This window comes from Callorhinchus milii, unplaced genomic scaffold (assembly GCF_018977255.1).
Source record: "Callorhinchus milii isolate IMCB2004 unplaced genomic scaffold, IMCB_Cmil_1.0 Scaffold8, whole genome shotgun sequence".
NCBI classification, from domain to species: domain Eukaryota; kingdom Metazoa; phylum Chordata; class Chondrichthyes; order Chimaeriformes; family Callorhinchidae; genus Callorhinchus; species Callorhinchus milii.
In genome coordinates, this window is record NW_024704749.1 from 16,727,273 (window position 1) to 17,015,630 (window position 288,358).

General features: G+C 43.7%; 11 protein-coding genes and 1 long non-coding RNA gene across 21 annotated transcripts; 2 read left to right on the top strand and 10 right to left on the bottom strand.

Moving 5' to 3' along the window:
- Window positions 1-12,748: 12,748 nt before the first annotated feature.
- LOC103183053 (quiescin Q6 sulfhydryl oxidase 2) lies at window positions 12,749-72,075 on the bottom strand. Of its 3 annotated transcripts, XM_042337622.1 has the most exons (16): window positions 71,785-72,075; window positions 62,675-62,775; window positions 61,435-61,483; window positions 60,359-60,464; window positions 59,414-59,504; window positions 58,918-59,063; window positions 57,664-57,807; window positions 56,526-56,655; window positions 50,858-50,980; window positions 48,962-49,112; window positions 42,505-42,507; window positions 18,818-18,989; window positions 15,364-15,566; window positions 14,030-14,181; window positions 13,529-13,700; window positions 12,749-13,152 (listed from the first exon to the last, which is right to left on the bottom strand). In XM_042337622.1, the coding sequence occupies exons 1-16, from the start codon at window positions 72,059-72,061 to the stop codon at window positions 12,749-12,751; spliced, it is 2,424 nt and encodes an 807-aa protein (XP_042193556.1). In that variant the 5' UTR covers window positions 72,062-72,075. The 3 variants fall into 3 exon arrangements, with proteins under 3 accessions (XP_042193556.1, XP_042193557.1, XP_007898490.1); XM_007900299.2 differs by lacking the exons at window positions 12,749-13,152; window positions 13,529-13,700; window positions 14,030-14,181; ... (1 more) ...; window positions 18,818-18,989; window positions 42,505-42,507 and adding exons at window positions 40,072-42,203; window positions 45,173-45,361; XM_042337623.1 differs by lacking the exons at window positions 42,505-42,507; window positions 48,962-49,112; window positions 50,858-50,980; ... (6 more) ...; window positions 62,675-62,775; window positions 71,785-72,075 and adding an exon at window positions 26,285-26,381.
- Window positions 72,076-74,566: 2,491 nt separating this feature from the next.
- On the bottom strand, window positions 74,567-79,782 carry LOC103183052 (centrosome-associated protein 350-like). 2 transcript variants are annotated; one of them, XM_007900298.2, is made up of 5 exons: window positions 77,677-79,782; window positions 76,887-77,225; window positions 76,209-76,342; window positions 75,705-75,830; window positions 74,567-74,899 (listed from the first exon to the last, which is right to left on the bottom strand). In XM_007900298.2, exons 1-4 carry the CDS (start codon window positions 79,513-79,515, stop codon window positions 75,806-75,808), a joined length of 2,337 nt encoding a protein of 778 aa, XP_007898489.2. In that variant the 5' UTR covers window positions 79,516-79,782; the 3' UTR covers window positions 74,567-74,899; window positions 75,705-75,805. The 2 variants fall into 2 exon arrangements, with proteins under 2 accessions (XP_007898489.2, XP_007898488.2); XM_007900297.2 differs by having other exon boundaries at window positions 76,203-76,342.
- Window positions 79,783-79,863: 81 nt separating this feature from the next.
- Window positions 79,864-104,008, bottom strand: LOC103183105 (centrosome-associated protein 350-like). Its single transcript, XM_007900375.2, has 23 exons — window positions 103,520-104,008; window positions 102,048-102,176; window positions 101,778-101,888; window positions 99,512-99,649; window positions 98,519-99,201; window positions 97,379-97,988; window positions 96,991-97,072; window positions 91,347-91,507; window positions 90,603-90,679; window positions 89,938-90,074; window positions 89,376-89,518; window positions 88,865-89,046; window positions 88,537-88,712; window positions 88,000-88,087; window positions 87,273-87,419; window positions 86,701-86,861; window positions 85,873-86,060; window positions 83,569-83,672; window positions 82,362-82,479; window positions 81,671-81,825; window positions 81,011-81,144; window positions 80,616-80,701; window positions 79,864-80,486 (listed from the first exon to the last, which is right to left on the bottom strand). Exons 1-23 carry the CDS (start codon window positions 103,995-103,997, stop codon window positions 79,864-79,866), a joined length of 4,911 nt encoding a protein of 1,636 aa, XP_007898566.2. The 5' UTR covers window positions 103,998-104,008.
- Window positions 104,009-106,175: 2,167 nt separating this feature from the next.
- LOC103183051 lies at window positions 106,176-108,780 on the bottom strand. Its single transcript, XR_488379.2, has 3 exons — window positions 108,537-108,780; window positions 107,764-107,807; window positions 106,176-106,204 (listed from the first exon to the last, which is right to left on the bottom strand). It is a non-coding gene; the product is annotated as an uncharacterized LOC103183051 (long non-coding RNA).
- Window positions 108,781-113,649: 4,869 nt separating this feature from the next.
- Window positions 113,650-180,474, top strand: gpsm1b (G protein signaling modulator 1b). Of its 3 annotated transcripts, none has more exons than XM_042337467.1 (15): window positions 113,650-113,813; window positions 120,028-120,115; window positions 137,577-137,798; window positions 138,418-138,553; window positions 140,215-140,357; window positions 141,188-141,311; window positions 144,216-144,331; window positions 145,186-145,341; window positions 146,651-146,759; window positions 152,491-152,617; window positions 165,107-165,180; window positions 165,947-166,138; window positions 176,135-176,291; window positions 177,826-178,046; window positions 178,714-180,474. In XM_042337467.1, the coding sequence occupies exons 2-15, from the start codon at window positions 120,042-120,044 to the stop codon at window positions 178,894-178,896; spliced, it is 2,034 nt and encodes a 677-aa protein (XP_042193401.1). In that variant the 5' UTR covers window positions 113,650-113,813; window positions 120,028-120,041; the 3' UTR covers window positions 178,897-180,474. The 3 variants fall into 3 exon arrangements, with proteins under 3 accessions (XP_042193401.1, XP_042193400.1, XP_007898485.1); XM_042337466.1 differs by having other exon boundaries at window positions 113,650-113,749; XM_007900294.2 differs by lacking the exons at window positions 113,650-113,813; window positions 120,028-120,115 and adding an exon at window positions 132,513-132,708.
- A 1,574-nt stretch (window positions 180,475-182,048) lies between these two features.
- On the bottom strand, window positions 182,049-190,115 carry LOC103183049 (transcription factor SPT20 homolog). The gene is made up of 10 exons (XM_042337664.1): window positions 190,018-190,115; window positions 189,743-189,845; window positions 189,234-189,376; window positions 188,662-188,826; window positions 188,208-188,306; window positions 186,725-187,045; window positions 185,870-186,082; window positions 183,938-184,271; window positions 183,573-183,661; window positions 182,049-183,115 (listed from the first exon to the last, which is right to left on the bottom strand). Exons 1-10 carry the CDS (start codon window positions 190,051-190,053, stop codon window positions 183,068-183,070), a joined length of 1,551 nt encoding a protein of 516 aa, XP_042193598.1. The 5' UTR covers window positions 190,054-190,115; the 3' UTR covers window positions 182,049-183,067.
- A 150-nt stretch (window positions 190,116-190,265) lies between these two features.
- On the bottom strand, window positions 190,266-194,335 carry LOC121849583. The gene is made up of 6 exons (XM_042337665.1): window positions 194,097-194,335; window positions 193,734-193,846; window positions 193,105-193,255; window positions 192,312-192,476; window positions 191,550-191,753; window positions 190,266-190,384 (listed from the first exon to the last, which is right to left on the bottom strand). Exons 1-6 carry the CDS (start codon window positions 194,128-194,130, stop codon window positions 190,323-190,325), a joined length of 729 nt encoding a protein of 242 aa, XP_042193599.1. The 5' UTR covers window positions 194,131-194,335; the 3' UTR covers window positions 190,266-190,322.
- Window positions 194,336-201,992: 7,657 nt separating this feature from the next.
- On the bottom strand, window positions 201,993-210,273 carry ptges (prostaglandin E synthase). Its single transcript, XM_007900290.2, has 3 exons — window positions 209,791-210,273; window positions 207,637-207,719; window positions 201,993-203,393 (listed from the first exon to the last, which is right to left on the bottom strand). The coding sequence occupies exons 1-3, from the start codon at window positions 209,893-209,895 to the stop codon at window positions 203,144-203,146; spliced, it is 438 nt and encodes a 145-aa protein (XP_007898481.1). The 5' UTR covers window positions 209,896-210,273; the 3' UTR covers window positions 201,993-203,143.
- Window positions 210,274-231,133: 20,860 nt separating this feature from the next.
- Window positions 231,134-257,007, bottom strand: usp20 (ubiquitin specific peptidase 20). 5 transcript variants are annotated; one of them, XM_007900286.2, is made up of 25 exons: window positions 256,959-257,007; window positions 254,448-254,537; window positions 250,009-250,062; window positions 249,685-249,756; window positions 249,426-249,557; window positions 248,618-248,720; window positions 247,085-247,154; window positions 246,341-246,454; window positions 244,890-244,995; window positions 241,816-242,251; window positions 241,348-241,485; window positions 240,561-240,673; window positions 240,086-240,258; window positions 239,419-239,513; window positions 238,689-238,722; window positions 238,015-238,060; window positions 237,179-237,359; window positions 236,402-236,528; window positions 235,994-236,163; window positions 235,546-235,627; window positions 234,632-234,740; window positions 233,939-234,041; window positions 233,659-233,727; window positions 232,604-232,798; window positions 231,134-232,048 (listed from the first exon to the last, which is right to left on the bottom strand). In XM_007900286.2, the coding sequence occupies exons 2-24, from the start codon at window positions 254,526-254,528 to the stop codon at window positions 232,641-232,643; spliced, it is 2,766 nt and encodes a 921-aa protein (XP_007898477.1). In that variant the 5' UTR covers window positions 254,529-254,537; window positions 256,959-257,007; the 3' UTR covers window positions 231,134-232,048; window positions 232,604-232,640. The 5 variants fall into 5 exon arrangements, with proteins under 5 accessions (XP_007898477.1, XP_042193270.1, XP_042193268.1 ...); XM_042337336.1 differs by lacking the exon at window positions 256,959-257,007 and adding an exon at window positions 256,043-256,124 and having other exon boundaries at window positions 244,917-244,995; window positions 249,694-249,756; XM_042337334.1 differs by lacking the exon at window positions 256,959-257,007 and adding an exon at window positions 256,043-256,124 and having other exon boundaries at window positions 249,694-249,756.
- A 420-nt stretch (window positions 257,008-257,427) lies between these two features.
- On the top strand, window positions 257,428-264,171 carry cunh9orf78 (chromosome unknown C9orf78 homolog; the record flags this gene model as incomplete). Its single annotated transcript, NM_001292837.1, is given in 9 exon segments — window positions 257,428-257,550; window positions 259,199-259,258; window positions 259,559-259,610; window positions 259,982-260,052; window positions 260,895-260,975; window positions 261,868-262,065; window positions 262,498-262,634; window positions 263,224-263,322; window positions 263,981-264,171. Coding segments are annotated over 9 exon segments (870 nt in total). The 3' UTR covers window positions 264,073-264,171.
- Window positions 264,172-265,106: 935 nt separating this feature from the next.
- On the bottom strand, window positions 265,107-271,032 carry LOC103183045 (torsin-1A-like). The gene is made up of 5 exons (XM_042337316.1): window positions 270,772-271,032; window positions 268,899-269,164; window positions 268,262-268,437; window positions 266,824-266,951; window positions 265,107-266,033 (listed from the first exon to the last, which is right to left on the bottom strand). The coding sequence occupies exons 1-5, from the start codon at window positions 270,980-270,982 to the stop codon at window positions 265,786-265,788; spliced, it is 1,029 nt and encodes a 342-aa protein (XP_042193250.1). The 5' UTR covers window positions 270,983-271,032; the 3' UTR covers window positions 265,107-265,785.
- A 2,745-nt stretch (window positions 271,033-273,777) lies between these two features.
- LOC103183044 (torsin-1A) lies at window positions 273,778-277,737 on the bottom strand. Its single transcript, XM_007900283.2, has 5 exons — window positions 277,337-277,737; window positions 276,030-276,295; window positions 274,922-275,097; window positions 274,573-274,700; window positions 273,778-274,256 (listed from the first exon to the last, which is right to left on the bottom strand). Exons 1-5 carry the CDS (start codon window positions 277,509-277,511, stop codon window positions 274,003-274,005), a joined length of 999 nt encoding a protein of 332 aa, XP_007898474.1. The 5' UTR covers window positions 277,512-277,737; the 3' UTR covers window positions 273,778-274,002.
- Between the last annotated feature and the right edge of the window lie 10,621 nt (window positions 277,738-288,358).

The following is a 288,358-nucleotide window of genomic DNA, read 5'->3' on the forward strand; positions in this document are numbered from 1 at the left end:
TTGCTTTGCCGTCTAGAATTTCCAACAGAGTATTTAAGGTGTTGTAAAATACCAGATAAACTGGGTGCCCGTTTCTTACCTCAGTCCCAAAAGTCACTTCTTAAATCCGAACAATATTGTAACGTGATTTCAACTGAAATTATATTAAAAAATCTATTATTTGTACCCGCTGTTTATGAAAAAGAATCATGTAAGTAATACAGATTTAAAGGTTGCTTTTAAGAGTAGAAACTTGTCCACCCGGAGATAATTTAAAAGATTCCGGATTTCCATATGGGAATTTGCATCGAGGAGCAAGACTGGAGGAATGATTAAAGCTCCAGCTTATTTTATGGATGAGGTCATGATCACGGAATTGTACCTTGTATTATGATTAATAATCAGCGCAATCGTCATCTGGGCTGTCAAAAACACTGCAAATTATGAGCGAGTATTCAAATAAATAATGCAATGAAAGTCAAAGTAGTTGACCTGGATTTGACCCTTCCCCAACCAGCAGCCGTTAACAATGTTAAGTTCTGAGACCGGGGTAACACGAACTGTGAATACTTGATGTCAAATCCCATCCACTGAATGGGAACTGTGCCCTTTTTTACTTGCTTATTGCATTCTTTGGAATGAGGATTGACAGATGCCATAGAACTGCAGGTAATGAGAGATTTCGTCCATTGCGTTGGAATAAACCAATAACACAGGTAGTCACCTCATCGACCCATCCTGGGAACTCTTCCTTAATTGCTCCCGACTGCCTGGCGAGGCCCCGAGATAAAATAGTTCTAAATTACCAAATCCCCGTTAACTCTTCCTTTATTACGCTTTGCTTTCTGCCTTTCAAAGACGACATATTCCAGCCGCGGAATGTGAACCAGTGAATGGGAAGCATTTGTAGCTTTATGAAGCTTTAATAATAATACTTGCATTGGATATAGTGCCTCGTCACGACTTCGAGACGTCTCAAAGGGCTTCACAGAATACCATGTAAAGTGAATTGACTGTATATATTTTATGGGTGAAACGCGGCAGCCATTTGTGCACAGCAGCGTCCCCACACACAGTCGTGGATTGAAGTGACCGATTTATTATTATTATTATTATAATATATCGAAACCACAACCTTCTGACTCAAAGGCAAGCGAGTTACAAACTGAGATGTCCTGCTCTGAGGATACCACTCATAAGCTGAAATTCAGGTTGGGGTTATGAATTGCAATTTCACTAAAGCACAACTGTAATGGGGGTAATGCCACTTGTGGCAGACATCAGGTATAAAAATGCAACTGATCCAATGTTATTAGACTACTCCATGTAATTCTATATCAAAAGCACTTTGTTCCACGGCATTCTCCGACATTGATACCCTGTTAAATTGTACGTTCTGATGTCAGATCGTGCAGGTTACATTCCTCTGATTTGACCCCGCTGCCCACTTTGCAATTTATACCAATGCCTGAGCACCTGTTATATTTTGTGATACTGACAAAGTCACCACTGGAGACGTTCCTCACCCTGACCGCTCGCTGGGCTCTCTTCATGAATGGAAACGAGGAGGACTCATCTGTGAACTGTACACAAGGAGGAGATGCCCAGGATATGAGTTACAGATATGTGTTGCGTCCTTCACCACTTCAGGATGTGTAAGTGAACAAACAGCAAAGCCAGCTCCACGTACACATCAGTAGCTAAATACTAGCAATCCATTACTCCTCTTGCAATTATGTCACAGAGGCCAAAGGGTCATGGATTTTGTGAACCGTGAATTATGTCCACTCGGATTTTCACCAATCTGGGTAACAAACAGCATTTCAGGACATTAATAAAGATTTATCTTTTCTTCCAATGATCACAAGCATTGATGTTCCCCAGACTTCCCTCTTGCTTGATTCCCATATAGCGACTAAGAACTCTTTCCAGTCCCCACTGCGTGAGGGATGGGCTGTGGGAAACATCTGGATAAGATCAGAACTGCCGGATAAGAACCTGGATAAAGAGACAATTCAGAAGGGACCACAGACGATAAATAGAATAGAGGATGTAAACCCAGAACAATACATTCAGATGTTCCAGGAGCAGAGGCGTCTTCTAAAAATGACGGACATTTTTAGAAGACACCGAGGAAGCAATTAACAGCTGGAAAGGGTCGTCAGTAAGACTAGTTGAGACGCAGGCACTGCTCTCAATGGGAAGATGGCTGGTTGGGATATTCTGCAAAAGGGGCTTTTGTTATCTGAACCTTTCGAGTGACCTTGTCTTCATGGTTGTTCTTGCAGCATCTGGATTTTGTGTTGCCTGTTTCTCTCCCATCCCAGCTGTGGTTATCCTAACATTACAGATTCCCTCTACATTCAGTTTGGGTTCCTTGACATTTCACACATTTCCAGGACTATTTCAATTCAATTGCTATCATATTGATAATTTAAGGATGTATATTCACTGAAAACACTAGTTCTCCCCCCTCTCCTTTGCTCGGTATCCAACCCAGTCCTTATTGAACCACATTGAGACGTTACCCTACGTTTAGGGCACAATATAAATGCAAGTTGTTGATTTACCGTGCACCAAAGCACGCAGTCTTCCAATTTGGATTCTCCCAAAATTATTTAATAATAGGAATCTTTGCATTTGATATAGCGTCTTATCATGTCGTTGAAATGTCTCAAAGCATATACTGTAAAGTGAATTGATTGTATAGTTTGTGGGCAAAATTAATTCTTATATAATCTCCTGAAGCAGGTTAGTAACCCCGGGAAACATTTCAGGGCACTCTTAAATTGTTTAGCAGCAGTGAAGCCTTGCTGTAAATGTTTGACTTGCAGTAAGTCAGGAAACTGAAGCGGTTTATAGCATTTTGCTTTACAAAGCTCCTGTTCCAACCAGTCAGCTGAATATATGAATAAAGCAATCTGAAGTCAGTCCCCATCACTCTCCCATTAATATTACACACGGAGTCAATAAATAATAATAATCCTAGGAATCGATAGAGCGCCTTTTACATCGTCTCAAAGCGCATCACAAGATTTAACGTAAAGTATAATGATTGAGTATTTTGGAGGCGGCAGCCAATTTACACACAGCAATGTCCCTCAAATAGATATTGAATAACCAATAGTTTGACCTACACCCTGCATAGTTGTAGACTCCAACGAACCTTTTGCCTACTGCCTGACCCATGTCCATTGAATAGGTCGGTTACTTTCAACTGAATAGTATCTGGGTGGCGCATGCCGCACACTCGCTGTAGTTTCAGGCATGTTGTGGTTAATATCCCGCAGATGGATGGAGAATTTAAACGGAACACACTGAAAACACTTTGATTAATAGTGTTCGCTGAATACCTTCTGCGAATACAATGAAAAATGCGAACCTTGCCGGATTTATTGACTTCCAGGAGAAATGGCACTGTACACCTGCTGTGTGCTAATAGGATTTTGCTAATGAATTAAAAGCCTGCAGAAGTGTTGCTCAAGGAGGTTACATGGAAAGATGTGGCTGATGTACTTATAGGACAATTAGTTTGTAATATATTTCTCATCAATTAACCCTGTCTCATGTCTCTCGAAATTCAATGGCCAGTTTTAACTGCTTCTTGTAAAGATAATTTGGACACGGGGACTGAATGTTTTTTTAATGAACATTATGATACGATTTCTAAGTGCGCGGAAAGAATTAGAAAAGCTAATGAGCTTATACAAGAGCTGCATGTGCTGGGTTCAAAGGCGTGTGCTGGCTTGGAGTCCTGTAGCTCAGTGGTTAGAGCACTCACCTTGCAAGCGAGATACCTGGGTTCAATTCCAGTCAGGGGGAAACCTTGGGCAAGTTTCCTTACTCCACATGTCTAATAATAATCCCTCCAAAAAACAAAAACTATAATAAATAGGTCATTTTGAATCCACGACTGTTTGTGGGACACTGCTGTGCGCAATTGGCTGCCGCGCTTTGCCCACAAATATACGGTCAATTCACTTTACAGCTTATTCTGTGAAGCGCTTTGAGACGTCGAGAAGACGTGAAAAGCACTATATCAAATGCAAGGATTATTATTATTATTGCAATTTGAATTAAAGTGACCCATGTCTGGTTGACGTACATACTCTGAACGGTACAGTGCTCTCAGTCCCCTGCAAATGCTATTTTATAAAAGGTAATATAAGTAGTGCGTGCGCTTTGAAATGTGACACCACAAGAAACCCAATCAAACCCCTTCCTTTAACACATTCCTCACTATAAAGTGCTTTGTGTCCGGCCCTCACAGCCCCCTCTCCCCGCCACACAAAAAAAACATTCTTACAAATAAAAAGCTTCCCATGTCGTCTAAAACAACAAATCGGAAAGAAAATACATGCGACGTGTAGCAACGACAAAGTTAATGACATTTGGAGAAATCCATTTAACTATTTAAAACAATACGATTATAAGATATTTTAGGTCACTCCAGAGATAGCAATTACAGACAGTGCTTTGAGAATTAATTTTGATTTCCTCTCTCGGTCTCTCTTATTCTTGTGTTTCGGGGGAGTCGGGCTTGATTGAACTTCCAAAGAGATTTAGGGTCCCAGAGGGAGACAATACAGTTTATTAACCCGTAAAGGCCATGGTGCTAAGCTCTGCGTGGCTTCACAAGACAATGCTGCTGGATTCTAGTCTGGACACACACCCTGGGGACTGACTTTTGCAGAATTATTTCCGTGGTCATTGGTAATCCCGTACTTAGCACTGAATTGCAAGCGAAATGCATCAAATGCGGTGTTACAGTTAAAAGGATCATACTTGGGTCTAAAAGTTACAAATCTAATTCATTAGGTTCGACGGACGTGGATACCAGTGAAGCAGTAGGACCGTGTGAGATGGACAAGCTGTGAAAAGCGCTCAGCTCCTCTCCAATTCACACTCGCCTCCATCGGGTGCTGTGAAGCCGAGTGAATTTGGTTACAGCAGCATAGAACACAGCGACACTGATAATGCTCTTTTGAACTATAATGCATGGATTATTTTATTAATAATAATAACAGTCCTTGCATTCGATATAGCACCTTATCACGTCATTGAGACGCCTCAAAGAGCTTCACAGGATATACTGTAAAGTGGATTGACCTGGTATTTTGTGGGTGAAACATCATTAACTAAAGATACTTGAATCTGTAAGGTATTATGTCAGACACTTTGCACTGCATCCGGGTACTCTGCAAAGGTAATTTGCACTAATAAAGGAAGGATGTTTGCATTGCTTATTTCTGCCAGCACACTCACAGACACTCCACTTTACAGTATACCCTATGAAGCACTTTGAGACATGCCACTCAATGTGAAAGGCACAATATCAAATGTAAGAATTATTAATAAGTAGGACTTTTCACAAACAAAAAGCTAAGACAAAAGAGACTTTAATCAGCGCGCAACTGAAATAGACATCGACCTTATACCCAAGGCTGCTTTATAAGCAACTTGATTTGATTTGTCTGTTGTGATCAGCCGCACAGAGGATTTCCTGTATATTAAGAGGAACGTATTTGTCAGACTGACCTCTTTGCTATAAGGGCAGCTGAAATTTCATTACATTTGTCAGATTTCTTTGAAAACATTTGGTAAACCAAGGCTTATTTGACAGGGGAAAAATGCACAGTTTCAGAATGTTTCATTCAGAGGCAAATTTCTGCTCACAGGATAGATATACCTTCTCTTCCTTTCTCTAATGGCAATTAGACCATGGCGAGTCCCGTTGCGTAATGGTTAGTGCACCCGCCTTGCGAGCGAGAGGACTAGGTTCGATTCCTAGGCAGGGAGAAACTTAGGCAAATTTCCTTACTCCACGCATCTCTGTTTACCTATCAGTATGAAGGAACCCGGTTGTTAGTTGATTGGCAAGTCTCTCTCCAGTGGTAATAATAATATATTTTTTAAAATGTGGTCACTCAATTCACAACCATTTTTGGGACACAGCTGTGCACAATTGGCTGCTGAGTGTCATGCACAAAATATTCAGTCAATCAATCCACTTTACAATATATGACGCGATAAGGCAAGAATATCAAATGCAAGATCTCTGTGAATCTGAGCTGTGCTCAGCAGGAGATTGGTATCCAAGCAAAGCTCCAGCGCATCTCAGGACTTGCACCATCCGCTGCTTAACAAATCCTTTCGTGAACCTCACAAATCAGACCCCGCTCACATACAACACAGTGCGGAGCGATCTCAGGGCCTCAGTCTAATTCTACAATCCGCATCTGCATACTCGTTCGAACATTACGACATTGTCTGGATCCTGTGATTAGATTAGCGACCAGTAATAAATCTCAAACATTGGTTTATTCCCTAAAGATCAAAGATGGCCAGGTTTAATTTTTTTTAATCTGTCTGATACATAGAGCGTAAAGTTGCGGATGTATTAAAGTCTCGGATTGTAAGTGTGTAGCGGAACTAAGCCACACACACCAGAAAGGTTCATGGTTCCATGTCTAGTTTGTCTCGAGTTAGCTGATCTGAGTCAGGATGGTTGTGGAGATACAATAATTGTCGTTGCAGCCCTGGGCAAGATCACTATCCATAGTCTCAGGCTGGCGAACGCAGGTGAAATGAAAACAATTATACATATCAATTTATCAATAAATATGCTTTGAGGCATTAGCCCATGTGAAAGGTGCTATATCAGCACAAACGTATTTATCACCTTAACAAAATTCAGTCAGTACACTTGACAGCATATCCTGTGAAGTACTTTTAAGACTTCAACCTCTCTCCCCCACCTTTTGGAACTGTAACCCGCAGTCACCTTCACCTCGCCCCTTCCCTTGCTTCCCTCAAGGTCCATCTAAAGACCCTCCTCTTCGGCCACGCCTTTGGTCATCCTCTTACCCGTACCCCCAGATCGGGTCCAAATCTTTCACTGTCCAGCACCTTGGGACATGCCCCTGATGTGAAAGGCGCTGTGTAAACGTAATTTGTTCTTGCGGTCCTCCCAACGTCAAAGGCGTTATATCAAATGCGAGGATTCGGTATTTTCTTTTTTTAAGTATTTTACCACAAATAAAGTGATAGGATTAACACTGGAGAAGATGCACAGTAAATCGGAGCTGGATGAATCCTGAAAAAGTCACGCGTGATATTAAGATAGCAGAATTCAACAATTGCAGAGCGTTGCTTTTTTTTTTTACTGGCTTATAAAATATTGCCCCTTCTCTCCCCCCCACCCTCCCCCACCACCACACACACACACACACCTGCTGCCACCTCCATGTTAAAATGTTCCCCTTTTATACTTGCGTGCAATGACAATAAGCTGCTTGCGTGTCTAGTCTGCTGCTGAGTTGCTTATGGCATGATGTTACTGCTCCATTACCCACAAAATTGTTACATTAATTCCAGCCACTCTTGGGAAATGTAACCGTCAGGAATGATTTACATCCGCCCGGCTGACTGCAAGACCATCACAAGCCGGATCGTCAAGCAAGATTGGCTGCTAACAGACAGGTGTATTCATTCGTATTAATGTTTGCATGCACTCATTGACAGGACCGAGTGGGAGGTCTCAAGCTCTCCTCTGGGAGAAACGGAGAGAGCAAGATCACGTCTCGAAGGCAGAAAACATTTGCATAAGTAATCATCCGAAGAAATCAAGCAGATATTTTTTTTTGATGCGTGGTCGATGCGGGAATGTTACTTCTGGGCTGCTCGTGAAAGCCAAAGGCTCCCACCGCAGACGTAGCTGCGGAATTATCAGCTGCTGTTCCTTTCAAATTAAAAAAAATGACGAGATCGAAGGAGAGCGAGAAGAAGAAAAAAAATTGGTCCCAATGCACACCAAGACTGAGGCCTTGAAACTGTAACAGCAACCCTTGTTCCAGCCAGATATACATTAGAGGCCTGAATTTCCACCTTGTATAATAATCCTTGCATTTGAGTGCCATCGCAAAGCGCTTCACAGAATATATTGTAAAGTGGATTAATTGTGTATTTTGTGGGTGAAACACAACAGCGAATTCCACACAGCAGTGTCCCACAAACAGATGTGGATTGAGTAACCATTACATTTTTTTAATACACGTACCTGAACCTGCAAGGGTATTTGTCTTAAAAGTTAAGACTGGACAGAATTGTAGAAAATTCTTAAATTTAGTCGTAATTTGGAAGCCAGTTCTTTGAAAAGAAAAGGCAGAAAACAAACTTCCAAATGTAATAATAATACAACTTGGATTTATATAGCGCCCTCCACGCTGGACGGCATCTCAGAGCGCTTAAATATGTATTGTTATTATTTGAACTTCTGTATAGCTTCTTGCTTCCTGTTGTCCTTTACATTTGTTATAGCTCCTTACGACGTCTTCGAGATGTCGCAAAGCGCTTCACACAACATACAGAATTCCTGAATTCCTCTCGATTTTGAGACAAAATGATCTACCAGGCTAAGACTGGGTGGAATCATGAGCTTCTCGTCTTAAAATATTTAACTGCATTCACCACTTGCTATTGTATCTGAGCAGTGCCAGTAAACTGACCTGTTACTATCTATGCCCTAGTACAGAATGTCACATTCTATGGAATTAACTGTGTTACTCCCCATCAGGGCAGGAACAGTCAAATAGGGAACAGTGTAAAGGACAACAGGAAGCAAGAAGCTATACAGAAGCTCAAATCATAATAATACAAATAAGAAATACCTACGTAACCACGACACTCATTTTCTCATCGAATATCCCATTTGAATGCTTAATTATTTCAACGTCTTGGGGCTAGACATTTGCTGACTTATCACATCCTTAACCGAAGAAAGATATTATCAGCCCCTGGGTGGATATTGCTTACAATTTGTCTCCAAACACAGGGTCAGTGATGCATATGGTGTTAAACACAAGACTGTCAAGACGTAGCGTGTTTCCTTCCCCTACTAAACCCTACCTCCTGCTGTCTGTGTCTTTTAACGAGAGCTGTCAACCACTCCGCTGTAAAAAAAAATTAGACCCATTGTTAAGTACGGAAACGTTAGCTCTATATATTGAACAACAACAACTTGCATGTATACAGCGCCCCTCACACAGGGTCGCGGCCCAGACTCCCTCTCCCTCAAGTTATTGTAAAGCTGCGTTTACTGGGTGTTCACTCTAAAGAGGGCTTGCGATTTAAGCTACCGGACTCTGTATAACGTGAACTCATATCCCCCTCCCCCCTCACCCCCATGTAGCTTGCGTCTCCCACCAGCATCTGTCCCCCCTCCATCCAATCCCTAAGGAAATCATCCCGTGACCTATTCAATCACCAGCAGGGTACCATGTTCATTGAAACCCGCCCATTATCAGAGGTCTGTTTAGCAAACAGCGTTGACAACTCCACACGTGTTGTCCGTTGCTCTTGTAAACCTCGATCCATCACAAAGCCGGATGATTATAGCGCACGCACAAGTAATCAATATAATCACGTTTCTAATAGCTGCAATGAATATAATTCGTACTTTGACTCGCAACACACCATATAGAGAGAGAACAGTAGTTGTTTTGCTAACTGCAGTTTCTGAACCTGTTAATGCAGTGAGCCAATACTGATATAAACAAGCTACAGATTGTATTACAGTACAAAGAATTCACTTTTATTTTTTAAAAATCCACCCCTTTCTTCCCAGTCATTTATTTTAAAAACTACATAATTAAATAGATTAAAAAGGGAGTTAGTTAGTCTCCTTTAAAACAATCCACTGCTAGAAACTGGGAAAACTTGTCTTCCATTCTAGTCCATTGAACTTAATCATCTTTACAGTTGTTCCTGTAGTGACAAAGCTTGAATTGACCTTGAAATTCAAAGTCTGCACCCAGACGCCTGCACTCCAGCACCGTGTATGCAATGGAACTTTATATGTGTGTTTGACTGTGCGTGTGTGTGGCACCTATGTGTAAGTACTTGGAGATCATTTGTGTTTCAATGTATGATGGGTGCGTGTATGTACATCTCTCTGTGCCTATATCAGCGTCAGCTTATTTAATGGTTAATTTGACACAGAGTCAATTCCACAGACGTGCGATTTAAAACATTTCAAATTAAAGAACAACAACAAATTACATTTGTACAGCACATTTTACATCGGGAGGATGTCCCAAGGTGCTTATTATACTTGTATAATAATAATAATATCATTGCATTTGCACCTTTCGCATCAGGAGGACGTCTCAAAGTGCCTCATAGGACTTACGGTAGAGTGAACTAGTCTGTATTCAATACTCTGCCCAAAGAGCACAAAAACATTCACACAAGACCTCGGTAATGCTTTGAGAAAGAGCATTGTAAACACTCACCTGACACCGTATTTTCCACTCTGACTACAATACCTCTTATGTGCCAGAGCCAGGCAACCGCCAGGCTGATTCTTAACCGAGATTACCTTCTGCACAAACTGCATCACCGGCAAAGACAGGGGGATTAGTAATGTTTTTGTCACCTCTTATTCATTTGCTCTGGGATGTTTGGAAACCTCCAATGTGTGTGCATCAGGTTACCCACCTGTGGCTCATTGAAGAGAGCATCGCAGTTCAAACTTTCTGGAGTGGAATAAATCAATTATTGCCATTGTTTACCTGAATTACACTGATTTCATGTTCGGTTTCAACCAGTCTGGTACATAAGGGTAAATTGGAACGAACACAGGATTTGCACCAATTACAATCTCAAGCTCCCCCTCATATAAAAGCTTCCATTATGCTCAGCTTGTAAACACTGTCTGTGCCTGTTAAAGAAAAGACACGGTTTGCTAATTTCATCAGCTTAAACTTGTGAAATCTGCTGAATTGGAAATATGATAACTTCTAAAAATATTAAAATGAACAAACTTAACCGTACATTGAAAGCCATTAATTTTGCAACAAATATATTTTGGTGTAGAAAAGGCGGAAAATATGCCATTCATTGGAAACGTTAGTTAACAATTTACGTGAATAAACATTGAACGGCAGCAATGTAAAGATACATTTACATGGGTGTGAAAAGATAATATCCCAATATAGTTCCCATGTAACCAAAAGGAAGGGGTTGGTGCTCTGATAAAATTACGAATAATAACACAAAATTACTCCTGATAACAGTGTGATTAAAAGGCATCATTATTTAGAAAGTGGACAAAAATAAAACGGTCCACACTCCACCGGAGTATCCAATGTCTCAATACATTGTGTCACGGTGCACAACTCACAGTAGATATGGTACTGTCCATACAACAACAAATTACATTTATAAAGCGCCGTTCACATCGGGAGGACGTCCCAAAGCGCTGGGCAGACAAGGATTTGGACCCAAGCTGGGGGTTGGGATCAGGAGGGGTGGAGGGCAGGGAGGGTAAAGGGTCGGAGGGTGGCACGGTCAAAGAGGAGGGTCTCGAGACGGGACTTGAAGGAGGCAAGGGAGGGGGTGAGGCGAAGGGTCTGTGGGATGGGGACTATTATTATTATTATGCAAGATCGATATACGTCTACACATAGCATGAAACTACATTGATATTTTAGCTGATAAATTTATTAACGGTTTGTCTTACTGGTCATTCAGAAAGAATAAATAAAAGACAAGAAGACGTTTACACATAAACTACAATATTCAATCTGCAAATATGTAAAACACGTGACACCATTTTGGTTACGCAACCAAACATCATATCTTCTTATGATGAGTTACCTCGAACAAAACTCACAAATGCATAGTCACCGCTAAGAAACTATGAAAGTCAGTGGCGAGTAGCTCACAGAAAGTGTTTCGTTCTCTTTTCCCCCCCCCCTCTAAAAGTCTTCATGACGAATTTTCTGATCCTAAAACACCGCTAAAGAGCTTCCCCTCCCTCCCACCGCACCCACAGTAAAAATGCACGTGACAGAAATACAATTTTTTTTTTCTCCATTCTTGTTTTTGAGAGAAAGAAAGAGGAAGAGAGAGAGCGAGCGCGAGAGAGGAGGGGTGGGTGGGGGGGCTTGGGGGGGTGGGGGGGGGAGAGAAAGTGGGGAGACAATTTGGCAACGAAGAGGCATTTGCAAAGTGCAACTTTTAAATAAAAGGTCACAGAAATGAGATCCAGATCAAACAAGACAAACAAAGCATTGAAAGAATATAGATTATCTTTGTTTTCTTTTCACATTCAAACATCCGCCACCCCCCCCCCCCACCCACCCCCCGCCCCACTTAAAACAACCATTTATTCACCCCATCCTTTGCTCTGAATTGAGCTTGAAAAACGTTGATCTTCAAACAAAACAAGTTCCACTCGTATCTCTCATACTGTTACCCTTAAGAGTTCATGATGCTACCATTTGTAGTTTAAATGCACAACCGAAAGAAACCAAGCAGAGTCCGAAGAATATCCAGGAGGTTTCACGCACACGCATTAAAAAAAAGTCCATTCCACCTTGTGCACTGACCGAGCACTAAATAATCACGCCAAATCGACTGTTCCAAATGCAGAAGGTCACAGCAGAAGAGTCCAAGGCCCAATGTCCGTTGTCTGCTGCCACTCACAGACAAAAAAAGTTTTTTTTTATATATTTAGAAGTGTTTTTTTTTTACAAAAGCGGATGAGAAGCTGCAAAATCGGTCCAGTTGGTATATTAATGAGTTTTTGTTATATATATATATATTTATATACTGTATATAAAAGGTTGTTTTGAATCGCACTTTTTTTGTGTTAAAAAGTGACCTGTTGAATAGTTGCTTTGCCACCCGCTGGTCAATCGAGTCAAGTTGATTTCTTTCTCCCACCCCAACCCACAACAACCCAGTTTGTTTGAGGTTTGTGACATTAAAATTGAGCTTGGTCCACATCATCCAACCAAGAGGCAGGACTAGCCGGGAAATCGGGGTAACCTCCACTGCTTCCTGTGGATAGATCAGAACTGGGTCCATTCCCTCCCAACACTCTCATGGCCTGACTCATGCCAGGACCTCCCTGAGCCAGGATGCCTAAGCCACTGTCTTGATACACCAGGCCTGACATGAGCGGCTGGTGAGGCGGGATGGCTTGCAGAGAGGCCGGGGACTGAGGGATACCGTACGGGCTGTTTGATCGCAAATCGTGGTATTGATCCTGAGACACCACTCCGTCCAGACCGAAGCTCGCCCCCTGTCTGCCCAGGGCTGGAGATGTCTCGTTCAGGCTGCTGTACATCCCGTTGGCCTGGCCCATGTCAGACATTGAATGTTCGTCTGAAACCACAAACAAGCAACACACGCAGTCAGTGCCGCCACATGAGCAAGAGACAAGCAACACATCACGTTTCGCCCACAAAATATACAGTCAATCCACTTTACAGTATATTGTATGAAGAGATTTGAGACTTCTGGAAGACGTGATAAGGTGGTGTATCAAATGCAAGGATTATATTATTATTAAGAGTCAGAATGTTGATAGGTGCAATAACTGCACTAACAAGCTAGTTCAGTGCCTTGGGGACGTCATCCTCCTGATGTGAAAGGCGCTATGCAAATGTAATTTTTTGTTGTTGTTCGTGGCTACATTGACTAACTGATTGCTGGACATGGTCAGAGAGTTGATTAACCAGCATATGCTCGCTTTACTCACCAGTGAAGGAGACTTCCGCATCGCTGGCTGCCCCATCATCCTGTGTGCTGCCTTTGTCAGATTTGGAATTTCCTCTCGACCTTTTGATGTTCCTGAAATACTGACCCCATCGCTGTCTCCCAGCGTCCTTTTTCAATCTTTTTTCCTTTGCTCTTCGGTTCTGGAACCACACCTTTAGAAAGACACCGAGAAAAGCAAACTTAACGTTGGTCGTTGTGGATCTCTTTTATTTTCTTAACAGCACTTTACGGGGTTTACTGTTGAGTGCAGTGACTGCATTTTGTAGGTGGACGTGATAGCCAAATTTGCACTGAGGAATCTTCTCACCAACAGCTGTGACGTGAATGACCAATTTTATTTGAGGGATTGTTGCCCAGGACACCAGGAGAAACTCCCTTCTCTTTCTGAATAGTGTCATGTGCATATCGACGTTCATGTGAACAGACAGACAAGACGTCTGTTTTAATGAGCTCCTATGAGCCGTGCAGGTGGAGTGCTTACCTGGACCACTCGCATGTCCAACCCTGTCTCAGAGGAGAGCTGTTCACGCACGTGACGAGCCGGTTTGGGGGAATTGTTGTAGGCGTTTTTGAGCGTCTCCAGCTGCTTTGCGGTGATGGTGGTTCGTGGCCTCTTGGCGTTTGTTTCTGCTTCTGAAAAGCAATGTAAAATCCTGCGTGAATTCAGTAATTCCTGACACCCCAAGTATAACGTCAATATTTGCTTCAGCAGATACACGTAAAATGAAACAGCTACTACCTTAACAAGGAGCTCTTCCAAAGCCTGGATCAATTATAGCGAAACACTCACCTTGCTTGGTGTTGTGGCCAGACATACAAAGACAGTAATAGAACCAGTGAGATTGCAAGACAGAAGGAAACCAAGCTGATCATCCAGCCAGCACCAATACTCTTCCCCTGTAGCTAACCGTTCCAATCCCCTGCTCGCTCCTCACATCCCTTTCTATGCAGTGTTCTTCTTCTTTAAAAGCCTTATACAATTCTCGCTTAAGTCTGGTCTCAGTCTCAACAGGATCCTGTGGCAAAGCCTTCCAAGTTTCCAGGATGATCTGCCTAAAAAGGAAACCTTCCACTTTCTCTCTCCCGCTGTGACTCTTCAGTGACAGTGCTGAATCGAAACTCTGGAACAATCTTGCTCTATCCCCCCCCTACCTTCCCCTTCCTTTTCAACCGTGCCGACAGTCACCTCCCCCTCCCCCCGGCTTGGTGTCGCGCTCCGCCATTGTCAAGCGCTCTGGGACGCTACTCTGCGTGAGGTTGCGCTGAACAAATGCAAGTTGTTGTTGAATCTATGCCTCCTGTTATCCATTTGCCAACCAATGGGGATAATGTCACCCACGAAATACACAGTCATTCCACTTTACAAGGTGTTCTGTGAAGCGCTTTGAAACGTCTGAACAACCCGATAAGGCGCTATATCAAATGCAAGGATTATTATTATTATTATTGTTATTATAATCTTTCACTGTCCATCCTCTCCCGGCCTTTTCCAGTTTGAGGGTTTCAATTTTTCCTTTAGTGTTAAATCAAAATAAAGCATTTACAGTATATATATATATACACACACACAGAGACACACACGCGCACATTAAAACCAGCAGTGAGACATCAGTAGAGACGTATTAGATTGAAAGGACACTATAAAAGGATTTTTTAAAATATATATATAAAAAAAGAAATCTGTGGGGGACTTTTTTTTTAAAAAAAAGGCATTCTGGAGAGTAAGATAAAGGGTTTTATTTTTTTTTACATGTTGTTTAAGATCAATGCTGCGCCATGGGTGGGGGTGGTGGTGGAGGGGGGGGGGGGTCTGACCTCTTTGCTTTGCTGCCTCGTAGTCCCCTTTGCACACCAGTCTGCTGTCGTCCATCAGGTAGAACTCATCCCCGGTGGCCAGCTGTCGTTTGCAGACGATGCAAGCAAAACACTGCAGGTGATACACAAAGTCCTGCGCCCTGCGGACCACCTGTGTGGGGGGGATGCCCTGTTGGCAGGCGGCGCATTTGGTCCCAAATCTCCTGCAATGGCAACAGGCAAAAAGAAGCATTTTCAAACAGGGTCCATGGAAGCAATCATTTGTCCACTCACTCACTCACTCACTCACTCACTCACTCACTCACTCACTCACACACACCACCCACCACACACACACACACACATACACACAGGCAGCCCCCCCACACACACAGCACCACACACACACCCACACACAGCACCACACACACACACCCACACACAGCACCCCCCCACACACACACAGCACCCCCACACCCACACACACACAGCACCCCCCACCCACACACAGCAGCCACCCACACACACAGCAGCCATCCACACACACAGCATNCCCCCCACACACACAGCATCCCCCCACACACACAGCATCCCCCCCACACACACCGCTCCCCCAAGTGAAATAAAATTCCACCCGGGTTTACTGAGCCTATTTATTGCAGCAATTTTAAAGTTCGAAAAAACGACTGTTGTTTTTTTTTTGGAATCCCTTCGCTCAATAATAATTAACTGTGTGGCTGACCGGATCTCGATTTAACTGATCAATTCGGCGATTGATTCGGGAATTTAATTTGAGATCCGCTTCAGCTCTAATCCGGAGCTCTCGAGTTTTCAAACTGGATTTTAAACCTTAAAGTAAGTTCCCCAAAGTGAAGTGGTGCACAATGCGATGGGTTTCGAAACTGCCCAACACTTGGTTGATGGCTGCAAATGCCTCACCCATTGAATAATAATAATAATAATAATCCTTGCATTTGATATAGCGCTTTTCACGTCGGGAGGACGTCCCAAAGCGCTTCACAGAACACACTGTAAAGTGAATTGACTGTATATTTGTGGGCAAATGAAGAGACTGTAAGAGAAACTGGTGTGAACTGCACTAACGTGAGATGTTCATTCCCAGATTGTGTTTTAAACACTTTTTTGCTGCCCACCAACCCCCCCCCCCCCCCTCCCCCCAAAAAAAAAAATCTGTGGCATATGGGGTTGTACCAATGATGTGCCCCACTCTCTTACTGGTCTGATCGCCAACAGCATTAATAAATAAATGAGCGACGGTCGTGCACTGAGACCCCAATCAATCGGGAATCTCATTAAAGAATGGGATGCGTTTTATAATGATGACGATAATAATAATAATAATAATAATAATAATCCTTAAATGTGACACAGTGCCTTATCCCGCCGTTGAGACATCTCCACGCGCTTCAGTGATTTACTGCAGTGACTGTATTTTGTGGTCCAAACTTAGGGTTTCGCCCACAAAAGTGTCCCATAAACAGTCGTACATACATACATACACACACACACACACACACATACACACACACATACACACACACATACACACATACATACACACATACATACACACATACATACACACATACATACATACATACATACATACACACACACATACATACATAGGGAGGGGACACACACACACATACATACATACACACACACACACACACACACACACACATACATACATACATACATGCATACATACATAGGGAGGGGACACACACACACATACATACATACACACACACACACACACACACACATACATACATACATACCGATCTGTATGTACAGGGCACTAAGGCGCACACTGGGACGTTTCGAGGATCCGCACCTCTGTGCCAATGGCCCTCTGATGTAAATCGCGGGCAAACTAACTAACTGATGCTCTGGTAAGAGAGGCGCAGAGTCTGTGTGGTTGGTGTTCAGACCATCGGCACAGACCCAATTTTGTTTCCACCCCCACCCCGACCCCCCTCCCCCCCCCCACCCACCCCTCCCCCCCTCCCCCCGGGTTTCATGTCAACTCAGTGACCCACTTCAGTGGCCGGGATTACAGTGGCTGATCCTCGGCCGCTCGCCGCCTGTGTTCCAATCTCTTGTTTTAGCAAGAAGATAGCAACCAGATATTAATCATCCGCGGTCAGAAAGAAAAAATAATAAGAGAAACAAACGGCAAATAAGAGGCTTATGATCTTTGCTCTGTGTGTGTGTGTGTGTGTATATGGGAGATATGGGCTGTGTACAGTACACGTGGCCACACCACCTATCTCTGGGTTCACCTTTACGCACCGTTCGTGCCCACAATCCGAATTTTTACGGGAAAGGTGTTTGCAAAAAAACGAGGTTTATTCGTAACACATGAATGTGGTCACTCGGGTGGGTGGGGCTGTGGGGGTTATTTTTTTCACACCACAGAAAAATCCCGAAACGAAATAGCGATGTTAAAATAGCAGAACCTTAACTTCGTGTCGCAGAACATTGCCATATTGAAAGGGTTTAACGAATCGTAGGCGAATAGGTGCGTTTGGCTGTGGTGTGTGTGCGTGTGCGTGTGAGGCTGTAGAATGGGGTTTGCGAATGTCGCATTTGGATTCTTCCCCCTCCCCCCCCCCCCCCCCCTCCCCACACACACACACACACACACACACACAACATTTTTTGTTTCAATATATGAACATTTGTCGGATCATATATTCATAGGCTCGTACAGTTAAACACATTTTATGGCATAAAAGAAGTGGAGGGTTCCCACCCCACCCCCGAGTCATATTATTCGTAAAATTACATCTGCCTTCATTAACTATTCGCTTCCTATTCGTTCTGAAGTCCATCCACACCCATTGATTCCCGTCTGTGTGCAATGATCACAGATTAAAGGTCAAACGGTGGGTGGGTAAGGAGGTGGGGGGGTGGGTGGGTAAGGAGGTGGGTGGTGGGTTGGTGGGTAGGGAGGTGGGGGGGTGGGTAGGGAGGTGGGGGGGTGGGTAGGGAGGTGGGGGGGTGGGTGGGTAAGGAGGTGGGTGGTGGGTTGGTGGGTAGGGAGGTGGGTGGGTGGCTAAGGAGGTGGGTGGTGGGTGGGTGGGTAGGGAGGTGGGCGGTGGGTGGGTGGGTAGGGAGGTGGGGGGTGGGTGGGTGGGTAGGGAGGTGGGGGGGTGGGTGGCTAAGGAGGTGGGTGGTGGGTGGGTGGGTAGGGAGGTGCGCGGTGGGTGGGTGGGTAGGGAGGTGGGCGGTGGGTGGGTGGGTAGGGAGGTGGGCGGTGGGTGGGTGGGTAGGTAGGGAGGTGGGCGGTGGGTGGGTGGGTAGGGAGGTGGGTGGTGGGTAGGTGGGTAGGGAGGTGGGGGGGGTGGCTGGTGGGTAGGGAGGTGGGGGGGGTGGCTGGTGGGTAGGGAGGTGGGGGGGTGGCTGGTGGGTAGAATAGTAATTAAGACAAATGAGAGCTTACTTGAAAAAGTCCTCCTTGCAGTAGACACTATCCCCTCGGCTGAAGCACTTCTCCGCCAGCTGTGTTTGGCAGTCACTACACTTCAGGCACTTGGAGTGCCAGTGGCGATCGAGCACCTTCAGAATAAACCTGTCCACGATGTGTTGATTGCAGCCAGCACACACCGGGATATCTGGGGGCAGCACATGGTCATCTCTTTAATACCCCCATAAAGTCGGCCCCACACACACACACTCACACTCACACACTCACATCTTGGAAGCTGTGCGACTGCGACCTCCGCAAACTCACCGACATCACTTCAGGGCTTCCAGGTGAGGCCACAATAAATTAGCGGCTGTTCAGCAACGAGAACATAAGGACACAAGGAGCAGGAGGAGGCCATTCAGCCCCTCCAGCCTGCCCCGCCATTCAATAAGATCATGGCTGATCTTACACTGGGAAAGGCGAACACATAAACTTTAATTCCGTCTTTTATACACACACACACACACACATATATATAAAATATAATTATTAATAAATAATAATTATTATTATTATAAAATATACCGTACGTAAATGAAACAAATGCATTAGACCAGCCATTTCCCCCCCAAAAGTATTCATATTTCAAGCAGTAATCAAAATATATAATATTTGACAATGGCGTTCTTCAACCCCCCCATTATTATTATTAATAATAATCTTGTATTTGATTATAGCGTCCCATCACATTGTCATTGTAAAATATGGACAGAACGAATAACTGGGTTATATATATATATATACATACACACAATTCAAGTAATTTATGTGTGAATTGCAAATCTTATGGATTGCACGATGTCGAGGAAAAACCTTTTGAGAAATATGCGCACGAATTGACATTTTTCACCCCATATTAATATCGAAAACGATGGGCATCTCAGGGGACTTTTAAAAAAAAAAGATGCCGTTCAAGGGTACATCCCTATTTCAGTCAAATGCAAGTGGAAAGGGTTCATTTGACGAGAGAGAGAGAGACATAAAAAAAAATCAAAACTTGCCAGTTATGGCACCCGCATAACCGCACTCACACTCACTCACATGGCCTCATCTTGGAGTGGGGCCACGAACAGATAATTCACACTCTCCCCCCCCCCCCCCACAAAAAAAAAGACACACACACACATATTTTTTTTGGGGTGGGGGGGGTTAGGGAAGGAGGAAGTGGTGGGGTGGGGGGGGTGGGGGGAGATTGTGAACCAGGTCTCTCTATGCGTTCTCACCAAATAGTGACTGACAGGACACCCCCCCCCCCCCCCCACACACACACACACACATACACACACACACATATACACAGGTGGAGTGAGTTACTCTGTCTCTCCCTCACCCGCACATACACCTGAAGGAACACGAATGAGGGTAAAAGCCATTCAGAGCAATGCCTAACCAGTCTTAAAGAAACTATTATATATATATGTGTGTGTGTGTGTGTGTGTGTAATTATTATTAAAATAATGGTATCACGACTTTTGGTCACCCTGTATATAATATGCATTTTTTTTAATATATAATATATATTATATATATATTATATATATATAAAACCAGAAAGCCCCAGTAAAGGTACACGCTGCATGACTTTAGTAAACGTCTTGTGGCCGTTGCTTCACTGTCTGTTGCTTTCGGAGAGAATTAAACGGCCATCGAGCGGGGAAATTAAACATTTGCTTTAATTGTGGCTGTAATATTATTTCGGCGGAGAACAGGAAACAGCTCTGCTCTGCTCTGCTCTGCTCTGCAGGCGATGCGATGCGATGCGATGCGGTGTTAACACGCGCCGCACCGAAAGCCACGCAACAGCAATGTTTTTGACGCATTCGTTGCTTTTCTTTTTTTTTTAAAAAAAATAATAGTTTGGATCCCGTGGTTTACTTTAACCACCGGGGAGAGGAACAAAAAACTTCCTGAACTCATGCACTGAAAAGGTAATAATAATAATAATAATAATAACCTTGTTTGACGCATCATTATTTATCTTAAACCGGACTCGCCATCAAGAAAGCAACGAATATCGATAGTAATTTCCACTGAAATTCGTCCTTCGGTGATTTAATGGTTGTTAACGCTCTAATAATAATGATAATAATAATGATAATAATAATGACAATAATAATGATAATAATAATAATAATAATAATAATAATAACAATAGAAATGACAATCCCGGCGTTTGATGCAGCGCCTTTCACGGTCGGGGGCACAGCTCCGGGCCCCGCGCGGAATCAGCTGGCAGGTGTAGTGACTGTGCACTGTGCGTCAATTGGCCCTTCCATCCGCACCCGATTACGCTGCAGCGTAAATGCGATATCTGCCGGGAACCTTGTTAGCTGTGCTGTCTGTCTGTCTGTCTGTCTGTCTGTCTGTCTGTCTGTCTGTCTGTCTGTCTGTCTGTCTGTCTGTCTGTCTGTCTGTCTGTCTGTCTGTCTGTCTGTCTGTCTGTCTGTCTGTCTGTCTGTCTGTCTGTCTGTCTGTCTGTCTGTCTGTCTGTCTGTCTGTCTGTCTGTCTGTCTGTCTGTCTGTCTGTCTGTCTGTCTGTCTGTCTGTCTTAAATCAATCACCTTCTGGGCGTTCTCCAAACTCTCCAAATCTTCGCCCTTTCTGTGGATGAAAATTGCGTCGGAAAAGCAGAGAGAGAGCTGGAGCTGCCATCCCGCAGAGATACAGCACACCAGCCCGGAATATACCTTTTGCCCCTCGCACTGTCCGATCATCCAGGACCAGGTCTTTCTCGGGGGCTTTTTTTTTTGTGTGTGTGTGTAACAGCCCTCAGGCGACCATAACCTGTCCTAACGAGTAAACGAGACTCAGGCAGATCATACCCCCGTCTGTCTGCACAATCCAATTCAATGGAAATTAATTCCATTTATTTTTTAATTCTGAAATTTCGTGTCTCGAATTTCATTCCCCCCCCCCCACCACCGCCACCCACCCACCCACACCACCCTTCCTCCCCCCCCCCCAAAAAAAAACCCAACCAAACAAACAAACAAACACATAATTTATTTGGTATGACATCTCTCCGGGTTTTTCTGCATTTCGTTGCAATCAGATTAAAACACACAGTGGGATCCACTTTAGAGTATATTCCGTGAAGCGCTTTGAAACGTCTCAATGATAAGGCGCTGTATCAAATGCGAGGATTATGATTGTCATTGCGCAATAATAATAATTGTGCGTGTATCGAAATATAATTATGTCGGTATTTAAACACAATTCCGTTACACGGTACACGCACTGATCGGCCGCGTGTAGTGTTTCCACACACATTAAGATGACGACGCCAAAGAGTGCGGTCGCTGCCCTCTGACTGACAAGTGTCGAAGGCACTCAATCAGCGATTGATCGAATGGCCATTTGGATTGCGGTTAACAAGCGCTCTGGGCTGTGGCGATGGGTTGGTTTGGGGCTCAGCAGCGAGCGCCGCCTATCGGCCAGCGCCGGGCCCTGCAGGTTGCTTCAACCGACGTGGGAATGAGCGAAAAAATTGACCCTCACTCACATCCGATACAGTCAATTCACTTTACAGTGTGTTCCGTGAAGCGCTTTGGGACGTCCTCCCGACGTGAAAAGCGCTATATCAAATGCGAGGATTATTATTATTATTATTATTATTATTATTATTATCCACTAACTTGGCGGAGACAAGTCACCCGCTTCCCAATACCAGAACCAATCTGCTTATTTTACCCCCCCCGATGAATATTTTTTTATTCTGTTCTCGAATTTTACTCTACATATTTTCGCCGACAAAATACAGGCAATTCATTTCACAGTGTATCCCGTGAAGCGCTTTGAAACGTCTGAGCGACGTTTCCCATTCGCTCTGCCGAATGCTGGAATTATTATTATTATTAAGAATAAATATTTCAGTCAATTTATCTCACGAAAGACGCCCCAACAAACAAACTCTTGGGGGGAGGTGTGTGGAAAAATCCGCAATCCTTATGAACGCAACACTGCTTCAAGTCCCTTAACAAAATATTATATATCCCAAGTGTTAAATTGACTGCTTTAGTGCCATTAACTATGAACTATTGTTTCCGCCGCGAAGAAATATAGAATTTAAAACGGATTGGCTGGTACTGTTTTGGCTCCCAACACTTTTAAAATAAAGTGGTATTTTTTTTCAAACAAAATTAATAACACCCTTTTTAATTCGGATGTACGATTGGAAAGCTTTATTGTCCTCCTGGTCCTTTTCTACCTTGAATTCTAAGGGGAGAATATAATCGCCATTACACATACACAGACATAGATGTGTACGTATGTGGACACACGTTTGTGTATATTTGTATGGAATCCAATATAGGTTTCTAACGTGAGAATGGAATCGCACCCGAGCTCCGGGCCATGAGAGCACCGGAGCACTTGAGGATGAAGGTGAAGATGATCAATATTGCAACCCAGAAGAAGACAGGTGCCCGTCTTACAGTGGTACCTAATGGTGTCGAGGCGTGGGATAACGCTGAGATAGATGTCTGTGGAGCTGAAGGCTAAAGAGAAGCAACAGCCATCAGCAAACAGGCGGTCGACTTGCAACCATCTCAACGCCGAGAGGTGGGGAGGGAGGGGGAACCTACACAACATTACGCATTCACTCCGCCTTTAATATTTAGGTTCGAACACAATTGAGGAGATCTGTCACTAAGACAACTGATGAAGCGGTTTGTGTGACACACACACACACACACACACATACACACACACCTCAACCGCCCAAAACCACACCGTCAGCTGTTTGCTGAAGATGTTATGTGAGGGCCAGGGATTCGTTCATTTGCATCAGGCAGTAATAAATAAATCCCCCCCCCCCCAAAAAAAAAATAAACAAAAAATACGGTAATGCAGAATCACACGTAATTTGTTATCGTGTGGGTTTCAGCCCCAATATTAACCGATTAACCAAACCCCACACCCTCCAATTAAAAGGGGAAAAAAAGGCTGAATATTTAAATATTTGACACCACATCCAAAAAAAAAGGCTTCAGTAATGGAAAACGTAACTCTCTTTTCGGATGGAATTTCTGTATTTCTGTTTTTTTTAAAATATATATATATATATATATATCAGGTTCTCAATCTTTATTTTTCGATAGTGTTACAGTCGGTATAAACCGCACTGAATGTTTTATACCCGCCCCCACCCCTCGAATTACACCGAAAAGTACAGTTCAAGTGAGACTTTTACAATTTAGTTATAAATACATCGAAATTGTGTTGAACGAAATATATAAGTGTTTATTGATAATGGTTATTAAGTGTAAATGCGCCGACAATTTTTTAAAGATATATATATAGTATAACTGACCAACATATATATATCTATACATATATATATCGTTATAAAATGTCGGTGCAGTTATACTTAAATTCTAAAAGTATAAATATATACATATATTATTTTTTTAAAAAGAATTTAATGAAACAGGCAGAGTGGGTATGTCCGCCTTACTTGTCAACACCAGTGAGCAACAACACGTTCACAACTCAGTTCTGTCTATGCTCCTCCTGTAGTTTTGTGTTCTACAGAACAAATTGTGTATAAATGTGCTGTACATGTAGTTCCTTCACGAACACACTCTCTCTCACACACACACAAACAATTACAGGGCAAACGAGCGGCGAATTAGATATACTTTCAGCAACTGCACAGCACAGCACAGCACAGGGGTAGAAGTGTACAGATCGCTGCCTTCTGTGTTTATGTTAAAATTTACGTTAAAAAGAAATGTGAAATTCACTTATCAGCACTCCCCCCCCCCCCCCCTCCGGTAGCCTATGTGTTCAGGGTGTTAATAGACTGGCTTGCATAAAAGGGACACAAACATATTTTATTTATTTTTTTAAAAAAAGCCGAGCAGTTGGCCAGAAATTGATGTTCGTAAAGCAGCGTTTGCGCGTGCAATTGCGACGAGCGTCCTGAAATGCGAATGGTCTGACCGCCCGCTTTTCCAGCAGCACCGACGCACGGGTGTGCTTTGGGGAGCGCTAAAGTCGGAACCAGGTTCATTTGCGCCTTGTGTGGGGACTAAAGAAGAAAGGGCCACAGGACATATGTCAGTCTGTAACCGTTCGTATGTCCCTAATCCGCTGCCTGTGTCTCTGAGCTCTAATCCCGTGCATTACGGAGATAAAAGCCTAATACTAAAAGGGAACAACAACAACGAAATCACGAAGGCGAATGATGGTACCCCCCCACCCCCCCCCCCCCCCCCCCCCCCCCCCCCACCACCACCCACCACCAGTTTCCAGTTTCCAGTAAAGTTAAAATCACATTGATAACACAGAGGAAGAATTTCCCCCACTCCCCTCCACCCCCCCCCCCCCCCCCACTCCCCCCTGTGTTATAAATGCGGCCGAAGAGATTGGAAATAAAACGCCTCGTCCCATCCATTTTAAGAGTTAGGCTGAAGACTCTCGCCACTCCCATCGTCGCTTGGATATCGAGGGAGGGAACTTAATAATAACTTGAAGAGAGAGGAAAGAGCAGACATCTTGAGAGAGAGAGAGAGAGAGAGAGAAAATGTTTAGCAGATGTGGTGCATGTGGGACAGGACTTGTGACATACTCAGTGGCACACATACACCCACACACACACCCACACACACACACACACACACACACACAGGGGTAGCTAACCATTTCTGGCAATGAGCTTGCAATATAATAACCTTACACAGCAATCATCTGGGTTACTAAATGCAATTGTTTTGCAAAGGATTTGTAACAGAAACGGCTGGTAATTAAATAATCGGTTGGGCCAAACCAGTGCTGGATGCTATCTCTCTCTCTCACTCTCTCTGCTTTTGATGGAAAATCCTTTATTTTCTTGTAATCATTGGCTGTCTTTTAAACATAAGAACATAACGCAAGAATTTGCTCGGCGAGAGATGACCAGGCGATGGGACGAGGCGTTTTATTTCCAGTCCCTTTGGCTTCAGCGCCCGTCGCATCCACATGTCCCAAACTACACACACACACACACACACACACAGAGTATCCCGAGATATCAATTCCTAACAGGAATTTGTGCTTGAAAAAAATCGACACTTTCTGCTCCCACCGTCTCCCCCAACGGGAACCAGTTCCATGCATTTAGGACTCACTCACTGAAGCAGTATTTGCGCGGATTTGTTCTGAATTTGTGTCCTGCAATTGAGTGTAAATTCAGCACAAATCTTTAAAGATTTAATTCTAAGAAAGTCTCTTTATATATATATGTAATATAACCAGGGTCTAGAGGTAGAGGGTGAGCTGTCAGCTCCATTTACTCTCCCCTCTCTCTCTATATATATATATACACACACACACACACACACATACACTTGCAATGAAAGACAGAGAACAGTTACAGGGTTATACAGCTTTTTGGGGGGCAGAGAGATGGGGTGGGGGGTGGGGAGGTTGCTATCAGGCTTAGGCTGTGTGGTCGCATACCTTTACTCAGATCCCCGTTCTGTGTCAGTAAAGCGAGCAGCAGCACATCCGTATCTGAATTCTCTTTGGCTCCGTTCAGTTGCTTAAGAGTGTCCATCTTGCATTGCACCATTGATTGTGTGTGTGTGTAAAAAAAGAGCAACGGCGACCTGCCAGCCTGCCAGCCTTCCTGCCTGCCAGCCTGCCTGCCTGCCAGCCTGCCAGCCTACAGAAAGCACCGTCCTCCCTCTCTGCTTCACCACTTAACTTTTCAACCACTGCTGCTCCTGCCCCTTCCATTGGTGAGAGGCGGCCCTGCCACACATGCTCAGCTCAGAGAGACTGCTCGCCCAGCACAGCACACCCCCAGCACAGCCCAGCACAGCTGAGCACGGCATAGACCAGCACAGCTGAGCACAGCACAGCATAGACCAGCACAGCTGAGCACAGCACAGCACACCCCCAGCACAGCACAGCATAGCACAGCCCAGTGCAGGCCCACACAGCTGAGCACAGCACAGCATAGACCAGCAAGGCATAGCACAGCCCAGCCCAGTACAGGCCCACCCAGCACAGCACAGCATAGACCAGCACAGCTGAGCACAGTACAGCACACCCCCAGCACAGCACAGCATAGCACAGCCCAGTACAGGCCCACACAGCCCAGCACAGCACAGCATAGACCAGCCCCACGCAGCCCAGCACAGCTTAGCACAGCCCAGTCCAGCCCCGCACATCACAGCACAGCCCCGCACAGCACAGAACAGTCCATAATAGCCCAATACAGCCAGGGCTCAGGGTGTCACTGATACTTACACAGTAAGAGGGGAGTCAGTGTACAGAGCGAAGCTGCCAACACACACAAACACCCCCACACAACACAGACACACACACACACAGCAGTAACCCTAGTGACTAAAGTCTACAATAAAGAAGATGAACAACATGTGTCACACACACACACACACACACACATACACACACAGCGAGAACCGACTGACGGGAACTGAGGCTTATAATTCAGTGATACTGTCACGAAACCGCAGTGGTTTTTTTTCCTGCTTCAAATCTAGATTTCTCTCCGATTTCAAGAATAACACTGCTGGAGAACGTGAGAGGTTTCGTTAACGGGTAATCCGTTGATTCTCGCCTTGCACCTAAAGTAACTGAGCAAAGATTACTCCAGGTCAATATTCTTCTAATATTATATGGAATTATGTCGGATACATATATCAATCCATCTAACGTGCGGCTGTGTGTATAATATCCGCTACATGATAGGCAATTAACCCATATAATATCAGATCCATACACACATATATATATACTATACATAATATTAGAAGGATATTTTAGCTGTTTTATTCTCAGTTACTTTAGAATACATACGAGAGAGAGAGAGAGAGAGAGAATATACTCGCGCGTGTGTAATGTGTGTGGTTGTATCACCATTCTGTGCTCCACAGAGGTGTATTTGTTAGCAATATAAACCCAAAGATAGGGAGGAGGAAAATGTTTGCCTTCCCCACAATGAGAGCATATCCTGTCTCCGCGTCTGAAGTCTGGAGAGAAAACGAAATGCGATGGACTGTGAGCGAACCGCAGTGTATAAAAACATCATTGGGTTTCAGCACTTATTAGGGGCAGTGAGAGTCAGGTACAGCTTCTCCCCTTTTGTGACAGTCTTTGCGTTAACTCCTCTCACCACTCCGAAACGAACATTTATTTCCCTTGACCTGGATTTGGATCACACGATTACAAGACCAACACGTATGTTGGAAATAACCTGATTTCTTTGAGGGAGAGGGGAGAGGGGGGAGAGGGGGGAGAGGTACATCTGCTTATTAAAGCCCTAACGCAATATAAAACCAATCTCATCTGCAGTTGGATGTTCGGTGGGCAACTTAATATTAAACAGTGTTCTCAGTGTCCGGCGGCTGCGGGTTGTGTTTTCCTCAGTAAAGCGCGTTTTCGAGTTCGTTCACACGTTGAATGTGAAAAGGGTTGACGGTGGATTACAGTCGATCCACTTCACTTTGGCAGTATGTCCCGTGCAGCGCTCTGAGGCGCCTCAGCGACGCGATGGTAAGGCGCTGTATCAAATGCAAGGATTATTATCAATATTATTAATATTATTATTCTTATTCTTCTTATTATTATTATTATTATCAGCAGCAGCAGCTCCGTTAGGTTTCACCAGTCGCACGGCCTGACTCGTGGACCGCTCTGTGCGCGAAGAGGCCAAGAAAGTTGTGGTGAAACCCATCTCTTAAGCTTCATCCACTCACCGACCCATTTTTATTGATCCGAGCGCCACATCAGCCGTCATTAACATTCCGCTCCCGTTCAAATATATTCCCTGCATTCTTTAGAGAGAGAAAAACATGATGTCCTTTTACACACACCTTGGCCTATCTATCTATCTATCTATCTATCTATCTATCTATCTATCTATCTATCTATCTATCTATCTATCTATCTATCTATCTATCTATCTATCTATCTATCTATCTATCTATCTATCTATCTATCTATCTATCTATCTATCTATCTATCTATCTATCTATCTATCTATCTATCCATCTATCTATCTATCTATCTATCTATCTATCTATCTATCCATCTATCTATCTATCCATCTATCTATCCATCTATCTGTCCATCTATCTGTCCATCTATCTCTCCATCTATCTCTCCATCTATCTGTCCATCTATCTGTCCATCTATCTATCCATCTATCTATCCATCTATCTATCCATCTATCTATCCATCTATCTGTCCATCTATCTCTCCATCTATCTCTCCATCTATCTGTCCATCTATCTCTCCATCTATCTCTCCATCTATCTCTCCATCTATCTCTCCATCTATCTGTCCATTTACAACAGTGAATGAGAGAGAGAGAGAGAGAGAGGGAGAGAGAGAGAGCCACAATCCCTTTAGGACCCCGGAGAGCTCATTTATTTACTGGTGGTTGTAAATTCACTTCAAGTCCCACAGAGAGCGATTCGTTACGCCGTCCCATCCCATTAACACCCGGACCACACGCTTCGCACTCAGACGCTCGCCGTCACTCACCTGTATTTCTATTTATCAGAAAGAAAAGGGAGTGTGTGTGGGAGGGTTTTTTTTGGAAAAAAAAGGGCGACCTGTCCCCCATCCACCGACTCCTTGCGTCAACTGTTTACTTTGGGGAAACATATAGGGCGGCTCAATAAAACCCTAAGTCAGGTAACACCCTGATAAATGTTATTGACACTGATCTTTAAAGCCAAACTGTGTCTGGGGAAATCAAGCCTAGTGCTGAAGCCCACCGTATCTCCTGATGAATTCAAAATCAATGTCCCATTTGGTTCCATTTTCAGAGTATATGAAAGAGATTTGGTGAAAGGTGCCTTTCGTCTTCTTCTTCTGCTTCTTCTTCTTCTTCTTCTTCTTCTTCTTCTTCTTCTTCTTCTTCTTCTTCTTCTTCTTCTGCTGCTGCTTCTTCTTCTTCTTCCGGGCGATGCGATTACCAACTTTCAAGCTGAAATAATATTTTTTTTTCTTCCCCCCCCCCCCCCTCCCTATTGATCGCTGGCCTCGAAGGGACGGACTGTGCTGAATTGCCAGCAATATCAGCGAGACCGACTTGTGGTCTGGCTCAGGGTTAGGTCAATGCTTTCTACACCCGAACTGCTGCTGTTGGCCCCCATAAGTGTGCGGATAGCGAGAACACAAACAGGGGGGAATTAATCAGACAGCTCTCTGCTGGTCGGCAATACAGCCAAGCGCTCTGGATCCAATATACCGGTGATTTGGATGATTGAGGGAATATTCCAACACCAGATATATATACGTATTTAGCAAACCTTACACACACACACACACACACACACAAGATAAGAGCAATGTGTTATAACACAGGGAGTGTTGCCAAACAATGCGCTTTTTTAAAAAAAAGACTCAAGGAGGTGCTGAGCTGAAGGATTGGAGATATTTCTTTCTCGCAGTGCTCAGGGGCGAAGAAAGCTCAGGGACAGGACAGTATGTTCACATGGATTCTCGAAGTATGAACTACTCGAACCCCAAAAGAAACAGAGGGGAGCAATGTTGGCAATGATTTCTCGTCGGGCAATTTGCACGTTGTTATTCTATATTCCCTTCTGCATTTAGTGAGTAACCAACCGCCTGGTTCCCTGCCTTAATGTTAATTAACCTTGTTGATGACCGGTGCTACTGAATGTATATATTCTCTGACAGACTCTATCTCTTCCTTCGATGCTGCTTTTATCCGTTTCGCCCACAAGTAGTCGACTTACTTGACAGTACATCATGTGAAGCGCTTTGGGTATTTAAACGACCCGACAAAGGCGCTCTATCAAATGCAAAGATTATTATTATTATTATTATTACTACAAAAGGTGAAAAAAAATGCGATGTTTCCCAACGAATTCGAAACGTCGCATTTCAACCTGAGCTACAAAAAAAAAAGCGACTGAAATCCAACCGTGTCCTCATGCAAGAAGCTCTTTCACCTCAAAAAAAACCCCACAACCAACAGCGGAATGTGGGGATGTAGTGGATTCTAAAATGATTTTAGTTTGTATTTGTTTTTAAAAACAAACACACACACACACACACACACATATACAATATTTCGCGATGGACTGGGGACTGGGGAAATGGTAACTGCTGTGTGTTTGGATGAGTTGACTCTTGTGGGCAAACTGGAAGTTATTACAGACATACAAGTGGAAAGTGACTGACTGACTGTGAGGTTGGATTGGGAAGTGGGGGGAGCACCGAGTGGTTTAAACACGCCAGTGTTGCTGGGAGGAGAGGATGCTTTACTGAAGGTGCTGCAGAGTTGAGGGTCAGGGTTCCTATTTCCACAAATACACCAATTTGGGTAACCCCCCCACCCCCCACGCGTGTTTGAGGTTGTTTTTATTCGTGTACGTCTTGTGGGGCAGTCAGTTAACCGGGGTCCACGAGTTATAGGACTCCTTAACCCAACGTGGCGCAAAGGGATCGGTTTCCAGTCCAAATCAAACCCAGACTTGTTGCTTGCGCTATAGCGCGTCTCACCGGGACGGGTAAGAGCAGAGAAGCTCCGAACACTTGATGATCTTTGAACGGATTTGAAGTGGACCGAGGGCGGGTTAGGCTCGGGCTCCAACACTGAGTTTAAAAAAAAAAGGAGGTGGGGAGGGGTGGTCGGTCGTGATGTGATGTGATGAGATGATGTGAACTGCGCTACAGTCCAAGGACAAAGGCAATATCTCTCTGTCTCTCTCTGACACAGACACACACACACACACACACAGAGAGCAAAGACAACACAGCCCCAGAGCGTTGAGACATCATCACACCTGTCCCTGGTACCCACACCAGCTCTGCCCCAGACAATATCTGCTGCTGCTTGAGTTTTTTTTTAAAAAAATTTTGTTTTCCTTTTAAGAGCTTAAGGCTGAAAGAGAACTGGGGCGAGGGAGAGACGGTTGGTTCGACTCTGCACTCGGATGGGGTAGAGACAGAGACAGACAGAGAGAGAGAGAGAGAGAGAGAGAGATGGCTGTTGGTGGGGAACTGCTATGATGACAACAACCCAACGAATTGCTGTATTGACGGCACAGACCAGACACGCGCTTTACATCTGTTGATAGAATTTCCTAACAATGAAAACCTCATTACAAATTCATAACGTGCGCCGCTCTCCAGCGACAGAAGGGAAGAAGGTTAAAGTTACCATTTAAGCTTTTTTTTTAAAAAAAAACAAATCCTCGCTTTCACCTGCATCGGGACACATTTGGATGGTGGGGGGGGGGGAATACACTGACAAACAAGAAACAATGACATCTATTCACCAGCCCACCTCCAAAAAAATACACACAGCAACGCCTTATTTTATGTATATTTAAAAATGCAACGAAATATACATGTAAACAATACGCCTCATTACGTATTCGCACCGAATGTTTGTGAGAAGCGACAGAAGGTGTTAAATGTTGTCTCGGATGACAATGAGCGCTGTTTTTTTTTAATACGTAGTGCTGTTGACTGGTACAGTAACGATTCTGAAACCCTTTGCTTTGGGGGGAAAAAAAACACACAGCACAGAAATGCAGGGAATCGCTCACCCCGACCCCCCTACGCCCCCCACCCATGGGTACCCAGATATCAATTGCTATATGTTTTTTTTAAAAAAAACTCTAATGCCGGTGCACGTTATAGACTGATAGAGCCGGTGTTTCAAATGGAGAGCAATTTTCTGCCAAATTATGCGTTGATAAAAGAAGCAGGGGTGGGTGTGTAGTGTGTGTGGGTGGGTGTTGGGGTTGGGGGGGGTGGGTGGTGTGGGGGAGGGTTAGAGGAGCGTGAAATTATAACGATTAAGAGAGAGACTTTCTTTTGCAAAGCAGACACATAGAGAGACAGACAGACAGACTGACAGACAGACAGACTGACAGACACAGACGCAATAAACTAACTCGAAGCGGTCAGGACAAACAGGTGAAGAAGGAAAGCATTGCTTACCTGCATTGCTGTTGAAGCGTGAACGGTCTATAGGTTTTGTGCAGGTAGTGTTTCCAGGGTGTTCCAGCAACATTATATATGGCTTGGTCCTGAAATTTGTCAGTCAGAAACTATTTGTGTGTGTGTGTGTGTGTGTGCTATATATATATATATATATATGGGGTGGGGCTGTAGTCCTTCTTTGAAGATAAAAAGACGGGAGCAGTGCAAACTGCTGGATCTCAACAGAAGCTACTGGTGTTTGTGACAGAAGAGGAGCGAATTCCTGGAGTTATACCGTCAGCTGATCCCCCCCCCACCACCCCCCCCACTCCACCACCCCCCCTCAACACAACACAACACAGCACAGCCTCTGGGATGTGGCCTTCGTTAGCATAACAACAACTACGCCACAAGCAAAGCTAAACAGGACAAGGTGTGTGTGTGTGAGTGTGAGAGAGAGTGTGAGTGTCCTCCTGTCCTGACTGCCCAGACGAGCTGATCAGATCAGACTGTGTCGGTCAAACGTCGGTGTTCAAACCCATCTCACAAAGTGCATCTCCCTCCCTCCCTCTCCCCCTCTCTCTTCCTCCACGTGTTAGCATTTTGCAACCCAGTCATTTCTGAGAGGAGGGGGAGAAGAGAGAGAGAGAGAGGAGGGTGAGGACATCAACGCCCCCCCCCCACCCCCAATTGTCTTTATTCAAAACCCATTTCATTAAAGCACACACATGTTTATCAATCGGTTATGGATTTCGTGTGTGTTGTTGTTTAATGGGGGTTGTGCAAACCCTTTACACCCCCCCTCCCCACCATGTGCTTCACACCCTTGCCCCCCCCCCCCCCAGGGCTCAAACCTTTGCAATACATTTTAAATACAATCTTACTTAATACCACAATACTTAACAGTAATAATAATAATAACAATAATAACTTCAATACTACACACACGATCGTGGGGAACCACCACCTTTCCAATTCCGATAAATATTTTAACCCTCTCCCCCCCAAAAAAAAATAATAACATAAAATAAAATAACAATTTAACCATTCTCGCGAACTAGTGTTAAATGCGCGTCAGTCCATAATAATGATAATAATTTATTCGACTCCCAGTCCATTTAATACGCATGAATCCGTTTCTATTCACTGGATACATAGTAAAATGCGTGACAGTTCCCAGTTCCCTTCACACACAAAAAAACGTTCATTTCCGACCTTGTTTCTGCTCTTAATATCAGGATTAACGCGGTGCCAGGGAATGAACATTGTGTGTTCGATGTTGACATGCATTTAACTGTGTATTGGTACACAGTGATGCAGTTAAATATAGTGATATGGTTGCATTAAATATGATTTCTCGTCGGAATATCTACACGGCTGCAGATGGATTTAGAGTGCGCGTTACTGCTCGACATACACTTACACACAACTCCCTCTATTCTGTTCCTGACTTTTCTTGGGTTGAGTGTTGGGAGAGGGAGGGAGGGGGGGGAGGAAATCATCTTTTTAAACGTTGCTCAGGGAAGGCAGAAGCCTCTGATCTGAGTTTGTGTCTGAACAAAACGAGGTGGGGGTGGGTGGGGGGGGTGGGGGTGGGTGGGGTGGGGGGCAAATACAGGAGGAAACCTTCATCCAAATCTAAGGTCTCTCTCTCCGGCCTCTAAATGCAAAGGGTAAACTCGTGAAGGATTCCACGTCTCAAGTTAACATTGGGTTGAAATTAACCAGATCCCTGTCCTGACCCCACAGGTAAAGGGTGCAGACACCTTACAGGTAGATCGAGATGTATCTGTTCGATGTAATTCTGTCGATCTATGAATATTTATGCGTCTACCTCCCTCCCCCCCCCCCCCCCCCCAAGCTGCTAAACCCTTCCTTATCGTTGTATCTCACCTCTCCTGCACGTAGGAATCAAAGCGACTCGTATTATTGTGAATGTACTGCACCGCAAATATTATTAATATATTCCATTCGCGTCCACGCAGCCCAAATACTTAGCTAATGAAATACTTAATTTACATTGTAATGGGACTGTTAACCCCAGTAAAAACCTGCTTAATTATAGTGTGTTGTGACGGGACCCGGTGGCTTTATAATGCATCAAACATTGTCTGTTTAACCTGTTATCACCCAAGAACTCGTCAGACTGTGCCGCTTGTACACTGAATGCAACGACAATCTATAAATATTTGTGTGTGGAAATGGCTCTGACTGTGAGGGACTATTAGGGCAAAGACATTTCTGTTCTGCATTTGGTTTGGGTTTTTTTTTGGCGGGGAAAGGATTTTGTTCACTCTCTCGATGAGATAACGAAGTAAGGACTGATTTAGTGTTTAATGAGGGAGGTTTATATCAACCAGCTGTGAAGATTCACCAGAGGAAACAAAAGCTTAATGCTGAAACGTAATTAAATCAGGACTGTTGGCTCTTTCTCAAATGCAAACACACAAAACGACACACACACACACACACATCTTAAACAAGCAAATACACACATCTATATATATTTTTATATGCTTATACAAACACAAACACTTACTTATACAACCAAATACATAAATGAACATATACAAACATACATGCGCATATACACACATATACAAACACATACATATATACCCAGAAACTCTTTCTCACACACACATATCCATACTCTCCCATATACAGACAGACAGAGACAGAAATCCATACATACACACAAACCCAGACATAACATATTATGTGTATATTATATATGTACATGAACAAGAATACCCATTCAACTGATCAAATACTCTGCGTCAATACAATTTGCTTGAAATGGCACATTTATCCACTTTTGCGCCAGTTAACAATAAATATATTATTGTTGCAACACAACAAATCGGTCAGATATGTATGTCGTTATTACAAGAAAATAAACACAAGTAGATTCTGAGATTTGTCCAGGATGTTGCTTATTAAATGTGTAAATGTCAGGATTGGGAATGTTTGAATATGATGTGAGTTACCGCTGAACTGATATTAAAACCACAAGTTTCCTGATTATTAAAACCACTATCTCAACGTTGTTGCTATAGTGGAGTGGGTTTAATCGCTGACAGTAATAACTTGGGGTGTGTGTGTGTGGGGGGGGGGGGGGGGAGATAGTGTATTGTATCATCTTTCACATTTATGAAATAATATTTTCTGAACCCGAGATTAAAATACATTTGTGTGTGTGTGTCTGTGTGTTTGTGTGTGTGTGTGTGTGTGCATTACAAAATAATTTTAAAATATACCTTTCCTCCTCAACCTGTTCTTCCCCCCACACCCACCCCAATAAAAAAAAATCAATCCACCCACAGGGAAGGGAAATGCATCGCCTTTGACACTTGTTACGATTTTGCTCGTCAATAAACTCCCCCCCGTTTTAAAGGTCGAGGATATTACATTATTATATTATATGCTGCGGGAACAGCACAGCCGGACTCTTGTGCTGTATATTTCAACATTTAATATATATATATATATATATTTGGAAGCTGCACCTAGAAGGTTTGGCAATTAATAGATGAACGTGCAATGCCCATATCTGTGTCCAAATCGCCTTTTTTTCCGGGTTATAAAGGAAATTAAGGATTGGACAGCCGTGTGAGTGCGCACAGCTCTGTTTGAAACACTCTCAGTGTATGTCCTGGTGTTGTTTTCGGACACATCCAAATGAATGGACGTTTAAAAATCAGACGAAAAAAAAAAAACCCCCCCCAAACTGTTGGCAAAATAACGCAACGTGGTCTTTCGCTCCACGAGCTGAAGGGTTCTTTATTTTTACGTGTCTTTATCTGGGGAGGGGGGAGAGGGTGGAGGGGGGGAGAGGGGGGGGGGGTTGTAATGTTGTTTTAAACTGAATATACATGAAGCAGGAGGAGATTCTGACTAAACGCTCAGGATCAAAGGGCGAGTGTACAAAAGAATGAGGGGAAAGTACATTCAATTATCATAATGAATCTTGTGTTTTCTCGCTCATTAATTGGATATTGATTTGTGGAAAATCTAAAGCCTTTCGATTTTAGCCCCAACCCCCCCCCCACCCCAACCCCCCACCCCACCCACCCCCCACCCCACGCTGAGTGCTGTTTTGTTTCATTCCTGCAGCCTGGGTTTATTGTGTTGCCCCCCCCCACCCCCACAAGCTTTTTGCTGTGGTTTAATTATGCAATAATTAAGCGTCAATTTGGCAAAGTTATTGACTCGCACTACAGTCTCCCGCAGGGGACGGCGTTCAAACCGAAGCAATACTGAAATATTATTATTGTGATTATTGCAAACAGGAGTGATAAGCTCTCAGCCCCCTGTTGGACAAGCCAGGCTCCAGTGACCCCCGCATTCAAAACGAAAGGAGTCCCCCCCCCCCCCCCACCCTCCACACACACACACACACACTTTTTTTTTTGCTAATCACCCTTGTTACAGCGAGTGCGTTAATCTGGGTTCAATCCGTTTAGTGGACACTGTGAGCGGATTACAAATTAATAGGCGCGCAATCACAAACCAGGTTAAAAGATTGGAGAAAGAAAGAGAGACAGAGAGAGAGAGAGAGAGAGAGAGACGCATATGTTCCAATTTTGCTGCCCAGTATCCCAGTTTTCCAAGAGGGGTTTGAGCGAGGAAATTGCGTCGTGTCACTGATTTCCAAGTCGGGACCTGGACCAGAAATGAGCTTTGAACAAGGCATCTAATCAACCACAACAACAACAACAACGAGATTGCATTTGTATTAACGCCTTTTCACATCAGCCATATCGATAGGGTTGCAAACTTGACAATACTTTAAATGACACACAATTAAACATACGACGTATCATAGATTTCAAAGTTCATTTCAGCCCCAAAAAAAAATGCAGTGAACTCCACACCGTTTCCGTTAATCGAATGCATCACTGGGTTAGGTTTTTTGGGGTCTGGTGTGTGTGTGTGTGTGTGTGTGTGGTTTAGGTGTTCGTTTGTTTTGGGGCAATCGTTGAGTGCTATTGCACTGGAGAGTGTGTCCGTCTCAGTGCAGTGTTTGCATCGTTGAATTGTTTTGCTCGCAGAGGCAGTTACAGAGCCGAGGAGAGAGGAGCCCTCGAGGAGGCAGGAAAGACCGCCTCGGTTGAAGTACTCTGGAGTTTGTGTCAGCGGTGCTCTTTGTGCGGCTGAATGAAGAGGCGGAACGGGGCACAATGACGGCTCTCTGGCATTGTGAAGGCAGCCCTGGCGGTTATGGGGGTGAAGATGCTGACACATATGCCACTTGGCTACAAGTGCCTCTTGGACTCCACTTCCCCCACTCCCCCCTCTCTCTCCATCACTCACGTTACATTGACTGGACCAGCACTTTCCACCGTATATTTGAATATTCATGAGGTTGGATCACACGCGTTGTGGGTCTCAGTGAGTCCCAAAGCCTTTGTTTTGTTGGATTGGATGGGTGCGGGAAGAAAGCTCCTCTCCCTATTGTTAGCTGGTCTCCCCCCCACCACCCCCCATCGTTGTGTTCTCCTCTCCCTTTCCCTCCTCTCTTGCCTTTCATGACTTCACCTTTCCTTGTCCCTTCTTCCTCCTTGAAGTGAGATGCGAGACAGAGTTCGGGCACAAGGGAGAAGCGCCGCTGACCAGAGCTCTGTCCACCTCTGGCTGACGATTCTACTCTTCATCCATCAGTTTTCCTTCAGATCACACTGTCCTCGTGCTCACAACTTTCATTTTCTAAGTGTGACAACTGAATCACTGGACCCTCTATCCCCTTCCTCTGCCTTTGGATTGGGCAATGAAAAGCTAATTCGATCCAAATTTCTCAAGGCACTTTCTTCAATGTTCCCAACAAGTCTCAACAGCTATCACCTCTTCCCTTTGACAGCTCCATTTCCGTATCCAGCATTTGTGCACATTCTTAATCCATATATAAACTGGATTTCACACATAACATAATCCTTGCGTTTGATATAGTGCTTTTTCACATCTTCGAGGCGTCTCAAAGCGCTTCACAGAATATACTGTAAAAAGTGAACTGACTGTATATTTGTGGGCGATATGCAGTAGCCAAATGTGCACAGCAGCGTCTGCCCCACAAACAGTCGTGGATGGAAAATGATCAATTTATTATTGTTTTATTTTTTTTGGAGGAATTATTATTGGGCTCTGTCTGGAGTAAGGAAACTTGCCCGAGGTTTCGCCCTCTGCCAGGAATTGAACCCAGGTGTCTCACTTGCAAAGCGAATGCTCTAACCACTGAGCTACAGGACTCCATACTCTACCTCTCCATATAGAATTAGTGTCCTCTTTGGTATTGAATATTTCTCCTGTACAATTAGCTCCCTGTAGAGCCTACATTATTATTACATTCATCCAAGACTTGACAATTGCTCCCATCTGAGAAAACTCTTCCAACATCTCACACTCACCTAAACACCGATGTCAAGTCCTCCAAGACAAGACTCTTGAAGGACGCTTTATAAATGCAAGTCGTTGTTCCCAATCTCTTTTTGTTCTACACTTCAGTGCTGTGTTGACCTCTGGCCCTTTATATTGGCTGCGTAATAAAATACTGTAACCTGATATAAAAAAAATTACCCTTTTTAAAATATCTACATTGGGTTTTTAAGTGTTGACTACTGCCTGGATAACCCAAATTCACACTTTCAGCCAAGGTAAATTGTTACAGGCTATAAATTCACACTTGAATGATACGGATTCCACTTGTTGTGATGGAGTACACTTGCAATAAAACCAGTCGGGAACACTTTATGAAACACGTCGTCAGATCTTTGGCATTGAGTAGCCCCATGCAATCTAAATATGTTAATATCACTTGGCACAGGTACTCAGAGCAAATTTTGTAAAGAAAAAAATATTCCAAAATGAAAGGCCTTTTTCGGTACCTTTAAATCCTGTTTAACGACAACAAAGCCAAGATTCTTTGATATATAATGCAGTGTTCTTGATGTCTGCCTCAAACTGGTCTCTGCTCACCTGCAGCAGAATGGAAACCATCCTGTCATTACATTAGCTGCTGCACAACCCTGTTTTAAAACAGTGGATTTAGTAGGTCTCCAATATTTATGTACATTTGCAAAACCATACAACGGTGATTGCAAACATTGGACTGATTGACATTATGGTAGACAATGGTGTGCTCTTCCTGTTACTTGGTCTATGCACAAGTTCAATACTTACAGCACAAACGGCGCATGGACTGCTCAAATCCTACTTGCAGGTTAACAACTGGTGAAGCATCTGTACAGTTTTTTAACAGAACAGTTATGTCAAACGAACAGTCTTGCAGAATTACAACACAGAACAGTTTGTTTCGAATCACATAATTTCCTTGAATTTATTTAGTACAAAGGAATAGCTTCTCTCGGGTGGAGAAAATATGGCAAACATTGACCCGCGTGTCAAACAATATAGTTTCAGTAAACAAGGCAGCTTTTTAATAAATAGTTAAATTAAATTGGTCAGCAAATCCATGCCTTTCATCAAGTAATTTTATGATTTCTGAACAAGCAAACCAATACAAAACGCAACACAATTAATACTGAAATGGAAATATCCACCAGAGGTACGAGAGCTTTCATAAATTTCCTGTTTGCCCATAGTTCCCTGTCATCCTATAGTTAATACTGAACAAATAGATTTGCCGTGATCGTTTTAATACTAAGCCATTATTCCGAGTTGGGCAGAAGTTTAGGCACATCTGCTTGAAACGCAACAGGAGGTTTCTCTGTTTAAACTGAGCCACAGGTCAGAAACAACATATAGATTGGCTGGTGTTTGGTTTTCATTCAGATTTTTTCATATCAAAAATAAGTCACAATTTCTATTAAATAAGGTACTTTCAATGTTGTATTTTGATACACTTCAGGCTCCTGACAATAGTAGTTGAGAACAACACAGATCACATGCAATGCAAGTCCAATCCTAAAGTTCTGCCTGACAATACGTCTCAAGTGATTCCCAGCCAATTGCACCAACAATATTGGATATAATTACTCTTGTGGCCTTTCAAGCAAGAGATGACACGACTTGGAACATGTTTGAGGACATGCTCAGCTTATTTAAACCAGTTTAATGCTATGATCCTTGATACAACCTCAAACTTTTTGGTTACGGCTTCATTTGAACCCAGGTCTCCAAGCTGATAAGAAAAACTCCTGGAATGGATTTCACTTGCTTGTTTAACTTGCATACCAGCTCGTTGAGCAGTGAGGATCAACGGTCTGCTATTGCTGAGACTACCTCTCTGCTCTTTGAATTTAGCGCAGGGCAGTCTTTGAATGTGGTTCATAGATTACTTCATATATGCAAAGGAGAAGCAGGAAGTTGAAATTGCCCTGTTTGGCACCTCTATGGTATGTAAACCACGTATAAAAATAATCAAAATGGAATTGCCACACCGTGATACATCAATTCTTTTGCACAGGCAACCAGATAAAAGTGTACCAATTGCTACAGGCCCTTCATCAAAGAGTTAAGTTAACTATGTGTACTTTAAATATTTCTCGATATTCCATCAAATATTGTAGCTAGTCCTAGTTTGAAGCATCTTTTCAGTGGAAAAATACTTTACAAAAATATTAAAATTCCAGTGTTATTTCCTTAAAAAGGTCACTGGCTCCTCGGAAGTTGCAGGATGATCGTAAATTCTTCTTTAACAAACTGAAACATTTAAACCCATTCTTTGTTCCCAATTTTTTTTTCGTGCAAAATAAATTCTCCACAATTGGTTTTCTGTTGTGATCATCTTAAAGGTGTGGTTGTTATGTGGTCACAGGAAGAGAGAAAGGAAGGAGGGAGGAGTTTTTTTTAGGCAATTTGTCAACATCTCCACTGGAATGACTAACTATAATGCAACCGACTTTGATATCGCCCTAATGCAACACGGTTGAAAATTGTCTTTAAACGTATGGACGGGTGTATCTGGTCTTCCACCTTTTGGACCTAATTCGGAAGTAAAAGTACATGATCATTAAAAAGAAGCAGGACGCTGCATACAGAACAACACACAGACTCATGTCCACATTTGAAAATCCGATTCCAAAAAACGAAACTGACTGTTTAGATTCTTTCTTCGGGCCGATTATGTCACGATCACCCGACTTTCTCTTCACGTCGGCCAGACTGCTTGCTTTCTCTAGCTTCTCCCCAATGCCAGGTCTGGTGTTTTGGGCTAGGATTTGCAGATTATCCTCCTTTCTCTGATGTGTTGTCACTTTCTGTCCACCCTCACGCCCACGGCTTTCTGCCGCACCGTTTGCTTTGGTCTCGTCTTCAGTATATCTGTAGGAAAGGTTGTCTGCACCATAATGGGACTTCAAAAAGGTCAGAACATCTGCCTCCTTCCATACATGGAGGCCTTTGACCTCTTCATGACAGTCAGGGCAGAGGTCAGGATTAGGCCACGACACTTTAGGGAACTTTGGGTCTTCACTTGGAGCACCTAAAGGGAACAAATAATATGGATTGAATTATTTATATTAAAATCATAAAGTTCTCTCACTTTTTCCTCCTTTAAAATTACATTTTAATCGATAAGCATTTCAAATGGTCAGCAATGGCGTTCATGATACCACATAAAGTTTTGCTGTATTGTTAACATCTATCAGAGTTTAATATGGCCCTGACTATGTCATGACCAAACCACCCTATACATTTCCAGACCTCTAATCTATTGGATGAAATTAGTTTTTAATACCGGTTTTCCTTAATAAAATTTGCGTTCACGTTTCATCTGGTCAAACCCACTCAAAGCAACTGGTTAGATATCTTTCTCAGAACAAGCAGTTGATCTTTAGATACGGGCAATGCAATTACTGCGCACTTTCAGTCACAAGGCATAGATCCACATATCAACCTCTTTCTGCACTAAAATAAGAAAGACATCTTCTGTGTCATAGGGTGAACACAAGGTCACTTCCAGATTTCCGTGCAATGCAGCAAGTGACATTGGCAGTGACCTGATGACCCAGAAGTCTTTTTTTTATTAAGCACAGGAAGTTAAAATTGTCAAATTCTGGATTATTAGGTTGTCAATTTCCTGCTTTGCACAAGAGCAACAACTCAGAAAGTGACAGCGACCTAATAAACCAGAAATCAGCCATTTTAGTGTGAAAGGCCGACTGCTGGTATGTGCAAAGAACGGGGACCACAGTACAACCAAATTTGCATGATCGTGAAGCAGGTTATAATGGGGATGTATTGTACAACCATATTCACCCCAAACATTTAAGGGAGTATCCCTTACAATTACAGTGGAGACTCACCTTAAAGTCACTGCCCTAATGTGGTCAACTCACTGATTGAATTTTATTGCAGGCATTTTAATTTAATACACTATATGGTACAGTATAATACAATCTAACTTTTGTGGGTCAACCCATTAATGTGTCAAACTTAGTTGTCCATTTGCTGATTTTACAAGTCAGTTTCCACTGCACTGTCGATATTACAAATACCTGTGTGAGGTATAATAAATAACAATAAATATAATAATAAATGCCCCATCATTAGCAGGGGGCGGGTAGGAGGTGAGTCACGTACATTCCCTCAACAAAGCAGGAATATTGCCTTTTATAAAATCCGAAAGCTTGGGTACACAAAAATTAAACCATGTACAAAACAGAGAGCTAATAATTCCTGAAAGTTTTATGCATACTTACTTACCTAAAGGTAAGTTCTGACGGATGTATTGTTCTGATTTAACTGCCTCCTCTACCAGCTGTTTCTTTGAAGCCTTTTTGTATAGGCCAGGAGCCTGGTTAACAATTCATTGCAACACAAGTGAAACAAAACCCAACTGGCTTCACTTTGTAGGCTGTGAATGTGGGGCTTGCCCATTCATTGCTTGCTGGCTGACAGATGACAGGTTCTATGTCATAACTCTCCAGAGAAGGAAACCAGGTCGTACTTTTGAAACTTAACCGGTCTCCTGGGTGCCACAGTAACCTTCGTTCACTTGACATTCTTAAACAATTGGTTGGAAAAACATGAGAGACCCAAAAGTCCTGCACTGCTTACAATGCAGAACTTTTTTTTAAAAAATGACACAGCTGTCTGGTGGAACATAGCCTACATTTCCTCCACTCCACACAAAACAGACTGCTATTCACTTCTATGGGCATAAGCACACAAGCAGCCAGTACAAGTCGACTGATACAGCTGCAGCTGCGGAGGACAATGAATTTGTGCACACCCCTGCTGTGGTGTTATTGTACGTTTGTCAGTATCAATCATTGTTCTCACCATTTGGCCTTGTGTTAGTAAATGGGACCTATTTTATGGATCATTACACAGGCTTGGGTATTCAGTATATGGTATAGATAGGAAAAAATACATATAGAATAAACTGCGTCAACAAAGCCTAAATGGGAAGGCCAGGCTGCCCTCTAAGGGTGGCCCTTCACAAAACAAGTTTGACCCATCTGTATTGAGTTGCAATAATTCAGAACCCACGCTTCACAAGCAACCCTCTCCTTTTCTTCACGACATTAGCAAAACTGCACTTAAACAGCCCACTCGCATTCAAGTGGTAATTGAATACAACTCATAGACAATGATCTTGCTCAACAATGGAGATGCCGAACAAAACATTAAATTTACATATTACATGTTTACAACTCCACAGTATGTGCATGGAACAGGGTTCAGCAAATCATTGTTCCAAGCTGTACAGCATGATGAAAAAATTCCCTCTAATAGAATGAAAAGGGAATTTTTGTGGCCTAGATTAGATATTTTAAAAAGAATGTGGTCCCTTTTTGTTAGCATTCATCGGCTATAAAAAGGCATTTCCAAAATGTCCCGGTTCACTTGTCTCAGTCATTCAGAAACGTTGGAGATGACAGCAGGTTGAGAGAAGCTAGTTACTACGGAGCAGACACCTTCCTGCCAGATGGTCAGAGGTTCAAGTCCCCAAGATGGCTGTGACTTGTGTCTGCCTAGCACCATTTAGGAGTGTTTTCTCAGGATTAAACAAGGCGCTGGAAGCAGTGGCACACTTTGCCATGTTGCTTCACTAGCATAATGGGGAGGGGGGAAGAGAGAGAAATCAGCGGAACGAGCAAGTGTGCTGGCTCTTATAACCCCAATTTGCTGTGCACAGTAAGCAAATGCAATAATGATGTGTAGTATAGTCTACATCCTTTAGCTCACAAGGATGAGAACAAACCTTTACATCCAAGTCTGCTTTGGATAGCTATGGCAGCCAGGTCCCCTCATAGTTCATTCAGTTCCAGTGCGTACTTTCTTCCACAGACTATTCGTTTTGAAGGTTGAAAATGTTATATTGTTGATTCTCATTTTACAGTGTACAAATGTCTAAACACTAGAAATCTTCCAATATGAGCAGAATACAGTCTGCACTAACACAATCTTGAATGGAGCTGTATTTTTGACGGTGCTAACTCTTACCTGCTAATCTGCTGTTCACTTCATTGTGTTTTGTCCAGAGCCACAGAATAGCACTGTCCAGTGTCTCTACCTTATCCATAGATTCTTTTGCCATCTGCTCAAAGTGCTGTGCACACTCCATGCAGCCAAAGAAATGATGAATGTATCTTCTTATAACCTGCAGAACTATCTGAGGACTATCGTCAAAACCTAGATGGGATGGAACAATAATAAATTGTAATCGCATAGCAAAGACATCCTCGTGTCTAGATTCTTAGATTTACAGGAAATCTGATGAATACATGAAATTCAATTTACATGAAAAACTTTATACATTTGAAAACAAAACTATCTTTCACTGTGACAACATGACATCTGAGGGATATGAGATTCTAGGACCAAAATAACCATCACTGCCCATCCGGAAGGTCCAAACTTAAAATAATTATATTTTATTGAAATAGTTCAAATAAGAAAATGATTTCTACTATCACTGGATCACCAATTTGATCTTGCATTTTGAATTAAAAATGAGTCNTTTTTTTTAAGAGGATACAAAAAAAAGCATTTGAAGGTAACAGATCCGGCCTTTGTGACCAGTTTTCTTTTGTCGAAGTTATTGCTATTAACAGGTGAAGGGCAGCTGCAACTCTATTAATAGAAATACTAAATCACATAATTTTATATGTGCTACAACTTGACTTTTTTCTTTGCAGTAATTGTCAGCATTTCAATTTAGGAAATGGAAGATCAGCAAGCCTCACATTAAAAATTGGACTCTTCCAAATAGATAACTTTTCAGAAGTAAAACCAACCTTATCATTGGTGTTAGTGGAGAAACTGAGCTAAATGGAAAGATATTAAATCACAGCTCCTAGCAACAAACACAAACAGGGTTTGAGATAATCCTTTCTGAGCACCAGTACTGGAACAAGACATTGGACTAACCTAAACAAAGACCAATCTAACTCACGTCCCCCATTTCAAATGGAATAAATCAAAAAGTTATTTTCCCAATTTGAGGAAGTAATACTGACAAGCAATGATGAGCAAAACATAAAATACACAGTAATGCAATTCTTTACAGATTACTTGAACAAACAATTGTAGTTACTCTAAAATTACCGCTAAACCCGTAACCATGTCCGCTCAGCTAAAGGCAACATATGATCCCACGTTTGTCCTCAAAAACAGTCACTCCACTTTACAGTATATCCTGTGAAGGGCTTTGAGATGTCCCCCAGACATGAAAGGCACTGTATCAAATGTAAGGATTGTTATTTTCCCATCTTTCTTTCACATTTAAACATTATAGATTATAGATTGCCAGCATTAGTTTTTTTTTATATAAATTGTATGTATCCAGCTTTTCTTAATTTCTACTGAAGATCAGGTCTCTGTTCAGTCAGAATCTCACGAGAATTGGTGATCCCATCTCCCTGGACTATGAGTAGATGATTGACTTGGTTACTTCCTTACATAAAGCTAAAATTTTATTCCTCCTAATTTGCAGTTGATTATTGCGTAAAAAGCACATTGTACCAGATATTCTTATCACTACTTTGAATTAATTTTGGATTTAACTTCAAATTGCAACCCATTTCCTTCATATCATTCAATGTGGCCATGTAACTAAAACATACTAACATAACAAAAATTGGAAGATCTTAGTAGAGATCTTCATTCACATGTTCACTCATGCGATTATATATAAATTTGCTGATATTATTGTCATACCATGTTCTGAACCACTGCCCCCCATTCACAATAAATAATCACAGGAATCTATGCCGGCATCACCTTTTGATCGCACAGCTAATAACAAAAACTCACTCTAAAATGGTTCGGGGATTATTTTACTGCAGAAATGTTGTATTCCTTACTTAGGATGTCACAATGCTAAAATCACTATTCATTAATTGAATCGCTCAGATTCTGGTGGATTCTGAAAATGGGAACAAAATTGTAGCACTGATGCAGTAGGGATTTGTTGGGGACAGGTTGTGCTTTGCTGTGCATGTAACCCATGTTGCACATGACATTGATGGTGAGGCAATAGCTGGATATTCCTCTCGTCTGTGAAGCACTTTGAGACGTCTCAAAGATGTGATAAGGTGCTATATCAAATGCAAGGATCATTACTTTGAAAAGCAAAAAAGAATCAGAAGTCCTAGTGGTAGAACATCTGAGCCATTGCCTACCTAGTATAAATTCTCCATTTTGATAAATTAATGGGAGGGGAGATGATGAAATACAAAATTCATATCCGTCACTGCAAACATTTAAGTGGGTCTGGCTTTACAATAGGAAGACAGCAAATTTAATTCCATTCATCAAAAAAAAAATTTCAATAGCCAGCAAGATTTTGTATTTTATGTAAGAATTTACAAAACACTTAATCATTGCCTTTGGTACAATGAAACGATCTCCTACACATTTTGCACAGCCTGAATACAGCAAGTCCGAATACACTACTGAAAGCCCAGTAGCTTGTTTTACTGGTGCACAAACGTTTTGTCACAAACTGTGCAAATCTTGTTGGGACTTTTCTTTGTCAGTTAAAAGATGGGATCTACACTTGATTAATATACACCATGTTTTAACATGTAATCCTCCTTATTCTTATCCTTGCTGCCTCCACCCCTGCTCCCTGCAATTTAGTTTATCCTAATCTTTAAAGTGGACAATAACCTAAACCCACCTGCAGAGTGGGATTAAAGGATGTTCACTGGATGCAAAGGATAAGTAATAAGGAGTAAAAATGTCTACACATAATCCAGCTGTCTCGATTTGACCCAATTCTTTAAATAGTGCAACAAGAGTAACTCTCAATCTATCTCATTACTTTGAGTGTCAAAGTCAGGCTGCATGGAAGCAAATAAAAGGTAAAGAGCAGATGATAATTTATTGCCACTTAATTACAAATCTGGTAGGATTACCATTGATACGATTTGTTTTTTTTTAAAAAAACTTTACATTCAAACGAAAGCCATTCTTCTGGGTCCATCTTCCAGATACATCTCTGAAGTCTGAAGGCCATGAATTAATAACAATACTTGCATTTGATACGGCTCCTTATCACTGCATTATAAACTCATCAACAAATATTAATGTGCAGTCACAAACTACATATACTACTAATTTATAGCATGATTTTAAATTAGTTTAAAATATGCTTCTTTTGTCAATTATTTAGAACTAATTTAATAGTTTTTTAGTTATCAAATTGTATTTAACAGCACCTAAACTGTGAAACCGTGGCAATTTCAAATAAATGATTTGCCCTCTCATTGAAACTGTTTAAAATTCTTGGGTACAAGATTACCGAATGAGACAGGGTTACCAGAATGAGTCCAAATGCAAATGGAATTTTCTTGTGCCACTTTCCAGATCACAAGGAACAGGCAAGAGCTTAATCCAAAGAGAACAGATGGCAAAGTGTACTACACCCTTGCAGCTCTCCCTCACTCTCTCTCATACACACACTTTTTTTTTTAAACAGTCTCCCCACATTTGAATTTGGTTTGTCTTTCCATCTTTCATGATCGGGTTCTGTGGTATATTTCATAATGTTACTGGGATTCATTCAAGAAAATTATGATAGACATGTTTTCCCTTACAAAACATAAAAGGTGCTGTCTTTATCCAAGAGTACTTGATATCCCCACGTAGGGGAGACTTCCATTAGCTCAAGGGAAATTGTATTTTAAAATATTCCATTATTGCAAGTCATTTGATCTTCGGCATAAGCAATTTCTGTTTACCAAGAAAAAGTAGCATTGAAAATTACTTTAAAATAAGGTATTTTACCAGAATTTACTAGAATTTCATGACGCTTTGCAGCTTGCACAGTCAAGGTATGGAAGAGCGTCCACAGAGAACATGGGTAGCCTCTGTATAGGGATTTGCTGCCCTGACAGCTGACCCACTGTATGCGATTTGTGAGAAACATTCCAGATATCTGCAAAAGGAATAACACACAAGTAAATGTCTGCAGAAAAGGTGGGGGGGGAATGAGAGGAAGAGAAAAAATGTTTCTTTAGAAATCTTCAAAACACTTTTCCAAACTGGAAATTTTCAGTAACAGACTGCAAGGTTGGCAAAATGTCAGCCAAGGATCCAGTAGGTGTCAGTATTCACGTGGAACAAAGAAAGGTGGTTGGGAGTGGAAATGGCACATGAAGAATGATTACTTGGGTGAGGGAGCGGAGGGTTGTCGACAGCACACGCTGGAATGTACTCCAGTAAGCCAGCATAGAAGGAAGAGAAAACATGCCAAGAACAATTAAAAAGAGGAATATTCTTGTATGCTTTGGTCTCATGGTATTTATCAAGGGTGGGTACCTTTTGTTCTTGTAGTTTTAATAGAAGGTGCAGTTAGCTTAAAGATCCACTTCAAACTACAGTATCCCTGTTCAAATTGATATTCTTTCAGAAAGATTAGAGTGAATCCCTGAGCTAAGCGGCTAACAGCAGACTTTTCAATTCGTGCAACTAATGGGTCCCTTATTAAAGCTTTAATCTGACAACATCCGGACTGTGCCACTGTGAGTGCACTTCCTGTCAGTCGATCATGGCAACGCCCTCCAGGAGGTTCATGACCTGGGTATACCCCACTTTTACAATTAAAATGCCTTATGTACATGAATGAGAAAAAAACAGTACAATTCATTTTGGTGGTTAGTACTGTACCTGAAGATATCCAAGGGATGATAACAAACTCGCTTTTTTGGGGAGATTACGCATGAAAGCAAATGCTACAAAGAACTTTATGAAAATATAATGGATTAGAAATAAAATGTGTATGCAAGAATGGCAGCTAACGTGTGCTCAAAACATCCCATAAAACAAGAATAGCCAATTGATTTAAATTTGGATTAGGAGAATATAAAATTGAATAGCCACAAGAGAAAGAATCCCCTTTTTTTAAAAAAATATAGAAGCAGGAAAGTCCCTTTACATCCACCTGCATTACAAAGTTGACAAAATCTAAAATGAATCATCAAACAATGGATAATCTGGAAATAAATAATACAATTGTATACAACAGACTGTTGGGGTTGGATTAAACCTGTATGTACTATTCCTGATTTGTGGGGACTGGGCACATTTCCTACAAGGTGGTAGATGAGTAGCTAGGTGACCTCAGGAAAATGCATTCCATTCCTAGTGACTAAAAGGCTAAATGTACATAGCACCCTAATCAAAAATACCATTTTGTTTTTAAAACAATTAAAAGGGTTCCTAATACTGTACAAAACAAATACAATATAATGTATTATATGGAAGGTATATAGGCTTTTTCCGTCAGGCAAGCCACAGACAATTGTGAATCGAGCCTGGGAACACCCTAGCCTGGATGGCTCAACCACTCGCTGGTTAAATATGGAGGGTGAATTTGGAAAGTTTTAATATAGAAGCTTTAACGAAAAGAAATATAAAAACAAAAAAGAGTAAATTGTACTCCTTAAAAACGTGAACCAAGTACCTTGATCACATCATGCAATTAGCACAAACCACTGGAGAATGGCGATATACCTAAAATAAACTTACCGCACTTGCAGCAATCAACTTTATCTTTTATTGTGGTGTTGTGCATTCAGTATTTTTATGTGAAACCCTTCATGCAACACCACTCAGCAGCTTTTTTTCTTTCTTTGCTGCTCAAGAATCCCATCCAGTATTTTGGAAGATAACAGCACTTACCCTCATTTTGTTATTGACCAAATCTAGGATTGCATCGTAAGGGATTTTGTCTAATGGAAGGCTCACGAGCCATTCCTGCAGGGTTTCCAGCAACTTCACCACCGGCTGCCGACCAGGGAACAGCTGGCCAAGACAAAAAAAAGAAAATCACCCGCCATAAATGTGGAGATCCTTCTTGAATCAAACAATGTTTAAAATGTCTTCTAATGCAAAGCCAGTCTGATAGTTATTAGCAAAGCTCCTTATTTGGGGGATGGGAGAAAAATCCTATTGTCAAGATATTGTTTCATCCAAGGACCACATCACTAAGGAAATACATAATTTATACTGAGTAATTTTGAAGTTAACCAAATGCTACTCTGCCAGCCACTGAAAGATACGTGCGCACTATTTCCTCCTATCTGTACCACCCACTGGTGTGACAGCTGAGGCTGGAACCAGTGTAATAACACCAGTTACACTTCTATAGTTTACTTCACACAAAATTGATGACTAACAAATATGAATCCAGGCCTTGAAATGCCAAAACTTCAGAGCTATATGACATTGCACTGTAGAGACAATTGAGAGCACGCAGTACATGGAGAAAACAAAGAACAGTTTATCATCTTGAGATACTAAAATTCCTGTGTACTGTAATAAAACCAAAATTATAAAGCATCAGATAATACTTAAAGACACTCACTATAGGCATCATCACAGAATATACTCAAGTCAGTTTTCACACACACCTTGACTCATCTAATCTCAGGATTGGTTTCTCATAAACCATTCAGGTTTTACTGTTTATTGCATTACCTAAGACCTTTAATGAGATTACGGCATTATGAAGATTCTTAGATATCCATTATTGTTAATGGGTTCATTCAGAAACAGTTGGTATCACCTTTGATGGCATAGCAACTCTCCATAGGCAAAACAGGTGTACCATAAATACAAATGTTAAAATGTTAAGAATGCAAAATATAAACCCAAGATGATCATTTGGATGAGAAGTTTAGAAGGAATATGATAGTTTGCAGATAGCTGTTCTGAAGGCTTGCTCAATTTACCATTGAGGGAGTAAGAGACCCCTTGTAGAGCTCAAATTTGGCTGGATTCTATACGCTTTGAGAATGACATGGCTTGGTGGGACAAATGGCTGTAACTCATTATCTTAAATGCATATAAAGACTCTGCCCACCCCACTGTCCTGTTCCTGGAATCTCTTTCTCTTAAAGCGCAGCACAATATCTACCTTGAACTTCTACAATAACAGATGCTACATTTCACTGCTCCATTAGATCGCCTTCTGTTGCTGAGGCACATCTGCCAGTTGTTTGTAGCTGGTTTTGTACTTCACGAGATTAACAAACTACATTACAATTCCCAAGAGGACCTTGCAAGCAAGTTTATTTGATTTGTGAAACAAATATATGTAATATCTCATTTATGCTTCAACCTAGTATCACAATCAGGATTTAGCATACGTTTGCAAGTGGATTAAATACATCTCCATGTATATTACTGAACAGTTCAGCAACCATATTTTCAAGAAAATATTATCTGAGTTCAATACAATTTAATTAAAATTTAATCAACATTAACTAGAATGAGGAACAGTATGAACTTAAGTCACTAGCAAATTTGATATGGTTGGTATAAAGAAATAATGACAATTGCATGCATCTTGAATGTAGTGGAATGGAATTAAATAAAACGAAGTCAGAAGCGACTTATTGAAAAAAAGATTTACATTATACTTTCTCCAGACTATAGGAATTATTTACTCTGAAGACTAAAGGTAGTAACTTTGAGAAGAAGTCCCCAAAGATATATCAATAGCATTTTTCCATTTCCAATTTGAAAAGCTTCCATTGAAGAAAGACAAGTAGAGGCGAGCATGCAAGGATCACATAGATTCTAAAAGCTAATAAGATGCACTAAATCCTAAGACAAGAAGAGCTTCAAAATAAATAAAAGAAAGGCAACTGGAAGTGCAGTACAACTTTTTTTCAGTAAAATAGACATTAGGCATATAGCACAAACTACTAGTACAGGTAATGGAACAAGGAACTGGAAATCATATAAAAAATGAACTAGACAAGGTTTGGTTATTAGATAAGATTCTAGGATATTTTATGGTAAGTTGGTTGAAGGAAACTTTTGGGAAGTTGGATGGGCAGGCGAGATGAACTAATGGTTTATTGTTGTCCGAAAGTGTTACTGGTAAACATTCAGAAAATAAAATAGAAATTTAAAGGTGGTGGCTAAATAAGGATTACCCCAGTTCTACTTGTTTGTTAGCTCTGGGTTGATTCAGCACAACAGAAAAGCAGAAGAGTTTTGATTTGAATGACATGGACTCAATTATAGGTCCATTTTCCAAACCAGCTCCAGAAGATGGTTTCAGAATAAAATCAATGTACATATTAGGACAATTGCAGCTAATGCAAAAAAGTGATACACTATGTATATAAAAAAAACAATTAGAAGGTCTCTAACTGTCCTCAAAGGATTTATTACTGGAGAACCAGTTACACTGCAGCCTCTAATAGGAAAAGAAACAAACCAATGTTTGGCGCTGGACTTTCCTTGACTTGAGGCCAGGGAGAAAGAATTCAAACTGTAATTTCAGGGACCAGCTCCAAAATCACTATCACTAAAAGTGAATTTGCATTGTCTTGTGCATTGGGGTGTAAGAAAACAATGATTCTATTTTAATTTAATATCCAAATGTAGAGCAACATGATTTAAATATTTTCATTTCAGCATGGTAGTGTTCCTTAAAATCCCATCTGACAATTTAAACCTGACAATCTTGAAGAGTCTGGCGTTTTGAAAAAATTAGTCTGAAAAGCCTGATAATCCCTGCTGTCAGTTTGAGGGTCAAATCTGTAGATGGCCTGTTTTCCTTTAAGAAAGTGCAGCGTTAATCTGGCTATTACATTATCTCTCTGAATACTCTCAGCCAACCAAACGCGGTTTAGGTGGAAAGATATTTGGGACTAAAGATTGTGCCACTATATAAAATGCATGATTCGTCAACTTTAGAGGATCATGTGTACATCCAAAAAAATCCACAAAGAACTCAGTTGGTATTATTTATTCCCCCCTCCCAAATTAATTATTAAGTTCCGCAAACATTGGAAAACTAACAAAAATGCATACGCCCACCCCCCTCCCCCAATACATTAACAAACAACAGCAACATATAATCCCTTTAAGTGCTACTTTCTTTAGAGAACAGCTAGAATTTTTTTTTCTTGTGGTTTTTTTCCCCCAGAGCTGAGTGCTGTGGGCACTTAGGATAATTCCCAGGAGACCTCCAAAGCTATTGAAAATATGCCATCTAGAGAGTAAGACTCCTTTTTGAACATTCTGTGTGTGTTGGATGGCATGAGTCAAGAGAGCATTTTTAAAATTGTAGGACTGCAAGCACATCCTGACTGTGCCAGTATCAGATTCAATAATAATAATAATCCTTGCATTTGATATAGCACCTCATCACATCTTCGAGACGTCTCAAAGCGCTTCATAGAATATACTGTAAATTATTCAAGGCTGGCTGTTCCTTCACATTCTTAGGAACTTAGCTACTGAATTGAGGCCCTGGATTTAAAATCCTATGCATAATTTCTTGAAAGCTTCACTCCTAAAGAAAGCCTACCTTAACTTTTGAGTTTTTAGTGTGCCATTAACCTCTACATACTAAATAAAGGAGAATTTCAACACCAATTAAAGAGAAAACAAGATCGAATGGCTTCAAAATTGTTGAAACAGTAACTGGGCTCTGTAGGACAATTTCAAAAATCTAGACAATTTCCCTAGTTTGACTTTTCAATATTCCCCAGTTATTCAAAAGAAATTGTTTTCATTTAGTGTTCAGCTTGTTTTCTCCTTTAACTTCCTCTGCAGGAAGCTCCACTCACTTTTATACAGAGTACGTATGAATAGCTAAGACCAGCTATTCCCCCCAAAAGTATCAATATTTCAAGCAGTAATTTAAAGAGTAAATTTTAAAAAAAGCCTTTAAAACAGAGGTCAGCCATTTGCATGCGACGAAGAATGATATGCTGCGATCTGCTAGGCGGGAAGGGTGCATAAAGTAAGATAACCAGGTCAGTTCATTGCTCGGTTCGTTGCTTTCTTCCAATCCCCATAGAATGTCTCGGAATCAGAAGTCACCCTCCCGTGGCCTGTGGAGAATTACACCACTTGTCCCAAATGAATACTGTACAGATTCTCAACAGCGAGTGTTCAAGCTAGCCACCATCTGCTTTGTAAGGCTACTAGGTCACCCCAGAAAATCTGCATTTTTAAATCTGTCTGTGGTTTCAGGATAAGAAATAATTAGTACTCCCCCCACCCACCCTCAGAAGACTGTAAATGACCCAGATCTGACTGGATTGAGATGATAAACAAAAATCACTGTTATTGTGCATTTTAATCCTCCTTGTACACATTCACAAACTTCATTGGTAAATACATAATATAATTTTAACAGTCGAACGTCTAAGCAGACTAACATGCTTCTGATGTTTAACTGTTTAAACCAATTGGTTTAATAGATATAAAAAAAAGCTTTGCTTGTACAGCCTTTATTACTCTTTGCTTAGACATTTAGGTTTAACAGCATTTACATGGGTGCAAATCAATTGCTGTTGGAAAGGATTTCAGTTCTATAAGTGAGTAATTTTGGAAATCTCTCTAAAGAGTAATAGCACAGGACAATAACAAGGACGCAACATCGGCACAGAATGTTGACATGGATATGGAATCTCCACACTATGACTTTCCAATCTCCCCATCTCGCCTCAGGGAACCGGCACGGACCTCACTATGTAACAATTTTTGTTAATTCTTTAGATGCAAATAATGTTAAAACTGGAAAAAATATCCATTTAAAATAATTTCAGCTCCAAATAGATTTTCATATTCTGCTCAAACAGTAGAATACAGAACTCATTTTATTCCCCGCTAAAATACGCCAATATTAATCAAGATTAATACAAGTTCAACTTGACAATTCTGGTTGAACTTTCAGTTTATTTCTAAAATTTAACCTCTCTCTATATACATATATATTATACATATATATATATATATATATATAATTAGCTGGCTTAGAGAAACCCTTTTCAGGTGAATTTGGATCTTCTTCAATTCTTTATCTTCAGCAGTGGAATGGAACAGGTGGATGGATAATCTTATAATATAAAACTATATTTCTTGTAAATTCTCCCAATGAAATAAGCGATAAAAAAGTTGTAAAAGCGGTGAAGTTCTTGTGTCTGAGGAAAATTAGGTGGCCCGTTGGGAGGTAAATCATGCTTTTTTCCAGCATATAAATCTGAGTAGATATTTTGCAGAAAGTTCTCTAAGGCATTTAGAGTCAATCCCTGATCTTAATCTCCTAAAACAGAGAATGTTGAGTGACGTTTCTTCAATCACCACAACGCTCTTGATTTCTACTCTGTTATTAAATAGTTAGTATATGCTGGAGGAAAAACCTTACTTCGTAGACACTTTATGTACTGATTATTCAGTTGGTGCACTTGTGCAGATAAGAGTTTCCACATACTGGAGACCTGAGGTTTATGGTCTAAGCTCCACACCTTTCCTCAGTTTAAGCAAAGACATGAATTCAATGTCAGTGCTAAAAATCATCCGACTATTGTGGACTTACCTTCGAAAGGATTGCAACAAAATCCTTCAAGGTCTTCAATTCTGATCCCTCCAATATTTTGTGACTAGCAAGCTCTACGCGTAGGAGATAATGCAAACCAGACTCCAGGTCAGCCATATACATCTTCCTCCTGAAAAAAAAAGTTTCGGGTTTATTTTCTATGTCAACCAAACTTGTAAAAACACCTTCAGATGATTTGGGTTAAAAAGGTTGCACAAAAATACTTTAAAAACAATTTAGATAATGGGCAAAGAGAAGAAATTGTGCACCAATATAGATTTGATAAATATGCTACAATAAATTTTACTTTCGAGCTGCCTTGTTTTTTTTAAAAAAAAATCTGTACATCGATAAATAAAGAAGCCAAATCAAGGCATCTGACGGAACCTGGTTTGTATTCCAAATAAAGAGCAACATTAGCTCTCAGCAATCTTCACCTACCGAGTTTAAAGCTCTCATAAATTTCCATTACTGGCAAAATAGTAATGCTGCTATTTTTTCCTCCAGTTACTTCTATTTTGTCCATACAAAAACCACATTGGGCTTGTGTAATATATGAAGCTGCACTACCCTGCCCACCCATCAGGTGGCGGAACTGTATTCTCACAGCACAGCTGTTTTCCAGCCTCCCAGATCATTCTACCTGGTTTATATTTCCCTCCTGTTTTATCCTCAAATTCAAATTAAATTGATTGCTCAACTTATGGGACCGTGGCTGACACAGATTAGTTGCTGTGTTAGCCCACATAGCCTATTATTTTTTTTTTTGATTATGTGAACACAATACAAGTTATCATTCAATTTCATTCCCCTAAAAAAAATATGAATTTGTTGCCATTGGTTAGCAAGTCAGGTTGTGGACATTCCCACAGAATAACAATAATATAACGCCATGCACGTTGGGAGGACATCTCAAAGTGTTTCATACAACAGACTGGGAGCTTTTCACACGGTCCAATGCCTCAAAATCAACTGAGTTGGTAAATCTGATTCCCAATTAAGAGAAAAACAGATATTATAAGGCAACCTTCCAACCTGACACATTGCAAACAGACGATATTTCATTTTGTCTCAGGCAGTACTAGATCAAGGCCACTAATTATTAACTGCTCTAAATAAACTAACTGAGCATACTTACTTGTCAAACTCCTTCCACACATTCAGAGACGTATGGGTATCTTCATTTTGGCTAACGGGTAGAGTCCTTAAAGAGGAGAGTCTTTTTGTAACCCCAGACAGTGACTTTATGTAGGAAGAAAAGAATGACCGCAGGGGCTTCTGCCTGTTTCAGAAAACAAACATTTAATCATTAAATGACGGGCCAAATCAAAACAAATATTTTATGGTAGTTAGTAATTTAATTCTTTACATGACTTTCCAGTCATGATTTACCAATTCTTTATTTATTTATTAAATAAATAAATTGATCACTTCAAGCCACGACTGGTTGTGGGACACTGCTGTACGCAATTGGCTGCCGCGTTTCGCCCACAAAATATACAGTCAATCCGCTTTATAGTATATTCTGTGAAGCGCTTTGAGACGTCTAGAAGACATTAAATGTGCTGTATAAAATGCAAGGATTATTATTGTTATTATGCCAAATTCGTAGGTATCAGTTTGTAGCACTTTCATCTCTGGTGCCAACTTTCGCACATCGGGATTTGAGCTCGCAGTCTAGGCTTCATTTCAATGCACTACTGGAGAGAGCTACATTGTTGGGAGGCGACATCCTTCAGATCAGATATTTAAACACTGGGTATCTTTTGCTTGTATAAGTGGAAGTTAAAGATCTTACAAAAAGAGAAGGGCGTTTCTTTATGTCCAAACCAATAATCCTCCAGATTAAATTATGTCATTTGCCTCATGGCTGCTTTGGGGCTTTTTCTACGTGACAAATGGCTGCAGTTTTTGCGTACAAAATAAAATCACAGTAATTTCTGCAACTTGCTTCAACACGTTTTGATGTTAAAGATACTATAAAAAGCCAAGATCTTTTATCTGTATCTAAATAGACAGATAATAATCCTTGCATTTGATATAGCGCCTTATCATGTCTTCGAGACGTCTCAAACTAATCATTAATAATTTTGACAGAACGATGTACTATATATGTTTTTACTTAGTTCAAATTTGCAGCCAAAAATACACGCAAAAAATGCACAAGGACTGATAAAACCAATTATATTTGAAATCTTTCTTGCCAGCTCAATATTTCTGGGAAGGGAGTTAAAAAACACCAAGGTTACTGTGGATAAAATCAGTGGTAGGTTTTGAGATAGCTTCTAAAGAGTAAAAACTTCCAAAAACCTGCTCCTGTGCAGTTTCCTATTGTGTTATGATTGACAACAGATTTCTTTTGTTTTTCTATCACATTAGCAACATCACTTACATATAGACTAATCCATGGGAACCATTGGGATGGAACACGTAACAAGAAGGCACAGAATTGATGCCAAGCTTCTCCATTAATTTTTGGTCGACATCTAGCCCCCGTTTCACGACAATATTTTCATACTGCATCAAATCAAGGATTACCTGCACGAAAGGAAACATGAAGATTTGAAATCTATAAAATCAGAGCTGGATATTAAACAGCAAATTTCAGATATTTAGTCGTAGCTGCTTTTCAACTCTTTCACGTTTTAAAGTCAAACAAGAGATCAGAGAGAGAAGAATGCAAGATGCGCAATAGATGCTGACAAAGCTAAGCATAAATATGCTAAAAATGTAAATTCTTTTAAAGCAACAAAACCGTAAAAAAAAATTATTCCTGTCACATTGATATGTAGAACAAAATTACTAATTAAGCAGTGCACCACTTTGTTCTTGGAGAAAGGTCGGGGGGTGGGGGGGTTGGAGGGAACAAAGGAGGAGAGAAAACTCACCTCTCGACCTACGTAAGACGATTCTTTTTCAAACACAACAGCTGTATAATGCTTCTGAGGTTTGTCCAATAAGGACAGAATAGAACTAGAACTAAAAGAAAAATATTTTAATGACCTTACATTAAAAGAAGCATATATTGTCAGTCATGTAACAATCTGCACTTCAATGTTAAAAAAGGGTTATATCTTTTTACATGACAAAATTGATAACCAGAACACAATGCACATACATTGTTCAACAGATTTCTCAATAATCCTGCAGTAAGTGTTTAAAAAAGTTAATCCCCATGTAAAAATTAGGACAGAAACAGTGTATCATTTGTGCTGATGAATGCAGTTACTGTCAAACCAGTTTGTAGATACTACTTAGGGGACTGAATCAAAGTGGTCTTATGCAAATTTTCACAGGCCCACATATAGACACCCACTAGACTCCACCACCTCATTGGTGAGGAGGAATCTGTGGCCTAAGCCCAGTGTTGGTAAATGTGCTAGAAGTCTAGCTGGAGTCCACACGGAGGCCTGGCAATGTGGAAATTGGTAATGCACTAGCGGTAAGTGCATTTAAAATCACTTTGAATTAAAGATGTGTGTGCACTTACTGGGTTAAAAAAGAAAAAAAAAACAAGAGGGACCACTGGTTGCATTAGACCTGTGGTTGCTGAATAGAGGTAGTTCATTAGGGAAAATAGGTCAGGGCTATTCCATGGTGGTGGTTGATAGCAGGTGGTTGCTGAATAGAGGTGGTTGTTTTAACAGGTTTGACTATATTCACAGTAACCTCTGGGAGCACAGTATTCATTTATTGCCTTCAAGGGTGACATATCTTTTTCTATTTTGTCAAGGATTATGTCCCTTTTGGAAATCTAGATTAGATTATGTCCACTTTTGGATCTTGACAGCAGGTAACTGGCATCACTCAAGAATGGAAGTATGTAGAAATACCTGGCTGCTTCCAGCTCGGGCCAAGCAGGTGGCTTATTCTCACTGGTGTGATTTTGTAGAAAATCGATCATTATTTGCCGTACGGTCTGCAATTCTCGATCTGGCCCTATAAAGCAACAACATAGCACAGAAATGGAAAGTGTTACTATGCCACACCCAGGACTCAACTCGGTCAACAAATCTTTTATATTCACACATGGAACTAAACTGGAAGCCATATTTAAATTTCGTAAACCTTTTGAACTCACCAACATTATACTACTATCGTTGGGCTAGACAGCCCACTTTCAAGAATCAATGCCAATTAAAATGTACCCAGTAAAATATAAACCTACTCATCTCCCATACAGATAGATTGTGTGATTTCTCCTCATGTTGAGGACCTGAATCCTTTTAGGCATACAAGTGCCAATTTGCATCAGTTCATTCAGTACTCAATAAAGCATAACCTCCCCAAGAAACTCCATTCATTCATCTCAAATATTATTTCCCTATCCTCCCCCAGTGACACAAAACAGTACCTATAGATGCTTATGCTTTGGAGAAAAAAATTACGAGATTGTTTTATTTGAGGGGATGAAAGGAGAAAAGGAATTACCACATCTTCCAAAAAAAAATCTTTCACCCAGAACAGTGGGGCGTCCATCATTTTCCATTACAGTTTCTGCTACAACAGGAAATAGGGGTCCCTATTTAAGTCAGTTGCACTTTGTCATTGAAAGTTTCAGAATCAACAACTGTAAATGATGGGAAAAATACATTCTCTACCCACCACTTGTCTCCAACAATTCCCATAGCTCCAGAAGAAAAAAAAATTGGTCATTCAATTCATGACTACTTGTGGGACATTGTGGTTTGCAAAATGGCCTTTTTCCAATCACTTCAAATCCTGTCATCCGCTTTGAGAGTCTCCGATGTAAAAGGTGTGGTATCAAATGCAAGAATTATCATCATTCTTATTATTCAACAAAAAGGATTATTATATTCTTTAACATTTGACCTGGTTTAAAGGAAGCCACATGGAACACAGATTTTAAATTCCTGTGAACAATGTAAAACCATGTTTCAAACAGTACCTTTATAATTCTCCCCCACTGTGAATTGGGTTGCAAGTGCTTTGAAGTACTGCAAGGGAAAAAATAAAATAACAGCTTTATAATAATTCGATCCAGAATGGTGGAAACAAATTTCTCCCACAGACAAGTTTGCTTTGACATATTTAACAGAAACCCAATTATTGTGGTATCAAATTTAAGCAGCAAATCCTAAGAGAAATAGCCCTTAAAGTTCGCCCATTAACCCAACAACGGAAATGTCTCAATTCTTCAATTACAACAGAAACTACAGAAAATAGAATTTTACTACACGACGAATGATAATCACATGGTCCAGAGATTTACGTGCAACAGTTCTCAATTATTACTACTACAACTAGCATTTATACCGTGCCCTTCATGCGTCTTGGGAGTGTGTAATAGCAGTGGAAAGCATTGTGGTTTCACACTGGGCTGGAAAAAGAGGGGAGGTGACCGAAGCCACAGCTGAAGAAGAAAGTCTTCAAGTGAGATGTGAGAGGGGACAAGACAGAAGGATTGAGGCTGAGTTCCAGAGATTCAGGATATAGTGGCTGAAAGTACCGCTGCCACTTGTGAAGTGGAGCGGTTGAGGGACGTGCAAAGGACCCGAGCCAGCTGAGAGAAGGCGGCGGGTTGTGGAGTAGTGTGTGAGCAGATCAAAGAGGTGCCTGGACATGAAGTGATTTGAAAGTGAGAATCTTGTAATAGATCTACAACAGGGAGCCAGTTGAGACTCATCATTTGGACCTTGTTTAGTGAAGCACATTGGAGGTGTGTAAGAAAAACTGAGGCAGGAGGTGACAAAGGTGCTATATCAAATTCAAGGATCATCATTACAACATTGGTTTAGTTGTTTGTAGTAAAAATGCTCACAGCCAGTACTGGCTTCAGCAAGCATATACTTTAAGCCACGTTTAGAGTGAAATACTATCATGCTTTTAGAGCCACATTATTCTTTTTGAAAGAATTGATCAAAATGAAGAGAAAAGCCTTTATGCAATTCATGAGGCAACTGCTCATCTCCACACAAACGTAAGTGAGGAGAAAGGGAAATCAAATTTCATCAAAACAGATGGTACACTGTGGAATCCAACACCAGCATGTAACAAACACCTGTAACAAACGGCCTCACTTCTTTATATCTAAAATGCCTGCAGGTTCATACGTAGCTTCAAAGAGAAAGTATTACAGCTGAGGTGCAGAGCTTATAGCTCTAATAAGTTTTCAGTTAGTACCTTACCCGGAAGGTTGGATAGAAATGAATCCCAAATTCTTTACAGGTAGCAAAGTTGTTTTCATCAGCACAATCAAGCACACCTATTCGCATGGCCAACTCCCAGTCTAGGAAGTAAAACAAACATAAAAAAGTTACGTTTTCTGGATTAACATTCAGACCTATAGTCTTTAGGTGTTTCAGCTGCAGTTAGATTTGTATTCAGTTCAGTAATGAAGGGGAGACAGTGCCAGTAGGGGGTTCCTACAGTAGCAAACATGTGTTTCAACATGTGTTTAAATAGAGCTGGATTTTGGACATAGAGGTACACACACTGAAATGTTTTCGCCGTCACCATATAAAGCTCACACTTGTGTGAGGCACTGAATCAGGCTTGGGAATATATACCTGAGCAGGAGTCAAGGCATACAAATTGTGCAGCAAAATCTGCTCTATGGGCCATCACAAATTGTAATTCATCTTTATTGCAAATCAGATGTACAGGCAAGCATCCATCCTGCTTGTAACAATTATACACAGGTCCTAAATGACTGGTGTCAAAATGGCACATTATAGAAAAAATTTAGATGAATTAATGAATAATGGGCACGAACGGTACCAATAACAGAATGGTCCTATCGTGCTGTGCCCAGCACTCCCTAAATCAAACTGAAACCTGCAGGAACAAACAAGGCACACACAGTACAGTTCGCAAAGGTTTATCTTTATGCTTCATCTCCAACTTTATAACAATGATCCCGGCACTTGAAATAATGCCTAACATTGAAAAGGTCTCCAAGTTCTTCAAAGTTTCTATTAAGCATAGTGACTGAATTGAAATTAGCCTAACTCAGTTTATACTACTACAACAACTTGCATTCATATAGCACCTTTCACATCAGGAAGCCACGGAATTTAGTGCGGGAGGACACGAGCTGCAGAGCTCCAAACAATCTGCAGCTTGTGGAGGGAAGTGTTGGGAAGTCCGGCAAACAGGGAATTAGCATAATCAAGCTTGGATGTGTGGGACATTGCTGTGCAAATTGGGCTGTTCACCGACAAATACACAGTCAATCCATTTCACAGACAACACTGTGAAGTGCTTTGGGATATCCTCCCAACGTGAAAAGTCCTACATCAAATGCAAGGATTATTACTATAATAAACGGGTAAGGGAATAACACGTAGAACAGACATTAAAGATAAAAGCAGAGTTGCAAATGTGCACGGAGATGAAGATGAACAGCAAACGGAATAAACTCTATACGCACACGTGCAAATAAATCATGGGACCAGAGTAAGAGCACAATGTTGCAATAGTGCACAAAAAGGCACAGAAATTAGCAACAAAATTAACTCAACTTTATTTGCAACACATGTCAAAGTGGATTATGGAACCAGTAGAAAAGTTACATTCTTTTTTTTGATGACTCCCATCCTTGTAGCACTGAGACGAGCCATTAACATTGTGATCCACAACCCAGCGAGACGTTTAGTGTCAGCCCTCAAAAATTGCAATCGTTGAGTCCATGCAAGCATCCAGTAGCAGATGGACATCCATTTACAATGAATACAACAGTTTCTGTAAGAATTCAGTCAAATGAAAAGCTTGGCTGCCTCCACAGCAGCCGCCTGCTTCCACCTGTCTGTATCCACAAACACTGTGAATAGGAGCTCTGTCATGCTAATGTAGAATAGGGCACTGCACAACAATGTGATCTGTAGCCGTAATCAATTCTGGTTTCTACGGATAGCAGCTTGAGGTGCTTATTCTATCCACAGAGTATAAAGACCCACAGTGAAGAAATGGGGAGGAATAAAACAGCAGCTTGTTCTTAAAGGACTGCCGTGAGCACATTAACATTAGCATGCTAACATGGTGCTAGAATATTCTGAATCTGATTTGTTAGAAATAAAAGGAGTTACAAAGTTAAAGTGCCAATTACAAGAATTGGATCAAAACTATTTTTCTTTAAGTTTGAAGTGCAAATAGGCATTATCGGACAGGATTTAAAACTCGTTTTTAAAAAATTAGAACAATGGCCAAGTCATAGAGGAAGCAAGTAACATTTTAAAGCATAGAAAATCTAATACTGACTACATCCTGAGGAGAAAGGGAATACAAGATAGAACAGGAGACATCTTACAAATTACTCTATCGTTCTTTACTGCTGATCTGGAAAAGCAAATGTTTGCCTTGTTGCACAGACAATCGAGTTTATAATCAATACCACAATCCTAGAAGTCAGCAAACGGCGCAAAGTTCCACAACTACCACCTCTTAGCAGCTCAGATTCTAAGTAAGGTAAACAGTAATAGAGAATGTGTGATAAACACAAACCTGTGAACCTGGCCAATGCACCCAATGCAGTGACACAACTGAGCTAGTAGTTAGCAAGAGACTGGGGTCCTTCACCAGATATATTAATATGCATCTTGGATACTGGTTATATTTTTGCTGCCACTGTAAAACTAGAAAATAGGACTGTACTTAAATCAAGAGTGCAAGAATATAAACAGTAGAGGAGAATTCTGCACAATGTAGGACAATCTAAAAACACTCACTTTCCACGCCTTGCCCCCTAGCACTATAGTATCTCACAACACTATCTACCCAAATCAGTCAAGTGACTCCCAACATGAGTTTGCTAATATTCCTTTCTTACTTTTGCCCAATTAATGCTGACAGATGTTAAACTGAATTGACAGTTGAACTAACAACCGGGTTCAACAAATCTTCAGCTAGATTAGCTTATTATCTGTTAAATTTTAAACTATTGAAATTCAGTTTCGACTAAAATAATGGACCATTTAGCAATTATTAACATTTGTACATGTTATTGGCACAGTTCCTTGGCTAAGTCAACCCACACGACAGTCTGCAGAATGCCACTGCAAGTTATCCAAGAGCAGTCGGGTGCAACCATTTTTCGAGCGTATCCTCCTTAGTGTGTAGTGATTAGGTCTCTATTCTGTGCCCAGCAAACAGTGAGCCAAGATGACCAACTCTATAAGAAACTTGAGATGCAAACCCACACACTGTAAACCCATTGCCAGAAGTGTCCTGTGAAAGTGTAACTTCCTAGGTAGTTCAAGCAGTAAAAGTTCACTTCAATGAACGAACGGGCTGCAATTAATTGATCATTGGAAGTAAACTCTTTCCTGCTTTAATCTTGAGGGAAGAATAGTTCCATCAAATAATTGACAGTGTGAGCTGTTGGGTAAAAGCATATCTAGAGGCAGAACAGATACTGCCCTCCTTAATCACTCAGAGCATATTAAATGATACAAAGAGTTTAGTGCCACAATCTAAATTCGACATAAGGACGTTGAATGTAAATCAGCACACCTAACTAAGTACTCAGTACACTTTTAAATATTTACAAAAAAAATCTCCTGAAGTAGCTCTCATAGATGTACACACGGATTCTCACACCAGCTCCACAGACATATAGGAAGTAATTCTGAAATATCTAATCTGCCCAATTCCACCATTCCAGTTCAGGGAACATGCTATAAACTGCTTGCTTCAGAAAATGGAGAATGAGAGAATAGAATAAACAAAGAAAAAGGGAAATATGTGGGAACATTAGTGCCCAAACAATGAACTCTAATGTGGTCTCATTGTTTTCTTACCCATTTCATTGATATCAATCCTAACCATAAACAGTCATCACATTCATAAAATAATAAAAGCATTTGATATAGTGCCCTACCACATAATCAAAACACCTCAAAGTGCTTTACAAGATTTTACTGCAAGGTGCAGCGACTGTTTATTTTTAGGCAAGTGTGACAGGTGATCCTCTGTGTTTGACAGGAGAAACTATTTCACTCTTATCCATTACTGGCTATCATAAACACACTCGGCAGTTTGATAGTTTTCCATTTGTACATAATAAAACCTAATGTAAACAATTGATTGTTAAGGGCAAACTAATGTAAATATTATTTAGATACGAGGAAATTAAAACCAATGTAATCCTGGTTTGACATGAAGTTAAAACTATTATATACTGGACTGTTATGAGGAAATTACCACATAACAGTTGCAAACACTCATCATTTCGTCTGGACATACAAATCAGACTCTGACACATGGTCAGCAAAAACAAACCAAGGTTATTAAAGAATTCCTGTGCAACAATTTCAAAGCTACAGATTCACCTCAGCGTTAGGAGGACTCTATAAACATCTTAAAAATGTATTTTTCACAGATAGCTCTCTGAAACCCTGAATCAGATTAACGTACTATAACTACTCCAGGGGATCTGTTAGGCTCTAGATATCTCACTGACACGGCATTTTTGGAGAATCCAATTATTAGATGCAATTTATTCTCAATTAATTCTCACAATTTATTCTATATTGATTACATGCTGCATTTACCTGATGTCAAATTGGCGATGTAAGTCTATTTCCCATTGGCGGTTGTGTACATCAAAAGAGGAGACTTCTACAAGCACCTCCAATGATAGCATTGCACCAGCAGCATGAACAGAATAAGACTCTCCACAAGTTGTTAAGAATAGCCATTCATCAGAACATGCTCACACTGAGAGAGAAGGCTGAGACTCATGGGTGGTAAGTTATTACGCTTGAAGAAAGACGCTCAAACTCCTCTTGACTGCTGCAACATGTCTGTTTGCTAAGACCGAATTAATCTAATACAGGGACATGAAATTTCTTCCCTCCCCCAAATGATCTGGCATAGTTTCACAGGCACTTGCAGCAGCTACAGATTTCTCAATCTTGCCCCCACCTTTCCTAACTAACTGGATCGTTGAGCAACCCTGTGGTTCTTTTACTGGCAAGGATCAGCAAACTCAGCACAGGCTTTTCAGAGAGCTGTGGTTTTTATGGTTCATTACCACACAAAGTAATGAATTTCTCACCTGACCCTTTTGGCAGTAAATGGTTTGGTTCAGCCAGAATCTAAATCTCAATAAAACCAAATGCCATTTAAAAATGTACAAGTCCTGCAAAGTTCTCCCAATAAGTGGTCCTGCAAGATGAGTACATATCCATTTACAGAAAGAGTGTATTTCTGGCTTTTATCGCATGAGATGTGTCATCCTTCAGATGAGACGTTAAACCGAATCCCTATCTGTCTGCTCAGGTGGATGTTAAAGATCCTGTGGCACTATTTGAAAAGAGACAAGAATTTCTTCTAGTGTCCTGGTCAAAAATCCCCCAAATAAAATTGATCTTTCACTTCATGACTGTTTGACGTTGATCATTGCTGTGCACAAATTGACTGCTGTTTGAGCCAACAAAAGACACACAGAGTAGAGTGGGTGTTCTGAAAGGATGGGATCAGATGGGCCAAAGGTCCTTCATCCAGACCAATCTTGTGAAGTATAAGCACACAAATCAATTTTCCTCTGTAACAGCATTCCCATCTCTGAATCAGAAGATTTGGGGGGGGGTTCAAGATTGGATGTTAAAGATTTTATGGCACCATTCAAAAAGGGGAGTTTTGCCAGGCCAATAATTCCCAATAAAATTGGTAATTCACTTAGTGGCTGTTTGTGGGATGTTGCTTTAAGAAAATTAGCTGCCATGTTGGCCTATAAAATACACACATACAGTAAATCCTTTGAAGCCTTTCAGACATTTTGCTGACACAAGGCATGAAAGCAAATGCAAGTATTAAACCCCCCACTGCTGCACATTAAATGCTGCACTACAGGATTAAGCTACAAGGGCACACAAGTTTCTAAAAAAGGCATTTAGCTGAATAATAAGTAAGCGGGGCCAGATTTGAGGAAACAGTAGATATGGCAACTTCATACTGAAGAACAATTGATTACGCATGCATTTGAAAGAACAGGTCGCTGGAAGGTAGAAGGTGCAGTCAAAAAGGATAATTTTGCAATGGCCTTAGTTAGACGGGCCAATGGAGCCGGGCATGGATGGGCTCACGAAGTTTGGCGCAGGAGAGAAGGCAGGATGCAGAGTTCCAGAGTTTGCAGAGAATACAACAGGTGCTGGTGTTGAAGTCGAGGCTCGAGATAAAGGCAAACCGAGAATTGCATTTTGTTGCGGGTAATGTAGTGATGGAGGGGAGCAGTGTTGAGGAGATTGTCCATTTTTGCTTTTTTTTCTGAGGCCTGGCAACCAGGAGATAATTAGTTCAGCAATTTTGTACATACACACATGCCACATGCACACCTCTCTGCAGTCCAACCTTCATAAGCAGGTGTAAGTCATACTGACCCGGGCAATTTGGCATCTGCTGTTGCACATTTAAGGTACCAGAAACTCTCAAAAACATTTTAATGAATTTTAACAAGTAATCGTCAGCATTTGAACTTTACAGTCACACTCAATTATAAACTCCCCACTGAACGTTTAACACTGCATGCTGAAAATTGTTGCACAAGGCCATTAAGCCACAAGGATACCAATCACTTCCCAAAAAAGGTCATTTAGCTGAATAATAAGTAACCGTGGCCAGACTCGAGAGAAAACTGTAGATGTGGCAGCTTCATACAGAATTGATTAGGCATGCATTTGAGAGAACAGATGGTTGGAAATCAGGCTTAGTAATATTCTTTTAAAATTGCCTCATATGCCTTCAAGCTATTATAAGAGGAAAATAAATACCTCATTCTCATAATGTAATGGCAGGTTGAAGAATATGCCACGTCTCCAGATAGAAACAGCCTGTTTGGTGATAATCCTGGATCCATTTTTGGCCACATTTACATGAGTGAGCAGTAATTGACAGTCTGAATTACTTAAGAGTAATTGACTTCATCAAAATATTTAAGCATCTACATCTACAAAACAGTTGGAAGTACTATTCAGTTGCAAAAGTGAGTTGAAGAGAACAGCTTCGCACATCAACCAAGAGTACTTTTTGCCCCCCAGTCAGAAGATGCAACAGAATAGATCTTATGAGAAACTACACTTATTTGGCAGAAAATATAATATTTTTGGAGTGGGGAGGTAAGAGAAAGGCTGAAAGATACATTTGAGATTTAAAGTACTGTACTTTCTGCTCGTACATTTTTTTCTCCAAATCTGGAGAAAAGTTGTACTCTAGTTCTCCCACATCAGGAATATTGATTTACATCGGGAGCTGGAAATATTTCAGCTTCAACGTAAAAGGGCAGAGTCACTTAAAAGTGTTGACTAATATTCAGGATCACTAGCCATTTGTCACATGGAGATGATTACAAACATCTAATCTGATCAGATAAACATTCTGTCAAAAACACACCGAAGACTCAGTGAACCAAACACGCTGATGTAAGACCTTTGCAAATGTGAGGTACTATACTCGATAAGTTGCTAGAAAAGTGGCTACGGGGGAGAAGCTTACTCTGCGGTAAACAATTTGGGAATGAAACGTTTAGGCATCTATAAATATGTAATATCAACGTGTAAGCACCTTTCAGTTCATAATGGTTTGCTTTAAAGAGATCGGAAGTGTTCTTATTTTAAAAAAGATAATTTGGGAAGTGAAGGAAGACATCAAAACGATCTTCCACTTCAGGAAACGGTGCACTCAGAACTTCCAATACGATGTCTCCAAACTACGTTCCTTTCATTTGCTGAATACACTAAAACCGATTTACAATAATAATAATAATCCTTGCATTTGATATATGTTCCTGTAATCAAAAACTACACGATCAGAGCAAAAAAAAACATACGTTTGGAGCAGCCCTGTCGTTTTGATTGAGAAAAGGAGTCGTTCTTTTAACATTCGGGAACTGATATTAAAAAGCTGAATATTGGACCCAACGCTGTTAAGGTCACGCGTTGGCCACGCAAAGGAGACGATGTGAACAGCCACGAAGCCCAATACGCGTGGGGTAAGCAAAACCCGGGTGGAGTCCTGTCGCTCAGTGGTTAGAGCACTCGCTTTGCAAGTGAGAGACCTGAGTTCAATCCCAGGCAGAGGGCGAAACCTCGGGCAAGTTTCCTTACTCCACACAGAGCCTAATAATAATCCCTCCAAAACAATAATAAATTGGTCATTTTCAATCTACCACACTTTGTGGGACATTGCTGTGCGCCATTGGCTGCCGCGTTCGCCCACAAATATACAGTCGATTCACTTGACAGTGTGTTCTGTGAAGCGCTTTGGGACGTCCTCCCGACGTGAAAAGCGCTATATGAAATGCGAGGATTATTATTATCATCGTTATAATTGGCGAAGGCCGACAAAGACCGTCGGGGCCCCTTTCAAAAATTAACGGGAGATGAAAGCTCAGCCATGAAAAACCGGGCGCGGGCGCTGTGCTGCCCAACGCCTCCCGACAAACGCGACGATGATTTTCGCACGTTTCGCGAAAGAGAGAGAGAGAAGAAATAATTTTAAAAAAACATGACCGTCCCCCCGTCCCCTCCCTCCCTCCCTCCCTCTAAAAAAGGGCATCACAGCCCCGGTCTGTGCGCAGAGGAACTGCACAAACTTCCCAATGTAAGGGTCGGGGAGGGAAGGGGGGGAAGGGGAGGGGGGGGGATTGCCAAACCCGAACAAAGAACAACCCTCATCATCAGCTCCAAGAAGAAGAAGAAAGAAGAAGAAGAAAAAAAAGGCCCCCCAGTTAAAGACAAGCAAAGGGCTTCCCCGAAAGCCTGGGGGGGGGGGCGGTGTTGGGCGGTGTCGGCGGCGGTGGTGTTGGTCGGTGTCGGTGGTGTTGGCCGGTGGGGAAAAAACACAACTCGCACAAGGGAATGAAAACCCGACGGGGGTGGGTGGGTGGGGTGGGGGGGGGGGTTACGTTTTCCACCCCCCCACCCACGAAAAAAAAACCCGCACTTGTTTTTTTTTCCGCGAAAAAAAACCGTCCAGAGTCAGTCTCTGTCTCTCTCTCTCTGTGTCTCTCTCTCTCTGCCGCCGCCGCAGACAAACACCAGCGACCGGCGGCAAGTTTCTGGTGGCGGGGGGAACGAAACCCGGGGGGTGGGTGTGGGAGAGAAAGAAAATATATAATTTTTTTTTAATCGTTTGACAAACTTTTGTGTGGAGAAGGAAGGAAGGAAGGAGGGGAGGGAGGGAGGAAGGAAGGGTGGGGGGTGGGGAGGGTCGCTCGGTGTCCTCAGGCCGCCTCAGACCACTTACCTACTCAACCCCCACCACCCACCCACCCCCTTCCCCTCCAGCCGGGCTCACCCACCTCTCACGTCGCCGGCCAGCGCCTTCCAGGTGGGCGCGTAGTTGACGCAGTGGCCGCACCAGGACGAGTAGAACTCCACCACCCAGGCGCTCGTCGAGTTCCTCAGGAGCCTCTGGGCGCTTCCCGCCTCCAGGACCACCACCCGGTCGCGGCCCCGGTACAGCTTGTCGGCCTGGGCCTGGGCCGGGGCGGGCAGCAGCGGCAGGAGGAGGAGGAGGAGGGAGGAGGCCGTGAAAGCGCCTCGACTCCGGCGCTCTCCCCTCGCGCTCGGCGCCATCTTGTCAACTGCCGTCGTCCGGCGGCGGCTCGCGCTTCTCCCCTTCACCCTGCCAACCGCCGGGGGGGCGGGGCCTGGCCTCGTCGCCAGGGGCAACGGGCCCGTCCTCCCGCCCCCCCGCCCTCCCGCCCGCGGCCCCATTCACAAATCCGCCGGCTGCCGCTCTTACGCATTTAAAGGGGACGCCGTCATTTAAAGGGGCGTGCGGACGCCCATCTGTTCCGAGGTGTTCTTTCTTCTTGTTATTATTGTTGTTGTTGTTCTTACTTTACAGGAGGAAGCTGCACACAGACCCTCCTGGTTTTCGCCCACGAAGTATTCCACCTTGCGGGACATTCCGCGAGGCGCTTTGAGGCGTCTCAAAGACGTGATAAGGCGCTCTGTCCAATGCAAGGATTATTGTTTATGTTTATTACATGGGTGACCCCGCCCCCCGCCCCGATACTAGCATTACGTTGCATTGTGATTATTTAACGGCATTGCATTACAAACTATACCTATTTATTAATCCTACCTCGTGGAGTCCTGTGGCTCAGTGGTTAGAGCATTCGCTTTGCATAGCGAGAGACCTGAGTTCAATTCCAGGCAGAGGGCGAAACCTCGGGCAAGTTTCTTTACTCCACACAGAGCCTAATAATAATCCCTCCAAAACCAAAAACAATAATAAATTGGTCATTTTCAATCTTCGACTGTTTGTGGGACATTGCTGTGCGCAATTGGCTGCCGCGTTCGCCCACAAATATACAGTCAATTCACTTTACAGTGTGTTCTGTGAAGCGCTTTGGGACGTCCTCCCGATGTGAAAAGCGCTATATCAAATGCAAGGATTATTATTATTATTACTTTCCAGCTCTGTTCCCAAGATCCCTTAATATTTTTTATTGTCCAGGCGTGTATCCGGTTTCTTTTTTTTAATGTTCCCAGTGATTTAAGTACGCTACAACAGTCAGTTGTGGCAGTGTATCCCAAATCTCAATAACCCTCCGAATAAAATAAGTTCTTCTCACCTTACGTTTTGTTTATTGCTGGAATTTGCTTTATGGTCTTAGTAGTAATGCAGTGTTTATATCCCAATTGTTGAAACAATGTGCGAAAACAATCTCCTTTCACTTGTATTTGTGCAATTTCGCGGCTCGACCTCAATTGATAGTGGGGGTCACATATTTATAATAATGTATAACTTTTTTCATTCGGTAAAGAAGAACAATACATTCAACCAGTTTGTGAAATTCTCCAACTTTATTTCGTTTTCTAAAAAAAACATACAAAGCCAACATTTTTTTTAAAAAAAACCTTCTTCCATGTCAATATTTGTACAAGAGATAAAAATTTAATATGAGGAATTGTTAAATAATTTGTGGAAAATTGTTGTGGAATAAAAGGAATCAATGTCATTATCATACATGAACTACAGAAGTAAATACAAAAACAATTCTTTACATATTTAAAGGTGACCTCTTTCTCTCTGTAGAAATATAATAGGCAAATCTTTAATGTAGAAATATAAATCCACACACTGATAGTGTATCAAACAACCAATGATCATATGCAGTAGAATAATAAACAGAATTAAAACTTTATTTTAAAATCTAGAATAATTATTATTGGAACAAATGAATTCGATGCAACCTCACAAAAAATTAGTCATATTGGTCCATGTATTGCAAATTTAATCGATGTGCTTTGATGTTTTTTTTCTTATCCCTGTTTTTTTCCCACTGCAGGCTACAATGAGGGGTGTAATGTTTTAAAATCAAATTACATCCATAAAGCACTTCAACTTCCTTCTAACAGCTCCTCCTGAACTCCTCAAGTAAATTGCAACTTTACACTCACTTCCTGCCATTCACAAAACATCAGGTTCTTAATTGTGCAATAAAAGTGTAATTAATTGCCTTGCCATAGCCCCTTTGAATCAAAGTACTGTTATTCCACATTAATGACATTACAGGAATGTGTCACCTCAGCTATTTGTATCACACTATTCTGGATTTTATTTTTATTAAAACCACACATCGTAAAAAAACATAGAATGCACAGCACAAGTGTATGACTGTAATTTAATTTCAGGGCCAAATATCATCCATTAAAACATCAGCTCTGCCCTTATTGATCAACATATTATTGTGCATGTGAATTGATCCAATAGTTCACACTGTATCTAGACTTTTATAGGTTACCAGAGAATGTATAAACAAAACACTGCAAATACAATGTACATTTCAATAGAATAATAACAATAATCCTTCCATTTAATATAGCGCTTTTCACATCAGAGGACGTCCCAAAGTGTTTCACAGAACACACTGTAAAGTGAATTGACTGTATATTTGTGGGCGAACGCGGCGGCCAATTGCGCACAGCAATGTCCCACAAACAGTCGTAGATTGAAAATGACCAATTTATTATTGTTTTTGGTTTTGGAGGGATTATTATTAGGCTCTGTGTGGAGTAAGGAAACTTGCCCGAGGTTTCGCCCTCTGCCTGGAATTGAACTCAGGTCTCTCACTTGCAAAGCGAGTGCTCTCACCACTGAGCTACAGGACTCCACGTCAGTAGTCCAGTATTCACGTCAACATTTTCCTCAGGCTTCAAATGGCCCAACCAGCCTAAATAATTGCCAAGTAACCTATGTTTAGTCCCCCTTCTTGTCCAGCTAGGACCATTCTATTTATTAGGGCTTTGGTCCTGAGATCTCTTTTGAGAGATTCTGTTAAGGGTATCGATGGTGTCATAGATCAGGAGGTTAAAAATTTCCTCAGTCAGTTTCATCTTCACAGTGAACTCATCGGTCTCATATTCCACCCACTGATTGTTTTCTTCTTGCAATTCCTGAATCTAACAGTAAAGAGTGAGTTTAGACAATAGCGATGAAATATTTCATTCTTTATTAAAAAGAATAAAAAGCTTGGTAGAATTAGCTACTTTCCTATTTAAGGTAGTCACTGTAAGCATACCTGTCAGTAAATCACACTCCCTGGTAGAGGAGTAGGTAAGACACAGCCAGCACCATGAACAGTCCTCATCGCAGCGACACACGGAGACTGTCACACTCTTATAAGTAGCGCAGAGCAATGGGTCTGGTCCTTGTGTAAGAGGGATGAACTACAACAGACAAGTTGACTAAGGCTATTTGGTCTAGAAAAGCAAATGCCTTAGAGGGGATTTTATAGAGGTTTATCAGAGGAAGCCTTAATAGCTATATAAGATGCTGAATGGGATTGGGAAATTAATACTTATGACAAGCAGTAGGTGGGAAACACAAAGCCATGTGTGTAAATATCGCCATTGAATCCTCCCCTCTCTTTTCAGCTCAGCGTCAAACCACACTATTGCTAAAGTGCTCCGAGATGCTTCGCAGGTGAAGAACACTATATAAATGCCCGTTGCTGTTCAAACATCTTCTAAATCTCACTTTTAAGTTAAATAAAAATTTTGAAAAGTTAACATCGAATGGCTTCATCAACGTCACTGGCTATAGTGTTCTGACAAAGGATCGTGGACCCAAAACGTTGACTCACTTTCCTTTCTTCAAAAAAGGTGCCTGACCTGCTGAGTGTTCCCAGCAACTTCTGTTTTTGTCACTGGTTATAGGTTTAGTGAACGGCGTCTCAGTCTTAATTATTATTTGTGACTTGCTTACCAGAATAATGTCAACCTGATCCCTTTTGCTCTTTCCGTACTTTGTCAATTTCTGGAGTTTCCACTTCATTTCCAGATCATTTCTGTCCAGATTTAGCAGCTTTAGCACTTTGCCTTGGACAAATAACTGAAATAAAACAGTGTGATAAGTCATTCTTTAAGCTATAGATCATTCACATCTCAAATGAACATGGGCAGGATGAGATCCACCCCAAATGCCTCAAACTTGGAGATCTGCCCTCAAACATTGCCCTGACTGTCCAGCACCTTGGGATGTCCTCCCGACGTGAAGGGCACTATACAAAGGTAATGTTGTTGTTGTTGTAGATGGCAGCATGTTGAAGAAATTGTGCATTTTGCTGACTGTGAATCCGAGCAATAATGTGAAGTTAATGAAACTAAACTGATTGTTGTGGATCAGGAAGTGAAAAAGAGAGTTTAGACTATCTATTTACAACTGAGCAAACTTCAAAGTAAAAAAGTGGACCGTGTAATGTACCTTCACCTCATTAACATCCTCTGTGTTGAAAGTGGACAAAGTGAGCCTGATGGCTTTCGCTTCACACAAGGGTAATGGGTGGATTCGGAGTCCTTCATGAAAAGGTTTTGAAAGATGTCACAAGTCAAATCCAGTACAGCCTGGAAGAGAAAGAGCAAGCAAGTCATACATCACACTCAGCAAAAAAAAAAAAAGTTTTTTCTTTGGATCCTCAAATGAGTGATAAACTCAGGTGGATGTTAAAGAAACCGGGACACAATTCAAAAAGAGAATGGGGTTTCTGCTGGTGTCCTGGCCAACAATCCCCCAGATGATAGTGATCATTCTTCTCCTGACTGTTTGTGGATCATTGCTGTGTGCAAATTGGCTTCCGCATTTGCCTAAAATTACACAGTCAATACACTTTACAGAAACTTTAGGGAAAGCGCTTTGAGCCAATCTCCATGTTATGGGTACATAGGTATAATGCGATATCAAATGCAAGAATTATTAATGTTATTATTTTAGCATTGTTTTTAGGCTCCACTCCAATGTTACTGATCTTCCATTTACCAGTGAGTTAGAAGGGTTACTTGTGTGTGCAATAAACAGTGAACTGCCCCTGTTCTAGTTTGGCTTCACTGCCTATTATCAAACTCCGAGCAGCGACAAGATCAACAACACGCATGTGATAAAGTCCATCACCTGCTTGTATACCCTTTTGCTTTCTGCATCTTTGTCCATTTCATCAATTTCGGTAAATGTCAAAACTTCGGACAGGTCAACGCTATCCCCAGCTTGAAGTTGGTCACGTTGCCTCCAAAGTACGTGCACAGCATCTTCAACCAACTTCCGTACGTGGCTAAGGTCATGAGGGACAATGAAAACGGTCTCCTTTATTTGTCTCCATGGGCCCGAATACCACCGATCCAATGCAAACATCTGCTTTTGAGATTTGTTGCCTGGGATGGGCTGGAGCCCTTTAAACTCCTCACTGCTGATGTCCTGGTTTTCTCCGAACATTCCAGCATCAAGTACCTTCCCCTTGAAAAAACAAGACAAGTTAGTTAACTTCACATGATTTGGAGGATAGAGTCTTCAGAGATGAACCCCACGGTGTGATACTGAACCACATAGTTCGTAAGTGGGTCAAAGTTTTGTTCAGTGTTACATGCAGCATCTTAGGGACTATCACGGGAAATGCCATTAAAGGCTGACCTCACCAAAGGTACTGTAGGACACGCTGAATGGAATTCTCGCCCAAAAGATCTCAGGGATTGATAACACTTCTCCAGTGAGTGGCAGAGAGAGCACGTCTACCTGGCATTCAGACTATTTAGTGCAAGATACACATCAGTTGTAGCCCCATTAGAAAAGCAAAGCTGGGAAAAAAAAGGTAAAAAGAAAACGCACGCATTTTCACACACGCAAAACAAAATGATTTCATTTTGGACAACTTTGATCAAGTCTCTTTGTAAATAGTGTCTGCACTCACAGCCAAATCATCCACTGAAGTCTGAGGCCGGAGTGAAATAGCTCCTTTCAAGTCCTCATTGTGTTTTCTCTTGACTTTTGTGGATTCATCCGCAGCGTCATCCATAAATGTTGCAACCGTGTTCTCCGTCACATTTTCTATAGCTTTTTTGTTACAGTCTCCTGTCACAGTTTTAATCTGACCTGCAAGCTCACCGCCGTCTATTCCTCTAAGGTTAATAACTTTGGTGAAGGACTTGTCATGGTCACCTTGCCCTTGGAGCTGGCACCCATTCTTCAATGTCAATGTAGGCCTCTCCAGTTTATTCCGACATTCGCCTGGCCACCAGCCCTTGACCTTTTTGGTGCTCAGATTGCTCAGCTCAGCAAATGTTTCTTGTACAAGATGTCTTGTGAGATGTTCAGTAATTTCACTCACCAGCTGTCCGTGGTGCTTACCCTGGGAGCCCGGTAAAGCCTTGGTTCTGAAGGAGACCTTTGGATTTACATTGGCCTCAAAATCAAATTTTCCGTCTGCTTCACTTTCAGATAATTCCTGCGAATCTCCAAATGATTCCACTGCCCTTGCACATTCCAGGATTGTGCGTTCCAGTTCCACATCCCTGTCCTCACTTAGACAAAGCTCTTCCTCGTCGAACGGATGTGAGGATTCTTTTCTACCCAGCCCCACGTTCCCCTTCTCATTTCCTGTCTCTTCAGGCTCTTCTTGAAAGAACGAAGATTCTTTTAACTCGTCCCTCAGGCTTTTGTAGTTTCGTGCAGGTGAACCATCCATGGAATCGTCGCTGTCTGTGAGATCGAAGTCAACTTCATAATCATCCCAAAGGTGAGTGATGTGATCAGGAGGAACAAAGATCCCGCATTTATTTGTGCATTCAAAGTACTTAACCCCATAAAATGTTCCATCATGGTCTCCTTCTGCTTTGTCCAGCTCTACACCAGCCCAGTAACCTTGCTCAAATGATGTGTGTCCTTTGAACCTTAAGGTACCAGCCTTTGAATGATGTACCAGCACTCTATCTCCAATATGAAAACTCCAAAGTGCATCTCTGCTCTCCTTTTCCATTTCATGCGTTTCCTGTTTTCCATCTGCTTTGGGCCTACTTCTGCCTTCCTCAACCACAGACTCCTCACTCTTTTCATCTATTTCTTCAGTGGGAGGAGGTGGTGGAGAAGGAAAGTCATCTGTGTCATATAGATTCAGGTCATCACTTGAAGGTAGTAAATCCTGACTTAAAAAAGACTTCTCAAGAGATGGGGGCAGCAAGTACTCAATTTTAAGGGAGGTATTTTCTTCAAATGGTGACAGAAGCTCTTCATTTCTTGATGAAACTGTTTCTTCGGGTGTAGAAGGAGGAGGAGGCAAGTCTTCTAAGCTGAATGGGATGTTTTCAGCTGGCGTTGGAAATGTTTCACTCCCATAGAAGATCAAGTCATCAACTGGAGATGTTAATTCTTTCATATTAAACATACTGTCCTCTTCAAGTGGAGAGAGAAGTTCCTCACTTATCAGGGAGATATCTTCATCAGTGAGTATCAGTTGCTCATCTGTTAAGGAGATTGTTCCTTTGGATAAAGCAAGCAAGTCTTCCTTCTTGAACAAAAATCCTTCCACAACTGGAGATAAAGTATCTCCACACCACAACTTCTCTTTTTCATTCACAGATTGCAAAACATCACCTTTGGATGAAGAGCCTTGAGCTGAAGAAGACAAATCCATTCTATGGAAAGCTATGTCTTCAATGGGAGATGACAACTTTTGACTTCTCAGTGCTACCGTTTGCTCAGCTAAAAGTTGCAGCTTTGTTCTTTTCTTCACGATGTCTCTGTCGAAGAACATGACTCCCTATTGCTTGTGGAGTCAGAGTGTTTCCCTCCTGAACTTGCTTTGGTGCTCAAAAAGTCATCAATGTATGAAACAGATGGCGAGAATACATCGGAAGACCTGAAGGCATCAGTGGAAGCCATCTCACTGTGCAATAACGGCACATTATTATCCAGAAAATGACCACTCTTCAAGAAGGATACAGTTTGATCCGTTGTACGAGACAATTCAGGCATTGTAACTTCCTGGGAACCTACATCTTTTTGAATCATGGTCATTCCATTCCACGTCAGCTGAAATGGGGCCAATTGGCCAGCGGAAGACCGGATATCGGAACATTTATACAATCCAACAGAGTCTCTGTCAGTTTGTTCTGTATTTTACAATGGTAGTTTGAGCCAAATCTTCAGCATGTCCTTGAGGGATTGTACCTCCCTGCAGATCGATCTGGTTATTCGTCACAGAGTCGACAGGAGCTTTATAGGTTTTTGAATCATGATTGCTCGTTGTGCTGGTAACAAAGACTGAAACGATATTTTGGTGTAAAGTTTGTCTGTTTCCGAGCAACAATCCCATTTCTTTTGTTGGAGATATGATCCCACTATGCTCTACTTCAAGTTGAATGGAGGCTTTTTCAGGCATTGCACCATAAGAACCATTGGTTTTCTGTCCATTATTCCTGAATCCTTTTGAATTACTGGCCTTGGCATCTTGGGGAAGTTCCTCGCAAGTGCGCACTGGATCTAAAGCCACAATATCAGCATTGGAACATAGTGATGACTTTTGAGACTCGTAGAATGTAAAAGTTTCTAATTGACCTTCTGCCCTGTGAATTCCATTAACTGACTCAGAGGGAGGAGGAAGCTCAGAGGGCGGTTGAGATGATAATTTTTCATCGATTGTGGATGTATCAGGTGAAAGATTGTCCACAGATACGGCTCGGTCTTGCGTTATGAAGATTTTTCCAATGCCATTATTTTTGTCATCTGGAAGGATAGTAATGGTCAATAAGATGTAAAAATCTATATATAATCTATATTTATACAACTTGTGTGGATGGCAAATCATGAAAACAAGAACAAAGGACAATATGCAGTCATTCTGCAACTCAATACCTTCCATTAAGGGCAGTTCTTGTGTCTGAATTTCATCTGTACTCGATATTAAGACTTTTTGGGCTGAATGGTCAAGGACGTTGGACCTGGGTTAAAAAGCAAAAATAAGGCATCAAATGCTGTTGTCGCCTTCCAAATTTGTTTCACTCAATTTGACCTTTAAAACAGAATTTCCTTAAATAAGTCAACCCCCTTTCCTCCTGTTTTAGTTATTCAAATTGTGAATGCTGGAAGTGAAATGAAAACAGTGGCTTCTCTTCAGTCTCTCGCGCTTCAGATCACAAATAAACAAGTATTACCAGAGAGCACAGTTACCAATTAAGAGCATCCATCATATGTTGTAGTGGGAAAAAAATCTGTTTGTAACTGAGAAGGCATTTGTATAATCTCCATACCTCTCTGGAGAAGGAAAATGTAGCCTTGGTTTATCCTGAGAAGTAAAAGGGGTTTTGACCTCATCTGGAACATTGTTCAAGTAGGTGTCGGAAATCAGCTCAGCCCGTGCTTCAAGGATAAAAGCATCATAAGCCTGAAAATAAACCAGCAGAAACAGCTTCATATTGATGCCGTGAAGGCTGTTCAACTACCTTAACAGTAATATATGACTCGGGTCATTTAAGAGGAAAGGAGCAGCAATTCAATCCTGACTGACTCAAGTCATTTGGAGGATTGTTGATCACGAGAAACTGGGAGAAACTCCCTTCTCTTTACCAATAGCGCAGTGGGATATTTAATGTGCACCTGAAAACAGGCGAATGGATCTTTGCTGATGTCTCATCCAAAGGATTGCACCTCTGACAGAGCAGCAATCCCTCAGCACTACACTAGAGTATCAGCCTTGACTGTGAGCTCAAGTAATTGGTTAGATGATATTTACTAAACCGAGTCAGCCAATAAGAGATATCAGACTGGTACATTGCCCACGCGTTTCGCCCACAAAATACACAGTCAATTCACTTGACAGTATATTCTGTGAAGCGCTTTGAGACGTCTTGAAGACGTGATGAGGCGCTATATCAAATGCAAGGATTATCAATATTATTATTATTGCACACCTTCAGCTCTTTGCACAGCTTGGCCTCCTCCACCTTTAACTTCTCCCTTTCCCGCATCCTCTGTTCTCTCCGCATTTTCCCCATCATCGCCTTGCGGTTTGCCAGCTCCTCCTTCAGTGACAGCACATGTGCTCCTCCAGATTTCCCACTCCGCTCTGGAATGCCAAGGGAATTACAAAGTTTACTTGGTGAGTTTATTTGGTGAGTTAAGAAGCCCAAACCAGCATTTATTATTATTATTATTTATTATTATTATTTATTTATTATTATTTCCGTAATAAAACAAAATGAAATGCATCTCTTACTGTTGAATGTAAGATAATAATAATCCTTGCATTTGATACGTTTGATACAACGCCTTATCATGACGTGAAAGGCGCTATATAAATGTAATCTTGTTGTTGTTGTTTACATGATATAAAAAATAATAATAAATTGGTCACTCAATCCACGACTGTTTGTGGGACGCTGCTGTGCGCAATTGGCTGCTGCGTTCCGCCCAGAAAATATACAGTCAATTCGATTTACAATATAACCTATGAAATGGTTTGAGACATCTCGAAGAAGTGATAAGGCGCTGTATCAAATGCAAGGATTATTATTATATGTATTGACCCCTCAATCATCCCCTCTTCCTCCCCGGGACTCCTTCCTCTTTAAAAGGAAGTCACTCAGACTCAATTATTTTTACCGGTGACAGGCGAGCGTTTGTGCGATTGCATCTCTTCTGCCCCCGTCTGCAATCCCAACGTTTTATCAGGTTCCAGAAGGGTAGAAGGGATTTGGTCTGCGATTCCAGCAGCACAAGCCTGTGCGAGTAACAGCAAACACAAACAAGCAAATGTTTATTTGTAACGACAATCTTGCAAGTGCAAATCCGAATTCTGCAGGTGGAGATTAAATAGGAAGTGAGACACAGATCCAACTTTCTTTTGATCCTTCAGGGACTATCCATTGTTGTATCTTATTCTTACTGTTATATTTATTTAATATATGAAATCATAAGTGCAAACTACAGTATGTGTAGCAATTTGTTTCTCATTCGCTCCCCGTATATCCAACAATCCACTTCCCATTCACTCCCATTTTATGCATTTTACACCCCTCACACAGGGTCTCATCTCAGAGTGCTCTCGACGCTACCCTATGTGAGGGGCGCTATATAAATGCAAGTTGTTGTATTCCAATGAGACCGAGCCTTTTCCTGTGTTACAGCACTTCCAATATTTTCCATATGCAGAAGCTCAGCACCCAAACCACCTGCCTTTTAATACTGAACACATTTAGATCAATCCAGAACCAATTTTCGCAGCTATATCACTCAGTCAGACTGTCTTTGAGTACTTGTTAAGTGTTTCTCTTGTTTTTGTTGGCATTCCATCACTCAGAATGATTAAATGGGCCCTTGTCCAAAGTTTTGTAACTGGTCAGTTTACCTGAAATTTATAGAAATATTGATTCAGTCAGTTTGTCTTGGTAGCCAAGTCGTGTACTTGGGCACAATCGTACAAATATCATCTTGACTTAGTTGGTAGCACTCTTTCTTTCCTAGAAGGTCCCACATCAGTCCTGGAGCTCACAGTCTCAGGTGACACTCCAGTGCAGAACTAGGTTGAAATGTGGCATTGGCGGAGATGCTTTCCTTCAAATGGGACACTAAAACAAGGTCCCATAAGAGAAAGAGAAAATGGAGTTTCTCCTGGTGTCCTGCCAGCAGGATGTGGGGCGGGGTGGGGGGGGTGGAATAGGTGGGTTTTGAAAGGCTTCACCGAGCGTGATTATTCCATTCCCCCGCCCCACCAGGAATTAGAAGCTTCAGCCTTCGGAAAAGGAAGAGTAGAGATAAATAAACGGATTGACTTTCTAACCCTGTGCACACGTGACAGTACTTTGCTAACCGTGTTCCACAACTCTCGATCCCGTTCTCCCAGAAGAACATCCGCAGCGGGCAGCAACACTTCCTCTGGCCCCAGAGGTTCCTTCGACTCAGATTGCTGAAGATCTAATTCGGGGAGAAAGAGAAGAGAAATGTACTCCGGCTTTCACCAGAAATAACAACTTGAAACAACAGCTGTGGGCAAACCGGATAGCTTTCCCCTCTCTGAACAACACTGCACCAAAGTCAGAGTCAGACTGGAAGCTGACACTATCTGAGGTCCAGATTATATATTTTTTGTGTCCTGTAATCAACAAGATTAGTTGAAAAGTGGGTTCCCCCCACCCCCCCCCCCATTTCCCCCACTCCTGTAATGAAGCATTGGCTTCATCAGAGAGGGAGAGTGAAAGATGACACGACATTTTAAGCCACTTTTACCTTAACCCTTCCACCCGGACAGATGATCTGCATTGAACTCTGACACCAGTGTTTGACAAGAATGAAAATCATTGATCCTCGGGGACTGCAAAGGTCTTTTGTGCAGCATGTAGGGTATTTACAAGTCAAGTTATTTAAATCACCCTCAGGGAGCAATCCAACACTTGGAAAATCTTCAGGGCTGAAATATTCAGCTCTTTAAAGCTGTACATCCAAAGCACAGGTGCTCTAACCACTGAGCTACAGGACTGCACTATTGCAAGCAGGAAAGCTGCCTCATAGGTATCATGTCGTACAGCCTAACCAGAGGGTGGCTCAAAACCAGGGCAGGACACTTTTTGTCAAGTGAACTGGCTGCTTATTTGCAGGCGAATGCACCAGCCAATTTGCACACAGCGAGGACCCACAAACAGTCATGAAGTGACTGAACGATTTTATCTCTGGGATTATTGGCCAGGTCTCTGGGATGAAATTCCCTTCCCTTTTTTTTTTGGATCACTTAACGTCCATCTGAACAAGCAGATGGGACAAAATAATAATAATACTAACAATAATAATCCTTGTAGTCACCAGCGCTGCCCGAGAGTGTCTCAGCTCAGAAACCCAAACCTTCCGACCCAGATACGAGAGCGCGACCAACCAAGCCCAGCTGGCCACTTGTCCACCCTGACACAATACAGAGTTTAGTGCAGTTAATCACATCAAAAAGTTCAAATGTGGTTTTTAAAAAAAAAGCTTCGCTTTGCAATTAATTGTCCATCGGGGAAAAAAGTTGTCCAGGTGGTGATGCAGCATTGCCGCCCAGTGTTCATTATAGCAAACTACAAGCCTTCCCGGCACGTCGACCTTCTTACTTCCCCTGTTGAAAATGACGCAGAATGTTACAGCACGGAAACAGGCCATTCGGCCCAACGAGCTTATGTTTACACTCCACACAAGGCTCCACCCCACCTTCAGCCATAGTTTCCGGCAGTAGCCTGCGCAAGGACTACGCTACTTACGTCCGCCGAGCGTAAGGAAATTAAAGGGGACGCAACGAGGCTGGGCTTGAAGGCTCAGTTAAGTTTGAGGGCAAAGGAGAATCCTTAGCGGAGTGCGATTCTGTGTGCCATTCACAACCACTTTGTAATCGTGCCCTTCCCTCCATCCCCACTTTCAAATCCTGCCTAAAACCTTCCAGTTTGATCGTGCTTACGGTCACCTGCCCCTTCCCTCTCCCCCTAGTTCGGTGTCAGACTCCGACACTGTCAAATGCTCCGGGACACTGCCCCGCAAGAAGGACGCTATATAAATGCGTGTTGTTGTTGTTGTTGTTGTTGCAATCCCTCAAACTGCAGAAGAGAGCAGCACGGCGCGTGAATAATGGTTCTGGCTTTGAGGAGCGACAGGGTACGTTGGCGCAGGATTCCTTTTGCTTACAGCTAATGTGTCCGTCTTCGTAACGAGGAGAGCGCAGACCTGCAGCCAGAGCCTCAGCATCAATCTCTTCTCACGAAAAATACGCCCGTTGAGATGCAATGTGCCACTAAAGAGGCCCTAATGCATAGTATGAAACTATGCCAAAGGATACCTCGGACTGTTAAACCAATAATGGCTGCCAGCCCCTGGCACATCATCAAATCTCTTTTAAAAGGTTCAGTAGCAATTAGTGCAGCGATATATTTATGCAACGCTGGCACACTCAGTACATAAAGTGCAGAGTATTAAAAAAGGAACATAAGTTACACTTATCCTCTTAAAGCTCTGAACTAACAGAAACTCCTGCTAATCAGTTAGTGTCCACCAGCAGATTGGCATCAATCCTACACCAACAACAACAGCAAATGACATTAATTACATTTTACTGGAAAAGCGAAGCTGGTCTATAAATATTACGGTTCCACCCTACATTTCTCCGTTAAAGTCTCCTCCGTGTTCAGCTCTTTCTCTCCGGCCTTCACCTTCCAGGCAGTGACAGCCTCGGTCTCGATTCTGTGAACAGCTCGCTCCTCCACGTCTAACCTCTGCTTCCACTCTAGCAGCTCCTCTGCCAGTTGCCGATGCCTCAAAAGATCCTTCTCTTCTCTGGTCAGGAACCTATTGAATGCAAAGAGCTACCAATCACTCGGGAATCTATGAGCCCTGTTAAAATATGATCAACCACTGGAGCATAATTTGCCTCAGGGCCCTGAGCTATGGAGAAGAGGGAGCTTGGGCCTCTGTTCTTGATCGCTATCCATTCCCCCACTGACTGAAAACAAATGTGCATGTCAGTGCATCCATTGAGGACGCACTGGGCCAAGATTCCCATTTGAGGTAGACAATGAAAGGCAGCTGGTGCCCTTCATCCCAGCAACATCCCAGCCAATGACAAGGTCTTCTCTCGGCTAGTCTGGAATCCGTACCCCTCCTCCCCTCACATCCCACCGGAGATTCATCAGCCGTTGGGAAGAAGCTACTCTTTGCACCTCCCTCCCTCTCCCAGATGAGAGCTGTGTGACATGCACCACCATGTGGTTAGAGGGTAAGGAACAGGCCTCACCTGTGGCTGGCAGGTGGATGCCATGGACAGACAAATCTTCCTAAAACTAAATCTCTGTTATTGGACCATGGGAATAGCAGGATGGTAGAAGGGGAACTTGATGGACCTGGGTCTTTGTTTCGTCCAGCAATCACTATGTTCCTACGTTTCTAAAACACAGGTAAATTTCTGGACAATGGGACTCAATGGACTCACTTTTCATCCAAGTGGCTGCGGGTTTTCTTCAGTCGGTCCACGATGGCGGTTCCGGTCTCTGAGGTGGATACCTGACGGCTGCTCCAGTCTTGTGTGTCAGAAAGCCGGGGGCTTGACTCTGGACTGGCCGAGCCTCCAGACCTTTTCGACACTTGTAAAATCTAAAGAATAGGCGACAGTGCAGGTTAACAACAACAACTTGCATTTATATAGCGTTCTTCACACAGGTGGGAGTCCCAGGGCAATTGAGGTTAACCAACGGTTGCCTCAATGTGTGGATGCAGGGTTTCCACCTTCAATGTTTCCCAGTGATCCCTAGTAAGGCAATGGCAACTGATTCTGAAACTTCACCGGTTAGTAGAATTACAGTAGAACCTGGATTATCCATTCATTTCAATTATCCACTAAAGCAGATAATGGTGAGAGAGCGGGGCAGTGGGATTGATTTGGGTAGCTCTTTTCAAAGAGCTGGCACAGACGCGATGGGCCGAATGGCCTCCTTTCTATGCTGCATGATTCTATGATTCTACGTTTCAAAAGCTGTGTTGTTCCTGCAATTCGCTGACTCTTACCCTATTGCATTTTACGGACACGTCCAGCTTGCACTGTAGTTGTGCGGTTGACTGACGGATCCTGAAGATTTCCTCCTGTTGTCTCAGCAGCAGCGTCCTCTCCTGATGGGCCACCCTGGAGATGCTTTGGAGGTTCCTGATCTCCATCTGAAAGAGGGGATGAGACAGGAAAGAGACCATGGTCAGGAGTGTCTGAACAAACAGAGCAGACGGTTCAAGGTATCCTTCAGAAAATATAAGAGAATCAGTCACTTGGTGAGCTTGGAGGAAAATTGTCCTCTCCTGGGTTGTGAATGACACCAACATAGTGTTGGTGGTCACAGCAGAGCAATCAAAGGTTCAAATAGGTTTCTATTTGATCTTCTCATTCCAGTATATCCACCCAACCCCAAACTGTAAAAGAAAGACTGTTGGCTTGGCCGGGTCTGTATCGAACGGAGTACCTTGACCTCAACCAAGCTGTTTCTGGTAACCCATTCCTGCTGTTGATTACCCTCTATATAAATAAATCGTTACTGTGTCTACCACGAAACTGCCTTTCACAATTCTAAATGAAACTCCAGCTAAGTTCCCTGTGAATATCTCTGAAATGAGTTCAGCTCCAAGTGGCAAAATACTTCAACAATCCTGCCCAAGTACGTCCCAGCTCGGTTTGGATCTATTGCTCGGCTCTGAAAGTGACCTGTGTGTTCTCACAGGTGTAATAGGTGTTGGTGCCTCTGCCCACCTTCTCCTGTTGCAGCTTGATCAGAATCCCACGTTGTTTGTTAATGATTGTTGGTATTTTGTCATCGTCACCTTTGTTCCTCAGGTGCCTGAAACAACAAACAGGTGATTGTTATTCTGTTGCTTGCTGCGGTGAAATGTAGCACACGGTTATCACACGCGCGGGGAACATCTAGGACAACCTCTGGATCCCCATCCCAGAGCCCCTCCACCTCGCCCCCCCCCCCCCCCCCCCCTTGCCTCCTTCAAGGCCCATCTCAAAACCTTCCATTTCGACCACGCCATCGGTCATCTTCCCTCCTCCACCGCTCCTCGCCCTCCACCCCTTCCCTGATCCCAACCCCCGGCTCGGGTGCAAACTTCTCGTTGTCCAGCGCCTTGGGACGTCCCCCCGACGTGAAAGACGCTGTATAAAAACAATTTGTTGCGGTGTATACTACAAAGAATTCCAAACTCCCCCCTAATCGACCCTCACCCGAAGCAGCACGAAAATCATTAAATTATCCATAATCTGATCAACGTTATCGATCCCGCTCACGTTTTCTGATGCTCCAGCCAGGCCAGCTCAGCCGCGGTCTTTTCTCTCAGTGCTTTTTCGCGGAGACGGAACAGAGCAGCCTGGTGCCTGGCTCGGAGTTCCTCCTCCTTCACATACTGCTGAGCCATCTCTAAGGTAAAACGGCTGAAGGCATCCTGGCTCCCAAAGGCAAGTGGCTGAAAGGAAACCCAGCGGTGAAGATACTGTAAGGCTGGAAAAGGGCTGTAAGTAGCCCAGATATTAAGATGGTAACCTCGAGCCCGGAGAGTTGCTGTGGGAGGTGGGTTCAGCTGGATCCTGACATGCTAACGTGCTGCGTTGGATTTACCTTTTGGAGAGACTCGGTGTTCCACCTGCTGTTGTCCCCGAATTGAACCCTTGAACCACTTCCCACAGTCCGTCTCCAATGGCTCTCAGACGGCAACAAGGACCGGAAGGATTGCTCCACCGACTTGCTCTTGTGAGTCAGCCCATCACTGGCTGAAATGTTGGCCACGGCTGAAATCCAACCTTCATTGAGAAAGTCAATTCAATATACAGCTCGCTTGATACAACTGTACAACTATTTTGTGGTGAAGAGACAAGCAGAAGTTAACAGTCTTTCTCTCCCTCTCCCTCTTTTATTATAATCCTTGCATTCGATACAGCGCCTTATCACGTCTTCGAGACGTCTCAAAGCACTTCACTGAAATATACTGTGAAGCGAATGGTCTGTACGTTTTGTGGCGAAACACGGCAGACAATTGCGCACAGAAGTGATGTGTGTCTGAGTCTCTCTCTCTCTCTCTTTCTATGTGGGTTTACAATAAGAGCATTCGAATGTTCAACAGGAGCTGCACCTTTCCCATCGACGGAGTTCTCCTCACTTCCTGGGCTCTGGATATTCCTCTTCAGATCTCCGGTGCTCCTACCCAGAGGGTTCATCGTGGAAGATCTCAGGAGCTCCTGCGAGCAGTCGTCAGTCAGAGAGCTGTATCTCCCGCTGCAGACGTGGGAAAGAGGAAAAAGAAAATAATCTTCCAAAGACGATTGAATACCTTTGATTAAAGAAACTTGGGATAAACCTGCCCTTGGATGAGAAATGGGATGGATGGAGGGAGGGAGGGGAAAAATTTGATAGGAATTTCTTTTGAAGAAGAGAGTCTTGAGACGTGCCTTGAAGGAGGCAAGGGAGGGGGCGAGGTGTAAGGACTGTGGGATGGAGTTCCAAAAGGTGGGGGCAGAGTGGGTGAAGGCCCGACCACTGATGGTGGGGCGGGCAGGGCTGGCGAAATGGAGCAAACCAGAGTCCGCCGAGAGGAGGGAGCGGACAGGCCTGTATGAGGTTAGCAAGTCACGGAGGTAAATAAACACACACACACACTGTGCATTATACATACACACAACTGCTCTGTCATCTACCTTAGCTGCTCCGTCTCTTCCTTCAGTTGTTTCATGAGCTCAGAGAGTCTCCGCGTCAATGGATCCCACTTCCCCTTCGTGCCATCTGTAGCCGTGAGGTCCCTGGTGCAATGCAGCAGCCTGGAGCCGTCCAGAGGCTGAAAAGGAAACCTCTTCAAAACAATCCCACCGATATCCATTCAATTGCTTTCTATTCACAGTCGGACTCCGTTATAACACGTCACAGTATATAGCACAGGTCGGTTTATAGCACAGTCACACCGTGAGATTATAATAGTAATAATAATTCTTGCATTTGCTGTAGCGCCTTACCAACTCAGATCGACAACCTATGCCACATGGTGCCTTAACCACAAGAACACCACAATTGAACACTTTTACTAACAACATTGCATTTATATAACTTGCCCCTCACAGGGGGAAGGAACAGGTGACCTTTGGCACGGCCGAAGAAGAACGCGACCTGAGAACGAGGAAGGAGTGGGCAAGGCGGAGGGATTGAGGGAAGAGAGTTCCAGAGTTTCGAAGCCGCAGTGGCTGAAAACCGATGGTGTAACGGAGGGCACGAGGGACAAGCAGGAGGCCAGAGCCAGTCGAGCGGAGGCAGTGGGTAATTGGTTTGGGGAATAAGCGGGTTCTCTGCACGTGCATCAAGAAATTCTTACCTTTGCGTTGAGCGCAGAGTGGGCAAGGCACTGCCCACCCTCCTCAGTCACAGGGCAGTGCCTGGTGCCCACCACATCTGCTGGGTTACAATAAGCAAAGTGAAGGTGTGTTGAAACTGGTGCTACTTAAAATCAACTAACGTCTTAACTACCTCAAACTCATCCCCCGCCCTCTCCGCTTCACAAAGCCTCGAGTCCCTACTAACCGTTGGAACTCCAGCAGGGAGACAGAGCAAGAGCACAGACAGGAGGACAGCGGAGAGCCTGGAGCCCTTGCTGTCTGTCAGCCGGGCTATCTCGCCTGGATCACTGAGGGCAATATTCTCACGGCGTCTGTTAGAAGTGGATCGCATCTTATAAAAAGTGATCAACCAAAAAAAATCAGTATTTTTAAACCATCGGCAGAAGTTAATTATATATAGTTACATACACACACACAAACACACACACTTAAAAGTATGCACATTCACTGACGCACAGAAACGTGTACAGTAAAACTCGCATAAATCTGATCTGTATGGAATCGTACAAACATCTAAGTCGTACACCTTGTCCAAGTCCCGTTGGACTTCCTGCAACTTGTACAAGTTTCACATGCCTCACACTTTGCAGACACCATATTAAACGTATGGTCCCAACTGTGATTCTGTGAGGTTTAACTGTGCACATTCAGCACCTCTGACCACGCGGAGCCCTGGACGGTCAGCCTAGACTGCGAGCCGTGGACTACGGGCGGCTGCTTACCGGAGTGCTTCCCTTTGCCGGTCTGCTTCGCCGACAGATGTCGAGAGGGTGACCTGGGCCGAGTCGGTGATGGTGACTCGGGTGAACACAGCCTCTGGGTATTTGGACCCATTGGGGACCACCGGTTGACGTCTTGCCCGCTGCTCATTTCCTGCTCATTCCTAAGTGGGGGAATAAACGAATGAAACACAGAAGCTTCAAGAGATTTTCTTGCGTCAGCGAATACTTATGGGTGGTTTTGAAGGAAAGCTGAATTCCCACGTGCAAAGTCCACGATTGCGGCAGAAAGCCTCGTGCGAGGGAGTGGCGATTGGGTTGATGCTTTCAGTGGCCGAACGCACACGCGCCACAAGATTTGCCCCCCTCGCCCAAATCTCATCACATTTTATCCAAGTGACGGAGACCCATCAGTTATAAAACCAAAGCGATGGGCAGAGGCTTCGTGTCTAAGCTGTGAACTTGGATATTTTTCTTCGCGTCAAAAAAAAACGCCCGCTCTCCTTTCGATGTGGTGGGAGGGGAAGAAACCGCAGCAGTGACAAAAGGTGGGAACGTGTTTATATTAAAAAAAAGGAGTATTTAGTGTCTTGCTCCGTGCTGTTGACGGCACTTAGATGTGTAATGGCGACAGATGTTTTCTTGCACAGCAACACAGCTGTCAAATTGTTTTTCTCTAGAATCAGCTTAAAGAAATCTCATTTCAATTTGCGTGTGTGTGCGTGTGCGTGTGTGTGTGTGTGTGTCTGTGTGTGTGGGGTGGGGGTGTTAATAAGCTGTTCCCTCTCCGGCTCGCAGTGACCCAGAAACAGCCAAGAGAGTGAGCTTAGTGGTTTAGTCTCATGTCTCAAACACAGTCGTTCTTCACTTACTGAAAAGAAATCGATGGAAACTGACATCAACTCATGGGGAAGAGCAAGTGCTAGAAAGTGACAGAGAGAGAGAGAGAAGGGAAGAAAGAGAGCGACAACTCATATAACCTATTTCCTTTGTTACTTAACTTTAAGGCGAGTGATGATCTGGAATATCATTTTGTATGTTATTATAATAATAATAATAATAATAGGTATTTCTGGCTCTTTGTTACACCTGTGGTCTATCAAACACCGCAAACGATAGCTATTTTTTTCGAAAGATCATAAGATTGTTATGGGATACACACAAACACGACAACTTGCACATATATAGCGTCCTTCATGCAGGGCAGCGTCTCGGAGCGCTTTACACACTTTTTCCCCAAATTAATCTTTTGGGAACTAAAATATAAAGTCTCAAAACAAGAATCACAGCGATAGGCGAGTCCGGGCTGCATATTATATGAAATATATATACACATATATATATATATATAATATCTGTCAAGGCAATCGATATGGGGAGGATCAAAATGAATCCAACTGTCTGACAAACTGGGCAATTGTTTTCAATTGTGTGAAGCCAGCTGCAATTGTCTGGCAACAACCAATCTTCTTAAAAGACTTTATCTGTCCTCGTGCTCCACTAAACGTCACTGAGCCTATTGTTTGGGGGCTGCACATTAAATATATTAACAGGACCAAAAAAAAAAATCCTTATTAAATTATTGGCAGCTGGGAAAAAATAAAGGTTACAGGTGCTTATCCTCCACAGCTCCACCCCTCACTCCCCCACCCCTCGCCCTCACCGCAGATTACCAAATAAACCTTTCTAATGTTGAAAAAAAAACAACTAATCCCACTCCCCACTTCCCCACCCCCCCCACCCCCCCACCCCCAGCCGGGATCCGAAGCAGTGTAACATGACAGAATTGTTCTGTCACCCGAAGATTATTAAGCCTTACTAGCTCGTTCATCCACCATTAAGCAGTCTTTGGGCTCACCGAAAGATTACGCTTTGCGTATTTTTTCTCTGAAAAAGCAATACATTTACAACGCATTTCAATTTGCATCCGGCCCGGAGACAGTCAGGCTGTCCTTATTGCGAGCTCCTACCTTTTGCCTGTCGTAAACCCAAGCTGATGTTTGCATTTGATAATGGTGCCTTATTCCATTGTCTAAGTGTCTCAAAGGGTTCATTGAAAGTGTAGTGACTGTGTACGGTACGTTGTACAGCCATGTCATTGCTGTACAGACAGCCTGACCAATTTCATCTGGGGAATTGTTGCGCAGGACCCCAGGAGAGAGAAACTCCCTTTTATTTTCGAGGAGTGCCGTAGGATCTTTAACGTCCACCCGTCCAACACCTCCCAACGATCCGACCGTCCGCAAAACACTGCATTTCATTTTTAGCAACAAAAAAAGTGGAGACAGAAATTATTAAACTGTTTTTTAAAAAAATAGCCCATTAAAAACTTGAACTGGTCAAAAATCTCTTTTGTGGCGACTAAACACGTAGAAATTCCATCGGGAAAATTAGATTAAATTCAGCCTTTAATTTTGAAGCTGGTTTTCCGTAAGTTTCTATTAAGGACACACAGAGGATTAAAAAGAAGACACAGGCCTTTTTCCGAGCACCCCCTCCCCCCCAATCTATCTCTCTTTCCTAATCTCAGAAGCACCAGCCCACTTTACGTAGCACACAATATCCTGGGAAGGACATTAATGCACATCGGCTGACACCTACCAGTAAGTGGGTCGAGACACAGCCTGAGCTCAATTTACTCAGGGTCCTTAGCAGCCAGAGAGAGTTAGAAGACTCTGATCCGATCAGTCTGGGCTGGATTAAACCCAGGTCTGGGAGGTGGCAGAACAGTCTATCCCATCCTGTCCCAGGAGGGAAAAGTATAACTCCCCCTCCGCCCCAATCAGTGAAACAAAGTACCCTTGTCTTTATTTTTTGCAGAAAAATCACAAATTTATATATTACACACACACGTACGCTTGTTTTCGTGTGTTTTGCCAACAAAATATGCAGTCAATTTACAATATATTGCGTGAAGCGCTTTGAGATGTCTCTAAGACATGATAAGGCGCTATATCAAATGCAAGGCTTATTATTATTATTATTATACACACACATATGTGCTTATATGTGCATATATGTCATAGACCTACCACAGCCATGTATGAGGATATATATGAGCGTTTGTATATTAATTAAACAGTCAGTAAAGCAAAAAAGCCTCTCCCCAACAAAGGACAACTTTCACTTCCTAAACAATTGACAGTTTATAAACATATTCGATTAAATCACAATACACTGCAGGCAAAAACATATGCTCTTATATACCTGTGATTCAATCATTGATAATAAACTCCCCCCCATTCCCTTGAACGCATAGGAATCTGTATTTTTTTTAAAAAGTTGCTTATGATTTTGTTAGTATAAAATGAAACCGTTCACTTCCGTGATGAACCATTCACCATTTCAGTCCCGCGCTTAAATGTCTTCCCAGTTCTCCCCCTCCCTCAACTTCCTTCTGGCATCGCCAACAAAATATTTCAGCATCGGCGCCAGATGCAGAAACGGTCAAGGTTGTTCATTGGCCAAACGCAAGGCGGAAAAATGATAAAGAGAAATCAGTTTAAAAAAATTCTTGCAATACAAAAAAAAATCTTTACCGATAATTTCATAACACATGTGGCGGGGTTGCTATTGTGAGCACGGAGATAATCTCCGGATAGGGAAAGGCTTTTTTCATTAAAATAGATGCAAATGGACTTCACTTGCACTGTCTTAACCTTAAACTATTCGTTAATCCCACAGACAAAAGCAGGGATGCTGTCTTAATGCAGCAGTACTATTCCAAGAATCAACAGGATAAAGCGGGTGCTGTAATAATAATAATAATAATCCTCGCAATTGATACAGCGCCTTATCGCGTCTTCGAGACGTCTCAAAGCACTTCACAGAATATACTGTAAAGTGAATTAACTGTATATTTTGTGGGCAAAACACGGCAGTCAATTGCGCACAGCAGCGTCCCACAAACAGTCGTGGGTCGAAGTGACCAATTTCATCGTTTTTTTACTTTGTTTATAGACACAATGCTGGTCAAAGCGCTGTGGTGACCGGCTGGAAACATTTGAAGCTGTTCAAATGCTTCATTTGAAGCTTTTGAACCATTGCACTGGAACCTTTTTACACCAATGTCCCTCCCCGCCAAGGGATCTATTCAACAATGACCCAGAGAGCAGATCGCTCGATACCTTTAATGGTCTCCGTCCACCTGTCTGGGCTTTGGCTCACAGGGTTGAGAACATTTATACTCCCAGATCGTGTGGATGAGGCAGATGGGCTGGTCATCGGGATCAGTTTAATGCAAGCACGTCAGCCAGCCTGTGTGTCAGCCTGGCTCGGTCGATGGCACTCTCCCATCTGAATCAGAAGCTTGCGGGTTCAAGCCCCACATTGGGACTTTGAGTTCACAGTCTCGGCTGACTTGCCAGTGCAATGCTGGAGGGGGGGGTTTACTGCGCAGTTTACTGGATGCGCAGTCCTTTGGATGAGATGGTCACGTCTGCCTGTTCAGCTGGACATTAAAGATTCCATGTTTCTATTCGAAAAGAGAAGGGAGTTTCTCCTGGTGTCGTGGCCGACAATCCCCAGATAAAATTGATCATTCGATCATGGCTGTTTGTGGCATATTCCTGTGCGCAAGTTGCCTGTGGCATTGACCTACAAAATGCACGGCCACTACACTTTCCAGGATATCCTGTGAAGCGTTTTGAGTCATTTTGCCGACGTGATAAGACGTTATATGATTCTTGTGTAACTTACTTTAAAAAGTGCTTTCGAGATGTTGTGATAGCTATAGCAAATGCGAGCAATATATGATAGCAACATAGTCCACTGGTTAATAAATCAGCAGAGTCGGAGTCCTCATCTCACCCTAACCTAAGTGGACTTAGGAACGCAAACTAAATTGCGCGCTGAATCAGAATTAAACAAACAGATCCCAAAGGATGGTTGGAAATGGACTAATGCCAATATTTATACAGAGAAGGGATGAAAAGCAGATGGGAGATCAATGAGCATTAGGATTTAAAATGAAACCTGACCGCCTGAATTATATTCAGTGATCAATTGCCTGTATCTCAGACAGCGTGAGCACAGGTTAACTTCAGTTGAGGCAGGAGGAGGTGGGGGGGAAGGAAACTAGTGATACCTGACGTCAATGAAAGGATATGGTCAGACTTTCCCCCCCACACAGAGGGAATCCCGCGGATATTTAAAGAACCATGGCTGAAGGCGCTATCTTGCGGAATATTCCCTTCTCTTTTCGAGTCTTGTCACGGGATGGTTGATGCCAGCCCTGACAATAGGAGCTCAGAGACCTGCCTGTTACACAACTGCAGCCGGGAAACAACCACGGAACAGAACTCGGGTCCAACCACAAAGGTTTTTCTTGACTGTGAGAGTGTGTGGGGTCTTTATTTGTGTTGCCCAGATCAGAGAAAGAGTACGAGGGCCATCTGGTGGACAAGCCCTGGAAGCACTGAAGACCAGCTCTGCGGTGGGGAGTGGACGAATAGGATTAAAAGATCTGCCAAGACTTAATGCACGAGCGGAACAGGCTCGATGGGCCGAATGGCCTCCTCCTGCACCTGCTCACTTTGCAATATGACATGAGACATGTGATGCAGAGCAGAATGGCTGAACAATAATCCACACGTACACACACACACGCGCAGGCGCGCACACACGCAGGGCTAGTGTCAAGCATTACCTTCCATGTCCTCTCCTTGTTCCTCTCCCCTCTCCTGTGTCAAAGGACCTTTCAACGTCAGCAGGTTTATTGGGATATTCTGCTGGAATTCAGAGCCAGAAAATAGACCTTACATGTGGCTTTTTCAACAGCGACTTTTCGATTTTCAATGGGTAAATACAAACCTTAATTTCTTAACATACTATAGATTTGGACCAGTCAGTTTCCATCACCAATAAAACAGGGTCAGGCTACAATGAGGTGGGAGCAGTTATTGTGTGTCAACTAAAACTCCCAGGTCTCTTTCAATCTTGTTAAATTTTATTACGTCCATGGAGTACACGTGCCTCTTACCTTCACCTGCTGTATACAGACAGTAGCTTCCATTACCTGCATTGATTTTTCCTACCTTGCTTCCTCTCTGTCAGGAAGTCTCCTTCCGTCTCTCTGGAATCTCTCTGTGGCTCCTGTCCCACGAGAGGCTCAAAGTCGCTCCAAAAGACGTCCTCGTTGTCTGTTGTGGAACTGCACAGCAGCTCGTCCATCAGATCACAAACCTCTGCCTCTCCTTCATTCACGTCATCTCCCTGTGGGTCTGTACACTTTTGGAAAGATTTGGGAGAGAATCTGGTGCCCATAGAATGCACTATTGCTGCTGTAGCTGGGTCAGTGTCACTGGGATAGTTCTGCTTGGAGTAATCACCCGCTGTGGGAACGATGGACACAAATGGGTCCAGATAATTCCCTCTCCATCTCTCGCTCCGATCTCGGTGTCCAGGGCTCTTCAGAACTTGCGCATCGACTCCGAGTCTTTCAGCTTCGCTCTCGACACGGCCAGAGAGCGAGGCAGCCATTCCACGGAGAGCTTCCAGTCTCTCCTGCTTACTCCTGCGCCCTTGGCAAGGCTCTGGAGCAACGTTTAAGCTGATCTCAGAGCCCGTGAGAGGCGCCACTAGACCCACAGAAACGGACCATTGCCCGGACATTCCCACGGGAGAGAGATGCTGCAACTCCAGGTCCTTCAAATCAAACGCAAGGATTAATGCATAGGTTTTTAGTATTATTATTTTAATAAGAGTTGCTGAGGGGAGGATCAGTGCGTTTGGGACTAAAAGTCAAACCAAGTTTCTCGGAGGCAGCTTCAGCAACAGGAGACACGTGAGAGCTTCATTTAGGGATGAATAACCTCTGGAACTCCCATCCCCCGACTTGCCCTCTCCCCTTTCTCACCTCAAATCTTACCGCTTTGAACTTGCCTTTGCCCACCTCCCCACCACTTTGTTGCTTGGCACTCGCCCCAACCCCATCCTTGTAGAGCGCTCTGAGATTTTTACCCTACGTGAGGAACGCTGTGTAAATGCAAGTTGTTGTCGAACAAGCCTAGACGAGCCTCTCCCCCTGTTTGTCCACATCATTCAATTAACATAGGCCCTTCGCATTTGCACTCGGAGGGGAAAAAAAACTCGGATCACGTGGGCACACAGTAAACAGACGTGGATCGAGATTCGATGAGGATTAAAATTCCGAACTTTGCTTTAGAGGAACTTACTTTCCTGGTGGATTCCTCCCGCGCCGTGTGGGGATTGCCCCGTGTTGTCGGAGAAGCCTCTGGCGGTTTCTCCCTCTTCGAGAGAGCTTCCCTCTGTTTTTTGTACACCTCCTGCAGCCTCCTCTTCTTCGTGTCCACGGCGCGCTTGACCGACCGCCTCTCATCCATCTCTTTCTTCTTCCGCTCCGCCTGCCGCCTGCTCATGTAAGCTCGCGCTCCCTCCGCGTCGTAACTGCGCGTCCTCCGAGCGCGGGTCCCTTCCCCGCTTTCCCTGCCCTTCCTAGGATCGTTCCCGAATGCACTAGGGGATCTGCTTCGATCGGGTGAGACGCTCCTCCTTCTGCGATCAGATCCCGACCTGGGCACGTTCTCTCCCAGCTCTCCGTGAAATGAACGCCTTGTGCTCCTGACGGGACTCACACTCCCCACCGTTCGAAGGCTTTGGCCTCTCTCCTCCGATCTCCCAAACCAGCCTTGGCCCATTCCCATCCCTTCTGCCAATCGCAAACCTTCTACATCTCCGTTTACACGCTCACACTCCACTCGCAGGTCCCTTTCAACACCAGCACCGAACTGGTCAGGGCTTGAACCTTTCAATGAGCTTCTCGAACCCTTTTCAAATGTCACAAGTCTTTTGTGTTCCACCGTGACAGAGCTCGGCACGTCTCTTTTCATCGGCTGATCTGTTTAAAAAAAAATAGTATACCGATCTCTGCAATACGCAGGAAATAATAGGAATGTAGGAATATACATTAGGACGACCATATTTTGTAAACCGAATCCGAGGACACACACATTATATTAAAAAAAATTGAACTCACCGTAACTCCTGAGACTGGCAGGAGGAAACATAGGGACAGGAGGAGGCCATTCAGCCCCTCAAGCCTGTTGTCCAATTACTTGCCTTTGCCCCATATCCCTTGATACCCTGACCCAACAAAAATCTATCCACCTCAGTCGAGATTTAAAGTAACATTGTTAATAGTTGATTACCTTCTGAATCTGTGTCGTTGCTCTCAGTCTGACCCAGGGACCTGTCCTGGGGCTTTGGGAGTTTAGGAGGTGGGCCGAGTAACCTCCTCACCAGCCTCTGCCCTTCTCTCCAAGCTGCCACACCGAAAGGGTGAGGTCCTGGCAGTGAAACAAGTTTTAGGATTAATTGTTAACAAGTGTACTTACAAATGTAATAATCCTTGTAATTTATTGTGAGGCATTATGTCAGTCTGGCTCCGTGGCTAACACTCGCGCCTCAGGGTCAGAAGGTTGTGGATTCGAGCTCCAGGTTAGGATTCTGAATTGCCAATCTAGTCTGACGTTCCGGTGCAATACTGGGGGCACCGCCATTCAGATGAGAGTTAAACTGAGGTCCCATCTGCCTGTTCAGGCGGATGTTAGAGATTCGAAAAGAGAAGGGAGTTTCTCCTGATGTCCCGGACGACAATGCCTCCCAAATAATACTCTGTCCAACGCCTTGGGACGTCCTCCAAGAGTTGCAGGATCTTTAATATCCACCTGAACGGATGAGGCAGATGGATGACGTCACCTGGAAAGCAAAGTTGTTCGAAACAAGAAGGATTGTCGCCATTAAATCACTGGGGCACTGGGGACAGGGACCTTTGAACTCTCATCCATCTCTCCGCAATGCCACCCTGACTTCACCCCAATAAAACCTGTGACAGGGGCAGTTACGATGACAAATGTTGTGCGAGTTACTGCTCGCGAGCATGGTCTCCAAGGGGAGCCTTGGCAATCGTTTCCAACAGGCTGCTTCGAGGAATTTGCGGAAAAAAAATCATTTCAGTGCGTTTCAAGGCGGAGGCTTCAGGGCCTGGGGTGCCCCCACAAAAATATGTGTAACTTCCTGCGTTATCAATCCCTAAATTATACTTACTGATTAAGCTTTCCGTCGCTCAACGTCACTGAGTCTTAACTGAGCTCCAGCCCAGTCAGCAGCCCCACGTCAATGCTGTGAACCACTGCCCCAATTCATATTTTACATTGAAAGCAAAGATATTGTAGCATTGGAGAGAGGGAGAGAGAGAGAGAGCGAGAGAGAGAGAGAGTGTGCAGTGTATGTGTGCAAGGTTGTTACCAGGAGGGAGGGAAATACAACGATCGAGAAAAATTGGACAGGTTAGCGCTTTTCTGTCTGGAGATCAAAAAATTTAAGTGTTGAGAAATTAAGACCCGATAAGAGGTGTTGCAAATTATGAGAGGATTCGACAAGATGGACCTTAATAGGTCGTTTCCTCTTGTTGGTGAGTCCAAAGGAGTATAAACGTGAGAGAGTCAGGAGCAGATCTCAGGAGAGTTTAGAAGGAACACTGACACTGTAGGTATTGAGGGCTATGGTGAAAGAGCAGGACATTGGAATTAAACGAAAGCTCTGCTAAAACTAGTAGGTCTTACTGGGCTTCTCCTGTTCCTGTTTTCCTCATGTTCCTATGAATCTAACACGTGATAGATGGGCTCACGTGGATGTAGGTAGAGGATGGCATGGCATCAAATCCACGACTGTTTGTGGGACACGCAATTAATTGGCTGCCGCGTTTCACCCACAAATCACACAGTCAATTCACTTTATAGTATATTCCGTGAACCGCTTTTGAGATGATTCAACGATGTGATAAGGTGCTGTATCAATGCAAGGGTTATAATAAAAGCCCGGCCTCCGAATCAGAAGGTTGGGGGTTCAAGCCCCATATTGGGACTTCACGGGCTGATCCTCTAACGCACCGCTGGTGGTGAACTGCATTGCCAGAGGTTCTGTCCTTCGGGTTAGATGTCGCTGGGAGGGAATGGCTAACGTCTCACTCTGCATCAATCTTGTTGAAAAACACGAGATTAAATCCCTTAGACCTCTGATCTCGAGCCACGCTTATCGTGACCTTTAACCTATCAGCTACCACCTGCTGACCCCTCACGATGACAAATTGCCCGACTCTGACCCACACGTTTCAAAACTTGACACGGCAAATCCTTTCTGACGTTCGCGGCTTTTTTTTTTTTAACCTCAATTGCCGTGCACAAATTGCCTATAAAAATACACACTATGCTTTCGGGTATGTGCTGCGAAGCCCTTTGAGACGTCCTTCTAAAAGGTGCGCTGTCAAACCCAATGATTAATTGTATTTTATTACTGTGAGGCTTGAACCCTCAATTTCTGACCCAGAGGCGAGGAGAGCTCGGAACTGTGCCAGGCTTTCGCAGCACGTACTTCTCGAAAGAGCGCCTGATATATCCACCGCGACCCTTTTACCTGGGCCTCTGGCCGTTCTCTTCGGGCTGGGTGATGAGCAGGCGCGCGAGTCTTTGGGAGTTACTTTGTTCTTATTTCTTTCTGTGTTCTTCGGCAGGCTGGCTCCCCGCTCTGAAATTTAAATACAATTCCTCTTGAGCGAGAGAGAGAGACAGCGAGAGAGAAACAGCGAGAGAGAGAGAGAGAGAGAGAGAGAGAGAGAGAACGAACAAAAAACACAGCAGCCAAGAGTTGACGAGCTAAATCGCTTCCTGCGCGTGAACATTCTACCTGCGATCCGGATTCCCAGGTCCCTGCGTCTTATCAGCTCTCGTCTGCCGGTCCAAGTCTTTTCGGTAAACTTCCCCTCCGTGTCCTCCGAAACCAGCGAGCCTTTCTTCATTTCCATTACGTTAAACCCTGACACAGATTGGAAGTAAAGAAAATGACTTGGGGTTCAGTCTTACACAAGCAGAAAGCTTTGTGCTTTCCAAATCCCGATGTGTGACTCAGAGCCAACTGAGCCAGGCTGACACTTTTGCCCACAAAAATACACCGTCAATTCACTTTACAGTATATTCTGTGAAGCACTTTGAGACGTAATAAGAGGCTATATCAAATCCAAGAATTATTATTATTATTATTACTACTACTACCGGCATATAACCCACAAGGTAAAATAAAAGCAGCTCAAACCATCCACAACGATGATTGAAACATTCACTGCTTAATTGTGCCAACAGCCTACAAAATACACAGTCACTGCGTATACAGTGAACAGTGAATCCTGCAAAGTGCTTTTGGATGTCCTTGCGACGTGAAAGAAGCTATATATCAAAATGCAAGGATTATTATTATTTTTAATAAGAGTTAGTGGATTAATACTTTGTTTTCAATGAAGTACCATCACATTCTCCATGTGAGAGAAGTGACACTGGTGTCATTATCGAACACTGAGACGTTACGCTCTTCCTATCGATGTTGTCGTCCATGACTAATGCACTGGCAGGAGCGATAGAACAGCAATCTGGCCGAGCCCTAACCCCAGATTTGACAGACGACTGAACAATAACTCAACCTGTCACCAGTTGCAGATTGAAGCACGTTTCCAGTTAAACAACCTTCCTTGGCATTATGCAAGAGAGACACATTCACAAGAGCCGGCCAAAATAAACAGAGTGGAGCCCTGCAAGCTCACGGGGAGGTCAAACGTGAACTCACTACTAAAGGATTAAATGCTACAATCAGCTCAGCCCATGCGAAATGATCATTAAAATAATTACTGGCTACTTGTGCCCTCAGCTTACAAAACACACAGTCACCGCACTCTATAATAAACCCATTGAAGCGCTGTGAGACATTCTCCCGATGTGAAAGGTGCGCTATCACGTGCAAGGTAAAGTTGGTAGAACAGGCTCGATAGTCCTATTCCTGTTCCTATAAGCTGCTACTTAAATCCAGATGGGATCACGTGAGGTGCCGTTACACATGCACACCTGTGTACAGCAGGTGCACGTTACTGTACGGCAAATGAGATCCTGGGGATTGTAGTGCACAAGACTCCCATCCTCTACAAAGCGAAGCTTGTGTCCGTGTTAAGAACATACGAATGTGTTCAACCAGACAGGGATCATTGCCCAGAGAATCGTTCTCCAAACCCGCACATCACTTCAATGGCCAATGATCAAGTCTGACACACACACACTACACACACTCACACACACACACTACACACACAAAAGAACCTCGAGGCTGTTACTTACCTTGGTAAGCAGGTGCTGGGGGGCCATGGGTCACCTTCCTGATCAGTTTTTTTGCTGAAGCGGTTTTGAAAGAACCCGCCATTTGCTGGTCAGTTTGGTTTGGAGCCTGGATGGGCTGCTCTGGCTGGAGCCCGGAACCTCTGCATTCCTTCTGCTGCTGCCTCTGCTTCCTTATGAGTTCTCTGAGCTTTTCCAGCTTGCGAGCGGGAGATTTGCTACGCAACAGCTCAAGCCGTTGGGCAAACGGACTTCCAGGAGGAGAAAGTGAAAGAGCAGTAAATGATGGCTCCGGAGATGGTTTTCTATCTTGTAAAATCTCCCATTTATTGGTGGCGTAGAGGTCATCAAAAGCCAAATCACTGCCGTCAGCACCAAGGGCACTTCCTTTACACCACTGAATGGATTGGCCCAAGTTACTGTAGACGTCCACCTCATTAGCAATGTCCCACTCACTCTCCATTGAACCCGCATCTACCATCGTACTCAACCTTCTCGAGATGTCTCTGGGAGATGGGTTAATGCTTAGACCTGGACAAGGATTGCCGGGGGTTGTCCTAGCATGTGTTGTACGCGGAGGGAAATCTCGCTGACCGATGCCGTTGTAAGCAGGACTCCCTCCGCCGCTCCAAAACTCTCTCCCTGAAGGATGGAGGTTCTCAGATGCACTCTTCCATTTCCTGCCAGGGCTGGTCCTGTTTCAGGAGGCAGTTAGAGCACGGTTGAAAAAAAAAGAATAGTTGCTTAAAAAAGGCTTGCTAAGATTTGCTTTTGTTTTAGTGGAGGAGGAGTCAGAGAATTCTTAACATCAAACCTTTCACAGACGAGAGTTATCTCAAGCCCTGTGAACTCTTAACGTTCAATAGTTTTTGATTCTAGTAATTTTTACCCAAGGCTTCGGTGTACGGAAACAATAATAATAATACAGTGTAGAAAAAAACGTTAAGAACATAGAGAATCCGTAAAATCGGATAAAAGTGTATTATGCGGCTCGTACGAGTGTATTATATTATGGATTTTTGAAACTAAATCCTAAAGAATTTGGAAAGGTTCCTTTCGGTGCATGTAAACTGAATCAGCTATTGCCAAGTGCAGTGTCAGCAGGTCACTGCTGCGTACAAACATTGAGATGTACCCATAACAACAGCACAACCTCCAGGGAAACTAAAGCCACTTTAAAAGAGGCATTTTTTGTTTTGTTTTGTTGTTTTTAAGCGGTGGTTAAAGAGCCAGAAATAGTTTTGCCACAAACAATACTGCAACGAGATTTATCCCACCATCACGAGTCCTGGGTAAAAACAAAGAGGTGATGGTTTGCCAAATGGATTGCCACAACTTTTGCCAAGTCCTGAATCCGGACAGGGGGCAGGATGTGGGTAGCTGGGGGGAGGGGGGAGGGCGTGGGGGTGGGGTGGAACATGGCTTCAGTTCTGCTGTTTGCTTCACTGCCAGTGGGATTGATTGGAAACATATTGTTTGTCTCTGCAATGTAATCCCCTGACCATCGCAGGAGGCAAAAGCTTTAGGGTCATCAGCTGCTTCTCTGGCTTCGTGCCCCAATGGACATTCAGACAGCAAAGGGTCTGTGCCTATATCTCTATGTGCGGTGATGTGCTATGTTCACGACTGGTGATGGAAGTTTGCGGTTGAGTGTTACAGAGAGAGAAAAAATTCACATGTGGCGCCTTTCATCGAGAAACATTGTTCTTGAGACATTTGAGAAATCTGCTTACCTGCAGGAGGAGGGAGTTTGATTTGACCTCCCATCACCATCCTTGCTGCAAGCTGTATCTCTGCTGCAAGCAGCATCAAGTGGTGGGCAAAAGCCTGGCTTAAAAGTCCTGCTGGTATTCTTCACGCTGCCTCCTACAGCAACACACAAACAGCTATTTCAAAAGCCTCCTCATATAATTCAGCCAAAGGAATGACGTGTGGCCCAACGTGAACTGTCGAATTCATCATTTCGACTCACAAAGTCCTCAAATCGTTGAATACACTGAGATGTATTTTTTCTCTACAGAACAGTGATTTCAATCGCTGCTCTCCCTTGGCTCTTTTAATTATTTATGGCCCATCCGACAATGCAAAACAACCAAACGATAGTTTGATCCTTTCAGTGCAGAGCTGCAGTGAAATCACAAGATCAATTGGATGAAGAAAGCCCTTTGACCCATTGTAACTCACCTCTCCATAACACCCGCCTCCCATCACAGTGTCAACCCGTTTTTTTAATGAGTCCAGAGTCCTGAATTATTCGCTATTTAACCTGTCAATTCCTTTGGATGAGACTTTAAACCGAGGTCCCGTCTGCCTGTTCAGGTGGACGTTAAAGATCCCATGATGTTATTGGAAAAGAAAAGGGAGTTTCTCTCTCTCTCTCTCTCCCGGTGTCCTCCAATCCCCCAAATAAATCTGGTCACTCGCTCCATGGTTGTCTGTGGGACGTTGCTGCGCGCAAACTGCCTGTCGCATTTCGCTCACAAAACAAAACACAGTCGCTCCATTTCAGTGAATCCCGTGGAGCTCTTCGAGACGTCTCGACGACGTGACAAGGGGCTGCGTCGAATGCAAGGAAGAAGAAAGGATTTTAAACTCACCTGTGGCCTGATATTGCAAGCCACTCGGACCGGTCTGTGCCAGGGGAACCCGCTGCTCTTCAAACTGGTACTTGTTTTCAATCTGCCGTAACTAGGAAGTGAAGGCCGAGCGGTTATTAAGCACACAATGCACGTCCAGCAATGTGTTAACACAAAAAAGGTCTTTCTTTCCAAACCAATGGATTTATTTCAGCTGACACCATTCTAAATGGCAACCAGATTACAACGCAAAACCCCACTGCAGTCTTTTAGTTATATTCCCCCTGCTGAGAATTTTACTGGGCATGTAGGATTTTCCCCTATTAAATGTACAGGGGCAAGGCTGATGAATTTTTCAACTGGAGGAAATTAATTCTCTTCTTGTACGTTACCTCTTCAATGAGCAGAAATCAATTTTTGCAATCAATCTTTCCCTCATTTTTAAGGTAAAACAAGAGTGGGTGACAGGGCAGCAGCACGGAGAGGCTGAAATGACAGCGAGAGCAACATCAAAAAGGGATTTGCCGAAGTTCCCTTTTATTGATTTGGGAACTTTTTCTAGCAGACACATACACTACACACACACAGGTGTAACGCCTGTGTGCCACACAATATCTAAGGCACGCTGCTTCACTCTTTACTTTTACTTTTCACTCATACTCCAAATTGCAACCAGACGCACATGTGGAGCGTATGGAGACACCCACAGAACACACACACACACACACACACACACACCCCACCACCCCACCCTTAGAAAGAGGAATGAGGTTCAGAAGGAAACACAAAAGTGTCAGCTCTCCAGCTGATTGCAGGGCGAGACACTCGGGACACCTTAACTGATTGCGCAGCGATGGAAACGAGCGGTTTCTGGCCAGCGAAGCGCGGCAAATTGGCAGAGAAAACGGTTCAGAAAGCAAACAAGTCGAGGCACGGCCCCTGATTGAATTCACATACGGCCACTGAGTCTCCCGCTCCACAGGGCAGGGCAGCGACGCAGAGCAGAAGACAGGCTCTCACTGTGCAATTGGAGTAAACAATAGACACTGCATCAGATCTGTACCTGCAGCGGTGATGTAGGTGTTTTATTTAGCAGCGTATCAGTGTTGATTCATTGGTTACACTTTCGTACTTTAAACCGGGGTTAGAGTGACCCAAGCCTATTCAATAGAAGAACATTACTTCGCCAATTTAACAGGATATTAACATGAGCCGGCCAGATCTCGAACGGTTAGACAACAGCCTTTCGGTGGTTCCTGAAATCTCTCCGAGTGTTGCGTTGATTTAATATAGTTCAGATGTAAAACTCTCAAGCGTCAAGCCCACTGAATGACTCCACGCCTGGAATACAGTACAGCAACGACTTGTTACTAAACAGTAGTTTAGTATTCTAGTGTGAACTTGGCATCTGTAAAACCCGAATGCACACGTAACTTTTCAACGGAGAGAGTGATTTTGCGCTATTTTTTCATGGATTTCATGATGAAGAAATCGAGAAGACGTCTGTGATGCGAACTCGCAGGGACACAAATCTAATTCAAAAAATGCAATCTACACTGGACGGTAAATCCTGTGAAGCCCGTCAAGACGTTCTCCTGATGGGAAAGACGCTACATCAAATACAAGGATGATTACTTAGTATTATATTGTCCCGTGGCTCAGTTTACTCACCACGGATTTGGCCTCCTGAAGGCTGTCCCAAGCATAGTCTACTTCTGTGGAGGCAGGAGAGTAGAAGCAAGGAATTATATTTAAACAGAGTCAACACCAAGGAAGATTGGCAACTGAAAGCACAATAAATGCATACCTGCCTCCCAATCACTGAGTTGAGAAAGGAACATAAAGTGACATGATGCGTACAACAGGGATATCTATATGGAACATTACAGCAAGGAAGCAGACCATTCAGCCTAACTCAACAAAACGAGAGATAACTATAGGCCTTGTATTAGATTAAAGTGCATTTCTAGCTGTGTTCCTACATGATGGGGTTTCAATTGGATTGGCAATCGCAACAGCATTACACTTTAGCTCTAAAGTGCACCATTGGCATTAGATCAGAGAGTTATTTTAATAACATTTCAGTCAAACTTACACATGCATACAGGAATGCATTGCCTGAAAGGGGGCTGGAAGCCAATTCGATGGCAACTTTTAAGGGAAATGGATTTGGGGAGGACGGCTTTGCAGGGCTGCAGGGAGAGGGTGGGGGAGTGGAATTGGTTTGGATAGCTCTTTTGAAAGAGCCGCACAGACACAATGAGACAAGTGGCTTCCTTCTGTGTTGTATAATTATATGATTCTATGATGATACCACAAAATACGCAGCCAATGCACTTCACATTTAATCCTATAAAGCGCTGGCGAGTAGTTCTCCCGACGGGAAAGACCTTCTATCAATCGTTGACTGTTTCAGTTAACATCACAAATTAGAACCAACTAACCATCAAGTCTTGAATTCTCCATCTCGAAGTGTCCAGACCTGTTGAAAGTCGCTGCCATCTCATTTCCACTGACTTGAGCTAAATAAAGAACTCAGGATACATTCACCTGCAACACACCTGAATGTAAGGATTATCATGTAAGGCGATGTAAGAATTATTGAAAAATATAATTTTCTCAGGAGGCATCGCTCGAGGATTTTACCTTTACGCCGATTATAAAAATGACATGTTAATAAAAAGTCAAATGGTCGGAGAAGCGGTTCATCTTCTAGAAAAGTGTTCAGTTTGATTCTGAGGGTATATATAACCAATGCTTTCACTTGTTGCTGACTGGATCAAGCGGGTGCACCGGGCATGCGGGACCTCGCAGGAGTGATCCCTCAGCAGACTCACAAGTTAGTACGGATGGTGAGTTGGAGCGGAAATAGCGATAGCTCCTCACATGTGTGGAATGCAAAAGTAGCTCCAACTGTCAGTGACGCCTTCGGAGAGAGTTAAAGAGGGCAGGCAGGCTCTTTGTTAGGGTGAGTAATGTAGCGTATTGTCAAGAGAGCTCAGGCGCTGTGGTAACCGTTGCATTTAACAACAAAACTGACAGAGCAGTTGAACTCTCCACCTGGTGTTGCTGAACAGGAAAACGGATGCGCTGTTTTCGAGTTTAATGGCAACTCCTGCCCTCAGAATGTATGCTGCAGCGAAAGAGCGATTGTCATTTTAGAGAACCACGTTTTTCTATTCACCAGCAAAGCCAAAAATGCTGTGAATAATCCCAACATCTGTTACTTAATGACCGTAACCGGTGCTTGTAAAACAATCACAGAATCGCACAGATGTAATAAACACCTAACCCTAACATTTGATACAGCCGCCTTATCGCGTCGTTGACACGTCTCAAAGCGCTTCGCAGAATATACCGTAAAGAGTATTTCGTGGGCGAAAGCGCGAGACGGGATGCAGTGCCCCACAACAGTCCTGGAATAGAGCGACCAAAATTTTAAGATAAATATACATCCTCCCCCTCTACACACACACGCGCGCGTGCGCGCGAACACGTTTTCCACGTGGGGTTAAAGAATTGAGGACCTTCCCAACAAATAAAATGATTTCCGCTGACCGACAATGTACTCTCCACACAAACTGGGCACGAACTAACCCGACCAGCCTGCGCCCTGTCAGGTAGTGTAGGCGAGTGAGCCCAGATTAAGAGTAGCAGAGGTGCTCTAAAGGCAAAGCCATCAATGCAATACAATAAAACAACAACAAAAACAATCTTTGGAAGCCTTTGCCTTCCGCATCTGAAGTAAAAATGCTGAGACACTGAGACCAAAGAATAAACACTTGCTTCATCTCTCACCAAAACACGAGTCGTTAACATGAAGCGAGCATACGCGATGTCTGAAAAGATGGGTTATTTTCAACCCCATTGAGGCTGTCACCAAAAACAAAGCTAATTGCAAGTCACCAACAAAGTTTGCAATGGAGAGAGAGAGAGAGAGAGAAGCAGTCAGGAGTTTCTATTCTGATTCATTTTTTTTTACCTTTAAAGGTGATTCGCAGTCTGCACTGGGGTCTGAGGTCTGAAGTCTGCTTCTGTGCCCAGACTGTACCTGGTTGTGGCTGTTGGTAACTGGTCAATAAATAGCTCGCAAGTTACGTTTGCTTCCTCGTTTCTAATCCCACGAGCTCGCAAACTGGAACTGCCAGCCAATTCCTCCCTTTAAAGTGACCCTGACTCCTCTCTCCTCCACGTACAGCTGGAAATAAATCTGCATCTAAAGTATTCACGTTTCAAAAGAAGTGCGTAACAATTATGTACAGCAATCTGACATTGATATTGATGGTGCATGACCTGGTTAGTGAAAGGTGCTACATCAAATGCAAGACATATTAAGGTTAATAATTAATACTATAGTAAAACATAATATTATTATTGGTAATAAATATTACCGTGATTGATAATTAGAATGACTGTTGACAATAAATAATATGATTGTTGATAATAAATAATATTATGATTGATAATGCACGATATGAATTGGGATAATCAATAACAGTGTTTGTATGATATAGTAATGTTAAATTCTACAGAATTATGTAGAAAGTTACAGCGCGGAGACGGGCCATTCGGCCCAATTAGTCTGTGCCCATTCTTATACCCCACATAGGCATCCTCCACCATTCCTTATCCCCTCCAGATACCCCTCCATCCCACAGCAGCGGAGACACATGGGGTTTGGCTGTCACTGAAGCCTTTTACTAAGGTCCTGAAGATCGCCCCCTTGTGGTAAACGACGGGTGCGTCAATTTCCATCGTCAACAACAACAACAACTTGCATTTATATAGCGCCCTTCCCTCTGCGAAGCGCACCGGAGGGCTTTACAGTGGCGGAGTCTGACAAAGAGCCGGAGGGCGGGGGGGGGGGGGAAGAGGGGTGGGGGAGGTGACCATAAACGCGATCAGAAAGGAAGGACTTCTTTGTGGGTCTCACGGGTCTGTCCTGTGTTCGCACTTGAGGTCTTTTTTGCTGGAAGAGGGTTGTCAGGGTTCCCACATCTGCCTTGTTTTCGTAAGGCAGCTGCAAGTGCGAGTGAACTGCAACATAAAAGTTAACAAAAAACCTCGGAGTGAATAACCAACAGGTATTTGAAGGTAAATGATGTCCCTTTATCTCTATTATCTGTAATAATAATAATAATAATTGGGTCACTCAATCCACGACTGCTTGTGGGACGCTGCTGTGCGCAATTGGCTGCTGCATTTCGCCCACAGAATATGCGGTCAATTCACTTTACTGTATATTCCGTGAAGCGCTTTGAGACGTCTCAAAGATGTGATAAGGCCGTAATATCCAACGCAAGGATTATTAGTGTGATTATTATTATTATTATTGAAACCCTGACTTACCATTTTGTACCCGGAGACACCGAAACATTTAAGACGCTGAAGAGTTTATAAGCTTCCAAGCAATCCTTGAAAAGTCAAATTATGGGCATTTGCAGAGGTGAAACTAATTCCCACCCTCCCCTCCTCCATTTCCCCTTCGAAGCCTCGACTCATTCCGATAAAAGAACTTGCTCGAGGCTGAGTTAGACAACTCTGCCTTTCATCTCGTCCGTTAAACTAAAACAAAATAAACATCGACGGCAAATTACTCAGATGAGAGCGACTGATAGCAAAGCCCAGCCGTGTAATTCAGAAGCAGCGAGGCAAATCTGTTTCACACAACATTACACGGTCGCTCCAGTTCAGATGGCGTCCCGCGAAGCGCTTCGGACCGGCGCGATAAGGCGCTGGGGTCGAAATGCAAGGATTATTCTGGTTAATACGACCGATCTCCAATGTTCTTTGTCACATGTGGGAGCGTTTTATTCGGCTTCCACGAGAGAGAAGCTGAACTGCAGGTGGCGGGATCGAGTCTCCGCACAAGTCAGACATCAAACTCTTACTCCAAGGCAGAAGGAAAGTGCTTTGGGGGGTGGGGGGGAAGGGAGAGAGAGAGGTTGGGGTGGAGATAGATAGATAGATAGATAGATAGATAGATAGATAGATAGATAGATAGATAGATAGATAGATAGATAGATAGATAGATAGATAGATAGATAGATAGATAGATAGATAGATAGATAGATAGATAGATAGATAGATAGATAGATAGATAGATAGATAGATAGATAGATAGATAGATAGATAGATAGATAGATAGATAGATAGATAGATAGATAGATAGATAGATAGATAGATAGATAGATAGATAGATAGATAGATAGATAGATAGATAGATAGATAGATAGATAGATAGATAGATAGATAGATAGATAGATAGATAGATAGATAGATAGATAGATAGATAGATAGATAGATAGATAGATAGATAGATAGATAGATAGATAGATAGATAGATAGATAGATAGATAGATAGATAGATAGATAGATAGATAGATAGATAGATAGATAGATAGATAGATAGATAGATAGATAGATAGATAGTGGAGCAGAGAGTAAAGGGTTTCAAAGTAACAGTGACACAGAAAGGAATGTTGCAAAGTCTGGGCAATGGCTAATTGCAGAGGGAAAAGCCACACACACACAAAAAAAGAAGAAATACTTTGCATCAAAGGTTACCAGTGAGAGAGAGAGAGAGAGAGAGGGGGTTTGTGGAGGTTCGGTGCCAGTGGGGGATTGACACTTGTTGCACAGGAACTTGACGAGAGAGGGAGGAACTGCAGTGCACTCACACACACAGAGAGGGGGAGAGAGAGAGAGAGAGAGGGAGAGAGAGGGCTTTGTTTCATATAATCTGCAGATCTCTGATCTCTGTTGTGTTTAATGTTTCCCTAATCCCGAAAAACAACCGGTTCAGATGTTACATTCTGCATCTGCTCTCAGGAGAGAGTCACAGAGACAGAGAGGGAGAGAGACATAGAGAGAGAGACAGAGAGGGAGAGAGACAGAGAGAGAGACAGAGAGAGACAGACACAGAGAGACACACAGAGAGACAGACAGAGAGAGAGACACAGAGACAGACAGACAGAGAGAGAGACACAGAGACAGACACAGAGAGAGACAGACACACAGAGACAGACACAGAGAGAGACAGACACACAGAGACAGAGAGACAGACAGACACAGAGAGACAGACAGACACAGAGACAGACAGACACAGAGACAGAGACACAGACACAGAGAGACAGACAGACACAGAGACAGAGACACAGACACAGAGAGACAGACAGAGACACACAGAGAGACAGAGAGTGACACAGACAGAGAGACAGACAGAGGGAGAGAGACAGACAGAGTGACACAGAGTCAGACAGAGAGACAGACAGACACAGAGAGACAGACAGACACAGAGACACAGACACAGAGAGACAGACAGAGACACACAGAGAGACAGAGAGAGGGAGAGAGACAGACAGAGTGACACAGAGTCAGACAGAGAGACAGACAGACACAGAGACAGACAGTGACACAGAGAGACAGACAGAGTGACACAGAGAGACATAGAGAGAGAGACACAGAGACAGACAGAGTGACACAGAGAGACAGACAGAGTGACACAGAGAGACATAGAGAGAGAGACACAGAGAGACAGACAGAGTGACACAGACACACAGACAGACACACAGAGTGACAGAGAGGGACACAGACACCCCGACAGCTGCAGTCACTCTCTGTGCAGTTGGAGACATTGTTGCTCAGTGACTGGACAGTAAGTTTGGGGGAAAAAAGAAAAGTTCTGCGCGAAAAAAAAATCCCAGAGATGTGTTAAGACGGTATTTATTTATTTATTGGGGGTTTGTTTTTGTGTTTTGTGTTTTTTTTTAAAAAAAATAGCGTTTAATTGTGTTACAAAATGGGAAGTTTACAAAGTTAACTTTTTAAAAAATATATTTCTTCCTCTCCCTCTCTCCCCCCTCTGTCCCCCTCCCCCCACCTCTCCCCCTCCCCCCACCTCTCCCCCTCCCCCCACCTCTCCCCTCCCCCACCTCTCCCCTCCCCCCACCTCTCCCCCTCCCCCCACCTCTCCCCCTCCCCCACCTCTCCCCCCTCCCCCCTCCCTCCCCCCCTCTCCCCACCTCTCCCCTCCCCCCTCCCTCCCTCCCCCCCTCTCTCCCACTCCCCCCCTCTCTCTCCCACTCCCCCCCTCTCTCCCCCTCTCCCCCTCCCCCCCTCCTCCCCCTCCCCCCCTCTCTCCCCCTTCCCCCCTCTCTCCCCCTTCCCCTTCTCTCCCCCCCTCCCCCTTCCCCCTCCCCCACCTCCCCCCCCCTCTCTCCCCCTCCCCCCTCTCTCCCCTTCCCCTTCTCTCTCCCCCTCCCCTCCCCCTCCCTCCCTCTCCCCCTCCCTCCCCCCCCTCTCTCCTCCTTCCCCCCCTCTCTCTCCCCCCTCTCCCCCCCTCACACCCACTGTTTCTGGTCAGCAAACAGTTTAACATTTAGTTTCTTTTTCTCTCTCTCTCTGTCTCTCTCTCTCTGTCTTGTGTTGATGTGATGGACATGTTGTTTTGTTTTCCTGTTTGATTTTGTTACTGATGGTGGTGGTGATGATGATGATGATGGTGGTGGTGATGGTGGTGGTGGTGGTGGTGGTGATGATGATGATGATGGTGGTGATGATGGTGGTGGTGATGGTGGTGATGATGATGATGATGATGGTGGTGGTGGTGGTGATGATGGTGGTGATGATGATGATGATGATGGTGATGATGGTGGTGGTGATGGTGGTGGTGATGATGGTGGTGGTGGTGGTGATGATGATGATGGTGATGATGGTGGTGGTGATGATGGTGGTGATGATGATGATGGTGGTGGTGATGGTGGTGGTGATGATGATGATGATGGTGGTGGTGATGATGATGATGATGGTGATGATGATGGTGGTGATGGTGGACGTGCTGTACGTTGCTCTACAGTGTGGTGTTTGGCTTAGAAAACAGACAGACCCTCAGGCTCCACAGACCTGGATACACAGTGACACACACCCCCCCCACCCATCCCCACACACACACACACACCACCCCCACACACACACACACCCCCACACACACACACACACACCCCACACACACCCACACACCCACACACACACCACCACCCCCCCCCCACATACACATACCCACACCCACACATACACACTCACACTCACACACACCCCCCAACACAAACACACGACCCTGAAATGTAACTTGAGCAGTGAGAGTACAGTGTAAATCTGGGGAGTGGAGCTGTATTTTTATGAATGACTTGTGATTGCACTGTCATAGGAATTCCTGGGACACGAAACGAAAGGGGTTTGGGGTGGGGGGGCGGGTGGGGGTGGGGGGGGCGGAGAATGTAACAACTATTCCTGTGCTTTGCATAACTGGCCGCAGAAATGTTGTACTCTGTTCCCTACGTTTACTCGGAGAGTGACGGACGGTAATGGTAACCCCTGCGTTTGATGCAGCGCCTTATCGTGTTGTTGAGACGTCTCAAAGCGCTTCACAGGATAGACTGTAAAGAGAACTGACTGTGTGTTTTGTGGGCGAAATGCGGCAGCCGATTGCGCACAGCAGCGTCCCACGGGCAGCTATGGCGTGAGTCAACCCAATTTTATTCGGGGTGGGGGGGGATTGTTGGCCGCTGCAGATCTCCAAACAGCTGTAATTTCCTTAATGTTTGACAAAGGAGTTATTGTGGCTCTCGGGTTAATCTAATTTTAAAAATGAATAAACCACGAGAGCACGGCTCGTGCAATCCGAACCCTTGACACGAGTGAGGTTCACGGCCTTAACGTGATGTCTGTTGTGGAATGCGATCGATTCGTGCTGATTGATTGCCGCTTGATGCGTGTCACCACCTGGCTCAGTTGGGAGGGCTCTGAGCCTCTTGAGTCAGGAGGTTGTGGGTTCAAGCCCCGCGCCGGGACTTTGAACGCACATAGGCTGGCCTCGCAGTCCGCTGGAGTGTAGGGGCAGAGGAGGGGGGCGCTCTGCGTTGTCTGAGATGCCACCATTCGGATGATCGCACTGCACACTGCGATCCGGTCTACCTGTTCAGGTGGATGTCAAAGACCCGAAGAAATGTTGCATTGCTCAAAAGAGAAGGTAGTTTCTCCCGGTGTTCAGGGCAATCAGCTCACAGGAAAAATTGGTCATTCGCTTCATAGCTGCTTGTGAAACCTCACTCTGCTCCAATTGGCTCTTCATTGGATTACAAAGTACAGTCACTACACATTTACAGTAATGACGGGCTTTGAGACACATCGCTGATGTGAGAGATGCTATATCCAATGTGAGGATTATTACCATTTATTATTATTGGTACCATTGCTATACGCCCGAGTCGTGTTCTCCTGTCACTCCTCCAACTCTGGTTGTTTTTTTCTTTTCGTGTGGGAATGATGTCAAGAGTGAAATTGCGTCTTTTAAAAATAGATTTTTGCGTGCAAAGGATATACTTGAACCCTTGTGTCACAGAGTATAATTAAGAGGTTTCTACAGTACATAGTTTTATTTATTGGGTCAGGGCTTGAATACAGTCCAGGCTGATGAAATTCTTACTGCTGGCTATAAAGGTTCTGCACAAAGTATGTTTGGGAAGTCTCAACCCAGTTCCTCGTGGGCTTATAATACAAATTTTAATCTTGTTTTTCAATATAACTTTGAAACCTCTCAAAGCATTTCATGCGTAATTGCAGTGAACTGCTGTGTGTATTTTGTAGGCAAACGCAGCAACAACAGCAGCAAAATGACATTTATAGAGCGCCTTTCACGTCGGGAGGACGTCCCAAAGCGCTGAACAGTGAGGTGTCGGGGCCGGAGCATGGGGGGGAGGGGTGGTATAGGGGTGAGGGAAGGCAGAGAGGTGGGAGGGAGACCAAAGGCACGGTCGAAGAGAAGGGTCTTGATACCGGCCTTGAAGGAGGCGAGGGAGGAAGCGAGGGCGAAGGGACCGTGGGATGGAGTTCCAGAGTGTGGGGGCAGAGAGGCTGAAAGCCCAGTCACTGATGGTAGGGCGGGAGACATGGAGCAGCCGGAGCCCGATGAACGGAGGGAGCGGGCAGGTTGGTAGGGAGTCAGCAGGTCAGAGAGGTAGGAGGGGGCGAGGCCATGGATGGCCTTAAAGGTGAGGACGATCTTGAACTCGATCCTCTGGGGGATGGAGCGCCTGATGAGGGTGGGACTGATGGGGTCGGGGAGCCTGGTGCGTGAGAGTACACGAGCTGCAGAGTTTTGGATGATCTGCGGCTTGTGAAGGGAAGCGTTCGGAAAGCCGATGAGGAGGGAGTTCCCGTAATCAAGCCTCGGGGAATGACAAATGCAGCATTTGCAAACAAAAGACGCAGCAGCCGATTTGCAAACAGCAATACCCCACCAACAGCTGTGAAGTGAATGTCCAACTCATCGGGCAGATTGTTGGCAAAGACACCAGGAGAAATTCCCAACGCTTGCTGCACAGTTGCACAGGATCCTTAATGTCCACTTGACCAGACAGAAAGGCCTTGGTTTGATGTTTCTTCCAAAGGATGACACGTTTAACAATGCAGCTCTGCATTTCAGTGTCAGCCTGTGAGCCCAAAGTCCTGATATATGGGGCTTGAACCCACAAGTTCTAACCCAAAAGGCGACTTGAGCCAATTCGTTGCTGGGGTCAACCTCACAAAACAGCTAATTTGGAATTCATCGGGTAAGGTAGGAAATGGCCCAAGTGTACTGACTATTGTTGGCACAGTATGGAGTAGATGTCTCTCTTCAATGTGCTTATGTTGTACAGGATATCCAGCCACAAGTTCATGCATACGGTAGGTTTCTGCATTTTGTTTTAAAAAAGGAACATTTTGCAATCCCTAGCAATTCAATCTACTTGTCCGAGCACAATTCAGCCCGATAAACAAATAATCATTTCAGCTTGAGGGATCAGACTGTCATTAGTTGCGGTACTTTGAATCCACCGTTCAATACGCGGGTGGCCTGAATATCAGCTCCTTTGGTTCAACAAAATTACATTTGACTGCTGAAACAGCCGGCATTTTAGCTCAAATTTCAGCTTCAAGGCATTTTATTTGAGACCCTTTTACAATCGTCCATCCTTTACGTGTCACCTCTCGTGGTTGCTTTGATTCCTAACCAAATAGGAGGTGATTTTTGCCGTTTCCAGCTTTGTCTCCTTGCAGTTGCCTCTTGTTATTTCTGCCTTTCATGATTCCTTCCATTGTCACTTTCAGGAATAGGGGCCTGTCCGCACGCATTACCATATACACCCAAACAGTCCTGTTGAATTTGTCTTTCTCGATCTTCCATCTCCTCTTTGTTTGCCCTGCTTGACAATTCAGTGACCTCCAGTCAGTGCTTCACTTTCCAATTTATCCTTGGATTAGATATATAATGCCTTTCACATTGGGAGGATGTCTCAAAGTGCTGCGCAGCATACACTGTATATTTTGTAGGCAAACGCAGCAGCCAATTTGCGCACGGCGATGTCCCACAAATAGCCATAAGGTAAATGACCACTTGTATTTTGGGATTGTCAGTCAGGACACCCAGAGAAACTCTCTTCCCTTTTTAAAGATGAGGAGCTGAGCTGATGTCCAGGATTGTAGCTGACGTTGCTCCATTGTTTTCTTGATCCATAATCGATGGTCCAGCCTCGTTGTGTCGGTCATCGGGACTGATGTCTTCTTCTTCCTTCTTATTTCCTTATCTTAGAGCATGTTTGACTATGGTGATTAATATTATGGATTCCAGTTCATGTCTTATTACCGAATGGAGAGGTTGTGTACAATAAATTGTGTGCTTTTAGCACTAACATCCGTTTTCATGTCTGGTTTCCTTTTCCACCAGTAAACTTGTTTCTTTAGTCTGACACTTACTGTTGAAGTATACCAGTGCATCCCCTTTCACGTCAGCTTGTAACTTGAGCTCACTTCCTTGAATTGCTTCTAGTTTCGCAAACTAGACTGAGATTTGGGTTCAGAAACTTCTGTTGGATTGGAGCTCATTTTAGTGGCAAGCTGACTGTTTACGATCGAACATCTTGTGCCAGTCACCTAACCTCCATGCATCGGGGTTTGGGGCAAGGAATAGATTGATATTGTTGGTGTGCGTTTAAATCACTTACCAGTTTCCTTTCCAAGTCTAAAGAACGCATTTGCTGCCTCATGTACAATAATGTTTTGGACGTCAACCTAATTATATCAGAATGACTATTATTTCATGATGAATGTAATTGAACAGTCTCAGGTCCATTGCACCAAGTGCTTAATCGTAATCTTTAACTGCGAATACATACTCAACAGCAACAGTTCACATTTATATATTGCTTTTCCTGTAAAATAAATGTCTCAAAGCCCTCTGAGCAGTAACTGTTCTTCATTATCATAACATCGGGTGAAAAAGGCTGTTTGACTCATCCTTCTAGACACCATCACCCTTCCTGGAAATCTGTTGTCATCTGTGTTTTTTCTCAGAATAAAATGTTAGCAATGAGTGTTTCTGAAGGCAATTCAATCCAGTCTTTTGACTTCAGTTTAGTTCTCTACCTTCTCCTTCGCTTGGGTGCTGTTCAATTCTGCATGGATCCTGGGTATTAAATATTAATCGATGTACAGAACCGCATCAAAGCCCAAGCATCTGAGCATTAATCAAGACGACCATATAACCACTTAACATTTCCACAACTGTGTCAGAGGATAGAGCAATGCCAGGGCACATCGCTGGAGATGTATGCTGGCTATGTCAGTGTCAGTGTCACACGTCTCAGTGTATGCCTTTGAATGCTGATGAGATACTCTATAACATCGAGTTACTAACCACATTGTGCCGTTCCCTATCACTGACCAAAACTTGCTTATAATGGCTGTCCTAATTCATTTGGCTTTCCACCACCCATTGTAAGCATTGTAATAGTTAATGTAGTTTTTCTTTAATGGACTGTATATATCTCTCCCTCGGGACCTGCCCGACGAAGTGCACAGAATTGCGTGTAAATTTGGGTTTTGTTCTCGTTGCAGTGCAAACGGACGGGATGGTGATGAATGGATTGGCCTCGTGTGAAGCCGGAATAGCCGTGTGGGAGAGAGGGGGCCTGCTTCGCAACCGGTAAGGGCTGGCCTTTTCTTACGCGGGTGCAGTGTGTGACCAGTGCCGGGTGGAGAGGCTGAGAGCCGGAGCCTGATTGTTTTACAGTCGAATTCGCTGCATTCCCACCGGGCTCTTGAGTGCTTAACGCAGTGCGTGTCTTGTAATCGTCCACATTCCCACACATCTCTTGTTTTTTTATTGGTTTAAGTGGTGGGCTCCGATGTTATTGCAAAAATGTCTTCACCCGAGGGAGAGAGGGACCGCTTGTCACTCACACGACACAGAGGCTTCGCGTACAAACAGGAGTTGATTTGCTGAGCCCACTGCGCTAATTTATTAGATCGTGCCAGATCTTTTAATCCCGTTTCCTTGTTTTCTTCATATCCATTGCTCCCCAAGTATTTATCTAAAAGCATCCTGGATAGATTCTACATCTACAGTCTTTTGTTGGCGTGCATTCAATATTCCCACACGCACCTCAGTGCAAAGAAATGTGTTTTGCATCTTAATTCTAGCTGTCTTGGCTCTAGGGTTAAGACTCTACCCTGTTGTTTTGAATCCCTCTATCCCTTCATTCCCCCTAGATTAAAGGCATGTTAATTCCGCAATTGTGATTTCCGTCTGCAGATTTAGGTATCGGCTAATTGGTCCTACTGTTGCTTGCTCACCTCAGACTTATAAATATAGAAATATCTCAGCTCAGGGAATGTAGTAAATGCGCCCAGTGTGAATTATGTTTAGAGCTTCCCAGTCCCATCTTCGAGCACACAGCTACGGCGAGACTTGTTTTGCTATTGACGTCCTCAACCTTTCAAAAAGAAGCCACTTCTCTTAGGGGCTCAGCCTGGCTCAGTGGTAGCACTCTCGCTTCTAAGTCAGCAGCTTGTGAGATCACACCCCCACATCGGGACTTTGAACTCACAGCGTCGCCTGACATTCCAGTGCACCACTGGGGGGATGTGCTGCAGGGTCGGAGGTGCCATTCCTATGGTTGAGGCATTAAAACCGAGGTCCCGTCTGCCTGGTCAGGTGGACGTTACAATAACGTCTAAAGAGAACACTTGCACTTTGCTGGGCACGTCCGAATTTGCTGCCGTCAAGCTGATGACATTCTTCTGGGGAGGAACTGTGCCAGACCTCTATTAAGAAACAAATTCATTTGCTTTGAAGCCCTTTTAAACAGTTTTTCTAATAAAAGAATCGTGACACTCTTTTGCTTTCCTGATCGGTATGCGTTTGGATGAGGGATTGCACCTTCTTTAGGAGGGTTTTCAAATCCTTTTCATGAAAAAAATGTAAGCCTTGCGATTGACACAGAGCTTTTGATGTCGGGACGACATCCTCACAAGACTTACTGTATAGTGGAGTGTCTGTGTGTATTGAATGCAGCAGCAAATTTGCACAACAACAAATTATATTTGTATGGAGCGTTTCACGTCAGTTGAATGTCCCGAGGCGCTGGAAAGTCAGGGATATCAAGATGGATTCAATACCCTTCAGACAGTTGTGAAGTGAACTTAGCTTTGTTTGATCTGATCGTTCCAGAGTGACCTCTCTGCCGCCGTCCCGTCACTGTATCAAGCCAGGGCAGGGCTCCTTCACTGCTGTGCTGGAGATTCAGCCGAGACTGTGATCTCAAACCCGGGTACAGGGCATAAAATCTAGCCGTCAATTTCTGGACCCTGAGCCAACTGGGTTGGAGCAATCCAGCGCAAAGTGTGGGTTGCTCCGTGGGATCAAAGACCCCACAGCTGATCGAAAAAGAGAAGGGAGTTTCTTCTGGCCCACAAAACCTTTCGCCTCACTCAGTAACTTTGACTGTTATGCGGGGAAAAGTGTGGGATAATTAATTAGTCATTTCTGCCGGAGCCTTGAGTGAGACTTTTCCGGGTGCAAAACGGATGCCACATTTACCTACGGGGGGAAAAACAGCCACCGCATAATAACGATGATCACAGTGAAGCTCCGGTGACGTTTAAGGTGGAATATGACACACGAGTGTTATCGGTGGCCCGGCACCATCTACACTGTCGGAAACTCCAAGGGGGAAGTTGGTCTTGTGTTGCTGTGGTTACAGGCCAAAATTCCTGTGCCTCGCTGCTTGAATCCCTTCAGTATCTTGTTGGGAGCTGCTGTACTGTTAGCCCTGCGTAGGTTAGCCCTGCGTAACTAACGGTGTTTTATTTTGTGCGTATAAGAGCGTAATAATTATTGGCCTCATAAACTGTGTGTGTGCGTGAGGAGAATAATAAACCCCTATGTTTGATGCGCGGTCTGTAAGGTCAAAGACTCTCAAAGCGTTTGCTTTAGGGGAATCAGTGTCTACTGTATTGATTGTGTATTTCTAGACAAAGGCGGCAGCAAAATTTGTGAATGACTTAAGTCTCACAAACAGCTGTGAAGCGATTGATCAGTTTTATCGGGGGGGTGGGAGGTGGTGAGGGGGGTTGAGAGAAACCCCTTTCTCGTTTGGGACAGTCTCTTGGAATCTTAACGTACGCCCGAACAGGCAAACGGAATTTGGTCTTAAGTGTCTCCTCCGAAGGATGGCACCTCCAGCAATGCAGCACACACCCAGCAATGCACTGGAGTGACAGCCCCGGACTAAAGCGAGTTCAAAGTCCCGACGTGGCATTTGAACCCACAACCTTCGAAGCCAAAGTTGAACGTGCTGTGCTGTATGTTAGTTGAGCCAAGCAGACACAGTTTCATACTCTACCCATACGCAGGAGACTTAGTACCGTGTTTATAAACTTGCCACAAATCGCACGAGGTCAGGAAAGGGTATCTTGCGTTTAAAGTGCGCGGAGTTCTTTATGCTTGCTAGATTGCAAATAAAATTTCCACGTGGGCTTCCAGCATGGCTGTCCTTCGTGGGGTAAAAAAAAGCTTGGGTCTGCGCGTGTGTATATACACACGCAGTTACAGCAACGGAATCAGATCATGAGCTGATTGAATGTGCGTCACTGGTGAAATAGCAGCATTCAAATGCCGTCGAGCATTGCTGTGTCAGTGCGCGAGGGGAGAAACTCCAGCAATTCATTGATCTCTAAAACGGAGTAGAGGGTGGGGTTGTTCTTTGCCTGAAGGGCTTCCCTCCCTCTCGTCGGGCCTCCCGTGGGCTTTGCTTGAGATGATATTTGCTTGAGCAGGGGGTGCGTCTCTCCTTATTTGTTCAATCCATCTCTTGCCAAGTGCAGCCCTGTGTGTAGTCTGCGTGCAGGAGCAGCATTGCTAGCAGCTGGAGACTGCTACAGCAGGGTTCAATTGGGAGGGTGATGTATTGCACCGAATTGCTCGATTTCTGTGATAAAAGTATGGAGGACAATGATTTCATGCCTTTGTTTGCCAGCGATGAAAGTCAAAGGTCAGCAACAAAGAGGATCTCATCAAGGTAGGAAGACATCTAACTGCAGTTAGCTACAATATCCCAGGTCCATCACTGACTGTGTCTGCTTTGCTGTCCTTAGTTTTTGTCTGTTTCATCTTGTCTTGTCTGAGGAGCGAAGCGGGTCTTTGAGGTAATTCTCAAATCCTATGGCATCGTCTTATTTTAAGATGTTTTCTGAATAAAAGTGCATGACAGTTTGTGAGGGTATATGAGGAATAGGGATCATTTGCTTTATTCCAGACACCAGTTGATCCCGAATATCTAAACATCTTTGCATTGTTTCACACGGCAGGGATGATGTATGGAATCCTGTCTGATTTCAGTTGCCCGCACTGGGATTGACACCTACAACAACAAGCCTGCAGGAAAGGCACCTCTTGCTTTAATCCCAGCTATGTTTATTTGTCAGCCTTCATTTAGCACCGTGGCATCAATTTAATTCATTCATTCATTCATTCAATGTGCAACTGCATTGTGTGTCTCTGAATTCATGAAGCATAAATCAAAACTGGCCCATCCATTCTCCCCCCTCACTTTGTACGCCAGAGAGCAATGAAAATGCCCGTGTCAATGCATTAGTTACTCAAGGTAATTTGTAGATTACAGTAGCTTTGACGTTGATGCTTGTTACATGCATTGCACTGAGATGTTTCGCACAGAACTCCAGGGAGTAACGCAGTACTTGTTTTGCTCGAAATTCAAGGAATCGATGCTTGCTGTGCATGGGTGTGAACTTGTGTGTTTAAAGTGCTAGCTGATAAGTCTGAACATAGATCAGTTATGTCTACAACTGAGCGCTTTTCTGCTGTTTGAATGAACACAGTGTCCTTTGTCTGACGGAGCTATAAAAAGCATGGAATAGTGAAACAGTGGAAGGGAAGAGAAGCCAAGCCAAGTCAAACGGGTGATTCATTGCTCTGGGCAAGATGTGCCCAAGATTTCTTAGCTTCTCTTTGCAAGAGGTTTTATTTCAGTCTGTCGTCAAAGCACAATATCGGGCTAAATTAACTTAATAAAATATATTAGTGGGAAAACTACTGTCACCCGTGCTTCAACAAAATAACCCTTCTGTTTTAGTCAATAAGTTACACGTTCAAGCCCCACATCAGAACTTTGCGCATACAGTCTATGCCGATACTCCAAAGGGTGGTAGAAATCTGGAATTCTCTCCCCCAAAAAAGGCCGTGGATGCCGTGTGCAAACTGCCTGTCAAGTTTCCCGAACGCAATACAGTCACCGCACTTCAGAGTACACCATGTGAAATGTTTTGAGATGTGCTACATTTCCCGTTAGGTTGAGAGTGAAGCTCTGGATCAGATGCAAATCTTAAGATTATTATTATTAATATTGATTTTGTAGGCAAAGATATTTCAGAGGAGGAGACAACAAATCACTTCTTGTTCAATATCATTCAGATGGCATAAATTTCATTGCATTACAAAGCTAATGGATTGAGTGGGGGAAAGATTCCTTCCCCTTCACTTGCATCGCATGTCATTTACCTCTTTCCCCCCCTCCCCTCCAGCCTTACCCTGCAATGCGCAGTCTGTCTTGTTCTGCCTTTTCTGGTTTCCACTGAACAGTTTAGACTGGGTGCAGATGCGTGACTTTATTAGCAGTTTAGGGAAATCCTGATGGAAATCACAAATTTTCACAAATTTAGTAAATGTGTTTCGGCAGGATTCCTTCGTTTGCTGATGTTTTGATAACAACTCCACACAGAAGCCCCACTATTAAGAATTGGTGATTTCAAATGCTGCCCGTGCCTCCGGCTGCATGGAATAAATTGCACGCTATTAACTGAAACGCAGGGCGGCAAAGATCACGATCCGATTGAAAGGTTCAAGCTTTATTCTAAACTGCGGATGAAAAAACTTAAGTGGTTCACAGGTGTCTGATGCCCACAATAAGGACAGAATCAGAAATGAGAGCCACTTAAGACATTGTTACTCAGTCACTGAGCCTGTCCTTACACTCGCTTTGTAAGCAAGAGGACCCAGGTTCGATTCCCCTGGCAGGGCAAAACCTAAGGCAAGTTGCTTTACTCTACACGCCTCTGTTTACGTAGCAATAAGTAGGAACCTGGTTGTTAGTCGATTAGCAGATTGCTTCCTGGGGGTAATAATCCCTTCAAAATAATAACAATAATAATAATTTGGTCACGTAATCCACGTATGTGAGATATTGCCGTGCTGAATTGACTGCTGGGTTTCGCCCACAAAACATACACAATTCATTTTACAATACAATCCGTGAAGCGCTTTGAGACGTCTAGAAGACGTGAAAAGCGCTATATTGCACGCAAGGATTGTTATTATTAGCTCAGCAATTTTTTTTTGGTGCGGCTTGGCACAGGTTGGTGTGCTGATCCGTTGTTTCACTGGGAAATGGGGACAACATGTGTTGACGTGAACACTGAACTGTAAAGCAGCACGTATCTCTGTCCTTCCTGTTCAAAGCCTCACGGTGGAATTCTATGAATCTGTCTGTATTACTGGGTGTCAGAGTGATGGGTAGCAAACTGCACCCTATGATCCCTTTGTTAGTAGAAACGCAGTGGAAACACCGATTGAATTTATGCTAACAAACCCTTTGAAAATTAATCCCCTGAGCTTTCAATTTCAGTCAAGACGCAAACCCGTGAAAGAATCGCACCTCATTATATTCTTGATGAAATGCGCTGTGCGGAAACAATGAACCAACATTGTGCTGCATGGGTATGTCCTGGACAGTTACCATAGTGATGGGAGTTAGAGGCATCGCCGTGTAAAATAAAATACCATTCAAAACACCACTAAAGCCTCACTGAAGAGCGGATTTGGAAACCGTGTCAGCCTGGCTTGAATCAGAGGATGTGGGTTCATATCTAGGCTGACCTTCTGGTACAGTGTTGTAGGAGCATTGCATTGTTGGAGGTGTCATCCTTTGGATGTGACATTAAATCTGTGGCGTTAAAAATCCCATGGTACGACTCGAAGTGAAGGGAGTTTGTGCCAGTGTCCTGGTCAGCGTTCCCCCAGACAAATAAGTCATTCACTTCATAGCTGTCTGTGGGACATCGCTGTGTGTAAATTGGCTGCACCATTCAACTTATGGATACAGTCACTACACTTCTAGGTAAAATCCTGTGAAACCCTTGATGGCCTGACATGAAAAGCCAAGAATCAAATCCCCATATTATTAGTGCCTGTTTTTGTAGGCGAAGAACATGGAATACTGGTTTGAGACAGTCAAGTGTGGCAGATAGACTTAAAGGTCACTTTGAAAAATGTGCAGTTATGTAAGTTTTGATGTTTTTATCGGATTAGCATCGTAACCAGGAATCAACTGAGCGGGCATGTGATGGTACCTTCCGGAAACTTCAACAGCTGTTTGCAATTGCCATCCGCCAGGGAGGAGCGAGCGAGGAGGCAGAATCCTCTGATTTCCAAGAATATATTTTATGATCTCGGTCGAAATGAAGCACGTCACAGTGTGTGTGAACTACAGACCCTGTTTATTATTATTATTATTATTATTATTGATATTACTCAAGTTCAATACATCAATAGTTGAGTTCAATAAGACGTCCTCCCGATGTGAAAGGTGCTATACGAATTGTATTTGCGTTTCAAATGAAACGTCTTTGTTTTAATAAGCGGATAATAGTCTAATAATGGAAGTGAGCTGTAGAGCTGCCTTGTTAGAGGTGCCGTCTTTCAGTCATCAATGTTTTCAGAAGGATTCAGTGCCTCGTTTTTCTCAAACAAGCCACGCTCGCTCAGTGTGGGCCAAGTTCTTACAGTTCCACTTTCCCCTGGTTTATACAATGTGCTCATGTTTTGATGACTTCTGCCTTCCAGTGAAGATGTCCTGGTCCTTGGATAGATTGCCACACTAGGATAATTGACATGTTTGTTGCTAATGATGCCGATCGAATCAATTTACAGGAACACATGGGTAACTTTATTCTCCCGACATCACAGTACTCCCAAAATAGTTCAATCCATTCCAAATGCACAGCCAACACCTCGCCTCCAGCAAATATTAAAGCTTAGCCACTCTGTGTCATGCCATGTCAGCCTGACCCAGTTGGTAGCACTCTCGCTTCTGTAATCAGGAGGTTGTGGGTTCAAACCCCACGTGTGTATTCTGAACACGTGTAGTCTAAGCTGATCGTGCAGTGCGATGCTGGGGGTGTGCTGCATGGTTGGAGATGCCGTCCTTTGGATGAGATGTCAAACCGAGATCGTGGCTGCCCTTAAAAGATCCCATGACACTATTTTGAAACGAGAAGAGAGTTTCTCTCTCCCGGTGTCCTGGCCAACAACCCCTCCAGATAAAACTGGTCACTCACAGCGTGGCTGTTTGTGGGACATCGCTGTGTGCAAGTTGGCTGCCACATGGTCCGTCAATGGAATTATTTATTTGCTCTTGTTTTTGCGCTCCGAGACACAGTCTGGCCGTGAAGGGCGCTATACAAATGCAAATTGTCGTTGTTCAGAGCAAAGCTCAGCTGTGAGTCTGCCACCCGCTATATATTTTAACTTGTCTTTTTTTAGTCCGTGGAGCAAATGCGTCCCCTTATCTGTCATCGCTGTTCCCACCATTTTCACAGTAATCTGAGGGCAGCATCTGCACAATTGGCCCAGAGTTTGATATTGAGATGCTGTTTCCACGGAAACCAGATCAGCTTATTGGGCTGCAGATTGATCAGATGGTGGAGCTGCCAAAGAAACTGGCCTGACTTAGTGAGGTCGGTAGGAAAAATAGACGTGCAGTAAAAATGTCTTTATCCCCCCCCCACCCCAGCGATGCCCACACAACCGCAGGTCTCCTTGTTTCAGCCGGGGCAGGAGGCTGCTAACTGAGGATGCTGTATGACTGTATGACTGACTGCTGTTTGGCCAGGTTGGGTTTCTGTTGGGGTGTCCCGGCTTGATTTCTGCCTTCTGACCTCACGTTGTAGGGTTCAGCCACTTTGAAGTGCTCTGGCTTGCGGTCAGTCAACGGTGAAGGGATGGGGATACTGTGCAGGAAGTTCAGTTCCTGCACTGGGATCATATCCGCTTTTACCAAGTGCTCCGGGACGCTACTCCGAGTGAACAGGGCTATAGAAATATATGTTGTTGTTGTTGTTGTTTATAGCAATAATATTGGGCTTCAGACTCCTGCCCTTTGAATAGGGAACACAGAGACTCACAGCTTTGCTCTGAACAACAACAAATCCAACTATCTTTATCCATTGCACAAATCTGTCTCCTCTTAAAAAGGAAACTGCTGCTCAAATCTGATCTTCGTAAATGGTGTTGTTGCATCTGCGGACGTCGATGCAGAAGGAGGTATCCTCTGTACCTAACTCTTGCTGTGCCTGACCTGGGAGTTTTGGATGGGACGATTCAGAGAGAGGAGCGGTATCGAACCGACCTAGTGGTGGCCAACCCACAGCCCGCGGGCCAGAAGTGTCCCACTAAACATTCGCACCAGCTCGGGCAAGTCGATCCAAATCAGTGCCTTGTTTCCAGTAGCTACCGAGCGGAGATGCCATCAACCAAGAAATATTCCATCGAAATAATGGATTGGGTTTATTGTCGACCACCAAAAAAAGGTTGGCCACCTGCCTGCTCTCTTGCTTATGCACACATTGCTGGAGGGGGAGGCTGAGAGGAGATGGTATTTTTAAAAAAAAAGTGTGCTGCATTTGGGCAAGTGCAGTTTTACTGATTTAATTGAATGTAATAGTTGTAATTCTTCCTTTGAAAGGTTTGCAGCCTTGAAGCCATCACTGCAGATAGAACTCCGTCAACTGGCTTCAGCCCAGCAAGACGACTCGCTCTCACTGGCAGTCACACAGGTGATTAGCAAAGGGTTATCTGTTCGACAGTGTCAGCACGATGGTGCTTATGTCTGCTGCTATTTCATTTGCTCCTTAAAGGAAGCTTGGAGTCGTATTGAGGAAGGAACCATTGGATGTCTGAATCTTGTCACTGCTGGCTGGAGGGAAGCACCGTGTGTAGGGAGGGCAGTGTGAAGCCAAGCAGCTCACAGTAAATACCACTTCCCTCGCAGGCACTGACCGACCAGGCTCCTCGCCTAGAACTTCTCTTTTTCTCTCTTTCTCTCTCTCTCTCCCTCTCGGGATAATTGTGTTTTCACAGTGGGACGTGCTGTAATGCCTTTGATCTGAAACCCAGCAGCAAGTGTTATTATCTGTGTGTCTGCACACAAGGTTCCTGAGCCGGGAGGATCTATCGTACTCTAAAGCACAGACCAGCCAGTCTGGCTCATTAGTGGGACTTGGAGGGGCAGACACATCTCTGGGGGGGGCAGAGATTCTTCCCACTTATCTCCCACTTACTATGCAAGCCAACGCCATAATGGGCAAGGTGGTCCTAGCTGGATGAGCAGTGGGAGGCTCACCAGATAATGCTTTCAATAGCAAGCCATGTAGTTTTAGCTGGTTAGGCTCCAGCAATACCCCAAACATACTCTGCATTCCTCAAGCCTCGGCTCTTGCCAATCTGCGCTTGATCCTCTACAGATGTACATAAGTAGTGTGCGTACCTCCAGGGTGAGAATAAGTATTCCATTCCAGACACAAGAAGTTCTGTGAGTGAGCATGCATAAAATATTCAGTCTGGTTTGAATACTTTTAAGCATAGTGTTGGGTTTCTGCATGTGTCAGACACCTGGCTAACCAGGGAAATGGGGCCAGTATTGAGCTAGCCTTAATGATAATTTGCATTTGATATCCTTACCATCCTTTCATTGGATAGAGGCAGAAAACCTAATAAGCAGGGCTCTATACAGAAGCCATTGACAACCTCAATAGTGTCTGCCTGGCTCAGTTGGTAGCACTCTTGCCTGTGAGTCAGAAGCTTGTTGGTTCAAGCCCCACGTTGGGACTTTCATCTCATAGTTTATGCTGATGCTCCAATGCAGTGGTGGGGTTGTGCTTCATTGTTGGAGGCAACGTCCTTTAGCTGAGGAGCTAAACTGAGGTCCTTTCAAATGGATGTCAAAGAATCTGTGGCACTATTTGAAAACAGAAGAGAGTTTCTCCCAGTGTCCTGGCCAACAGCCTTGACGGCATAAGGTGCAATATCAATTGTTAGGATTATTAACTGATAATTTCTCCATGATTGGCTTCTATCAGTAATGCCCGTTTCTCTGTCTCTGTCTCCATCTCTGGTGTAGATTCGTGCTGCCCTGTGATATTTCTCAGCAAAAAATGTAAAGGTTTTTTTTAATCTTATGTTGACTTTTTTTTCCTGCCAACAAATTCCCAGTTCTTTCTCCGCAAAAGCATATGTGGCCTTCAGGTTTCTCAGACAACCCTGGACAGCCTATCCCATCCTCGCCTCAAGCCCCGACTCCTCACCAGACCCATTGCTTTTAATCATCTTGGCTGGATTTTTGACTCCACTTGAAGCTCTCCCTGACCTGGAACATGTTCCATTGGCCCAACCGTACAGTCCGTGGGAGATCACTGGTGTATTTCAGACCCTTTATTGCAACAAGTCGTCAAAGCGTTTGACCTGCATGAACGTCCCACATTCGGGTTGGGTGTGGAGGTTGACTGTTTAAAAAGGGGAGAAGGGCTCAGTCATTAGTTATCGGCTGTGTTCCAACCCATTCCAATACACTTCTTCCCTACAAGTAACATTGGACCATTTACAGCGCCTTGGGACGTCCTCCTGATGTGAAAGGCGCTTTATAAATGGAATCTTGTTGTTGTTGTTCTCAAGAGAGGGTTCACTTGAAGAGTCCCTTCAGCTCATTTGATCGTTGCCCACCGAGGGGCGAGCTTTCAGCCAATCTGCCCCGCGCTCTGCGCCCCAATCTCGGAGAACCTTCCACCGCTACCACACACACCCCCCTCCCCGCCCCCTCCCTCCCCGCTTTCAAAACTCGCACAAGACTTTGTTTTTTTGACCGTGCTTTCAGTCATCTTTCTTTTTCCCCCTTTCCCCTTAAAAAACATTTTTGAAAATTGGATCACTCAATCCACGAGTGCTTGTGGTAACTGCACAGAAGCGCTCTGAGAGGCTAAACCCCGCGTGAAGGACGCTATACAAATGCAAGTTGTTCAAGTGTTGCTCTACTTGTGCATTGGATAAATAAAACAATAAATAATCCCCGCATTTGATAAAGCGCCTTTCACATCGGGAGGATGAGTCAAAGCGCATCACAGGAGATGCTATAAAGCGTAGTGACTGTCTCCTTTGCAGGCGAATCCAATTTTTGCAAAGCGAACGCAATTTCTCCCGGTGTCCTGGCCCAGAATCCTAACTAGTCGGGTGCTCCCAGCTCAACAAGTCAGGTTCCACCAGATAGAATTGGTCTTTCATTTCGTGGCTGTCTGTAGGACATCGCTGTTGCACTTGCCTTCAAAACGCTTTGCCGCTAGATTTTACAGTAAAATGCTGTGAAGCGCTTTGAGAACTCCTCCTGACCTGAAAGGCGCTATATCAAGTGTAAGTGTTATTACTATTATGATGATTACTCCAAATCAGTCTGATCGCGTACCTTGGCTCGGTGAACGATTTTTTGTTGGACTCGTTAATTCCTCTCGGTGGTGAAATCCCTTTGTTGGTACCGAGCGGGTTAAAGGAAACAAAGCTGATGCGGGCACTTTGCTAAATCGCAGAGGATTTCTTTTGACAGTATTAGCCTCAGTGCAGACAGACAGCTGTCTTCCCCCACCGCCCCCCCCTCCCACGTCACGTCCTCCATTTTATCAGACGAGTGCATTCCCTGGTCCGGGGTTTGCACTTCGCACAGCAATGCTGACGCTCTGAAACTTTCTGCTTTGTGCTGGGTCTGTTTGTTTGCTCGGGGGATTAAGATGAATTCACACCACACGCGCTGAAGAGCCAGCTGCTCAACGGGAAACCTGAAGCCTCTTTTGGAATCGAGAGAGAGAGAGAGAGAGAGAGCGCAGCATCGGGCTATCCCACTGATCTTTTCGTCTCGTTCAGTTGAAAAGATTTTCGCTCCTGCCTGACCCTTCGCTGGTCGTTCGGAGCGAGGGACCCTGGTTGGGGAGGGGACGGGGGGACGAGGGTTTGGGAAACATGCCGACCTTCCAGTTGAAGATCCAGGCGGCCGGCTTCACCATGGCAGAGATGGCGGTTTGCAGGCTTCTCCATCGTGGCCCGAGGCCACGTGCTCTCCTGCTGCCCCTCGACCGAGAGCTTTGGCTCTTTGTGGAGAAGCTGAAAAATATGCAGAAGAAAAGGTATTTGTCAAACCGAAAACAAAATTGACAGTCGTGTTCAGATCTGTTCAGTATAACCTTTTTGTTCGCGTCCATTCAACACACACACACACACACATATATATATACTGTGTATTATACATGTACATGTATTTTTATATAATAATAATCATAATTCTTTATCTCATGATCGACGCGCTTTATCTCATCATCGAGCCGTCTCACAGCGCTTCACAGGATATACTGTAAAGTGGTTTTGGCTGTGAGTTTTGGGGGCAAAAGGCACAACATACTATATAATATATAAAGATGTAAGTACTATATACAGTGTTATACATTTATTATTATATATATATATGCTTGGAACATTCATGATCTCCTCTCTTTGATCGCTCTCAATATCCTCACTCAGCCATTCATTCCTGTCCACTGGCATATCATTGATTTTATTTTCAGTTCATCTGTTATTTGTATCATTAAAGTTTCACATATTTTTCAAGCTCAGGATAAGTTAATTGGCCTTCGGAGCAACAGGTGGTACGAAGTAGTAGAATCAGAGAGGCCCAAAATTCACTATTCCAAGCAGCCATACAAACGCTGTACTGACCATCAGATAGGAACTTAAAGGAACATTGCCACTCCATAACTGGATGTGGAAGACCACTTCAAGCCCATGTTTTGTTTGCAGACTGAGAGTAAGGGGCAGGGCAGGACCTATTAACCAGCAGAATTCAGGGGGACAGTCCCTCTGATCCTGCCCCATTCCCGGCCTCCTTCAAGACCCTCCTCTTCGACCGTGCCTTCGGTCATACCCCTACCCTCCCCGCCCTCTACCCCTCCTGATTCCAAACACCAGCTCGGGCACGGATCGCTAACTGTCCAGCGCTTTGGGATGTCCTCCTGACGTGAAAGGCGCTGTACAAATGTAATTTGTTGGTGGTGCAATTGGTTTCAGTTCCATGTTCTCAGAACGAGATTGGGTTTAAGAGCGACTGCTGTTACGTTCTTAAATATTGTGAGAAACCGAAAGCTTTTTCCATTTCAGTCTTTTTTTGCAGGATCAGGATGTGGAATATCCATGTTAGCCCACGGCTGAAGGCAGAGTTAAGCTGAGCCTCTTTAGGACACGCTCCTTTTACAGCAGTGTAGAGTTCTGCTGCCAGTGAACAGTAAAGACTGGCCAGTGGGTGCTTTAAACTGAAGCGCTCAGACATTTCAATCGCTGGAGGTAGCTCGTGTCCTAGTTATTAAGCGCCTGTCAAACCGCATAACAATCATGCACTTAGTGCTCTGGCTGGACACCATGAATGCGGGAGATGTCCCGAGGAACTGCAGTGCTTCTCTGTACCTTCACTTACCTTTGCTAATGTCTATTGACACAAATCCATTGGGGTCGAAATTCGGTGCGTCGACATAGCAGCCAAAAATGGGGTAAAAATGACATTGATGACGACAGAATATCCAGCCTATACTACGTGAGTTCGAAGCCCCGACTTGGGCCTTGAACCCACAACTTTCTCATTCGGAGGCGAGAGTGCTTCAAAGAAATGCATGCAAACAGCCCAGTATATTGTAGGGGAAGAGAGAGTGTTTAGCGGAGCAGCTGAGAAGACTGTACAGGAGGAGAACCCATAATCGTCATTTACAGTATAACTCGGACGCTGCAGTCAAAATGCGACTTGCTAAATCAGGCCCAGGTTGACCTGATTTACGAGCAATTTGGGTGATTGTTTTTAATGACTTGTCTTTTTTTACCAACGATGGAAACCAAAACCAGGGGCCATCAATGTGAAATAGTCACAAATAGATCAAAGAGGGAAGTTAGAAGAAATGTCTTCACACAGAGAGTAGTGGGAATGTGGAACATTCTACCACAAGGAGTTGTTGAGGCAAATAACACAGATGTATTTAAGGGGAAGCTAGAGAGGTACATGAGGGAGAAAGGAATAGAAGGTTATGCTTGAAGGCTTCCTTGTGGTAGAATGTTCCACATTCCCACTACTCTCTGTGTGAAGAAATTTCTTCTAACTTATGCTCATGTGAAGCATAAACTCCGGCCTAGACCAGTTGGGCCAAATGGCCTGTTTCTGTGTTGTATATTCTAATGCATTCTATTAAATTTGGTGTCTGGAATCGCCTCCAGTTTTCACTGCTACCTATCAGCGCTAATGAATCGTTAATGAATGCTTACAGTCGATATCGTGCTTTGGTCCACAGCAGAACAGAGCAAAGCATTTTGCACTGTGCATCTGTTTTTGTCTGTGAGTGCCCTTCTTTGAAGTGGTGCTGTGTGGGTCCATTGTAGTGTCCCATCTGCAGAGGCAGAGAGGACCTCAGCATTGCGATCGTGTGACCCGCAGTCACGTTCCCAACTGAGCTGGACTGACGCCTGTTAAAGGGCACAGTCTCCAGGGTTGGCAAATGGCTCTGTCCCTCCTCTTGTGCTTTGACCACCCGGGGCAGTGGTGTAAATGGCACTGGAGTCAATCGCACAGAAGCAGAAGAATGCACCACAATGCTTGCATTTTTGACATAGAACCTCGCTTATCATGTCAACTGCCTCAAATCGCTTCTTAGGATTTTACTGTGGATCTCAGCCAGCAAAGTAATTAGTGGTTATTACAGGGTTTGGCATCGCTCCCAGCTCCTCTCTGAAACAATGCCGCAGGCTGCTTCATATTCACTTGAAGCACCAGAATAGGCAGCCGTGTGGGGGCGTGAGGGGGACCTGAGAGCTTTAACAGCTCCCCCTTGCCCCCTCCCTCCCTCCTTCCTCACTTTCAAATCCCGCCTAAAGACCTTTTTGATCGTGCTTACGGTCAACTTACCCCCCCACCCCCACCCCCGGCTCGGGGGTCAGACTCCGCCAATGTCTAGCGTTCCAGGACGCTACGCCATGTGAAGGGAGCTATATAAATGCAAGTTGTTGTTATCTTGCTGTTGCGCTGGAGCATTGGGCTGGATTCTCAACCCACGTGACGCTGCTTTATTGATTGACATGATGCAGGAGTCGTGGGCACATTGAATTTTCCCATGTTTTTTTGACCCTGAACTACAGTCAGGTTCACTTTCTCTCTGTAGGCTCTGGAGGTGAGTGATTTAAGATTTGGCTCAGTGCAGACTGCAGTTGTAAATGTTTATTCTTTTACATTGTTTGGTGATATTTTCCCTATGGCTTTTGCAAAGGGTTTTTTTCCCCCAAGGGGTTTGCTTTGAAGTGCAGCAATTGTGTATTTTGTGGGCAGTTTGAACGCAGCAACGTCCCACGAACAGCCTTGAAGTGAATGACTCACTTTATCTGGGGGCGATTGTTGGCCAGGACAATGGGAGAAACTTCCTTCTCTTTTCGAACAGTCTCACGGCGTCTTTAATGTCCACCTGAACAAAGCAGACGGGACCTCGGCTTAATGTCTCATCCGAAATACGACGCCTCTGACAATGCAGCAGATCTCGATAAATGTCGGCCGAGACTGACCTTAAAGTCCTGACGTGGGGGTTGAACTCATTTGGAGACTGAAGTACTATCAACAGTAACATGGCTGAACATACAGAGAGTACCAAAGGAAGCGTTGTACTGTTTACTGTCAAGTGAAGGATAGCGTGTCTTTGGTTAAATTCCTATGCAATCCACCCCGTGCCTGAGAGAGAGATTCCCTGCATCTGGACACCAGGAATACTGTACGATAAAACAGTGCTTTGTTTTATAATTCGGCTTCTTTGAACTAAAAAGGGCCGTACGTTATTTTTGTGTCTAAACCGGCACCTGCAACGTTACTATGGAAACTCACAATGGTTTTGTGCTGTGTTTGCGTGATGTTGCTAGTCAGCCTGATGGTTTATTCCGAGAGGTTCCCATTCCAGTGATGACTGTGAAGGGCATTATAAAGCTGCACAGACACTATACCCAGTGTGTGCTCCTGATCCCGATCTCAGACCTGTTTTGCTGATCTAGTGAGTACGCAGGTTATTTTTCCTATTTAATCCTTCAATCGGGAGTGTGCGTCAGCCTGTGGTAATCCATTTAAAGGAAAGACGTACTTGTTTTGTTAAACGGTGCAGATTTTGTCTGTGTGTGAACAAGTATTTCCATTTCTTATGACTGGGTAGGCTAGGATCTGTCACTCAGAGTGACTTAAAGGCTGAATTTATTAATAATTGCAATAATAATTCTTGTATTTGATATAGCGTCTTATAGACGTCCCAAGGTGCTTCACAAGATTTCACAAGTGCATTTGTAGATGACCACAGTAGCCACTGACACACAGCAATGTCCCACATGCAAGCGTGAAGTGAGTGACCGGTTTATCTGGAGGATTGTTGGCCAGGACACCAGGAGGAACTTCCTTCCCTTTTCGAAAAGTGCCATGGGATCTTTCAACCTCCACCCGGACACAAATGGGACCTCAGGTTCACGTGTTATCTGAAGGATGGCACCTCCTATGTTACTTACCTCTAGTACTGCATTGTCGTGTCACCCCTCTAGACTATGAGTTCACAGTTCCACAAGCTTCAGACTCTGAGAATTTTCCATTAAATCAATGAATTAAACATTTTATTAAAATATTGGCATCTTGATTCCTGTTGAGCACCACTTAGCAAAGAGCAATCGATGCCATGTGAGGTGTTCTTCGGGGATCGTGATGGGAATAATAATAATTTTTGCATTCGATATAATGCTGCATGCCATCGAGATGCCCCAATGTACTTCACAGAATTTACTGTAGAGTGTAGTACCTGCGTATTTATAGGCCAACGCAGCAGCCAATTTGTGCAAAGCGACGTCTTGCAAACGGCCATGAAATTAACGATCGATTTAAAAGAAAACGATTGTCATTATTTGCGATTGATTCCTGGACGGTACGTAATGCGCGACCTGTTTGTTTTGGCAGAATGGAGGCGTCTTGTCTCGAGCTGGCTTTGGAAGGGGAGCGGCTGTGCAAAGCTGGAGATTTCAAGGCCGGAGTGGCGTTCTTTGAAGCCGCCGTGCAGGTTGGGACGGAGGACTTGAAGACCTTGAGCGCCATCTACAGTCAACTGGGCAATGCCTACTTCTACCTGAAGGAGTACTCGAAAGCCCTGGAGTACCACAAGCACGACCTAACACTGGCCAGGTAAGGTTCACTGGGACAGAGAGAGCCCTGAACTACTGAAAGATCGTTGGCTCCCACTTTACTATAGAGCTGAGCTCAGACATTCCTTCACAAGGAGAGCGAGGGAAGGGGATAGTGAGGACAGGGGAGATGTTCAAAGCGTGGCAGTGGTAGAGCTAGAGTGGTTGTGCCTTCCCCCCCACCCCAAAATCCTCTTGTCATAGACCAATGCGCCCAATAATAAAGCAGGCCACAAGCTTAAAATGGTAGTGGTGGTGGTGGGAGCACAATCCTTGATCAGGACCTCTGGCTACCTTCAGGGTTCACCGTTAGCGACTGAGTATCCTGATGTGAACCATTGGACTGTTGAGGGTGGGGAGGGAGACAAGGGGCTAGAAATTTATGTGAAACTTGAGTCCAGGGGAAGAGACGCTGAGGCACCACTGGGAAGGTACTGCAGAGCTGGGCTCTTATCTCACGATGACAGGCCCTTTATCTGGTGGACAAGAATCCACTTTGGTTTGTGCCAGTAAAGGGGAATAATGTTCCCTGAGTTGCAGAACCCACACTGTTTGTTTGCAGGACCTTCTGGTTCTGTATGGGCAATAAAACGTTTCAAGGATGAACCTCTTTCCAACAGAACAATAGGGGATCGCATTGGAGAAGCCAAAGCCAGTGGGAACCTCGGTAATACACTGAAGATTCTCGGGAGCTACGACGAAGCCATCGCCTGCTGCATAAGGCACTTAGACATCTCTCGTGAGCATAGCGATAAGGTAATCTCACCGTGCCCTGTTAAACTGGGGTTTCCTGCCTTCTTCTATTGTCCCAGGTGCTCCGAGATGCTACACCGCGTGAAGGGCACTATATAAATGCAAGTCGTTGTTGTTCTAAACACTGCCTTAGACGAAAGCTGTCCTGCCCAATCAATGAGAATTTTGCAGCAAAGCAAAAACAATATTGATTTCAAAGAGTTTTCAGTCCTGTGTTGAGTTTCCCACAGTGTGTCTGCTTGGCTCAGTTGGGAGATCTCTCGCCTCTGGGTCTAGTCTAGGCTAGGAGTGCGACACTGCACTTGCAGTCCTTCAGATGAGATGTTAACCGAGTTCCTGTCTGCCTGTCCAGAAAGGCGGCAAGGTCCTGCGGCACTCGTCAAAAAGAAAAGGGAGTTTCTCTCAGTGTCCTGGCCAACAATCCACCAGATAAAATTAGTCATTCATTTCATGGTTGTTGTGCAAATTGGCTGCTGCATTTGCCAAAAAAATACTCCTATGAAATGCTTTGAGACGTCCTCTCAAAGTGAAGGGATTATGTTACTATTTTCTCTTGTGGCCTTGCTTGAATTGATGCAGAACCAACCAGGCTACACCATGTACCGATGGAATCAGTGACGTTAGTAATGGGATGAGTATAAACTTGATGGGTGGAACCAAATATAGTGCCACAGTTATCAAAAGGCCGGAGATTACAGTAAACTTGTAAGATATAATATTAGGATAGGAGTATAAATATTTTAAAATGTTTATACAGCAGGTTTATGAGCAGAGAAGATGGGACTGATGTGTGTTATGGTTTACATCCATTATCTCCTAATGTTTCCATAATATCCCAACTTAAGGTGAAAGTCTAGTCCTGACCCTGATGAAAATTAAAGGAGTTTTTAACTTTTGGTTTACAGTTTTCCCATTTTCCTAACCCTGGGCTTTTCCTTCTCTAGGGTTTTAGGGCACTATTTGAAAAGTGAACAGAGTTTCTTCCAGTGTCCTGGCCAACAGTCTCCCAAAATAAAATTGTTCATTCACTTCATGGCTGTTTGTGGGACATTAATCTCACTTGTTGCATTCGCCTAAAAAATGCACTACGCAGTCACTACACTTTACAGTAAATCCTGTGAAGCGCTTCCTTTGACATCCAGCTGAACAGGCAGTCGTTACCTCAGTTTAATGTCTCATCTGAAGGAGTGCAATTTCAGCAACCCACATTTGTATTGGAATGAATAATAAGATAATCCTTGCATTTAATATAGAGCCTTATCACGTCTTCGAGACGTCTCAAAGGCAGTTCACACGATATACTGTAAAGTGAATTGACTGTGTTTTGTGGGTGAAACGCGGCAGCCGATTGCGCACAGCAGCGTCCCACAAACAGTCGTGGATTGAATGACCAATTTATTCTTATTCTTATTTATTTTTTGAAGGGTTTATTACCCCCGTAAAGAGTGAATGTTCACCTGGACTGTAAATTGGGGCTTGAACTCACGACCTCCTGATTCAGAGGCGAGCGAGCGCTATTAACTGAGACAGGTTGAGACACCCTAAAATGAGATGAACGTTTTTTTTGGGTGGGGGGGGGGGGGCTAAATCACAAAATGTTTTTGAGGATGACCTTCGAATGCAAGTGCTAATCCTGTCGATGTTTGCTGCTTCCTTCCCGTTAGGTGGGTGAAGCCAGAGCCTTGTACAATATTGGGAATGTTTTCCATGCCAAAGGGAAGCAGAGGTCGTGGAGTGCGTCTCACGAGTCTGGAGAGCTACCGGACGAGGTGAAAGACACTTTACAGAAGGCGACTGAATACTACGAGTGAGTTTCACTTCTCCAAACAATGCGAATGTTATTTCCCTGACGAAAGCCCTTGACCAGCAGCTCAGACTCTTACGCTACAGTGACCTGAATCTGTATGTGCACATTTTATAGGCGTAAAATCCTCTCTTGTCCTTCAGGGAGCTGACACAAAGGTAAGATCGGTTAAACCTGAGGTGCCGTCTACTGTCATTTAAATGTGACCTTAAATCACTATAATAATAATAATAATAATAATCCTTGGATTTGATACAACACCTTAGCACGTCTTCGAGACGTCTCAAAACGCTTCACTGGATTTACTGTAAAGTGAATTGACTGTATATTTTGTGGGCAAAACGTAGTCTGTTCAGTAGACTATGTATGCTGGGTGGATTGTCTTGGGTGCTAAATCCTCAGCAGCCCTCCACACCAGTACTACACTGTAATGTTAGCTGATAGTCCGAGCTCAAGGTCCTGACATCAGACTTAAGTCCTCGACCTTTTCTTCTGACTCACAGATAAAGAGTTCCACAGACCGAGCCGAGTGGAAACGTTCATTGATTCTTTCAACACTCCTTTTTGTGTTAAACCTATTCCAATTTTAAATCGGTTTATAATAAAGCCGAGAATTATTAAGGCTTATCTCATTATTGTGCTTCACTTTTACTCCCATTATTCACACATACCGACTCCCCCTTCCCCCCCCCACCCCCGATACTGAATATATTTTTCCTTTCACCCAACGCTCACCTTTCTCAGATTCCTCTGACCTTTGGTTAACTTCGACGCAAAGGAGATTTGGGGTCTTCACTTGGGATTATTTTCAAAATGTGATTTATTTTTTCCAGGATGAATCTTGCCATCGTAAAGGAAATGGGTGATCGGGCAGCCCAAGGTCGGGCCTATGGGAACCTTGGCAACACCCATTACCTTTTAGGAAACTACCTTGATGCCATTGGATTTCACAAAGAGGTAAAGAGAGATCAGGTCATTTCAGTCTTCTCTTCCTCCTGTAATCTTCAGGCTTTTGAATTCAGAGCCTGGCATTGCTTTAAGTACTACGTCATAAATTATCTCAGTCGCTCTCTTATTCCTTTCAACTTTTACCAATGTCCTGCCCTCTTATCCCTTTCGCTGAGAACCACTTCTCAATGTAAAATACAGTATCTACGACGGTGGGATCTACGATAGACTTGGGAGCAGAAGGAAGGTGACCAGACACTTGGATAGTGGTGGATTTAAAAAAAATAATCCTTGTGTTTCGCGCAGCGCGTTTCACATCAAGAAGACGTCTCGAAGTGTTTCGTGGGATATACTTTGCAGGAGAAATAGGCAACAGAACGCCAAAAAGAGCTGATATCTGAGTCTTTAGATCGTGGATATGTGTAAAGGACAACCCAAGGAGATTGCGTTGGCAAATTAAAGAGGATTTCAACTGCTCGGAGATGAAATCAGTTTGAGGGGTTACGAGAGATCAAGAGTAGCGTACGATAATTTTTATTCTTTATGTTTTTTTTAAACCTTAAAACCCGCCAGACAGACGCAATGTTCTGTTCCAGTTCTGTACGATCCTGTGTCCTGTTTTCCTATGAAAACTAAGGCCTCCGACTGTAATGACTTGAAATGCCATTTTAGCCTCAAAGTAGGATGCTGCTAATTACAGACCTGCCAGCAGACCTTCTGAGTAAGGGACGCTTCGAGAAGGAAGCTTTATTTATTTTTAAAAACTCCACCTTCATAATAACATAGCGTTTTCCTGCGTGACCCATAAGTTATAACTAAAGTTGGCCAATAATTAGTGTTTTACTTTGGGACCAAAAATTATAAGCTTTTTTTTTAAGCAATATTTTCGATTGCCTGCAAGGAAGTTGTGTTAGTGATGGGAAGTGATATCCGTCTCGATCTAAAGACAATGACAGCAACGTGTGTTTATATAGCAACCTTCACTAGATGGGGGCAATGTTGGCCAGGACACTGGGAGAAGCTCCCTCCTCTGTATTAATATCTATATTCCCTTCTTGATCTGGATTTCAAAATCCCTTCAAAATATATAAATGTATATTAGTAATAATTTGGCTACTCAATCCACGACTGTTTGTGGGGAAATACACAGTCAATTCACTATAGTGTAAATTCTGTGAAGCGCTTTGAGGGGTCTAGAAGACGTAATGAGACGCTATATCAAATGCGAGGATTATTATTATTTATTATTATTTAAATTCCTCCTTAATACTTACCTCTTCGACCGTGCCTATGGTCACCTCAACCTCTTCTTGACTCGGTGTCCAACCTTGAGACACTGTCCTGCTTGAAGAGCACTACATAAGTGCAAGTTGTTTGTTTTTTCGATCATTGCCACGTGATCTTTAACATCAGCCCCAACAGGCATTCGGGAGGTGGGTTTAACATCTCATTCGAAACAGAGACATCTCATCTGAATTCTATCAGACAGCTGCTGTGGTCATTGATCCTTGAATGTTTACTGTGGCCGTGAACTGTATTGAAATAACTCAGTGTTGTAGTAGTGCTATTCATTTCATTACTACCATAAAACCAAAGGCTGCTGTGAAGGGCTTTCATTATATGAAATGACAAGCAAACCATTTCAATTGCGTGGCATGTGGTTATATCCATCGCTGATTGATTCATTTCAGGTCTATAGACGACATTATTAGACACGGAGACCGGGTACAGAATCTAATGTGTACAGTGCTGCAGATTAAAGAGACGCAAAGCCCGAACCATATTGATTTTTCAGTAGGAAAATTCATTAAAACAAGTAGCGCCTGCAAGTGAAATCAGCCGGCACATAAATATTTATTGCTGTGGAGTTTCGGTGTAATTAATGGATAATGGGTTATTTGTGGGATTTGAATGCAACAGGCAACAATAAAGTTGGGGAACTTTTGTAAAGCGGGGGAGCTTTACCCGTGGGATTGGGGGGATGGGAGCTTAAAGGCCAAGTCCACTACAGGTGAGTTCTGATGTGGATCAGTGCAGGTGTGCCGAACAGATAAAATAATAGTACTAATAATCCTTGCAATTGATGTAGTGCCTTCCACGTCAGGTTGATGTCTCAAAGCCCTTCAAGGATTTACTGTAAAGTGTAATTTGTCTGCTTATAGATTCAAAGTCCACAAGGTAAAATACCGAGAGGAACTCTCCGGGCTTCTGCACGTGGTGTTAACTTAACGTGACGGTAGATTACCTGGCTGTTTTAGAATACTTTTCAAGGCCTGCAAAGGCAACCGCGCCTTCTCTCCTGTTACGAGCGCGATCATCAGTGTGGACATCAGGCTCCGAGATCCCTGTAGTTGCAGGCGGCTGCTCAATAGGGGGCGATGGTGTCAAATAGTTTATCCTGTAACGTTCCCAGATGCCACGCAAACACAGCAGCCAATTGGGACCAACAGGAATTGCCGAGACTGCTTCCAACCTAACACAGGACAAGAAAAAAAGGCTAATAATCCAGGAATAGTTTTACGTTTCCGGTATTTTTTGAGATGGTTGAGACGTTAAGCCGAGGCCCTGTCTGCCTGTTGGATGTTAAAGGTGCCCCCGACTCTGTTCAAAAAGTGAAAGGAGTTTTTCTCTCTCTCCCGGTGTCCTGGCCAACAATCCCCCAGATAAAATTGGTCGCTCACCTCCAGGCTGTTTGTGGGACATTGCTGGGCGCAAACTGGCTATTTGCAGTTGCTTAAAAAAGGCACAGTCACTACATTTAACTGCTGCAAAGCATTATGAGACATTTCTGTGTTATTGGCGCTCTTGTCGAATGCAAGATTGTCATAATTTTGATGTTGTCTAGCGCTGTGTAAGATGCAGTGAGTGTAACTGTGCAGTGGGTCTAACCATTGGGTTTATTTTTTTTTTCAGCGTCTTTCAATAGCCAAAGAATTTGGTGACCGAGCTGCTGAGAGAAGAGCCTACAGCAATCTGGGGAACGCACATATATTTCTGGGGAAGTTTGAAGTGGCTGCTGAATATTACAAGTAAGATTTCTTTGCCACGTGTGATGAGAACCTGATAAGTTCACCCAAATGCTGCAAGTGGCTGTGAAAGCACACGTTATAGAGAACCTTGGGTCCTCGGCGACTGGACTGGTCTTGCATGTTCTGGCTGCCAGCAAATGCTCCCTGCCAGCCCTGCCTTCCTGCCCTGCCTACCTGGCTCCCTGCCGACCTGCCAGTGATATCACATCTTCACACACCGTGTACACCGTGTGCTCTGAAATGACAGCCGATTGATTGACGGTCAAGCTGTGGCCTGGATTCATTAACTCAGCAATGGCGACTTGCATTCGTATAGTCCCTTCATTCTAGTATAACATTTGGCGGTGGTTAGGCTTTGGAGGGTTGGGTAAATAACCAAAAGCGCAGTCAAAAAAGGTCTTGAGATGGGCTTTAAAGGGAGGGGGGGAGGGAGGGATGGCGGGCAAGGCGGAAGGAGGAGGAGGAAGAGGGAAGGTTTTCGAAGGCACAGTCAAAAAGGAAGGTCTTGAGATGGGCCTTGAAGGAGGGAGGGAGTGAGGCTCAGAATCACACCCTTCTGTGTTGAAAAGGCCACTTCGACTCGGGTAAAGGTAGTGAGTGTCAGCGTCACTGCGCTGAGAGTCCTCCAGTAGTTTAGTTTAGTGCTCGAGCACTCTCACAGGCTCTCAGCTGGAGGCTGCGTGTGTTGATCGCCCACAAAACACGCCCAGTCACTACACTTTACAGTATATCCTGTGAAGCGCTTTGAAACGTCTCGACGACGTGATAAGGCGCTGTATCAAATGCAAGGATCATTATTATTGTTGATTCATCGTGTTCTCTATGGGTTGAAACTTGCCTGTTTGTTTCCACAGAAAAACTCTGCAGCTATCCCGACAGTTGAAGGACCAGGCGGTGGAAGCTCAGGCTTGTTACAGCCTCGGCAACACGTGTACACTGCTGCGGGACTACGAGAGAGCCATTGAGTACCACCTGAAGCATCTCTCAATTGCTCAGGAACTAGATGACAGGTGAAGACCAAGTTAACAGGGGTTTTACTTCAAGGATGTTAAATGTCCTCGCGTGTGTGTACGAACATTTCTGTTCCCATGTGTGCACTTTAATCCGCATTTGTGTCTGTAGTTCCCATGTGGGCATTTTTGCCTGCGCGTGTCTCGCTTGCTGTGTCTGTGGTTTCTGTGTGCGCACTTGTCCCTGTAGCTCATTTGTTTTCATTTGTCGGCTCATTTGATCTCCTGGCTTCCAGAATAGCCGCCCAACCACCTTCCCATTAAGCAGAGATTAAAGAATCCGTTGTCCCGGCCTGAGCAATGGCAGTTAATGCTCCTCATAAACACCTCCTGTTCCTGAACTCCTAGAATAAGACCAGCAGTGAGGCTGAGGTTTATTTTGTTGCCCGGTACTAGGGAATATCACAGCTCCTCTCCAGCCAACCAGACAAATACCCATTGTCCACTCTGATCACATCGCCCCCTAACCTTGCTCAGTGCGAGTAAGACACAAGCGTTCTGGGACGCTACCCAACGTGAGGGGCGCTGAACAGATGGAAGTTGTTGTGGTTGTTGTGAGTAAGTTGAAGGTCAGTAATGTGTTTGTTTGCCAGTCTTTGCTTGTCACTACCGTAAACCGTTTCGGTCGTTTCAGTTCCGGTCGGGGAAAGGCTACACTATCGCTGTTTGAACTGCTGCCTCTGTTCAGCCGTCTTCAAGTATTTACATAAAAGAAAACGATGAGATGGACTTAACAGTGAAGGTCATTGTCAAATTCAGCGTCCTTGAGGTGGATAGTGGTAAAGCTACTTAATTAAGAGGGCTGACTGATAATATATCACCCGTTAGTAATTTTTGTTATGGGATTATCGGTGACAGTAGTGAAGGTCTTTTGAAGGTGACAGTAGCATTGTTACTTCAAGGAGGCAGACGGTAACAAAGAGCTCAACCACTGATGTGGGTTCATTCTAGCAGCGTGTGGGTGTAAGTATGTGTGCGCCTGTCTATTGTGTATATGTGTATGTGTGTTTGTCATGTGTGTAGTGTGGATCAGAACAGGCTGTAAGGAGCATTCTACCCCCCATCGTTGAATAACAAGCCAACACTCACTGTCAAAATTCACACACAAATAAGGGGATGTCGGGCAAAGTATCAGAACCACCCCCAGTCTCTGGCAAAAACAGGACAAATCGCTTATTTATAATAATAACAAAATCATTCTTGCATTTGATACAGCGCCTTTCACATTGGGAAGGTACCTCTGAGAGGTGCTCAGAGAGTGGCACGAAATTGAACAATAACACCGTGTGTGTTTTTTTTTCTTTCACAGGGTTGGAGAAGGGAGAGCCTGCTGGAGTCTCGGAAACGCTTACGTCTCACTTGCCAATCATGAGCAAGGGCTTCACTTTGCTTCGAGGCATTTAGAAATCTCCAGAGAGGTAAGCAACCTTTACAACTAAATGGATGCAGCAGAAATACAATTGTAACTCAGCAAAGCCCTCGCCATCACATGTACTGACTGGGTACAGAGAGTCGCTGAGAACATGTATGCTGACCCCGGTGTAGAGTGAGTGTGGGAGACTGGCACAGAGCTCATGTTGTTGTAAGGGGAGCCAATGATTTGGTCTGCCTTCTTGGGATAAAAGTTACGTTCAGAGAGTCTTTTCTTTACTGCAAAAGGACGGGTCGGGCTGAAAAGTCCCTCTGTGGTGTGAGCGAGAGATGCGTTGGCGTTCACCGAGACCTCGCCTCGGCAACAGAATCTCTTTCATGCTCGTTTTGTGTCAGCGGAAAGCGAGGCGAAATCCCAAGGTCGCAGGAGAGGTTTTGAGAGGCGGGCTCTCCTCTCGGCCCATTACATCTCTTCCTTCCAGAATATCCACCTCACACCTTCCCGTTTCTGAATTGACTCCACTGTTCTGGCTTGCACCAGATGTTGAGTCCCCTTTCCCTCCCCACTTTCAAAACCTGTCTCTTTGACTGTGCTTTTAGTCATCTCCCCCCCCTCCCACCCAACATGCAAATGCTGTTGTTGTTGGGCACCCAGCTAGCTGAGTAAAGCACTTTGAGACTTCCTCCCAACGTGAAAGGCGCTATATATAAATGTAAATTATATCGTATTCGTTCTGCTTCAATGCGAATAAATACTTCCTGGTTTCTGTCCTAAACTTGCCCTTCACCATCCTACCTGCCTGACTTCCTGTCCCATTGCCTTGACATCCCAAGTGATGGATGAATTATTCTGGGTTCACTTTCTCCACCCCCCCTATTTGCACCTTCTATATCTCTACCAGACTCCCTCTGAACTGCCTTTTTTCGAGGCTGAAGGGCTGAACTTATCTGATCTCCCAGCTCACCGCTCCCACACAGGGAAGCAGGAAATGCAGTAAAACACAGTAAAAGATGCTTCAAGTTACTACAAGTGGTATCGTTAGCAGCCGGGGATGGTACATTGTGCTCCATTAATGATGAGAATCAATTATCCTAATCGTTATAATTAATACGCGGAGGGCGGATAAATCACAAAGGGACTCAGTCTCTCCAAGTCGTATCGTTGTTTCCAAAATGTCGAGGTTGAAATCATTCTGCTATTACGCATAATTAGGCGTAAGATCACCTCTGTAATTAGAAGTCATTTAGATGTGGAGCACAGGTCAATTATAATAAACTGTAGTAGTGCCTTTCCCAATGTAACTCAACAAAGTAAACTATTAAAGCTACTCAGCTCTTAGCAAGGAGGGACACAGGTGCCTGTGTAACCCAGACTGAAGGACTCACGTTCCACCCACCACTGAGAGCCGCACTTTAAAGCATCCCTGACCATTCTCTGCTGCATGTTTCACACGTGCTGCCTTTCCTATTTGCAGGATATCATCAGTCACTCTGAAATTCCACATCTGGATAAATTCAGCATCATATGTATTTAACGTACTTAGAGCTCAGTGTTTGTTGTTGCTTCTCCCCCCCCCCTCCACTCTGCCCACCAAACACAAGCCGAACGCTGTGTGACTGTGGGTAAAGTCACCACATAGTGTGCTGTTGGTTCAACAAGATCAGCAGGTCAATGACCTAATTAATCCCATCCTTCCGATATACCTGCCCTACCTTATTCCCATTAAAGTGTTCAGGTGTTGCCTGTACGCTACAATATGAATGCTAATCCATACATTTGATATAGCGCCTTTCACGTCAGGAGCACGTCTCAAAGGACTTCACAGAATACACTGTAAAGTGTAGTGACTGTGTTGTGGACAAACGCGGAAGCCAGTTTGTGTACAGCAGTGTCCCACAGACAGCCGTGAAGTGAGTGACCAATTTTATCCTTTACCCTCAGTGTGAAGAAATGCTTCCCGGCTCTGGGTTTGAAAGCTGCTTCTCCCTCACCACAAATACTGATGGATTCAAAATAAGGAGATAAACATTTAAGTGTTTTGTTCACCTACAAAACACCCAGCCACTACACTTTACAGTGTATCCTGTGAAGCGCTTTGAAGCATCCTCCCAATGTGAAAGGCGCTGTATCAAACGTTAAGGATTATTATTGTTATAACTGACACAATCTATAAAATATGACACCATGACAAAAACAGTCCTTTGCCTGATGTTCAGTGGAATCTTTGGTTGGAAAAAAATATGTTCTCAGCCCATCCATTGGAGCATAATAATAATACTAATCCTTGCACTTGATACAGCGCCTTATCACATCTTCGAGACATCTCAAAGTGCCTCACAGGATATACTGTAAAGTGAATTGATTGTATATTTTGTGGGCGATATCTGTCTTAAATAAGCTGTTAAAACCATTGGCTGGCCCTGTGCTGATCTGGTTAATGGGTGATTAATTCGACACGTCCACTTTAGGAGAGTACGTTGCAGTTTAAGATGAAAACTGTTTACACAGCGTGTTTATACAAAAAGAGCTTGAAATGGGAATTTAGTGCCATAGAAACTAATGGGGGAAAAATATCTCTAAAACTTGCAATTTTGTGTCGTTAACGTTAAGAACTTGCTCTTAAGTAGATATTCTCTATTGGTCTCTCACTTGTTGACGTTGTAGTCCGAGAGTTACACAGCGTGATAAAGTACAGAGATGGGCCGTTCATCTTAACCAGTCCGTGCTGGGTGTTTATACACTACACGTGCTCCCCAACACTCCTGTTCCTCTCGCTTATACTCCCTTCTCCCTCATATAGGCATCAAGTTGTCTCTTGAATAAATCGAGGCAATTTATTTAAATCAGCAGTGAGTTCCACATTCTCACCACCCACTATGTGAAGAAGTTTCTGCTAAACTCCCTATTAGGTCAGCTACCAGCTATCTTCTGCAGTTCTTTTTTTCCCCCCTCTGTGCCGTTCACTCTCCTTTTATGCGTCCTGTCCTGGTCTGGGGGAAAGAGGTTCTGAACGCTAATAGCTAGCCCCTCAGTGTATCTTGTACTGTTTGTCAGCAGACTGTCAGATGACCAATGTTTAGTGAAGGGGTGTCCAAGTTATTGTCACATCCATCCTTCGGAGGAGACGTTAAACCGAGGTCTCAATGACGTGATAATATAATGATAATAATAATAATTCTTGCATTGGATATAGCGCTTTTCACATCTTCTCAACGTCTCAGAGCGCTTCACAGAATACGCTGCAAAGTGAATTGACTGTATATTTGTGGGCGAAACGCGGCAGCCAATTGCGCACTGCAGCGTCCCCACATACAGTCGTGGATTGAAAATGACCAATTTACTATTGTTTTGTTTTGGAGGGATTATTATTAGGCGTGTGGATGGAGTAAGGAAACTTGCCCAAGATTTCGCCCTGATAAGGCGCTATATCAGATGCAAGGTCCTGGACATCTGTCTGTTCAGCTGCACGTTAAAGATCCCATAGCGCTATTCGAAAAGAGAAGGGAGTTTCCCTCACTGTCCTGAACAACAAAGAGAGCAAGGATTAGTATTATTATTATTATTCTTAGGTGAAAAGGTTCCCACGTGGACACCTTTTAGACCGTATTCCACCCACAACCCAAGAAAGGATTGCAATTGCTCTCCCACCCTCCCACCCACCCCCCCCCCCTTCATCTCGTTGCTGTGGGAAGTTGCTGGTCCCGATCAGTTTGCTTACCTAACTGTCACTGCACTTCAAAGTAACTCGCTTTCAGAAGTATTTTTTGATGTGACGAGCAGCCAAATCAAATATTATTAAAAGCAAATGCTCTGTTCACGTTTCCGTCAGTCAGTCTGCTTCAGAATACGGTCGCTCACCTCAGCCTTGGTGATTTTAAAAAAATGTAATAATCCATGCATTCGATGCGACGGCGTATCCTGCCTCAAAGTGCTTCGCGGGATTTACTGCAAAGCGCAGTGACTGAATTTTATAGGGGAACACAGCAGCCAGTTTGTACACAGCAATGTCCCACAAAAAGCCTCGAAGAAAATGACTTCTTTTATCCCGGGAGATTGTTGGTCAGGACACTGAGACAAACTGCCTTTTTCTTTTTGTTCTTCAACGTCCGCTTGCACAGACAGACAGGCACTTCTGTCAGGAGATCCTCATCTCACTTTCAAATCACTTCATGCCCCGTCACCTCCCTATAATAATAATAATAATAATCCTTGCATTTGATATAGCGCTTTTCACGTCGGGAGGATGTCCCAAAGCGCTTCACAGAACACACTGTAAAGTGAATTGACTGTATATTTGTGGGAGAACGCGGCAGCCAATTGCGCACAGCAATGTTCCACAAACAGTCGTAGATTGAAAATGACCAATTTATTATTGTTTTGTTAGTTTTTTGGAGGGATTATTATTAGGCTCTACCCTACCTCTCTGGTCTGCTAACCCACTGTCTACCGTCTTCATTCAACTGGCTTGGACCTTTTCTGCATGTCCCTGGTCCTTTCCGCGCCACGATTGGCAGCCCGTGATTTCAGTTACTATGTCCCAAATTTCTGGAACCCCATGAATTCAATCCCCTTGGTCTTTACCCCCTCTTTGCTTGTCTTCAAATCACACCTGATGTCAAAAACTTTCCTCTCTGACCTTGCTTCGGACACCTCCCCTCTCTTTCCAGCTCAGCATTAAACCACATCACTGTTAAGTGCTCCGAGACGCTACGGGCACAAAGGGCACGATATAAGCCGAGTTGACACTGTCGTCATTTTCATTGTTGTTGATCTTGTGACTCTTCCAATAAACAGTGCCTCAGGGACCTTATCTGCCCGACTGACATCCTTCTGTGCTGATGCCCAGTGTTAGTTCATAAGGCGTTGTTTGATTCTTATCACCTGATGCTAACCGGCAGCTTCAGGATTGAGGGTTATGTGGATACTGGCAGATAATCAAACCCTGGGTGGAACAGGATAAGAAACTGGAAGAGTGTTGCTGTGCGAGGGAAGGCAACCTGCGGAGGAGGAATAGGGTAGGATGTGCGGATAGATTGCTAACCTGCGGATTTACTTGCTTTACGTTGGGGTGGGAGGGAAAAACCAGGGGCTGCCTTTACCCCCCCCCTCCCCTCCGCACTCTAGCGCCGTGGAAAACTGCACGGCCACATGCGCTCGGCGGTGTAAGAGTTAAATCTAGAATTAGTAACGAAAGATATGCAACATTCGGAGAGGTGCTACTTCACAGCAGCACATTCCCCGGTGCCAGTAATAACAGAACATCTATTTTAAAAGCCCAGCCGATCAAAGGATTTGGAGGCGCTTTTCGAACCGTTGCTCTTGTCACACGCGGTGTAATCTCAAGGACTTGGAACCTGGCTCGGAGGCGACATGCCTCTCTCATTAGCAGGAGCACTTTTTTTGCCCCAGTTTTAGGAAGGAGCAAAGCCCCATCTGGTACGCAGAAATCAGGATGGACGGCGCATTAAACACTAATAAACAGGAGGTGGTCTGGAATGCTGCGACAACTCAATTAAACCTCACTCTCTCTCTCGCTCTCGCTCTCGCTCTCTCTCTGTGTGTGCGCAGCGAGGTTTTTTGAACTTGATCTCGTCGACGTGAGGCGCTCGTCGAGAGAAGCCCAGAAGCTGACGGTGAAGCAGGGATTCCGTTCTCCGCCGCTTCTCCTTTACCTTTACTCCCCCTTCGTTGGGTTTCAGTGCAGTTCAGACGCTTCTTCAAGCCAAGTCTTCGCTGGGCAAATTTTCCAGTCCTTGTGGTTTCTTTTCTGCTTGCAGATCGGCGATCGAAACGGCGAACTCACAGCGTACTTGAATGTGACTCAGCTCCAGTCTGCGCTGGGGATGAGCTCATCTCCAGAGGAGAGACAGTCCTTTCTCCACCACACACACTACGAAGCACAAGGTAGGTCTTTTAGAATAATTCGGTCACTCAAGCCACGACTGTTTGCTGCCGCGTTTCACCCGCAAGATACACAGTCCATCCCGCTTCGCAGTGTGTCCCGTGCAGCGCTTTGAGACGTCTCGAAGAAGTGATAAGGCGCTGTATCAACTGCAAGGATTATTATTACTGTTGTTATTATAAAAGCAAAACAGCTTGTGGAGCGGTTGACTTAAAAAATGGTGATTGTACCAGATTGTCTGAAACCTCAATCACTTCGAGTCTTTGCTGTGAACCCCCCCCCCCACCCCATTTTGGAGGACTGAGCTGTATCCTGTTGACACAAGCTGTTGATTTTGTAGGTGCGACCTGTAGCTGATGTGTTCCTTTGGATTTCAGAGCCAGGCGGTGCTGTAAAATACTGTTAAGAGAGAAACAAAATGTTTTCACTGTGAAAGTTTTTTTTAAAAAACTGCGTTCAACCTAAGCAATGTAAAAATACATCAAGTGCACAAATGGTGGAGGGAGGGAAAGAGATATTTTCAAGCTAAGCAGCTAGAATCGATTTATATTTATACAAGCTCTTTCGCATCAGGAGGATGTCTCAAAGGACTCCCCACAGCTGATTGGGAGCCTGAACAGGGGGAGCTGGGAAGGGGAAAGGTGGTTGAAAGTGCAGTTGGAAAGGTAGGGAGGGACTGAGGGATGGGGACTCAAGAAAAGAATTCAAGAGCTGGTCAATCCTCTACAGTGTATCCTGCGAAACGACGACATGATAAGGCGTTATATCATATGCTAGGATTGTTGTTATGTGTTTTGAGATGCTATCCCCAGCGCTCTGAGACTATTCACAGAGTTCGACGCCTCAGTCTTGCGTGGAAAGCACTAAACGATTGCAGGTGGTTGTTGTTGTTGTTGTTGTTGATCAGGTGGGCGACATGAAGCCGGTTACTGTTTGCTGAGTGGAGCGAGTGGCCAGGGCAGGAGAGGGAGGATATTTGAAAGCGAAACAATCATTATCGTCACCTTGAATTCATTTTATTTTTAATTGAATTTCTGGAGCCTAAATCTGGCAATTGTTTGTTGGTGAATAACATCATAACGCTCCCAGTGCCCTGATTAAGGATGTTTCGGATGCCCATTCCCAAAGATAGCCCACGTTATCACCAACTGTGTGTCACAAACCAAGGCCCCCTCTGTCTGTCTGTCTGTCTGTCTGTCCAAGTGTAGGTTAAAGATTGATTGTATATCTGTTTCGCCTACAAATATACAGTCAATTCACTTTGCAGTATATTTTGTGAAGCACTTTGAGACGTCTCGAACACGTGAAAAGGCGCTATATCAAATGCAAGGATTATTAGTTATTATCATTATTATCGTTAACTACGTGTGTTCAAAGTCCGAACGTGGAGATTGAACTCACGGTCTTTTCACCCGGAGGAGAAAGTGCAACCGACTGAGCCAGGCTGACGCTCGCTGAATGCGTCCTTTGTGCTATGATTTCTAAGATTTTCTAAGTCATTTGTGAAAATCATCGCTGTTTCGACTCCCCACCAAAAACCAAATATCACGTGATGCACAGGCATGCATATCCCATGACAACAGCCTTTCAAACCGTTCTTCCTAAGGCGAGAGTCGATCCCGTTCCAATTATAGTACAATCGTTGGCTCTTTTTTGACGTTGCTCTGATGGTGCCCTTACTGGCCAGAGTCTGTACACTGAGCTCAACCCTCTTTACAGGGCTTATTCTCCGCAGAATGAGGCCATTGTGCTTGTTACCACCAGTAAGAAAAAAAAATCGCCCTTTAACCAGAATCCCAACGAAACAAACATGACTGGAGTCAGGAGTTTGTTTACAGCTGTGGAAATCGACCACAGAAGGCGGCTATTCGACTCAGAGTTCGTACCTGAGCTGACTTTCCGGTCAGGACACCGAGAGAAACACCCTTCTCTTTTCAAATCTTTAGCATCCACCTGAACAACACTTATTTTTCCTTTCCTTCAGCCGACTACACAGTACCAGCCTCGGTGGTCTGTCTCCTGATTCTCACAGTACATAACCAATCCATCTCGACTGAGCTTTGGTTAGCACAGAGTCTATATTCTCAGAGCTTGCTCATGCGGAGAGCTTTGCCATTTGTGGTTTTATCCTGTGCTTATGAGTAACACGGAGCGTAAAGAGCACATACTAAACTGATGGCTCTTTCAGGGAACTGGCACAGGCACGAGGGACAAAATAGCAGCTCTCTGTGATATTAAAAATACACGTGTGGAAGAGTTCTCAGTAGTTTGGGTTGGAGACTTTTAAACATGGCCTTGGGATTTCCGCAAGTAACGACCCAACAGAGCAAAAACAACTGTAAGATTCCATGATACTATAAGAAGTCTCTGATGTGCTGTAATGACACCAGGTTTTGGCAGCAGAGATTGTAACCCAGACACCTTCAGTTCCGCACAACATTTCAGGCCGTTGACCTTTCACAAGCCATCGATATTTTTACAGTGCCATCGTCACCTAGCTTTGGTCATGTATTGATGACCGACCGATTACTGGGAATGTTCAGCACCTGCATTCTCGTGCGAACCCGATCATTTCAGACGTCTATAATTTTATTTTGTTTAAGAACGGCGACCTCATGCTCATCCACGTTCTGCGCAGATATTAGCTAGCTGCAGAACTGTTTTATTACATCAATAGTACTATAATAATGTACATTCTCAAACGAGCCCACAATGGATCCATTATCAGGGAGAGAGACGCTATACTTTCTACACAATGTGTCCAAACTCAGTGTTTTCCACACCGATAACTCAATTCAGCAATTTTTCTTCCACAAATAACTTAATCTACTGCAGTGATACCAAATTCTCCTGAGTTATCTCTTCTGGAAAGAGCTGTGAAAGCAGATATACCATCACGATATCACGGTGAGCAGCACAGTGCGGCAAGGCTGGTTCTGAACAGGTTCTATTCCTTGAGCTCTGTTTTAAGGACTTCTCCTAGGGGGGGAAGGGAAATTACATATATATCGTGCCTTTCACGTCAGAAGGAGTCCCAAAGTGCTGGACAGTTAAGGGTTTGCCCCCGAGCTGGGGGTCGGAATCAAGAGGGGTTGAGAGTAGTTAAGGGTAGGAAGAGTAGGGAACAAGCCTTTTGCTACCTAGTTACTGATCACACCATCCCCATTAAACTTAAAGTGTGAGATAACTAGAATGCCACACATCTGCAAGGGGCTCCGATGTAGAACTGGAATTAGGATGGCTGGACACTGCACCCTCCCCACCCCCAAAAAGAAATCCAGTTGCGTCCATGGATGTGACTTTACCAGGACTGTCGAAAGTAGGGAACGAGATTTAAAGTTGCAAAGAAATTGAAATGAAGATAGAACAACTTGCATTTATATGTAGACGTCTCAAAGACACGATAAGGAGCTATGCAAGGAGCATTATGATTATATAGTACCCTTCACGCACTTTACAGCACCACACTTTACAGTATATTCTGTGAAGTGTTTGAGACAGTTAATTGACTTTACAGTATATTCTGTGAAGCGCTTTGCGACGTCTCGAAGACATGATAGGGCCCTATATCAAATGCCAGGATTATTATTTTTATTTTCATTATTCTCCTGACATGAAAGGCACGACATCAAATGTAAGGTTTAAGGATTGTCATAGCCCAGGTTGTCCTGATCCTCTGGCTGAGTTACTGAAAAAGTAGCAGATTACCAAAGAGAAAGAGAATTAAACGATTTGAGGAGCAAAACACAACTTGTTTGTCGCTGCATCTCCTCAGGAATTACTACTGTCGCCTGCAACCTTGACAGATTCAAAACAACGCTGTAAAAATAGAATATTTAAAAAAAACAACAATGAGGGTTTTACATTCACAACGATATGATAATTGACCGTTCCGGGAGTTTGACTTTCACTGGCTGCAACGCTGTCTGCCAGAGTTTATCTCCTGAATAAACAAGCAATTTGCAGATTAGCAACAGCAATGGGGGCAATTGTGGTTACGCCTTGCAAATTTATTCAGTGAGCTTGCTGATAATTCTGCACTGCTTATTAACTCGAGGCTTCTTTCAACCTCCAGGCGCAGATTAAGCCAGATGTCCGAAGGGGCTTCATCTGTCTATATCGCAAAGTTTGATGAGAAACCAAATTCCTGTGCCTTCTTGTCCTGGATTTACTTTAATCCCCATTTAGCATCTGATATAAACCTCTATTACAGTCCCTTCTAAGCGATCTCTTCTCATGGATAGACAAGAAATTTCTTCTTTATCCGAGATAAAGATATGGTGATAAATTGTGTCGATCCGAGCCACAAAGTTGTCAGTGATTGAAGTGCCTTTGAGCTGAGCTGCCACTCGTGTTGGCAGGTAGGTCACTGAGCTGTGTGAGGACAGAGAGACTTTTGTCAGTGACTGTTACTCTCTGCCCAGTTTGATATTATCCCATTTACTACATACTTCCCTCTCTCTCTTCCTCCACACACACACACACACACACCAATGCATTTGAAAATTTGATACCTGGGTTCATTATATGAATGATGGGTCAGACTCTTGTCAAGCTCTCCAGGTCGCTACCCTGGATGAGGGCGCTATATAAACCCAAGTTGTTGTTGGTCTAATGTAAAGAGCTCGATCTGCATATTAAGTACTCCGATAAACATAAAAATTGGAGCGTTCTTGGAACAAACAAACCTCTTAACCACACAGCGCCTAACCCTGCCAAAGCTGACATACGTTTTGCAGCTTGCTGTTTCTGCAGAAGATTCTGCCTGATCCTCAGAATTGCCTTGTCGCCTGGTTATGAAGTTCAGTACAGATAATCAACAAAGCACTGCACGTAGGAAGCAAAGATAGGAGGCACAGGTACTCGCTCCGGAGGAGGGGATTAAATTGGCCCAGGGAAAAATTGGAAGAGATATAGTGGTGTTAGTTAATCATGATTCATGACCGAACAGCGTGAGTCAGTAGTAAATAAGGTTAAAACAGGATGCTGGCCCACATCGCCAAGCCATTTGTATTCAGATACTTACAAGCCGTGCACAAGTTGTATAACCCTTTTGTCAGGTCGTGCCTGCAGTGCTGTGCACAGTTCTGGTCATCGTGGCACGAAGGGGTCCCTGGCACTCGAGCCAGCACGGAAGAGGACGATGAGGTTGATTCCCAGTGTGTCTACATGGGATGAGCTGTGAGGGACAACCAACATAAACTACGGCTTTTTATCTTTGAGAATAAATTTCGTCTTTATCCATGAAAAGAGTTAGCTTAAAGGGGACGTCGTAGAAGTATATAAGATGCGAAATGGGATGAAGGATAATTTACAGTATATTCTGTGAAGCACATTGAGACGTCTCGAAGACGTGATGAGGCCCTATTTATCAAATGCAAGAATTATTATTATTATTATTAAAGTAAATCCAGGACAAGAAGGCACTTGATCCAAAGAGTAATGGAACAGCTGATTCGATGAGGAACGTTAGGGTGTGGATAGATTTGTAGGAGAGCAGATGGATTTATAGCAAAGAGTTCAGACTAGAGCAGCTGCTGGTTTCTGGAGCACCTGAATAGGTTGGTTGCAAATTACAGAACAAACATAGTTCGTGTGTGACTTAATATAAAGCCAATGGGATGAATTTTTTGCCAGCATGAACACCATAACTGGTGGTTTAATGAAATGAGTGCAAAACACAGCGGAAGTTTGGGGGAAATTGGGGGAAAAGACCAGGAGGTGAATGAGCAGAGCAAAGCGCTACATCACATTTCCTGCAGAAAATAGGACCGGCTACAAGACTGACGCACGGAATATTGTTCTGTGGATTTCAGAAGCCGTCACTGGGTTTAACAATAATTCTTTGTTTGTTGAGGATTTATGTTGGAGTCCTGCATAAAGCAGCCTTTGATTGCTGTACTTTAAATGAACTGTTGTTGAGTTTTTCATTGTTTCGCATTTTGGGTGCATTTGTGGAACTTGAAAGAGGGTGATGGGTTGTTGTGAAGAATCATTCAGTTGTGGCGATTCAGTGAATAATGGATTACCTGAACAAACTTACAATCATTATCCTGCCAAAAATTGCAAAGTGAATTTATCGTACCCATTATAGTCAGTTTACCAACCAGCTCAGATTACGTTCCTCTTAACCATATGTCACCAATAACTCACCCTTACCCTTTCTGATCCTGTTTGGTTGTTACTTAACATCCACGCCCACTACAATAAATAATACCTTGGCTCTATCCACCAGATAAGAAGTGAAAAGGAGGATCAAAGGATGATTCAGAAGTAGAACTTGCATTCTTACAATACCTTAGAATATCTCTTCACCGCTAACTGGTGTTAAGCGAGGTCCTCCAAGGTGTGTGTGCGATTATTATCAGAAACACTATTATTATGGCTAGCTGGAAGGAGAGAGGAATCAGACATTCAGGCCATACACTAATTGGGGTAGGCCAGGGAACGTTATCTTTTGGTCAGCCGGGTGTCTGATGCATGTGGGAAACCCGTGCTGAAGAGAATCCCAAACTAAAATGACTTCCTACACACGGAAAATTCTCTGTGTCAGGAGTAACATGCTCATTCCCTACCTTGCTTACCTACTTCCGGAGGTTATTCGGCACAGGTTGGAGACCCCTCTCCACCCCCTTACCTGTCTTGTTAAAAACGCTCCGAGGTGTTATCCTACGTGAAGGGTGCTGTTGTTGTTGTGGTTGTTGCAAATTTGCAAACTGGACACCTCGCAGCACCCTTCAGAGCGCCTGCAGCGGGTTGTACGGTTGTGAGGTCTGTAAAGCATTCAATGCAAAGCTGACTTTAGGGAGTTAATGCAGTTTACTTGTGGACGCTTGTCCAGGAAAAGGGCTGATCTCAAAGCAGGGCATTGTATCCTGGACAGACTGGACTGTATATATTAAAAAAAAAGTACCACTGGAAAGCAAACATCACAGGCCTGGTTTGGCTGCATCAAAGGCAGGAATCTGTGCTGGCCATTGTAAGCAATCTACGTCTTCACGGTTGCTTTGTACACATTTCCAAAAAGCAGCTTCGTGGCTTCAGGCTTTTTTGTTTGCGAAATACTGTACCTTTGTGTTTTCCTGAGGCTGTCCAGCTCTTGCCTCTGCCAATTAGAGGCAGCACTGTGCTAACCGGGAAACGTAGCAATTTTCTGCACAGAAGTAGGGGTGGGTGGGGTGATTTCAGGGGAACGGGAACAAAATTGCAGGGTCATATATCTTGCTGCAGGACACCTCATGTTGGGACATTGAACTAGCCATCATTGAGATGTCTTGAAGATGCGAGGTAATGCATTTTGGTAGAAAGAATGAGTGGAGGTAATACAATCTTAAGGGGGGTAAAGGAACAGAGGTTCAGGTAAATGAATCCTTGAAGGTGGCAGAACAGGTAGATAAAGCTGTAAAAAGGGCATATGGGATACCAGGCTTTATAAATAGGGGCATAGAGTACAAGAGTCAGGAGGTGATGATTAACCCATATAAAACACTGGTTAGGCCTCAGTTAGAATACTGCGCCCAGTTTTGGGCCCCACACACTTTTTTTGTGCTGTACGATTCTATGATTCTACGAAGGCGCCATATCAAATGCAAGGATTATTATTATTATTAATATCCTTGTTCTGCTTCAAACTAGACTGCTCCAGACTTTCTCGGTGTCCTTGATAAAAGAACTACAACAACAACAACTTGCATTTTTAAAGCTATCCCCATGTCTTGGGGCCTCTTTACAGATGCTGAGTGCGGGTGGGGCGGGGTGGGGGGGGTGAGGAGATGGCTAGAGGCACAGTCAGTGTGGTAGTTTTTGGGTGCCCGGTTGAGACATCTTTCTGATGTGAAAGGCACTATAGAAATGTCAATTGTACTGTATGGGACTGCTGTCTTCCCATCTCCTGTGTGATTTTTTTTTACTGGCGGTGAATAGATGGCCTAGTTCATTTGGGTATCAATTAGATGCCGGTTCCTGAGGGGTTTGCTATTAATTGTCCTTTGGTATCTAATTTGAGGGATTATAAAAGAACACATCGAAGAGCTGCCAATTATAGTGAACCAGGAATGCACGATGAGGAGACAAGTGATCAAACTATATTTTAATATCCCTTCTCCTCTGCACTTGATGGAGAGCTAGATGGGCACTGGGACTGTGTGGATCCAAGATTAGTTTTGCAATTCCTGTGCGCTTCACTTGAGCTCCCGGCGCATCGGTGCAATGTTCCGATCAGAGAGTGTTCCATATTCCAGCACTGCCAGCCCTCGCCTCATTAACCACAGCCAGCGATTATGTGTGAAATTATAAAAGGTTAATGACACATAGTGCTTTGGGAAATTGTTTGTACGATTTCCTGAAATAGAACCCTTAAATATCTACTAAAGGGCGTCCCATTAAATGCCCATTCATGAGCCGGTATCTAGTTTTTCCAGCTGCACACTTGAGTTTTGTCTGGAAATTGGATGACATTTTATTGAGCGTTCGTTTTCATTCTGGACGTTGACGCAGTTTTTGCATCCATTTGGGTTGGTTTTGTGAGTGTGATTCTGGCTCACTTGGCATCACTCTCTTCTGTGAGTGAGAGGATGTGGGTTCAAAGTCCCCGGTCGGGACTATTCGAAAGGAGAAAGGGGTTTCTTCCTCCCGGGTTCCTGGCTAACAATCCCCTAGATACAATCCCCATGCTTAAGAATATTCTAACCAGGCTGTGTTTCATGTCACAATCTCCCTGTGTGTCTGAAGTGGAAGGTGGCTTGCTGTCACATGAGCCGGCACAGACTCATGGATCGAATGTCCTGCGTGAAGGACGCTATATAAATGCAAGGTGTTGTTGTTGTTTGTGGGGTGACAGAATCTTCCCTCCGATGAGAACAAGTATCCGAATGGTTGGGGCAGACAGTTTGGTTCTTGGAGGACACTCTACACCAGCCGAGCTCGGACAAAAGCGAGTATTATTCACCACTGAATTGGCAAACGCAGTCAGTAAAGTCACGCGGATGACTGTGGTAGGAATTAGGAATGTCACACAAACACAGTTGGGGTTGGGGGTGGGGGAGGTGTTCAGGATAAAGGAGACTGAGTGTTGCTTCCTGCTCATAACAACAATAGATTAGATTTGTGAAACGCTTTTTATACTCTACTTAATTTGGAGTGCTCGATCCAGATGGGTGGGTGGGGGGATATCAAAAGTTTTTAACAACCCAGTCAGATGTCCTGAAATTTCTCACTCCTTATCCTTAAAACAGTTGTCTTACAATTTAAACATCGTGCAAAATTTGGGGAAAAAATCTTAAATTCCAACAACAACAACAACAACAACAAGATTCCATTTATAGAGCGCCTTTCACGTCAGGAGGACGTCCCAAGGCGCTGCACAGTTGGGTCATGACCCGAGCAGGGGGGAAATGGTCAGGGTGAGGGGAGGGAAGGGAGGGAGAGAGGAGGGGGGAAATGGTCAGGGTGAGGGGAGGGAAGGAGCGAGGAGGGGGAAATGGTCAGGGTGAGGGGAGGGAAGGGAGGGAGCGAGGAGGAGGAAGAGAGTCGAGAGGGGAGCTGAAGGCACGGTCAAAGAGAAAGGTTTTGAGACCGGCCTTGAAGGAGGAAAGGGAGGAAGCGGCGAAGGCACTGGGGGATGGAGTTCCAGAGCCTCGGGGCTGAGAGGCTGAAGGCCCGACCACCGATAGTAGGGCGGTTGGGGCGGGGGACGTGGAGCAGACCGGAGCAGAGGAACGGAGGTTACGGGCAGGTAGGTAGGGGATAGTAGGTTGGAGAGGTAGGAGGGAGCAAGGCCGTGAATGGCCTTGTAGGTGAGGATGAGGATCTTGAAATCAATCCTCTGGGGGATGGGGAGCCAGTGGAGGCGAGCGAGGGTAGGAGTGATGTGGTCCCGAAGCCTGGTGCGGGACAGTACACGAGCTGCAGAGTTCTGAATGACCTGCAGTGTGGAGGGAGGTGCCGGGAAGGCCGGCGAGGAGAGAGTTCCCATAGTCCAGCCTTGAGGTGACAAAGGCGTGAACCAGGGTTTCAGCAGCGTGAGGGGTGAGGTAGTGCCGTAATCTGGCGATATTCCGGATTTTGGGGAGCCAGTTTTCCATGGTGCTGAGAACACTCCTGAAATTCTGCACAGCCATGAACTCTTTTAAGCCGGTGAATTGGTCTTGAGGCTTAGACCACAGAAATATACCAGAATGACTGCAATGAAGTCAACCTGACATTCAGTGGCCCAGACTTAGCCCCGCTCTGTGCCAGCACATGGTGCCTTGGCTCATCTGGTTCAACTTGAGAGCCTATTTTGAGGGGTTGTTGTTCAAGGGCAACGGATGGACACAGCACGATATAGGAGACCATACGGAACCCACAGAAATCAACAGGGTCCGTTGGTATCGTTGCCAGTTACGTAATTCAAGGTTGTGTGTCTCATTGTGTTATCCAATGCGTCCAATATTTAGGATTTGTTACTGACTGATGACGTCTCTCTCTCCCGTAGTTATGCGCTGTGCAATTTTAGAGACTTATTTCAAAAGCATCCACAGGGCAAACGGTCTCACCGTTCAGTCTGTTGAGTTCCGAGGATCTGATGCAAAATGAGTTTGGACCTTGTTGGAGTAGAGCAGAAAGGAGCTTTGCTCTGAGACACCAATGCAGTGGAACATAGAGGTTGCCAAGGGTTAATTTCCAGAACAGGAGCCAGGAAGTTTTTCTTTACACCACAGTTTTCTTTAAAATCATTGGTGTTCACCTTTTGATATTGATTATGGGAGAAATGTCACTTTTTCAAAATAAATATATTAAAAGGGAGTTTTTTTATATATATATATAATGTGTGTGTGTGTGTATATATATATATATAAGCCCAGAGCCTCTCTTTGTGTCCTGAACACTTGTGATCTCTACCCTTAATAACTCTGCAACCTCCAAATGCGATCAAAGATTAAAAGACGCAATATTTTTACTTTTTTTTTAAAAGACTCCCGAAGATTTCCTCAGGCTGGTTTCTGGGAAGCTGGAGATTGACTGTGTTTGACCCAGCTACTGCTGAACAGAGCCTGCATTAAGAAAGTTCCTGAGGTTTTCCGTTTCGTTGGCCTGCGTGTTGTACCTGTGCCAACGAACACATAGAGAAGGGTACAGTACTCAGTGCCGAGCTACTAATCCCTTCTTCTGTCGCTCTATACGTGTCTGCTATCAGTCTGGCTGGACGCACGCTCTCCTCAGTGAGTCAAACTGTTCCCACTTTCCCAGAAGTGTTCCTCTGGTCTCGAAAGACCCTGCCGTGTCCTGACTTCTTTCTTCATCAGCGGGATTGAACCCCTTTTCTCTCCCCACCATCACCTCGTCCTGCTAATCCAGTATGACGCCTGAAGTGGAGTGGGGTGAAGGGGAACAGGCAGGGGTAGGTAAGCTTAAGCCCGTGGCTGTTAGGAAGCACCTGTTGTGCAATTTTTATCGTATCGTAGCCGCCTATCTGCAGGGTGAGGCACGTTAGTACTCAATAATAATAATACTTGCATTTGATAGAGCACCTTATCACGTCGTCGAGATGTCTCAAAGCCCTGCACAGAGTATACAGTGAATTGACTGTGTATTTCCAAATATGTGCTTGATCCGAAGGCATTAGTTTAAAGCAAGGTGTGCGTAAAAAAAAAACAGTACCTCAACAATGCTTGAGGAGCTGGTTTGCATTTATTCAGTGTACGAGTGGAGGGGAGTGATATTCTCCTGTTCCCTGACTCTCACACTGTACGGTGGCATTCTGACGAGAAATGGAAGAGTTTTCCCCTGCTCTCTCTCTCTCTCATCTGCTGCACGGGCTGTCAGTCACTGCCACGCTGGCTGGTTCACCGTCGATTGTCCAATTACCTGCCCTTTCTCCGTATCCCTTAATACCCTGACCTAATAAACAGCTGTCCACCTCAGTCTTGAAAATGTGAATGGATCCAACAACCAAAGCCTTTTCGTAATCTCTGTTCCGTTCTCTTCCCCCACACCCCCAACCTTCCCCGCTTCAGCGAAATCAGTCCCAACTCTTCAGATCTCCGCACACAACTAAATACATGTCCAGAAGCTGATCGGCTTTGTGCTTGGACAGCTGGTGAGAGTTTGAAGGCTGAGAACAACTTTAGGCACTCGGGAGGGCAACGTGAAATAAATCGTCTGTGACGTTGCCGGGAATACGATTGGCAGGGATAGGAAGCGTTGCGAGGTGTTGAGTTTATTATGATAATAATCTTTACACTTGGTGTAAGTGCCTCTCACGTCAGTCAGCGCCTTGTCTCAAAGCGCTTCACAGGACGCATACACTGCGAAGTATAGTGGCTACGTATTTTGTGAGCCAAATTTCTCTTCACTTCCCAGGCGGTTAGTTGCTGGAGAGACATTGGATGTGCTCTGACTCCCGAAGGCTTTGTTTGTTTGTTTGTTTGTTTGTTTGCGATCGAATGAGTTGCTTCGCATGAGCGAGCGTCGGTTCTGATGTGTTCCTCTCTTGTTGCTGCTGTCTTCAGGTGCTCGACCAAGAGTAGTGCCTCCTCGGTACAGCATGGAGAACATGGATCTCGTGAACCTCACTCCAGAGAAGGTGAGACTGTTCTGGTCCAATCCAATGCTGCCTGAATCATCCGAATACTCATCTCTCCCTTTACCCCCCACAATCCCACCCCCATTCCTCACCATATAAGAACACCCTGGCCAACAATCCCCCCACCCCCCCCAACTAGAATTGGTCATCGGTGGCTGTGTGTGGGACATTGCTATCAGCAAATTGTTTTACAATATACACAGTCACGACATTTTACAGCGAATCCTATGAAGCATTTTGAGAACATCTCGATCGCATATTTCTATTCCTTCTGCCCCCCCGCCCCCCCCCCCCAAAGAACATATACCACCCTCACAAAAGTCACAGAGGATCAGATAAAAATAATTAAAGGGGAGATCAGCAAACCCGTCTTAACGCACAGGCCAGTGAGAATTTTGAATAATGATGGTGGGGGAACGTTGGGGCGGGTGTCTGAAAGGATGAGATTGAAGGTATTGGAGTTGGGGTACAGATCAGCCTTGCTCTGGTAGAATGGAGGAACAGGTTCAAGGGGCTGAATGGCGACCTCCTGGTTCCTTCGAAGGACCTTCGTCCAACTGCATCTTGTGATTTTGTGACCACCAACAACAAATTCCATTTGTGTATCGTCTTTCAGGTCAGGAGGACGTCCCAAGTCGCTGGACAGTCAGGAATCCGCACCCGAGCTGGTGGTTGGGATCAGGAGGGATTGAGGACTGTGGTTGATGGGCCGAATGGCCTCTTCCTGTAACGTCCCATCATTTACTTATGTCTTTAAACTTTAAAGGAATTAAATGGAGATGCAGCAGAGGAGCATCACTGCACTGATCTGAGGAGCGGGGGGAAGGTATCTCTCTCTGGGCAGGTGAGGAGCAAAAGATACCCAGAGAGACCATCAGCGACTGAGGACCATCAGCAGGGAGCCAGCCCAGTCCCTCCAGTGGACACCAGCGATGTTCACCTTCAAGTGGCCCAGATGGTAGGCAACTGTAATATTCTGCTGTTTTGCTGTATAGCGTTGGAGGGAGCAGTGTTGATTACTTTTACAGAATGAATCAAATGTCCTTACTCATAGGCCTGTACGAGATGTTCAAACTGCCCGCCATGTTGACAGTGACAAAAACATTCACCAACGGGCAAAAAGACATCTCCTGCAATAGCTGCACACTCTCTACCAGTGTTGTCTTTTTAAAAAAAAAACATTATTTATAAGTTCAAACTCTTTATGAGTGAGGACTTCTGATTCACTCTGTATAACCCTCGCACTTGTCCTTTCAGAGCCTTATCACGACATCGAAACATCTCAAAGCACTCCACAAGATTTACTGTAAAGTCTAGACTGTGTATTTCTAGGTGAATGCGGCAGTCGATTTACGCACAGCAATGATCCACAGACAGGGATGAAGTAAATGACCAGTTTTATCTGGAGGATTGTAGGCTGGGACACTGGGAGAATCTCCTTCTCTTTTCAAGTAGCGCCGTGGGATCTTTAACTACCTGAGCACGCAGACAGGATCTCAGTTTAATGTCCCTTCCAAAGGACGGCACCTCAGTGTGTTTATACCCTGGTATAAATAAATTGCGTTCTCTTCAAGATTTTACACTAGAACTAACTCAGTTCACTGTCGGCCTCTCTGTGTATTTAGGGAGATTTTCCCCGGTATAAATTGAGCTTGAAGTATTATTGTAGCTCAACGAGGGCCACTTTGGTGAGTAAAGCCTTTCACCTTGCAGATATTTACCTGATCCTTTCTTGAATGGGTTACTCTGCACCGTGGGAAACTGAAAGCGTTAAGGTTTCTTTCCAAAGCAGAGCCCGAGACTGGGTGCAGTGCTTGTAGCCTGGATTCAGATCAGATCTGTGTGCAGACAATGCCAATTCAGTCACACGGTATATGCTGTTCTTATTTGGCAAAGGCTGAGTGAGGCGCTCATAGCAGTGTCCCACAAACAGTCGTGGATTGAGTGACCAACTTATTATTATGATTTTGAAGGGATTATTACCCCCGGAAAACAATTAAACCATATTTAAAGGAAGTTTTGTCCTTGTCTAACTGCTGCTGCTTTGGTTTGACTCCATGCAGTAAATTAAACACCTGACATAGGTGGAACAGCTTTACTACTTTAGATTCACAAAAGCACCTGGAGTACAGAATCGCTCGGTGTGTAAATGCCAAACCTTTTTTTTTTTAAACGCTCTCTTCGGTCAGGTTTCCTATTGACAGCACAAGAGCATTCTGATGGCAGGACAGAGAGATCTGGGTCAGATGGATGGATTACTGTTTTGCCAAGGGCCCTCCTGCGTTGAATGAGCAATCACATCAGCGTGACTCAATACCTGCATTCAACAAGCGGAGGAAATCCACTTTCAGGGCCGTTGTGGGTTTTTTCTTTCAGAAAGAGCGTCCAGAATACTGACCTTGGATTCTAGTGAAGTAGAACGATAAGCCAGGGTTTCTCTAAGCTCTGAACTACTACTACTATTAATAATCCTTGCATTTGATATAGCCCCTTATCACATCTTCGAGATGTCTCACAGCCCTTCACAGAACATACGGTAAAGTGAATTGAGTAAATTTTGTGGACGAAACGCGGCAGCCATTTGCGTACAGCAGCGTCCCGACTAACAGACATTTTTTTTTTTTAAAAAGGATTTTGTTGTGTACCTCTGTCTGTCTGTCTTGGACTGAGAGGTTCTTTGCTGCTAATCTCCACCTCTCTGGCCTTCGCTTACCACGGGCTGATGCATCCAGCTCACCTCGTCAGTAAAACCCCAGCCACTTGCCAAAACATATTCTCCAGCTCGTTGGTTCTAAATATTCACTGGACCTAAACCAGCTGATTTTATCGCAAGAAATGCCTTGTGTTTATTGTGTCACGAGGATATCAGCTGCAAAAATAGGGGGTGGAAATGTTTACAAAAACTTTTTAAAATAGGTGGGGGAAAAAAAAGTTTTGTGGCCCCTCTTCCTCGACCTCCGCCACGACCAATAATGAAGGTTCATGCACGTCAGACCAGGCTGAGGACGGTACATTTCTCGTCCTGCTTTGACCAAGATCAGAATGGACTTGTTGTTTGTCTCAAGTGTAACCAAATTAATAATAATAATATTAATCCTTCCGTTTGACATAGCGCCTTATCATACAGTTGAGACGTCTCAAAGCGCTTCGCAGGATATACTGTAAAGTGTCTTGTATTGACTGTGCATTTTGTGGGCGAAATGCGGCTGCCAATTGAATGGAGTAATGTTGTTTTGAAAAGTAAATGACCGTGTGAATGATACCACGTAGGTGGGGTTCTGGTTAGGAGGCTTGCAAAGTCAGGACTCTTTACTCTGGAGCAGAGGAGGTAGTTAGTCGACTGTCAATTCATAATTATACCATCTGTGAGATGAAACCCTCTTCAGACGAGGCTGAAAGCTTAATTTCTCTTCTTTTAAGCTTCTGCCCACTAGTTCTTTGTCCATAGCCCACATCAACAAGGCTGCTGAATGTCAAGTATACCTCATAGTGCTTCACACTTAAACACTGAGACAGAAGTCTGTCTGCGATGTATCAAAGCAGGTTAACTCCAATTTTAGCAAGCTGATCTGGGAGGTGTAAAGATACTAAATCTTAACCTGATTTATTCACAAATTTGCGGTATGTGACGTCTGCTTTTAACCGTTCCCACATTTTATCCTTATTATTTATGCTCCTGAATGAACGCAGGTTTTAGGATGTCTCCGTGACAATGAGGGAGTGTGTTCCTTTTAAAAAATCATCACACACATTCGATATTTTGTTGGAACTTAGTTATGTCTCGTGTCTGCCTTATCGAGGTCAGGGTCGGTCTGCACTCACTATTTCAGCATCCACATGCTCAGGATACTGATTTGCTTTGCGCTCTGCTATCAGACGTTTTTGGCAATTGATTTGATTTGAAGTTGCCGTCTACTTTTGGGCGGGGTTGGAGGGGGGGAATTAAATAACGCTTCATAAGTGAGTGCAGGAAAGCTGAAGGGAGGCGAGGGAAGGAGCGAGGTGAGGGAACTGTGGGATATGTGTGGGTGTGTTTTTAAAAAAAAACCTTCTAATCTCTACCGCTATCTTAAATCGATGCCCTCTGCTCAGAGCCTCACTGACCAGAGGAAATAATTTCTCTCCATCTGCCCTTTTTTAAAAAAATCACAATATTAAAGACGGAAAGCTGAGCTTTCGAGACAATAAATCAGTGGCAAAACCAGAAGTTCGTGATGCCTTGTAAACGCCGTGATATTAGTCCACGACCGAGGCACAACTTGGAAGAAAGACAAGTAATAATGATAATAATAATCCCTGCATTTGATACAGCACCTTACCACGTCTTCGAGACGTCTCAAAGCGCTTCACAGGATATACCGTAAAGTGAATTGACCGTATATTTTGTGGGGGCGAAAATACGCAGAACATTGAAACCTGGGACTCGCTGCGAATCGCTGGCCTGCAGTCTTCAAAAGAGCTCTTTAGACGCTCTCCACTGGGATTCACCTGCATCTCTTCCTTCGTTCCCAGAAATAACCCAACCCCCGTGCTAGGGACAGCTTTTCATACATAACGCGTGGGAAGGCTGCAGATAAATCTGGGGTAGAGCGCTGCCGGAGGTTTTACCAGCTTTTTATTAACCCTTACGGGGCACCGGCAGCAGCCACTGTGTGATCAATAGCAACCTTGAGCATGAATCCTGATAAGGACGACAAGTGACATTCACGCCGTGCCTTTCACGGCGAGAGGACGTCCCAAGGCGCTGGATAGTCAGGGATTTGGACCCGAGCTGGGGGTTGATCAGGAGGGGTGTGGAGGGAAGGGGGTGGTAGGAGGTTGGGTGGGTGGCAGAAGGCTCGGTTGAAGAGGAGGGTCTGGAGACGCGCCTTGAAGGAGGAAAGGGAGGGAGGGAGTGGGGTTGGAAAGAAAGGTCTTTAAAGATGGGGAAGGAGGAGGTGAGGCAGAGAGACTCCAGGATGGAGTTCCAGAGCGCTGGGGGGGTGGGGGGAGAATGGATGTAAGTCCACCCACTGACGATGGGGCAGTTCTCATGGCAGATGTGAAGCAGGGTACTGGAGGAAGAGACGAGGTGCAGGAGGTCATAGAGGTAGGATGGGGCAAGGCCAGGGGAGGGGGGAGAATGAGGGTGTAAATCCGCAGTGTTGGCGCCGAGCAGAGAAATGTTTGATCTGTCTCTGACCATGATACCTACCCCGAGAGCCTTTAACCCTAACCCCGGTAAAATGATATTATTTGTCTAATCTGCCATTTAACTAAATAATAATAATTTGATCACTCACTCCACAACTGTTTGTGGGTCATTTGCGGTGTGCAATTGGCTGCCACGTTTCGCCCACCCAATATACAGTCGATCCACTTTACGATATATTTTGAGACGTGCCAACGAGGTGATGAGGCGCGATATCAAATGCAAGGATTATTATTATTATTATTATTAACTGTACCTTATTTTTCTGCGATGCAAATTCCCTCAAATCAGAGCGGTCCGGCCACTGAAACTTTACACGGCAGACTGCTCGCTCTCTGGACGAGAGAATTAATCCGGTACAGTGCGAAAATACAGGCAAAATAAATCAATATTAAAATAGTAGTCTTTGGGTTTGTTATCCAATTAACCAAGCTTCTCCATTGGGATCTTAACTTAGCCTGTAGCCCTTTCATTCTTTTTTTAATATAAAAATAAACTTCTGACCCTGTTTATAAATCTATTATAAGTCCCTTCACGCTCCGCAACTCGTGCCTTGAAGAAGAATGTATTGAACTAGGAGCAGTCGACATGTGAAACACACACACACACACACACACAGCAGCTATTCTGATGTAAGTGGTGAGCACTCACTCACTCACTCGCTGAGACGTTTGATGTATGGTATACATATGCAGACGACTGTTTTTGTTTTGCGGACTCTGGATGGTACTTGAAGGAGTAATTAAACCAGGATCCAGACTACAAATGGGTGAGCTGAGAGTTGCACATGGTTGAGAGAGCCTCTCACATAAATCTGAAGCTCGCTGCGAGGTAGCTGTCAGTGACCCTGAACGACGCACAGTTGAGGACACAGAGCAAATACTCCCTCTCGCTCACCTTCTGCCAAAGCAGCTCCCAGCATTGGTTTGTGCTGTCTGTTGCTCCCACCCCAAAAAAAAAGCCTCTAGGTTTGCTCTGTGTGTGCGTGTGTGAGAGAGAGAGACAAGACTGGTGAGTGCTCTGCACTGTTACACTATCTCTACCTTTTGTGCATCTTGTTCTGTATGTACGAGCGTCTATATATTATAACATGTTTTGTCTTGGCAATTTGTTTTGTTCAGTGAGAAACTTTGTTCGAGGTCTGGCTTTACGAGGTTGATGTGCTTTGGGGATCGATTCGTGACTTGGTGTGAAGTGAAATGCACTGGTGTATCGCATGGCTCTATCTCTCTGTCCTAAGTGTTTAAAAGGATGTCCGTTTCAACCCCGTTTGGGTTCAGGTTGCTCGTCTGCATCATAGAGAGCGCTAGAGTAAATTTATCTCGGATTTTCACAAAATTAATTCATTAATTAAAGCTGCAATGAAGGGTCCCAGCCAGAGGCATATTGTCTCTCAAGTTCCCTGTTCCCTGGGAAAGAATTTAAAAGGATATTCCTTTCTACGATTAACTGTGACCCCAAACTCCTCTTAATTATGTTACTGTGCTGTCAACCTCTTTATCACCTACCTCCCTGCTTCATGTCCAGACTTGCGGGCACATTGTTTTACAATAGCGCAAGTGAACACAGAGCCACAGACTGACTGTTCTTTTGCCAATGTGTTTCTTTCCTGAACAGCCATAACAGGTAGTGTGTTAGCCTGGCATGGAGATTGCACTCAGTCAGAAGGTTGTGGGTTCAAGCCCCACATCGGGACTTTGAACTCGTGTTGTCCAGGTTGGCACTTCAGTGCAGGGCTGGGTGGGTGCAGCTTTGTTGGAGATGCCGTCCTTCAGATGAGACTTTAAACCAAGGTCCCGTCTGCCTGTTCAAGTTGGGCGTTAAAGCTCCCATGGCACTATTTGAAAAGAGAAGGGAGTTTCAATCAGTATCCTGGCCAGCAAACACCCCCCAAGAAAAAATTGGTCACCCGCTTGTGAACGAAATACAGTAGCCAGTTGTAATTTCCCCCAATAATAGTAATAATAATAATCCTTGCATTTGATATAGCGCTTTTCTCGTCTTCGAGACGTCTCAAACAGCCATAAAGTGAATGAATGATTTTATTTATTTTATTTTATTTGGGGGGATGGTTGACCAGGACACTGGGTGAAACTCCCTTCTCTTTTCAAATAGTGCCGTGGGATCTTTAAAGTCTCCTTGAAAAAGCAGACGGAACCTTGATTTAATGTCTCGTCCAAAGGATGGCACCTCAAGCAATGCAATCCTTCTCTGCTGCCACATTTACTTACAAAAGCAGTCACTGCACTTGACAGTAATTACGAGAATGCGTTAATAGGGCTGAATGGTGTGTCTCCTGCCATATTATCCATATACGTCTATATAATGGGGTCTTAAATTATAAACCTTTAAAAACACAGGTTCTTTTTAATAATAATAATCCTTGCATTTGATATAGCGCTTTTCACGTCTTCGATGCGTCTCAAAGCGCTTCACAAAATATACTGGAAGGTGAATTGACCGTATATTTTGTGGGCAAAACACGGCAGCCAACTGCGCACAGCGGCGTCCCACAGACAGTCGTGGATTGAGTGACCACATTTTATTTTTTTTCCCATAAATGTATTTATTGTTTTGAAGGGATTATTGATCTCAGAATCACAGCATTTGGTTAACTCACTTTATTGAGTTTAAGGTTGGTGGGTCATTCTCTTCTCACTGCGACAAAGGTGCTCTCACAATTATGTATCTATCTCTACGGCACACACTTTCCTATGTGCTTAATTGTGGTCCTTCAAGTTATGACCCTATTATAAGTGATCCCAACATTGCCGCATTGAAACTCTTCAACCAGGTGAAGTGGTAAAGCCTTTGTTTTTGATAGGACCTGATCACCTCGAAGCCTCTCACAAAGTGCTTCGCAAGGAATTACTGTTCGTGTTGGGGGGGGGAGGGTGGGGGGGGGCAGTGGCTGTGCTGTGCAGGTTAACACAGCAGCCGATCACTCACCCAATGTCCCGCAAACAGCTGTGCGGTGGTGATGATTAACTCATTAGTGTGGAGGGTCACTATCGTGTTGTGAGATCTCGTGAGCGTCCACCTGAGCGGCGAAGGCAATCTGTAGTTTAACGCCTCATCTGAAAGACGCCGCCTTTCCAACGATGAGATAAAGTGTTTTTGTGTTCATGAGTCGTGCAAACTTGAGATAATAATTCTGGTGGTTAAAGGCATCTTGAAAGATTCCATGATCATAAGGCAGCGATTGAACAGGATGCTAATCTCCTCGACTGTCAGGACTTTGCCACTGTAAAGCGCTTCGGGATGCTATCTCGTGTGAAGGGCGCTATAGTATTACTATTATTATTAAGCTGCTGTTGTTGTTGACTGCACCATTCATTTAGCTCAGTTATCTCGCTCTTACACTCTAAAAGTGTAATAAATGTGCAAGCCCAGTACAATTGGCTGAATATCATTTTTATTATTATATGAAATGACTACAAAGAACTGTTCTGCTTAAACATTAATTTAGGAAATAATATTCTTGAACAATGCTCTCTGTAGCCGCTGCTAATTGATGTCTGGATGGCGGAGCACTCTGAGTCCTCACCTCATTTACTTCCAGTGCACGAAACGGCTAAATCCGCAAACAATTTCTCTCAAATTAAGGGTGGAAATGCAACAGGGCAGTTTGTCTGCCTTCCAACTCTGCAAAGGGAGAAAAACAAAGCAATTCATCCACTTGTGAGAGATGCTTTGTTCCTCAGTCTTTCACAGTCTAATTCCCTGCTGTATTTTTTTAGCTCCAGGCACATTTCCTCCTTCCTTTTTAGTACCAAAAGGTGAATTGTCCTCTGTTCCGCAATTTAATTCCAGATAGCAGTGATTCAGAAATCCAGCCTGTTTAATATCATACAAGTTCCCAATTTGTGAACGAAATCCCAAACCTTTTTAATCCAAAGCTGACTTTGAATGAACTAATGATCTGATTTAATCTTTTAAGCGCTTTGAGACGTCTCGAAGACGTGATAAGGCGCTATATCAGTTGCAAGGATTATTGTTATTATTGTGTACTGTGGTGTTGGACTGGACGGGTGGGGACTGGAGCAGTTATATACTGGGCACTGTGTACAGCGACTGTGACTGACCCATCCAAATCTGGCAGTTCAGATGATCAGGTGTTAACGAAGATAGGACTTAGTCACCATGGATTGTTTTTGTTGTAAAAGCCAGTTGTTCTCTGGCAAACAAGAAGCCGGTCTCGAATTTATCTGGAACGTGAGGCAGAGCCACCTGAGCTGTCAGAGAGCATCTTTCCCCATATTTGTACAGTCAGGAATTCCTGTGTCGGTGCCTTGTCTGTAACGATTGTGGACTTGGGACCATTGCATGAGCTCGATCTCGCTCTCTTCTTACAGCTCCAGTCACTCCTGTTAACATTTTGTGTCGGAAGGTCATCTCAAAAGAAGCATCAATTCTACGTGCGTCTGTTAAAGCTTAGCAAAATAGAGAATTTGTGTTTTTGTAATGAGAAACCCTTTCATTTGATATGGCGCCTTGTCACGTCATTGAGACACCGCAAACCGCTTCACAGGATTTACCGTAAAGTGTAGCGGCTGAGTATGGTGTAGGTGGAAATGGCTCATCACATTTCAAAGGGCTGACAATCGTTCACAAGCAACATGCACACCTGAGGCTGTTCATTCAGTTTACAACAATTCTGCATCGTTTCGATATTCTGCTTCTCTACAGATTTCTCCGTTTCTAATCTGTTCCGTTTTCAGAATACTCTTTGCTTTCCACACAACGGTTCAAGCCTAAATCGAGCCCGGTGACCTGGCATCGGGGCTTGATATCTGTGTTCTGTCCATTATGACATTCGTGGCTCCCCCCTGACGAGACGCAGTGTGACTTTGTCTGTTTGATGGGGCGCAGGCTTCATCAGAAAGTTGTTTGGCAAACCTGTTCTCTTTCCTTGCCAACACCTTCAGCCTTGAGGCTTAATTTGCAAGACACTCGGATCACCAAACAGGCTCATCCAATCTGACTCTCACCAGCGCGTGTGCGCGAGGCTGAGCCCAGGCTGCCCCACCGCCTCCATGCATCTGTTGTGTGCAGGTCTGCGTTGCGCCAGTGATTTATTTTTGAAACACGTGGGTGACGGAAACAGACCTGCCTCCTCATGAGGGATAAACATTCTTCAATCGCAGTTACTCGCGCTCAGCTCTGCGCATCAAATTAAGTTTCCTCGATTTCTTTTAACTTGTTGGATGCTGTTGAGAAATTTCACAATCGACCTGACTCTAATCCCTCTCGGCTGGGTTTCCTTCAAAAAAAAATCAAGTGTTTCGGTGTTCGGTCGAAAAACGACGCGAATAATCGTTGCATTTGATAGAACGCCTTATTGCCCTCATTGAGACGTCTCAGAGCTCTTCACAAATTGCTGTGTGCCAATTGGCCGCCAGGTTCACCCCACAAATACAGTCACCGCAGTTTGCAGAAATACCTGCGAAGCACTTTGAGACGTGATGAAGTGCTATAAGCAAGGATTATTATTATTATTATTATTATTAATCACACTGAGCCATTTAAGTGTGTTAATTAACCGCTTGGCCTCTCTGCCAATCGGGTTATTTCTGCTTTCACGCTGAAGGGATATTGAACAGCCAGAGCAGCGACAACCTGCATTTACGTAGCAGCCCACACTCAGGCAGGGAGGTGTCCCTGAGCGCTCGACAGTAATGGAGTGCGCGACATATCGAGGAGCGCTATCGGAACAATTAAATGGCGACTTCGAAACCTGATTTTTGTGTTTTACTTCCACAGAAGATAAGTCGGGAGGCCTCGGATGAAGAATGCTTCTTTGATCTGCTGAGTCGTTTTCAAAGTAGTCGCATGGATGATCAACGTTGTACCTTAGACGAGCGGCAGAACGGTGCCATGAGCAACACCTCCCCACCGCTGTCTCCTTTGCAGGAGACGAGTGAGTATCTAGTGAGGACGTGTGAATCCAACCCAAGTAATCTCTCTTGATCGTCCTTCCGTTTCTCTTCCCCCCCGCCATTCGGCCGGGAATCCGCTGAGAGGTGGCCCGGCACTCGTCCAAACCACTCCCGGCTTCACAAAAGCTGCTCCAGGGAAGCCTTTGCTACCATTGCCCATTTACAGCTCAGCACTCGTCACGTTTATAATAATAATAATAATCCTTGTATTTGATACAGCGCCTTATCGCGTCTTCGAGACGTCTCAAAGCGCTTCACAGAATACACCGTAAAGTGAATTGACTGTATATTTTGTGGGCAAAACACGGCAGCACAGCAGCGTCCCCACAAACAGCCGTGGTTTGAAGTGATCTGTTATTTTTTTTTACATACATGTCCATTGGCAGAAGGAAATATCAAAGTATCAGATCCGTGTGTCAGTGGTAGCACTCTCGCATCGGGAGTCAGAAAGTTGGGGGTGGGGGGGGGGGGGTGTTGCATTATCAGAGGTTCTGTCCTTCGGATGAGACGTTAAACCGAGTCCCCGACAGCCTGTTCAGGGGGATGTGAAAGGTCCCGTGGCCGTGTCCGAAAAGAGAAGGGAGTTTCTCCCGCTCTAAAGGGTTCTGTGACGTTATTCTGTGCGGAGCGAGCGGGCTATAGAGATGCAAGCTGCTAACTGCTGTCGTCGTTATAAGCGCGCGTTGTTGTTTGGAGCAATGCAACTGGTGCGGCTTCTATCTCGAAGAGTTGGGCTTGTTCAGTGGACACTGTGCAAAGCAGCGAGTCGAGCCCATGCACTGTGCTGCATTAGTTGGCTCAGCTCCCTGCCTGTTAGCTCCGGGACACTACCCCGCGTGAAGGGCACTACATAAATGCAAGTTGTTGTTGTTGTTGTATTACCCACTGACTGACGTGTCGCGCAATGTCTCGCCTCACTGTGCCAAGCACCTCGTCTGGCCTGACCACCGTCCTCGTCTCTCACCTTCGAAAGCAACGATAAAGTCAATGATGGGAGATATTAAATGCGCTGTGGCTAAGGACTGCTCCATTACTCACTCTGTCCTTGACCATGTGCAGGGCTTGTGAATCATATTGCGCACACCAGATCCAATAAAAATGTAAATCACAGCTACCGATGTGTAGTTATGAGATGTCGCAGTGACCGCATTGTTCCGGGAAATAAATACGGTCATTAACTGCATGTGAATGTTAATCAAAGTGCAATTGAACTCTTTATATATACAGAGCGTGCTTAATGAGTGAATCGGACATTTATCCCCTGGCAAGGTTAATAACAACAACTTTCATTTGATGTAGAGCCTTATCACGTCGTTGAGATGTCTCGAAGTGCTTCACAGAGTATATTGTAAAGTGGATTGACGGTGTATTTTGTGGGCGAAATGCGGCAGCCAATTAATTGCGCACAGCGGTGTCCCACAAGTAATCCTGTGAAGTGCTTTGAGACATCCTCCTGCATCGAAGGTTCGGATCAAGTTCTCTTTCTCTAATTGGGTCTCTCCTTTCTCCCTCCAGCTCAATCCTCGGTCATTACATCCCCTCAGACGGAAGAGTTTTTTGACTTGATCGCGAGTTCCCAGAGCCGGAGGCTGGACGACCAGCGAGCCAGCGTGGGCAACCTGCCAGGACTGAGGATCACTCACAATAATAGCCAGGTGGTCATGGGGCATCTGCGGACAGACGGAGACCCTCAGGAGCCCGGAGATGAGTTTTTCAACATGTTAATGAAATGTCAGGTAAGGCACTGTGAGGAGACAAGATTCAAATCATGCGTTTTCTTTTTTGGAGGGGGGGGGGGGTGGTTATTATGTTTGGCAAGGTGCAGGGAAATTGAAACCTTCCCATCAGAGGCTAGCAGTGTCAGCATCAAACACTCTTGATGTCACACTGAACAGTGGGCCTCAGCATTAGCTGAACTAGGGAGGGAAAACTCTATAGGGACGCCCAGGCAGGGTTAAGGTAGAGAGCAGACAACCACAAATTGCATTTAAATCGCACCTTTCAGGTCAGGACAACGGCCCGAGGCGCATCTGAGCTGGGGGGTTGAATCGAGAGCGGTGGAGGGCAACAGGGATGGAGGTGGGAGGATGACTGAAGGTCCAGTTCTTTTTTGTAAGAACGTGTGCTCTGAATCAATTGCGGTTTGTGGTTGACCATTCCAATCACCCTCCGGTGTAAATACTTTTCTTTCTCAACGATGACTTGCAAATATATATATATATATATATATATATTGTGGCGTTCATACAGGCAGTGTCTCACCAATATTTGATGCAAATATATCACCAATTTATTCCCTTTTACTCCCCAGCCTTCCTCCCCATACCCCATCCCCCCACCAAAAAAATCTCAACCACATTTTATTGTTGGACGTCCGTCTCTGCTTTCTCTTCCTCTCCGCAGTCTTCCAGGATCGATGACCAGAGATGTGCCCCACCCAGCCCGGTGCCAAGGGGACCCACGGTACCAGACGAGGACTTTTTCAGCCTCATCCAGCGTGTGCAGGCGAAGCGCATGGACGAGCAGCGGGTCGATCTCCCGTCCAGCCGCGAGGGGCACGAAGAGAGGAGGCCGAGCTCCAGCTGAGCGACTTCGCGCTGCAGAGACTTGTAGCCGGTGAACGGGGGCCTGGGCCATTGAGTGGATCAGGGCACTTGCTGCTGTTGTGAGCGACACTCTAGGTGCGTGCAGTTCCCCCAGTGCTCCTGCAAGGTCAGGGCACAATGCTACACGAGTGTGCAGCTGTAGAGAGTTGCCAAGGAAGATAAAGTTTTTATACATACTGTATGTGTATATATATATATATAAAAAACTTCATTTCATCCCATCCCCTCCCTCCAGTCCACCGTTAACTAAACATTCGGGAAGCAGAAAACCGAAGCTTTTTTTTTAAAAAAAAAAATGCGTGTTGAAAAGGTACGAGAGCATTACCCGGCTGTGACACTGAATGAATGTAAGTAAAACTATTTGGTACAACAGAAGATCCGATGCCAAGAGAGCCACGGACATACACACGTGTACACAGGCCAAAATGGGTACATACGTGTGCAGAAACGTGTACCTGCAGGAAGAAGTGTGCACATATGAGAGGCAGGTAGTGAAAGCCATAGATTGCTTTCGGTTTCAGAGCAGTGCCCAGGTGAATCGACTGTACTTTGCATTATGACCGCCAGAGATTACATCGGCCGATTATTACCTTTAAAGACGGAGACGGTGTTCAGTACAGCACGGATTTGTTTGAGCTCGTGGAATACGTGCAATATTCTCCGTCTGCCTCACCCACCAGGAGAAGGCACTAACTCCCACTTCCGACAAACGGCCAAACTTCTCCGAGTTGTCGCAGGTGGGCAGGTGCAGACAGACGCCCACTGTGCCAGCAGCAATGCATTTGCTCAGTGGATGCGTACAGCAGTCATACATTCACTGCAGGTCTATGTTGCAAGGATTGGGCTGTGTTATGCAGGAGTTTCCCTTGTTCACTGAGAATACAATACGGCTTTAGGATTACACAGGAAGTTTTAGTCGGAGAAACTTACAGAACTAAAGAATAATCTTTTTTACATTTGGGAAGAAAACAAAAGGAAAACGTTCAATCGTTTTCTTTCAACGCCTGTCGAGGTGTAAAAATATCTCTGCATTTCTTGGTGATTTAGGGCCCTGTTGTTTGCTTATCGGTAAAATTACTGAGCTTTGGTGACGGCCTGAAATGGTCTTAAAACCTAAGGAGGCGTAAGAATGATGGTAAATTTTTAAAATTCTTGTCTTAATTTGGAAGCTGTTGTTCCATGGCTTTCAAAAAGCCTGATTTCCAAATTAATGGATTTAAGAATTTCAAGACAATTAGAAATCTCCCAGGCTAAGACGAGGTGGAATTTGGAGCTTTTTCGTTGGGTTTCCAAACCCACACCCCATAGCACCCCCTTCACGGCTATTTTGTGTATCTGCTTCTGTGTAATTAATTCTCCTCTCAAGCATTGAGAGATCAACCCTATGGTACGATTTTTTTCACTGCCGTAAAGCATCGGTCTCGAATGAATTAACTTTACCCTTTGATTTATAAAAAGTACTGTTTCTGTAAATATGACGCCAATCCCCATTTTATCCCAAAGGTGTAAATCGTATGAAATTTTACACAGGCTTGTAATAAAAATGATGAGTTCTGCACCACGTGGCTGCTTTGTTGAGAATCACTGATTCCTGCATCACTTGAACATTTTTTTCCAGTGATTTCCCATTCCCTACTTCCCTCGGGCTAATTGACAGCAACAACAACTTGCATTTATATCGCGCCCTTCACGCAGGGTAGCGTCCTGGAGCGCTTCACAGTGGCGGAGTCTGACAACAAGCCAGAGGGAGTGTGGAGGTGACTAAGCACGATCAAAAACTAACCAGTGCTGTCTGGGCAGTAGCAGGTCAAGAGGGTGAGTATCTATGACACAGCCACAGGGGGCCAATCTGCTGTTAACCACAACAACAACAACAAATAACATTTGTATAGCGCCTTTCACATCAGGAGGATGTCCCAAGGCGCTGACGTGATCTGCCATCACCTACCCATATCCTGGTGAGAGTTCCACTCGACCCAGTTTGACTGACAGCGGGCCCAAAGGTTTGGAACTCATTGTTTGGAGGAAATTATAAATAATTAAACAATGTTTGCATTGGATACTGTGCCCCATAATGTCTCAGCAGCGATTTGACTTTGAAGTTTAGTGACTTACGTGGGCAAATGCGGGAGCCAATCTACACCAATCTAGACCAAGGTGGAATTTCTCCCCCCCGATGTTTATATCCTATCTATGAAGCTCTCCTCTGCATTAGCTCTGCTTTACCCCTTATTTACTTTGGATGGACTCTTACCTCACGTGAGGTGGTTGTACTCCACGACCTGGCAGTGTGTACAGACAGGCCTGCAGCAACTGAAAGCTGTAAATCTCCAGCTGCACTGTGTGTGGACGGGATCGTGAATCAGAATGAACAGTTTATTAAACAGACTCAACAAGGAACGAATGACAGGGTACGGGGTGTTCCGGATCTGAACGAATCTGAAGCTAGCAAAACTGTTCTCAGTTACGAACTCAAGTCTGTTTTCTGTTCACTTCTCTGAAATTCTTCCTGCCTATGTATTTATAATTGCAATTGATATAGCGTCTTCGAGATGTCTCAAAGCGCTTCACAGAATATTCTTAACCTCAGAACACAGTAATTATGTCTGGAAAATCGTAGGATTCGATTAGAAAACTGAACAATCAGCAGAGAAAAACAAAATTGTCATCAATAATCTCCGTCGCCCCGACTCCAAACACACAGACAAGCGCGAGTGAAAATACACACACTCAAATATTCACACATGCAAATTATATTTACATTTGATAGAACATCTATCATATCAAGAGGAAGCCTGAGAGCACTTCACAAAGTGTAGTGACTGTGTACTTTGCAGGTTGATACACACATTCAGACACACACGCAAACAAAGGCACACAGACCAGTTACAATATGAAAAGCCATTTTTCTATTAAACCTGATAAAACTGAATGAAACAGGACAACCAGTCCCTTCGCTCTGTACCCGACCTCTGACTCCATTTACATAGTCTGCCCGTTATACCTCCAGACAGAGACTTGTGTTGTCATTTAATTCAACGGGAATTTTTTTCTACTAAGAGATATGGTTGAGGGGATGGAATTGAGGTGTAAATCCAGAAATAAAATAAACTGCGCAGCTGAAGCCAGATGTGGAAAAATTCACATTCCGTTTACTTTACAATTGATGAAGTGGTTGGTTAGCTTTACCATGAACAAAAGTAAAGTCAAAGAGCAGGGACAATATACGCATAATTTACACACACCCTTATTCACTTAAGTGTCAACTGTAAATAAAATCGGTTACACAAAACAGGACTTGTTTCTTGCAAGTTCCTCCACAATCCAAAAGAGATGAACAATCTCCAACCTGTTTCTGTGATCTCAATAGTTAGACTCGCCTTGTGTTGTCTCATCAGTGACGAGTCTTGCAGTTATTCTGAGCAATCACAGGTGCTCCGAGAGTCACCGAGTTTAAATGTCACAAAATGAAATATAAAAAGTTGGTGTGTGAAAGTGATGTAAGAATAAAAACTATTGTGGCATTTCTCCAGGCGATTAGTTTTTCTACCCCCACCCGCCCGCCCCCGTGATTCAATAAAGCTTGGTTGATCAGCAGCTTAAAGATTCTTGTGTGTTTCAGGCAAGATTGTCAGTACACACAACACACACTCAAACACACAGCACCTTCCTTCTTTTCCTCCGTCCCCCCAACACACACACATACCACCGACCTTTCCACCTCAGCCCTCGCACCCACCCCCACACACACTCCACTTTCACTCTTTCCATTTCCCAATCAAATGCAGGAGGCATTATAAAAACTAGGTTTTCACACACTATATATTATAAACACACACACATTATATACATTAGTTACACAATGTCCTTGATATAATCTATATTATATATAAAGCACAAGAGTACTATGATTGATCTCATTTCCACAAATAAACTTTTAAATCATTTGCTGATCCAAGTGTAAAATCTAGGTCTTGCCCCACTGTTGCCAGTCAGTATAATAATGTTCCAAAAATAAAATGATCTGTGTATAAAAATATAGGGGCTACAGCACCACTTTTCACTGCGGTCCTTGCAGTCAGTGAGATGTAACTCAAGGCTCTCCCTCTGCAGCTTGCAGAGAAGCTGCTATCTGCGTCCATTCTGGCTCTTTAAGCGTGTGGCTGCAGAACATCAAGAAGTCCCAGAGGTAAAGCGATCTGGAGAAACCAACAACACACAGAAATGAAGGAGCAAGTAAACTCACACACATTAGAGCGTAGTGGAGTCATGTAAATCAGGTTAAGGGACGTGCCGGTTCAAAGCCCTGATAATGACATTGTGTTTATTCCCAGTACAGTATGTTTTAGCTGATTCTAGAGTTACATAATAATAATCGTTGCATTTCATATAGCGCCTTATTACATCTTCGAGAAGTCCCAAAGTGCTTCACAGAATATGCTGTAAAGTGAATCGACCGTATATTTTGTGGGCGAATTGCAGCAGCCAATTGCGCACAGCAGCGTCCCACAAACAATCGTGGATTGAGTGACCAAATTATTAGCAGTAGTTTTTTGAAGGAATTATTCAGGAAAGGAGGGGAGAACCCCCCCTTCTCCCCCAAGGAAATATAATAGCAAATGATTCCTTTCTGTGAACTATCCATAATGGATTTACCTGCTGTTCCGTTGGATGGTTTTCGGATCCTGTTGTCTGTGACGATGTGAATCCAGACAAGGTCAGGCACTGCAACTGGCTTCGAGCCCCTGATAATAACAAGGATTTTTCACATAAAACTGTCAGCGAAGCCATTCGACATCTCTAACTAAGGTCAGAGCGATTCTTAAAACAAAGGTTGGCTGAAATAATGTCCTGACCATGAACAGACTGCGACGGAATAAAATGGGATAAGAGAAATGAGGACCTAATTGAAGGAAACCAGCACAGCAGGATAATCCCAGCCAGCAGTGCTAAAACGCCTTGAGACGTCCTGTGTTGCACATCAAATGCAAGAATTATTATCATTACCACAACCCACTGACCTACGGGGATGTGAGGAGGCTGCTCACCAGTGCTGTGGACTGGAACCTGACCCTCAACAGCCGTGACTGGCATTAGCTGCTGTGTCTGGGGAAGAGCAGACAGTCCCGGCTGCTTCAGGAGCTGCTCCGCTCCACCAGGGCACTGGATCTTCATCTTCAACGTTTCCACTCGAGGGCGAAGGTGGGCCAGAGCCTCAGTGTGCGTCAGGGCAGAAGCCTGGACTTGCGGAATCTGTCCCTGGCTAAGGACCAGGTCTTCAGGAGGCCCCGAGTCTAACAGCTGCCCTTGCTCCCTGCACTCCTGCCGTTCCTTCTTCTGCTGGATTTGAAAGGCCTGGAGTAACAGAAATGACGAGCTTTTAAAACACAAACTTATTAAACTGAAAGATAAGCCGCTTCAGGGCAAAGCTGGAGATACTTATTAAGGCCACAAAGGTCACAAGTTTGACTGACACTTGTCAGGGACATAGTACATTGCACTGAGATACCACCATTCAAAAAGGAAATCAATAGCCACTAACAAGAGACTATAATAATCCTTGCATTTGATATAGCGCTGTTCACATCTTCTAAACGTCTCAAAGCGCTTCACAGAATATACTATAAAGTGAATTGACTGTATATTTGTTGGTGAAACGCGGCAGCCAATTGCACACAGCAGTGTCCCACAAACAGTGGTGAACTAAAGCGATATAAAAAAAATTCTTGAGGGATTATTATCAGGTGTGTGGAGTAATGTAACTTGCCCAAGGTTTTGCCCTTCCAGGAATCGAACCCAGATTTCTCGCTTGTGAGATGAGTGCTCTAACCACTGAGCTACAGGACTCCACTACAGGACTAGCGCTACAAATTACAGCACTGGCTCAATCCCAATTTTTAACATGTTAAAGATTTGCATTAAACCGTATATTTTAAGATATTTAGTTAACTGTCAGTGAACCAGACCGCTGGCTATGAAGTATTTGGGATGTATTCCACGTTTCTCTGTGGGTACCTGAAGAATTAGCTGACTGGCTGAGGTACATATACTGGTGCCTCTTCTGTTACTCAGAACTCCCACAGGATTTGACTGATAAAATGAGAAGCAAAGAAAAAAAAAATTCAAATCTATTAAAAAGCTAAAATATTATTTGCAATTTCTCACAACACAGCTCAGTTCAACTGGCAGCGATAATAAAGTCAACCTTTTTTCCACAACGTAAATCAAAATTTTCAAGCTCACTCTAAAGTATTAGAACGCTTCACTCTTTATGTAGCTTCCCACTTGCCTGGCGTTAAAAAAGAGTATGTGTGTTATAAAGACAGCTGTGTGAAGGCAACCTTCTCCACGTCGAGCTGCTAGAACATTTCATTCATTCAGAGTTTGTTCTGTGACAGACCAGCCATTGCTTGTGCCATTGGCAGCTGTGTCAGGCTCATTGTAACCTGAGAGCATGACGCAGTGAGTTGGGGCAGATTCTTAGCAATGAAGGACTATTTTTCGCCCCACAAAAACCAATTCACTTTGCAGTATATTCTGTAAAGCGCTTTGAAACATCTCAAAGACATGATAAGGCGCTGTATCAAATGCAAGGATTATTATTTATTATTGTTTGGTTATGTCTCAATAAGGGTTTTATTCGAGGTCTGACAAAGAAGTTAAAAAGTATAGCGAGACCTGGGTGTGAGTTGTAATTAAGAGACTCAGGCCATTAGAATCTGATCAACAAGCTTCCCCAAAGGCCTAGTAGGTCAAAGGCACCATTAGGCCACTAGCTTTGAAGCTACTGATCTCAACAAGAGCTAAATCCCTGGGGTAGAGCAGAAAAATAAGACTATGTGTGTGTGCATGTCAGATACGTCTAGTATTAGGCTGGGCTGTAATACCTACCAAAACTCAGTACGTCTTATAGTTAAACTGTTAGTTCCACTCTCCCCACAACCCACACTTACCGATAATTCCTGGTTCAGAGAAATGGGTACGAGCTGGGCTGGCACTTCCTGAATAGTGACTTGTCCAGGGTCCAGAAAGGGGCTATACTGTCCGCTGACATTCCCGCAGTTGTTTGCCGAGTTAGTGGGAATATTGCACAATAAAGCAGCCTGGGGCTGAGGCCTGATGGTCCCAGCCACACTGCAGGGCAGGTCTAACGTTTGAACAAGGATCTAAAATGTTGAAAGAACAAAACATTAGTTTAATAAGAGCTAAACTGGAGCACAGCGGAAGCAAACTGGGGCTGAGAAAATCCAAAATGTATTTTGCCATTTCCTTTGCTAAGGATTCATTCTGAGGTACACTTTTAGGTACAGTACAGCTGCCTGGACTATTTAAGAAACAAATCTGGGGCTATTTCAACAGTGAGGGGATGGCTATCATGGCTAAGTCTGACTTCATATGCACTGCTTACAGCAGTTACCCAATAGCGCAGTGTCGCATGAGCTTAGTCTTAAGACTGTTTATAATCTGCACTGACTTGTCAGAAATGCCGACCTTCAGATGAGAAGTTAAATCAAGGTCCCGTCTGCCTGTTCAGGTGGAAGTCAAAAGGCCTTGGAAATTATTTCAAAAAAGAGGTGTTTCTCCCGGTGTTCTGGCCAACAATCCTCCAGATAAGTTAGTCATTCACTTCATGGCTCTTTGTGGGAGCAAATTAGCAGTTTCATCTGCCGACAAATTCACGTCTCGAAACACACAGCAATTAATAGCCTACAGAGCACTTTTGAGATGTCTGAATATTACTGAATAATAGGTGGCTGGATCGAATGCAAATTCTTATAATAAAACCCAACTGTAAAACCCAAAGTGACCTGAATATCACTCTGTTGGAGGATATCCTGGATGAGCCCAATGGTGGTTGGCACAGTGGACAGGAGCTGGGAATGGCTGGCATTCTGCATTATCCATCCCATCACCGGACCCTCTTTGGACACACTTTGCTGCTGTAGTGCCTGTGGTTTGGATGACAGTCCCATCAATTGCTGTGGGACTATCACGCCGTTTGCTGGACACACAGAAGAAGGCTCTTGGAGGCTGGTAACTTGAGGTGAACCCATTGCCTGGAGGTGCTGAGCGGTTTGCTGGGTTGCGACACTTCGTTGTGGAGACACTGGTGAGAAATCTGAAACGTTCTGCATCATAAAAATAAAATGAAAAGGATTCATTAGGAAACAAACCTAGTCCCTGTTTACCTGTTCAGGTAGACTTTATAGTTCCCAATTGAACTATTCGAAAAAGGAAGAGAGTTTCTCATTGTGTAATGACCAGTAATCCACCCAGATAATAATAGTAACAGATGACTGTTTGTAGGACATAGCTGTGCACAAATTTGCTGCCAGGTTTGCCTACAAACACATAGTCACTACATCTTACAGTACAACTCCGTGACCTGCTTTGAGATGCTTCGACATAGGTGCTACTTCAATTAGCTTTACGTGCCTGAGAATGTGATTTAAAAAGTATTAAGAGAATATCCGGCTCTGAAGATAGAATTCAAGCCAGAGAGAGCAGGTTTTAGAATATAAATGCTCAGCCCGCACGTGTGCTCAGTGCCACTCGTTCTACATGAGCAACCCTTGACCTGAACCAAACCAGGGCATTAACGAGTGAAGGAGAACTGAATGCCACGTCCACCCAGTGTTGAGAGTCAAACGCTGAGTGAGCTGTGTAGATATGGTGCCATCTAATGGCAGACACCAGATATTGACACAAAACGTACAAGGCACCCAACCCTGTTACAACACAACCAAAAGAGGGAGAGCAGCTGGGAAAACTCAGGAGGTCAGGTAGCATCGATCGAGGAAAGGAAAGTGAGTCAACGTTTCGGGTCCACGACCCTTTCCTTCATAGATGCTGCCTGACCGGCTGAGTTTTCCCAGCTGCTCTCTGTGTTTTGTTTCAGATTCCAGCAGCTGCAGTATTTTGTGTTCTGTTACAACACTGGTTGTTATCGCAAACTGAACACGCGCCGTACATTTCTGTACGTCGGAAGAGGTAGAGTAGCAGTCAACGGTAAATTGACAACCCATAAATTGGCCATTGTTTTACTACAGAAAGTTGGCTGGACAGCGCTAGAGACCAAGTGTACTCGAAACACTAGACAATAGCACTATAAACTATAAGCTTTGGTGAATGAGTTAGCACCAATTTAGAATTGAGGGTTGAATGATCTCCTCGGCTGTACAGCGCCTTGGGACGTCCTCCCGACGTGAAAGGCGCTCTATAAATGGAATCTTGTTGTTGTTGTTGTAGGCTGTCATTTCTATGCATCTATGGGAAGGTTACACTCAGTACCTGGGGCTTGTAGCCATGTTGTTGCTGCTGTTGTTGCTGCAGAATCTGAACTTGTTTTTTCAACACCTCAATTTGTTGCTGTTGCACCTGGATCTGAACCTGGTTTGGAGAAGAAGTACATTAGCTATCAAGAGTGGGACTGTCCTGCATAGCCTCAACATATTAAAGGCAAAGTATTGTGGAGTCCTGGAGCATAGTGGTTAGCCCACTCACCTCACAAGTGAGAGGTTTAATTGCCAGACGGGGCAAAACCCTAGGCAAGTTTCTTACTTCACACGTCTCTGTTTACCTAGCAGTAAGTAGGAACGGTTGGCGGATCGCTTTCTGGGGGTTATAATCCCTCCAAAAAAACATGGTCACTCAATCCACAACTGCTGTGTACAACTGGCTGCCATATTATGCGCACAAAATACAGTCAATAATTATTATTATTATTAATAAAGAGAGAACTTACGGTGGCTGGCAAAGAGGACAGCTGAACACTTGGGACAGACATTGTGATGCTTTCTGAGGCTGCTGCAGCTACACTGGCAGAACCTCGAGTAGAGCTTGGGGCATTTGTTGGGTTCCTGGTGCCCAGTCGCTCAACACCAACCTTTTTCTGAGTCCTCGCCTTCCCCTGGAAACCAAAGGAAAATCAAATAAAGAAGCTCATATGAGTCATGTGGAGAGGCCACTGCAGACTTTTTCACAAAGAACAAAAAAAAGAGAATACTCATGGAAGATTTGAAGTATTAAAGATCCTAAAAGGAATAGGTAAAGTCTAATAACCCCCCCAAAATTAATAATCCTTGCTTTTGATATAGCGCCTTATCATGCCTTCGAGACGTCTCAAAGCACTTCACAGAACATATTGTAAAGTGAATTGACCGTATATTTTGTGGGTGAAGTTGCGCACAGCAGTGTCCCACACACGGTCATGGATTGACTGATCACGTTCTTCTTTATTTGTTTATTTTTAAAGAACGTGTTAAAGCCCCCAAACTTGGAGAGCACAAAAAGCAACATCGTTGGGGTTTTGTCTACCTTCCACCACCTTTTGAGCCCGTGGGGAGGAGGCTCTCTCTCGCCTCCGGTTCTTTTCATCTGCTCGCTGACCCGGCCAATGGTGCTATGGCTGCAGCCTGTGACCCAGCTGATGAACTTGTAGCAGTTTGATCTCAAGCCACCTGGAGCAGTGTGAGAAAGACAGCGTTCAGACTGCAAGCATTTACCTCGCAGGTTACACCGAGGATCCGTTCCACAACCGGAGGCAACCACAGCAGCGGGTGGAAGCACTCTTGCAAACCGGTTTTCTGGAGTTCTTAAATTGCCTTCCACAAACTTAAATCTGAAGAGAAAAGCCTTAGGGATAAGATTAGCCTGAAGTTTGGGCTTCTGGTTTCTTCCCGCCACCCCTACCCCACCACCCCACATGGTTTCCGCGTGTGTCAGACACCCGGCTGACCAAAGCTAAAAAATACAAGTGCAGTGCAGTAAATGCAGTGCAGGATTTACACAAGTGCTGAGAGATGGCTGCACTGGTAGACACTCACCTGAAGGAGTAAGCATTTCAGCCAGCGTCCTGCGGGCTTCAGCCTGTCCCTTAGAAGCACGTTCCCTCCAGAGGTCAAGCAAGCGAGCGTGAGTGCGTGCCATCTGGAAAACAAGTCAGGGTTCTTCAAACACTGCTGCTCTGCTGTATCTCACCCCGTTCCACCCACAGATCCACCTTTTCAAACTGCACCTCCCGTTTACAACACAACAAATGACACTTGCCTAGCGCCCTTCACGTCGGAAAGACGTCCCATTGACCCCTGCGGCTACTTACCAAAACGCAGTTATCCACACAGCACTTCTCGGTCATAAGTTCTGCAATTGGCTTCAGGAGCCCCAGAGCTCCTTTCCTTTGCTCCTCTCCACTCGCACCCCCTTCTGTAGAGAATTCAGCAAAGGTGGGTGAGATTTAAAGCACTGCGGTGGAAAGGCTTCCCTTAAAGTTTTATCTTTGTGTCCGGTCCGTTACCTCGGGATCTGTTTTGAGCTTCTTATGCAGGAAGTTGTTGGAATACCCGAGGATCCGTTGCGTGGCTCTCTCGCACAGCTTCAGCTCGCTTCGCAACGTGCTGCGGTTCCTCAGGACGAATTCTTCGAACGCCTTTGATTTGCGTTGACCGTTTCCCAGGCCGATGGACCTTCTGAAAAAAACAAGAGCATCAAATCGACAGCAAATGTCTGCTAACTTACACATCTATTTCTTTGAAGAATACATCGAAAGTTGTCTGTTGTTATTTACTTTCCTTGGGGTTCATTAAAAAAAAACAATTCCGTCACTCGATCTACGTCTGTTTGTGGAATGCTGCTGTGTGCAATTGGCTGTTGCGTTTGGCCCACAACATATACAGTCACTACACTTTACAATATATTCTGTGAAGCGCTTTGAGACGTCTCAACTACATGAAACATCTCAGACATTTCGAATACTGAGAGCAAGGGACCCGGCAGCTTCTTAATAAGTCAATAGTGAGCGGAGATACTAACCAACAGACAAATTCAAGCAAAAAAAAATCCTGAATCGTATAAATGGGGGGGAAACAATCTTTAAAACAAATACATTTTATACAAATTATCCAACTTTTAACATAAACTGGATTTCTTACTTTCTTGATTTTCCCACTTGCACTTGGCTTTCACTGTAACATTTCAATGAACTAAGTTGCTTTGCTTCTTTCAGCAGCTGCAGAAGACTGAGAGCTCGATGGCGACACTGGCTCAGATCTTCCCCTGAAATCAAGGCCAGGGTGAGGTGTTAGAACCAACGGCTTAGGTGATAAATAACCAGGGGTAGTGGTGCCTGGGGTCAGAGAAGCTGCTGAAATACTAAACTGAGTGACTCTGCGTGCTGTGGAGAGGATTCTCTGACGTTCATGTCAACGTCATTCTAGAGATACTAGAGCGTTTGAGCTTACAAACGCTCACACAAATTGTGCAGATGACCTTTCATATTGCCCACAAAGTCACACTGTCACTCCGCTTTACAGCATATCCTGTTAATCGTCCTCCTGACGTGAAAGGCGCTGTACATAGAAACAGGAGTAGGCCATTCAGCCCCTCGAGCCAGTTTTGCCATCCTATAAGATCATGGCTGAGCTGTACCTCAAGTCCAATTATCCGGCCTTGCCCTGTGTCACTTAATAACCTGACCTAGCAAGTATCTATCTACCGCAGTCTTGAAGATGTGAATGGATCCAGGATCCACAGCCTTTTGGGGGAGAGAGAGTTCTAGATATACCAAATGTAAGGATGATTATGTTTATAATAAAGGCACGTTACTTCAAAAGTCAAAATGCCCAGTCCCCTCACCGGGCCTCCTGATGTAGTTCTGCAGACACTGACACGGCTTCTTCACAAACAAAGGGCAGCACAGCTTCTCCGCATCTTGGTCACCCAGTAGGTGTGTCACGGCCGCTGTAAATTCCCGCAGCTCCTCCTCGTGCTTCTTGCGTGCGCTGGCTTCGACGTTTGTGCAAGGGGTGTGAGGGCGACGAGGTCTGTCAAACGCTAGACCTGAAGCAAGCAAAAGTCTTACACGGCTTCTCGTGGATTGGTCACAGTGAATTACAGGGAAAAAAAAGCACCCGTTAACAAGAACCGAACAGGTTGAGCACATAAAAATCCGTAAGAGTATCCTTGCTTAGCTTCATCATACTTTACTGGACTTCCATGTTAAAGTAAACCAATTTACTTAAAACTTCCTTGAAGAAAAGTAAAGGGATGCTGGTAGCAAATCTACAATTTGCTGTATCAAGTGCATCTGGCTCCACTTCCTGTCTGGCACAAACCACCTCCTCCATACAAACGCAGAAAACCCCCCAGGGGCTGAAGGAAAGAGTCAGGCTACGGCTCAATCTGAAACAGGTTGCGGAAAACCCATCTCCTTGCTTCAGAGTATCCAAACCAAGCTGAGAATTCCATGCAGCTCACCTCCACATGGAGATCACAGAGACAGATTGTTGGCGTGGACTGCGCACTCTCTCCCTGGCTGGAGGGACGCATGCTGCTTACCTAATTCCGGGAAAGTATTCGGCGCAGATTGGCAAGGGCTTGAGGGGCTGTTGAACTTACCACATGCATTACATAGCGTTAGCACTCGTCCAGTCTTTGGGTCGTTCTTGCGGCGTGGTGACGGGCTATAGTTTGATGTCTTCAATCGATTGCCCCGCCGTCTAGGATCCGTAATGTAAGGGGATTTGCAGATATCGCAGCAAAACCTGGCTTCCTTTCTTCCCTCTAGAAGAAAAGTTTACAAATTCAGTCTGGCTTTAAAATTCCGTGCTTTGGATTTTCAGTTGCAAAGTAATTGTTCCGGGCTGCCCGGTGGGTAAAGGCACTTCAGCACTTGGCTAGAAACACCTACGTTTAGCAGGTTTCAATTTCTAGTCTTTGCTCCATGTCCCCCACCCGGCCCTCCCCACCATCAGTGGTCGGGCCTTCAGCCTTTCTGCCCCCATACTTCAGAACTCCATCCCAGTCCCTTCGCCTCGCCTCCTCCCTTTCCCATTCAAGGCCTGTCTCAAGACCCTCCTCTCGATCGTGTCTTCGGTCACCCTCCTACCCCGACCCTCCCTGCTCTCGAACCCCTCTTGATCTCAACCCCCATCTCAGGTCCATCCTTGACTGTCCAGTCTTGGGTTGTCCTCCCGACGTGAAAGGCTCTGTGTAAATATAATTTGTTATTGTTGTTCAATTAACTGATTTCAGCCAGGCTGGCAAAAATTACAACTGGTCTGGGATGCTGAAGCCACTTGTAATATTGAGATCAGCTGAGATCAGGGAACTTAGTACAGACCAAGACTCAAACCTGTGACCCTGAAAGATTATCTGGCAACAATCCCCCAATTGGTGTTCAATGCCTTGCCTGATTTGGCTTTGGATGGACTGCACTTCCACTTGCTCTTTTTTCTCCTGACTGGAGCTTCTTCCACTTCGGGTGAAAAGGACCGTTTTTTCCGCACTCTTCCACTCCTTCTTCGTTCAACCACATTACTGGACTCCTGATGAACCACCTCCTGTAAGCAAATGGATGAAGATATAACCAGGGTTTTAAACAACGGGTGGTAAGGTATTGAAACCCAATTGCTACACGTGGCTCTGAATTGATGCGAGGTTCATATATCATTCAGTCATCTCTCCTTGACTATCTGTTTTCCATTCTTTTTACATTTTCAACTGCTAATATCGACAATATCGTCTCGCACTCTGTTAGGTTATGTCAGCCAAGCTAAACTCGCCCTCGCCGCCACTGTCTTAAGGAGTAGAAAAAATCAAGACAGAATTTCTGCTCCTGATTACTATCCAGTGACTGAAAAGTGCAAGTGTGAGGACATATAGTGAGGAAACAGGATCGAGTCAAACAGCCTTCCAACATGAACAGTGGTCAATATGAGTGATTTCAGTGGAATGATAAAGGAATTTAAGGCAGATTCCGCAGACTAAGGGAGAAATTCGTGGGGGAAATAGTTTTACCCAAGTACAATAAAAACTCACCACAGACACGTCGGTTAAATTCAGATTGAGTGATTCATTCGCTTTGCTCTGTTGTTGCCCAGGTCCGTCGACCACTGACACGAGTTTAATCTCCCTGCGGATCTGATCTGCATCTGCAGTAAATGTCAAGAAATGCAAAACAAGCTAAAATGTGCTGAAAGGGCACTAAGTGCCAAAGACACATGTACCCCCTTCTACTTGGGAGCATCTTGGGACATCCTCCCGACGTGAAAAGGTGCTACATAAATGCAATTTGTTGTTTGTTGTTGCTGCTGCTGTTGAATTCTGAGAAACAAATCAAATCAAATGAACGCTTGTTACTTTCCAGACACAGCCCATCTCAACACGAAATGATTAATTTACCGGGTTCTTCATCACTTAGCCGCTGCAGGACCATTCAGTTCTTCCACTTTCAAATGCATAACATTTCGGCTCTGCATTTCCCTTTCTGCATCTCTCTCGATTTCTCTCTCTCTCTCTCTCTCTCCCGCTGTTTCTCTCCATTGCTCTTCCTCTCGCTGTTTTATCTATTTCTCATTACTCTCAAAATGAGTCACTTCAATCCCACGACTGTTGGACGGGGACGCCGCTGCGCGCAACTGGCTGCCGCGTTCCGCCCGCAAAAATAAACAGTCAGTTCGCTCGACAGTACATCCTGCGAAGCGCTTTGAGACGTCTCGAAAAGACGCCGTATCAAGTGCAAGCTTTATTGCTGCCCCTCTCTTTTCTTTCTCTCTCTCTCTCTCTCTCTCGCCGTCTCTCCATTTCTCTCTGCGTTCCTCTTTCTCGCTCTATTTCTCTTTATTTATTCAGTTATTTATTTACTCACTCACTCATTCATTCATTCACTCTCAGGCTGTTGAACAGATGGGGTGTGTGTGTATATGTGTGTGTGTGTGTGTGTCTGGAACTACAATTCCCACAGTGCCCCGCGCGGGCCCCGCCCGGGGGGGAGAGGACAAGATGGCGTCGTGTGTCTCTCTCTCTATCCCTCCCTCAGCCCTGAGGGCCTCACACACACACACACACCGACCGCCGCCGCCGCCATCCTCCAGCCGCCGCCGCCGCCGACTCACCGCGGCTAAAGACTTCCATTCCGAGAGCAAGGTCAGGCCAGCTGCCCGAGCCGCAGACATTATTGTTAACGGCGAATGGATGACAAACGAACTCCTCCTCTTCCTCCGCCTCCTCCTCCGCGCCGTCGCCTCACCCTCTCCCCCCCCCGCCCCGCCCCCCGGCGGGTGACTGACGTGCGCTGGCCCCGCCCCCCTCTCGCCCGCTCTCTCTCTCGCTGAGCGAGACCACTGTGACGCCGGGGGATAGGGGAGGACGGTACCTCCCTTTTACAACTTGTGTTCAAAAAAAACCGTTCACCGTTAAAAGTTATCAAGACACTGGTCAGAAGAGCTCAAGAGGGGGTCATTCGCGTGGCTGCTGCACATTTTGCAGTTAAAGGCAACGGAAATAACGCTCGAGTGTTTTGTTCTGTTTCCCCCCCTCCCCACCACCACGCACACGCGCACTGGGTTCTGGTACCTTGGACCGGACCAAGTGACGTTGACAGGCAGGCAGGCAGGCAGGGGGCGTCTTGCGCAGGCGCACCGTGAAACCGTGCCAATTTGAGGCGGGCCGCCGCCATCTTTGATAAAGGCACGAGTGGGGGTCAGGGGCTGGAATGCTAAATGTTTAGAGCAGTGATTAAACACAGCAATAGTAAATGTGATATAATATTATTTGCATTTGAGGGAGCGCCTCGTCCCATGGGCGCGACGTCTCAAAGCGCTTCACGGAGTGAATTAACTCTGCAAAGTGAATGGACTGATTTTTTTGGGGGTTGAAATAATAATTTTCATTAACACCACTACTACTACTACTACTACTACTAATAATAATGATGATAAACGATGGCCACTTTGGTGGGCTTCCGTAGAGCGCCCGCTTGTGAAATGGGCGTCAACCCAAAACAATAATAAATTGGTCATTTTCAACCCACGACTGTTTGTGGGACATTGCTGTGCGCAATTGGCTGCCGCGTTCGCCCACAAATATACAGTCAATTCACTTTACAGTGTGTTCTGTGAAGCGCTTTGGGACGTCCTCCCGACGTGAAAAGCGCTATATCAAATGCGAGGATTATTATTATTATTATGACTCCTTCCCGGAGAGGAGGAGTCGAGGGCAAAAGATGGAGAAGAGAAACCGTTTTCGGATGCGAATTGATGGCCATTGACTACGGTGTAACTGACCCACGCTGCTCGGCAAAAAAGATTGTCTTATCTTGGATCTTAACTTTAACCAACGCGTGGGCTGACGGCCACACAACGCAACCCCGGCAGATCTATTCAATCAGATGTGCAAAGGCAGGCGTATCGCACTATTACAAGTTGCACCCAAGTGAACATCACGTAATTGACATGACAGGAACCAGGAAGCAATGACACCACTGGGCACGTAATTAGTTCTCGGCGGTGATGCTTAACCCTCCTTCGTGCCCCTGCCCCGTCCACTCACATTACATTGGAATCTCCCGAGGACACTAAATTGATTTCCCGACTGCCAAAACTCAGAGCTATCATTAAGTGGAACATTTTGTAAGTGAATGGAATAACTCACCAGCGTTCTTTTGTGGCCTGAGGAGCCAATAATGTTTTCCCAGATGTAGCAAATAATAGCCAGGAACACAGGGGCTCGGTAGAGGCTCCAAGATTACAAATGCATTCTGCAAACCATTCCTCTTACAGACACCAAAACCTAAAATAATTGCTCCTGCAATACTTCAATCAATTTAAGTGTGTTATCACTTCAGTCACTTGCCCCAGCCTGTGTGCAATCTTGGCACTTTAGTTCTACCGCCTCAGTTTACTTAGCAGTAACTAGAAACCCGGTTGTTAGTCGATTACTCACTCACTCATTAACTGCTTTTGCGGGGGTAATAATTCCTTCAAAAAAATAATAATAATAAATTGGTCACTTCAATCTACGACTGTTTGTGGGACACTGCAGTGTGGAATTGGCTATCGCATTTCTCCCACAAATATACAGTCAATTCACTTTACAGTATATTCCATGAAGCGCTTTGAGACGTCTAGAAGATAAATGCAAGGATTATTATTATTATCCTTTCTTGGCCTTCAATCAAATCAATTTTCTCTATCTTGCTTGCCTGTCCATCTCATCCCCATTGCAGCTAAAATGTTTATTCGGCCCATCTTCAACTCCAGACTTGTTTCTCTAATGGTCTTCGCTCTAGCCTTCCTGGCCAAAGTTTTTAGCCACCTTGCCCCACTTGGGAACTTTCTCCCTCTGCCTCACATCCTCCCTCTCTACTTTCATAACCTTTCTAAGGAATTACTTCTGCACCTTTAGTCATCACATTTCTACCCTTTTCACCTCCCACCTTGCTTAAGTTTCCACTCCCATCTCTTTAAAGCACTTCCAATTGTTAACTATAATGAAACACAAAATATCAGTATAAGACACACATCTACATGGTTGAAGATTGTGGTTAGTGTAACTGTATCTGTAACTGTAATTACTGGAAGAGTGAGGAGAATGGAAAGGAAATGATTCAAATAAAAATGTGAAGAAATCTAAATTAGTGGGGATGGGCTGGCTTGCAGAAAGACCAATGTCATGGATTAATTAGTGGAGGGAATCAGAGATTGTCTTAAATCTTGATGTCAACCATATTTTCTTGGAGAGGTGTTAAGTGGACGTCAGGAGAATTGAATGATCGAGATAGAAAATGCGGTAAACAAAAAGCAAATACTTCACTTTTATCAAGAGAAATAATCTAAATGGGGATCAGAAATAAATTGAGCTGAACATGCTAACTTTGATTGATCTGTATCACAGCGGCTAGGAAGTCACTTTATCATTTTTATATCAACATATTAAATAAATAAACAGCTCAAGTCATCAATAACATAACGTCTTAAGATCATGTGTTCTATTGCGATGCTATTTTGACTGAGCTTCATTGCTGCAACTGCAATGTTAATCACAGTTCTTAATGTAAGGTAGACGTCTTCTACTATATAATGCCCTATGAAAGATATAACACAGCTTTGTAGAAGTATATAAGGATGTACTGCTCCACAGTTAGTGACATAAAATGTGCACTAATTGGTGCTTCTTGCCGAGGACACAATAACTATTTGAAAATGAATGATTGTGACCTTTCCTTCTTTCAGTGATGTTGCGTGTGACCCGGAGCCCAAGCTATAATTTCACCATAAAATTAAAACTAAATATAAATTTCAATCGATGGTTCCTTCAAGTGTTGCATGAGCAAGAGAGACAGAGTGAGAGAGAGGTCAAAACAATCAGACCTCAATTCCATTGCAGTGACTTCAATCACAAGCTCTCCCAGTTGCTGCCTCATGTGAAAGGCGCAATATCAATACAAGTTGTTGCTGTTCACCTATGTGAGATACGATAAGGTGTTTCACTGCAATTGCTGTCATTCCAAACAAAGAATAGTTTTGTCAGTTGCTTGTTCATGAATCGGCCTTCTTTGAAGAGCACAGACAAACTTCGGAGGAGAGAGAGAGGCTGACTTCGAAGGGAGGAAGGAGTCACTCGCCATCGATTCTGCATGAAACCCAAAGAAATTGAGATTATGATATTCAAAGCTATTCCATAGCTTCCATAGCTTGTGACTTAATCATTTGAGGATTCAGAAGTATTTGTGGGCCAGACTCAAACCCCAGAAGATTACTATGTGTGACTATTGTAAGAGTACCAGCAATCATGTCTCATCCTATATAATATATGGTTGTAGAGATGTGGACCTTCTGCAACACACACCATTGAGGTTGTCTCATGAGTAATAGTCTCATTGGCAAGGAATCAAAGGGAGCCCCATGAACCACACCTCAGTCAACGGAAAAAAACAGGAGAGCAAGAGCGGAATAAATTGGAGGAGGAAAATTAGCGAGAAAAATAACCTACAGTCATAATTCCAGGATGATCCTTTTTCCTCCTACTCCAAATCCTCAATACTCTCTTCAAGCTATAAAGCTGAAATCTTCACCCATCTCTAAAGTGGTCAACATAGTTAGCTCTTTTGAAGTGGTTAGCTCTTTTGAAATAGCGAAACTCCTTTAAGATAGAATATAGTGCTGCACTGTAAAATATACAGCCTGGCTCAGTTGGGAGTATTCTCGGAGTTTTTCCCAGTGTCCTGGCCATCAATCCTCTAGATATCCACATGCCTCTGTTTATCTAGCAGTGATTATTATTGTGACAGGGAAATAGTTGCTTCTGAGATCTGTTTCAGCTCCTCATACCTCTAATAAGGTGCAGTTAATACTGTATGACATTTGAATATTTTCCTGTCTCCTGGAACTCCTGGTCAGTTTGTTTTGCAAAAGGAAATTCAGCCAAGAATCGAAGTAAGCAGACTTTGNTTTTTTCAAAAACTTTCATTATTCGCGTGAAGTTGCTGGAGGCACAGATGTTCCCTTGCAAACATATTCAGGGGTTTTCATACAATAAGGTCTTCCTCTCAGTGGATTAAGTGGTGGAGCCAACACTCAGAATGAAAAGAAGACATACACAGCTGCAAGGCCAGATTAAATCATCAGCATGTGCCGAGTTAAGTAAAGTTCTGTAGCTGAGTGGGACACAGCTGTGCACAATTGGCTACCACGTTTCGCCCACTGATATACAGTCAATTAACTTTACAATATATTCTGTGAAGCGCTTTGAGACGTCTGTTTCGCCTGTTCAGGTGGACATTAAAGATTTCCTGACCATATTCGAAAAGAGTAAGAGTTTCTCCCGGTGTCCTAACCAACAAAATATTCCAAATGACCTGATGGTTTGCCTCGAATGCAGGATAATTGGAGCAGAGAAGTACACAAACATGCTATGTCGCAAGTTTTTCTGAAAATGAAATACATAAAACAAGAAAAAGCATATCCCACAGTATTTTAACTGAGCTAGCTGACAATTAAAGCACAGCAACAATAACTCTGGATGTGCGTGTTTTCAGTAAGTGAACCACCTCCAAGAAAAACTGACTTTTTACAGAGGAACAAGCACCAGCTTTCAAAGGTCATGGAGCACATATCTTCCAACAATCACTTATCTGTTTCAATGAAATAATCATGCTGCAGGACAGCTCCACAGACCTCTGGGCCTCGACTCAAGTGGTGGAAAAACAACCTTTAAAGACTTCTGAAATGAAACACAAGAGCATTTGATTTACAGATGATTATTACATCTGTCATGAAATGTTGCATAACTACCCCCTCAATTACTGTCAGACATGATGAATGCAGTGTAATAAGAAGTAGTCTTTCGTCATTTCGGGGAGAGGGATGTTTCTATTTCTAAGTAAATGAGGATATCTGATATCCTTCAATGTCTTGCAAACGCAAAAGGCTGAGTTGCAGCAATCAATGTTTACACTATGAAGACACCAATAGCTGTGTAAGGGCTGCTTTCTACATCATGAAAGATGTTCCTAGGCCCTAATAAAAACATGCAAAAGCTTTAAAGTTGTAAAAAAAAAAGCAATTCTTCAATAAAGAACAATATCCATTGGTGGCTGTGCCTTTAGCCACTGCACCCTGGCTCTATGGAGCACTCTTCCTCTATCCCTCCACCATTATCCCCATCTTCAAGGTCGTGTGCCTGAAAACCTTCCTCTTCGATCCGTCACCTTCCCCTCCTCCCCCTGGGTCAGAGTCGTGCTCAGCCACTGTCAAGCGCTCTGGGATGCTACCCTGTGCGAAGGGTGCTATATAAATGCAAGTTGTTGTTGTTGCAGGTGTGAACTTCAACTCTTAGGTTGTGGGCAAGTCTACAAAATCTTTGTCCACTCAGTGCCAGCCTCCCCACGCGTCGCTGTTTGAATTTGAAGGAATGTTGGTAATCTTCCACCAGCTTTCCTCATAAATCTCCAAAAATAACACATGGAGAAGTTTAAAAAGCGGGCCTGAGAACTGACGTCAAAAGTTTTCTTTCAGAGTCCCATCAGCTCCAAATCGCAAGAGTTGCAACAGGACCTACAAATGCTGGATCGTGTCTGGCCTGTCACAGGACGGTCTGTGGAATGAGGGAAAGGTCAATATCAAAGCCGAGCCTGCTCCAGTCTACAGATTCACAGATTCCAACAAAAATGACTAGAAATAAATCAGGAATGGAATGGAAACTCTGGGCGATTTTTTTCGACCTTTTTCCAGGCCAATTCTCATCCCCTACGCGCACACATACATATCCAGTCCTGCGTTGCTTAGATATACACTGCGCAATAACTTTATCGACCAAATCTCTTCCTCCGGCAGATTTTGATTTATCAAATCAGTCACTTGTTTAAACATTTCATCCCCTGCTGGTCTGAAGCCACGGCTGAGATTTAGTAAGGTGGTGCAGTGAAAAGGAATGCTGAACATTTTCTGGTCTGTCTGTTAGACTAATCGTTCTGCCTGTGGATTGGTGGACCTCCTAACGCATATTACGGTCGCTCTGGTAAACAGAGAAACTGAGCCAAACTGATACATTCCTCACTGGGAACAGAAGGAAAGTGCTTGGAACTTTGAATCCTCACAAACTTCTTCACGCATAAGAGTCCAGCGGCGTAGTGGTGAGAGCACTCGTCTCGCAAGCGAGAGGACCCGGGTTCAATTCCCGGGCAGGGCCAAACCTTGGACAAGTTTCCTTAAAAGTTTCCAATAGTGCTACCAACTGAGCCAACCTGACATCCAAAGATCAGGGCCACTCCAACATAATGGACTTTGTGCATGCAATACCTTTGCATACACAACCCCCAGCTCAGGTGCAAATCCTGACTGTCCAGCTCCTTGGGACGTCCTCCCAATGTGAAAGGTGCTGTACAAATGTAAGTTGCTGTTGTTGTTTTGTAATCGTTGATGTTAGCTCTTCACGTGATGCTAGGAACTTTCCAAAAAGTATACTGCATAAATGGCTCCAACACCAATCTTCTGGCATACTGTATAATAGATTCATAAGGTAACCTTAGCAAAGGTGCAGGACATATGATATTAATAATAATAATCCTTGCATTTGATATAGTGCCTTATCACATCGTTGAGACAGCTCAAAGAGCTTCACAGAATTTATTGTGAAGTGAATTGACTGTATGTTTTGTGGGTGAAACGCACATGATATGATGAAAAGTCCTTCACTGTCACACAACAGCCAATGTAACTCTGGTAGAGCATTCATCTCCAAACACAACAAAAGGTGATCATCTCTCATATAGAAACCAAAGCAAAAAAAATACTGTGTTTGGTATCCTTGTGTTTTTTTTAATAAGACTTCAATAAAAACAAAACTTGTGCGAAAGATTACAAGGGTCAATATGTAACATATTGAAACAGGTTGGTCGATTTTCCTTCTTAATGAAATTTAACACTGAAGCAGTAACTTCCACGTTTTGTGGAATGCATTCAGGTTGGTTAAATCTGGCAGGTTTTCTTCCTGTCCTCTCCAGATACCATTGACTCATGTGGTTCCCACCCACTCGCCATTTCCTCACACATTATTCACGGGGGTGAGGTTTGACTGAGCACTGGATGATTATTCAGGCCACAACCAGCCCTCACGCAATGTTCATAAAAATGCATAAGTGAGCAGTAAAGGCATTTCAGAGAGTGAGAGTGTAAATGGTCCTTCATTTCTTTGTATAAATTGCCAACTCGGAATGACAGGAGTCCAAAGTACATAAGCATTTAAAAACTTATCAAAAAACATCAAAACAACAACAAATTACATTTAGAGAGCACCTTTCACGTCGGGAGGACGTCCCAAGGTGCTAGAAAAGCGCCATAATGCACTAAGTAGATTTTACTAAAACTTCAGGTGTTTGACATTTGAACCATCCACACTGGAATATTTATTTTTTACTTGTTGGAGTCATCCCTTCTTTTCAACCATTGATAGAGATGTCGTTTTGAATTCAGGTCTCCAACCATTTCCATGATGCAGGTGGCAAAGTGCTTCAACAACCCAATTAAAAATAACAGGATCTGTGAAATATATTTATATATATATATAGATCCCAGAAACATTAAATATTCTAGCAATAGCTTAAGACTGAAATAATAATAAAAATAATGCTTGTATTTGATATACCACCTTATCACATCTTTGAGATGACTCAAAGCGCTTCATAGAATATACCGTAAAGTGAATTGACTGTATATTTTGTGACCGAAAGGCTGAATTAAGCTCAAATTAAATCATTTACAGCGTCTCCCGTAACATTCAACTCCGGAAGAAGACTCAATCTGTGTCATGTGCATGATGCATTCATTTCGCAAGTCTGTGAAGATACCATTTTATGATGATTGTGCATTGCCAGTCTGTGTATCAATCATGGGCATCTGTTTATCCGCATCTCTATCGGTTGTGGTGGTGATATGAGTTGGCTCTGACTTTTACCAGTTGGTTGCTACATTGAACAAAATCTGAAGGGCAATGGACCCACAAGGGATCTGTGCAATGCTGTAAGCTATTGATCGTGTTGGCGCTTTAAGAGGTAAAAGGTAGGCGACAGTGTGCACCAGCCGGCCCACGAAGAAAACCAGGAAGTGAATCCGTGCAACAAACAGATTGGGTTCCATCAGCGAGTAGACAGCACCAAGGAAGAGGAAGGGAAAGATGTTCTCCATATCGTTGCGGTGGGCTCTGGGTTGGAGGGGAGATAAGATGAATTGGTTACATCATTGATAATAGTTATTTTTCAATGGATAATAATAGATAACATTAAGTGGGAACCCAGTTGGTAGGCGAATGGCGGATCGCTTTTCCGGGGGTAATAATCCCTTAAAAATATAATAATTCGGTCACTCGATCCACCATTGTTTGTGGGACACTGCTGTGTGCAATTGGCTTTGAGACGTCTGGAAGACGTGATAAGACGCTATATCAAATGCAAGGATGCATCCCAGAATGTAAAGTGAATTGACCGTGCATTTTGTGGGTGGAAACGGCAGCCAATTGCGCACAGCAGTGTCCCACAAACAGTCGTGGATTCAATGTTACAGCACAGAAACAGGCCATTTGGCCCAACCAGTCTGTGCTGGTGTTTATACTGCTCATGAGCCTCCACCCTTCTGAATCCCCTCTCCCATTCTCCGTCAAGTGTGCATCAAATTTCCAAATACGTTAATGCTTTCGGCTTCAACCATAGCTTCAGGCAGTGCAATTTGTGATCTTGTTTAGCTTGTGACACTCTCAGAGTAACTACGGTAAATAGAAATGAAATGGAAATAAAGACAGATACAGATCAAGGTGAAAATATTTGACAAATACATTTTTGGTCAGTTCTAAAACAACAGGAAATACTCTTGAAAGTTTTCAGCTTTGATCGCACATGTTATTCATTTACTCCTGCATAACGAAAAATTTCGAAAAGGCAGTTTCGTCCTGTAAGCTTCCATCCCACTCAGGAAAGCTCTTTCACTTGGTGGGTGCATATGGCTGAGCGTCAGACAGTTCTGGAAGTTATATTCAAGTCTCTGCAATAGCACAGTGAGCTATTCAGTGAATAGCTGAGCCATACTCCGGTCCAAGGCACAATCGACGGATAGACTCAGTGGAGACATTGCAATTGGTCGCAATACCCAATGCATTAAGGAAGGGAGAAATATCAGACAGTAATTACCGTTCCTATTCACTTTCTAGACACGCTCCTGCTGGAAGTTGTGATTGTGTGGCAGGCCTTTACAATGTTCCCCACAGTCAATAGCTCACCATTAAGGCTCGCATGTGAATAATGGTCACTTGGGCGAGATTCTGAGGAGGACTTTAACCTGCGGGAGGGTAATAATAATAATAATCCTTGCATTTGATGTAACGCCTTATCATGTCTTTGAGATGTCTGTGGAGAGACAACATGATGATTTTAAGCAGGGCATTCCATTTATCACCCAGGAAGGCTTCTAATAAGGGCAACCAAAGCAGAAAAACTCTGATTTCACCCACAAAATATACAGTCAATTCACCTTACATTCTGTGAAGAACTTTGAGACATCTGGAAGGCATGATAAGGCGCTGCATCAAATGCAAGGATGATTATTATTATTAAAATGTTTCAAGATCAAGCACCAGAATAAAACTGCTCGTGGGACTGGATGGTTTATTCCGTGTTAACAGAATGAAGCAGACAGTCGGTCAGAATCCACATCCCAACAAGTTAAAAGCTGTCGGCTCACGATCACAATCCACTGCTGTGGCCACGTTGTTAGGTTTACGAATGTTTGAGTAATAAACCTGGGAATGTTTTCCCAGTGACTGCAGAGGTTCCACGGCCAAAAATTAACCTCTCTTTCTCATTCAATTTACAATCGTTGCCAAAATATCTCATCCAACGGCAAAACACTCAGTCACTCCACTTTACAGTACTGTACATCCTGTGAAGCACATTTGAGACGTCCGCCCGACATGAAAAGCACTACATCAAACATGAGGATTAGTATTTTTATAGTTAATAAGAATACATTTATTTAAAATATCTTGACCGAATGGTTATGAGCAAGGACACTTCAAAAGCTCTAATAGCCAGTCTTCTGAACTGGTTTGCAGTCACCATGGCAATTGGATTTATTGGCATTTTAATGGTACTGAGCAAACATGTGCATTAATTATACAGCCAATAAAGGGGATGCTCAACTGTTCAGCTACTCACCAGCTGGTGAAGCCAGTATTCAGAGTGAATGTGAGCTGTAGAGACGTAGGCGATTCATGCCTTTTTGAACAGAGAGTTTAGATTTACTTACTTTACCCAAAGAGCAGCGAGTGCGTACTCTAATGTGGAACAAATTAGTCAAGATTGTGGTGAAATCAGATTCTGTTGGCAAAATCAGGGGAAAGGAAATTGTTTGAAGGTTAAGAGAGATGATACAGAATTATTTGAAAGCAGCCAGATGCATTGCAATTTTTCTTTCCCAATCCTGTGGTGTGTGTTTGTTTGTGACTGCAAGTTTCAGACCTCTATTAGTAGTGTCAGAGTCTGTGCTTTCTCCTCGTGCCATACTGAGAACACCCACGATACTCTTCCCTTACACGCTCCGCCGTAAATGGTGAATAAATTTGCTTCAGTTAGCAACAGTCAAAACACAAAGCTGCTGAAACAATTGTCTGAAAACTTTATGAAATATTGAACTCGAAATGGTCTCTGTTTTGTCTCTCTGGCAGACTTACTCCCGCGACTGGGGAAGAATGAGATTGGGAACCACAATTTTTTTTTCCATTTTTGGAAAGCACAGGAAAGAGGAAAAACTGACTTAAACATCCCTGTGCCATTTTATAATGAAGCAAAGTTCAGTGCTGGAAGAGCGAGGGGCCCTAGTCAACTGTTCGCACGTGATGTTCACATACTTTTAAGACCCAAATCAAACACATATTTTTTCACCCACAAAATTTACAGCCAAATCACTTTACAGTATATTCTGCGAAGCGCTGCAAGACGTCTCGAAGGCGTGATAAGGTGCTATATCAAATGCAAGGATTATTTAATAGCTTCATATTTCTTGCATTGCTGCTTTCACAGCCACTTGGTGTTATTGCATTTTTTAAAAAAATATTGTTTGTGTTATGAAATCTCGAAGGGTGTTATTTCCCTATCCTGTTTATCCAGATCCCGACATGTAAAAATACTCCAGTCATTTCACATTTCCTTTGGAACAAGCTGTCAACTGAGCACAGATTATGGAACAAAAGACACGTAAGATGCGATCTTTTCAGGAAAAAGTTTTTGGCTTGAAATTGTTTCAGTAACTTGAAACTTTATAACTAGAACATTTACAGGTCAAGGGCAGAATGACGGAATCAAGGTAGAATTTCATTTATGTAGCACCTTGCATGTCATCAATTTGACGAAACCTTGAGAGAAACCTCTCCCCCCCCCACACACACACACACACACATAAAAAACAGTAGGTTAACAACAGCAACAACCAGCCTCACAGATGGTCTCTCAAGATTCGCAGGAAATGCTCATTCTGGTATTCAGGCTGGGAACTCGTGTCTCTTGGGGAAAGAAAATTTTCAGCTCAATTTTTTCTCAGATTAATGGAATGCTGTGTAACAAGGCTCGAGAATAATCTGATCCTCAAGTGTATCGTATCACAGTCGAGATTTCAAATGAAACTTTACACTATGATGGCTTTGCCTTGATAGTGGATGTTTAGCTTCAGCCCAGTGGAATGAGATATCCCTCCCGATGTGAAAAGCACTATATAAATGTAAATTGTATTGTATTTCCAGGGCTGGGAGGCGGAACAGGGTGCAAATAGAAATTTATAGCACAGAAGAAGGCCGTTCAGTCCACCATGTCACCGAATATTCCAAGTTTTTAAAAAAAAAATAATTTTGTTCTCCTCCAAATGTCTCCTTTCCTTCATTTTAATAACATAATAATCCTTGCATTTGATATAGTGCCTTAACACGTCTTCGACACGCCTCAAAGCGCTTTACAAAATATACTGTAAAGTGAATAGACTGTATATTTTGTGGGCGAAATGCAGCAGTTAATTACGCACAGCAGCGTCCCACAAACAGTGCATTGAGTGACCAATTTATTATTAATTTGAATTTTTTTTTGAAGGAATTTTACTTGGGTTCCACGAACACGGACGTACCCGCCAGGATCTCATCCAAGAGATCATATTTATGTGAGAGCCTTTACAATGAGTGTCAGCGAGTTATTTGACGAAGCAGCAGAGTGATGCCCAATTCCATTGGCGTTTGGCAAGCCATAGATGTGGGTATATGAACAGCAATCAGGAGTTGGAACTCTGGCTTAATCTCCTGTCCCAAGTCCAGGATTCCTGAGGCTTATCTGTAGCCCCGTCTGAGACCAGAGCACTCGCCACAGACCAGAATCTGAACCGGTCACCTTAGGTTAACAGATTGACAAAAGATATACCTGCGGCTTCGCTCCACATCAGGGTCGTCCCGATAATACTGCTTCCCACCGTGTCTCAGAGCATCTTCTGGGTTAGTGAAAGCCTGGTGGGAAGTGAAGGAATCATGTCAAACATTCAGAAGGTAAATAACAACAATAATAATAAGAAGAATTCTTGCATTTGAACCAGCGCCTTATCACGATGTTGAGACATCTCAAAGCGCATCAAAGGATATACTGCAAAGTGAATTGACTGTGTATTTTATGGGCAAAACGCAGCAGCCAGTTGCACACAGCAATGTACCACAAACAGCCATGGAGTGAGCGACCAATTTTATTTGGGGAGGGGGGGCGGAGGGGGGAACTGTTGACCAGCAATAACTTGGCAGTGCAACCAATGGAGCCATTACATGACGGATTTCTTCAGAGTTAATAAGCCACAGTCTCACTGTTTCATAGTCAGAAATCCGAACCAAATCCTTCCTGAAAGAACCTGCCAAGTCAGCTTGACATGCATAGCTCTCTCTGCAGGAGATGGATTCCGTGATCCAAGACATCTATGTTGGCACGAGAGACATTTCCACTACCATTCTCCCGACGAGAGCTTTGCAGACTGCTTTTCCTGACTTAAAGATCTTCTGAAAATTTCTCCCGCCTTCTGCCAGCCGAACAACATTCCGAGTTTCTCTCATGAACTTTATCCTCTTAGAGAATGCAGTTACCTTTTTGGGGGGGGGCTGGGGGGTGATCAGCCGGGTGTCTGACAAACACTGAAGAGTATTGAAACTAAGCTAAGAATTCCACATTTGTGTACCACCTACGCAGGGAAACTTGCCTGTATCTGGAACAGGGGTTATCATTCTGGGTTTATTTTCTCTGGTCTGTTAAGCATCTTACATACCTCTGTAAAGCCTCTTTGGAGACATCTCTTTTCAAGGCGTAAGATATACACATTCAGACTCAATGCACTTTATAATAGATTCTGTGCAGCAGACGTCTGAGACGTCTCAATGACGCGATAAGGCTCTTTATCAAATGCAAGTATTATCATTATTGTTATTATAATAAACAACCTGCCTAAACTCATGGTAATGTCACAGGGACCAGAGGTAAATGTGACCGGCATTCTAGAGCACGGATCACAGCATAACTTGGGAACTCGACAGATTTTTGCAATGTAGCCCAGCATGTTGTCTGCCTTGTTCATTGCTGCCTCACACTGTTGGGACACGTTTTGGGGAAAGCCGATCGATAGTCTCTGTCCCCCTTGGCAACCTGTGTCTAATCTTTTTAAATTTACGCTGTGCAATAACCTGCACTCGGAATTTTTTCTGTCAGTGACCAGCCCAGGTGTACACCCTCCGGAGCTCACGTTAAAAGTTCTTAGCTACCTCCTCTGATTCCAATGTCCATTTATCTCTCGCCCCCACCCACCCAACTTAATGCCATCTGCGATTTTTAATGATCGATCAGCATCAACCAGCCCCGGTCCTTCGTTTAAAAAATAATACTAATAATTTGGTCGCTTCAATCCACGACTGTTTGTGTGGGAACGCCGCTGTGCGCGATCGGCTGCCGCGTTTCGCCCACAAAATATACAGTCGATTCACTTTACAGCGTGACTTGCCAAGCGCTTTGAGAGAGGTCTCGAAGCCACGATCAGACACTTGGCTGCGTCAATTGCAATAACATGACCATAAATATTATCATTAGAACTGCAGTGAGGATAATGAGTCCTCTTATGGAAGCTGAGGCACTCCATTCATGTCCAAAACTAACACACAAACATATTTTAGAAAAAGTCCTACGTTTTGGGGAGAACAGAAAAAAAAAGTGCTGCTTTTTTTTTAAAAAAACAATCCATTGAAACTTTTCTGTGTTTTCCCACGAGTAAAACTGGGATAAAACTCACAACTTCTAAAGGCACAGACAACTTTGCTGTAAGTACAATCGTACAGTTCACACAACACCCACACACACACACACCCCCCACAAACAAATGTACCCAATCTCTTGCAATTATCAGGAACTAAACGGGTCGAGCTTTGTCAATAATATAAAGAGTACAAAAAAAAAACACACACACATACACAAGTTAAGAGTTTTAAAAGAAAAAAAGTTGAAATAGCCAGTGTGTGGGCTGTTGCAATAAAAATTGGAATAAAAACTGCTCACCTTTCTGCGGAGTCTCAGCTGCCCTGTGATGATAGCCACGATGTACATTTTCACCACCAAAAGGGTGCTGTAAAAGGTAAAACACGCGAAAACCTCGTTGTTCATAATAGTGTTCAGAGATGCTGACAGATCACCCGGGGCACTGGGAGCGAAATTGACACGAAGGGTCACACACACACAGAGACAGACAGACAGACAGACAGATAAATAAACAGACAGTGAGAGAGAAAGCACTGCCCTGGACTGTGTCACACAGTCTGTTCCACACTACAACTGCTCTCTTATTCACAGGCGAATTCTCCACCTGATCTGCAAAAACGCTGAGCACCGCCTCCACTCTTCACTTTTACTTAACGGTTTCATTCTCTCTCCGAGGATTGTGCAAGTACTGATCTCAGCCACTGCAGAGCAAACCAGTCTGACTTAAAGCTAGTTGTCGTGTGCGTATATGTGTGTGTGATAAGAGTCTGTGTGCATGTGTGTGTGAGTGTGTATGTGTATGGTGGGTGTGCTCGAGTCTGTGTGTCTGTATGTATGTATGTATGTATGTATGTATATGTATGTGTGTGTGTGAGAGAGTTTGTGTGAGTATGTGGGTGTGAGAGAGTCTGTGTGTGTATGTGGGTGTGCTCGAGTCTGTGTGTGATAGATTGTGTATGTGATAGAATCTGTGTGGGGTGGGGGGATGGTTGTTTTTGTTGCAAATTTTTGGAATAAAATCTGGACAATTGGCAAATGCCATGAGCTCAAAGTGTAATTTTCCATTGGCACTAACCCCAGTGTGAATGTCAGAGTAAGTCGTTGCCTGGAGTACTTGTAATTTCAAGATACGTATTAAAATATTCCAGTCTATTTTAGCCCTCGTAGCAGGTCACCGTATAAATCCGTACTCTGCGCTGTTTGTTGCATAATCTTTGCATTCTCTCTCTCGCATTAATTGGCGATTCGACTAAAAAGGGAATATCCTGGAGAGAAAAAAAAACTACAAAATCTCTCTCTCCTTTCTACAAACAATACTCCTTTACAGTAATTGCTGATGAGAGCTTTTGTAGATCAATGCAGCAGCCAATTTGCTCATAGCAAATGTCCACCCCCCCCCCCCACACACACACACACACACATAACCAGGAGTTGAATGGTCAGTGTATCTGGAGGATTGTTGACCAGGACATTGGGAGAAACTCCCCTCTAGGTCAGAACTTAGATTGGGGGGGGGTGGGCGGGCAACAACAACAACTTACACTTGTATAGCCCCCTTCACATCAGAACGACGTCCCCAACCCTCTAAATTCCCACTACCTGTTCCAAACAGTCATTCTTTGTATGTACAGTGAGAACAGGGAGTACTGGTAGGATATTTGATCAGGAAAGGCATTAAAGCCCAACGCTGTCACAGCCAAGTACAACATTATTACAAGTCTTCCATATCCATGTTATTGTTGTTCAAGGGCTGGTCCCCCCAGCTGGAGCTGTTTAGATACTACTAGATTGGATCCAGTTCAGTTAGGTGATCTCGCCTGAGGTGGCAATAGGAATCATGCGACTGACCTCAGTGGTCTGAATCTATGAATGGAAAATGTCAGGCAGAGTTCCCGCATCTCTAATAATGGCGTCAATTTTTTTCCCCCTACAATAACGTTCCAGTTGGCAGAATTGACAAACGCCAAAGTTTATAGGCTTCAGCAACTAGAGCTTTTTCCTCCACAAAATGGTAGGGTGAACAACAACAACAACAACTTGCATTCATATAGCGCCCTTCACCCCGGACAGCATCTCGGAGCGCTTAACAGTGGCGGAGCCCAATGCCGAGCCAGGGAGGAAGGGAAAGGTGACCGTAGGCACAGTTGAAGAGGAAGGTCGATAGTTGATAGTAAACATCAACAAGAGTTGATCGTTTATTACCAAACCTAATGATTTACTATATAAAAAAAGACTGGTGTCCCATCTCCATTTGAAGCTCATTTTGAGCTGCAATCGATGCCCTCTATGTCGTGTGGGGTGGGTGTTGTATGCGATAGAGTTGAGAATGTAGACAACAACAAGATTGCATTTATAGAGCGCCTTTCACGCCGGGAGGACGTCCCAAGGTGCTGGACAGTTGGGTCGGGACCCGAGCAGGGGGGAAATGGTCAGGGAGAGGGAAGGGAGAGAGCGAGGAGGGGGTAGAGAGTCGAGAGGGGAGCTGAAGGCACGGTTGAAGAGAAGACAGGACCGCAGACCAGTTTGACTTAGCTATTTAACATTCCAGACCAGAAGAAATGTTTGGAAGAGACATTCCCATCATCACTGTATATGGTTTGTGAGCTTCAGCCAGTCTTGAATTCTTCCAGTGATTGTTTGTACCAGGTGCCGGCTGCCAGCACTGACACCAGTAGTGGGTGTTTTAATCAGTTCAGGTTTCCATACCAAAGCAACTGGCTGAACCGCAATAACACACTGAAGGAAGGTCTGCGCAGCAGTTGTGTACTGCATAGGATGGAGGGTAAAGGTCTGCTGCAAGGATTAGTGCTGCACAATAAAGGGCAGGTCCAGCTCACACTCACACCAGAAGGTCACTTGAGTCTAGCTCCAAGATGACTTAGCAGATCTCAGTTAGCGCAGCAATTAGCTACGAATTGGCGATTTATCAGGAAATTCTACAGGGTGTTCACAAAGTCCTGTTACCCCACCCTTTTCTTCCAACAATGATTTTTCGTTTTCCGTTGCAGACGAGTCGAGTGTAACAATGTCTCGTCAGTTAAACATTTGTGCTGAGTACAACAAAGTACGTCTAAATACAATGATCAGCATTCTGCCACATGTTTCAGGGGTGGCTCAGTGCACTATATCAAGAAAAACATGGGGTAACAGGACTTTGTGAACATTCTGTAATATTTGGAGGTACATTAGATACCAAATACTAAAGAACCAGGAACAATATCTTCAGATACACAAAATCAGCCAGGCAAGAGACCACCAGGAAGTATTTCTTTACACAGAGTATATAATGAACAACTGGAACGGAGGGATGGCTGAGGTCAAGACATAGGATGTGTTGATGAAACAGATAGATGCTGTAATGGAAAGAGGCTTTACATAGTGTCCTGGATGGATTAGATCAAATGGGTTGAAGGGACTTGTGCATCCGAACCGCTCTTTGTGGTTTGCAATTTATTTTATTATCAATTTATTTCACCAGCAGTTTGTTCAATCCTTCATAATAACACACCGTTTGACATAACTTCTGCTTACAGGAGACTGTTTTTTTGTCTGCGTTATTTCTATCGTCTAACAGAGTAAAGGGAACAAAGCCAATTAAGAGTTAAAAACATTTGGGCGCAAATCATCACCCAAAGACATTTATCCCACACCCCAACATTTTTTTTTTGCAACGTGTTATTTAGGAGCATTCTGGTTCTGATCCGGTCACGTCACCTCGGAGTCTGAGCCATCAGACAAAGAGGCATCCTCACAGCAATCCTCTGCGTCTGAGAAGGAAGACACGTAATGCAATCCAGACACCCGTTGGTATTGCGAGAGACAGGAGCCGGGGAACACCGACAGCTCCAAACAATTGTTCCTCCTCTGCTCCTTAGAGATGCTCCACATTTCGATCAGAGGGGAACACATCACACAACCCATGCTGAAGGCCTTGACAGTCGTGAAATCAAACGGAATTCCACTGACGTCCCTAAGGAAGCGAGCTTCTGCCTGGGATATTTGCAAGACGATGAAATGAGGGCAGACACAAGGGGGGTCACTCGTAGGGATCAGTAGGGATCCGCCAGGCACTGCAACGCCTCACACAGCTGGACAGCGTCTGAAAAATACAGCATTCAGTAAAAATGTATAGTGTGCCATGTTACCAAGTACCTGAGATTGGCTGCCGCGTTTCGCCCACAAAATACACAGTCGATCCACTTTACAATGTATCCTGTGAAGCGCTTTGAGACATCTCAATGGCGTAATAAGGCCTATACCAAATGCAGATATTATTATTATCATCATCATCACCTTTAGAGCAAATTGAAACCAATCCAGTTACAGTGAACAATAACTCAATCTATTGTCACTGAATTTTCTCCCTTCTTCTGAAGCCCGTTTCAATCTTGCGTTGTGGTTCTGATCAGCCTGCAAAATCTTACCCAAGCGGATATCTTTAACAGATGAGCACGATTTCTCCTAACGCTAACGGAATACAAATATTCTGCTGAATATTAAACAGAGTCGGGATAGATTTTCTGCAAACTGTGAGAATCCATGGTGATCGCTGCAGAATAACAGTGAACAATTCTTCAAAATCAAGGTACAATAAACGGTTATTTTAATGTACATGGACAGTGGTAAAAAGAGGTCAGGTGATTGTGTGTGTGTGTTAGTGGAATAACCCACATGTGCACAGTGTAACATGTAATTGGATTTACATGGTGGTGAACTTCACACACTCTTGGCAAGAGAATGTTCAAACCGAGTCCCTTCAACCCTGTGGCCTCAGTCTCAGTCATCCAGGTCCTGAGCCAGGCAAGTCCACAGTATTCCAGAGCACTGCTGACGACAGCACAACCAGCCTGGCTCATCGGCAGGACTTGGGAGGGGCAGACCAGTCACTGGGGGCAGGGATTCTTCCCACTCAGTTCCTGTTATTCCTGCAAGCTCTACCCCAATGGGTAGGGTGGTCCTAGCTGGATAATCAGCAGGAAGCTAGCTTGCCACACGGTTCTTCCAATGGCAAGTTATGTGGGTTTTTGTTGGTTAAGTTCCTATGCAATAACCCCTACGCACACTCTACGGTCCCCAAGCCTTGGCTCTGTGCTGAATACTATTGGAAATTGGCTAAGTAGGGTGTGTCCCATTAGGGGCAGAGTGCATATTCAGAAAAAGGGAGTTCCGTGTGAAGATGCAAGGAACTCTCAGTTGAATAATCATACCAATAAGCCTCAGCATGTATAACAGCTGACCAAAATACATAAGGCAAGTTTGCACAGAGGTCCACTGCCCTTCCCCTCAGACTCAATCCAACTCCGTCTAAATTTTTTTTTCACTGGTACTTAATAAATCCTGAGTCAACCCCTGAAAGGAATTAAGAGTTCAATGCAAGTTGCGACAAGAAAGATGGAAAGGATGTGGCAGGGAGTCACCAATCATTCATAAACTAAAGCAACTCATCTGCCTCCCAGCCCAGCGCAATGTTACTGTTATCCCTCCTCCCTATTCTTTACTGTCTTAGTGAAAATGAGCTGTACAGCCTTTCCCAAGCCTCTCTCAATGGCGTTCCACAATCCACTGCAGAAGTTCAGGGTGAACAAGAACAGCTTGGGGCAACCCAAGTTTTAAATGGGGGAGTGGGGGGAGGGGAGGGGGGGGGAAGAGAGGAGGGTGGGTGGGGAGTCCATAAAATAATAATAATAATACTTACAATTTGATTTAGCGCCTTTCTTGTCGGGAGGTCATCCCAAAAGTGCTTCACAGGATATCGGGTAAAGTGGCTGTGTGTTTTGTGGGTAAACAGTCATATCCCACCCCCCAAACAGCCATGAAATGAGCGATTGATTTTACTTGGGGGGGTGGGGTGGGATTGTTGGCTGGCTGGGGTTTGGGATAGAAATGCAATTTTCATTTTGAACAGTGCAGTGGGGTGTTTAACAGGCAGACAGGGCCTCGGTTTAAAGTTTCATGCAAAAGACGGGTGGGGGGAAGAAGGAGATGGCGTAAGAAAACCTAACGATTGGGATTTGCTCTGAGGTTCAGGGCAATCAATATTCCATTGCCAGACAGCACAGGGGGCTGTCTGTCCGTCTGCTGTAAAGATTGGGAATTTTGCTCAGATTTTCACCAATGGCTGTAGGGGTCATTGACACAGAAGCCGTTTTGATACCTTCAAGTCTGTTCAAATTGTTCTTGAAAGCCACTTATTTTGTTTTCCTTGCAGCAATTGGGTCTCTCCAATTCCAAACTAATCTGTAGTGAAGATGAAAAATGGTGCATATTACAGGCTTGTGTCTCTCTCAGTATCCCAAGGAAAAGCCTGTGTATTTCCCCAAAGGTCCGTAGGTATTGACAGCATCGTTCGAGACAGAAACAATACTTTTTGACAGCAAATCCATCTTCACTACTTGGAATTCCGGTTCAATCTGCCTACAGAAAGTCTTCCTTTCTCTCCGAGCTGAGAAAAGGCACAGGATAGAGTTTACCGACAATCTGTGTGCAATTGGCTGCCACGCTTCGCCCACAAAATGTACAGACAAATCACTTTACAGTATATCCTGTGAAGCCCTTTGAGGCATCTCGAAGGCTTGATAAGGTGCTATATTAAATGCAAGGAATGTTATTACCTACACAGATTAAATTTATTGTTTCGCCAAGGATCGTATTAATCAGGAGCTGGCTACAGCAGTCAAATGACAGGGCCAAGGAAACAAACTACATGAAGTTAGAATTTGTATTTGACCAATTTCCATTGATTATGCAATACATACACCGGGGTCTAAATGTGAGATTTCATCGATGTTTATTGTAACACTGGACTGACATATGAATAGTCAGTCAATGGTGATAAACATTTTCCCTATTCAGCATGAACAGGCAGTAAAATACAAAATAATCCTCGTATTTTATACAGAGCCTTATCAGAGCCTGGCGTAGTGGTAGCGCTCTCGCCTCTATGAGTCAAAAAGTTGTGGGTTCAAACCCCATGTCGGGACTTGGAATCACATCATCTAAGTTGACACTCCAAAGCAGTGCTGGGTGGTGTTGCGTTGTCGGAGGTGCAGACCTTTGGATGAGAGGTTAAACCGAGGTTCCGTCTGCTTGTTCAGGTGGATGTTAAAGATCCCACAGCACGATTCGAAAAGATAAAGGAGTTTTTCCCTGATGTCCTGGCCAACAATTTCCCCCCCAAATAAAAATAATAACATAAAATTGGTCACTTATTCCGTGGCTATTTGTGGGACACTCCTGCGCGCAATTGGCTGTTGCATTTAACCCATAACATACAGTCAATCCACTTTATAATCTATTCTGCAAAGCTCTTTGAGAGGTCTCAACAACGCAATAAGGCACTATATCGAAAGCAAAGGAGTATTGTTATTTTTATTAATCGAGATGACTCAAAGCGATGCTATTACAGGAGTGTAATGACTTTATATTTTTAAGTGAGCAATTGCGGCAGTTCATTTGCACGCAGCCATGCCCCACAAACAGTCACAAAGCGTTCGAGCAATTTTACCTGACTAAGCTTAGCATTTACCGATGTCACAAAGTCGAGCAACCTCAAGCAAAAAAAAAAAAAAACCTGAGCTTCCAAGCATCGTGACAGAACCAGGGTCAGTAGGTACTGTGGCAGCCTTCGACTGCCCTCATCCTTTGTGAGTCACAGCCCACTTAAAGACTATCTTGTGGGTGATACGGTTTCTAACATCTCCCTAGAAACCACTCAAAATTAAAAGTGCTGATTTCCTGCAGCCTGATTCAGGTCACAGCGATGCGGTGGGTGACACGAAGAATGTGAAACTGAACGAGAGCGACTGATAATCAAGTGGAAATATTTGCTCGGATTACACCCGCAAATCCCCAGTTTCAAAAATGTATTCCTAACTGTGACACATGCAATAGAGCTGTGGCTCAGGGAAGTCGTCAATCGCTTCTCGAAGCTGAACTTGTTTTAAATATTTTGCCAAATGTGACAATCAGTTAACAATTAGTTATGAAATGTCCCGCACGGTGATGTAGGAGTTTCATTTCCTGCTCAGTTAACAATTAGGGTAAGTGGAAATCTGGAACTCTCTACCCCAAAAGGCTGTGGATGCTGGATCCATTCACAAGACTGAGGTGGATAAATATATGTTAGGTCAGGGTATTAAGGGATACGGGGCAAGGGTGGGTAATTGGACTTGAGGTACAGATCAGCCCTCATCTTATAGACTGGCAGAACAGGCTCGAGGGACTGAATGGCCTAGTCCTGTTTCTATGACTGCGTGTGTTACTGAAAGGGTAATAAATTCAAGATAGATTCGTGGGGATGGGGGGTAAGGAGAGAGAAAAAAGAGGCACGCGGGGAGAGAGGTAAAGAGAAATGTCAGCAAGTGTACTTGATTTAGAAAAATATATCTTTACATGATCTGAAATGACAGCTGTATGAAATGTCCCGCACGGTGATATAGGAGTTTCATTTCCTGCTCAGTTTACACAGAGTAAAATGACCCCATTTCACTAAACTGTCAACAGGCACTTACTGATGATTTATCTCCTTCAGTAAGTAGAAAGAGAAAAATGTACATAAGGTGATTTATGTGGTACCGAGATTTCATATCTGCCTCGTGTTCATCACCTTTACATCTATGAGATACAATCACAATCCAGAAACAGGGGAACCCTGCTATAACCCAGTTGGGGAAGGCCATTATATCAGGCTTTGTCTGTGCATTCAATTCTGATCACATTTGCTGGACTTGTGTGAACATCTCAGCTGACAGTCCTTCCCCAGCCACAAGCCACCCTGTTGGTCAGGGCTTTGCCTCAAAAGGTTGATGTGTAGTCAACATCTCCATGTCTCACTGATGATCCAGGTAGGATGGTCAAGTGCTAGCACTACATTAGATTAACTGAGAGTCTGCCTGACATTACCACACGTCTCCCCAAAGCCAGTTAAAGCCCAGTGACACCTTTCATAAGGCCACCCCCCAACCTCCTTCCAACCACCCACCCACCCCCCGGCCACCCCCTTCTCTCTCAAGCATATCTTTTTTCAAGAAAGTGAAGCACACGCTGAACTGGGGTAACGTCAAAACCAGTTTGTAGCTGTTTCATATCGTGGCTTAACAACAGAAAAGTTACCAGTTACTGCATGAAATCGCAAACTTTGTGACGGTCGTAGGAACCAAATCTGCTCGGATTTTCCATGGCTTGGGAGGGATGTGACAAGTAAAGAGCAGTGTAGCATGGAAGGAAAGAAGGTAATTCATATCCCAACCAGCCACGTATTATGAAAGTGACCCTCCTCACAGGCCCAATACATCCTCTAAAGGCGAGTTTATTATCTCCCTGAAATAAAGTTCCAAAAATTAAGTCTGGAATTCTGGGCTGCCAAGCTGTTATTTCCAGTGACATTTCACCTCTGAATAGCAACTCCACTGAATGCTGCCAGTACCATTCGCTCTGAATAATACAACATACTGCACCATCCCAGTGACGTACAACCATCAGCTGTGAGCGTCAGCGAGCATTTGGGGTTACGGTCTCCAACAACGACTCCAAAATTTAAGAATCCCCCCACCAAACAAAAACAATACTGTTTTGAGGAGAGAGGAAGTCAGAGAGGTCAGGGGGTGCAGAGGAGCGGAGGGATTTGAAGACAAGGGTGAGGATCTTGAAGTCGAGATCCTCACATAAGTCATAGAATCGTAGAATCATAGAATATCACAGCACAGAAGGAGGCCATTCAGCCCATCGTGTCAGTGCCAGCCCTTTGGAAGAGCTACTCAATCAGTGCCACTCATTTGGCTGTTTTTGATCTACAATTTACTCTTCGTTGCTTGGCCTTTAGCTGGAACTGGAGACCAAACACAGCAAGGGGTTTGTCCACGTGTACCAGAATACATTATAAATATATATTAATGACAATACTGCTTGCATTTAACATACAGCACCTTATCAAGTCACTGAGACATCTCAAAGTGTTTCACACAAATTTACTGCGAACTGCGTAGGCAAACACAACAACCAATTTGCGCACAGCAATGTACCAATAGCCGAGAAGTGAATGACCAATTTTATCAGGGGGCTTGTTAGCCAGGACACCGGGAGATGGCACTTCCAACAATCCAGCGCACCCCCAGCACTGCATTGGAGTGTCCGCCTAAACTGAGCTCAAAGTCAAGCTTGAACCCACGATCTTCTGCCTCAGGCCGAGAGTGCTAACAACTGAACCAAACTGTCAGCACAACACACTGTAATACAGAAATAAAAGGAATGTTCCTTTAATCCGCTGTCATCCGGATTATTAAAAATAATTAGTAGGTTAGAGAATGTGTCTAGGAATTAAGCAGTCACTTGTGATTTAAACAGGCTTCAATGATCGTGAATTCACGAACTTTCAGGGAACCAAGATGAAAGCCTCCTTCCCTCAGGGATGCAATGCCAATCAACAGGAGGAACACATTTTATATCAGGAATTTGAGAATTTAACGCAGATTAATCCTGACGTTTTTGTGTGGTTCCGGAATTTTGACTTTGTTTCTCGCACGCATGGATTTCAGGACAATATTTTTCGCCCTTCGAGCGCGGAGGTGCGTGTCTGAACATCAGCTGAATTTGCTCTATGACCTTCTGGCTGGTTTCATGAGCAGGGGGAAACCTCTTCACTTGCTCTCTCATCAAATATGCTGCAGAGGATAGAGGCTGAATAAAAATCCACCTGCACTGGCTCAGCCACCAGGAGTTGAAGGTGGCAGAAGTTACCCATAAAACGTACAGTCAATTCACTTTAATTATATAATAATCCTTGGCATTTGATGTAACGCAGTATCGCGTCTTCGAGACATCTCAAAGCACTTCACAGAATATATTGTAAAGTGAATCGACTGTATATTTTGTGTGGGCGAAACGTGGCAGCCAATTGCGCTCAGCAGCGTCCCACAAACAGTCGTGGATTGAATGACCGAATACCATTTACAGTATATTCTGTGAAGAGCTTTGAAGCATCTAAATGACATGATAAGGTGCTATATCAAATGCATGGATTATTATTATTATTAAATCCAGATCTGAACTGAATTGTCTCAAGTGCCAGCTTCTCGAAGTAGATGGTCTCATCAGACAAAACCCAGGATAATGCACACACTGAACTGTGTTCCTCTAATAAAATAATAGAACGTTACAGCTTGGAAACAGGCCATTCAGCCCAGCAAATTGGTCTGATCCCATTCCTCTTTTTCAAGCGCTTACTGAATTTCCCTTTTAAAAGAATTTACCGATTCTGCATCCACAATGAACGGAGTCTGACATTCCAAGTTCCTCCTTCCCTCCCCCAGCAGTCACTCTCTGCTGCCTGAAACAGTAGGGTTACTTAACACAGTAACAGGCACCAGGGAGCCAATTCAAGGCAGTAAAATAATAATAACGAGATTCAGATAATTTAATTCAGCTCCTCCAGAGCAGTTTAATCTGATAATTTACATTTTCGCCCACAAAACACAGTCGATCCACTTTACAGTGTATCTTACGAAGCCGTTTGAGACATCTGGACAAAGTGATAATATATGAAAGGCGCTATATCAGATGCATGGATTAATATTATTATTATTATTATTTGATAAATTCAACAGGATTCCCCCTGGCAATTCACTTCTGGGTCATTCCCATGTTTTTTTTAAAAAAACCTGCTTATAATATTAGAAAAGGTTGGGGGTTAATTATCTCTAGTCCTCTCCTCCCCCCTCCCCACACCCCATTTCCCTGGTCAGCATTTTCTATATAAGTTAAAAAAAAACACAGGGTTTAATAGCCTGGCAGTTAAATCTACTATCTTCTTGATAAGCTTCTCTTGAAGAAACTGAACAGTGGGCAACAGACATTTAAATGCCATTTACCAGACTTACTGAAACCATTAATATCACAATTTTTTTTGGTGGGGGGTTGGAGGTGGGGGGTGGAGAGAGGGGGTAATTTCTGGCAGAAAATTTGACAGGGAACATTGGACATTTAAGGAATCAGCTGTGAGGCAGAGACAAAGTCGTTTAGAAAATAAGAATTCAGCACAGGGCACACACTGGTGCAAGAGACTCGATTGCTCTCGTGTTTCAGGCTTTACCTTTAAAGAAATGTGCATTCACTATCCACTCGGTTGCAGGTGAAAAAACAATCCAGCGATGGTACGGTATATTTAGAAGGAAATTGATCAGCAACCGACCGTGCAAAGAGATGTCTTTGCAATGCAATGCAAAAAAAATAAATAAAAAATATCCAGGACATCTTTTTTTACAATACAAAAAAAAAATAAATGAGAATTGCAGTTGGAATGAAACAGTTTGCAAACCATTGCCAGTCATTTAATTGCAAAGAGAGCTCTCTCCTCTCCCCTCCCCTCCCCATCCCTCCCCATCACTCCCAATTGGCAATGCAGAGAGGGCAAGTTGTGTCAGTGAGGAATAAAAGCCTTTACCTGTGCTGGGTAGCCTGGGAGAGCATCCAACGCTCATGGCTTCTCCTCGTTTGTGTTGAGCAGTGATGGGTGGGGGGGGGTTGATGTGCAAAGTCAATCCTCTTAAGACTGGGACGAGAGGCAGAGGGGATTTCACAGCACAGGCTCTCGTGGTTGCAATGTGTAATTGGATCGCAGGTTCATAGAGAGCAATGAAGAGGTCTACACTGCTGTCCCAACCAGGCAGCTCCCTCTGTTAGGAGGGATGGGAGCCCAGAGGAGAGAAGGGTTTAACCCCCTGTGGGCTGCAGCAGGTCAAGGTCTCTGCTGGATTGGATGGGAAAGGTCTCTGTTGCCTGGAGGTTTTACTGTACAAATGAGTTGGGCTGTTCTCCAACCACATTGCCAATAGGGCTGACCCCATGCATTGAGCACTGATTTATCACAACCCCATGTGATTGTTTGGGGAATTCTCAATGGAAAGGTTTGCACTGATTCGGAAGGGTTGGGTTGTGTTGGGTTGGCTTGGGGTGGGAGGTAACTGGAGGAGGAAAAACGTGAGGGGAGAGTGTGCGGTTGTCAGCATCTTTCCCATCACCATTGGCTGCAAAGTGAGGAATCGGAAACGCCAGTCTGTTACAGTAATAATCAGCAAAATACATAATAAATAAATGATCAGATACATACACCATGCACAAATACTAATAATAACAATCCTTGCATGATCATGTCGTTGAGACGTCTCAAAGCGCTTCACAGGATGGATTGACTGCGTATTTCGTGGGCGAGACATGTTAACATATTTTATCTCACCGATTTATGTTTTTTTTGCAGTGTAACAAATAGCAACAACAACTACAAGATTCCATACAAAAGGCACGATTCAGGCAGTGCTCTGTGTGTTCACATCCCTTCACTCAGACGCTAAGAGCTTCATTTCCATAAACATTTAACTGGGAAGTGTGATGGCATCCATCAGCCGCATCCATTGACCCTGCATAATCAAAAGTGCAGGAAAAACCCAGCTGCGTTCAGGAAAGGAACCGTACAATTGCCACATCAGAGCCTTTCTCATTAGCACTTCCACACAGCCAGTTCCACTTGCAAGAGGGGACGCTGTGTGTGCCGTAACAATATCTTTCACACAAAATCAGATTCTCTTCAATTCTCGCTGTGTGCAGCACAGGAATATACGGGACGAGAGAAGAAGCATTGCAGTTCACCTGACCGGCCCCAAAGTTAAAAGGGATAAATAATAACTGGATGATCCTTCCCTATAGCTCTTCTACCTCTCAGCTGAATTTTTTGCCAAAAAGGCTAGATTTTCTAGACTTTCTACCACTGTTTTAACTAACAATGGCTCGGTTGGTAGCACTCTTGTCTCTGGCTTGGACGGCTGTGGGTTCAAGCCGCACATTAGGCCTTTTTACTCGAAGCCGAGAATGACACTCCCATGCAGTGCCGGGGGAGCAATGCATTGTTGCAGGTGCTGTTCTTCGGATGAGACGCCTCCGTTTCAGGTGGACGTTAAAGATCCCGTGGCAATATCCTCGAAATCGTACCACTACCATTCTTTCAGGATCTTCGATCTTTATGCTCCTGTTTTTCTTTTCTCTTCCCTCCCCCACAAAAAAATACATATTCCCACGGTGTTAGTTGTCCGGTATTTTTCTTTCCGCTGACTATAAGTCCTTGTTTCTTCCTTCTTAAGATTGATACTACCATTACCAACAGCAATCCATCTAGTGGTTGATCCAGCACAGTTTTTGGCCAGTTTTTCATTAGCCAGAGAGAACATTCATGCCTGTCACCATTTAGACAGGAGGAAAATACTTGACTAGTTAAGCAATCTTAGCCCATCCAGCTGTGGTTTGTAGTGTTGTTTTAGCCAGACAGCAGTCACACTTGTTTGACTTCCCTTTGATTCAGGTTTGGGGTTTAACCCATTTAACCCACACCTCACGACTTGGTACCCATGCTGAAGCGTTGCATTGTTGGAGGTGTCATCCTTTGGATGAGATGTTATATTGAGGTCCTGTCCATGTGGGTGTTACGGATCCCTTGGCACTATTCAAAAAGAGAAGGGACTTCCTCCTGCTTTCTTGACCAACAATCCACCAAATAAAATTTGTCACTCATTCCACTGCTGTTATGGGGGACATTGCTGTGCACAAAATGGCTGCTACATTCACCCACAACATGCACACAGTCACACCACTTTACAGTGTACCCTGTGAAGCTCTTCGAGACGGCTCTACGAATGCAAGGATTATTCTTCTTCTTATTATTATAAATTCATGGATGTTAGCAGGTGGAGAGTTTCTAGCAAGAGTTCAGGTGTCACGTTCACTGGTCAGCAATGTGTCATTCTACTGGAATCTCCTAAAAATCCTTCTCTCTCACTACATGGTCTCTCCTACATCTGTCAGTTTGTACTATATAACACATGGGTTGTTCGATGAACAGGAGCAACATCACATTGTTCCATGACTCATCCATCATGTTAAATTATTCGCCAAAGCAACTGAATCAATTTCTGTCCAACATATGTAGCCTCTTAGACCCCGGCTTTTACGTTCATGAAAAGGAAACGCGATTAGATGGTTTGCTTCTGTATTTCTGCAGCTCGAAATACTTCTGTTTAATATGAAAAAAATCAGATTATGTCAAAAACGTGCAAAAACAAAATGAGATTCTCTTCTTACTGTGAGGCCAGCATCTTCGAATTGTGCTTTGCACCATGCATCGGAAATCTTGAGAAATTATTGCAGAACAAATAGTAATAAATAAAAATAATTCTTGCATTTGATAAAAGTATTTCACGTTAGAAGGACGCATCAAAGCGCTTCATGGGATTTATTCTAAAGTGCACTGGCTGTGTGGTTTGGAGGCAGGTCTACGGTTAACACATGAAGGGATGGGGTAACAATATGCTTAATATCAGTGGATCTTTAAGCTCCATTTATTTAAAAAATCACTATTGCTTTCAATCAATAAATGTTAGATTCAGTAAAAGATATACAAGACTATTTATATTCAATTTTAAAGGGCATATTCTATGACCATAATTCTCCACTCTGTATTTATAGATGTCCTGTATTTTGCAGATGCTAAAATAGAAAGCTTGCACAGTATAAAAGGTTATCTGCATGTAATCTCACCTTCCTGTTTGGGATTTGTCTCAGGTTTGCTATGCAAAGGTCACGAGATGATAATAATAAATAATAATAATAATAATGCATTTGGTATAGCGCCTTTTACGTCAGGACGACTTCTCAAAGCTCTTCACAAAAAAAAGATGTAAAGTGGACTCGCTTGGATTTTTATGGGCGATGTAAGTTTTCAGAGCAATGTCCCACAAACATCAAGAAGGGAATGACCAATTTTATTGGGGGGGTTGTCTGTCGCTGTCAGAAAAACTTCCTTCTCATTTCAAATAGCACCACAGGATCTTTTCACATCCATCTGAACAGGCAGACAGGACCTTGGTTTAACATCCCATCTGAAGGACAACACCTCCAACAATGCAGTGCACATCCAGCACTGCATCGGAGTTGGTGAACAAATTAGATTAGACCCCAATGAAAGAATGATGGGTACTCAGTCATGTGAGTTCATGTAGGTTGCTTGCCATCCATTTGTTACAGACAGGATTGGGTTTGGCTATGATTCCTGCAGGGGTCATGTAACTCACTGATGCTCACTATTAGACTCATGCATGAAGAATGATGTACCCAAGGGCGTCTTGTAATTGTAGAACCATTTTCCAGTATGACTTAGTGCAACGTGGCCATGGGAGAGGAAATGTGGAAATTGGACTGGGAAATGGGGAAGGCAAAAGGAATGAGATTACACTCTAGAAGTCAGCCTGAATGACCAGAAATATAATTCTTTTATTGGTAGTGCTGGGAACACTTTGTGATACGAACTCACGTTGATTTATTGGTATTTCAGTCTCCCTTAAAGCAATTATTGGGTTTACATCTACCACAGGTTTTAGAGAAAAGACAAAAGTGGTCAGTCATGTTATAAATATAATTCAATTACTTGATTGAAGTGAGAAGAGGAGCCCTCAAATATTTAGACAATCCAAAACACAGGCTCTTAATTGGGCACGAATGGAGTTTCAACTGCAAAGCGATATGCCATTACCTTTCTCAATTGACTAGCCGCTGCAGAAATAAGCTCATCGTGTTACATTCATGATCACATTCATTTGGCTGTCAGACAAGAGTAGCAAAGAGTGCACTTGAGTTGGTCAGCCTGCAGAGACACTCAAACTAACTGGGTCCAGTCCGACAGAAGTACTGTATTTGACTGGAGCAGCACGGAAGTATCTGGGTGTTCAACACTGTCTATCTCAAACATTCTTCCTGTATCTCAAATACTGGTTCCAATCTCTTACTAATTTGCCTTTTTGCAAAACCATTGCATTCCACACATATCATCACTGGTCCTGAATAATGCTTAATGAACAACATGAATTATTTACAGGTTCAACAAGAGTCTTTCAGACCATCATGACTATGCTTTTAGTAACTGCCCCACTGGGATTATCACATATATATAATATATAATCACATTCCCCTGCTCTCTCCTTTGGTTCCTTTAATATTTTTCCTCAATTGTTTTCCTTTGAATCAGTGCTGATAAAACCAAGTCAGAGGAGACTCGTTGTCACAGTACATGAACACTTCACATCTGGAATCACACAGGCTTTTAATTAGTTCCAGGTTTTTCCACAGCAAAAAAAAACATCAGTGAAAATATATTCTTCTGAGGTTGGAGTTGAAGCAGATAGCAGGAGAAGGAAAAGGTTAAAATGCCGCCAGGACAGAAGAATATTAGCAGAGTAAATACAATCTTTGGCCCTTCACATAAGTTTTGGAAATAAATATCAAACTTCAGAAACATTAAGAGGAATTATTGAGTGTCAGATACAATTCTAAGCTGTGGAATTGAATGAAACATTTGGCTCAATACAAAAAGTACTAAAAATTCCTCTTGTGAATAAAACAGTTCAGAAATAACAGCGACATGAGGAGGCAGTCGGAAGCTTTACTGAAAAGCCAGAGGATGAAATGGGCTCAAATAAAATCTTGTGAACAAGATGGTTTGATAAAGAATCCAACACTGAATTGAATGTTGGGAGTTATTGCTCAAGCATTGTTATACAGATTATTGCTTTTTCACCAACTGATATTCTCTGTGATGAATAAAGTATTAGAAATCTCAAATCACTCAATCCACGTCTGTTTGCAGGATACTGCTATCCGCAACCGGCTGCCGCATTTCGCCCATAAAATATACGGTCAATGCAATTTACAGTATATAATGTGAAGCCCTTTGAGATGTCTTGAAGACCTGATAAGGCGCTATATCAAATGCAAGGATTATTAACATTAATTACAGACTTTCCTTGCTCCCTGGATAACCATCGCAACAAGCCGTCAATGAAGCATAATTCGGCTTTCGTACGTGTGTGTAAGGAGAAATAACATGATAGAAGTACAATGTAGGTATCATAGGCACATCACAGATTCACAATGCTGATTAATATGTATAAATTAGGTACAGAATTTATTCGTTGAGGTTTACCTGGAACCACATTTGTACCATTCAGCTAAAGGCGGCGGACGGGGACAGATTATTCAGTGTATACTGAAAACTACTCTTCACTGTCTCGTGAAAGTAATCTGAACACTGTAAGATCTCAGCCATGTGAAGTGACAGATATGCAGGAGAAAGCTGTAACCTACTCAGCACAGTTCTGAAAGAAATTTCATGTGATTCACAAAACATGATATTCTGTGCATCGCTTGATTTCATCACAGTTGTAACGTCCTTCCAGATGTTCCTTTTTTTAAAAAAATCAGGCATACATTCCTTGTCCTCTCATTTTCTTTGCACACCTTTATTCATCTGAAGGGATTGGGCTCTTTTTTCCTTCCTTTCACAAAAATGCTCCGTAATCAGGTGTTAAGATCTATTTTTTTATGTATATATATATACTCACACACACACCAGAGGGGCACGAGGACATCGAATGCCTTGTCACAAGTAGCAATTGAAGTTGTGATCATAGCATTTAAAGAGAAATAATAAAGAGTATGAGGAAGGAACGGGGAATTGAGATTAGACAACTTGGCTCCAGGGTAAGAGTTACCAGTTTAAGATCAATAAAGCCAACGACCTCTTTTAGTGCCGTAATTGTCTTATCATTTTATGAAACTATGTTAATTGATGAAATAAGCTGCCATAAGTTTCATTATTCTTTTTTTAAAAAAAGCTAATTCCCTGGAAGGTCCAATGTGAAAGTGTGAAACTTGATCTGCTTTAACTTTTAGCATGAAATGCCTCGAAATAGCCAACTTCTTACATGATCATGGATTAGCCCCCGTCGATGAAAACTTCCCAGAAATGCCTGAAGTCCTTCAGGTCAATGTCTCCGCACACTCCCTGCAGCAGTGCTGTTCCTTACTGTCTGCTTTTGTAATGGTTCCTGGTTTTCCCTTCACTAAGGATTTTGTTATTGTTCTTTGAAGAGCCTAAAGAACCAGAACTTATTAACAATTTATTAAGCTCTAAATATATCGGTAAAAAGGAAAAAGAATCACTGACCATGCACTTTAAACTCAGATCTACCTTACTATACCTGAAGCGATGTTGTCAGCAGTTATACTGGTTACAAACGAGTGGAAAGAAAGTGCAGCAAATTGGATGTGATAATAAAATCGAGGGAACTGAGTTCATAGCTCTGCCCAGGGCTTACTCCTGGCTTCAGCAAATACAGGCTGGTCTGCAATGCCAGTCCCATTAAACTCAATCGAGTTATTCCTAGCTGGACACGAGTTGTACCAGCAGAACAGCTCAGGAGCAGCGACTTACGACGGTGGGTTTGCCCGAAGCAAAAAGATGATGCACAATAATGAGCGTCTCACACAGCCTGCGATGGGACTCCTTCCTGTAAGTTCCTTTGACACTGCTGCTGGGTCACATATAGATATATAAGTATACAATACATTGAGACACGTTCAATACATATATGGTATATATATATATCTCCCGCAGTCCCTCTGTCTCGCCCCCTCCTTTGCCACCTTCAAGACCCACCTCTTCGATCGTGCTTTCGATCTCCCTGCTTCCCCCCGCCCTCCACCCTCCCCGACCCCGAAACTCTGTCTGTCCAGCACCTTGGGACGTCCTCCCGACGTGAAAGGCGCTTTACAAATTTAACTTTGTTGTTGTAGATACTAAATGCACATGTAGATATTAAAGTGCCATGTGAGACGACAATACAATTGTCTAAGTGGATGTGCATCAATCAGAAAATTCCTTCATATTACTTCAATATTTGGGGGTTGTTTTGAGTTCCTTTTGTTGTATATTCATAATGACAGTACTTCACAAAGGGTGCAGTATTGAAATTCAACCGTTAATGACAGACATGTTCAGCAATGAAGATTCATGACTCAAGAGTTCACAGCTCAGATAGTACTTTGGTGTAATCAGAACCAACCTTGTTGCAACATTGCTCTGCTGACTGACATTTGAGCACAGTAGCCAGGAAGCAAAGATTAATGGTTAGAGAGAGCATTGAGGCTGATCCTTAGTGTCAAGTGTTCTCAGGAATAACTGAATGACAACTGAAAGCTCTTCAACCTTCCATGGGAATAGTATATGCACTACATGGGATACAGAAAGTAAAACAATACTTTCAGATACAGGCCGCGAACCTAGATTTCAGAAACAACTTGATCCTATAATACAACAACGGTAGGGAGTTGACAATCGGAACAATGTGTTCAAATTCACTCAAGAGCCTTCTTCATCCGAACTTCTCTTGTGAAATTCTTCCTGATGTCTTTTTAATGTTGCCTTTAACTTTGAATCCTTGCCCTCCTGTTCTGATATCTTAGGTCCATCTGAAAGTATTGTTCTGGGCATATTTTCTCCATTTAGCGTCTTACAAAGTCCCCTCCAACATGTCTCTTTTCAAGGCTGAAGAATCTAGTTTAACTAGTTGTTCTTTGTAGCTCATTCTAACATTGGGTATCAGCCAATTTGCTCTCCTCTGTATCTCCTCAATGAGTCATATAGACCAGGAAAATCATAGGTTGGCTGACGAGTTGAGGTCACCACTTCATAAAAGGGGGGAGAGTCAGACACCCACTTGCTATCCCATGACCCATGCTTTAAGCATACGCATGCAAGGTGAAGGCAAAATTCCACCCTCATTTCTCCCTCCTCCTGAGTTAAACAGCCCAACATTCACTGTCGAATCTCACACATGAAAACTAGGGTCAGATACTGCACAAAGGTTACCAGTCTACGTGGCATTAGCTGCAGTCGCCACGAGAATAGAGATTGGAAAATATAAACAGTAGTATTATATTTTTAGCTCTGTGTAAAGTAACAGGAATCGACGTGGGTGATCTTATATTTCTGAAGTATAACCTTGACACTGCTCGTGTATGTACATCCACACATAAAATTGGGAGAAATCATTCACTTTATGGTATTACATTCAGGTACGAGTTTAATTAATCAACGGAGGAGCCTTGAATCTCTGCCTCAACCTCACAAAGCATATTTGCACAAGGAGGTCTGGTAACGCAATCAGCTGCTTAAATAGAATAACTGGTAATGGTGCTTTGTTGCTTCAGATTTACGGTGCCATTGAGCCCGGTCTATGTGAAGTTGTTTTGTGGTACTTTCAGTTGCTTGACTATCTTGTGTATTCAGGGGAACCAGATTTCTGAAGCTGCTGAGGCTGTTACACATTCAATAAAGGATCAATATGCTCTGAGGAATATGGACACATTTTTATATCGTTCCTTTGAGAAGGAATAGCTTAATAATCATCGAGATCTCTCCCTGTGGATCCAAGATTTTACAATAATTAAATGGATACTCTGAGATAGTGAGAGATGGGATTGTATTCCCTTGCGAGTCAATAACTTTAAAATGAAACATCAAAATGTTTCCATAACTCCTCTTCCAAAAAGGTTTGAATTCCACCACCTTTCCTCTCCTACTGGGGTACAATAACTTCTGCTACCTTGCCAAAGAGGCAAAATAAAATAATAATAATAATATGGTCGCTCAATCGATGAATGTTTGTGGGACACTGCTGTGCGAAATTGGCTGCTGCGTTTTTGCATTTCAAAAGACATTTGTATCAGTGACTGATCAGCTCTTAAAAAATAACTAACGATTTCACACAGGGACAAAAAAAGTTTTTTTTTAATATAAGGAGAGGGGGAGAGTGAACCAAATCTGTGTCAACACAAAATATCAGCCTAAAGTTTGTACAGTATTGTAAGTTAGCACTGCAACAGTCACCACGAGTGCCCAAAGTGGAAGAGAATTTAGACGCGATGCCATGCACCTGGCTCGGCTGCAAGTTTGGTCTCCGAATGCAAACATCTTAACATTGCACCAGTTATTAACACACAAAAAGGAATTTCAAACCCAGTGTGCGCCACTCACCTACGAACTAAAAACAAAAGCCCTGCACAAAATCATAATCGATGGGTTGGTTAACTTTAGTCACGGTACCAATTACGAAGATTTATGGGAAATAACTTCGGAAAAAAAACAAACTCCTTGTCCCACCTACTGTCTTGACAATAATCAAGATTAGCCTTGAGGAAAACCAAACTTGCACAGTCACACCAATGCAAAATGGAGGTCACTTGCATTATAGCAATGAGCTACAGAAGTAATGCACTAGAGAAGTAGTGAGCTAAAGATGAGCCAATAAGCAATGTTACTAAAAACCTTGAGTTCTCCTGATTAGGAGGTAGAATGCTGGAATGGATGTCTTCAATGCAGTGAATTATATAAGACAGATTTTGCTTAATGAAGCAACCTGGTTTTATAGATGCACATTGGACAGACATAAATGTAGGCCTTATGTTGAGGAAATACAGAGTTACGGAAGTACAGGTTTAGTGTTGTCATAGGACGGTCTACTATACAATATTTAATGCCACATATTCCTTTTCTATCCGTACATTAAGTCAGAAAGGAAAAAACAATAAAAAAATCTACAATTAAATTACAAAGTGCTCACGTAGATTCATCACAGGTGCAAACTTTGCAGCACTCAGTTCCTTGAGTTCAGTATTAAAACATGACCTGAAAGATAGAAAGGTGTTTGACAAGCATTAGTGAGGACTAATGAAGGCTTAGCAAAATACAGCCAGTTAAGAGTAGGCACATCACCAGCTCAACCTCACAACTGAATGGGCATGGGTAATTCACCCTTCTATTCTCTTTTAAATCTCTTGCATAGTCCTTCCTGCAATCTGCCACGTGGGGACATTGGAAAACAAGAACAGGATGAACTGCAGGCGGCCATTTAGCCTTTATTATTCCACCAGTTTTTGTTCAATCTCAATGTCCTGTGCTTTCACATAGAAACAAATAGATCAGTGCACCACTATGTCACTTTACGTGGGGGAGGGAAGAGTTGAACAATGTCTTTCAGTAAATTAACATAATGTCCGGTTTGGATTAAGATCAACTCAGTCTAAACAGAGTGTTACAATGCAGGATTATTGCATTATGTAAGAATTTGGCATTATTAGGGAAGAGATGGAAGAATTCGATGAGAAGTACAACATTTCTGTGCTTCAGATTCAGAACTAGTGTACGCCCTTTGTAAGTTCAGTGACTTCTAGTTCCTTGTACCTTTCCATCTATTATATATATTTTGGCAGCTTTGTGGTCACACAACTCGAGTTTCCGCTTCTATTTTCCGTTCTCCTTGCAGGCTTTCCATCTCGGCTTGAGCTACAGTCTGCCGCATGGCGATTTCTGGTCCTCCGCCATAAATAGTATACAAGTAGCTCCAAGTTTCCTCCGATATCTGGCCATAATCAGCACCTAAATAAATGACAACCACAGTAAATAATAATAATCCTTGCATTTTATATAGCACCTTATTACTTCGAGACGTATCAAAGCGCTTCACAGAATATACTGTAAAGTGAATTGACTATATACTGAGGGCGAAACTACAATATCAGCAAGCAGGTTGTGAGATATTCTCATTCCCACTGACTTGCCGAGTCCTGGTATTGATTTCCTTACTGTAAAAGGCACTAGGTCATTGATATATACACTGAGAAGGATCCCTGAGGTATTCTATTAGATACCTGCTCCCATTTCAACCAGAAGTCCCAAAGACTACTGTCTGTTTCCGTCTCACCTTTGATATACAGTAGTTTACATGAAATGCAAGCTAGGTGTACTGCAGTGTAATGGGGTGTAAACTGGATATACTACATCCAGTACATCCCTACATGGCAAGTCAGCCAGTATCAAATGTGAGGATTTTTTAAAAATATATCTGACCAGGACAAGTATAACTGCTGAAAGAAACAGTATTCAGCTCGTCAGAGATGAAAACAACATATAAATAAGGCATGTCGGTTTCTGAACAGAAAGGTCAATCCCCTGAGTCTTTTCTTTTTCGTTCTAAGCACTGCCGGCTCCCGTAGCCTCTCACAACACAGCGCTGTCACAATATGACTGGAGGATTCTGGACGTGTTGATGGAGTAGAGTGACTTTGCCTTGCAGTTCCCCCCACCCTCCCCGGATCCTGCTGTTTGTACTTGTTTGTAAAAATTGTAAAAAAAAGATATTACACTTCTGTTCATGACTTCTCATCATGCAATTATAAATGCAATCCAAACTGAAATTTAACACATTTCTGAAGCTGGTTTTGAACAATCTTGCATACCTTGTCTAAGTTGCACATGGCCACCTTTGTTCACTGCTATTTTGCTGTTGTCTATTGCACCTGGGGGCTCTGAGAGGAAGAAATAAATACAATTCCACAATCAGGTTATTTTAGCGATTTCCATCAAATTCCGCACATTCTCACAAAGCATGACTTCCAAACAATTTCAAATCCTTTCCCTGTGTTGAAATACCAGAAATTAAATGCACGCCTCACGCCTGGATTAATACTGATCACGCACATCAAGAATACAACAGTGCATATATCGACGATTTCTTACCATTGTCCTTTCCTTTAACGAAGCCTTCCCATTCCCGGAACCACTGCATACTGATGCAGTAAATAACACTGGGAGACTCCTCTGCCTGGAACGCTTTGTTTAGCTGAAAGAAAAGTGGAGAGAACCTGAATGGGGATGTCACAGGATATTGTTTACACCAATGCATTAGTGATTATTTGTTTTATGAGCCTACCAATTTAGATAGGTAATCACGAGTGAAAGATATATTTTTGATAGGTGCAATATCTTTGAATTTTTATTAAAATCCCTTCCACGTACCAACAGTGCACTAACATCTATAGATGTGGGAGGACTTCAATGTCAACTGGGCACTGAGAGTGGCTTAGTCAGGGCCAGGCGTTCCTTATGGAGCGGGACAAAAGAATCGGGGATAATCCCGGAAACTCTTCTCGCCCATAGTCTCAAAGCTAGGAGCACACAGTCGAGAGTTACGGTAGGTGTAGACGTTTCTCAACAGGAAACTAATTTACTTCAGCAATGATAAAAAATACAATAGGTATCTCAAATGCACTCAACATTCTCTAGCTTAAGAGCACAGTCCTATTTCCTTATTATGGACAATGTGACAAGGGGAAAATGCAACTTATAGAATTTAATCAGTACTTTTCAAAGTATTTAGTTTTAAAAAAAAATCTGGTTGTCCTTCAAGGTCTGGGAATTGCAATCTCTCACCTTTATAAAGGTGTCCACTTCCATTTTCCTCCTTTTCGCGAGAGCTTCGATTTCTACTTGGCAAATTGAGCAGACGTACAAATGGTTCACAGCCGGGCCACCTCCAAACCTGCCACAATCACAAAACGGAAGCAGCTAAACACTCGGCTGGAGAAGATTAGAAACAACTGAACATTACACATAGTGCTTTCGTGCAAATGCTACAAAATTAACGGACAAGGGTTTCACCATGGCACTGTTATGTTTGGATGGACAATATAAGATTATAAAATGACAACATGTAGGTGGCCAGAAAAAAAAACAAATGGCCAACGCAGGCCCTCAGCTAACTGCTAGACTTGTACATAGAATCCTAGAAGCGCAACAATAATTTTCATCATTTCTTCCCCTTTTTTTTTGGTCAGTCAGGAATCTGACACATGCAGAAATCCCATCACCGTGCATGAGGGTCCAGAACATAGTTTTACATGTGCATGCTGCCTATGCAATGGTTTCATCAGCTGGAAGTGCAAATCTTAAGCAGCAGCTGCTTAACTCTATGTAGCGATGGATACTAAGCCCTGGATATATAATCGTGGGCTTACAATGTTGGTCTCCATCAGCTGTTGTCCCAAGCCTTAGAGTTTCCTTTTCAGTTTTTTGACATGCATTTGAACCAAACGGTTAAATTAGTTACAAAAACAGAGAGAGTTGGGAAAACTCAGCAGGTCAGGCAGCATCTGTGGAGAAAGGAAAGTGAGTCAACTGGACTGACAAAGCATTGACTCACTTTCTTTTCTCCATAGATGCTGCCTGACCTGCTGAGTTTTCCCAACTCTCTCTGTTTTTGTGTCAGATTTCCAGCATCTGCAGTATTTTGTGTTTTGTTCTTGGTTAGTTAGTCCCATCATTCTGACAAATTGATTTACATTTACCTGTTATAAAGATATTCCCACACATTTTGGGGCAGAATAACCACCAGATCATCAATGTAATGGTATTTGTTAGGAGGAATACCTGTAATACAAGGGAAAACCGTCACTATTTGCTCTTCAATTCTGATGCAGTTTAAATCCTTAAAATCTTAACGTTGTACAAGAATGAAGCACGTGTGAGAGTTTCACAGGAAAGTCAGAAAGTCTACACACATTCAGAATTATTTGGAGCTACTTTGAAAGCAAAGCCAAATGTTGGGTGTGATTTGTGAGAATGCTCTGACCTGGCACGTACCCTAATAGTAATTTGAGAAGAGAAGGATCGCTCCTTTCAGAGTGCACCTGGAGGGAGCATGTAATTCTCGCCCGGAGATAAGGGTATTGTGACAGAATCTTAGGCAATACCTAATCCAACTGGAGCTTCTGCCATTTATCTTGGAACACTGACCTCCATGTAAGCAGAGGAAGGTGTGGTTACTGATTGGCCCGGGCTCAGTGAACGTGTTGAACTTGTTCAGCCACTCTCTGGAAATGTAGAATTGGAGGAGGCTGGGCTCTTTCATGTTGGCCAAAGCAACAACTTTCTGCCTCTCTCGCACAGCCTCTTCACTGCTCTTCCTGCAACACACAAGGACAACTGAGAAAGGGGGTGGGAAAGGAACCCCGGTCGTTCCAAATATATACTCTGAAATATGCAAGAGATGTGTTTGATATAGGGCATCATTTGGAGGACACGCAATTACTGTTTTCTCACTAAAATGGTAATATGAAGATTTCTCGACTATTCTATGTCAAAACCTGTCAAAAAACATCGCCATTTCTCTTTGCTTTATATTTTAACCTTGGTTTTCCTCACCTGTAAAAAAGGACATAGGCCTCAGCATTCTGTACAACCGTCTCATGCACCTCAGTGACGTACTGGTCATCAAACTCGTACCACTGCCCATTGATTACATTCTGGCAATAGGCAATGTAGTGACCACCTGTAAAACACCAGCCTTACTTAATTCAGTCCATATCACTTCACTGGAATTAAAAGTGAAAAAACCTAAATAAGATGGTTACATTTTTTCCCATTATAGGACATCCCATAGAAGGCTTATATTTATAAATCGTAAAATCACCTCAGTTGTTCATGCACCCAAGTCCCATTCATTCCTATCAAAACCGCATAAGATTTCTTTGCACCAGTCGTATTAATCATCTCCTAACTCGTAACGCCACTCCCCTATCCTCCATTACTTCCACACTTGCCAGCTGCAGTGACTAACTATATGGCTTTTTATCTCACTGAATTTATGACATTTTGCAGAACATTTAACAGTCGAACAATTGAAAGAATTTAAAATTCGAGATTCTGCATCCAAGAACTGCAGTACCGTGTACAGTTCTGATCACGAGCCTTCCATGGACCCAAGTCACAACAAAAACTTGCATTTTTATAGAACCTTTCACGTGGGATAGCATCTCAAAGCGCATGCGTGCAGTGATAATGGGATGTTGAATTCAGTACTTTGAAAAAAAATACAGTTGCAGAGATAAACTATTACGTCCACCATAGTCTTGGGGAAAATGCACAGCTCTTTTGTGAAGCACTGTTAAGTTGACACTGAATGACACGACGATTACTTACTCCCTGCAGTCCCATGATGGCAGATCACAGACAGAAGATCATAGGTTGTAATTTGAGATGGACTCTCCTTGGACAGGAAGGGTCGAAGATCAAGTCCTTCCAATGGGAAGGAGACATGGCTATTTACTTTGAAGGAGTACATCACTTCATGGCGAAAGCGTTTTAGGTGAATACAAAGAATCTAGAAATGGGGAGGGGGGAAAAACAAGTTTACAAATGATAAAAAGTTATATCAGAGTTCTTTTTAAACTGGTTGAACAGTAATTGTGCGAGATACAATTGCGTTCTAATGTATTACAACTAATGCGATTGTCAATGTTGTGAAGCAAAGACTCAATGGTAACCTTCCATATTCATTCATCTGATGACTTTCTTACGTGACAACCCTGAGAAGTCATTAGATCACCCTGGATAAGCCTTGGCTTCCTTCAGCTAAATGTCACCGAAACGCAGGCCATCCTGTTCGACTTTTGTCAGAACCTTCGTGCCTCAGGCTCCAAATTCTCAACATACATAAACTAAACATTCATAAATCTTCAAAGGGCAGGCAGGTGGACAAAGCTGTGAAGAAAGCTAATGGGATCCTAGATTTATAAATAGAAGCATAGAATCTAAAACCAAAGAGATAATGTTTACCCTGTGTAAATTGTTCTTCATTTTGCAATTGAGAATTAGAAGGCCGCAGAGGAGATTTACTAAGATAAAACAAAGGATGAATGCTTTGACCTATGAGCAGAGACTAGAAGAACTGTGCCTAATTTTCTTGGAACAGAGAAGGTTGAGTGGAGACATGATGGAGGTTTCTGGAAAAGATTTTAATAGATTTGACCACGTACCTCTGGCAGTTTAAGGACTTTACAATATTTGACTCCATTTCTTAACCTTAAAAGAAAACAAATTCAGATTGAAGGACTGAACTTTGAAACGTCTGTCTACATTGCTTCAACAAATGAAGACCAACCTGAAGTGAATAATAAGTACTAATTAATTTATTTATTCAGATCTTAAAGGGGAACATGTATTTCTTGGCTAAAAGTCTCCATACCTTAGAATGATTATAAAATCCTTAGAAGAAAGAAATCTTTAAATAGTATTTTTTTCCCCCTAAAAATCTCATTCTGACCCACTTGACTCTGTCCTGGCACTAATGTAAATCGTGACTTCTGTAAAGTCGGATTGAGGACAGAGTTTGCCCAGAGAGTGATCATCAGCGGGTTGACAAGAGACAAATCCTGGCTGATTCAAGATTTGCAAATTCTTTTACGAATCCCTGCAAACCCCCCCCCACCATCTCCTCCCCTGGAAACAATCTTCTGCAAAGCAAAATCCAAACTACGGTTTAAAAATGAAGATTATAAAATCAATAAATTCCCATGAGTCTGGTGCAAAATCCATGGGAAATCAATCAACTGATGTCTAAAAAGCTTCGGCAGCCCAATCCCATCTTTGACCCCATTTCACTCAGACGAGAAGCAGCATTAATATCAAAGCAGAAATCATGCCGACTTACTTCTTGCATCGCTCACAACTGTACATATTGTCGCCTGCGAAAACAAGCACGGGAAAGAGAGTCAGGACTCGGGTAAAGTAATTTGGGGGGAATCAAAAATTATATTTATGAAATGTCTTCTTGGGTATGCTTTCAAACCAGTCAGTGATGAATTAACACAGAAAGCGGAATATGTTCATGCTGATGCTGATAGCACTCAAGGATCAGTTGAATACCCTTTTCAATCCACTGCCTGCTTTGAGGATACATGCTATTACTTTGTACATTAGTCAAGGAATAAAGGGATGGATAGCAATATAGCTCCAGCTGCACTGGGAACAGTGGCTGGAGACAGAGATGTTGTTAGTTGGCAGAACTGTATCAGTTCCCACTAGTCAGAGGACTTTTTCTTTGCAGTGGCTCATAGCAGCAGGAGGCTGACCCACAACCTAAACTCAGCAAAGAAACAGGAGAAGGCCATTCAGCCCCATGAGCCTGTTTCGCCATTCTATAAGATCATGGCTGATCCGTGCCTCAAGTCCAATTACCCGCCCTTACCCCGTAACTCTTAATACCTTGAACAAATATTTATCCACCTCAGTCTTGAATTCAGTCTCAATCACCTCAGTCTCAGCATAAAGATGTCCTCTTATAAAGGTCTTGAGAAGTTCCTTGTTTTTCACCTTGTCATCTGCTGGAGATATTGTGAAATGGAAAACTTCCGTACATTAAAGAACAGCACTGAACTGACCTTTCAACTCATCAGCAGCAAAAAAGGCAGCTAAACAATCTTCTAAAGTCACCACAGGACCCCAGAACCAGCTCGGGATGCAGGACACGACAAACCTAGAACAATGATCACAAAGTGTCAAAGGGTAACAATCCCTTCAAATAAAATAATAAAACAATAATAATAATTTGGTCACTCAATCCACGACTGTTTGGGGGTCGCTGCTGTGCGCAATTGACTGCGGCATTTCGCCCACAAAATACAGTCAATTCACTTTACAGTATATCCTGTGAAGCTCTTTGAGACTCGAAGATGTGATAAGGCGCTGTATCAAATGCAAAAAATCAAAAATTCCATTTCAATTTACAAAGGCCAAGATAATTGATAGCAATGCAGAACTGTAATCAGCGACAGATATCTACCAGAAAAATAAATGTTTGGTACGATTAAGGAACAAACCTATTTTTAGGATCATTTATAAAGATTCAATATAAATATTGTTGTTTGGTATCAAGCTGCAATTTCTTATTAAAAAGGGAAGTTTTTCCCCTTTTGTTTTTTTACAGTGGGTTCAAATATCTTTAACTAAGGAATCCCATTACCTGACATTGGACATCACCCCTGTGAGTTTGGTGGGACACTCTTCTGAATCCACCAAATTAAGGAAACGGACATCTAATATATTTACCTTCTAATATAATCCATGAGAAATGCTACCCAACCCTGAGTTGCGTAGGCATCTCCGCAAGTGCCAGTCTTCACTGGTAACGTCTGGTGGATGGAGGAATGGAGTTTTGCCAGGTCTTCCTTACCAGGGATCGGCAAAGACAGGTCCTGAAACATTTCCACTGTGGAAGAAATCTGGAAAGGGAAAAGCTCGACAGGATTAATGCCTTAATCAAAGACTTGGACAAAATGGCTGACTTCTGGGTCATCGGATAACTGTTGTCATGCGCAGAGTGTATGACGTTGGCAGCAAACCAAAGACAAGGAAGATTCCCATTCATTCGAATGTGAGAAACCAGGCGGGTCTTCTGCGTGTGCATTTACAATTTTTTCAGATGACTGGTGCTAAACGAACATCAAATGTCACAGACTAAGACAGATGTGTTTTCCTTTCCCCCACCCCATCCCACTCCCTTCCCAACCAAAGAGATGCATACCCGGTCACAAGTGAGGCACTGAACCAGACTCAATATGGAGCCATCAAAGATATCAGAGATCACACTGCGATACTTGGGCTGTTTTTTCTTCTTGGTCGTCAAGAGAAGCTGGGCTGCGTAAAGAAAAACATTCAAAGAGAAAAACAGAATCAAGTTAATGTAAAGTTTTAAAAGTTTTAACAGTTACAGTGATTACCGATGACATCCAGAATAATAAACATCAAAGTGTCTATAGCGAGGAAACATCCTTTATCACTCTTAATCTTAAGTATGAAATTGCAGGAATCCTACATACGACAATACGAAACCTAAAAATAGTTTGAATTTATTCAGTAATATGTGGCTAAAGGATTTTGCTAATGCTGATGCGCAAACAACAACAACAACAACAAGATTCCATTTATAAAGCGCCTTTCACGTCAGGAGGACGTCCCAAGGCGCTGGTTGGAAACTGCTTGGAAATATAAGATGAGTTGCATTGGAATAAAATTTATTTAAAGACATCGGATCTTCCCTTTATTCCTGACAGAAAGGATTAGCTTAATACATTGGACTTAGTTTAGATTCAACTCTGTTGACATCTAACTACAACAACTTGCGTTTATAAAGCGCCCTTCACACCAGACAGGCATTGGAGCACTTAACAGTGGCGGAGCCCAATGCCCAGCCAGGGGGAGGGGGAAGGTGACCTTAGGCACGGTTGAAGAGGAAGGTCTTCAAGCGTAACCTGAAAATGGGGAGGGGGCAAGGTGGATACCATTGCTTTAAAGCCATTGGAGGGAGATACCTTTTTTGAGAGAGAAGGTTGCTCCTGTCCTGATCGGACTCGATCGAGGAGGAGTGCTGGAGAACTTGGAATGAGCTTCCTGGTGGATGGGGCTGCAGGGTCGTGAGGAGCATCGCATGTACACATCGTTGTCAGGTTCTGGGACACACAACAGGAATGAAACAAACAGATTACTAATGCACATGACGAGGCTCAAACATGGGATTAATTCAGTCAATACTACATCAACATTGTTTGTCAGTGTTTTCTTCCCATTTATGGGCTGGGTACACGGCAATGCAGATCACAATGTTAACAGCGATACTTCTGCAATACTGGGTTTTAATGGTTTATCTATTCCTGTAGGTGCAGCATAATAATAGTAGAGAGAGAGCTTCCAAAGCATTCAGACAAGTGGGAGGACCTAACAAGAAGAGCTTGTTGACAACGTCTGGCTCTTCAAGGTTTAGACAAGATGAAATACTTTACCTGGTGTCCTACGGGGACTTGGAGAAACCACCGCAGGTCTGGCATCGCCAGAACCTCCAGCGTCCCCAGAACTCATGGTCGTGTCCACATCTGCATCTTCATCGATCGCATCCACCGATCCGGTTCTGTGTTGTCCACACGAAAACTTTCTATCCTTCTGTCTTTCCTTTTCAGAGATTCCTTTTCCATAATCGTCTTGGATCAACAGTTCAGTTTCAATTTGCTTCTCCGAAGAGCACCTGCTCTTGCTCTCCCCCTCCCCTTTATCACTACTGGCTCCCGAGTCACAGGAGAGAAACTCATCCTCAGACGGGCTCCTGTCACCGTCTCTCTTTTCATCCGTGTCACTTGAGGAGTCGGTGTCGCGCTCTGTTAAAGGTTCTTTGAGCTCTTCATGGAGCTGATCCATCAAGCAGCGGAGAAATTCCTGGGTATCCTGGAAAACACAACACGTGGGACAGCAGGTGAGACTTTCTGGGGGCCGATGTAGAAAATTAACGTTTAACAATTCAGTAGGTTTAGAATTTGCTATCTATCTGAGTGTCAAAACCTCCACAAAAATTAAATCAGTGTCAAAACTAAACCAATGAGAAAGAAATAATACAATCGGAGTCCTGCAGTACGTGTATTCTGCCACTGGAAGGAGCTTGAACCTTTACATCGCAGATAAGAGGCAGAATCCTTGTGCTTATACCAGTCCTTCATTTAAGAAAGTTGTCCAGTGAACATTTTGGTCTGGACTCCTCAACAGCCTGGTCACACTATGTTATTTCAGGTTAAGAAACATATGTCAATGGTCCAAGTTTTTTTATTTAAAAATGTAATTAAAACGTAATGGTTGCTCCACAAGTCTTCAGTAATTATGTTTTAATCCTGAATGCAAGTAGAACATTGCCAGTTTATTTCAGAATGCTTCATCCCACTCCACATATTTTGCGCAAACACATGGAAAGCTGACCAGTCCCCTCTGGTTAATGAAAAATTCTGGATCCACTTTTTTGTCGTTTCTTCTTATTTAAAATTTTGCACGTGTACGTGGCTTAGCCTTAAACCGGAATTCAGGTCGTATTAGCAGCTCCAACTAAATAAATAAAAACGTTCAAAACCCGGAGTCAAAACCAATATACTGGAGGCTCCTCCATAAGTAAGCCAGCAGTGTCTACTGCTAAAAGTCAACATTGTTTTCTCATCAGCCCAATGCAGCAGAATGCTGTTTATCCACAACTACCCACATGAGGCTTCGATACAGTAGTGGCTGTAGGGCTACGAGATATCAGCAAAAAAAATCACCTGTGGGCTGGTGCGTAGTTGCAGGAACACACACGAGGATACTAGGAAGATGATTTACCTACTCAGCGGATTCATGTAATTTTGTGTATGTTCAAGGAAATGTTTTGGTCTGTATTGCAAAGGTAAGCATTTATTCTTTTGTATACTATAAGGTCAGAGTCCGAGACAGACTTCGAGAAAGTCACACAGGCGGACACAGAAAGTGAGGCTCTGGTACTGTGTGGTATATATAACAGAACAACGACAACTTGCATTACTATAGTTACCTTCACACAGGTAACAGGAACTTATAACAGGAACAATTTTTGGGGTTATCGCTACAACCAATTTTAATAAGTATTTATTATTTGCTTAACTGTAAATGGGCTGATCCCAATTAGAGAAGATATTCTGTACAGTAAAACTAGGATCTAACTTGCAATATATGAAAAACTGCCAAAATAGCAATTCCTCCAGTACACTGCTCACACAGCATCTCGGGTTCTAAAGCCAGTGGAGATAGCAGTCAATGGGGGCTCTAAACACTGTCAAACTGGCACCCAAACAGCGTTCTGGAAACTAGTTGAAACATTCTATCGAGAGTGGTATAAAGGACTGAAATCCAAGTCAACCATTTACTTTCAGTAGCTTTACCCTCCCTCTCAAGCTTTCCTTTTGGCTTCCTTTTTCCAAAACCCGAAACAATATCAACTATTTGCCTTCCTTATTATATTCTCACAGTACACTTCTACAAATTTACATTTACAAATTTACAACTCTCAGCCACCTGCAATCTTTAGAGCTCTGAATTTTTAGATCCAATTATACCTTACTTCTGCTTGCAGCAACTCACTGCAGTCTGAGTAGGTATTTCCCACTTCTGTCACCAGAATAACCTGTACTCAATTACAGTGGAACTATATAGGACTCCACACTTGGATTAACTGCACTGGACAAGGTGGGTTTGAGTTCTTTTTGACGTTACACCTTAACTTGGCATATTTTTAAAGCTTGGAAAACCGCACTTCACTTAGCACCAGATGAATACTGTTCGACGTATTGTCACTATATACCACTGTTAAAAAAAGCCGAGACATTCACTTCATGTAAAGCAAGGACCCGTCACTTCCATTACCGAAAAGTATGACCAGAAGAGAGTGTCGGGTGAGCCCCAAGATTCAAACCTACCGCACCGGGAATGTGAAGCAATTACTGGACTATCTGGACCAAATTAATTGGCAATAAATAAAAGCACACACACACACGCACAAAATCCCCTTAAATAGCACACGTGAATAGACGTAGATGTGTCTTTATATTTGAGGGAGGGTCATTCTGCTCTTTTCCTAAGGAAAGTTAAATCAACTTTCAACTCAGGCCATTATCCACACAACCCACGCCATTTGCAGATATAATCCATATGCTTTGAAGTGGAAGTTTATGGATCAGAATTCCCCAGAGTGTTATGGTTCTGCCAAAATTGATAAATCTAATAATCAGATAGTTCTTAAAAACCGATCCAGCTTTTTTTAAAAAAAAAGACAAACCCAAGCAGAAGTTCATTGTCCGCCACCATAGAAATGCAGTCATGTCCTCTGCTGCTTGATAGCACCTCAAAGAGTACAGAGCAGTTCTCTCATCTTCCAGATGTTTAGTATTTGGTATGGGTTCCACAACAGGGTCTGAAGCTCATGTGCAGTTAACTGAGCTGACTTAACACTGATGCAAACAATGACCATCCTTTAAATATACAATTTACACAAACACTATTTCCTTAAAGAGAAACAGAATCCCTCCCGTCTTACCTGTTGCATGTAACCGGCCTGCCTTACCTGTTGTGCATAACCTCGAAACATAGGATTAACCAGTTTAATCCCATGGGCAAGGCTTGTAGGAACAACATAGCTAGGACTGAACAAGAGAAAAAATCTGTTATGGTGAGAGTAGGAGTCAATTGCATTCGATACAGTCAAAAATCCCTGCCCACTGGCATATGACGTGGGAGTTTCTTTTCTACATTCTCGCCCATATTTTAACTGGTGGGAAATAAACATTCCAATAAAGATTTGAAACCAGTCTTCTGCATTTTTCATTCTAACCATTCTAATATGACTGATATTGATATCCAGGCTAGGAAGTCAGTTTTCTCATTCAAGAACAAATCCACCAGTAAAAGTGAAATCAATAACTGTGCAACACTACGCAACACTGCTTAAGTTAGTTCATGGTGCATATTCCAAGCACTATATTATCATCTAGGACACCCAACAGACAACGGGTAAAACTCAACATGCAACAGAATGGCTCTTGCCATTTTGCAAACTGCATCTACTTGTTAAAAGGCCTGGATATCATCCTTTTGAAACCCTCGCACTACAATTACGTGAAGCATTTCAAAACTGTTCTAAAGAATGCCGTTCAACCGCAGGAGGAGTTGGCTGGTTTAACTGCACAGTTGCATGTTTTACTGATACAAATGCTCCGGTCAATTGCCATTAAGTCTGAACTATGGACAAGTCTGTGTTGCAGTCTCATATGTGCTCATTGAGAAAAATTAGTTATGGTGAGTGTAGAAGTCAATTGCACTTTATACAATCAAAAACACCCTCTCCACTATTATACAACTGACACAAGTCTGCTTAAATACATTTACTTTCCAACCAGGAGACATCCTTTCTCAGTACCTGGATAGATTTGAACCCAACATCCAGAACAAAAGGGATATTTGTAAAACAAAGTCACCCCAGCAAAAACTCTGGAAAAAGTAAACTAAGAATTGTGTAATTGATATATATTTGATCGTGTAGGTTCAAGGCAGTCAAACGACTTTTGAGTTTCTCAATGTAAACTGGTTCAGCTTCACATTTGTGGTTTTGTCCCAATTGTTTTACAGGCGGCTCCCATTCAACAAACCCAAACGAGCACCTTATACATCTTTCCAAAAATTATATTCAGACCAGCTTTAACAGACAGACCCTTTCCTACTGTTGATCTATTGGCTGTCAAATCTAATTAACTAATGATGTTGCCTACATTGTCTGCAACTGAATAATCCTTTCAGGGATTGAAGGCAAGTGACGGCACTCAGAATGAATTACAGTTTTTAATTGAACAACTTCAGCGGTTGTCCTTCATGTTACATAAAGGACCTGGAGTGTGCAACAACGTTTAAAGCCAACTAAGCCACTGCTGGTCCCATTTATAACCCGGAGGAAGTAATATTTGAGCTCTGACAGTATTGTGCACGAGTCCATACCGTTTTTTGTGCCAAAGTTCGGAGATGAGTTTCTGGTAGCTTTTGCAAAGAGCTGGCTTCTTGTCTGTACGAACCAAACCTCCACATTCTAGAAAGAACTGGGTGAGTGGAGGGCTAGAAAACAAAGTACAATGCTTTTAGAAATTTGTGGCCAGAATAGAAGTGACCACAAATAGGATTTGCTTAATACTAGAAATGGCCATTTTCAGAGATAATCAATAGTTGAAATTAAATTATAAATCTTGTATTGCAGATCAAGACTTGAGTCAAATTTCCAATGAACCATTTAAAGAAGTTTAGCCACATGATCTATAAGCATAACAGAGTGAGATATCAGGAGAAGGCAGTGATCCAGACCACCTTGCTATGTCACTCATTTCTCTACTTTAAGATATTATTATATATTATAAAAATACAGAACTCTGAATTTAAACGTGTTTTTTAAACAAAAAGCAAATAGCTACGCAAAACCTTTTGTAACTAAGTTGCACTGTGGTACAGTGTAGATTATTTAAGCACTATTGGAAACATTACAGAATCTTCTCATGTGTTACAGCAATTATTCGTGGAAACTGCAATTCCTGGAAACCAAAAGACAGAAACAAACGCATGTTTCTTTTGAGGATTTTTTGGTAATCTACTAGTCCTGGATGGAATTCATATCAGCCATTGGTGATACATGATTAGTTCCAGGAATCTTTAGTTAAAACAATTGCATAATTTCACAAAAGAAAAAATTCCTACCAGTTGGACAGAGCTTGAAGAGCAGCATTCATATAGCAAGAGTTTCCAATGTTCTTCATTCCTGTTAGCCCTAACAGATACAAGGAACAAGAACAGTTCATGAGGGCAAGCATTAATGCTAGAGTCCTACGTGCACTTTAGTGCCAAGCTCTGAATGATTCTTAAATCCTATATATGCCTGGACCATTCTTAAAAGTTGATGTCGGATTTGCTCATGATGCATGGCTGAGGACTACAGAGGAAAAATCATGATGCAACAGCCTTCTATATTACATACCACACTTGTGGGAGCTGCCATCTCTATCACACTCTATTTAGAAGTAGGATGAATAGTAGTGTACATCTATAAAGATGAATCATCAAATACTCCATGGAGCATCACAGTTCCTGCGTTGCTGGGATCACAAAAACATCTGCAGAATGTAACTGGTGAAGATTAAACAGCATGGACCAGTTATTAGATTGATATCCTGGAGTTTTGCTGGGTTACCTTCTGGGATTGGGGAGAAATTTCACAAGAGCCCCCGGAAATTTGAACTGTGGTTATTTACAAGTGCTTCGAGACACTCCAGCGTGAAGGGCGTTATATAAATGCAAGTTGTTGTTACCCTTTTCAGAATAAATGGGTCAGAGAGAGACACACACACACACACACACACACACACAGAGTCCACATCAGCTTATTTTTAACCAATCCACTGGAAGGTTCAGGCTCAATGAGCCTTGTGATGTTTTCTCATTTGAGAATTTAAGGCAGTAATTCAATTCAGCGATTGTCAAGCGAACGTTTTAAATACCAACAAACTGCAAGAAAGTACTGGTTCAAACTCAAGTGTTGGATTTTAATGAGCTTACGTAATCTTCTTATTTTTTAAATTTGCGCTTGTGAATTCGAACCTTAAAGCACGCCGAGAATTATGAAGAGAGCTTTGCGTGTGTATTGCTCCCAAAGCCTAGGGTCTGGAAGGAATATCACTGAACACCCTCCCCCAGCCATACACAATACAACACATCCTTGTCTTAGACAAAATGTCTTGTTCCCAGACATCTGCCAACGCCACTCTTGATCCAGCTACTAAGAGAACACAAGGTACTACAGTTCATCCCACTCTCCCAAAAGATCAACAGCTTTCATTCCACACATTTCCAGCCCCAGTGTCCATCCAGCTAAGTGCGATCAAGAACTCAGAATGAAGGAAACATTGCACAGCACACTAGAACACCAACAGGTTAACACCAGGATATAGAATCTCTGGATTAATTCTCTATGTAATAGTAAATCATAATCGTAATAATCCTTGCATTTGATATCACGCCATATCACTTCATTGAGATGTCTCAAAGCACTTCCCAGAATATACTGTAAAGCAAATTGACTATATATTTTGTGGCAGTAAATTGCACACAGCAGTGTCCCACAAGCAGTCATGGATTGAGTGACCAAATTGTTATTATTTTTTAATATCGCACTTATCAAATAAAACACATGCATAAGTCTCAGCTAAAGTCATAATCAATGATATCCATGGTTACCTCTTGGCTTTAACTCGTCATCCTCAGATTCTGATTCTCCCTCATCCGCTACAGCAATGGGCACAGCTTTGAGTGGGTGGCTGGCAGGAGGTAATGTAGAGTCCTGAAGAAAATTACCCAATGATTACAACAGTAACTCAAAGAGCAAATATAGTGCTAAGTGCTTCACAAGTATTGCACTTTATGTGGTTATAGAATTAAATGAACGCATTAGTTTCCTGTTTTCTTATGAAGCAGTTCCAGATCTCATTGAATACAACTCGTTTGACGATTCAGTAAGTTAATGAACAACCCAGTGTGGTACTGAGCTGCACCTTCCCGGGTGGTCTGGCCTGAGCAGAGTTAGCTGATCTGAACCACGTTAGTTGGAGGGGGTGCTACCCTTAACTCGGCTTCCCTGAATTAACTAGAGGGGAAAAAAAACAAAAAGACGTCAGGCTTCAATGTAAATCAGTGATTCCAGTCAGGAAACAAATGCGCACGGGGACTGGGTTTGGCTTCCCAAGTTCTAAAGAGCTGCTGACCCTAACTTCACAGACTCGCACATTAAAAATGTGTCATTTGGATGAGGATTGCTGTTGGTGCCATGGAACATACTGCAGCATCAGTTGGTGCTTTCAGGAAAGGGAAGAAGAGAATTAAAGGGAAGTGGTAAGGAAATAAAATGACTGCTGAATACAACAGTAAGTAACTGGATCGATTTCCAAGCCCCTGTATGGCCTTGAGTTATCCCACCCTCAAACAGATCACCCAGTACACTGATATACAAGTGTAGTCGCGTGCAGGTTTAGCAACACTCGCCAGGTACCTGGTCTGTTAGCCGGCTTGCTTGGGCCTGGTTGGGAGTGACTGGCCGCTGTTCCAGGAAAACTTCCTTCTCACAAGCGTAACACCAAACCCGGAAAGTAGTCAAGTTCACGGTCAGATTGTGCTTCTTAGCCTGAGATTGAAGAAAATGTCAGGACTTATCAGATTTGAACAATTAACTTGACTGAAACAAATGTTTTAAATTCTATAATATAGTGGAGGGAGGGAAAGATAGAAGAAGAGAGAAAGAACAAAGTAACCTCTGCAACCTGTGCGTGTAAAGTGCTATGGTCGACATACGATTCCCCACATCCGACATAGGAGCAGCCATTCTGAAACAAAGAAAAAACATGGAATCAATGTTAAGATTTGGTGACAAAATAAAAACCTGATACAACAGAACTGAACACCATCAGGCTTGGACCAGCCTCCATTTTTAGACTTGCTTCAAGCATCCACAAATAAAACTTTTCCCGGCATTATAGTACTGTACATAGTTTTTTATTCCCTAGAGGAGAAAGAGGGGGAAAAAAAGCTATGCTTTTGTTTTCACTTTTCCCCATTAAATACAAAAATAATCCTACCTGAAGGCAGGCCCAGAGGTTCGGTCCACCAACACCACAAGACTGGCATGTTCCCTGCAAAGAGACACAACTTTACTCCAGTTATCTTAAATAAAATCTCTGTCCTACGTGTCAAAACATCCACCTTGAAGTAATGCACAGGAGGATTCTAATCCTAAAAGCAAAACATCAAGGTTCAACAACAAAGAAAAGTACAGAGGGAAAGAAATTCTGCTAACCTTCCCTCTTTTGGTAATAAATAATCCTCGATTTAGGCTTGTGTTACAGACTGACTGATTAGTTGAAATATCCTTTTCATACCATTTCAAACACTTCCATTAGATTGCCCTCAACTCTATTCCAACGAAAACAGTCCCACATGTTCGTTCGAAGCTGGTTAGTCAATGCTGGAAGCCAGGTATATGGTGCTTCCAGTAAGTGCAGATCCACAGTTCTGTATGTCTAAATAAACTCGCACTCAATCAAGGTGTAGTCTAACCCTGTACTACCTCTCAACAACAACAACATCTCGTCTTTTAATCCTGTGTTCTGCACTACAGTCTTTCATTTAAGTTTCTCAATTATGGTTTGAGCATTCATTTCCAAATAAGCAAAAAGGAAAAAAAACAAAATGTGCTCCAAACAAAGGCTAGCTGTCCTTAGCTCTTCTGAGTCCAATGAATATACATCAGCAGAAGAGAGAACAAGATAAAATTGGCCAGGCAGAAACTTAAGACAATTTAGAACAATTTGGAATTAGATAAGACATTGGTAGAATATTCAAAAAGGTCTTTACTGGATAAGCAAGCCTGGAACACATTCGTTTAAAAATAGATTTTCCCCTGTGAGAGGGGAAGGAAGACTTGGAGATGGTGTTAAGTAATGTCACTAAAAGCTCTGCTCTCCCCTTTAAACACAGTCAGGGAGTCTCAGATCTGACGGCCTTTCTCAAATGTATTCACGTTTCAGCTAGAACCATTTGAAGCCCTACGTAACCAAAATGAATGTCACCAAGAAAAAAAATCAAAAATTTGTATTCAACTCTGCAATCTACATTCCTCTCAATCGCCCTGCACCATCCCTCTGCCTCACTTTCTCTCTATTTGTCTTTAAATCCCACTTTAAGATTGACCCTAAGATCTACCCTTTTTCAAAACACTCCAAGACTATATAATACAAATAATCCTTGCATTTGATTTAGCAGCGCTTTATCATGTTGTTGAGATGTCTCAAAGCGCTTCACAGAATATATTGTGAAGTGAGTTGACTGAATATTTATGATATCCTACTTGAAGGGCACAATATAAATTCAAGTTGTTGTTGTTGGGCAAGTTTCCTTACTCCACATGCCTGATAATAATCCCTCCAAAACAATAATAAATTGGTCAGTTTCAATCCATGACGGTTTGTGGGACACTGCTGTGTGCAATTATCTGCCGCGTTTTGCCACAAATGTACTGTCAATTCACTTTACAGTCTATTCTGTGAAGCACTTTGGAGACGTCTAGAAGACATGAAAAGTGCTATAACAAATGCAAGGATTATTATTATATATCTTGGATTAAGTACAGTGGCAAGTGGAGGTCAGTGGATATCTCTCAGTGAACTCAACTGGAACATTCAGTGGATATTTGAATTTTTGCTGTTAGGGAGATTTTTGTTGATGTAAAAAAAACACATACTCAGCTTTGGTTCTCAAGGGGTTTGCTGTTTATAACATACAGAGCTTATTTTTTTACTAACCATCTGGCAAGCAGCTGAGACTTTGTAACAGGCCAGCACTTTACTTTTACTTATTTGTGTTCTGAAAATTACATTGATATGGCCACCTCTGTTGCAACTGGGGAAAGGGATAATTAAATATATACATACATAAAGAATAGTAATAATAATCCTTGCATTTGGTATAGCGCCTTATCACGTCTTCGAGATGTCTCAAAGTGCTTCATCATTGTTTTTTTAAACGAATTGCTCCCTTCTTAACTCTTCGAGTGTACTGTTCCATGGGTGTCCTCGAGTACTTCACCCAAATGGAAATTCTGCATGTTTAAGACGTGGGACATCATGGTTATTTTCATCTAACACCTCCGCACGAACATTTTTCAGCAGGCATCACAAATTAGAGATCAGAAACAAGAAGCTGACTGATTTTTCTCCCTCACGAGCCAAGGAGCATTAAGGCAAATTGGAAGTGAAAGAACCAACAGCTCATTTGGGTACAGACTAGGAATCGAAGCTGCAAACTTCTGGACTGTATGGCACAGCGCTACATCTGTCAATTTGTTTACCCACAGACCATTGTGAAGGCTCAGTCAATTAATTCCCTTTAATGGTTGTAGAGGCTCAAATAAACATGTGCTTTAAAATATTCAAAGGAAAGTCATGGAAAACAATAAGAATGATTCAATTAGCTATAAACAGTGTGAAATGCACACAGTAAAATGTATGACAAAACTGGCACCAGAATCGATAGCACCTCTTCCACAGTAACAACCACAAAATTACATTTGTACAGCGCCTTTCACAGCATGTGAGCTAATTATATGTGCTGCAATTTAAAATAAATTAGTGGACTGTCCCTTGTTTAGTAGGTTACTTCTTTCAATCGCAAAGACCTCAGAGCAAGTAATTTCAACAGTGTTTTGAATTAATCCACGACAGTGTAAATTAGATCCACATTTAAATTCATGCCCAAGCAAAGCCAGACAACATTTGTTAATCAAGATTAAATTCAGATCACCCTCCCTCTAGGGAGCAACAAAGATTCTTGTATTTGGTACAGGGCTATATTACGTCGTAGAGACATCTCAAAGTGATTCACAGGATTCTATGTGAAGTGTAGTGACCGTGCATTTGGAAGCGGCAATGTCCTACAAGCAACCATGAAGTAAATGACTAATTTTATTTGGGGGATTGTTGGCCAGGCTAGCAGTAGAAATTCACTTGTCGGATAATGCCATGGAATGTTTAAAGAGGGGAATATCTCTATAGAGGAAAGGTTTACATACTGCAGTCACACACTTAAGGAGCTGCCCTCCACTGAGTTGACGCTTCAAATTAATCTTATGCAATAGTGCTCTAATGCAGGGCCTATGCAGAGTGGGATCCTCTGCTCCACTGAAATGAGAATTTTCCCTCACACCATTATAACAGGGAGATTCACCACCAGACCAGACCCCCTCTTACACATCTCTCATTAGATGGCTTGGTATGGCATTGCTACAAGAAAAGGAGCACACAAACCTCCTTGGCTTCTGTACTTCCAGGATGTACAGACGTCAAGGAGATAAGGGGAGGGAGGAAAAAAAGGATGGGATGGAGAATTGAGGTAATATAGCAACAAAACCCAAATCATTCTGAGCCACACTAACAACATTGTCCTGAAAAGGTCCTCCTACGGCACCAAAATCAGGTGTCTGGCAAAAAGCTGATAAGGAAACTCAGAATCGTATATCCAGAGCTTGTTTGGTATGCAGAGAGGTAAACAACTGCTGTTCAGGTTCTGCACCTCCAACGGCTATATCAAATGCAAGGATTATTATTATTATAACTGCAGGAACCACCTTGGCTGGCTCCAAGTTGACTACAACAGAATGTTTGAATCAAGACAATATTCTGTGATACTCTGGGTAGTCCGGTTCCTGAGCACAGAACTCCAGGGGACTGCTGATAACAGACTAGCCAGTTTGGCTGAAAGGTAAGACCAAAGTCCCAACAGATAGGGTGGTCCTTGCTGGACAAGCAGCGGGAAGCTTGGCACACGATGCTCCCAATGGCAAACTGAGCGGTTTTAGCTGGTTAAACTCCAGCAGTAACCCAACACACACTTGAGGGACGCCAAGCCTTGTCCCTTGGCAACCTGCACCTAAGTTAGATAAATAAGGTGCATCCCTCCAGGGAGAAACTGTGCATTCCATTCCAGAAACACAAGGAGATTTCCCCATGCAAGTGCGTTACATAAACGGAATTCTGAATGGTTTGAACACTCTTAGACATGGTGATGGGTTTCCACATGTCAGATACTTGGCTGACCATAGAAAATACAATTGTAGCACAAATGTCAATCATTACTGCACACAATCCTTATTTAATAAACATGCTTGAAAACAGTTTACTTGGTTTTTCTCTCACCTTTTCTCAATAAACACTAAGCGTTATCAGCCCCAACACTCATACAAGTACCCAGTCGGACAATGACTGCTGTATACAGTATTTACCTGCACATGCTGTACATCTGGAATTGCTACAATGGCAAGCTACGTGGTTTTAGCTGGTTAAACTCCAGCAACGCACACTTTAGGGACACTGATACAATATCCAGTTGGACAATGGCTGTTGCGGACAGTAATCCACCTGCACAAGCTGCACATCTGAATTGTGCTACTTGTTGTGTAATGCTGCACATCTGGAATTGAAACATGAATCAAGGTGTCCTCGATGTAGGCCAGCGATCCTCTCACCTTAGATTTCTGTAACAGTTCTTCCTTGGTGATTTCGCCTATGGAATCCAGATGAGGGCAGATATCAGCTGCATCAGACATCTTCCCAAACTGCAGGAGAGTTTAATTAAAAAAAAGTTAGCAATGAAAATTGTCCTTTCAAAATTGATAATAAACCAGAGACAAAAAGAGATTATTTCAAAAAATAATCTTCATGCTCAGAGGTCACCCCAAAACACCATCCTATTTTCTCTCAATTGCTGATATTTACCCATTGTCAGTTTCCAGCATTTTTGAAAAAAAATTATAAACTAGAGTAAGTAGTTGACACAAAAGTTTAGTTTCCAATAAAATACTGTATACCATGAATCTAAGCGCCCTTTTTGAGGCAAAATTATCATATGGCCAAATATGATGGATCAAATGGCCTTCTCGGTGCTGTAAAAGTTCTATGTCATCTCAACCATTAGTGTTGACAGTGATATTGAATGCTCCCTATACACAGATCCCTTCGAAAAAACGAGTATCATAACAACATTTTTTTCAGTCACCTGCGTTAGAACCGGCTTGACTTACTGACAGGCCAGTGAGCACAAATATCTGATGCAGGAGCGAAAAGAGTATACATTAACCCCATGATGCCTGTGTCTTGATTTCAGTCAATTTGCAGAGCAGGAAAGAAAACCGACATTCACATTATTCTGACTATTATTATTATTATTATTATAATAGCTGGTAGGAAAGGCCTGGGGCCAGTTCACTTGCCCGCTGCAGTTGACATGTAGTCAACCAAAGAAGTATGCATGAAAACAGACATGCAATTCTAAGTCTAATATCAAATCCGAACCCCTGTATTGAAACTGGAGCTCTGCTATTTATACTGTATTAGGGGAAATGCGATGTCAAAACAACGGGGGGGGGGGGGAGGGGAAGAGAAGGAAGGGGGAGACATTGTGGCAGATCACTGCAGTCGTGCACCCATTTCTTCGGGCTGATCACGCAAATTCGGTCAAGTCAGACTGACTGCACGTCAGGGGAGTAAATCAATCCACACTTCGGTGGCCCTCCCGGCTCCTCGAAAGCTGAAGCCGATCCCGTCAAACCGACCTTTCCGGCAAAACGCATCGAAGCCCCCGACGAGAAACGGGAGGCTCGAGCTCCAAGTGTCAAGTCAGGACGACGTGCTCGGTCTGCGCGACATTCGGGCGAGACCAGACGGCGGGCAGGCGGGCGGTTATTTTTGTTGTGAGACAAATAAGTAAATAAATACACACACACACACACACACATATACACCTAAATAAAAGTCGAGGAAGAACGCTCAGGAGGGTTCTGAAAGGCAGGTGTGACAACAACAACAACGAGGAAGGGAGGAAAGAAGGGGGTAAGGCCGCCTGACAGCGTTTCGATGCACCTTCGAGAAGGAGGAGAGTGGGGGGAGGGGGGGAGGAGGGGGGGGGGGAGGGGGGGGGGAAAGAGATCAACATCCACAAACGCTGTCGCTGTGAGGAGGGTTAAAAGGGCGAGAGAGAGAGAGAGGGGGAGGGGGAGGGGGAGGAATGCGGCTTTATTGACGGGGATAAAACCTATGCAAGTTATTCATAACGATGCCCTACCTCTGACTGGGGCCCAACGCCCCCGAGTAACCGGCAGCGCCGTGTGTGTGTGTGTCTCTCTCTCTCTCTCCCCCTTTCCCTCCCGCCGACCGTTTGCGAATGGTTTTTTTTTCTCTCTCTCTCTCTCTCCGCGGGGACGGTTACTGCCGCCGCCGCCGCCGCGCCGCCGCCATCTTGGCCCCTCGAGGCGCGCGCAGTGCGCGCTGGGAGCCGAGGGTCACGTGAGCGGACTCCACGCCGCTGACCAATAGAGCGCTCTCTGTGACGTAGGGTCACCCAGGGGGGGGGGGCGGGGCGAGGGGGGGAGGGGGAAGGGAGGTTCATAAAACATGGCGGGGGTGGGGGTGGGGTCTACTGACAGGTACAATAACAACAACAACAACAACCACAAATTACATTTCTAAAGCGCCTTTCACATCAGGAGGGCGTCCCAAGGCGCTGGACGGTCAGGGGATCCGCACTCGAGCTGGTGGTTGGGGTCAGGAGGGGGTGGACGGCCGGGAGGGGGTTGGAGGTTGGCGGGTGACCGAAGGCGCCGGTCGAAGAGGGGGGTCTTCAGACGGGTACCTTCGGAAACATAGGCACGCGGGTAGATAGGGACAGGAGGAGGCCGTTCAGACCTGCGAGCCTGTTGCGCCGTTCTGTTAGCTCGTGGCCGATCTGTGCCTCGATTCCCGATTACCCGGCCCTTTGCCCCGTTACCCCTTTCGAGCTTTGAGCTGACAAGAGGGCAGGGCACGGAAAGCTGACACAGAGCGCGTCAGGAAAGTGTGGCGAAAGGCGTAAATGGGGATTTCAGGTAAGGGTTTAAGCAGGTGGGGGGGGGGGGGGAGTAGTCTTAACGATGGACTGGATAAGCAGTTTGGAGCGCGACTCGCAGAGAGGGTCAAGAAGAATACAATTTCATCCTAGAAACCTGATCTCTCCAGCCTTCACCCGACTGCGTTTCGCCCACGAAATATACACAGTCAATTCACTTTCACAGTCTGTGCTGTGAAGCGCTTCGAGACGTCTGGTTGACGCGATCAGGCGCTGCATCAGATGCGAGGATTATTATTATTATTATTATGATGATCTTGCACTGGCTGCAGCTCTGCCAGCAGCATTTGGACAGAGGAGAGGATGGGGTTCTGAACTACATTACCCGTCAACCACCGGGCTGGGCAGCCCGACCTGGGCGAGAGCGAGTGAGGCCCCGGTGCACTGTGGGGGGTGTAGTCTGGCGGAACCTGGCGTCAGCGGAGCGGAAGTAAACAAAGGGTCCGACGGCAAATACATCCCCCCACCCCCCCCAACCCCACCCCACTGACCAATCGGCGCCCAGAGCGGAAAAGGGGTGGGAGGTGGTTCGCAGCAATTACAGTCCGGCCCGCGGTGACCGAGCGGTGGCGTTGTTGTGAGTCGGAGCCGTCTGTGGCAGAGAAGAGGATGTCGTCCGGCAAGAGCTACAGGCGGAGGAGACTGGAGGAGTCGGATGAAGAAGACGAGCAGACAACTGTGATGGTCAGGTGAGAGGAGCGGGAGTCACTGCCCCCCACTCCCTCCCCCCCCACTCCCTCCCACTCCCTCCCCTCCCCCTCCCCCCCCACTCCCTCCCCCCACTCTCTCCCCCCCACTCCCTCCCCTCCCCCTCCTCTCCCCCACCACTCCCCTCCCCCACCTCCCTCCCCTCCCCCTCCTCACCCACTCACCCCCCACTCCCTCCCCCCCCCCCACTCCCCCCCCCCACTCCCCCCCCCACTCCCCCCCCCACTCCCCCACCACTCCCTCCCCTCCCCCCACTCCCTCCCCTCCCCCCACTCCCCCACCACTCCCTCCCCTCCCCCCACTACCTCCCCTCCCCCCACTCCCCCACCCACCCCCACCACCCCCACTCACACAGCTCAGGCCTGGCTGCTCACTCGCTTCTGATAACAATCATCATCATCATCTATTTGACGCAGCGCCTTCGAGATGTCGCGGAAGCGCTCGGTGGGGCCGACACTGTGAAGCGCAGCGCCCGCGGGTTTTGTGGGCGACGCTTTGGGACGTCCTCCCGACGTGAAAGGCGCTCTCTAAGTGTCATTTTGTTGTTGTTGTCGTCGTCGTTGTATCCGGGCTCAGAGAAGATAATAATAATAATAATAATAATCCTCGCATTTGATATAGCACTGTTCACGTCTTCTGGACGTCTCAAAGCGCTTCACAGAGTGTACTGTAAAGTGAATTGACTGTATATTTTGCGCGGCAGCCAATTGCGCACAGCAATGTCCCACAGACAGTCATGGTTTGAAGTGACTAGTTTATTATTGTTTTTTTTTCTTGAGGGATTATTATTGGACTCTGTGCGGAGTAAGGAAACGTGCCCGAGGTTTCGCCCTCTGCCGGGAATCGAACCCAGGTCTCTCGCTTGCAAAGCAAGTGCTCTAACCACTGAGCTACAGGACTCCTCCTGTATTAGTATGAAGGATCCCTTCAGTCAGTGTTGCAGAAAGTGGGTGAATACAGAGCCCCCACAGAAGAAAAAAATTGCAAATGCTTTTTTATTCTTAACGGCCTTTAGGTTCCTTGCTCCAAATTTGCTACTTTCAGTCAGAAAGATTAAAAGGGAAACTGGTAAAGCTGCCAGGACATTAGATTAAGAGATTACTTTTTTTACGTTTCATTGGATGAGCCGAATATGGGACCAGATGACACGACACTGCTCCCGGAAAAGCAGTGGAGTTCATCAGAGTTCCGTGATGTAATCTATAAGCGAAGCGTGTTTTAAAGGTTCTGTGTTCCTCAATGATAAGAGTGATACATATTATAGTGGCTTAAACTCTGGAAAACTCTCCCTCAATCCCTCCGCCTTTCCCCCTCACTCCCCTTTTTCAGCGTTTTAGCCCTTTTAGCTCTGAGATGCTACCCTGCCTGTTGTTGTTGTTGTATTTAGTTTCTATTAAATGGTTTAGTTTATGTAAAATGTAGGTTTTTTTTATTCTGAGTATCATGAACTTTGTTTCAATAATTATTTTTAAAGTAGCTTTTCAGAATCCCGCTAGTAACCTTTCTTTATAATAATAATAATACTATTCCTTGCATTTGATACAGCATCTTACCACGCCGTTGAGACATCTCAAAACTCTTCACAGGATATAATGTAAAGTGCAGTGACTGTGTATTTTCTTTCTACAGGTCAAAGCTAGATGAACTAAAAGAAATTCAGAGTATGAGGAGAAGACAAAATGGTGTGAGGTATGTAGGGCTGGCACAGTAGGCATTGCCTAATGCTCAGCATTAAAACTTTTTGTGTAGAGTAATCTCAGTAAACCTTAAAGTAATTGTAGAAAATTATTAACGATTGTTAATAATTTAATTATTGTTACAAATTACATCATTGATGCAAAGCTGTTTTGAAAGAATAAATAAATGCCTTTTTACAGATGTCAGAAAATTCTTCTGCATCTGTTCTAAATGGACTCTTTCTTGGCTTCTCAAGTTTAGTTGTATTGTCCTTGATCTCTGTTCCCTATTGTTTTTAATTGCCTGTTACAGTGCTGCCGCCCTGCTTGTTGGGGAGAAAACGCCAGAAGAAGCCTCGACTGTGGTACGTTGGTAATAATAATAATCTTTGCATTTGATATAGCGCCTTATCACGTCTTCGAGACATCTCAAAGCGCTTCACAGAATATACTGTAAAGTGAATTGACTGTATATTTTGTGGGTGAAACGTGGCAGTCAATTGCGCACAGCAGTGTCCCACAAATATTTATTAAATGGTATAATTGCTTCTAAAATGCAGATTAATCTGTCTGAATATTATACTAGTTATTGTGACTGGTAACTATTATTTGACAATTGCTGATGCGTTCTTTTGGTCTAATCCTCTCACTGGGCCCTTGATATGTTTTCTCACTGGGCACGCATTTCTACATTTGTTACAGCTAATCATGTATACACAATCTTTTATTTGCACAGGACGATCCCTTTAAATTGAAGACTGGAGGAATGATTGATATGAAGAAGATTAAGGACAGAAACCGAGAAAGGTTAGAAAGCAGAAAAATAACAAAAAAAAGTTAAAATGACAAATACCTCTTCTACCTTTCGAAACAAGTGTGTCAGTGGTCACACGTGAGTAATAGTGGATAAGTGCATATCAGCAGTGCTGAAACCATAAGCACCCACATTATTCCTATATAACAAATAACAACTAGTTAAGGGATTTTTCTGTTCAATGCTTATCCATAAAGATAAGAAAACGGTAATAAAACTTAAATGAGAAATTAAAATACCCCCCATGAATTAATTTATGTTGAATACTTGCTAAACCTAAATCTGTGATATTTCTGGCACCATTTAATACTTTTACCCCTTCATCTGTCTGAAGGTTTTACCTCTCCCGCCTTCATATTCATAAGAATTATATGTCCAAGAGGGTTGGCCAGCAATCTGTACCCAAATTTTCTCTCCCAACAATAATCGAGAAGAGGTAGATGTGAAGAGCCCCCTAGCAGCCTGGGCTGATTACTTCCCTGAGAGGAGCTCAGATTCACTGTCCAATAGTGCATGTCTGAGTGCTGAGACCGAGTGCGCTGGAACTGAGAGGGCTGGAAGCAGGATGTGGGTGTGAACTATTCTGTGGCACATATGTGATTCCTCCAGCCTCCTGCCTTAGTTGCACAACTTTCTCTGACCCAAAGCGCCATCTCTGTGTACGTTTAACTGTGGTACAGAAAGGCGACTGTGGGGCACAGAAGTCCAGCAGAATACCAATAATTCAAAGGCCCACGTGAGTTTGAGTTGGTTTTGATACGGTTATGGATTCTTCTTATCATAGAAATGGGGATGTTTAGAAATCTTTGGTGCCAGTAAATGTTTTCTTTTTCAGGGTCGAAGAAGAGGAGACTGACCTGAACCTGGGCACCTCATTCTCAGTAGAGACAAACCGGCGGGACGAGGATGCTGACATGTATGTACAGACTTGTGTTGTCCGGTTATGAAATGGAAGCAGTCTATTAAATCTTCGCCTTACATTAAAAGTAAACTGGTGTAAAACCCTATGGATCTGTTATGTCCATGTAGGGCATTCCCAAGGCCAGGAAAAGTTACTTAAAGTCCACCTACTCTTTGTGGCTCATAAGAAAAAATCTGATTGGCAGTCTAGCTGCTTGGTCAGGATGACTGTAAGTTTTAATTATGTTTAAGAAATACAGGGCATCACCAAGAACATCGGTCAAGGTTGTAAGATAAAATTGATAGAGAGCTAAAAGGAAATGAGGGAAGAAAGGTTGAAGATGAGGCAATTTCAAATAAAATGGTTCTTTGGAAGTAAACCTAATAAAATTGGTGATTTCAATCCACAACTGTTTGTGCGACATTGCTGTGTGCAATTGGCTGCCGTGTTTCGCCCAAATATACCGTCAATTCACTTTGTAGTATATTCTGTGAAGCACTTTGAGATGTCTAGAAGACGTGAAAAGCGCTATATCAAATGCAAGGATTATTATATAAACCTTTAGGGAAAATAGTTTATTTTTCCTAAAGGTTTATATAATAATAATTTTTTTGCTAACAAGTGTTTTGAAAGAAATGTCTACAAGACAGGGATGGGTTAGGGTGAGAGTTAGCTAATTGGTCAGCTAATTTTCATTTCAGCCTGCCATGTTTGTGAAATGGAGAATCTGAGATTTGATTATGTCCCCGGATTTGAGTAGTGACCAAAACCTAAAACGTTGAAGAACCTATTATGAGTTACGACTAGTCAACCAGATTTTTCTGACATGGTAACTAATTGCTCCCTATTGGAGACTGACCGGCATTTACTCTGTATTGGAGAGTAACCTTCATTTCTTCTGCATCAGGATGAAGTATATTGAGACAGAGCTAAAGAGGAGGAAGGGGATCCTGGAGAATGAGGAACAGAAGGTCAAGATCAAGAACCCAGAGGATATGCTCTATGAGCTGCCCGACAACATCAATGTCTCCTCAGCCAAGCGCACGGAGGAAATGTTATCTAATCAGATGCTGAGTGGCATTCCCGAAGTGGACCTGGGGATAGAGTAAATATATCATTTACCTGCAGTTCAATTGTAATCGCATTTAAACTGAAACTAGCCAGAGCAAAGTACAGCAGAGCTGGGATACCCAGTTGATGATGTGGACAATATTTTACTTCAGCCTAATATGAAATTATTAACAGTACAAGCCATGTAATGCTGTATATACTAGACAAATTCCAGTATATCTCAATCCTATTGTCTCTCGAAATACATTTAAGGAAACATTTTAAAGGCACATGGTAAATTATGGTTTTGTGTGCAGACCTCATTGGAGATTCTTCTATTGGACGTCTAATGGTGTTGCACTAAAGCTGACAGCATTCAGCGGCCTTGAAGAGCCCTCATTAAACAGGTCCTGCATTACAGTGTTTTGTTTCTCGCTCGAATTGCGTTTGCCGGGGCTAATGAGTGCTTGCTTTTCTCTCGTCAAAGTGCAAAGATCAAAAACATCATCAGCACCGAGGAGGCAAAGGCACAGCTTCTGGCCGAGCAACGCAACAAAAAGAAAGACAACGCCACCTCATTCGTACCCACCAACATCGCCGTCAACTATGTCCAGCACAATCGGTGTAAGTGCACGTGTGTGCCGTGACCAAGCACTCCAGGATGCTATCCTGCGTGAAGGGTGCTATGTAAAAGCAAGTTGTTGGGTGTGTTTCGACATTGCAATTTGACCCACGTGGTGAACACCTGTCCTGAAGAACCCATTCATTCCAAATTGGGTTGAACTGTTAACACCACTGGCTGGGCTGGGCTCTGGTGGTGGGAGGGTTCTGTTCTTTGTTTGGTTTGTTTTGATGGTGGGTTAATGTTGCTTGTTCTTTGATTGGGGAGGAAGAGAAGTTTCTTCAGCACTGTTTTATATATATATATGTATCTATATCTATATCTCAGTAAAAGTGATGGACACGATTATCAGGGGCCTCTCTGTAACGGGTATTTTCATTGCTGGAAGAAAGTGCATTTCACTCTTCCTGGTTTTATTTAGCCCAAGAGGTTTGAGGTGGGGCCGAACATTTTCACGATTAAACTACTGCAGTGATTAAGAAAAAGCAAAGGCAAAGTACTGCAGATGCTGGAAATCTGGTATAAACACGGAAGTGGCTTTTTAAGCCTGGTGGAATCAGATTTATTGTTCCTTATTGTATTGTATTCCAGTCTATCGTGAAGAAATTCATGCACCTGCAAGACGCCATAAGGAGGAGCTCAAACCAAAGCCCCTGCGAGTGGGAGACACCGAAAAAACCGAACCCGATCGTAAGTTGCACTCAACACTTGTCACAGTAGCAGATGATATATGCTATCGAACGTTTTCATCTGATATTTTCAGCCTCTTTTTTTTAAATTTTACTTTGTTATGAGGGGAATTAAATGGGGTAACTGCAATTGCTCGTGTGAATCCTGCTGTGGAGAAACCTGCAAACAAGCCCGACAAAAGGGGCTATTCCATGTGCGCGAGGCTTGTGGTATTTCTAACAGCTGACTGTAGAGCAGCAATAGCAGACACCAAGGAGAGGGGATAGTGTTTGGTGATCTCCCTGCCCCCCCACCTCCACTCCCCCCCCCCGCCCCCCACAAAGAAAGGGTGAACAGAAAAAAATTGTTGCCGATGGAGGGGCAGACTTGTCCCTGGGAGCAGGCATTCTTTCCAGTTAACCCTGGAAAGAAGAAACAAACAAAGCCCTAACGGCCAAGCAGTGGGAAACTTGCCAGGTAGTATTCTCAATGCCTTTAGCCGATTGAACCCCAGCAGTACCTAAACACACATCCTGGGGTCCCCAAGCCTTGTTTAATTGTTTAAAAAATTGAATAACGTTTTCAAAAGGTGGTCAACAATTTCTGCAACTGCCTCTATGTAAATGTGTATGATATATATATATATATATGTGCATAAACAAACTTGTGTGTTGCACAGAATCTCCTCCGAATCGCAAACGTCCTTCGAACGAGAAGGCAACTGATGACTACCATTACGAGAAGTTCAAGAAAATGAGCAGAAGATACTAAAGGGTTGGATGACATGATTGTGTGAAAGCATCAGCATTTAATCCTTTCTGATCCCTTTGTATTAAATAGACCATTTGTATTAAAACAAGGCGGTACTGCAGTTTGAATTTTTGGAGGGAAACTTCGATGACTCCTTCTCCTCACCCTTCAGGAAAGAGACTAAACAAAATTTACCATAGATTTGGATAAACCAAATAATAATTCCTTCAAAAAAAATCAGTCACTCACTCCCCGACTGTTTGTGCGCAATTGACTGCTGCATTTCGCCCACAAAATATACAATCAATTCACTTTACAGTATAACCTGTGAAGCGCTTTGAGACGTGAGACCATAACAATGTGATATGGTGCTATATCAAATGCAAAGATTATTATATCTCCTTCAAGACCCATCTCAAGACCCTCCTGTTCAACCATAGCTTCGATCACCCTCCTGCCCTCTCTCCACCCCTCCTGATCCCAACCACCAGCTCAGGTGTGGATCCCTGGCTGTCCAGCGCCTTGAGACGTCCTGCTGACATGAAAGGCGCTATACAAATGTCATTTGTGAGAACCACGGTGGAATCCCCGGCTGCAAATTTCACTTCAATGTCGAGCTGCAGAAGAGAGGAAAGTCCACCAGGTGGAGGTACTTTAACACACATTAGTGATTTCAAATGTAATAAAACTCCTGCAATCACCTGAGAAATTCTCTCATAGTAGCCTGAAATGTAAAACATGTGATTCCACAAATTAAAATTTATTTTAAAAGAAAGCTTAACTTTCTTTAAAAACAGTGAAAATTCTGGATTTTAAAAAAAAGTGTTTGCAGTTAGTATAAAAGCTTTACACAGTCTATTTCACTTCATATTGTATTATTCGTACCCCTATCGCAATATGGCACAAAAGGGCTTTCTGCCATTTGCCTGAAAGAATGTCTAATTCTGTACGGTACAAATTGCTGAAAACAATTACAAGCTAATCCTGTGAAGACTGTCACTTTTTCTTTCTTTATGTTCCAAAGATTGTTTAAACAATTTTGTACGGGAAGATTATTTTTTACATTTCATTTCTGTTCTTTAATTCAAATCATCATTAAGAAGCGAGAGGAAATCACGTTCTCAAATGTTCCGCAAAAAAGAAAGCTGAAACAGTCTCAAAAGGATTTGTGGACAGACTTGCTGTATCCCTTCCCCCCCCACATTGAGCATAACTTAGAAATGGAACACTTTGCATTTATTTGATAACCAAATTAAACCTCCACAGCCTCGCCTCAACAAATAATCCTACTCCTGCAACTCTGAGATAGGCTGCGACAGTTGTGAATGATGGAAGCTGCATTCTGGATTTTTACTCGAGACGATAGGACCTTAGACTTCGACAACAGTGCTGAGTAGATTCTGCAACTCCTGATCACTGGCATTCTGATAATTTTGGCTTTTTTAAAAAAAAGTAGTATTAATTTGTACAGGAACGCCAATAGACGATTAATGGAGCAAGAGGTAACAAGCAGTAGACTTAATATTGACACTAGGATCAATTTTGAGCCTGTGAAGGCAAGTTGGTCCAGCGTGGAATCAATACTTACAACAATCACTCCTCCTTCATAGTTAATTTCACAATTGTCAATATATACAGAAAATGTACAATACTACAAACACGATTTGCTTCACGTTTAAAAAGTTTCTCATCGGGGGATCAGCAAAGGGTTTGCACCTCTGAAACAAGTTCATTTCATTCCAAGTAAAAGTATATCTTGGCTTCTACGGCTTTACAGCCTTTGTCTGAGAAGATCTTTTCGTTCTTGGGGAAATACGTCATCTCACTGGCTATGTCATTAATGATGTCCTCGTCCACTGGGTAACCCCTGGAAATCAGTTCTTCCCTGATGCACAACTTCACGTGTTTGTATTCCAGGGGCAGGAAAGGCACAAAGTAGTCGATCAGGTTTTTGTCAATGAGGCTGGTGTGCCAGAACCCACCTGTGAACAATACAGTACGATACACTTATCAATTTATAAGTCTCTCCTGGACTTAAAAGCCGTCATAAGCGGGCAAAGTTTCTCAATAAAGTTTTGAATTTCATGTGATTTGCTGCACTATGAAGTGGCAGTGCATCTACCAATTCCCCAAAAATAAGGCGGGTCCATTCAAACAGGTGAACTGGGGGTGTTGGAAGGGAGCAGGTTATAAGGACAAGCAAAGAAGAGGGCGGGGAAAGAAAGACAGGAAAAATTTAGGTGGAGGACAAGAGGACGAGATTAGAGGTGGTTGATGGTGCAAGACATAAGAAAGCAACAGTGGGAGATCTAAGCCCCTTTATGCGTCTAAGACTCAATGATTATAGAAGAGGGGTCCCTTCCAACATCCCCCAGTTCTGACGAAAGGTCAGCAACTCGAAATGTTAACTCATTTCCCTCCATCCATAGATGCTGCGTGAGCTGAGTGCTCCCGGCCACTTCTATTTTTATTTTAGATTTCCAGCATCTGCAGTATTTTGTCTTTTGATTGATATAATCTGTTTGGAGTGTTGTGCAATTTTGAGGTATGTGTTACAGCTGTGACATACATTTAACATATATTTTTGACAACACAAAATATACAGTCAATTCACTTTACAGTATATTCTGTGAAGCGCTTTGAGACGTCTCAAATGACGTGATAAGGCGCTATATCAAATGCAAGGATTATATTACCTTATTAATAGCATTAACAGTAAATTCAATTGGTTGCAGCACCCTCAGCACAACAATGACACACACACACACTCACTCTTCTTGTTATTGAAGACTCCCACGGACAGTTTGGTTTCAAGGTCTTTCAATTTAATGTCCTCTCTTTTGTTTCCTTTATGCCAGTAATCTAGTGTAACCTCGGTTATCTTCTCACCTCCCGCATTGCTATTGACCAAAAATAAACACAAAATCATACGCTATAAACCGCATTCACATCCCTTATATTGAGTCACAAAATAATAAGGTATATTTTCACATTATTAAATCTTTTCAAACACCCTGCAATGTCAATGGTAGAGCTCTAATCAGATTCAACAGGAAAAGGGATTTTTTTCTATTGGCTAAATTTCTTAACTCATCACATAATTAAATATTGCATTTGACACAATGCCTTACTATAGCAAGATATGTCAAAGCGCTTTATACAATGAGCTATTTTCACTGCACAATGGTCATTGCACTCCAAACATGACGGCCAATTCGCCCAACACACCACAAATAACAATTAACAACAACAACAACATTGTATTTATAGAGCGCCTTTCACGTCGGGAGGACGTCCCAAGGTGCTGGACAGTTGTGTCAGGACCCGAGCATTGGGGGGAAATGGTGAAGGGAAGGGACGGAGCGAGGAGGGGGTAGAGAGTCGAGAGGGGAGCTGAAGGCTCGGTCAAAGAGAAAGGTCTTGAGACCGGCCTTGAAGGAGGAAAGGGAGGAAGCGGCGAAGGCACTGGGGGATGGAGTTCCAGAGCCTCGGGGCTGAGAGGCTGAAGGCCCGGCCACCGATGGTAGGGCGGTTGGGGCGGGGGATGTGGAGCAGACCAGAGCCAGAGGAACGGAGGGAGGCTATGGGCAGGTAAGTAGGAACGGAGGGTACGGGCAGGTAAGTAAGACAATTGACCTTTTAATATCATTTTTGGCAAACTTTGAGAATAAATTTGAAGAAAATGCAGATAACTCCCTGCTCGGTTCTTCCAAATAGTGCAAGAGCTAACAATAATAATCATCCTATCATTTGGTACGGCGCCTTATGATGTTGAGATGTCTCGAAAGTGCTTCACAGGATATAGTGTAAAGTGGTGACTGAGCATTTTGTGGGCAAATGCAGCGGCCAATTTGCACACAGCAATACCACAGAAACCGCTGTAGAGCGAGTGACCAATTTTACTTGATGGATTGTTGGCCAGGGCACCAGGAACAACTCCCTCTTCTTTTTGAATGGAACCATGAGATCTTTACAGCGAATACTGTCCTTACTACACCAACGTCTCAGTACTAAATGTGATCTTTAAGATGATCGAGCCTCATTTAATGTTGCATTCTAAAAGACAATTCCTCCAGCAATGCAGCACTCGCTCCCTCAGTGCTGAAGTTGAGCAACAACTGCACTGTAATGGGACTCAAACCCCCATAACCTCTGTAGCACATCACTGACACAGCCTACCCAATATGAGGATAAAGAAACACAGACCGACCTCAGGAAAAGGAACATGGCTTTCCGGTACACCACTCCATCAATGTTATCGTAATAATCCAGGTAAGGCTTGATGGCATCGATAAGGCCCATCTGCATTTTGTCCATTTCATCGAAAATGAACATGGATCTTTCACACGCTGTGATGTTACCTCGAATCCATTTCTGGAGCTGCTCCTGAGGTGGGGAAAGTAATGTTACTTTTAAATACGCAAGCAATAGTCCTTTTTTAAACCCACCCCTCTCTGCACAGCTATTTACAATGTGCCAACCTCTATTTTACAGCAGTGGAGTACAAGAGCAGGTGCTCTCTGCTACAGACTCAGTCGTGGATTGAGTGAACAATTTCTCACTGGGAATGTGAGGTAGTGCTTGCAGGTGGTGGGGTACCACAGGCCATGAATTTAAAATCCATCACAGTTCTTGCAGATTGTAACATCATGTGAAACCCTTGATTAGATTACAATCTCCTGGGTAATTAGCGTTCTACATAAACACCACTAAACCACTCATTAGATTACAGCCTGTACATCACCCACACGCACCACTGTTCTCCGTGATCTTTGTTTTTTCCATCATCAGAATGCAATGATTTAACAGAACAACATTAAGCAATTCACGCCTCGCTCTGCCATTACCTTATATTGGCTGGTGTGCTCCGAATGAGGGAAGTGCAGAGTAGTAACAAACTGATGAACATACTTGCTGTCCAATCCCTTTGCATAAATGTTCTTAGCTATTAATTTACTCATTAAGTTTTTGCCTGTCCCAGTCCAGCCGTGAAGAGACAATGTGAGGGGTTTCTTGGGGTTAGGATTGTTCCAAAAACCTTTGATTGCTTTCAGTATCACGTGTTTTGCAACGTGTTGTCCAAACAATTTCTCTTCCAGATCTCGCTCCAACCCTGTTTATGGAAATAGAATAAAAGTTATAGGTGGAATTTTACCATTAAGCCAATTTAAAGGTACTTCCACCAGCCACATATTAAGTAAAATCACATGAATATCACACTACTGAGCCACTTATTCTCCATCAACACTGCTAGTAGCATACAGCAGTTTGAATGCTATCATAGTAAATTGGTCACTGCAATCCACGGCTGTTTGCGGGACACTGACACGCGCGACGGACTGCTGTGGTTTCCGCCTACAAAACATCCAGTCGATTCACTTGACAGTGTATAGTGTGCGTCTCCTGCAAAACTTTGAGACGTCTCGACGACGTGATCGGCCACTGTATAAAATGCGAGGATTATTAATAGTAATATGATTATTATTCTTCAGCGTCTCGGGATGACCTCCCGAAGTGAAAGGCGCTATTACAAATATAATGTTGTCGTGGTTGTATTATTATTCAATCAACACCGCTTGACGCACACAGTAGTTTGAATGCTGTCACTAGTGCAGCACCCGAGTTGCCAGGTTCAGTTTAACCAGAATGTAGGTCTCACCTACATATATATATGTAGTTGGTCACCTTGGTTGTGTGTGTGTGGGGGGGGGTTTGTGTGTGGGGGGGTTGTGTGGGGGGGGGTTGTGTGTGTGGGGGGGGGGTGTGTGGGGGGGGTTGTGTGTGTGGGGTGTTGTGTGTGTGTGTGGGGGGGAGTGGGGGTGTGGGGGGGGGTTGTGTGTGTGGGGTGTGTGTGTGGGGGGGGGTTGTGTGTGGGGGGGGGGTTGTGTGTGTGGGGGATTGTGTGTGTGTGTGTGGGGGGGGGTTGTGTGTGGGTGTGTGTGTGTGGGGGGGGGGTGTGTGTGGGGGGGGGTTGTGTGTGTGGGTGTGTGTTGGGGGGGTTGTGTGTGTGGGTGTGGGTTGTGTGTGTGGGTGTGTGTGTGGGGGGGGGTGTGTGGGGTTGTGTGTGGGTGTGTGTGTGTGGGGGGGGGGGAGTTATGTGTGTGTGGGTGTGTGTGTGGGGGGTGTGTGTGTGGGGGGTGGGGGTGTTGGGGGGTTGTGTGTGTGTGGGGGGGGAGTTGTGTGTGTGTGGGGGGGGGGTGTGTGTGTGGGTTGTGTGTGTGTGTGGGGGGGGGTGTTGTGTGTGGGGGTGTGTTTGGGGGTGTGGGGGGGCTGTGTGTGGGGGGGTGTGTGTGTGTGGGTTGTGTGTGTGTGTGGGGGTGGGTTGTGTGTGTGTGGGTGGGGGGGGGGGTTGTGTGTGTGTGTGTGGGTTGTGTGTGTGGGGGGGGGGGTGTTGTGTGTGGGGGTGTGTTTGGGTTGTGGGGGGGCTGTGTGTGGGGTGTGTGTGTGTGTGGGGGTGTGGGGTGTGGGGGGTGGGGTGTGGGTTGTGTGTGTGTGTGGGTGTTGTGTGTGTGGGGGGGGCTGTGTGTGGGGGGGTGTGTGTGTGTGGGGGGGTGTGTGTGTGGGGGTGGGTTGTGTGTGTGTGGGTGTGTGGGGTTGTGTGTGTGTGGGTGTGTAGGTTGTGTGTGTGTGTGGGTAGGGGGTGTTGTGTGTGGAGGGGTGTTTGGGGGTGTGGGGGGCTGTGTGTGGGGGTGTGTGTGTGTGTGTGGGGTTGTCAGTCACCTGTGTAGTTCAGCTCCACCCACTGGGCCGCGCAGCACTCCTGGAGGTGGCAGTACAGCCTGGGGTAGGAGCTGAGCAGCCCCGTCAGGGCCGTGGCCACCCCCACGGCGATGCCCATGCTGATGGGCTCCATGGCGCGCGTCAGCGGCGGCGGCGGGAGGAGGAGGAGGAGGAGGACGGGGAGGAGGTGCGGGGGGTGGAAAGGCCTCATCGCTTTTCCTCACCGACACCGGAGACGCGGCGGGGAGCCGACCGGAAGCGGCGCGGCGTCACTTCCGCCCCGCTGGCTCCCCTCCTCCCGCACTTCCCGCCGTCAGGCCCCGCCCCCCCCACTTCGGCGGCCGCCGCCATCTTTGTGCGGGGCAGTGACGTGTCAGTGGTCAATGAGTCATCCACCCATCCATCCTTACCTTGGCTGTGTAATAATAATAATAATAATAATAATCCTCGCATTTCCTATAGCGCTTTTCACTTCGGGAGGACGTCTCAAAGCGCTTCACAGAACACACTGTAAAGTGAATTGACTGTATATTTGTGGGCGAACGCGGCAGCCAATTGCGCACAGCGATGTCCCACAAACAGTCGTAGATTGAAAATGACCAATTTATTATTGTTTGGTTTTGGAGGGATTGTTATTAGGCTCTGTGTGGAGTAAGGAAACTTGCCCAAGGTTTCGCCCTCTGCCTGGAATTGAACTCAGGTCTCTCACTATGCAAAGCGAGTGCTCTAACCACTGAGCTACAGGACTCAGATTATTGTGACCACGTAATAACTATAATTAGTCATAAATAATGATTATGATTATTATTAATATTACGTGCTGTCCCCACAAACAACAACAACAACAACAACAACTTGCATATTTTTTTTATTACAATTTCCTTACACATATTTAGAGGTTTCACCAAGCAGCAGCAAGTAAATAGTGTCATGAAGAAGCAGCGGTAGATTGAAACCGCTGGAAAAAAAATAGTACCATTTTTTTTTTGACGCAGAAACACACAACGCTGACGTCTGACAAGATCATTTTCACACTTGTTATGATGCACGTTCGGGTGCAAGGTGTCAATGTCAGAGAACGCAGCTTCAAGCTTTCCCATTTAAGGCGTAGAATATACAACAGCAGCGACAACATTACATTTCTATAGCGTCTTTCACGCCGGGAGGAGGTCCCAAGGAGCTGGGCAGTGTAACAGCATTTCAGACCTGAGCTCGGGGTGGTGGGGTGGGGAGAAGGGAGGGGAGGGGAAGGGGGGTGGCCAATGGCATGGTCGAAGAGGAGGGTCTTGAGCCCGGACTTGAAGGAGGCTAAGGAGGGGGCGAGGCGGAGTGATTGGGGGATGGAATTCCAGAGGTTGGGGGCAGAGTGGCTGAAGGCTCTCCCGCCAATGGTGGGGCGGGTGGGTCGGGGACGTGGAGCAGGCCAGAGCCGGCTGAGCAGAGGGAGCGGGCGGGTTGGTAGGGGGTTAGGAGGTCGCAGAGGTAGGGTGGGGCGAAACCGTTGAAGGCTTTGTAGGTGAGGACAGGATCTTGAACTGGATCCTCTGAAGGATAGGGAGCCAATGGAGTCGGGCGAGAATGGGGGAGATGGGGTCACAGAGTTTGGTGCGGGAGAGGACACGGACTGCAGAGTTCTGGATTATCTGCAGCCTGTGGAGGGAGGAGTTGGGAAGGCCGACAAGCAGGGAGTTTGCACAGTCGAGCCTGGAGATGATGAAGGCATGAACAAGAGTTTCAGTGGCCTGAGGGGTGAGGTAGTGGCGGAGTCGGGCGATGTTACGGAGGTGAGGGAAGGCAGAGAGGGTCATGGCTTGGATGTGGGGAAGAAAAGACAGTTGAGGGTCGAACAAGACACCGAGGTTCCTGACTGGCGGTGAGTTGAAGTGCACAACCATGGAGGTTGATGCTCCCAGGGCCTGAGGTGTAGAGGCGCTGGCGCGAGCCAATCAGGAGGACCTCAGTCTTGTTCACATTCAACTGTAGGAAATTTGCCCTCATCCAGGACTTGATGTCCGACAGGCAGTCTGTCAGGACAGCATTGGTCCTGGAGTTGAGGGTGTAGGCAGGAAGATAGAGTTGGATATCATCCGCATACGTATGGAAGTTGATCCCACATCCGCGGATGATGTCACCAAGGGGGAGCATGCAGATATTAAAGAGGAGAGGACCAAGGTCAGAGCCCTCGGGACGCCAGACGTGACAGTGCAGGGACTGGAGGAGAAACCGTTGGAGGCAACAAAGTGGAGACGGTGAGAGAGATAAGAATCGAACCAGGCAAGGGCAGATCCACGAAGATTAAGTAAAGAGGAGAGGCGGTGTATGAGGATGAAGTGGTCGACAGTGTCGAAGGCGGCAGAGAGAGTCCTGATATCACAGATATTCAGAATGTCATTGGTGACTTTGACCAGGGCTGCTTCCGTGCTGTGGGCAGCATGGAAGCTGGATTGTAGGAGTTCAAAGAGGGAATGGTGAGAAAGAAAGGAGTGGAGCTGGGATGCGATGATTCGTTCAAGGACCTTGGAGAGGAATGGGAGATTAGAGATGGGGCGGTAGCTGGCGAGAAGGGATGGGTCCACGGAAGGTTTTTTCAAGATGGGGGTGATGACGGATGTTTTTAGGGGGGTGGGGACTGAACCGGTGGACAAGGAGAGGTTGATGATGTCGGACAGGAGAGGGGCCAGAAGGTGGAGCTGGGAGACGAGAGAGGTGGGGATGGGATCGAGTGGACAGGTGGTGGGTTTGAGTTTGTGGACAGTCATGGTGAGGGAGGAGGGAGAGATAGGGTCGAAGGAGTATGGGGGGCAATGGGTGGGGGAGTGGGTCATGAGGGAGAGGTGATGTGGGGGGGGGTGGCTGTGGACGGGGCTGAGTGGCTGAACGTATCCCCTCCATCTTGGATTCGAGGAAGTCCAGCATCTCCTCAGAGTTGGAGTTTGAGGAGAAGATGAGCGTGGCGATGGGAAGGTGGACGGAGGCGATGGTTTGTGGTGGAAAAGAGAAACCTGGGGGTGTTCTTTGCCTCCAAGATAACCTTGGAGTAGAAGGAGGATTTGGCAGAAGGCAAGAGTGCAGCGGTAGGTCTTGTTGTGGTGAAGCCAAAAGAGCTACCTTGAAAATTAAGACTCAGTTGAAAAATGTTGTACATTTTGAGAGAAATCAAACCACGTACTTCCTCTTTCCGTTATTAGAAGTATTCTTTTAAAACTTTTTTTTAAATTTTACTTGATGATTTCATTTTGGTTCTCCGAAGTAATCAACTTTTGCACTCACAGTTTTGCAGCCTTTTACTGAAAATAATCTCTCTTTCTTTGGGAAGTAGATCATTTCATCTGCTATCTGACTGGCGGTGTCTTCATCTGTTCTAAAACCCCTGGCTTTCAACGTGGCTTTTGCACATAGTTTAATGTGTTTGTATTCCAGTGGAAGGAAAGGAACAAAATAATCAATCAAGTTGTTGTCGATAAGGTTGCTGCGCCAGAACCCACCTGTAAAAGAAAAATTGCAACTTGTCACATTGATGAAACTGATTGATTATCAGCGATTGGCCAAGTTTGTTACAACAACAAATGACATTTACACAGCGCCTTTCACGTTGGGAGGAGGTCCCAAGGCTCTGGACAGTCAGGGGTTTGGACCCAAGCTGGAGGTTGGGATGAGAAGGGGTGGAGGAAGGACAGGGGTAGGAGGATGACTGAAGGCTCACCCAAGGTGGAGGGTCTGGAGACGGACCTGTGGGATGGGATTCCAAAGGGTGAAGGTAAAGAGCCTGAAAGCCCGGAGCTGAAAGTTCAAAACACTTACTGTTCTCCTTATTGTAGACTTCCGCGGTCAGAGTGCTTTCCAGGTCTATCATTTGAACCTCTTCCCTCTTCTTTCCATTCTTCCAAACATTCAGCAAAAATTCAGTTATCTGTTCACCCCCCGCATTACTATTTACAAAGAGCATTTGAGTTATTAATTCACATTGCTATACCGCGGTTTACTGTAAGTACGTCAGCTAGAGAATGAGAAAAGGTTATTAAGCATGTCTAGCTTGCTCTGTTGTCCTATTACATAGGAGGCACGAGAGCAAGGCAGACACCCACTGAGCCTGCTCATCAATGAGAGAAGCATATCAACAACAAGCACTCTTAACAACACACATACTTACCTCAAGAAAATGAACATTGCCTTGCGATAACTGACGTTTTCGACTAGATCATTGTAGTCCAAGAATGGTTTGATGACATTAATGATTTCCGGGTGCATTTTGTCCATTTCATCAAAAATAAATAGTGACCTGGGACATGCTTTAACACTTTCCTGGATTATCGCCTGCAGTTCTTGCTGTGTAAAATTAAGTAAGAATTAATTTAAAAGAAATGTTTTCATCTAACAAAAAGCCATATAAGCCAATGCTCAACACTTGACTTGGTGGTCATTGGTTCTTCTAATAATAATCATTGCATTTGATATACTCCGTTATTATGTCGTCAAAGCGCTTCACAGGATATACTGTAAAGTGAATTGACTGTACATTTTGTGGGCGAAACACGGCAGCCAATTGTGCACAGCAGCGTCCCACAAACAGCTGTGGATTGAGTGACCAAATTATTATGATTGACTATAAAATCATCATTATTATCAGCTGTGAGCCGATCAGGGAACAGTTCAATGAGATCTTCGAATGCTAATTTCAAGCCCTCTCCTCAAAAATACATCTTTGCCCCTGTGCTAAATCTATATTTTTTAAGAAAAGCATTGTTACATTTTGGGGATTCAAATGTTTTAGTTAATGATCTGTTCACTAAATTAAATTTATAAACCTTATAAACCTTGTAAAGCGTATTTACAAATCTAAAATACAGGGCTCATGCCTTCAGATCACCGCAACAAAGTTTGTCAAGTGCAGTTTGTCAAAAGAATGAAATTAGCCGAAGGGTCTTCTTCATCCAAACCAATCTGGTCTGGAGATGTTGTTTATTACTGTTTGGACCTGATGAACAACAGTCACTAAGCGAGTCACAAGGTAAGGAATTAGAATTGGTGGAATACAATAGAAATCACATGTTGAATTCAATTATTAAGATATTTTACTCCTCAAATCCAACATCGATCTATTAGCCATCTTCTGATGTGGTAAGTCATTCTAACAACACTTTTGGTACATTGAAAGAGTAACTACTTCTGATAAAAAGCTAATGGTACCAGTTTTTAAACTTAGTATCATGGAAAATACTGACTGGTGTACGTACACTGTAGAAGAGAAAAGCAATTACCTTGTATTTATCAATATGCGCCAGATCCGGAAAGTTCAACTTAGGCAGAAATTGATGAACATGATTACTGTTCAGGCCTTTCTTGTAAAGGTTTTCCGCTATTATTCTACTGATAAAGTTTTTGCCAGTGCCACTGGAGCCATGTAGAGAAAAGACGAGAGGCTTAGCCGGCTCAGGATTACGCAAAAATCCTCTGATAGCCTTTAGAATCACTTCACTTGCAATGTGCTGTCCAAACAATCTGTTATCCAAGTCCTCCTGCAGCCCTATTTTAATAGAAGGAGAACAGGGCAAAGTCGGTTTAAAAACTTCCAGGAAATAGTCATCAGATTTTCACCGTTCCCTATTCGTCCGTGGCCGAAGTTCTGGATAATCTGCAATTTGTGGAGGGAACAGTTGGGAAGTTCAGTGAGCAGGCAGTTGGCGTAGTGAAGCCATGGATCAGGATCTGGGAGGCCTGCTATGAGAGGCAGTGGCGGAGGCAGGCAATGTTGCGGAGGTGTGGGAAGGTGGAAAGGGTCACAGCACGAATGTGGGGTTTGAAGGATAGTTGAGGGTTGAAAAGGACATCAAGATTAGCTCAATGAGGTGAAGCATGCAGTCATGAATGACGATAGTGTCAGCGGCTGAGGAGAGGAGGTGCTGCCGGGAGCCAAGCCGAGGAGGGCTTGTGTCGTGATTACGGGCTTTTCCTATAAGTAACGTGACTTACAGGAAAAGCCAGTTCAGCGGGTTACTCAATCCCTTAACTGCAGGAAAGTGAAACAATCTTTTCTGAAAATTATGAAGCCAACAGTTGATTTTGGTGTTGAAATGTGCTGTTTATGTACAGCACGAAACATTTGAAAACATTTGTGGGCAGACAAAGCCTTGTTTGAAACAACTGTTGGAACGTTGATAAAGTTTGTCCTGCAGTTGGGGGTGAGGGTGGAGGAGAAGTGGGGTGGCTGATGGCGTGGTCCAAGAGGAGGGTCTTGAGGCGGGACTTGAAGGGTCCCTTCTCACGAAGGGTCTTGGACACGAAACGTTGACTCGCTCTCCTCTCTCCATAGATGCTGCCTGACCTGACCTGCTGAGTGTGTTGTGTTCCCAGCCACTTCTGTTTTGGGGTGGGGGGGGTGGGGGTGGGGGGGGTTCAGGATCCAGTGAGGAGTGGGTTTGAGATATCAAGGTGGAAAGTGGGCAGTTGATGGACAGTGAGAGTGAATGTGGAGGGAGTGTGTGGGGGTGGGGAAGTGGGGGTAAAGCAGAGGGACACAGACACACACACGCGCACAAACAGCAGCGAGTGCAGAATCTCCAGTTACCTTTCACATCCAGTGGGATCCAATCCTCAGAGCAACATTCCCTAAATCTGCAATACAGATGATACTGAGCAGCAGCGGCCAATCCGGCCAGTGTAAACGTTCTGAATGGGTCCACGGCTTCAGAGAGGAGGGGGAATGGACACAGGAGGAACAGCAGTAAACCTGAGATCTTCATGTTGACCAAAGGTTGGGGATCTCTCACAGCAGCCGGTCCCCACTCACTGGCCACGGCCACAGCTCATCCCGTCACGGCTCCAGGTTTGATGTTTCCACGAATCCAACAGAAGAGACTGAACCGCAGCCGCTCTTTTACTGTCAGAGACTTCCTCTTCCTCGGTTTGAGACAGTGTCATGTGTGTATGTGGGTGTTGATTTGGCAGCATCGTCCACTGTCACTCTCACTCATACACTCACTCACTCACACACACACACACATACACTCACACTCACTCACTCACACACACACTCACATACACTCACACTCACTCACTCATACACACACCCACATACACTCACACTCACTCACTCACACACACACTCACATACACTCACACTCACTCACTCATACACACACCCACATACACTCACACTCACTCACACACCCACATACACTCACACTCACTCACACCCACACCCACATACACTCACACTCACTCACTCACACACACACCCACATACACTCACACTCACTTACTCACACACACACCCACATACACTCACACTCACTCACTCACACACACACCCACATACACTCACACTCACTTACTCACACACACTCCCACATACACTCACACTCACTCACACACACCCACATATACTCACACTCACTCACACTCTCACTCACTCATTCACTCACACACCCACATACACACACACTCGCACTCACTCTCACTCACACACTCTCACACTCACTAACTCACTCCCACACACTCACACACTCACTCACACTTACATACACTCACTCACATTCATTCACTCACTCACAAACATACACTCACACACAAACACACACACTTGCACACTCACTCACACTTACATACAATCACACAATCACAAAAACACACAAACACACTCACATACACACTCACTCAAACAAACAATCACATACACACTCACACTTACACATACACACTCACACTCACTCACACATACACACACACTTACATACACTCACAAACACACATACTCATACACTCACACACACAGACACACACACACACGCACTCACACATACACTCACTCACACTCACTCACTCAATCATTATGAATGCATTTCTGAACGCTGCGGACCATTGATTAATTACTCAGCTCAGAGAACTGAGCACTCAGTTTATTTTTTTCAAGAAGCTCTGTAAAATAAACGCACGCAAAAACACAACACACACACACACAACAAAATAGGTCTTTTGCCAGGAAAATCAAAGGAAAACTATGCAGATCTATTGAACTTTTCCCCCTTTGTGCTTCCTGTGGAAGGACTGACACTGGAAAATTGTAGAAAACCATTATCCTGATCTGTTGAGGGAATCCAGTGGTAGACATCTACACTAGGGATCTGTAAGGGGTTCCTAAAGCCAGGAGATTTTCCTAAAATGACATTTATATTAATGCTACCACATCATAATGAATCATCCGAAGCCAAGTTGTCACCAATTCATTGGCTATCCGTGTACCAACTAAAGGACACAAAACAAAGTTTCACCCAGTTTTGCCCCCAGCACCTTTAGATTATGATGTGGCAGCTAAAGACATTTCCTGGTTATAATCCCTCATTGCTAAAGGTGCTGGGTAACCACAATAAGAATTATAATAATAATAATTATGACGACAATCACAGGTTTGTGAAAGCCAAAGCAAAGTGGGTGTTAAGGTACTGTGGAGTTTAACCGACTAAAACTACTTAGATTTCTATTCATTATTCTAGAAGATGTGAAAAGCGCTATACCAAATGCAAGGATTATTATTATTATTATACTCACAGTCAATTCACTTGACCGTATATTCTGTGAAGCGCTTTGAGACGTCTCGAAGACATGATAAGGTCCTGTATCAAATGTAAGGATTATTATTATTATTAAAATTATTGTAGCTTGCCATGTGAGCACTGACCAGTATTTGTTTGTTGCTGAAAACAAGAGAGCTATTTGCATAGACAAGAGTGAAGCAGGGAAAAGTTTGCTGAGGAGTTTCTTTATCTATAAAGTCAAAATAGGATGCGCTAACGGCTAAAACAACAATCTAAAAATACCGATCTTAGACCCACAATTGCACCTAGTCTTAGCCCATAGGACTATGTTGCCTTAAAGTTTAAGATTGAGCGGAATTGTGTACTGTTCTTCTCAAATTCAGTCATTTTACAGGGAGGTAGAAGCTCTTTTTTCGGAAACTGTAAAGAAGACGCACATCATTGTCATTACCTGAGACTGTTACATAACCCACTGTGGAAACATTCTCTCTGCCAAAGCATCCGTCTCATTTACCCTTGTGCAGACATGGGAGTGTCTGGGGACAGAATAGTCTCTGTGACGTGATTGCTATCAGGATAATGGTTTTCTACAATTTTCCAGTGTCAGTCCTTCCACAGGACGCACAAAGGGGGAAACTTTCAATAGATCTGCGTAGTTTTCCTTTGATTTTCCTGGCAAAAGACCCATTTTGTTGTGTGTGTGTGTGTTTTTGTTTTATTAAACCAAGCGTTATGAGAGATTGGAAAGGACACTATGGAAAGCACAGAGACTGAAGTGACACTGATATATTCTGTTCTATTATCAAGACAATTACGCCTATTTGACAAATGGGATTGGGGCCTTTGCCATCTGCCTTCCTGTACTGTGTTCGCACCCCATTGGGAACAGAGGGGAGACAATGCGCTATTGTGTAGGGGGTGAAAATGTGCAGATTGAAAATGACACCGAATCGAAGGGCCTCTTTTGCTGGGGGTGAGTCCACTTGGTGTGACTGACGAAAAGGGAGACACCCAGTGATTTACTGACACCTTTTCACCAGTCCTGGTGCTGCTCGCTCCTTTTGAAACGGGAAACGATGGGTATTAAAGGAATTACCACGAGGGGGTGCCAAATCCCTTCTTTTAAACCATTTTCCATACTTGTGCCGCCAAGTTCAAGAACAGCATTGTAAGCTATGAATTTGCAGTCTATCCTCATTTCATATGTGGTCCTTGGGAGCCAAGTATTTAGCATTTTGCAGTGAAATGTGGGCTAATAGTAAATGACCCATAGTAGAGTGTAACATATTGTAATAAAGATATAATGAGCGACAGGCAATCTCAGGACCATGAGAGGGGTATCAGGAATTGTATTCCTTTTTTTGAAAGAAAATGATTATTAAATGCTTCATTAAAATGAACAGTACTTGAACAAGAGTAGCTGTAAATGAATTCTGTTTTCAAGTGATATGAAAATATTACAGTGCTTTAATCCACAAAGTATTCCAGCAACGGTTCACACATTCAGTCCACGACTGTTTGTGGGGACGCTGCTGCGCGCAATTGGCTGCCGCGTTTCGCCCACATAATATACAGTCAATTCACTTTACAGTCTATTCTGTGAAGCGCTTTGAGACGTCTCAGAGACGTGATGGGGCGCGATATCAAACGCAAGGATTATTATTATTATTAGTGCGAAAAATAACAAAGCTTAACCATTTAACAAAGTACATCACATCCAAGCAGTGAGTAACTGGTGCTGATCACAGGCTACAGTGGGATGAATCTCAGCCAAACACAGTGCCCTTTTGTAACCTGCTCTGGGGAGTGAAGCTGATCTGGTAAGTCTTGATATCATTGCTGATTAAGATAGCCTGATAAAGTTCTGAATACTTGGTATTGTGGCTAATCTGCTCTGGAGAATAAGGCTGCCTTTGTAAGATTAGTGATGTTGTACTGAGGGGTGGAAAAGGACTGCTGTGGTCATGCTCCATGAACCTGGGGTGGCTCTTTTGCCCTGATTATTATTATTATTATGGCTGTTGTCCTAAAAACAGTTGCCCATTAGAGGAGATCAGTGATTAAGCCCTGTCTCTGAGATAGCTCGGAGGTGTCACTAGTGAAGAATAGCTTTGTGGCGGGCTCAGTAACATCTTATTTAGGTAGATCTGAAGTTCTCCAGAGCAGAGTTCGAGATTGAACAGCCTGCGCTCCCCAATGGGGCAAACACAATTCTTTTTAATTTTGCAAACAAAGACCCTCAGAGTTAGAAAGCAGCAGGAAGCTTGCCAGTATCTCCCCTGGGGTGTGCAGTTTTATCCCATAAAATACACATCCTCGTTTCACCCACAAAATACACAGTTTGTTCGCTTTATAGCATATTCTGTGAAGCGCTTTGAGATGTCTCGAAGACGTGATAAGGCGCTATATCAAATGCAAGGATCATTATTAATATTTTTATTATTATTATTATTATCATCCCCTCTTCCAAAGGGTACCTTAGGTTCTAAATGGTTCAGCTACTGCCAACCGCACCAGTGGTCTCTGGGCTGAACCCCACCATTTGATTGCTTGGAAGGGGGTGGGGGAGAAGGGAGAGGGAACTGGGAACCAGAAACTGCTTGCAAGCTGGAACTGGAGACTTGGAAGCATAGCTGGGGGATCAGATGCAACAAAATTGTAAAACTTTTGGGGTTGGGATTGGAGTAGATGCGCCCAGTGGGGGAGGAAACACCTGCACAGAGACAATAAACCAAATGGCCTCCTCCTGTGCTGTGAACTTCTCAAGGCGCCTGAGGCTGCCAGTGCCTCCAATTCTCCCTGCTTATTTTCCTTGTTGGAATTCCAGGGACTGTTGGCAGCACGCAAACACATGCCGGTTATTGCTAAATTGCGACAAATGGGTTTGCTTCTGGTTCCTGGCATTCTCAAGGTCATGCACGTCAGCGACGGTGACATTTCATTTCTGGTCTGTCGCTGTGTGTGCGTAAGCGGGGAGGTGGGGTGGGGTATGGCAATAATGTACCCGAGCTCCGGTTTAGTTTGCTGTGCGGGCTGTTGTGTCTGGAGGTGGATGAAGAGCCACCTTAGGCAGGGCTAACAGCTGTTAACTAACCGGGCGTTATCTCCTTCTCCTTTTCACACGCTTGGTGCACAGATTGCAGATTAAAGCCATCAACAAAGGCTCTCTCTATCTAATAATAATAATAATAATAATAATCCTTGCATTTGATATAGCGCTTTTCACGTCGGGAGGACGTCCCAAAAGCGCTTCACAGAACACACTGTAAAGTGAATTGACTGTATATTTGTGGGCGAACGCGGCAGCCAATTGCGCACAGCAATGTCCCACAAACAGTCGTAGATTGAAAATGACCAATTTAATTATTGTTTTTTTTTTGGAGGGATTATTATTAGGCTCTGTGTGGAGTAAGGAAACTTGCCCAAGGTTTCGCCCTCTGCATGGAATTGAACTCAGGTCTCTCACTTGCAAAGCGAGTGCTCTAACCACTGAGCTACAGGACTCCATCTCTGAAGAGATCCTGCTTCCCTGAGCTCTGGAAATGCGATTATGGCAGTTACATTTAAGAAACGACAAGCAATTTCTCAAGCTTATTCGGTTTATTTACATTAACAATATCTGTTAAGTTATGAATTGGGCACTTTATCGACATGAAGAAAGCTGTCAGCTGAGTATGTATTTGAAAAAATATTGCCATCGCCTGTGAGTGAAGCCTTTCTTAAACTCGGTGTTATTCTACGGCCAAATGTGTGGTTGAGTTGTAAGCGATGGAATGAGTAAACACAGGTGATTGTTTGTTTATATTGTTAGTGGCCACATTCCAGGTAATTGAGCCAGTTTCTGAATACCAAACGTCCGCTTTTATGGACAGTTGGCCAAAGAATGTTTGTGTGCAGCAGTAGCCGCTTCGATTCATTAGTCTGTAGGCACTGTAGGCGACTTTAAAAGCAGGTAAAAAATTAATCATTTACAGTCCACACTTTCTAAATTGGATGCTGATTTATGATGCGACCTCGAAGTATCGTTCTCTCTGTCAGACCTGTTCCGAGCGAGACACTGAAGCCCGCCACAAAGGAACTGATTTTCCACTTGTGCTGAATGGAACAGAAAACTCTCAGTTCATTCCGGGGGAAATGAGCTTCGAGGCTTGATAATTGATTCGAAAGTCCTTCAGATGCAATGGGGGAAGAGAATTTTTTTTTTTGCCCTGAATTTGCTGAAAGTGACTTCCTCTGTCTGGGGGAAAAAAAATCAATAGCAACAAAAAGAAAGTGAAGCTGTAAAGATTTTATACGCAGTCCACTGGCTTATATGTTACACAAGTCGGTGCTAATGTGCGGTATAGCATAGAGTGCCTTGTGTTGTGTATATTTCTGGATTCTGTTATAAAATGAAGTTAATGTTTACTATAGTAGAAAGCAGTCACTGTACTTGAGAATAATTACTGTAAAGTGCCTTGAGACATTCTGTTGCATAAGGCACTTTTAGAACTTTTTTCCTGAATTTTTTCCTGAATTTTTCCTACTTTAAGGTACAAACTTTTTATTAGAGGGAGGGCTATCAGTTTTGCGGTTGGAACATTTTTACATCCAGCATTACGCATTTATAGCATGACCCAAGCACACAGACAAGATGAGGATAAACAATCAATTTAGGCTTCACTACATTATACAGGGAGTGGTGAATCTGTGGAATGAATTACCCAGGGATACGCTGGCGGTGGATTGTGTCAGCAAATTCAAGAGGAAATTAAATATTTATTTGCTGAATAAATTTACTGAAGGGGAAGACTCATAATCCCACCAGAAAAATATAATGATAACTGGATCACTCAATCCGCGACTGTTTGTTTTGACACTGCTGTGCGCAAATTGGCTGCCGCTTTATTGCTCACAATACACACAGTTAATTCACTTTACAATATATCATGTGAAGCGCTTTGAGACGTCTCGAAGACTTGATGAGGCGCTGTATCAAAAGCAAGGATTATTATTGTTATTATTAAATCTCAGTAAAAGCTCCCCCTGCTTCACCTGTGAGATGACACTGTGGACTTGTGATTGGAGTCTCGCTTATTTTTCCTAGAGCTCATATAGCTCTCAGTGAGAGAAAGCTTTCATTCGCCAGTTGGGGCTGCAGTCAGATTCGGGTCCCAAAGGTACAAACAGTTTTCTAACTGGCCTCAGTTGCAACACATTAAAAACAACTGTAAAGTATAAAGAATAACAAGCGCATGGCAGTGAGTTAAAACAGTAATTACATTGCAGTGTTTTCCCAATATTTAAAAATGACTCAAGTTTCGTTCTTAAGCTTATGATCTCATTTAGAGCCTTATTCTTGGGTGATTGAAATCCCGCTATGTAGTTTCCTGCCAGCCCTCTGGTGAATACAAGCGCTGGGAGTAGAAATACTGATTGAAGCGTTTGGATTTTATTGGTTTCAACAATACAAGAAAGAACAACAACTTTGCATTCGATTGGGGAAGAGAGATCAATGTTTGGTATGTCAAACCCGACTGATTAAATAGCCAGATGTACAATCAAATCTGTTTCAAGCAACCACCTGCATTCAGCAACCATTCCCTGTTAACAACCACCCTGGAAAAGTTTGGACAGACAGCTGGACACACCAACAAACCACCCTTATATAAAGACCACTTTGACCCAGTCCCCAGGGAGGTTGTTGAGGACAAACTCACTGTTGATAGAAATCTTTCTTCAGAATAACATTTTGCTCCGATAATGTTTCGTCTTATTGTTTCACAAGTAATGCTATTGAGGCATCTTGCTACAAATACGACAAGAGGCTTTTTTTCTATATATTCTGCCGATTTGCTCCCTTTTCCTCCCTTCTTTGCTTTATCGTCATTGCCTTGGTCAGGGATATGATTGCATGGATGCCATGATGAAATGCGACCAGCCTAATCCTGTTCTCACCCAGTATCCTCCCCACACATGAATGCTTACTTACTATGAAGGAATACCTAGTCTGTGCAGATTTAGCTGATCTCAACTGGGGCAGCAATTTGCATGCTACAACTGATTTAGTGCCTTAGGTTAAGGAAGGGAAAATCAATTGGGATTTTGATCATGATACAGTGAACCGGGCAGGGATAGGATTGAACTCTGCTGTGATGCCCAGTTCGGTGAATAGCTTGCCAGTTTCTAGGCTGGCACATGAACAATGCTCACATTGGTAAGGTAACAGAGGCCAGCCCCTGAACCGATATCCCAGCCTCCCAGTGAGTCAATGCCTCCAAGAGAAGAGGAGGCGGAGGAGAAGGAGAAGGAGGATGAGGAGGAGAGGAAATTGGCAAAAAGACAAAAATGCAATGCCACAAAAATCTTTTCTTCTCCCTGAGATTAGCGTGGGAGTTCCAGTCCGGCCAGGGTTGAGTCACAGAGTAAGCTACAGTGGTGGTACACCTACTGCTGCTGGCATCCAATGTGCAGGAGTGCACTGGAAAGCAATGTAAAAGGTGATTTATGTAGTTAGCAGCATATAATATTATCTTGTGCTGAGGAACAGATGAGAAGTTGGATAGAATGACGATTGAGTTCATGACGAGCGAAGGTCAAAAACCCAGACAATGACTGTGTCCGAAGGGATCAGTTTGAATTTCTACCTGAAGGAAAATCCTGACTTCATTATTTTCGACCACATCCTTCATATTTAACTAGCAGTAAAAAGAAACCCCCACAAAACAATTATATTTGATATTAGTAATTGTTTTGGAATGTCACACATCACAAACAGCAGGGAAAATAGGATTGGAGCAGATTGCTTTAACATGGCCTCCTGCTTTGTTGAAATCTCTGTTAGTGTCAGACTGCAGAGACTTTGAAGGACTATTTGGTTTTCAGATCTTAAATTTGAAAGCAAGGACATGATTGTAGGTAACGTTTACGGGCTTGCGTGTATAATTGGACTGAGGTTACTTTAGATCAGGATTGCAATACTTTGGGACGTCCTTCCTGACGTGAAAGACTCTATACAAATGTAATTTATTGTTGTTGTTGTTGTGTCACTGAAGGTACAAACAATGTTAGCAAAGAAAAAAAACTACCTGCATTGAATACTGATCCCTCCCAAGACATCACAAGTGAGGTTCAGATGAAGAAGGCCCTTTGGTCCATTTGACCTCATCATAGCCTTTCATCAGATCAGGAAAATGAGTCACATAACATTTGAATCATTTTATGGGAAATTGAATCCCATTGAGATTAATGTACACTTGAGCAATGTTTTTCCTTATTGGTCAGCCGGCTGTCTGACACATGCAGAAACCCATCATCACGCTTAAGAATATCCAAAAACAAACTGCATCCCATCCACATCATTGCCCTTATTCTTGGGTAAAACATGATGAGAAAATAGTCACTAAGAAATGTAACATCCGTCTGATATCCATTTTAAAATAGATCTTAAACTCTGTATTTAGCAATAGATAAGGTTACAGTAAAAACATTAGTGTCACAGATGGAGGAAAAACAGGTCCTAGGTGACTCAGTTTAGAACTGATGGTGGGAGGTGAAGGAAATCTTGACTGGACCTACTTGAAGTAATGGATAACTGGTGTGGAAGTCTGTAAATTTCATACAATTAAAAATGACGGACTTGGATATTTCCAGTGTTTTTGAGGGATGAGAATTCCGACCTTCATCCATTAGACAATTAATCTGTGTGTGTCTGTCTTCATATGTGTGTGGGGAAGGGTGGGGAAAGAAGGAATTCTATTCAGCTGTCCAACTGACAAGTGATTGATCTCCAGACTTTAAGGGTGTAGGTTTGTATAAGTTTGGGGAGGAGGATTTTACCTTGCAACATTGCTGAGCAACTTGGATTTTCCAACAAAGCTGTGCACCTTACAGCATTATCACCACATTGCCTTATGTTGCAGAAATAGGGGAGGTGATGATTGAATGGTTGAGATTGTGAAAACAAAACTATGTCTCCATTAAGGAAAGAAACCACTTTTATGTCTGTGAACACAAATTTCCATTGCAATTTAATACAACAACAACTTGGGTTTATATAGTACCCTCCACGCCGGACGGCGTCTCAGAGCATTTCACAGTAACGGATCTCGGGGCCGAGCCAGGGGGAGGGGGGGGGGAAGGTGACCAAAGATGCAGTCGAAGAGAAAGGTCTTCAGCCGAGACTTGAAAATGGGAAGAGAGGGTTGAGGCAAAGGGAGTGAGGAAGGGAGTTTTGGAGCTTCGGAGCATAGTGGCTGAAAGCACGGCTGCCGATGGTGGAGTGGAGGATTGGGGGGACGAGGAGGAGGCCAGACCCGGAGGAACGACGGCAACGGGCACTGTTGTGAGGAGAGAGGAGGTCAGAGAGGTTGGTGGGTGCGGAGGAGTGCAGGGACTTGAATAGAAGGGTGAGGATCTTGAGATCGATACTCTCTGGGACAGGCAGCCAGTGCAGTCTGGCAAGGACTGGAGTAATCGGGGAGCGGAGTTTGGTGCGGGTGAGAATGTAGGCGGCAGAGTTTTGGATCATAAGATTGGATCATAAGATTCAGAACTACTTATTTGGCTGGATTTGAAACTGCATCATCCTCGTTCTGACGCCCTTTCCTTGTCATCCAATTCCATATGGTTTCAATATACTTTGTGGAACATGTACAGAATTTAGTAGAATGTGTGATGGAGTATTGTATTTTCTTCGGGAATTGTTGGACAACAGTTTGGCTCGCTCAACATTAACAGCTGACATATGTTGGATATACATTGGGGATTAAAAATGAAACATGTGATGTCAAGTAATTCCTGTCCATGTCTGCATTTGTGAGCATGAATGTTCTAGACCTCAGCATAATAATAATAATAATAATAATAATTATAGTAATAATCCTAGTTGGCATCTGTGTTTGAGTGCCACTTTATGGAATACAAGCTTAACTTGATCAGGGGAAGATTGGCTTCCAATGAAGTTGTCTTCAAATACCACTCTCTGTATTCAGTCACTGTATTCAGTATGGTGCATACAGAAAACTTTGAGCCCAACCATTCTGCCAAATTTCTTTTTTGGTGGGAACATATTCACA

Coding starts and splice junctions, on each gene's coding strand:
- LOC103183049 (XM_042337664.1), bottom strand. CDS start 190,053: ATGACCGAGAAGTGCTGTGTGGATAACTGCGTTTTG. Junction 189,846..190,017: donor GTGTGGATAACTGCGTTTTG/GTAAGTAGCCGC, acceptor CTTGTTTTCCAG/ATGGCACGCACTCACGCTCG. Junction 187,046..188,207: donor AACATGGCTACAAGCCCCAG/GTACTGAGTGTA, acceptor TTTATGATGCAG/AACGTTTCAGATTTCTCACC.
- LOC103183045 (XM_042337316.1), bottom strand. CDS start 270,982: ATGAGGCCTTTCCACCCCCCGCACCTCCTCCCCGTCCTCCTCCTCCTC. Junction 269,165..270,771: donor GGTGGAGCTGAACTACACAG/GTGACTGACAAC, acceptor TTCCATAAACAG/GGTTGGAGCGAGATCTGGAA. Junction 266,952..268,261: donor GCCATGTTCCTTTTCCTGAG/GTCGGTCTGTGT, acceptor TTTGGTCAATAG/CAATGCGGGAGGTGAGAAGA.
- LOC103183044 (XM_007900283.2), bottom strand. CDS start 277,511: ATGAAGATCTCAGGTTTACTGCTGTTCCTCCTGTGTCCATTCCCCCTC. Junction 274,701..274,921: donor GCAATGTTCATTTTCTTGAG/GTAAGTATGTGT, acceptor CTTTGTAAATAG/TAATGCGGGGGGTGAACAGA. Junction 274,257..274,572: donor AGTCTACAATAAGGAGAACA/GTAAGTGTTTTG, acceptor TTTCTTTTACAG/GTGGGTTCTGGCGCAGCAAC.
- LOC121849583 (XM_042337665.1), bottom strand. CDS start 194,130: ATGGTCCTGCAGCGGCTAAGTGATGAAGAACCCG. Junction 192,477..193,104: donor TCCATCCAAAGCCAAATCAG/GCAAGGCATTGA, acceptor CTTTTCTTCTAG/AGGGAAGAAAGGAAGCCAGG. Junction 191,754..192,311: donor AACGCTATGTAATGCATGTG/GTAAGTTCAACA, acceptor TGCTTGCTTCAG/GTCTAGCGTTTGACAGACCT.
- LOC103183105 (XM_007900375.2), bottom strand. CDS start 103,997: ATGGTAGATGCGGGTTCAATGGAGAGTGAGTGGGACATTGCTAATGAG. Junction 88,088..88,536: donor TGGCTGGAGCATCAGAAAAC/GTGAGCGGGATC, acceptor TTGTTGTTTCAG/GCACCTGAGGAACAAAGGTG. Junction 80,487..80,615: donor AGAACTGCCCTTAATGGAAG/GTATTGAGTTGC, acceptor CTATCCTTCCAG/ATGACAAAAATAATGGCATT.
- gpsm1b (XM_007900294.2), top strand. CDS start 132,545: ATGCCGACCTTCCAGTTGAAGATCCAGGCGGCCGGCTTCACCATGGCA. Junction 140,358..141,187: donor AAGGCGACTGAATACTACGA/GTGAGTTTCACT, acceptor TATTTTTTCCAG/GATGAATCTTGCCATCGTAA. Junction 141,312..144,215: donor CCATTGGATTTCACAAAGAG/GTAAAGAGAGAT, acceptor TTTTTTTTTCAG/CGTCTTTCAATAGCCAAAGA.
- LOC103183052 (XM_007900298.2), bottom strand. CDS start 79,515: ATGTTCTTCGACAGAGACATCGTGAAGAAAAGAACAAAGCTGCAACTT. Junction 76,343..76,886: donor GCAAAAGGGTATACAAGCAG/GTGATGGACTTT, acceptor TTTCTCTTCCAG/GCTGTACTGGATTTGACTTG. Junction 75,831..76,208: donor ACACAGAGGATGTTAATGAG/GTGAAGGTACAT, acceptor GTTTTATTTCAG/TTATTTGTCCAAGGCAAAGT.
- LOC103183053 (XM_042337622.1), bottom strand. CDS start 72,061: ATGGCGCCGAGCGCGAGGGGAGAGCGCCGGAGTCGAGGCGCTTTCACG. Junction 56,656..57,663: donor GTGTGGAAGGAGTTTGACAA/GTAAGTATGCTC, acceptor TTTTTTTTTCAG/GAGGAAGATGTATATGGCTG. Junction 13,153..13,528: donor TGCGGAAGTCTCCTTCACTG/GTGAGTAAAGCG, acceptor TTGTGGTTTCAG/ACGAACATTCAATGTCTGAC.
- usp20 (XM_007900286.2), bottom strand. CDS start 254,528: ATGTCTGATGCAGCTGATATCTGCCCTCATCTGGATTCCATAGGCGAA. Junction 241,486..241,815: donor AAGTCCCCGTAGGACACCAG/GTAAAGTATTTC, acceptor TGTGTGTCCCAG/AACCTGACAACGATGTGTAC. Junction 240,674..241,347: donor AACCTTCTCTCTCAAAAAAG/GTATCTCCCTCC, acceptor TTCTTTACGCAG/CCCAGCTTCTCTTGACGACC.
- ptges (XM_007900290.2), bottom strand. CDS start 209,895: ATGAACAACGAGGTTTTCGCGTGTTTTACCTTTTACAGCACCCTTTTG. Junction 207,720..209,790: donor AGCTGAGACTCCGCAGAAAG/GTGAGCAGTTTT, acceptor ACTTCCCACCAG/GCTTTCACTAACCCAGAAGA. Junction 203,394..207,636: donor GATGTGGAGCGAAGCCGCAG/GTATATCTTTTG, acceptor CCTCCAACCCAG/AGCCCACCGCAACGATATGG.